Source organism: Gnatocerus cornutus, chromosome 2, assembly GCF_029298725.1.
Source record: "Gnatocerus cornutus isolate USDA-ARS CGAHR chromosome 2, icGnaCorn1.1, whole genome shotgun sequence".
Classification (NCBI taxonomy): domain Eukaryota; kingdom Metazoa; phylum Arthropoda; class Insecta; order Coleoptera; family Tenebrionidae; genus Gnatocerus; species Gnatocerus cornutus.
In genome coordinates, this window is record NC_142234.1 from 20,879,063 (window position 1) to 21,116,999 (window position 237,937).

The 237,937-nt window shown below is 37.1% G+C and overlaps 38 protein-coding genes and 2 long non-coding RNA genes across 55 annotated transcripts; 23 read left to right on the forward strand and 17 right to left on the reverse strand.

The window, feature by feature from the left end:
* Positions 1-6,495: 6,495 nt before the first annotated feature.
* On the reverse strand, positions 6,496-7,531 carry LOC148179991 (uncharacterized). Its single transcript, XM_088050450.1, has 3 exons — positions 6,893-7,531; positions 6,630-6,838; positions 6,496-6,579 (listed from the first exon to the last, which is right to left on the reverse strand). Exons 1-2 carry the CDS (start codon positions 7,001-7,003, stop codon positions 6,635-6,637), a joined length of 315 nt encoding a protein of 104 aa, XP_087906576.1. The 5' UTR covers positions 7,004-7,531; the 3' UTR covers positions 6,496-6,579; positions 6,630-6,634.
* Positions 7,532-7,708: 177 nt separating this feature from the next.
* LOC148179992 (uncharacterized) lies at positions 7,709-8,439 on the forward strand. Its single transcript, XM_088029607.1, has 3 exons — positions 7,709-7,787; positions 7,842-8,205; positions 8,267-8,439. Exons 1-3 carry the CDS (start codon positions 7,709-7,711, stop codon positions 8,310-8,312), a joined length of 489 nt encoding a protein of 162 aa, XP_087885733.1. The 3' UTR covers positions 8,313-8,439.
* A 98-nt stretch (positions 8,440-8,537) lies between these two features.
* Positions 8,538-9,536, forward strand: LOC148179993 (uncharacterized). Its single transcript, XR_015771770.1, has 2 exons — positions 8,538-9,076; positions 9,127-9,536. It is a non-coding gene; the product is annotated as an uncharacterized LOC148179993 (long non-coding RNA).
* A 1,669-nt stretch (positions 9,537-11,205) lies between these two features.
* Positions 11,206-25,906, reverse strand: LOC148179994 (uncharacterized). The gene is made up of 7 exons (XM_088050445.1): positions 25,814-25,906; positions 13,378-13,688; positions 13,160-13,328; positions 13,023-13,059; positions 11,742-12,972; positions 11,475-11,696; positions 11,206-11,429 (listed from the first exon to the last, which is right to left on the reverse strand). The coding sequence occupies exons 2-7, from the start codon at positions 13,669-13,671 to the stop codon at positions 11,295-11,297; spliced, it is 2,088 nt and encodes a 695-aa protein (XP_087906571.1). The 5' UTR covers positions 13,672-13,688; positions 25,814-25,906; the 3' UTR covers positions 11,206-11,294.
* A 295-nt stretch (positions 25,907-26,201) lies between these two features.
* Positions 26,202-40,603, reverse strand: Proc-R (Proctolin receptor). Of its 4 annotated transcripts, XM_088050449.1 has the most exons (9): positions 40,474-40,603; positions 40,123-40,220; positions 39,579-39,708; positions 34,951-35,126; positions 34,281-34,520; positions 33,736-34,037; positions 30,744-30,897; positions 30,462-30,697; positions 26,202-26,303 (listed from the first exon to the last, which is right to left on the reverse strand). In XM_088050449.1, exons 3-9 carry the CDS (start codon positions 39,701-39,703, stop codon positions 26,217-26,219), a joined length of 1,320 nt encoding a protein of 439 aa, XP_087906575.1. In that variant the 5' UTR covers positions 39,704-39,708; positions 40,123-40,220; positions 40,474-40,603; the 3' UTR covers positions 26,202-26,216. The 4 variants fall into 4 exon arrangements, with proteins under 4 accessions (XP_087906575.1, XP_087906572.1, XP_087906573.1 ...); XM_088050446.1 differs by having other exon boundaries at positions 33,736-34,520; XM_088050447.1 differs by lacking the exon at positions 40,474-40,603 and adding an exon at positions 40,269-40,394 and having other exon boundaries at positions 33,736-34,520.
* Positions 40,604-53,725: 13,122 nt separating this feature from the next.
* Positions 53,726-57,561, forward strand: LOC148179996 (uncharacterized). Its single transcript, XM_088030874.1, has 2 exons — positions 53,726-53,905; positions 53,955-57,561. Exons 1-2 carry the CDS (start codon positions 53,726-53,728, stop codon positions 57,378-57,380), a joined length of 3,606 nt encoding a protein of 1,201 aa, XP_087887000.1. The 3' UTR covers positions 57,381-57,561.
* A 445-nt stretch (positions 57,562-58,006) lies between these two features.
* On the reverse strand, positions 58,007-66,652 carry Dap160 (dynamin associated protein 160). 3 transcript variants are annotated; one of them, XM_088031195.1, is made up of 20 exons: positions 66,421-66,651; positions 66,158-66,338; positions 65,426-66,109; positions 64,312-64,467; positions 64,043-64,260; positions 63,723-63,984; positions 62,859-63,675; positions 62,646-62,809; positions 62,238-62,499; positions 62,041-62,187; positions 61,715-61,988; positions 61,494-61,667; positions 60,327-60,586; positions 60,038-60,275; positions 59,791-59,990; positions 59,613-59,744; positions 59,341-59,566; positions 59,062-59,157; positions 58,784-59,008; positions 58,007-58,737 (listed from the first exon to the last, which is right to left on the reverse strand). In XM_088031195.1, exons 2-20 carry the CDS (start codon positions 66,331-66,333, stop codon positions 58,589-58,591), a joined length of 4,860 nt encoding a protein of 1,619 aa, XP_087887321.1. In that variant the 5' UTR covers positions 66,334-66,338; positions 66,421-66,651; the 3' UTR covers positions 58,007-58,588. The 3 variants fall into 3 exon arrangements, with proteins under 3 accessions (XP_087887321.1, XP_087887320.1, XP_087887322.1); XM_088031194.1 differs by having other exon boundaries at positions 63,723-63,996; XM_088031196.1 differs by lacking the exon at positions 62,041-62,187 and having other exon boundaries at positions 63,723-63,996; positions 66,421-66,652.
* Positions 66,653-66,802: 150 nt separating this feature from the next.
* On the forward strand, positions 66,803-76,835 carry Orct (Organic cation transporter). 2 transcript variants are annotated; one of them, XM_088031197.1, is made up of 11 exons: positions 66,803-67,231; positions 67,561-67,708; positions 74,134-74,323; positions 74,374-74,477; positions 74,524-74,678; positions 74,725-74,893; positions 75,010-75,243; positions 75,292-75,506; positions 75,553-75,734; positions 75,783-75,919; positions 75,967-76,835. In XM_088031197.1, the coding sequence occupies exons 2-11, from the start codon at positions 67,566-67,568 to the stop codon at positions 76,058-76,060; spliced, it is 1,623 nt and encodes a 540-aa protein (XP_087887323.1). In that variant the 5' UTR covers positions 66,803-67,231; positions 67,561-67,565; the 3' UTR covers positions 76,061-76,835. The 2 variants fall into 2 exon arrangements, with proteins under 2 accessions (XP_087887323.1, XP_087887324.1); XM_088031198.1 differs by lacking the exon at positions 66,803-67,231 and adding an exon at positions 67,233-67,319.
* Positions 76,836-77,439: 604 nt separating this feature from the next.
* On the forward strand, positions 77,440-77,769 carry LOC148179999 (uncharacterized). The gene is made up of 2 exons (XR_015771783.1): positions 77,440-77,615; positions 77,667-77,769. It is a non-coding gene; the product is annotated as an uncharacterized LOC148179999 (long non-coding RNA).
* Positions 77,765-79,491, forward strand: LOC148180000 (putative pyruvate dehydrogenase E1 component subunit alpha, mitochondrial). Of its 2 annotated transcripts, XM_088050890.1 has the most exons (5): positions 77,769-77,852; positions 77,945-78,047; positions 78,100-78,162; positions 78,209-79,099; positions 79,150-79,491. In XM_088050890.1, the coding sequence occupies exons 2-5, from the start codon at positions 78,015-78,017 to the stop codon at positions 79,336-79,338; spliced, it is 1,176 nt and encodes a 391-aa protein (XP_087907016.1). In that variant the 5' UTR covers positions 77,769-77,852; positions 77,945-78,014; the 3' UTR covers positions 79,339-79,491. The 2 variants fall into 2 exon arrangements, with proteins under 2 accessions (XP_087907015.1, XP_087907016.1); XM_088050889.1 differs by lacking the exon at positions 77,945-78,047 and having other exon boundaries at positions 77,765-77,913.
* On the reverse strand, positions 79,481-83,218 carry LOC148180001 (uncharacterized). Its single transcript, XM_088050888.1, has 6 exons — positions 83,071-83,218; positions 82,782-82,956; positions 80,486-82,732; positions 80,060-80,433; positions 79,840-80,007; positions 79,481-79,790 (listed from the first exon to the last, which is right to left on the reverse strand). Exons 2-6 carry the CDS (start codon positions 82,832-82,834, stop codon positions 79,489-79,491), a joined length of 3,144 nt encoding a protein of 1,047 aa, XP_087907014.1. The 5' UTR covers positions 82,835-82,956; positions 83,071-83,218; the 3' UTR covers positions 79,481-79,488.
* A 338-nt stretch (positions 83,219-83,556) lies between these two features.
* LOC148180002 (uncharacterized) lies at positions 83,557-84,315 on the forward strand. The gene is made up of 3 exons (XM_088050891.1): positions 83,557-83,708; positions 83,755-83,877; positions 83,924-84,315. Exons 1-3 carry the CDS (start codon positions 83,557-83,559, stop codon positions 84,096-84,098), a joined length of 450 nt encoding a protein of 149 aa, XP_087907017.1. The 3' UTR covers positions 84,099-84,315.
* A 66-nt stretch (positions 84,316-84,381) lies between these two features.
* Positions 84,382-85,004, forward strand: LOC148180003 (uncharacterized). The gene is made up of 4 exons (XM_088029608.1): positions 84,382-84,545; positions 84,595-84,714; positions 84,754-84,800; positions 84,858-85,004. Exons 1-4 carry the CDS (start codon positions 84,382-84,384, stop codon positions 84,971-84,973), a joined length of 447 nt encoding a protein of 148 aa, XP_087885734.1. The 3' UTR covers positions 84,974-85,004.
* A 742-nt stretch (positions 85,005-85,746) lies between these two features.
* Positions 85,747-88,734, forward strand: EMC1 (ER membrane protein complex subunit 1). Its single transcript, XM_088030603.1, has one exon. The coding sequence runs from the start codon at positions 85,833-85,835 to the stop codon at positions 88,461-88,463; it is 2,631 nt and encodes an 876-aa protein (XP_087886729.1). The 5' UTR covers positions 85,747-85,832; the 3' UTR covers positions 88,464-88,734.
* A 574-nt stretch (positions 88,735-89,308) lies between these two features.
* Mical (Molecule interacting with CasL) lies at positions 89,309-129,304 on the forward strand. 3 transcript variants are annotated; one of them, XM_088031176.1, is made up of 21 exons: positions 89,309-89,491; positions 112,911-113,241; positions 113,286-113,358; positions 113,408-113,651; positions 113,698-114,314; positions 114,362-114,932; positions 114,982-115,109; positions 116,439-116,657; positions 117,133-117,372; positions 117,583-117,901; positions 117,949-118,103; positions 118,149-118,645; positions 118,694-118,875; positions 119,657-119,775; positions 122,708-125,653; positions 127,350-127,379; positions 127,594-127,720; positions 127,768-127,927; positions 128,021-128,304; positions 128,354-128,468; positions 128,797-129,304. In XM_088031176.1, the coding sequence occupies exons 2-21, from the start codon at positions 112,946-112,948 to the stop codon at positions 128,882-128,884; spliced, it is 7,410 nt and encodes a 2,469-aa protein (XP_087887302.1). In that variant the 5' UTR covers positions 89,309-89,491; positions 112,911-112,945; the 3' UTR covers positions 128,885-129,304. The 3 variants fall into 3 exon arrangements, with proteins under 3 accessions (XP_087887302.1, XP_087887303.1, XP_087887304.1); XM_088031177.1 differs by having other exon boundaries at positions 117,961-118,103; XM_088031178.1 differs by lacking the exon at positions 117,133-117,372.
* Positions 101,885-102,580, reverse strand: LOC148180006 (putative salivary secreted peptide). Its single transcript, XM_088031015.1, has 2 exons — positions 102,186-102,580; positions 101,885-102,133 (listed from the first exon to the last, which is right to left on the reverse strand). Exons 1-2 carry the CDS (start codon positions 102,471-102,473, stop codon positions 101,885-101,887), a joined length of 537 nt encoding a protein of 178 aa, XP_087887141.1. The 5' UTR covers positions 102,474-102,580.
* LOC148180007 (uncharacterized) lies at positions 105,246-105,981 on the reverse strand. Its single transcript, XM_088029610.1, has 3 exons — positions 105,911-105,981; positions 105,530-105,872; positions 105,246-105,485 (listed from the first exon to the last, which is right to left on the reverse strand). Exons 1-3 carry the CDS (start codon positions 105,979-105,981, stop codon positions 105,246-105,248), a joined length of 654 nt encoding a protein of 217 aa, XP_087885736.1.
* A 939-nt stretch (positions 129,305-130,243) lies between the features above and the next one.
* Positions 130,244-132,270, reverse strand: LOC148180008 (calcium-independent phospholipase A2-gamma-like). The gene has a single exon (XM_088030923.1). It carries the CDS (start codon positions 132,033-132,035, stop codon positions 130,449-130,451), a length of 1,587 nt encoding a protein of 528 aa, XP_087887049.1. The 5' UTR covers positions 132,036-132,270; the 3' UTR covers positions 130,244-130,448.
* Positions 132,271-132,549: 279 nt separating this feature from the next.
* LOC148180009 (uncharacterized) lies at positions 132,550-133,976 on the forward strand. Its single transcript, XM_088030926.1, has 3 exons — positions 132,550-132,669; positions 132,714-133,533; positions 133,578-133,976. Exons 1-3 carry the CDS (start codon positions 132,550-132,552, stop codon positions 133,925-133,927), a joined length of 1,290 nt encoding a protein of 429 aa, XP_087887052.1. The 3' UTR covers positions 133,928-133,976.
* On the reverse strand, positions 133,936-134,832 carry LOC148180010 (magnesium-dependent phosphatase 1-like). Its single transcript, XM_088030927.1, has 4 exons — positions 134,701-134,832; positions 134,599-134,656; positions 134,325-134,546; positions 133,936-134,145 (listed from the first exon to the last, which is right to left on the reverse strand). Exons 1-4 carry the CDS (start codon positions 134,747-134,749, stop codon positions 133,974-133,976), a joined length of 501 nt encoding a protein of 166 aa, XP_087887053.1. The 5' UTR covers positions 134,750-134,832; the 3' UTR covers positions 133,936-133,973.
* Positions 134,833-136,790: 1,958 nt separating this feature from the next.
* Positions 136,791-138,840, reverse strand: LOC148180011 (uncharacterized). The gene is made up of 3 exons (XM_088030925.1): positions 138,462-138,840; positions 138,252-138,412; positions 136,791-138,203 (listed from the first exon to the last, which is right to left on the reverse strand). Exons 1-3 carry the CDS (start codon positions 138,504-138,506, stop codon positions 136,865-136,867), a joined length of 1,545 nt encoding a protein of 514 aa, XP_087887051.1. The 5' UTR covers positions 138,507-138,840; the 3' UTR covers positions 136,791-136,864.
* A 16-nt stretch (positions 138,841-138,856) lies between these two features.
* On the forward strand, positions 138,857-143,711 carry LOC148180012 (large proline-rich protein bag6-A-like). Of its 2 annotated transcripts, none has more exons than XM_088030920.1 (17): positions 138,857-139,025; positions 139,171-139,237; positions 139,286-139,403; positions 139,453-139,687; positions 139,737-139,952; positions 140,003-140,182; positions 140,232-140,358; positions 140,408-140,599; positions 140,661-140,821; positions 140,872-141,131; positions 141,178-141,872; positions 141,921-142,054; positions 142,106-142,274; positions 142,325-142,549; positions 142,602-142,808; positions 142,859-143,153; positions 143,204-143,711. In XM_088030920.1, the coding sequence occupies exons 2-17, from the start codon at positions 139,175-139,177 to the stop codon at positions 143,407-143,409; spliced, it is 3,483 nt and encodes a 1,160-aa protein (XP_087887046.1). In that variant the 5' UTR covers positions 138,857-139,025; positions 139,171-139,174; the 3' UTR covers positions 143,410-143,711. The 2 variants fall into 2 exon arrangements, with proteins under 2 accessions (XP_087887046.1, XP_087887047.1); XM_088030921.1 differs by having other exon boundaries at positions 140,408-140,596.
* On the reverse strand, positions 143,539-144,337 carry LOC148180013 (transmembrane protein 234 homolog). Its single transcript, XM_088030929.1, has 4 exons — positions 144,242-144,337; positions 144,048-144,190; positions 143,842-144,001; positions 143,539-143,792 (listed from the first exon to the last, which is right to left on the reverse strand). Exons 1-4 carry the CDS (start codon positions 144,255-144,257, stop codon positions 143,713-143,715), a joined length of 399 nt encoding a protein of 132 aa, XP_087887055.1. The 5' UTR covers positions 144,258-144,337; the 3' UTR covers positions 143,539-143,712.
* A 190-nt stretch (positions 144,338-144,527) lies between these two features.
* Positions 144,528-147,051, forward strand: Incenp (Inner centromere protein). The gene is made up of 4 exons (XM_088030922.1): positions 144,528-144,747; positions 144,796-144,928; positions 145,020-145,855; positions 145,905-147,051. Exons 1-4 carry the CDS (start codon positions 144,655-144,657, stop codon positions 146,892-146,894), a joined length of 2,052 nt encoding a protein of 683 aa, XP_087887048.1. The 5' UTR covers positions 144,528-144,654; the 3' UTR covers positions 146,895-147,051.
* galla-2 (MIP18 family protein galla-2) lies at positions 147,001-147,629 on the reverse strand. The gene is made up of 2 exons (XM_088030928.1): positions 147,449-147,629; positions 147,001-147,397 (listed from the first exon to the last, which is right to left on the reverse strand). Exons 1-2 carry the CDS (start codon positions 147,570-147,572, stop codon positions 147,042-147,044), a joined length of 480 nt encoding a protein of 159 aa, XP_087887054.1. The 5' UTR covers positions 147,573-147,629; the 3' UTR covers positions 147,001-147,041.
* Positions 147,630-156,406: 8,777 nt separating this feature from the next.
* LOC148180016 (uncharacterized) lies at positions 156,407-156,747 on the forward strand. Its single transcript, XM_088030384.1, has one exon. The coding sequence runs from the start codon at positions 156,436-156,438 to the stop codon at positions 156,745-156,747; it is 312 nt and encodes a 103-aa protein (XP_087886510.1). The 5' UTR covers positions 156,407-156,435.
* A 25-nt stretch (positions 156,748-156,772) lies between these two features.
* On the forward strand, positions 156,773-163,721 carry LOC148180017 (uncharacterized). The gene is made up of 6 exons (XM_088030382.1): positions 156,773-157,083; positions 161,384-161,945; positions 161,992-162,222; positions 162,277-162,498; positions 162,546-162,759; positions 162,803-163,721. Exons 1-6 carry the CDS (start codon positions 156,773-156,775, stop codon positions 163,303-163,305), a joined length of 2,043 nt encoding a protein of 680 aa, XP_087886508.1. The 3' UTR covers positions 163,306-163,721.
* Positions 163,722-164,801: 1,080 nt separating this feature from the next.
* Positions 164,802-172,479, forward strand: LOC148180018 (uncharacterized). Its single transcript, XM_088029611.1, has 23 exons — positions 164,802-164,864; positions 164,902-165,068; positions 165,112-165,242; positions 165,288-165,430; positions 165,478-165,872; positions 165,917-166,350; positions 166,399-166,775; positions 166,820-167,022; positions 167,068-167,236; positions 167,286-167,516; positions 167,567-167,893; positions 167,940-168,191; positions 168,235-168,450; positions 168,500-168,640; positions 168,685-168,830; positions 168,876-169,364; positions 169,408-169,588; positions 169,637-169,783; positions 170,136-170,344; positions 170,390-170,733; positions 170,778-171,004; positions 171,049-172,336; positions 172,421-172,479. Exons 1-23 carry the CDS (start codon positions 164,802-164,804, stop codon positions 172,477-172,479), a joined length of 6,339 nt encoding a protein of 2,112 aa, XP_087885737.1.
* Positions 172,480-172,776: 297 nt separating this feature from the next.
* On the forward strand, positions 172,777-174,479 carry LOC148180019 (uncharacterized). The gene is made up of 4 exons (XM_088029612.1): positions 172,777-172,844; positions 172,906-173,109; positions 173,164-173,502; positions 173,556-174,479. Exons 1-4 carry the CDS (start codon positions 172,777-172,779, stop codon positions 174,427-174,429), a joined length of 1,485 nt encoding a protein of 494 aa, XP_087885738.1. The 3' UTR covers positions 174,430-174,479.
* A 683-nt stretch (positions 174,480-175,162) lies between these two features.
* Positions 175,163-185,022, forward strand: LOC148180020 (1-phosphatidylinositol 4,5-bisphosphate phosphodiesterase gamma-1-like). 3 transcript variants are annotated; one of them, XM_088031314.1, is made up of 12 exons: positions 175,163-175,388; positions 175,777-176,171; positions 176,426-176,727; positions 176,777-176,932; positions 176,978-177,138; positions 177,186-177,465; positions 177,606-178,450; positions 180,010-180,187; positions 182,750-183,031; positions 183,084-183,879; positions 183,926-184,068; positions 184,118-185,022. In XM_088031314.1, the coding sequence occupies exons 2-12, from the start codon at positions 175,802-175,804 to the stop codon at positions 184,238-184,240; spliced, it is 3,636 nt and encodes a 1,211-aa protein (XP_087887440.1). In that variant the 5' UTR covers positions 175,163-175,388; positions 175,777-175,801; the 3' UTR covers positions 184,241-185,022. The 3 variants fall into 3 exon arrangements, with proteins under 3 accessions (XP_087887440.1, XP_087887441.1, XP_087887439.1); XM_088031315.1 differs by having other exon boundaries at positions 175,792-176,171; XM_088031313.1 differs by lacking the exon at positions 175,163-175,388 and having other exon boundaries at positions 175,512-176,171.
* Positions 180,190-181,614, reverse strand: LOC148180021 (uncharacterized). Its single transcript, XM_088031320.1, has 2 exons — positions 181,399-181,614; positions 180,190-181,244 (listed from the first exon to the last, which is right to left on the reverse strand). The coding sequence occupies exons 1-2, from the start codon at positions 181,426-181,428 to the stop codon at positions 180,375-180,377; spliced, it is 900 nt and encodes a 299-aa protein (XP_087887446.1). The 5' UTR covers positions 181,429-181,614; the 3' UTR covers positions 180,190-180,374.
* On the reverse strand, positions 184,919-186,135 carry LOC148180022 (uncharacterized). The gene has a single exon (XM_088031321.1). The coding sequence runs from the start codon at positions 185,730-185,732 to the stop codon at positions 185,022-185,024; it is 711 nt and encodes a 236-aa protein (XP_087887447.1). The 5' UTR covers positions 185,733-186,135; the 3' UTR covers positions 184,919-185,021.
* Positions 186,136-186,343: 208 nt separating this feature from the next.
* LOC148180023 (aurora kinase C-like) lies at positions 186,344-187,644 on the forward strand. The gene is made up of 2 exons (XM_088031319.1): positions 186,344-186,971; positions 187,016-187,644. The coding sequence occupies exons 1-2, from the start codon at positions 186,452-186,454 to the stop codon at positions 187,555-187,557; spliced, it is 1,062 nt and encodes a 353-aa protein (XP_087887445.1). The 5' UTR covers positions 186,344-186,451; the 3' UTR covers positions 187,558-187,644.
* Positions 187,645-187,651: 7 nt separating this feature from the next.
* OXA1L (OXA1L mitochondrial inner membrane protein) lies at positions 187,652-190,102 on the reverse strand. Of its 2 annotated transcripts, none has more exons than XM_088031318.1 (7): positions 189,941-190,102; positions 189,736-189,834; positions 189,606-189,683; positions 189,035-189,559; positions 188,824-188,988; positions 188,505-188,772; positions 187,652-187,850 (listed from the first exon to the last, which is right to left on the reverse strand). In XM_088031318.1, the coding sequence occupies exons 1-7, from the start codon at positions 190,004-190,006 to the stop codon at positions 187,693-187,695; spliced, it is 1,359 nt and encodes a 452-aa protein (XP_087887444.1). In that variant the 5' UTR covers positions 190,007-190,102; the 3' UTR covers positions 187,652-187,692. The 2 variants fall into 2 exon arrangements, with proteins under 2 accessions (XP_087887444.1, XP_087887443.1); XM_088031317.1 differs by having other exon boundaries at positions 189,736-189,837.
* A 422-nt stretch (positions 190,103-190,524) lies between these two features.
* Positions 190,525-192,267, forward strand: LOC148180025 (uncharacterized). 2 transcript variants are annotated; one of them, XM_088030368.1, is made up of 5 exons: positions 190,525-190,642; positions 191,037-191,249; positions 191,304-191,676; positions 191,725-191,920; positions 191,970-192,267. In XM_088030368.1, the coding sequence occupies exons 2-5, from the start codon at positions 191,067-191,069 to the stop codon at positions 192,169-192,171; spliced, it is 954 nt and encodes a 317-aa protein (XP_087886494.1). In that variant the 5' UTR covers positions 190,525-190,642; positions 191,037-191,066; the 3' UTR covers positions 192,172-192,267. The 2 variants fall into 2 exon arrangements, with proteins under 2 accessions (XP_087886494.1, XP_087886493.1); XM_088030367.1 differs by having other exon boundaries at positions 191,037-191,676.
* Positions 192,268-194,297: 2,030 nt separating this feature from the next.
* Positions 194,298-195,971, reverse strand: LOC148180026 (crystallomitin S-Lap1-like). The gene has a single exon (XM_088029614.1). It carries the CDS (start codon positions 195,969-195,971, stop codon positions 194,373-194,375), a length of 1,599 nt encoding a protein of 532 aa, XP_087885740.1. The 3' UTR covers positions 194,298-194,372.
* Positions 195,972-196,465: 494 nt separating this feature from the next.
* Positions 196,466-203,886, forward strand: LOC148180027 (uncharacterized). Of its 2 annotated transcripts, none has more exons than XM_088050434.1 (8): positions 196,466-196,557; positions 196,653-198,793; positions 199,640-200,089; positions 200,238-200,362; positions 200,406-200,816; positions 201,462-202,921; positions 202,967-203,058; positions 203,104-203,886. In XM_088050434.1, the coding sequence occupies exons 2-8, from the start codon at positions 196,724-196,726 to the stop codon at positions 203,791-203,793; spliced, it is 5,298 nt and encodes a 1,765-aa protein (XP_087906560.1). In that variant the 5' UTR covers positions 196,466-196,557; positions 196,653-196,723; the 3' UTR covers positions 203,794-203,886. The 2 variants fall into 2 exon arrangements, with proteins under 2 accessions (XP_087906560.1, XP_087906561.1); XM_088050435.1 differs by having other exon boundaries at positions 203,113-203,886.
* On the reverse strand, positions 203,817-205,720 carry LOC148180028 (kelch domain-containing protein 4-like). The gene is made up of 4 exons (XM_088050436.1): positions 205,428-205,720; positions 205,215-205,385; positions 204,617-205,169; positions 203,817-204,568 (listed from the first exon to the last, which is right to left on the reverse strand). Exons 1-4 carry the CDS (start codon positions 205,539-205,541, stop codon positions 203,886-203,888), a joined length of 1,521 nt encoding a protein of 506 aa, XP_087906562.1. The 5' UTR covers positions 205,542-205,720; the 3' UTR covers positions 203,817-203,885.
* Positions 205,721-205,777: 57 nt separating this feature from the next.
* On the forward strand, positions 205,778-207,483 carry TSG101 (tumor susceptibility gene 101). Its single transcript, XM_088050437.1, has 6 exons — positions 205,778-205,989; positions 206,036-206,120; positions 206,169-206,507; positions 206,558-206,946; positions 206,999-207,132; positions 207,180-207,483. The coding sequence occupies exons 1-6, from the start codon at positions 205,945-205,947 to the stop codon at positions 207,364-207,366; spliced, it is 1,179 nt and encodes a 392-aa protein (XP_087906563.1). The 5' UTR covers positions 205,778-205,944; the 3' UTR covers positions 207,367-207,483.
* Positions 207,484-209,480: 1,997 nt separating this feature from the next.
* On the forward strand, positions 209,481-211,630 carry LOC148180030 (uncharacterized). The gene is made up of 4 exons (XM_088030000.1): positions 209,481-209,597; positions 209,642-210,466; positions 210,534-210,670; positions 211,405-211,630. The coding sequence occupies exons 1-4, from the start codon at positions 209,550-209,552 to the stop codon at positions 211,436-211,438; spliced, it is 1,044 nt and encodes a 347-aa protein (XP_087886126.1). The 5' UTR covers positions 209,481-209,549; the 3' UTR covers positions 211,439-211,630.
* The last annotated feature ends 26,307 nt before the right edge of the window (positions 211,631-237,937 follow it).

The following is a 237,937-nucleotide window of genomic DNA, read 5'->3' on the forward strand; positions in this document are numbered from 1 at the left end:
AGTAGCTGTAAACGATTTAAAAAGTCAAAGCCATAACAGCACTAAATCGTTGCGTAAACTGTACCTACGTGTCGACGCAGCTCCGAGCCTTGACAAAATCACGTACGTCTGATAAGTAAACAATTAATGATAACAATCACATACATAAATTCCTTGCTGGTGACGTGTCAACGAAGAGGATGGTCAAAACAAAACAACCAACTTAGCGAATTTTTTATTGTTATTAGTCTAATTAGATAATTAGGTGGGTACTCAAAACATATAACATCCAGAGTGTCTCAGAACTGGCGAAGATGAGTTAACAACAGATCCTGGCTAAATTTGCTAAAAACAAATTAATTAATGCAATATAAAATTAAACAATCAAATACGTTTCTTTTTATGACAAAAACGATGTTGCTAAGTATCTAACAATGTAAGGTACATTTGAATACTGATTAATAAAATATTTGTGATTGGTTAGCGTTACATTGCTCTAATGTAAAATCTAAGGAGCTATTTCAATTTCATTTGCTTAATGCAATAATTAGGCAGAACCTAAAGTTATCGAGTCGTTCAGAAATTCTGAGACACCTGCATATTATATGCATTGATTTTCTCAAAATTACTTGTATTTATTTACCTTAAAATAAAATAAAATAAAATAAAAATATAACAACTAAACTCTGTTAAGTTTAAATGTCTTTATTTACAAGGAATATAATTATTACAGTAAATTGCCTTTGGGGTCAGGACCGCTAGCCGGTGCTCTGTCTCCGCAGGAGTCTTTCTCGCTTGTTCTTTTGGGATTGGGACCGCTGCCGGTGCACCGCTCTCAAAGAAAAGTCTTATTGAAAGATCAAGAAACAAGTGCTCGTTGTTGGTGGCGGTGCATCTTATAGAGGGTTGCGGGTGACCGTTACAATACAGCGCTGAGCTGGACCAATGAATCGTGAGGGTGGTGGAGTGGGGTCTTTGGCCGTTATGTCCGAGAAGGCGACGGTGGTGCCTAGGCAGAGGGTGGGGCGGAGCGCATTGACACTATTTTCGTTACAATAGTAAATTCAGTTAAGATAAAAATCCAAAGTCCATGCAAAATTGAAATTTCAAATGTGTTACGGAAACCTGTTGCAGCTATTTTTTAAAGAGACAGCGGAAGAGGACATAACAGATAGCTATTTCCTTTAAATAACAAAAAAGTCAAGCATACCTGCTTGGTAATCTATAATCTATAAAACCTCTATTTTTGTATCTAAAGTTTAAAGAAACTCTAAGGAAAATTTAATGAAAACCTCGAGACATTTTGCGTAAGATTAAACGGCAAAAACGGGCAGTTTTAATTTTCAGATAAAATTTCGATTTTAACGTATTCTCGTAAAAAATCCCATGTTCAGTAATTACTTCAAAAAAATTCTGGTGCATAGTCAAAAACACAATGGCCGTAAATTTAGTAAAAAAAAAATTAGAATGCAACTTACAATTTTACAAGGTGCATTCTGGGTTGCCAGACAAAAAAGTATTATTTTGTTTAAACAATTACACCTTTACCCTCTAACAGTTGGAGGGTGTAAACCGGATATAAGAAATTTTAATAACAATGTCATCGGACTAAAATAAAAATAATAACTATAATAAAAGTTTTTTGAAAAAAGTTGAAAGTTGTGGAAAGGGGTTGAGATTGCCACCCTCTGACGGGTGGTGGGCGTATATGCGATATGGGAGATTACTAAGTGATTTATTTGTAATTTTTCCATGTCAAATTCATAGGGCTACATTGCGGATTTTTCAAAATAGTGGGAGGTGGTGTTTGAGGGGTTGAGATTGCCACCCTCTGACGGGTGGTGGGCATATATGCGATATGGGAGATTACTAAGTGATTTATTTGTGATTTTTCGAGTTCAAATTCATAGGGCTACATTGCGGATTTTTCAAAATAGTGGGAGGTGGTGTTTGAGGGGTTGAGATTGCCTCCCTCTGACGGGTGGTGGGCGTATATGCGATATGGGGGATTACTAAGTGATTTATTTGTAATTTTTCCATGTCAAATTCATAGGGCTACATTGCGGATTTTTCAAAATAATCGGAGGTCGTGTTTGAGGGGTTGAGATTGCCACCCTCTGACGGGTGGTGGGCGTATATGCGATATGGGAGATTACTAAGTGATTTATTTGTAATTTTTCCATGTCAAATTCATAGGGCTACATTGCGGATTTTTCAAAATAGTGGGAGGTGGTGTTTGAGGGGTTGAGATTGCCACCCTCTGACGGGTGGTGGGCGTATATGCGATATGGGAGATTACTAAGTAAATTATTTGTAATTTTTCCATGTCTAATTCATAAGGCTACATTGCGGATTTTTCAAAATAATCGGAGGTCGTGTTTGAGGGGTTGAGATTGCCACCCTCTGACGGGTGGTGGGCGTATATACGATATGGGGGATTAGTAAGTGATTTATTTGTAATTTTTCCATGTCAAATTCATAAGGCTACATTGCGGATTTTTCAAAATAATCGGAGGTGGTGTTTGAAGGGTTGAGATTGCCACCCTCTGACGGGTGGTGGGCGTATATGCGATATGGGGGATTACTAAGTGATTTATTTGTAATTTTTCCATGTCAAATTCAAAAGGCTACATTGCGGATTTTTCAAGATAATCGGAGGTGGTGTTTGAGGGGTTGAGATTGCCACCCTCTGACGGGTGGTGGGCGTATATGCGATATGGGGGATTACTAAGTGATTTATTTGTAATTTTTCGATGTCGTATTGATGAAGCTACATTACTATTGGAGGTTGAAATGAATAATAATTTTCTAGTTAGGTTAAGGGTTGAGTTTTACCACTTTGTTCTCATGTCGAAGGAGAATTTTGATTGAAGATGGGGCAGAAGGTCATTACGGTGTCATTTGGTCAAAAATTGTGTGAAAAAAAGACGACGATCGGTGGAAATTCGCATGTGAAAAGTGCGACCGGCGTGCATGCGTCATTTGAGGCGAAGTACTGGGGCGTTTAATTTAAGAAACTGAATCCGATAAAATGACGCTAACTTCAACGACGTTTCATAGCTGCTTTTACAACTACAAATGCTAGACTAAGATTGTACGAAATGTTAGACATATTAGGAGAAAGCGTGGTATATGATGATACAGATAGCATTGTATACAGGTGTCCCAGAACTCGCGCCCCATAGAGCAAGGGAGGGTGCCGACAGCAATATAGATGGTAAATTTCAAAACAAAAATTGACTAAGATCAATAGTATTCAAGAACTGATAAAAAGTTAATAACCAATCCCGAAAGCTTATTCGAGAAGTGGAGTAAAAGGCCGTCCCAATTTCCTAGGCAACGAGAGTCTAATATTCATCTGACCAATGGATGATAGTATGTGTCCATAGTTACCAATTTTCAAATTCTATTCAGCTTCAGGATTGGCTACAGTTTTTTTGTCTTATCTCGATTATTTTTTTATTAAAAAAATTATAGTTTCGAAATTTTGGTTCAGAATTGTTGTCTCCATAAGCCCTTTTTCTCTGGGGCGCGAGTTCTGGGACACCTGTATATAGACAATGGTAAAAACACTGTTAAAACAGGTTGTCTATTGGGAGATTGGACCGATGTATTAGGTAAGGGCGTATGGATTGTTGACTGGGTGTCAAAACAGGTCCAAAAAGTTATTGTTATAAGCCTAATATACAGGGCTACTCACATAACCGTACGACCTGTAATTTCAAAAAATGCAACCCATTATACATTTTCAAAGCAATCTTCGCTTTTAGTAAATTGAAATATATAAAATCGATCAATGCCTACATGGTTGATGTTTGACGTTTGACGTTTAAAAAAATCATCACACTGACATTTATTGTTCAACGATTTATTAAGATAACAAAACTGGAAGCCAAATTTATGTAACAGTAACAAATTTAACAAAAATTGGAAACAAATCATCGTAACAAGTGTTGAAAATGCTGCCTATAATTTGCTTCGCAACAAGCTATTCTGATCATAAAAGATCGCCGCACGCGTTCCAAAATTTCTGGTGTTACCGATCTACAGGCCGCCGTAATCCTTGCTTTTAAATCTTTCAGGTTTCCTACAGTTCTTAAACCTACATGATATGGTATAGATGAAATTTGTTAGCGGAAATAATTCTTGAAACTGAAGACAAACTGATTCCAACTTGACGTGCCACAAAATTTTGACTGACGTGCGGATTTTCTAACATCTTGAAAAACCGCAACTTCATTCTCTGTACCTGTGGCTGTTCTAATTCTAACTCATTTCTGTTGGGGTTAGTTTGTCTTAAATCTTTTTCCAGTTTTCGGAAAATTTCGTCTGTTGGTTGTGCAGCACGGTTAGGACATCTTTGTGCAGCCACTACAGCATCATCGTGTCAGTTTTCTCGTCGTTAGAATACATTTTCGCGAAAACAATGATAACTAGGAGTATTAAGTTTAGTTTGCAAAAATTGACAAATCTTTATGACACCACTGGTTGATGTAAAGCATCTCTGATTGTATTTTTGAAATTTTTATTTAGAAAACCCAAGTCAACACTGAAAATGTATTGTTGGTTGCATTTTTTTTAAATTTCAGGTCGTACAGTTATGTGAATAGCCCTGTAGGTAAAGTTGTTTGTAAAATAAAAGGATTTACATTAAACTATGAAACATCCAAAAAGATTAATTCCTATAGCATGAATAATATTTTGGAAAAGTCCAGCAAAGCTAGTCCAGAGTCAAAGACGAACAAAGACAGTAAAATTAGTACACAATACAGGGCTAGTCACGAGAAGATTACTTCTGAAAATTATATTTCCGCAACCCAAACAACTAATATCGTGTACTACTCGATACTGCCAGAATTAGAAATAAAATGCTGAATCCACGATTGCTTTGGGGTGGTCAATGTCACTTTGACATTATTTATTTAAATTTCGTCTTTATTCTTAATTCCGCTCCATTAGAGCCCCTTTAGTTCGAAGTACCTCTATTAATCTGTCCTATACTGAAGCTGTAAGTGCTCGACCAATAATTTTTCTCCTTAACAAGCATGATATGTTAGGTTGAGTTAAGATGATGAGAAAACTGAAATGATTCTCATCTACGGAGAATGCCAAAAATGCTGTGGCGGCTGCAGACCTTTATCGTAAAGATATCCACATCGAAACTGAACTGGGTTGTCTATGGACACTCACGTAACCTCCTTTTCCGTAATTGTCAAAGTGACACTGTCAAAGCCGAAGCAATCGTGGATTCAGCATTTCATTTCTGATTCAAGTTGTATCAAGTGACTTAAGAAATAAGTATTTTGGGTTGCGAAAAAATCATTTTCAGAAGTAATCTTCTCGTGACTAGCCCTGTATAATCGAATTACCAGAGATACTAAAACTAAAGAACTTTTAAATGAAATAGAAACAAAAGAATTTGGTTTTGTTTATGAGAAGAGAGTTATTCTCGAGCACTTTGATACAATACCGACAATTAGACAAAAAAGAAATTAAAGTAGAATACAGAGTGATGCAACTTAATGTCTCTCTTATTCAAAAACATGATTAAAAATACTTCGGTTATATCACGACCTGCTGTATATCTACGACCTGTGCATTCGTGTAGTTCCACTGTTTCTCCGCATATGCTTTGGAAAGCGCTGCTGCTCGGGCACTTTTGGGAACATTTTACCATATTGGGTCTATTACCGACATTGTTTTTGACATTTCAAATTTTAAGTTTGAATATTGAAATTATTACACGTTGTTTGTTGCTTTTTCAAGTTTTCGTTGTGTGCTTTGTTTACGATCGTTACTTTGTTCTACGTTTGTGTTTTTTGTAGCTTTCAAAAGTCAAAAATCTTACTAACCCCAAAATTTAATTTGTCAACAATGTCAAAAGCGCCCGAGCAGCAGCGCCCTCCTCGGCAAAAAAATGCGTTTTCTCGGAAACAATCTTGATACGGGGAAATGAGATTTTGCACAGGTCGTAGACATACAGCAGGTCGTGGGTTATATATAGATGAAGAAGTTGAATTATTGCGAAAAATTGCTGTTATTTTAATCACAAAGCTATCTCCAGAAGAAGTGAAAGAAGGTGTGCATAAATTTTTTTTCTAATACTAATATGTTATACTGTTTCTATGGTGCATAAGAACTCACCCTTTATATTGCTCTTAAAATACGCTTTTTTTTATAAAGTACGTCGTCAATGGCAACGTATCTTATAGAGTTATAAAATACGATTCAAAAATTCACTTTATTCATTTTGCTTACATTTTTCATAAAAGTTAAATGTACAGTAATTGAAATTTTGACCTACGTTGTTAGAACTAGCACATTTCTCCCGTAACATCGTTAATGTGTTTTCAGCTTCTTCTGCAAATATTTCATTCACAGTTGCTCTTGTAATAGCCGTTTCATTCTTAAACTCTCTTTCAGCATATTCTTCTACTTCGACTGCTTCATTCCCAATGGCGCTCGTAGTATTAGATGTTCCATTGCCAAAAACTTCTCTAGCTATCTTTAATCTTTCTCCCAGCGACTCTTCAATATAAGATTCTGCTACTTTTGCAGATTCCCATCCTCCATGTCTCTTCAAGGACCTAATATCTCCCCCTACATTGTAAATTTTATTATATGTTCTGAATAATAAACTGACTACTAACCAGCATTAACAAAAAGAGTTGCCGAAGTGCGGCGAAATCAATGCCCAGTGTAACTCGATGGATTTTCTAGTGAATCGTCGTTCCTTATGGGTTTTAGAATCCGGAATAATGACATTTATTGTGTCACTACAATCATGTACGTCACTGAATTCCATAGCGGCCAATTCGGCTTTTCTACAGGCTCCAGCAACTCCGAAGATCAGTGCAACCTGAAAAATTTCATAAAATTTATGTCATGTTCTAATTTCCTCTTGTGTCAAGACCTTGGACTTTTTACTGCGATAACCAACATTTAAATTTTTTAAGAAAGGAATAACAGCACCAAACTTGTCAATTTGTATGTTGTCTTTGGCTTTTAGTGTAGCCTTGAGCATGGAATATTCTGGCCACAATGAGACTAGTGACAACTTTTGCGACTAAAAAGTAAATGTGTTAGTTTTTCAAAAATGTTCCATTTCTATTTACGCACTTACCCTCATATCCAGGAATGTCAAAATGACATCTTCCGTTACTTCCGTGATGCCATTCTTATCTTTCCAGTCATGAAATGAATGTTACACTTTCTCGTAGGCGGGTTTTGATTTTGCAGGTAACAAATTGCCCCGTAATTCCTTACCTTTTTCCTTCATTTTTTGAGGAACACTCGCACATTTTAACCGATGCAAATTGTTTTTTTCACAATTTGTTTACTGTTACTATAGGAAACCTACCACCGCACCCTTTACCCACCACACTTTGACACATTTTGCTACAACTAAGAATTTTTTAATCAAAGAAGATTTTTCATAAAACAAGCATTAGTGTTAGAAAAAATCTTGAAGACAACTCGTGTTTTATAGTTAAAAAATCTCGTTCTATAAAATCCTCGCTCGCTCCGCTCGCTCGGATTTTAACTACGAACTCGATTTTTAAACTCTCTATAAAACACTAGTTGTATAAAATCTGTTAAAATTGTTGTTTTTGTTCTCTTCGATAAAGAAATGGGATATTGTTGTACTTTTTTAAAAACAAAGCGATTTATTAGGAATGTTATTAATCAACATAAAAGCCGCTCGATTTGATTTTACGGTATGCAACATATGCAACTATTTATACATACAACTGCGCGCGCTTGTAGTCACCTTGTAGTCTTGTCGCATGGTCTTGGTGACGTTTACCGTACGTATCTTAAAATAATTATAAAAACCAGTAAAGAGGTAGTTTTTATTTTAGATAAAATGAACATGAAAGAAACGAGAGCGATTTTTCGTCAGTTAGCAATTGAACGCCGAAAAGGAAAGTTTTTAAAGTCCAAAATGGCGAACTTTGTGGTTAGTTATCAAGAGGGAGAAAATCAGCAGTTAGAAGGTGTAACAGTATGCGTACAAGGGGGGCAAGGGGCTGTCATATTGTTTTATTCATCAAATGGTTTACCTTTGTTCTTTCTCAATGATGGGAACATCGAAACGTTTGATGATACCTTAGAAAGAGAAGTGATCCTAATTAGTCCAAGGAGAGAAAACATACATTTAACATTTATAACAGAAGCCCGAAAAGACGAGTTTATTACTGTACTAAGAGCATTCTTGGGACATAGGTGAGAAAGTACATATATATATATATATATATAAATATAATTATGTTTTTTTCATTTATAGCAACAATTCAAGTCCCATCAGTGATGATTCCGGGAGATCCACCTGATCCTAATTTAATGTATTATATTACTATCGCGGAAACAAAATTTCGAACATCAAATTGATTGACGTTTAAAAATTGTAAACTGTCCTTTGTCTTTATAACCTTAAAATTTATAAAAGACTCAGCAAGTGTCAGAAATTTACTTTGTATGTCAGTCACAATGACAATAAAGCTTGATTTACATTGCCATGTCAAAAAGTGATGTTCGAAATTTTGATTCCGCGATAGTAATTAATGTATTTAAGGTTATATAATGTATTATAAGGTTTTTTGATTAAAACATTACTCCTTCTAATATAAATTATTCATTACGTATTTGACAGCAGATAAGTAATAGTCTATTTAGACTACACGTGTATTCTAAATTAATGGCGACCGAAGAAAAACCGAAAATTTAAATCGTTACAACATTTAAAACGGCTACACACCCTGAAATGACGGCCCAAGCCAACATGGTTATTAGTAATTTGCTGCCGCCAAAGTCGAAGGAAAAGTATGAATATAATTATGAAAAATTCATGAATTGGAGAAGAAAGAAAAACATAACCTCATTTTCTGAAAACGTTCTTCTTGCCGATTTTGAAACTTTAGGTAAAACATTGAAACCTTCGTCATTATGGGCGACATATTCTATGTTGAGAAGTACCTGAAATTACCTGAAACGAACCTCAGATGGATATAAAGCAAAAAAATCGTCAACGTTTACTTGTGAACAAATTAAACGTTTTATTGAAGAAGCTCCACACGAAAAGTATTTGTTTTTAAAGGTAATTCATCCATCTAAACGCGACATTTTATTATAGTTATCTATTTTTAGGTTGCACTGATTATTGCTGTTTCCGGTGCATGTCGCAAAAAGGAATTAAAAGATATGCAAGTATAAAAAAAAAAATCATGTGAAAGATATGGGAAACGAACTTTACATCAAAAAATCCCTGACAGTAAAAATAAAACACACAGATGTTTTATATTTCTATGATATTTGTAAGAGGTATATGAGCCTCCAACCCACTGACAGTCCTCAGTACTTTTTAAACTATCATAATGGGAAATGCACTCGTCAAGTGGTTGGCATTAACAAGTTAGGCGATCAACCAAAAATCATTGCCAAATTTTTAAATTTGGAGCATCCAGAGCAATAAACAGGCCATTGCTTTAGGCGTTCTTCGCCGACAATTTTGGTTGATGGAGGAGGCGATTTAATGGCATTGAAACACCATGGCGGATGGAAAAGCCAAGCCGTGGTTGAAGGTTATGTGGATAACTCGATGGCAGCTGAAAGAAATACGTCAGATATTCTGAGTAACATCATTGAGAATAACAGTGACACACCAAATGTGGCTTATTCCCAATTTAGTCGAAACGTAGAAATTAGACCATCAACCTCGAAATGTGCGGCACCAGTTGCCCTCACTAATTGCAAAAATGTTAAATAAACATCAATAATTATTATATTTATAACACAAATAATAAATAAGAGCATTTTTTTGAAGTTTAGTTGTAATTTTCCACCCCAATCGTAAAAAATCGCATTTCCACCACAATCGTAGAAAAAGTATAGTACGCAACTCGAACGTAAGGCGACTTACGTACACTCGCGAATTATCGCACTCGGCTAACGCCTCGTGCTTACAATTTTTCGCTCGTGTGTAATACGCTTCTTACCCTACACGTTACGTAATATACTAATTTTTCGGCCAAAATCATATTCATATGTGTGCTGAAGTGGCCTAACAAAAACGGTAAAAAGGCGAATTTTAGCTTTTAACAAAGGTACGATGTGTTCTGAAGGGGTTTACTAGTAAAAAAGTCTTTAACACAGCAAAATTTCTAATTTTGAGTGTTTTTGAAAGGGAAATTTGTTTGGAGAAAATCGTATTCAATTGTGCTGAAACGGCCCAACAGAAAAACAGGGGAAAAAGACGAATTTTAAGTGTTTTTAAATCGTAACTTTTCTTGACCGAAACCGTATACACGTTTGATAAAACAGGATATATTTCTTAAAATTTTGACTTTTTTAAAAAAGGGTGACTTCGAAAAACCGGGCAAATTCTTTAAAATTTTTAACTTTTTAAAAGTCACTTTGAAAACCAGAGTAAAAATATTAAAAACGTATTGTGTTTTGAGGGGGCCTTACTAGTACAGTAGAACCCGCTTAAGACGCTCCCGGATAATACGATTTCTCGCATAATACGCCTTTTTATGCCGGTCCCTTGCGTTTGGATATGTTTTACATGTATTTTTTCTCGCTTAAGACTACAAATTTCTCGTTTATAACGCTCCCTGAATGAAATTTCCGAGAAAAATTTAATGGTCTAGCCGAGCCGTCAGTTTTGTATTCGTTTCTAAGAAAATGTTTACATGTAGTGGGGCCAAGCGTCAGTTGATTTACTTTGTTATTTTGTTAGACTTTATGAAACGGTTGTCTTGGAAAATGGCGTAATGGCGCAGAATAATGTAAAGAGGAAAGCGTTAACTCCACTTGAAAAATTAAAAATTTTACAGCAATACGACCAAAATCGTCAGACAAAAAACCAAAAGCAGATAGCGACGACGTTTCATTTACCGGTTTCTACTCTTCGGACCATTTTAAAAAACTGTAAAAAATTGAAGAATTGTGCAAGTCAGGTGCAGGAACGAAAAGAAAAAAATATTTTTGTACAATGTGATTTATTAAATCTTTTAATTTTATAATTAAAAAATTTTTTTGGGTTTCCCGTATAAGACGTTTTCTCGCATAAGACATTCTTTTTTCTCGGTCCCTAGAAAATCGTGTTAAGCGGGTTCTACTGTAGTTAGTTTTTTTAATACACTGTTTTAATCTTGATGTCCTGAATTTAAAGCTGATTTTACCAGATTATATACAAGTAGTGTTACTTAATACATACAAAACAACAGCATAAATTATTAAACAATTCCTCTGACAAGTAAATGAGGTATTTGACAAACATTTCGGCACCATTTGTTAACTTGAGCGATTGTCTCCTAAAGAATGGTGCACGGCAAGCCGCAACATAAAGGAAGACACACGGGTACCACCGCCGCACCTGAACTGCTTTTCCCTTTGCTTTTACTTTCAGCTTCGTATTTGTATTTCCCGGATGCTTTCTGATATCCGCCCTAAAAACAAACTTAGTCGTACAATAACATTTAATTTAATCGTACTTCAGCTCTCCAGGCGGCCTCCTCCTCCTTCTTCGCAAACATTTCATGCCCAGGCGGGTAATAAACGGGAGGCCCAGACACATTTTTGCTCTTCTGCACAGGCTCCTTCCTCTGTGCATCATCCACTTGCTCCTGTTGGCGCTTCAGCGTCTCAATCTTCTTCTTTTGCTCCAATTCTTGCTCGTGGGCGTTGAAACTGGCGTTGTAGGGACTGTTCGGGGGCTACAAAAATCTAATTATCACCGCATCATCCTCGATAAGTTTTACCTCGTGGCCGATGTCGGCCAACAGCTCATCAAGGCGTTTAGGTGGCCCTCCGGATTTATCAGTGGGGAAAGGTTTTGGTAGTAAAGTCTGACTGTCATCACCTTGGGGGTACCCGGCCTTGTAATTATTAGTGGTGGTGCTTTCCGATTTGTATCTGTATTGGATGTTCACCGGTTCGTTCGGTTTATGGGGAGGATGTTTGGGGTCGAACGTCTCGACATCCCTGGGTCTGTTTCCAGGACCGTAGTTATTAGTAGTGTGGGTCTCGTGTCTGTAAACTATGGTCTTGTCGCTCGGCGGGTACCCATTGGGGTACGGATGATGGATGTTCCTCGTCGTGGAAGAGTCATGCACTTCTTTGATATACTGTTGGGTTGACGGAGGATAATCTCTGTCATGGATCTCTTTAATGTACGTTTCTTGGCGTGGCGGGTTTCCTCGAGGGTAATCCCTCTCATCATACGGACGGTTAACACGATTTGTAACAGTGTTACGATGCTCTTCAAGAACGTACGACTGTTGAGGAGGGTTTTGATTACGGGGTAAACTCCCCCTTGTGTGATCATCCAACTGGCGAGTCGTGGTAGTCTCGTTGTAAACATAAGTTTGATTCCTCGGGGGAGGAATATCAGGGGTGTACCCTGGCTGGTAAGTCCGCGTAGTCACAGTCTCGGTAAACCCAGGAGACGCCGGTTTTTGGTACGGAACGTAACTCGCCGTATTTTCAGAAGACTTGCTTTCTTTTTTATACACAAAGCTTTTACTGGGGGTCGTTTGCGACTGATTCGGAGAGAAAACGTACTTCTCTGTGTCCACAGAGGTGTTTAGATTCGTTGGGTAGTCGCCATTACCGGGGATCTCGTAAGTGTACGTCTTTATGGTTGTGGTAACTTTAGTGTTGCCAGGAGGGTGAAGACTTGGATCAAGATGCGCCAGAATTTCAGGATTGATATCAGGAGAGGTCGTTTCAACAACCTCCAAAGGATAACTATGAACGTTGGTGACTTTTTTTTGTTTGCTCAAAGTGGAGGTCCTTGATGATGGTGATGAGGATCTATTCCGAATTTGTCGCAAGTCACCATAAGTCCCTTCGTTGTACTGAATATCTCGAGTAAGAGAGCTTTCGCGTTCTGTTCTTTCCAAAGTACGACTTCTTGAGCTCGACCTCGGGGTGTCTCCGTAATGCAACTCGCGCTGGACTGACCTCTTCGAAGAAGTCGAGGCGTTTCTCCTGTGAAAGTTGCAGAGTACCGAATGAAACAGAATCAACAATCTACTTACTGAAATTCTGGATCCGAGCCAGTGTTATTATAAGATTCTGGAAAACAAACGCTTATAAATATCGCATGAGTCAGTTCGAATTGAAAACTAAATCTCTCGGAACAATAATTGTGGGTGCAAAAATGAATATCACTCGCCTTTTTCTTGGAATGACGCGTTCTTGACTTGTTGTAAATCGTCCAACAATGAGTCCAACTGGTTGATGCTATTCTGCATACGTACATTTGAAGGTGGGGCTCCTCCGCTTGTCTTGTAGGAGTACGACTCTTTTTTATACCCAGTGACGTGTTTGCGGCCATCAGGGGACTGCAACATTGTTTATCAAGAAAATCACGTTTAGGGCCAGTGTACTAACCGTGTAGCTATAAGCGTCGTCGGAAGAATACTCAGACATGGGATTGGCGGCTTTGACGTTAGTCACGCGATTTAGAGAGTTACTTCTTGCGGATTCGAGGGGTTTGGAGATTTCGCGATGCGTTCCTAGAGAGCTTCCTGGACGAGAAACTGAGTTTTGGAGGTCTTCGAGTAGATAGTCGAGGTTGTGGTCGAATTCCGCTAGGTTTTGGGACGAGCTGCGGAAGTTGCGGACTGGAGAGACTGTCCGCATTATTTTCGTTTCTTGGTATTCTTTTCGCTCGACGGTTGACATATTGCTGGCGGTTTAGTCTAAAAGGAAAAGATTGTTTAGTTTTTAATAAATATCTCATTAATATTCGGTTCTTTTATTTGGTAAAAAGACGGGATAATCTTGAACAAACATTTAATGATAAATATTTGAGGATTTTACGCTGTGTGAAAACGATTTTTGAAGCCGGAGCGAGTAAATTGCACAAGTGGAATTCTGGAAATTTTGTATGAAACGTATCTAAATGGTGATCAATAATTGTTTCTGGTTATTTTTTTATTTCAAATTTGGTGTGCACACTATTTCTAACTTAACTATCAACTTCAAATTTCAAATTATTCAGCAAATAAGACAAATTTTAGAATTTTTCATTTTAAGATTGAACCAAAATTTGTCAGTAGTTCAATTTGAAGGCTGTAGTTCAAGTAATTTTAGTGGTTCAACAACCAAATTTAGGGAGAAGACTATACGTAACTTAAGTACCAACTGTGCCAAATTACCAAATTATCCAGCAAACGAGACAAATTTTAAAATTTTTATTTTTAGAGTCAACCAAAAATTTTCACTAGTTTAATTGAAAGTCTATAGTACGAGTAATTTTAGTGGTACATCAACCAAATTTGGGGTGAACACTATTCTTAATTAAATTATCAAATGTGCCAAATTACGAAATTATCCATCAAACAAGACACATTTTTGAATTTTTCATTATTAGAATGACGAACATTTTGTCAGTAGTTCAACTTGAACCCTGTAGTTCGAGTAGTTTTAGTCGTACAGCAACCAAATTTGGGGAAAACGCTATTCCTAACTTAGCTATCAACTGTTCCAAATTACCAAATTATCCAGCAGACGAGACAAATTTTAGAATTTTTCATTTTAAAAGTGAACCAAAATTTTTTAGTAGTTCAACTTCAAGTCTGTAGTTCGAATAGTTTTAGTGGTACATCAACCAAATTTGGAGTGAACACTATTCCTAACTTGCTTATCAATTGTGCCAAATTACCAAATTATCCAGCAGACGGGACAAATTTTAGAATTTTTAATTTTTAGAATGATGAAAATTTTGTCGAGAAGTCATATTGATGCCTGTAGTTCGAGTAGTTTTAGTCGTACATCAACCAAATTTGGTGTGAACACTACTTCTAACTTAATTATTAATTGCGCCAAATTACAAAATTATTCAGCAAACGAGACAAATTTTAGAATTTTTCATTTTAAGATTGAACCAAAAATTTTCAGTAGTTCAACTTGAAGCCTGCAGTTCGAGTAGTTTTAGTAGTACAGCAAACAAATTTGGTGTGAACACTATTCTTAACTAAATTATCAAATGTTCCAAATTAAGAAATTATTCAGCAAACGAGACAAATTTTAGAATTTTTCATTATTAGAAGAATGACTAACATTTTGTCAGTAGTTCAACTTGAACCCTGTAGTTCAAGTAGTTTTAGTCGTACAGCAACCAAATTTTGGGGAGAACGCTATTTCTAAATTAACTATTAACTTTGCCAAATTACCAAATTATGCAGCATACGAGACAAATTTTAGAATTTTTATTTTTAGAGTCAACCAAAAATTTTCATTAGTTTAACTTGAAAGTCTATAGTTCGAGTAATATTAGTAGTACATCAACCAAATTTGGGGTGAACACTATTTTTAATTAAATTATCAAATGTGCTAAATTACGAAATTATCCAGCAAACAAGACACATTTTTGAATTTTTCATTTTAAAAGTGAACCAAAATTTTTTAGTAGTTCAACTTCAAGTCTGTAGTTCGAATAGTTTTAGTGGTACATCAACCAAATTTGGAGTGAACACTATTCCTAACTTGCTTATCAATTGTGCCAAATTACCAAATTATCCAGCAGACGGGACAAATTTTAGAATTTTTAATTTTTAGAATGATGAAAATTTTGTCGAGAAGTCATATTGATGCCTGTAGTTCGAGTAGTTTTAGTCGTACATCAACCAAATTTGGTGTGAACACTACTTCTAACTTAACTATTAATTGCGCCAAATTACAAAATTATTCAGCAAACGAGACAAATTTTAGAAATTTCCATTTTTCGAATGACGAAAATTTTGTCAGAAGACTATATTAAAGGCTGTAGTTCGAGTAGTTTTTGTGGTACATCAACCAAATTTGGTGCAAACACTATTTCTAACTTGGTTATTAATTGTGCCAAATTACCAAATTATCCAGCAAACGAGACAAATTTTAAAATTTTTATTTTTAGAGTCAACCAAAAATTTTCACTAGTTTAACTTGAAAGTCTATAGTTCGAGTAATTTTAGTGGTACATCAACCAAATTTGGGGTGAACACTATTCTTAATTAAATTATCAAATGTGCCAAATTACGAAATTATCCATCAAACAAGACACATTTTTGAATTTTTCATTATTAGAATGACGAACATTTTGTCAGTAGTTCAACTTGAACCCTGTAGTTCGAGTAGTTTTAGTCGTACAGCAACCAAATTTGGGGAAAACGCTATTCCTAACTTAGCTATCAACTGTTCCAAATTACCAAATTATCCAGCAGACGAGACAAATTTTAGAATTTTTCATTTTGAAAGTGAGCCAAAATTTTTTAGTAGTTCAACTTCAAGTCTGTAGTTCGAATAGTTTTAGTGGTACATCAACCAAATTTGGAGTGAACACTATTCCTAACTTGCTTATCAATTGTGCCAAATTACCAAATTATCCAGCAGACGGGACAATTTTTGGAATTTTTAATTTTTAGAATGATGAAAATTTTGTCGAGAGGTCATATTGATGCATATAGTTCGAGTAGTTTTAGTCGTACATCAACCAAATTTGGTGTAAACACTACTTCTAACTTAACTATCAATTGCGCCAAATTACAAAATTAATAAGCAAACGAGACAAATTTTAGAATTTTTCATTTTATGATTGAACCAAAAATTTTCAGTAGTTCAACTTGAAGCCTGCAGTTTGAGTAGTTTTAGTAGTACAGCAACCAAATTTGGTGTGAACACTATTCTTAACTAAATTATCAAATGTTCCAAATTAAGAAATTATTCAGCAAACGAGACAAATTTTAGAATTTTTCATTATTAGAAGAATGACTAACATTTTGTCAGTAGTTCAACTTGAACCCTGTAGTTCAAGTAGTTTTAGTCGTACAGCAACCAAATTTTGGGGAGAACGCTATTTCTAAATTAACTATTAACTTTGCCAAATTATCAAATTATGCAGCAAACGAGACAAATTTTAGAATTTTTATTTTTAGAGTCAACCAAAAATTTTCACTAGTTTAACTTGAAAGTCTATAGTTCGAGTAATTTTAGTGGTACATCAACCAAATTTGGGGTGAACACTATTCTTAATATTATCAAATGTGCCAAATTACGAAATTATCCAGCAAACAAGACACATTTTTGAATTTTTCATTTTAAAAGTGAACCAAAATTTTTTAGTAGTTCAACTTCAAGTCTGTAGTTCGAATAGTTTTAGTGGTACATCAACCAAATTTGGAGTGAACACTATTCCTAACTTGATTATCAATTGTGCCAAATTACCAAATTATCCAGCAGACGGGACAAATTTTAGAATTTTTAATTTTTAGAATGATGAAAATTTTGTCGAGAGGTCATATTGATGCCTGTAGTTCGAGTAGTTTTAGTCGTACATCAACCAAATTTGGTGTGAACACTACTTCTAACTTAACTATTAATTGCGCCAAATTACAAAATTATTCAGCAAACGAGACAAATTTTAGAAATTTCCATTTTTCGAATGACGAAAATTTTGTCAGTAGACTATATTAAAGGCTGTAGTTCGAGTAGTTTTTGTGGTACATCAACCAAATTTGGTGCAAACACTATCCCTAACTTGGTTATTAATTGTGCCAAATTACTAAATTATCCAGAAGACAAGACAAATTTTAGAATTTTTATTTTTAGAGTCAACCAAAAATTTTCACTAGTTTACTTGAAAGTCTATAGTTCGAGTAATTTTAGTGGTACATCCACCAAATTTGGGGTGAACACTATTCTTAATTAAATTATCAAATGTGCCAAATTACGAAAATATCCATCAAACAAGACACATTTTTGAATTTTTCATTATTAGAATGACGAACATTTTGTCAGTAGTTCAACTTGAACCCTGTAGTTCGAGTAGTTTTAGTCGTACAGCAACCAAATTTGGGGAAAACGCTATTCCTAACTTAGCTATCAACTGTTCCAAATTACCAAATTATCCAGCAGACGAGACAAATTTTAGAATTTTTCATTTTAAAAGTGAGCCAAAATTTTTTAGTAGTTCAACTTCAAGTCTGCAGTTCGAATAGTTTTAGTGGTACATCAACCAAATTTGGAGTGAACACTATTCCTAACTTGCTTATCAATTGTGCCAAATTACCAAATTATCCAGCAGACGGGACAAATTTTAGAATTTTTAATTTTTAGAATGATGAAAATTTTGTCGAGAGGTCATATTGATGCCTGTAGTTCGAGTAGTTTTAGTCGTACATCAACCAAATTTGGTGTGAACACTACTTCTAACTTAACTATTAATTGCGCCGAATTACAAAATTATTCAGCAAACGAGACAAATTTTAGAATTTTTCATTTTAAGATTGAACCAAAAATTTTCAGTAGTTCAACTTGAAACCTGCAGTTCGAGTAGTTTTAGTAGTACAGCAACCAAATTTGGTGTGAACACTATTCTTAACTAAATTATCAAATGTTCCAAATTAAGACATTATTCAGCAAACGAGACAAATTTTAGAATTTTTCATTATTAGAAGAATGACTAACATTTTGTCAGTAGTTCAACTTGAACCCTGTAGTTCAAGTAGTTTTAGTCGTACAGCAACCAAATTTTAGGGAGAACGCTATTCCTAACTTAGCTATCAACTGTTCCAAATTACCAAATTATCCAGCAGACGAGACAAATTTTAGAATTTTTCATTTTAAAAGTGGACCAAAATTTTTTAGTAGTTCAACTTCAAGCCTGTAGTTCGAATAGTTTTAGTGGTACAGCAACCACATTTGGTGTGAACACTATTATTAATGAAATTATCAAATGTGCCAAATTACAAAATTATCGAGCAAACAAGACAAATTTTAGAATTTTTCATTATTAGAATGACGCACATTTTGTCAGTAGTCCAACTTGAACCCTGTGGTTCGAGTAGTTTTAGTCGTACAGCAACCAAACTTTGGGAGAACGCTATTTCTAACTTAACTATCAAGTGTGCCAAATTACCAAATTATTCAGCAGACGAGACAAATTTTAGAAATTTCCATTTTTCGAATAACGAAAATTTTGTCAGTAGACTATATTAAAGGCTGTAGTTCGAGTAGTTTTTGTGGTACATCAACCAAATTTGGTGCAAACACTATTCCTAACTTGGTTATTAATTGTGCCAAATTACTAAATTATCCAGAAGACAAGACAAATTTTAGAATTTTTCATTTTAATAGTGAACCAAAATTTTTTAGTAGTTCAACTTCAAGTCTGTAGTTCGAATAGTTTTAGTGGTACATCAACCAAATTTGGAGTGAACACTATTCCTAACTTGCTTATCAATTGTGCCAAATTACCAAATTATCCAGCAAACTAGTCAAATTTTAGAACTTTTAATTTTTCGAATGATGAAAATTTTGTCAATAGTCCGATTTGAAGCCTGTAGTTCGATTAGTTTTAGTGGTACATCAACCAAATTTGGGGAGAGCACTATTCGTAGCTTGACTAACTGTGTCAAATTACTAAATTATCTATTAAAGGAAAAAAAAATTGGAATTTCCACCGCTCCTGCACAAATTTTCTCGAAAATTTGTTAATAAGTGTTATTTTCATTCAGTATGCAATATATCAACTGTTAAAAACACTTTAATGACAGACCTGGTGCCCCGAAATCGTGTTTTTGCGCTATTTTTAGCCTTTATAATATCATCGGTTTCAATCCAAACTATTGAATAAATCTCTATAATTTGCATAAAAATTCTATTTAAGTGTGTGATGTCATAGTCTCGTTATGCAACAAGCTCATTTTTTCCTCCACATCTCGGAGACAACAAATTCCATTTAAATGTCCAGATTGCGTTATTAAAAGCACGTAACTGGTTTCAGCCTTATTAATTCTAGAACCACATCTGACAAAGAGTAGACTCCAGAAATTTATCGTGCACGTGTTAGACACAAAAAACCACAACCATATGGTACGTGTCTTCATTCCTATGACACAGGTGCCAAAGTTCATTAGTCATCCCGTTGACAACTTTTTTAATTAATACACAAATCAGGCCTGGTAATGCTCGAAGAGAGTGAACAGCCACGACCCATAAATGAGAACGTTTCTTGTATTTGCAGTGGTAATTAGCAGCTTCTTGTTTGACAACGCTTCTCTTGTTCTTGGCCAAACGAGCAGCGCAACTTCTTCGGCTGGTGCAAGTGATTTCTAATTTTGTCAATAAGGGGAGATTACGTCAGATGTGTTGGTTTGGTATGCGATATCTGGTAACAAAATACGTAAACATTGTCAGGTGAGACGTCGCTGTTTGTGTGGGAAGAGTGTAAAACCGTGCAAGCAACAACAGCTGGTTCATTCATAGCCAGAGCTAGAATCACAAAAAAGGAGATGTAAACAGATTAATAGGAGTGTTTATACAGCCACCGAGGAAAAATCTCGTTCTTGTTGGTACAGAACTAGAATTTATTGCTGTGGTTCTGCAACGGAGCGACAATTTCTCGCACCCTTTCGTTGCACAACCGGAAATTCCGTCAAGAAATGGGTTAACTAACATTTCAACCCACATGTTCCAATTAGACTTCCTGACTCAGTTCACGTCATAATCGTATTCACTCCTGAAAATGGGATTTGCGCTCGCCCACATCTCGAGCTATTTCTGAAAATGACCCAGAAATCAAAAGGCGCCAATGACGAAGTGATAATGAAACTCATTTCATTCGAAGATTTTTTTTTATTTTATTACTTTATTGCGAAAATGTTTATCACAATTGGCTATTATTAGACGGTCTCGCCTAGTTTTTTAAGTGGACGACACCTGCAATCCATTATTGGTGAAATCATGACGCGTCTATTGTCGTTTTAGATGACGTGGAGGTTGGTGAAGAGGTGAAATTGATGGACGTTACTGGGCTAAGGTCAAGCTTCGCGGTCGCTATAAAATCCCTTTTATGGACGAGAAAGGAACCTTGACCGCGTTGGTTCATTTGGATTTATTAGGACGAGCGCAGCGGATAAGTCAAATATTGACGCCGCGACAATAGAGGCAGTTGAAGACGTCTGTTAAAATATCTTGAGATTCTGTTGTGTATTTTTGGAACGAATTCTTAGCTAAATTTCGCGAGAAAAACGATGGAGAAAACCGTTTCTTAATATCTGCAGTAGTTTTGGAAATATTTAGCTCTAAAAATTTGAAAAATGAAAATCATCTATCTGAAACTTTAATGAGCTATATGGACTCATTTTACGCAGAATTTTGCGCTGAATCCAAAAATACTCTTATTTTTTTCATCCGTCAACAAATAACTGAGTTAGAGGCGTTTGAATTTTCGGGTGGTCGCCAGAGAGCCAAAATTTTGGAGGTTCGAAAACGATTTTTCTTGATATCTCCGGAATTAAGCCAAATATTAAGAAACCCTTTTCAAAATCGTTTTTCTTGCTTCTCGGTCTAATTTTACAATAAACTCAATGCATATTTTCGTAAAAGCCCTCTGGAATGCGTCGCCAACATCGCCAGATTCCATTTAAACACTAGCACTGTTGTAAAAGGACAGTTTTCTGCAACCAGTTTCATCTATGAGGCAGTTAAATAAAAACTGCATTATTATTTCAGTTAGACAAACTGTTTATGGATTTCCACGTAGCAGTTATATTTATGGGAACACCAGAATAAGTTAACGACCTGCACAACTTTGCATTGTAAACTCCAGAAACTTTCCCCTAAAAATAGGGTTTGCTAAAGTATTAAAATATGTCGACAATTATTTTAGTTACATTCTGGAAACAAAAATAAAGCGCGTGTTTATTTATGAAGTTAGCACATGCTTCTGTAACACGTAATATAACTGTTGTTACCATCATTGTCGCATTGAAATTCAATGTTTCGCCATTAATTACTGCAGAAAAAACTGCGCAACTTAATATATTGGATCACTGAAGCGTGACTATGAGATCTAAATCGTGTCCTTTCATTAAACCCACATTATTATGATACTTATTCAATTAAAATCAATTAATAATTGTAACCGCCTGCAATAACTAAAACAAGGTTGCTTTTTTCCGTACATAGAACGGATTTGCGACTCCAACACCAAAGATTGCTCTATTACTCCTTTGAAGTTAAGCAAGTTAGACTTAGTGGGCGGCCTTCACACCGTGTCTCTGACTACATCGTGGTTGCTATATTTGGTTAGGTCAATCTTTCGTTTGCAGCGTGTGGGTTTTTTGACCATATGTTTTGCACTGCATATTTCGTGCATTGATTTTTTGTTCGATTAGCGTTTTTGAGGCTGCAGCGACCTTCGCGAAGAAGGTTATTGCCTTTATCCTCCTCAGTTATTCTGGAAATCGTCAAAACGACTCGAGGTGGCCTGAAATAACTGATGTGGGTCCAACTTAACGACTCGTGCTGTCACTGATATCAGTCTAATTTAGACAATGTTTCGGTTGTAAACACGTGATGTGGGGCGAATTAATGGACATGACTCGAGGAATGGTGGATGCGAGAGTTTGAGGTTTCACGATGACGCGTAATTTTTCCGGAAAATTCAAATTGGGTATTCATTAACGAAACAAAAGACGATTTGAATTTGACCAATTTAGGAATGGCAAGCCCCGTTTACTCAGCACATCATAAATTTGACGGTTTTACAAGCACACTTTTAAAAATGTTGCAAAGTAAATCAGACTTTGAACTAAAACTTAAAAGGTATAATACAGTGGCGGCCAAAATAAAGTGGTACAATTCTTGGACCACATTTTTTCAAAATTTGTGCTGTGTAATCACTAGTCAGGCTTTCAAAGTAGGCATAATGATATTTTTTGTAGGCTCAACAATGAGATTAATAAAACAAAAGAAAAAAATGACATTGATGCATGATTATAGTACTCCTCATTTATTTTGAATACCGCATTTCAAGGTCATAATTTGTGACAGTTGTGGTGCTCTACGACAAATTTAAGAGGATTTATGTATTGAAAATAATCACGAACATGTCTTTGGGTGTTCCAGAACTCGTTTATGTTCAATTCAAGGGATAAATCTTCTCAAATTGGCCGTAGAGCTCCACAATTTTCACAAATTTTGACCTTGAAATGCGGTATTCAAAATAAATGAGGAGTAAATAGGATGATTTGAATTGTATGGCATGAAACATGGCAACTTGAAATACTCTAGAATTTTCCGTCTTTTTGGGGATATTAATCTCGATTTAAGTTGGTTATGCAACTACGCCTTCCCGCCTTTTTTAGAAATTTGTCAATGATTTGACATTCACTGACATTCGTCATTTTTGACCACTTTAAGATCCACTTTTTGCACTGTTCCTTGAGTTTTGTTGTTAAAATAGTGTCTAATTACTAGTTTTTCGGTTTTTCTGTTGTGCAAATTGTCTTTTGCAAGTTTCATGATGAGTAGATTCAAGATCTGTTGGTCAACTTGACCGAAGTTTCCTAATTAGAATGTTGATAATGAAAGATTTGTAACAACTGGACTGCTAATAAAGTTTTGTGTGCTTACCTGACACACAGCTTTCAAGTGTGTAAAAATTGAGGGTTTTTGAGGTTTTCTCTACGTTACCAAATTAATGACAAATCACCGAATTAGTTAGTTTGTTAATTCCTTTTCTATAATCAAGTAATAGGAGCCATTTTTATAGCAGTAAATTTAGTAAAAATGAATTTTAAAATTAGCATCATGACAACTATTTTAAATTTGGCGGTTGTTGGTACTAGTTTTTATCGCGCAGATTTGGTTAGAAAACTGTCATCTATTTATTCGTTGGACAGACTATAGAGTTGTAGACTACTCATGACGTAGTTTCCTTATTTTCTTTTACTTTTAAATGCATTTGCAATCTTCAAAACATCTTTACATTGTAGGCACAGATTACTCCTTGTAGGTCAATAATTATTCAGGTAATTATGATAATGTCCTAGTAGTAGTTCAACCGTTTAATTTTTGGCGTTTTATTTTAAAATGCGAATCAAAAATCGTTATTTTCGGTCGGTTAGGTTGCAAACGTCCATTTTGACAGCTACTTTTTTATTTAAAGTTGGAATCTTGGTGAATTCGATTTGGGAATTTGAGATGACAAGGTTGGCATCATTGTCTCCCAGCATTTGACAGTTGCCATTTTGACATGAAATTTGCTGTGTATCAAGACTGCGTAGTTAATTGGTGTGTGCCCTTAAAGTGAAGCGAAATTTCCCTCAGATGCGACTGCTGTTTACCAACGGTAAGAAACAAAACGATCGTCTTTTGTACCCTAAAACCCAATTCACATTGCAACATTTGCAGCAGGAACAAATTACTCGATTAAAATCTAAAAATTTGTGACCTTGGGTGGATATTTGCAACCTAAACCAACTGTAAACGTTGGATCTTGATAAAAACTCACTATTTGATGTATATTGATTTCCACGTTTCTAATACAGCCTCCAAAATCTAATTCTGATTAGCAAAATAAGTGTACATAAATCTAGCAAATTCTGATGATAATGCAATTTTTATTCAAGAAGTGGGTTTAAATTCTCCAAAAATCTTTGCTTTTTTGAGTTTGTCAATAATAAACTTTGCCTAATCGCCTAACTTGCCTTACAAAACGGTCCAAAGTAAAGAAAAAATCCCTCGAATCAAAGGACGAAAGTCTAAAGAATTAAGGGAGCAGAAGCTAAAGAAATTAGTCAATGAAAACTTTAACTCGTTGTAAAAGTTGTTACTCAACGTAAACTTACGAAACTGGAATAATTTCCAAACGCACTTAAACGCAGGAATATTTTCAGTCCACATAATAAAGGTAATAGTCGTTTCCCAGTTTGCACGTGGAGCCATAAAACCGCGCTGTTAAAATCCCCGATCATGCTTACATTTTTCCGGCCAAATTTAGTAACAATACTCAATTAATTAAACATTATAAAAGTCTCTTTACAATCAGAATCACCTTTGTGACTCCTCTACAACAAAACCAGCAAAATCATCCTCACGAAGACCAATAATGCATTTATTCAACAATAGGTTATCGTAGGTCGTCAAATTATACTCTTGGCGGTGCTATTAGATTATAATAACAATACGCGGGACCACTATTTTATCTAACCACAGCAATTAACAATAAACGCTCGATCTGAATTTAATTCGGGAATTGACAGTCAATTGTATTGTGTCCTTGCGATTTGTCCCATTTAAACAAACCTAATAATTAATTCATTACGATTTTTAGAACTGGCACGCCGCCGACGTATCTGTTTATTTGAATGGGTATTTTTGGACGCAGTTACTCTTCGGAATCATTAAAAATTCTATGAAGTGCAGACTTCACAGGTGACTAAGAGTAGTAAAGGTGTTTTTTTTCTTTGCCAAAAGTGTGCCAAGTCCTTGGAGATATTTTAAGCGTCTGATTGTTATAGAAAGCGATAGGAGCATCAGAGTAATTTAATTGGGGCAGTGCAGGAAAAAATCAGTTGCAAAACTTTCGATGTTTGATCTCTTGTTTTGTTGAGTCATAGACATGGGTAATTGGCAGTTTTTTCGTGTTTTAACAAGCTGCACCTGAGAATCGATGCATTTGCATTTCCACAACCTGAAATTCCCAAATTTGGACATTGAGAAATTCATTACCATAAATGTCCAGTAGCTGCGTCTGAATTTTTAACACCCAATAAAACGTAACAATTCCGAGAAATTGTGTAATAATTCAAGGTAAAATTAATAAATGTGCATGTCAAATAATGCCCACTTGTGGGCGCCGCGTTAATTTTCTAATTTTACAATTAGACGCTCTCAAAAATAGTTTGTTTGAAGCTGCAACAATAATGCAAATATTTATGCGATAACAACTAAGTATGAGCACGTTGTTAGTGATAATATCAACAGTTGTTAGTTTGCCTCCGATTTTGGGCATGAAGACGTCGAAGGCGGTGGCAACGGTTTTAGCAGAACTTACCGTTTCCTGCAAAAGTCGCCAGGTATCCTGTACCACACCACATACACACAACACTAGTTTCGTAAACCGAAGACTTGTTCATGTGCTATTCTCAGATCAACTCGGCTTGGTTGGACGATGTTCAAATGTCAGCGCGTAGGTAACAGTTGCCAGCACGCAAGCGTCGATTTGCCGATTTTGGTGTGGGCGGCAAAACGGCGCTACAGGTATTCACAAAAATGCAGGTGAACTTTCCTGCGGAATGTTCTCAAGGAAGCACATGGTGCCTTTTTTGTGCGGTGATGTCACGGGGAAAAAACGGTTTCTATCGATAAATAGTTTTATTAAACAAAATTAGTGTTTTATTTATAAATCAGTAAGCACATGTATTGTACATGAGAATGTAAAAATAAACTAATATAGTTTAAAGATTTATGTCGGTGGATTTTGCTTTTCCTGGGGGTCTGGTCATTAAGGATTTTGATCGGGGAATGCTGGTCAAGCTTTGGGTCTGAAACCAACAAATTCAATCTTGAGCAAAGTGCGGTTTTAACTGAATTTAAAATGTTAGAAGCGATAAGAGCTTAGAACTAGATTTAGTTTTTTGTTGCTCACATTAAATTATCCAAATATGTCAAAAGAGTGACTATTGGCGTCATTTATCATTTACCTCTCACGTGTGGGTGTCGATTGAAACTTAAGTGAGTGTGAAAGCGTTAATGTAACTTAGAAGTCGTAATGAAACTGATAACTGGCTAAGTGATACTGTTACAAATACTGATATTTTTATACAGATACCTTTTACACAGCGGTCGCTTTGTTCTGTTCATTTATCGAATTGTCAGTGAGAAGCATTTTTATCTTTATTATTGAAATGATAGAACTGTTGTTTTGTTGTAAAAAAAAGGAATTCATTCAATAAGCGTGAGAGTTGGAATAAAAAGAAAGCAAAATAAGAAGAAGTCGCAATTTTTTGTTTCTCCACTAAAGCAATTCAAATGTGTAAAACTTTTATTATCGTGTAATTCGATTGATTGCTATAAACATTACAAAAAGTCGATGAATTCAATGAAAAGCGTAAAAACATTGCATTGAAAGTTTTATGTCTCATTAACTAAAACGATTTGCATGAGGCCGTAAAATTGTCGTATTTTTGAGATATTAAATGTGCAAAATCCCGTTTCGTGTGATATTTCACTAAAATATTTTTTGCCTAAAATTATGTTATGTCCACGTTTTATTGCAGATTTCAATGGATTTTTTTTTTCAATTTATACTAACTACTACAATCGACTCCGCTTAATTGGGTCTCCGGATAATTCGGACATTTTATAAAAAACGGAATCAAATATAAGTAAAATTTCTTCTCTTTATTGGGGCAAAACATCAAATAATCGGGACTGAATGTCTTCAAAATTATTAATTATGAAAAACTCGACCAAGAACTTTTAACAGTTGCTGAGAAATCATTTAGAAACGCGAGATTTATCAAAAAATTACAATTCTGTCGGCATTCAAATCAAAATTTTTACAGAATCTTTGAAAGTCCTGACTTGATGAAACAAAACGGGCATCGGATTTAGAATTAGAAGGCAATTCTACTTTAAAAAAAAATGACTTTCCACTGCTCCAGAGTAAATATTGTCCAAATTTTTAAAATTTGGAAAATCTATCCCACTCTTTAAAAATTTTCGTTTTTGAGACCAAGCAATTACTTCATAATTTTGGTAATTTTAGTGTCACATCTATAAAATTTGGGGAAATTACCATTTTTAAATTGTTTATTAACTACACCAAATTACAAAATTGTAGAGTGAAAGACGCAGATTTAAAAAAAAAATATTTTTGAAACCAAGCTGAAAGTTCCCATATTCTGCACTAAAATTCGTATTTTTAGTAATTTTAGTGTTACAACTATGAAATTTGGGGAAATTACTATTTTTGAGTTTGTTTATTAACTCCACTAAACTACAAATTTATAGAGCAAAAAAGACCGATTTTAGAATTTTTTATTTTTGAGATCGAGCTAAAAGATTCCACATCCTGCACTAAAATTCGTAATTTTGGTAATTTTAGTGCTACAACTATAACTATAACTAGTTTTTTATTGACTCCACCAAATTGCAAAATTATAAAGCAAAAGACACAGATTTAAAAAAAAATATTTTTGAGATCAAGCTATAAGATTCCACATCCTGCAAAAAAATTCGTAATTTTGGTAATTTTAGTGCTACAACTATGAAATTTCGAGAAATTACTATTTTTGAGTCTATTATTAACACCGACAAATTACAAAATTATAGAGCGAAAGACACAGGTTTTAGAAACTTTTATTTTTGAAATCTAGCTAAAAGATTCCACACCCTTCTCTAAAATTCGTAGTCTTTATAACTTTAGTGCAACAGCTATGAAATTTGGAAAAATTACTATTTTAGAGTTTTTTATTGCCTCCACCAAATTACAAAATTATAAAGCAAATAACACAATTTGAAAAAAAAATATATCTTTGAGATCAAGCTTTAAGATTCCAGATCCTGCAAAAAAAATAGTAATTTTGATAATTTTAGCGCTACAACTATGAAATTTGGAGAAATGACTACTTTTAAGTTTTTTATTAACTTCACCAAATAACAAAATTGTGATGAAATTTGGAGAAATGACTACTTTTAAGTTTTTTATTAACTTCACCAAATAACAAAATTGTAGAGCAAAAGAGACCGATTTTAGAATATTTTTTTGAGACCAAGCTAAAAGTTCCCATATCCTTCATTAAAATTCTTAATTTTGGTAATTTTAGTGCTACAACTATGAAATTTGGAGAAATTACTATTTTAGAGTTTTTTATTGACTCCACCAAATTGCAAAATTATAAAGCGAAAGACACAAATTTAAGAAATTTTTATTTTTGGAACCGAGCTAAAAGTTCCCATATCTTGCAATAAAATTCGTAATTTTGGTAATTTTAGTGCTACAGCTACGAAACTTGGGGAAATTATTATTTTTGAGTCTTTATTAACTCCACCAAATTACTATCACAAAATGAAGAGGCGGACGTCAATGAAAAAATATTTCTTTTGTCTTCGCTAGAACTTTTTTTCCGGACAATCTGGTGGCAGTAACCAATGAAGATATCACCAAATTTACGAAAATTGTATCAGGAACGAAGAAATTATCTAGATTAATACGAAAACGTCTTCAAAATTTTTTTAATTATAAAAAAAAAATTATCAGTGATTTTCTATTCTGAGCAGTGAAATCATTTAGAAACGCGAAATTTATCAAACAAACTACAATTTTGTGGGCATTTAAATCAAAACCTTTGAAAGTTAACAAACATCTTTTTTTTTCTAAAAATCTCTTCAGATTCTTTGTCGTGTAGAAGTTACACAATGGCAAGAGATAAAAACTTGTTTAACACCGCGTTATAAAGCAGAGTTCTCAACCTTTATTATGACGTATTACAATAAAAAATTAAAGCCCCAATTTAGGAGTTTTCTGCAAGAAGTGTCAAAAAGTTTTAAATAACGGTTCGTTTTTCGAAAATTTCATCAATTTTTCTCAAATATCTTGGCAAAAACTAACTCTTCCGGCGACTTCTTCAGTTCGTTAGGAAGCTTATTTAATTATATTTCCAATAATAATAATATATTACTGAGTTTCATAATTTTGCAAGTTGCAAGTGAAAACTCAAAAACAAATTTTACAAATATCTCTGAATTCTGGCCTGATGGAGAAAAACGGGCTTCAGATTTAATAAAATAATAAAATTAAATGGACATAACCTGGATGTTATTCCATATTACTGAAAACCCCGGCGCCTCCACCATTTTCAACCCTCTAAAATCTTATCCATGCATCTATAAATATTTTCGGTTTAAAACAACTTAAACACTTTACATTTTATTGTAACTTTAGTGCAAGCAACTCTATTATGAATAACGATTTAAATACAACAAATTAAACTATTTCAACACTTATACTAAGTGTCTCCATGAATAGAAAATTGAAAGTGCACGTGTGTATTCTTGGTTGTATAAATTCGCGCTGTTGATTTTAAATAAAATTATTTACTACAAAAAGCACGTTCTGTAAACATTACTGTTGCTTGTATGTACAGTAATAACAAATAATGTAACACACAGTCGGTAATTACTGAAATCTAATAGTTAATTCCCATAGAAATAGTTTCTTTTCGACGATCCAACAATGTCAGCGACAGCGATTTGCATTTGCTAATTGGAATGAGCAAAAAATTAATTGAATGTAATAAAGAATTACGCAAGCAATTAATTGAAGAAAATTGAGTGTTCATATGCAATAGTGAAAATTTGAATTTTCGCTAATTTCGCTAATCGAAAATTATAACATAAATTAGACTATGAGCTTTACTGATTAGCACCAAACGATTTATTTGGCCATTTTATTGCTAAGCAGCCACGTTCTAAGTCCTTACCTTTCTAAACTGTAAAGATTAGCAGGGCGATTTAGTAATACACATCTAATTAATAGCTGTTAGTCACACTGGTTAAGAGTAATTTCAATGATAAAAATTTACCAATATGGAAGAAACGAAAAAGCCATAACATGTAAACTTCCGCTTCGTTCAAATCTTTATGCACGAGTTGTAGGTATTTACATATTTGCCTTTATTAAAGAAATAAATAGTTACCTCCAAGTTTCTTGGAGTGTGGTATTCAGAAACGTTCCTTCTCAAACCATTACCATTATCGACCGTACTGTATCTCGTTCTAGTTGTCGATAACATTAACGTATCTTGTCTATTTTTTCTGCGACCACAAAACAACGCTTTAAACGTCGTTCTGTATTTTTTTGACAGAATGCAATACATTACGAAATTGGTGGCTGCATTTACCGCTGAAAGAAAATTGAAAATGTTGCCGACAGCTGAAAGCAAAAGTCTGTTAAAACGTTTTGGAATTTTTCGGGTTACCTCGGTGAATATTTTCAGTTTCTCTCGTTTCTGATTGATGAAAGTTACTGTAGATCAGGAAGGAAGCTGTTGGGGTTTGGCAGATTAAAAATAGAAACACTACGCCAATTAACATCACCGTTATGCGGTTTTCATTGGACATTGAAACGGTTTCCTGTAATAAAAGACTAAATTAGATCGATATAGAGTCGATTTGTCAGAAATTGTTGTTCTTACTAAGTGAACACTTGAAATAATCCAAAGATCAAAGTTTTAAATAGCAAGAAATTCAGTCTATAAATCTCGTACAACCGAGTCATTAAATTCGTGGAGTTTTGATACAAAAACCTATAAAAATCGGATTGAAAGTCATTTCTTAAGTAGAATTTTTTCCTGATTTTAACCCCAAAGCCCGTTTTGCTCCATCAGGTCAGAACTTGGAGATATTTGTAAAATAAGGTTTTGCAAAATTTGTAAAATCATAAAACTCTTATTATATTATTGAAAAGGTAATTAATTAAGCTTTCCAACGAACTATACAAGTCGCTTGGAGAGTTAGTTTTTTGTAAGATAGTCGAGAAAAACTCACGAAGATTTCGAAAAGCAAACCGTTTTTATAAACTTTTTGTAGTTTTTCGAAAAATCTCGTGTTTATAAATGATTTCGTTGCTCAGAATGGAAGATCATAGGTAAAAAGTTTACAGCAAGTTCTTGGTCAAATTTTTATAATTAATTTAATTTAATTTAATAAAAATTACAATAATAAGCTTCCACTAAAATTCGTATTTTTTGTAGTTTTAGTGCTACAGCTACGAAATTTGGGGAATTTATTATTTTTGAATCGTGTATTAACTCTACCAAATTTCAAAACTTTAGAGCAAAAGGTACAAATTTTAGAAATTTTCATTTTGAAGAGGAAACAAAAATTTGCGACATCTTCTAGTAAAATTCGTAATTTTGGTAATTTTAGTGCTACAGCTACGAAATTTTGGGAAGTTACAATTTTTGAGTCGTGTATTAACTCCACCAAATTTCAAAACTTTAGAGCAAAAGACACAAATTTTAGAAATTTTTATTTTAAAAAGGAAGCAAAAATTTGCGACATTTTCCAGTAAAGTTTGTAATTTCCGTAATTTTAGTGCTACAGCTACGAAATTTGAAATATTTACTGTCTTTGAATCGTGTATTAACTTTACCAAATTTCAAAAATTTAGATCTAAAGGCACAGATTTTAAAAATTTTCATTTTGAAGAGAAGTAAAAAATTTTAACATCCGTTACGAAAATTTGTAATTTTGGTAATTTTAGTGCTACAGCTACGAAATTTGAGGAAAATACTATTTTTTAGTCATCCATAAACTCCACTAAAAATTTCAAAACTTTAGTGAAGAAGGCACAAACTTTAGAAATTTTCATTTGTAGAGGAAACAAAAATATGCGACATCCTCCACTAAAATTCGTACTTTTGGTAATTTTACTGCTACAGCTACGAAATTTGGGGAAAATACTATTTTTTAGTCATCCATAAACTCCACTAAAAATTTCAAAATTTTAGTGAAGAAGGCACAAACTTTAGAAATTTTCATTTGTAGAGGAAACAAAAATATGCGACATCCTCCACTAAAATTCGTACTTTTGCTAATTTTACTGCTACAGCTACGAAATTTGGAGAAAATACTATTTTTTAGTCATCTATAAACTCCGCTAAATTTCAAAATTTTAGTGAAGAAGGCACAAACTTTAGAAATTTTCATTTGTAGAGGAAACAAAAATATGCGACATCCTCCACTAAAATTTGTAATTTTGCTAATTTTACTGCTACAGCTACGAAATTTGGAGAAAATACTATTTTTTAGTCATCTATAAACTCCGCTAAATTTCAAAATTTTAGTGAAGAAGGCACAAACTTTAGAAATTTTCATTTGTAGAGGAAACAAAAATATGCGACATCCTCCACTAAAATTCGTACTTTTGCTAATTTTACTGTTACAGCTACGAAATTTGGGGAAAATGCTATTTTTTAGTCATCTATAAACTCTACTAAATTTCAAGATTTTAGTGAAGAAGGCACAAATTTTAGAAATTTTCTTTTGTATAGGAAACAAAAATATGCGACATCCTCCACTAAAATTTGTAATTTTGGTAATTTTAATGCTACAGCTACAAAATTTGGGGAAATTATTATTTTTTAGTCGTGTTTAAACTGCACTAAATTTCAAAATTTTAGAGCAAAAGGCACAAATTTTAGAAATTTTCATTTTGAAGAGGACGCAAATATTTTTGAGATCAAGCTATAAGATTCCACATCCTGCAAAGAAATCGTAATTTTGGTAATATTAGTGCTACACCTATGAAATATTGGGAAGTTACTATTTTTGAGTCGTGTATTAACTCTACTAAACTTCAAAATTTTAGGGCAAAAGGCACACATTTTAGAAATTTTCATTTTGAAGAGGAATCAAAAACTTCGATGTCCTCTACTAAAAGTCGCAATTTTGTTAATTTTGGTGCTACAGTTACGAAATTTGGGGAAGTTACTATTTTTGAGGAGTCGTGTATTGACTCTACTAAATTTCAAAATTTTAAAGCAAAAGGCACAAATTTTAGAAATTTTCACTTTAAAGAGGACACAAAAATCTCCACTTAAATTCGTAATTTTGGTAATTTTAGTGCTAGAGCTACGAAATTTGGGGAGGTTACTATTTTTGAGTCGTGTATTAACTCTATCAAATTTTAGAGCAAAAGGCACCAATTAAAAAAAAACAATTTTTTTTGAGAAAAAGAGTTTTCGAGAAAAAGTGAAGAAAAACAATTTTTTTAAGAATATCTCTGAATCCGGACCAAATGGAGCAAAACGGACTTTAGATTCAAAATAGAAGGCCATTCCACTTAAAAAATTACCTTCCAAAATGTGTTGATTAGTGTAATTACGAGTTTTATGCGAGTTGAATTGCTGACATCTTATAGGAAAAGTTTTCAAAATTGCTTGACAACCCCCAAAAATGTTTATTTACCTGTGTATTGGTCAGTTTCCTCCTTCTGCTAAGAGACTTATATACAGCATGAACTAGGAAACAATTAAAAGTGGCGATGAGTATCAATGGTATCAATGCGAAACACAATGCGGAGAACCAAGCCATAAACGTTTGATAAGCGTCATTCCTTCCCAAACTCGTGTGGTCTGTAGTAACAGTAAATTGCTTCAAGCAACACGTATCATTGTCGAAAGTGTCATCTGTAGCAACTAATTTACCAGCAGGGGGCCAGTCTTCACTGTCTTTACTCTTGGAAACTTCCTTTTTAGTATCAAGTCCCTCTATAACATTATTATTTATTCTTTTGGAACTGCTTTTGTTAAACATCGAAGGAATAACAGGAACATAGATGATATGCGGATGATTTGTGCAATTGACAGGAAGAAGTTTTTTGATGGTCGGTTCTAAGTTAGTGTAGACTTCTTTAACAAATTTTTCTGTTTCGTCTTGGTCATTCTGAAGATTGGTCACTACTATGCTATGATTTGGTAGATGATGGAAGGTAACATTGTGAAGACATTTACCGATTGGTTGTTGCTTGGCTTTGAGTTCTTCCGAAGTGCAATTGCGAAGACATGTTTCCTTGATTGCCAACTCGTATTCGAAAGTTGTCGAGAGCGTGGTGAGTATGCAGAAAATTGCAATTCCCGTTATCATCATTTTTGCTCTGTTCTCGGTGCACAGTACTTTACCTTTAATGGGATGGCAGACTGCAATGTATCTTTCTAAAGTAAAAGATACCGTCAGCCACACTGATGTGCTACCTAAAAATGAACCCATAAATCATCGATGTTTTTATCAAAGATTTCTTTCAAGTGTTAGTCATATCTACGTCAATGTTAAAAATGCGGCACGCTTCATTAGTATTGTGAAAATGCACGTTTGGCACTCATCCAGTTGATCCGCTGAAATTAAACCTGCGACTGACAGCTAATGGAAAGTGGTTTTAATTTTCGCGAACCAACTGGTCGAAACCAAAGTTAGTTCAGGCAAAATAAACATGAACCTCGGAATAATTTGCAGTCATTTTATTGTTCTAAACAAATTGTCAAAAGTCCCCAATCGATAGGTGTGCTGCTAAAGAAGTTACGCGGTGGTAAATGTCGAAGACAACAATTCTTTGCAAATAACCGAGCTTTTGAAATTTTTGGGTCTGTTTTGCCTGGACTAAGTTCCTTTCGTCGGATTGCTTACTTGCAGAGTCGCACAACCAGTGGGTTAAGCCGAAAAACCTCCAATACAACTCGTATTTTCGATCATGAATGTTCTTGTACACCGCGAAAGACAGAAAGAAGACAAACAACAGGTAAATAATATCAGCCACGGCCAGAGCGGTCAGATAAATATTCGTCGAACATCTCATTCGCTTCCTGGAATAAATTTCACATTATTTTTGTAATTACTTCAGGTAATTGAAGTTGTTTATTTTTTACATTATCACAACTGTAACCTCGAGCTCCTGCTGACGCTTTTAGTGAACATAACTCTTCTGTCATTCACCTAAATTGAAAACAATTTACTGAACACATTTTCCGAAGAATAATGACATGTTTGTTGATTTGATAGATTGCTGTTGATATACACCAGAATCGTAAAATCTCAACTGAGTTTCCAGATATTAATATCATATACAGACACGACTTCAAACATTTTTAATTTTGTCGGAAAGAAAAATGTGGGAGACCATTTAGTTGGTGAATTTTTATGGCGGAAATGTTTAGAGAGTTTTGAGCGGGTACTCTATAAATCTGTTGGCAATATTTCTAATAAACGTCTATCTGCGTAAACGACAAATATATTCTAATGATCTGAGAGTTAACAACGTTATGAGAAAAAATAAACTGGCAATGGTGGCATTTTTTCACTATCTATTTAAAGACTTTCGATTGCTACGAGTAGTTTGAATAATATTTTTCCCGGAAAATTTCATGTAAGAGATCTAACGATACATGTATATTTTCTTTCCATAAATCGGTTCCTTTTTAACTGTTTGATCTAGAAATATTCCCCCAATTGCTTTCGAAATGTACAACTCCAAACGCACATTTCAACGTTATTTTAAAAGCAGCGAAGTTCACGCTTCAATTCCTTGTTCAAATTGGATGTAGAATTATTATGGTCGGCGCAAATCCATGCCAAATCGTTCTTTGTAATTTTGTTCTGTGGTTAATATTTTTAACGTTTTGTTAACTTTCGAGATCTAGTTGAGATCTATTTTTTTCATTTTATGCTGGTTATTAACCGTGAAAACGGAGCAGTTGTCTTTTATGTAAACATAGACATGTACAAACAATTTTATGATCGCGCACAACTTTGTTAAAATTAGTTTCTAGGGTCAGTTACTTTCGGTTTGATGCAACTTTATTTGTGCGTAACTGCGAGAGATGTTGAACTTTTTATTCCTCAATTTGGAGCGTAAAGAAAATAATGTAAGAATTGAACTTTAGATTAATTTAGAGCATTTAATAATAACACGAGTAAGCAAATTTTGTATAGGAGAAGTGGAATGTTCTCCTGATTCAGAATCTGAAGTTTTGCTCCATCAGGTCCGGATTCAGCGATATTCTTTAAAAAATTATTTTCTTCACTTTTTCTTGAAAACTTGCAAAGTTATGGAATTGATCGACAGTGTTTTGGAAAACTAATTCAATAAGCTTTCCAACGACATATAAAACTCGTCGCTGAAATAAGTTCTTTCTTGATATTTTTAAAAACTGATTTCATGTCCTGAGAAAAACGCTGTTTTTAGTGATTTTCATGTGCAATCTTGCTTATAACTCAAAAATTATTAGATCGATTTTTTATTGTAATGGATCATTAAAAAGACTGAGATCTTGCCTTTTTGACACTCCGATAAGTGCATTGCTATCTCTTATTGTTTATAAGTTAGAAGACAAAAAACATTGAGAAGTTTTTCAAAAAATTTATTTTTTTTTATTTTTTGGCGATTTCATAAAAATCAATGCCACTGCTTAAAAAATTCTAATTTCAAGACACTTATTGAATTTTAAAATGACTTTAATGCAAACGCAGCACAAATAATACAATTTAGAAAATTTCTTGATGATGAAGAGTTCTCAGTTTGCTTATGGACTAAAAATTAGATTTAATTAATTAAATAGGTGGAAATCTTTGAAAGAAATTGTTCAGATTTCTTTGTAAAACAAAATGAGTAACTATTAAACACAAATACTCGCCAATCACTGCTTAAAAAATTCTAATTTTAAGACACTTATTGAATTTTAAAATGATTTTAATGCAAACGCAGCACGAATAAAACAATTTAGAAAATTTCTTGATGATGACGAGTTCTCAGTTTGCTTATAGACTAAAAATTAGACTTAATTAATTATTAAATAGGTGGAAATCTTTGAAAGGAATTGTTCAGATTTCTCTGTAAAACACAATAAGTAACTATTAAACACAAATACTCGCCAATCTGTTGGAAAGTTAATAAAAATATCATTAATATTTACAAAAATTTTATGTGGGACGAAGAAATTATCTAGATTTATACAAAAACGTCTTCAAAATTATTTAAATTATGAAAAACTTGACCAAGAATTTCTTAACAGTTGCTGTAAAATCATTTAAAAACGCGAGATATATTTAAAAAAAAATTCAATTCTGTGGGCATTCAAATCAAAATTTTTACAGAATCTTTGAAAGTCCTGAACTAAAGAAGCAAAACGGGCTTCGGATTTAGAATCAGGAGACAATTCTACTTTAGAAAAAATGACTTTCCACTGCTCCAGTGTAAATTTCATCGAAATTTTTAAAATTATGAAAATTTATTCCACACTTTAAAAATTTTGGGTTTTGAGACCAAGCAATTACCTCGTAATTTTGGTAATTTTAGCTTCACTTTTATGAAATTTAAGGAAGTTACTATTTTTAAGTTGTGTATTAATTTCACCAAATTATAAAATTGTAGAGCAAAACACAGAGATTTTAGAAATTTTTATTTTTGAGATCAAGCTAAAAGATTCCACATCCTGCAAAAAAAAATCGTAATTTTGGTAATTTTAGTGCTACAACTATGAAATTTCGAGAAAATACTATTTTTGAGTATTTTATTAACTCCGACAAATAACAAAATTACAGAGCGAAAGACACAGATTCTAGAAATTTTTATTTTTGAGACCGAGCTAAATATTACCACATCCTTCACTAAAATTCGTAATTTTGGTAATTTTACTGCTACAGCTTCGAAATTTGGGGAAATTACTATTTTTAAATTTTTTATTAACTCCACGAAACTACAAATTTATAGAGCAAAAAAGACCGATTTTAGATTTTTTTATTGTTGAAATCAAGCTAAAAGATTCTACATCCAGCACTAAAATTCGTAATTTTGGTAATTTTAGTGCTACAGTTATGAAATTCTTGGAAGTTACTAATTTTAAGTTGTGTATTAATTTAACCAAATTACAAAGTTGTACAGCAAAAGACACAGATTTTAGAAATTTTTATATTTGAGATCAAGCTAAAAGATTACACATCCTCCACTAAAATTCGTAATTTTGGTAATTTTAGTGCTACAGCTTTGAAATTTTGGGAAGTTACTATTTTTAAGTCGTGTATTGATTCGACCAAATTTCAAAATTTTGGAGCAAAAGACTCAGATTTTAGAAATTTTTATTTTTGAGACCGAGCTGAAAGTTACCACATCCTTCACAAAAATTAGTAATTTTGGTAATTTTAGTGCTCCAGCTATGAAATTTAGGGAAGTTACTACTTTTGAATCGTGTATCACCTCTACAAAATTTTAAAATTTTAAAGCAAAAGGCACATATTTCAGAAATTTTTATTTTAAGAGGAAGCAAAAATTTCCGACATCCTCCACAATACAAATAGAAAATTCTCGAGAAAATTCTAGTTTTCACGGGTTATCTGCAAAGATTCACGCTAGTGGACATGTTATCTAATAATATCGAAGTGCCAATAAAAACACAGAGAAGCCAAACCTTGAAAAAGTGAATTTAAATTTTCATACCGCATTTTAATTGTAATCAAACACAACTTATTGTAGGCAGATTTTTCACAATAAAAGAGCACCTCAAATATTTGTATTAATATTATTATGATAAACATTTACGTCACTTTACAAAAAACGTGACAAATTATGGAAATGTTCCAACAAAATTTATTTTTAATTTATTACTTTCCAATTCTTGACCTAAATCTTTCCATCCCTTGGAATTACAAAATTAAGTATTTTATTTTATGCGGCATTTCTTTTAGTATCCGATCGTTCCGACATGCATATTCAATATCTTTTGTGACTTTTACGATTGTAACGTCCTTAAGTTATTACAGGATATAACATATAAAAATAATTTCTCGCAGTTAAACTCGTTGTCATTTGATTCGGCTCGTCTTCAGATTTAAATAGGTAAGTTATATATGTTCAAACAGTTGGAAGAATTGGATGAGTTCCCGAAATTTGAAGTGTCCTATCTGCTGGATTATCAATTACGCCGTCATCTGTGATGTCGAAACTATTATCATTACAGCAGAAAATGCAGTTGTTCTATAAATAAAGAGCCATTTCTACGTAATTGAATCCAGTTATTTACCAAGATTATTGGCTAATATTAGAACAAACAAAATTTGGATGCAACAGTTCTTTTTCGTTTATTAAAAACTTTCAATCGATTTTATGACCGCTTATGACGAACATTAAAAGACCTTTAAACTACGCAATGAATTTAAGTTTCTAATTCCATTGTTATATTCCCAATTTAATGGTTTCAGAGAAGACTATGCAATCTACCACTCACAACATCGCAAGTGCTCGTGATTACAATTTTGTTACCAACCTCGTAAGAACTATCACTGTCACAGTATTTCCTCCAACTCCAATGCAGACCATGATGGGCACAAGAACCCTCTGTATCCAGAATCTGGTAGAGTCCAGAAACTGTTGCGATGGATCGTCATCCATTCTTACTACAAGAAGAAACAGTCACACTTTCTTCATGCTAAACACTGCACAATTTGCCGAAATTTTCAAACCGATTGACAATTGGCCAAGAAAGGTGTTTAGCCGAGCGATGTAGTCACTAAAATTAAAACTACTCAACTCGCTGTGTTTACAGTCGTCAAAAGCGATTTTGAGGATTCTTCGAGTCGCGATTTTCAAAAAATGGTTGTAAAAGGGAAAACCTTCGATTTTATGGGCGACTGATATGGAATGAGCGGGAGCAAAAATGAATGTAAATCGATTTATTTAGTCTATAATAGAAGGAACCGGACACATTTTTGAACAATTTATTCCACGTGCGACATTATTTTATTGCGACGAAAAAATTAATTCTCTATTAAGAATTGGACAACCTTCGCGGGTGTTAATGTGGTACTTACATTATAATTCAATCATTTTTCGAGGGGCACAACACACAAAATTTTTAATTGGACGCCAAACATCACTGTTCCAAATATCACCATGGCACTGTTCAAATCTGCAACAAACGAGATTTTAACTGATCACAATTTCTTTTTAAAATTACACATAATGAACTAGTTTTCGACAAATCAGCAACTTTTTCCCTCGCATTTTTATAGAAATGGTCAGGTAAGCACTCCCTTGTTAATCTGTATTACTGATAGAACCTACGCTTTAATAACTCGAGAGTGAGTAGGTGGACTGTAATATTTCGCTTCATCATTACGAGAGTCGAGTTCAATGTTAATTGTTGTGATTTCGAAAGTTACCTTGTTTGTTTTCACTGAGCACGAATTGTCATCGTTTTACAATCGCAGCTTTAGGAGTTTAAGCTCGCAGGCTCCGACACACAACTGAAGGAGTTTACAGCTTGCATGCTGTAGCTTGGACAGTCAGAGACAATTTAAATTTAGACCAATGCTAAATTATTATTGGACTACCTCGATGATTTCCTATTCTAAACTCATTAGTACTCAATTGAAAAGTTTATTGTAGTGTCTTTACAATTTCGCATAAATATTTAGGATTTTCCTTGGCACTAACTACAAATACGAAAAATGTTATAAACAAATAAAAATACCTTTATAACGTCCTTAAATTTATTTTATTGGATTCGGTTGTGATTTTCCGGAGCGCTGACAACAATACAAGTTTATTTTAAGATACGAGTTTCCCGAAAACCAAAACAAACGAGTTATATAGTCGGTGGTTAGAAGGTAAAACTAATTTTGGATTTTTTATCATAAAATATACCTAAAAACTTCAAAAATAACTGCACCTACTTAATAGTTAAAAAATTGCTTCTTTGGAGGTCGGAGCGCACTTTCAGCGGTGTATTGAGGTTTGCATAGGATGTGATAACAAATACAGAAAAATGTTGCTAATTAATTTAGACACTTGTTTATTGCACACGACCGTACGGATGAAATAAATGAAATAACCAAGTTTTTACCTCAAACTTTCAATAGCAAATTTCGCAAATTTTAGAAATTTTCAGTTTGGAAAAAAAATCCGACATCCTCAACTAAAATTTGTAATTTTGGTAATTTTAGTGCTACGGTTACACAATTTGGGGGAGTTACTATTTTTGAGTCGTGTATTAACTCTACCAAATTGCAAAATTGTAGAGCAAAAGACACTGATTTTAGAAATTTTCATGTGGAAGAAGAAACAAAAATATGCGACATCCCCCGCTAAAATTCGTAATTTTGGTAATTTTAGCGCTAAAGCTACAAAATTTGGGGACAATGTTATTTTTGAGTTGTGTATTAACTCCAGCAAATTTCAAAATTTTAGAGCAAAAGGCACAAATTTTAGAAATTTTTATTTAGAAGAGGAAGCAAAAATTTCCAACATTCTCCACTAAAATTTGTAGCTTTGGTAGGTTTAGTGCTACAGCTACAAAATTTGGGGAAATTACTACTTTTGAGTTGTGTATTAACTCTACTAAATTTCAAAGTTTTAGAGCAAAAGGCACAAATTTTAGAAATTTTCGTTTTGAGGAGGAAGCAAAAAGTTCCTATATCCTGCACTAAAATTCGTAATTTTGGTAATTTTAGTGCCACAACTATAAAATTTGGGGAAATTACTACTTTTGAGTTGTGTATTAACTCTACTAAATTTCAAAGTTTTAGAGCAAAAGGCACAAATTTTAGAAATTTTCGTTTTGAGGAGGAAGCATAAAGTTCCTATATCCTGCACTAAAATTCGTAATTTTGGTAATTTTAGTGCCACAACTATAAAATTTGGGGAAATTACTACTTTTGAGTTGTGTATTAACTCTACTAAATTTCAAAGTTTTAGAGCAAAAGGCACAAATTTTAGAAATTTTCGTTTTGAGGAGGAAGCAAAAAGTTCCTATATCCTGCACTAAAATTCGTAATTTTGGTAATTTTAGTGCCACAACTATAAAATTTGGGTAAGTTACTATTTTTGAGTCGTGTATTAACTCTACCAAATTTCAAAATTTTAGTGCAAAAGGCACAAATTTTAGGAATTTTTATTTTAAAGAGGGCACAAAAATCTGCAACAGCCTCCACTAAAATTCGTAGTTTTGGTAATTTATGTGCTACAGCTACGAAATTTGGGGAAGTTACTATTTTTAAGTCGTGTATTATCTCCACCAAATTTTAAAATTTTAGGGCAAAAGGCACAAATTTTAGAAATTTTCATTTTGATGAAGAAGCAAAAATTTCCGACAGCCTCCACTAAAATTCGTAGTTTTGGTAATTTATGTGCTACAGCTACGAAATTTGGGGAAGTTACTATTTTTAAGTCGTCCAAATTGTAAAATTTTAGAGCAAAAGGCACAAATTTTAGAAATTTTCATTTTAAAGAGGAAGCAAACATTTACGACATTCTCCACTAAAATTCGTAACTTAGGTAATTTTAGTGCTACAGCTACGAAATTTAGGCAATTTACTATTTTTAAGTCGTGTATTAACTCCAATAAATTTGAAAATTTTAGAGCAAAAGGCACAAATTTTTGAAATTTTCATTTTGAAGAGGAAGCAAAAATTTCCGACATTCTCCATTAAAATTCGTAATTTTGGTAATTTTAGTGCCACAACTATAAAATTTGGGTAAGTTACTATTTTTGAGTCGTGTATTAACTCTACCAAATTTCAAAATTTTAGTGCAAAAGGCACAAATTTTAGAAATTTTCATTGTGAAGTGGAAGCAAAAATTTCCGACATCCTCCACAAAAATTCGTAATTTTGGTAATTTTAGTGCTACATCTACGAAATTTTGAGAAATTACTATTTTTGAGTCGTGTATTAACTCCACCAAATTTTAAAATTTTAGGGCAAAAGAAGCATATTTTAGAAATTTTTATTTTGAAGATTAAGCAAAAATTTTCGACATCTTCCGCTAAAATTCGTAATTTTTGTAATTTTAGTGCTACAGCTATGAAATTTAGGGAAGTTGTTATTTTTGAGTCGTGTATTAATTCCATCAAGTTTCATAATTTTAGAACGAAAGGCACGAAATTTGGGGAAATTGCTACTTTTGAGTCGTGTAATAACTCCACCAAATTTCAAAATTTTACATCAAAAGGCACACATTTTAGAAATTTTTATTTTGAGGACGAAGCAAAACTTTTAGACATCCTCCGCTAAAATTTGTAATTTTAGTAATTTTAGTGATACAGCTATGAAATTTGGGGAAGTTACTATTTTTGAGTCGTGTAATAACTCCACCAAATTTCAAAATTTTACATCAAAAGGCACAAATTTTAGAAATTTTTATTTTGAGGACGAAGCAAAAATTTTCTACATCCTTCGCTAAAATTCGTAATTTTAGTGCTATAGATATTAAATTAGGGAAAGTTACTATTTTTGAGTCGTGTATTAACTCCAATAAGTTTCAAAATTTTAGATCAAAAGGCACAAATTTTAGAAATTTTCATTTTGAAGAGAAGCAAAAATTTTCGACATCTTCCGCTAAAATACGTAATTTTGGTAATTTTAGTGCTACAGCTACGAAATTTGGGGACATTACTATTTTTGAATCGTGCATTAACTCTACCAAATTGCAGAAGTTTAAAGCAAAAGGCACAAATTTTAGAAATTTTTATTTTGAAGACGAAGCAAAAAATTTCATCATCCTGAAATTCCTAATGTTGTCAGTACTCGGTGATTGGAAGCTAAAACTAATTATGGATTTTTTTATCATAAAATCTGCCTAAAAACTTCATAAACAACAACAAAAAATGCTTCTATGCAGGTAAGAGCGCATTTTCAGCGCTGTATTAAGATTTGCCTAAGACGTGATAACGATAACACGTTCAGAAAAATATTGCAAATTAAAATTATAAAACTTCTTAATTAATTTTAATGTTTGCTCGTTACGACTAATAAAGCACACTTGAAAGCCTCAATGCAATTTGAATAGCTCATTCATAAATAATATAAATAGATTTAATGTAGTCTGGAGTTCTGCAATATTTATTATCATAACATGGTAAAAATATTAACAACTATTTTTAATGCATGGTCATTAGGTTTCCTGACGTACGAAAACGTTTCAGATGAATGATCTAACTCAAAATTGAGGTGGAGAGAACGAAAAAATAGTCTAATAACAATAACTTACCAATTTGTTATGAAGAAACTCAAGCAGGATAAAGACTGAAAAAACGATATCTAATACACAAAGCTATAAAATTTCGAAGAATGAAAACAATCCGATAAAAATTTATTGGAAAATTGCAAACTACCTATCCATAACTTCAAAAATAGCCTCATAGCGATAACGTTTGGAAGGAGGGAATTACTTAGAATTGAAAATTTTGAAAAATTGTTGTACACGGAAGAATTCAATGAAGAATTTAAAGTTTTTGTACGACACATCGCCATGATAAAAAGTTAAATGTGTTAACTTACGCGACAAGTAGGTTAATTACTCTTTACGTTTATTGCTGATCAGGAATGTTAATCAGCTTATCAAAACGTATTCTAAGGTGTTTAAATTCTCATGTAATCCATAATAAAAAATATTATGTTGTTGAGTCCACAGGGCTCTGAGGAGAGTTTGTTATTAGATAAACTAAAATAAGGTCGTTAACACGTGTTGCGTCATAAATAAAATGGAAAAGTTAGTCAAATATATTTGCGGGGAATTTTTTGATCAATTATCATCGTACCATCTTCAATATACCGTTGGCGTTCCAAATTTTAAATTTGTTGTTGTTTATTCAATTTTTTAAGCTCAGTGTTTTCATACCTGCTACCTAATGTTGATAACACTACAAAATTATAATCACCACAAAAAAGCTTCTGAATTGGAAACAAAGATACGAGAAAAACTATGGCGAAAACGCAGTTTTGGAGAAAATTCCGGAGTTTGCCGTTTGGCGACAAGCCGAAATTTTAATTGGCCATTACTCAGTTATTTGTTGACGTACATGAAAATTTAGCACAGTTTTGGATTCTGTGTGAAATTCTGCGTTAAATGAATACGAATTACTTAAGTTTGCTTCACAAATAAACGAGCTATTGACAGAATTAGGTTTTCAGGAGGTCTTTTTTGGGGTGATTTTTACAGTACTTTTTTAGGGCAAAAATGACGATTAATGCTTTTGAATTATACATCAATCGAAAGAGGAGCTCGAGGTCTATCAACTGGCCAAATCTCAGATCGGTAGATCAAACAGTTTACAAGTGGCGCTCAAAAAACAAAAAATTCAAAATTTGAGTTCGAATTTTTTCCACAAAATCGAATTATCTGAAACCGGCAAAAATTATTAAAAAATTCCACATGATTGTCGAGATATTTTATTGCAATTCCCATAAGCGAAGCACGGCTGGAATCTCCTTAGAGAAAATCCATAGAAAATAGCAAATACATAACAGTATCTCAGATATTTTACGGTTTTATATAACCCATAGCGGATTATCTTATTAAAGTTGTTAACATCATAATCACCGCACTTGCTTGGCTCAAATTGCTTAACAACAATAAACTTGATCTGCAAAATGACTCCAGTGGTCAGAGATTACTGGAAATGATGCCCCCATTTCAGTTTCCTACAAAATTTGAATTACTTGCAGTATTTAAACACACTGACCTACATAGCCAGTGAGCAATGAATCACTTTAATTCTTGTAGTATCAAAGAAGTATATCATTTCCTTAACATCTATGAACTTAATTAATTCAAAAAACACGAGACTTTTGTACATTTATTTTGAGAAAGTTCAGTAATGACTGCCGTGATAAATAAAAATGATTCTTAGATAGCAATCTTAACGTTATGAAACCAAAAATTGACCTACAAAACGACGAGGAAGAGCAATTTTATGAAGACCGTCGTAAGTGCTAATATAGATCGTAATTAATAAAATGTATAATAACTCGAGTCAATAATTATAAGGCAGGCGAGCCTCCGGCTAAATAACAGTACCTGATACCCACTGCAAGTACCGTAGAACCAATACAGAGGCGTAGAACTGGGGCAATCGTAACGATTCACCTATAAACTCCTTACTCCTTTAAGCTTTTACAAAAAAAATAAAATCACCGCCATTCCGAGACAATTATCCCCAATTCTTAGACTACTCCATCCGGGACTGTTTTCCAAGAACGAAGAATTAGTCCACCCGGATAAAAATGAATCACGAGGAGTCAGGGTGTGTGTTCCGGTACCACTTTCTTCATTTCTTCTTCTACGTCACTGTATTTACCGGCTAACAGAGTAAAGAACTCGTTGCAGTAAAAAGCTTGCTCATTCGGATAGTTTTCGTTCTCGGTGAAGTTCTTGATCGATTAGTGAACGTTAGTTGGAACTCCTCGTCACAAGACTATTTCGCTGTTGCCGTTATTAGTAGAGAGTTTGACACGGGGAAATTAGTAGGTCTGACGATATGTAAAGTTACTTTGTAAATTTACTTACGCAGATCTTGATTTTGTATTTGTTTGCTCTGAAATGTACTCATTGAGTGATGCAGTGAACTGAACACTTATGGGCTTGTGAAAATAATGACTTTATTTTCGCTTTCCGCATTGTGATCTCGGGCTAGGACAAGTAAATAGGTAAGTTTTTCTTTTTTTATTTTTATTGGAGGTACGAAAGTGTCGCTGGAGACGTGTTATTATTTATTACCAAATTTTTGTTTGTTGAGATAAAAATAAGTGGAAAGCAAACTCACAGTTTCGCTCTTCTTAACCCAAATTTTATGAACTTGTGCTGATTTTAAATTGATAAGGATAAATTCGCCAAGGATTCACAAAATGGATTTTTTCTCAGTGGTTCTCAACAGAGAAGAATCAGAAATACTTTGAATTAGTAAATTTCGGTAAATTTTTTACCGCAGTTTTTGTTTGTTTTGATCTCAAAATTTTTGTTTAGATAGAATGGAATCAATTAAAACACAAAATTAACAGAGAAGACAAGAAAGTGAAAGAAAGTTGAGTTGATTACAGTTTTTTCTCATAATTAAATTTTTATAAAAAAAAAATAAGTTTCCACTCACTGGAATGGAACGACTTCTGCTTCTGGAAAAAAATTATTCAAATTTATGTCTAATTTAACAATTTAATATAAAAAACTGCAGAATGTGCAATAGATGTTCTTCAAATCGATCATGTCCATCATTCTTGAGATTTTTGGATTCTCTCTCATTTTTCTTCTTTAGAATCTTCACAACTTTACATTTTTTCGGTTTTCCTGTTTCTTTTCACGAAATTCTTTAAATCCGTCAGATTCTTCCAGATGCTTCAATATCTTCAGAACTTTTTGAAGATTTTTGAATTATTTCAGAAATTCTGCATGAAATTCTTTTCGTCTATTATTATTTATAAATATCTTCATCATTCTTAAGACTTATCAAATTTTTCACGTTTTTCAAATCGATCTATCTTGAGATTTTTGGATTCTCTCTTATCTTTCTTCTTTAAAATCTTCAAAACTTTACGTCTTTTCGGATTTCCTGGTATTTTTCATGAGATTCTTCAAATCCGTAGATTCTTTTAAATGCTTTTATATTTTCAGAATAATTTTTCTGAACTTCTTGGAGACTTTTGGATTCTCTCAGAATTTCGGCTTAAAATTCTTTAAGTATTCATTTTTATGGTATCATTATTATTTTTCATCATCAAATCATCAAATCAATCAAATCGATCAGGTCCAACATTCTTGAGAGTTTTGGATTTTCTCTCATCTTTGTTCTTTAGAATCTTCATAACTTTGCATCTCTTCGGTTTTCCAGATTATTTTTAGATTTTTCAAACACTTCAGATTCTTCATGTTCTACACATCCATCACTATCTTCAGAATTTTGTTCCGTACTTAATAGAGATTGTCAGATTTCAGTAGATTTTTTTTTTCTTAAAATTTTTGCTTGAAATGCTTTTTGATTATTGTTTCTAACTACTATGCAGGCCCCGTCAGAACACAACACATTTTTAATGATTTCAGCCTGTTTTTCAAAATAACTTTAGAAAAGTTAAAATTTTTAAAGAATTTGCTCGGTTTTTCAAAATCACCCTTTTCAAAAAAGTCAACATTTCAAGGAAAATACACCGTTTTTTCAAACAAGAATACAGTTTGGTCCAAACAAATTTCTCTTTCAAAAACACTTAAAATTCGTCTTTTTACCCTGTTTTTCTGTTGGGCTACTTCAGAACACAACACATTTTTAATGATTTTTGAAAAGTTAAAATTTTTAAAGAATTTGGTGGGTTTTTTCCAAACGTACCCTTTTTTAAAAAAGTCAAAATTTTAAGAAATATATCCTGTTTTATCAAACGTGAATACGGTTTCGTACAAACAAATTCCCCTTTTAAAAAACACTTAAAATTAGGAATTTTACCTTGTTTTCAAAGATTTTGTACTAGTAGGCCCCCTCAGAACACAATACGTTTTTAATGCTTTTAGTCTGGTTTTCAAGTTTTTAAAAAGTTAAAACTTTAAGGGAGCTGCCTTGTTTTTCTATTGGGCCGCTTCAGCACAAAAATGAATACGAATTTCAGGGAAACAAATTCACCGTTAAAAACACTTAAAATTCGCCTTTTTTGCCTTGTTTTTGTTTTTTCTGGTGATTCCTGAATAATAATAATAAAATTCCAACAAACTTTGTTTAAATATTTATGTGACATTAACAATATAAATATTTGTTATTCTGAACTTAAAGATTGTGAAGATGTTGTTGATAAGGTGCTCTTCGGGGGAGATGGTGTCCCCGAAGATGCTGGAAATGGGCATGGCGCTTGAATCCCCATTGTGTAGCTGAAAAAAAATTCAGTTTGTATTGTATTGTGTGGAATATACAAACGCAAGATATTATTTTTAATACTATAATGCTACTTTAAATTCACATCTATTTTATTTAATAAATATTTTTTCCTTGTGGTTTGTTAAACAGCTGTTATAAAAATTAAATAGTACAGACATTTTTCTTACCCAACAACCGCCTTGTAAAAAACATCCCTTGAGGTTTGAGAGCCAAACCTCAAAATGGGGATTTTGTTGAGTATAAGTTTGTGACATATTGGGTACTAAATTTGACACTTGAGAACTAACTCTCAAAATTGCCGCTAGGTCACTGTCAAATATCAAGTTAATGCAAAGATGTTTTAGTATATATACTAAAACATCTTTGAGTTAATGTCATATGTCAAAGAGAAAAGAAAGAGATGAAATAATCTGGTGCACAGCGAATAGACAAAGATAACAAATTTGGAAATTGTAAGTGTTTTTGAAAGAGAAATTTGTTTGGACCAAACTGTATTCTTGTTTGAAAAAACGGTGTATTTTCCTTGAAATGTTGACTTTTTTGAAAAGGGTGATTTTGAAAAACCGAGCAAATTCTTTAAAAATTTTAACTTTTCAAAAGTTATCTTGAAAACCAGGCTGAAATCATTAAAAATGTGTTCTGTTCTGACGGGGCCTGCATAGTAGTTTTCTAAGTATTCATTTTTTATTCTTTAGATTTTTGAAATTTTTCACGTTCTTCAAATCGCTCAGTCTATCATTCTTGAGATTTTTGGATTCTCTCTCATATTTCTTCTTTAGGATCTTCACAATATTCCATCTTTTGGGTTTTCCAAATTTTTTTCATGAGATTCTTTAAATTCTTCAGATTCTTCATGTTTTACAGATCCTTCAATATCTTCAGAATCATTTTCAGACCTTTTTGGAGACGCTACGATTTTAGTAAATTTTTGAATTTTTCCAGATTTTTTTTTAATCTTCAGATGATCCAGTCTTTCTAATATTTCACTAATCTGTCTTTTTTTTAGGTACTTTAAACAGGTACTTTTTGAAAACCCCAAATTCTTAAAGACTTTCCACTGCTTGCAATTTTGCTCCTTTTATTTATTGTTATTTGACTTTGATTTCTATTTGTCGTTGCACCCAAGTTTACAAACCTTGTAAAACGTACAAATTCTCTTGAAGAATTGAGAACTACTGATTCACTACTTAAAAACAACCTTTGCAAATCCATCCGCAAACAAACGAGCTAATTCAACAATTCGCTCCTGTAATTTTGAGGTAACGCAATGTAAAAACAGTGCTTCAGTGTTACACAGGTAAAAAACCTCCTAACAGCTTTCTGAATAGTTTGTCTCGAAAAAATCTCACTCATTTCGCTAATGACGCATTCGGATATTAGATTCAACTTATCGTGTCCCAAAGAACCAGTAAACTACATATTCACGAAGACACCGTGGTAAAATAGCGGTACTCTCGTGACCAAATCGACGATATATGTCGCGAGGATTGTCACTATTCACAACTTTACATTTGCATAGGCTATTCTACAGTCCCGTTAAGCATCTCGTGGTGAATTAAAAAATTACATTCTTGCACTCATTTTTTCTAACAGCGTTTTAGTGAAACCTTCGGCACTTAATTACTGTTAAAAAAAGAAGTGCGAAGGTTTAAAAGAGCGGTGTTATAATTGATTACATAGATAAGAAAACTTTTCCTTTTTGTTACTGTAACTCATAATCTGTTTCTTCGGTGGACTACAAAGCGTCTTCACACTTTCATCGAAATGCTGCGATCGCGGAATCTAACGGTGATGTGTATTAATAAACAATTCATTTGCATCTTTTGCTATTTTCTAATCAAAGAGCAGTGTCAGTGGAGTAGGTTAATCCATGCTACATTAAGCAATAATAACAATATCTCGGGAATTTATGTAGATCTCAACTCAATGAATAATTTAAGGAACAATAATAATCACCCAAAACTCTACTTTCTCCGGATCACGCAGCGAAAAAATTCGGCTTCCATGAGTTGCAAAAGCACGAAACAATGCTCCGGTTACTTTTACAATTACAGTTACTGTGGCTTTACTTTTATATTACTGTCGGAGTAAGCGTATCAGCATACAAAACATTCTTAAAATATTTGTATCACAACTAACTGTAAATATTAGCAGTTAAGTAATTATATGTAATTTTTAGTCATAACTGCGACGTTAATTATACTAAAAGTCGGTATTTTGTAAAAAATCGAGAAGATTCTGTCATTTCTTCGTCTTCAATTAAGAGCCCACATTCCGTTTGTTTCCCCGTGAAGAAGTAACTGGGTCAACAGACTCGAGCAAGGTAACCACGTAACCTTGACCATAACTTCCTAAACGTGTTTGGAAGCATATATTTAACAGCGCCGTTACTAACACCTACAATTTTAAATTCTTGGTCACTATGCCAAAAATTCTGGAACAAGCGAATTTGGGAACGGGGCAAGGAGTTTTTGAACGCTTCCACTTCCGCACTCCAAAAGTTCTGGCTTTTTGCACCTTAAAAACTTCACCTTGCAACTCATGTAATTACGCATTAATTGTAAAACTTGATGTCTTGTCTTTGTAACGTGCCATCAAGCACATTGCATTTTACTGTTTACGAGTTACGGTACAGAATTATTGAGGAATTATTCAGGAATAAACGATTTTTGCCGGTTTCAAAGAGTCAATACGAATGTTTACAAAATTAAAGTGTTCGGTTTCAAAGAGGTTTTTCTGGGTTTTCTGCCCAGAATAAAGCAGTTTGGTACAAAGAGCGGAAAATGTACAATTTCCAGTTGGTTTAGGTTGCAAAGTTACAAATTTCCATCGTGTAATTCGTTCTTGTTGCAATAGCTGCAATTGTGGGGCTGTGTGAGTTGGGTTTTGGGGTACAAAAGACGATCGTCCCAGTTCTGTCAATGTAATGTGTCGGAATTCAATTGTTTGTTAGCGTTTTTACAGCAGTCGCATTTTACAGTGATGCCAATCTTGTCAGCTCAAAATTTCCAAAGCTCAGTTAAATCAAGATTCCAACTTCAAAAAAAATATATCTGTCAAAGTGGACGTTTGAAACCTAAACGGACAAATTTAAACGCTGCAATTCCTGCGAAACGTCAAACCAAGAACTCTCTTATTTGTCAAATTGTCACCAAATGGTGGAAGCATCAGTAAAAAAAATATTTTTGTTATTTTCAGTGCACATTAACAGGTATTTGATTATAACTTCAAGTTTTTCCTCATATTTTGCATTTACTACCCAAAAAAACTAGACAATTGCTTGTGGAGCCATCTATTAATTAAAATTGACATATATTAATTACATGTATATTTTTTATCCTTTTTAATTCTGCTAATTTCTAAAACTGCTCCTTTGTAAATCGGTAAATTCTCACCAGGAAAACTAAAATTCCTAGATTCGTTCAAAAATTGGAAAAAATCTTTAGATTTGGGGAAAATTCCTAGACCTAGAATTCCTAGACACTGATTGATAAAAGACAAATTCTGGGAGACAATGATGCCAACCTGGTCATCTTAAAATTTCCACAGTTAATTCCTCAAGATTTCCAACTTTAATTAACAAAATCGCTGTCAAAATGGACACTAGCAACCTAAGTCGACTGTAATTTGTTCCTGTTGCAAATGTTGCAAAGCGGTGTTATGTAAGTTGGGCTTTGGGGTACTAAAACAGCATTCGCATCTGAGGAGAATTTTACAGTGATGCCAACGCTGTCATCCCAAAATTTTCAAAACTAATTTATCAAGATTCCAACTTTAAATAAAAGAATAACTGTCAAAGTAGACGTTTGCAACCTAAACCGACTGCGTAGACGTCAAATTCTTGCGAAACCTCAAACAAGAACTGTCTTATTTGTCAGGTCAGGTCAGGAATTTGATTAAAACTTTATTTTGCATTTACTAAAAAAAACTTGTCAATTGCTTGTGAAGCCATCTATTAATCAAAATTGACAGGTATCCATTACAGGTATCTAACTTATCTCTATATTCTGCTGATTTTTAAAGATTACGAAAGGAAATCGAAATATACTTAGAAATATTTTTTTCGAAATCAATAAATATTGTAAAACACTTTTTTATAAATTAGCCCTTGAAATTAAAGTCATAGTTAAACACTAAAATCCCTAGATTCGTTCAAAAATCGAAAAAAAACTATTTTCCCTTCAATACTTATCCGTAGATTCGGGAAAAATCTCAAGACCTGGCAACACTGATGGACAATAATGCCAACTTTGTCATCCTAAAATTTCCAAAGTTAATTCCTCAAAATTCTAAACTGACATAGAGAACAGAACTATCAAAGTGTATATGCGTTTGCATTTGGACTTTTTGTCCCATAATCTTAACACAATGAGCGTTAAAAAAGACGAATAATAAAGATACGTGAAATTGATGGAATTTAAAAAAAGGCATTTGAACAATACGTTTCAAACGATTTCTGCATAAATTTCGTTCATTATCCTCGTTACTGTTCATTGAACTCACTTTGAAAGGTAATTCTCGACGGAGACACCAACAAATCGGTTGAAATTCAAAATTCTTAACTAAATAGAGCAGAAGAAATATTTATATAATAAATACGAAAGATTATAAAAACAAGAAGTGGCTTATCCTTTTCCACCTGTTTTTTATCGAGGTTTCTGGGCTTGAAAACGTAAAAGTAAACGTATCCACAACCAGAAAAAGAACAAAAGAACCTTCTAATTAATCCGAGTAATTATAATAATTTATTGCAAATTAATTAGATCTTTTTTTTCCTTCCAGTAACCATGGAGTTGCGGTATGTGCTTTTAACCATCGTGAAAATCTTGATCTCAGTACCAGCGATCGTGTTAGAACATTCCCTTCTAACTGATGGAGCTGTTCTAATGGGAGGTCATTTAGACAATAATAACAGTTCCTTCACCAACTCAACGAACCATAGCAGTCACCACATCGAAAATAACACGGTTGGTAAACTTCCAATTATCATAAAACCATCTAACGTCTTTATTTCAGCGAACCGAAACCACTAATTCCGAAGAAATTCCGGACCCCTCGCCTTTGGTACTCCCAGGCTACAACCTCCCGGAAAATATCTTCAACAAAGGAAAACCGTTCTACTTAGAAAAAGATCCTTTAACTGGTCAAATCGACTTTGACAGTAAAGCGGCGTCGGTGAAACTCGATGACGACTTATACGATTACGTTGATGAAGAGCCCAGTTCGAATATTTATGACAAGGCGAATATTGATCGAAAAGACGGCAGTTTGGGGAGTCATAGACCTAGTGATATTAATCAGCTAACGCCAAACTTTCACGACTTCCTGAACTTGCCGGTGAAGTACAATTCGGATAAGTATGTTTATCCGTTAATATCCAGCTCCTACGCCAACACTAAAATCCAAGGAAATGTCAATAAATATCACAATCATAAAGATTATAATGTGAAAACTTCCACTTTTAAACCCACCGGAAGCCCCACTTATTACAGTTCGTCGAAAACTCAAAGAACCGAGACGACGACCACCACGACGACGACTACCACGGCGAGACCAACAACCCAACAGTACTTTACTTCGACTGAGCAGAATTTGATGAACAGCGGCATCAACCATCCGAGTTTCAATGAAGACTTCGATGAGTACTACGACGAGACTGAGAAACCTAGCGTGTATTTAACTACGAAGAATGTTGAGGGTATTTATTTGACGACGAAGGCACCACCGAGTACGACCACGAAGCGGGTGTTGAGCGTCTTCGAGCAGCTCTTTGGAGAGTACGAAGACTACATTACCACGACTGAGAGAGCGAAAGCGTCACCGAAGCCCACGCTCTTCGAAAACTTACCAGGAAACAAGAACAAGGAGGTGACAACGGAAAAGTCTTCCAGTACCATGGTGGAGGTGCATCATCCTAACTCCCATGCAGGCCCCAATGTTATGACCGGATCCAACATGGGAGTAGCTTCGTACGAATACGAAGACGAATACGGGGATAATTTCGAGCACCAAGACAAGGTCGCTGTTGAAAATCAACCAATTCCAACGACTGTTAAGACGAGCATCGTGACCGCAGAACCTACATCCTCCACTTCTTTAAATGTTAGTAGTACTGCGAGTAGTACGACCACAACACCGAAACCAAGCTCAGCGTCACCTCCTCCTGATTACGATTACGACTACAAAGAAGTCCACACCGAAAAACCATCTAAAGTTACGCAGAGTACCATGAAAGTGACTTCTTTGCCGTTGGGAGAAAACCACATTAATTTGAACAACCACCAGTCGAGTTTGAACAACCACCAATCTATTATCGTGGCCACTCAAAACCTCCGCGAACAACTTAATGGGGAGAAAGTAGCACCAAAACCGTTTGGTTTCGAGAAACCTCCAAAGCAACCTCCAAGTACCAGTAACATTCATATCGCTCCAGACCAAGACATGGTGTCTTTCGTCGTGGGCAACCACCAAAACGTCGATGGTGGTCAATACGTCGGAACCTCTCTGAAAGAGAGTCCGTATGATAGCAACCCGTTTAGGCCTCTGTACGGCCAACAGAACCAATTCGCGAAAGATACAGTCAGTTACACCATACAGACGCCGGAAGTGTACCAACCCGTGCAGAATTTCCCTCCAGCTGCGAGTTCCGTGACGATCCATCCTCAACAGAACTCAGAGGCGTCGTTGGCTATCGGAGTACCAATAAACGCCCACAAGCAAGTACCTGGCCAGGTCGTGGATGAGAAACTCGAGCTCGACGAACCCCCTAAAACAACAGGGCCGAAGATAGTCTTCCCTGACGACAAAAAACCGGTGCTGGGAAACCGGCCGCCGCCACCAAACCGCGAAGTTCTTCAACTGAACTCCAAGCCTATGTACCATCAGCTTCCGAGCGATTTGACTCCGCCGAAAGAAAAAGAAGTTCCTCCAGCTCCGCCGAGGTTGGATCGGCCACGACCTCCATGGGATCCGCGTCCTGGGCATTTCTACAGCGGGAAGCCGGAGTATGTTAGACCGCCGAGACCTCCACCGGAAGTGGCGTATAAGAGAATAGACAACTTACCGAATATTTTACCCCAGTTTAGACCCAACATGAAACTGAACGCGCCGCCTCCGTATCTAAACAGACAACCACTTCTGGAGCGGCCGTCGAACAGACCTGTTGGGTTTTTCGAAAAGTTGCAACCACCACCACCCCCGAAGAATCTGCATAATTTGCGGAAGATCCCTCCACCGCCGGGGCAAAACCGCCCTATTGCCGAAGACAGGATTATAAACGAGCCCCCGAAATCAGTGGGGGATCACTACGGGTTTTACCAGAGTCCTCCTAAGGTGGCTAATAGAAGAATAGCGGATATTGAGAGCGACGTCGAAACTCTTCAGATGATCCAAGCAAAACACACTGAAAAGAAAGAGATTCTGCCGGAAACTCCGAACGAAAAAATCAACACCGGCACTGATAAACCCCTTTACGTGGTGTACCCAGTCAACACACCCCCCATTAAAATGGATGTGATTGACGGCAACACTAAAGAAAGCGTGGTGATTGGTACAAGGGCGGAATTGCCGCTACCCCCTTCGAAAATCAATCAAAAGTTCGACTACGAGCAGAACCCCATCCTGAACCCGAAAGACCGAAACGACGCGCCGGTGCTAAAACCCCATCCTAGGCCCACGTTCCCGATAAGATCCGACTTTCCGTACCCTCTGGAGCGCCCGGATCCCGCTCTGTTAAGTCCGGCCGTACCGGAAACTCCTTCGAGCAACGGAAACAACTTGGATGAACTCGACAACTTCGTTTCGGGTAACCAGTGGAACACCATCGGAGAAAATTTAGAATCTCGAGTGGTGAATGGTCTTAAATCTCCACCCCTAAACCAGATTTCAGTCACTTTGAAGACCTACACGGAGAAACCCATCGCTGTGGCGTACACCCCCACGGAGCCCCACAAATACGATGATAAATACTCCATGCCCAACTACGGGAGTCCTGTCATTCCAGAAATCCGGCCAGGGACTGTGGAAAAAGCGGAACTCCATGGGGGCTCCGATAATGAATTCACAGTGAGTGCAGTCATGCACACTCACCCACAATTAGATTTAAGTCCAAAGCAACATAAACACAAATACGAAGACGTTATCGAAACGCATAAAATTGACACTGAGGGGTCTCCGAGTGTTCTTCAGTCGGAGTTCCAAGCGCCGTTCCAAGCAAGTGTTAATTTAGACTCGATGTCGCAAGGATGGTCTGTGGTCAAGGAAAGAAACAAATCCACGACTGAAATCGGCGAAGAAGTCACCACTCTACCACTTGCCACGACTAGCGAATTTGATATCGAAAACTTCAAGCCGGAGCTAATCGGTGGGTTTAAACCCATCTACAATTTTCCTGAAGAAGCCGAAACTACGAAAGATACGAAAGTGAGTGAAAGGGAGGAGTGAGGAATGACTATACTGAAGGGTGGTTGGAGGGGAAACGTGAATAATTCGGAAAATTGGACAAAGTGCGAATTTTCACAGTTAGGTATATTTTGTATCAGTAGGGATTACCCTTGTAAACTCACTAGATATAAGAGACTGCAAGACTTTTGAAGGGCTTTTGAAGCTTTGTTAGGTAGTCTAAAATAAGCACTTATTTATTTATTTATTGTTAATTTATTTAAAATAATATATTTTGTACTAAAGTGCAATCGTTTTATTCGTCCCGTAATAAATAAAACACAAAGGTCAACGAAACTTATTATTTGAAATAAAGTCAATTAAATTTAACAAAATGTCGGTGATTCGCTAGTAGTACCTAAACACTGGTGCATCTACGACTATTTTCTCTTATTTATTATACAAGTAAATGTGTTTTTTTTTAAATAAATTACTAAATTAGGATTTATATGATGGAGTTACATGTTAATTGTATGTATCTATTCTAGAGCTCATTACTATCCGTCCACTCGTTAAAAAGTTAAGTTGGCAGCAGTTCCTAGCAATTTTAATCGATAGCAGTTGGTAGCAAAAGCGTTTGTCCTTGACGCAATCTAAAAAACGCCCCTAAATTTTCTCCCTAAAAAATTGATTTACAGTCAAGAATTTTCGAGCGTAGACTTACAGCATTGAGCTCTTACTTTATTTTGAACATTCTTAAAGCCTGTTACGTAGAATACGTCGCACATTAATATTAATATTTGAAAAATTGTATAACAAGGTACTCTTAAAATCGATTATGAGCAAGAGACGAACATTCAGCGATAGGCTCGCTTTTGAAGTAAATATAATACTTTATGTGTATAGAGTTACAAAAAGTTCAATTCGTAATGTATAACTACTTCTTCTATCAGAACACAATGGACGTAAAATCCACACTTATGCAGCGCGTCCCACTAAAAACTGTTAAAATTTTCTTTATTATTGTCGTTGTGAAACAAAAACTGTGTTATTTAATCGTACTCAAACCAAAAAAGTACCTTTAGTGGAACGCCTGCGACGACGGAAGAAGCACTCAGAGAGTCTAAACAATCTAAACAAACATTGCATAACTACTTGTCATAATAGAAAAATACAAAACGTTGTATATTTATAACGTAACCACGTAAAGTGTATATAGATAAACAACAATATCAACTAACATTTTGATTGGGTGGAATAGTCCAACAATCTTAGAAATCGAACATTTGCAGGTCTAACTTGACAACAATTTCACCTGACTCCACTTGATGGAGGATCAATTTTTTGGTAATAGGACCGTTGGTGTGTTGCCTCTCCACCAGGACATCCATGACTTTCAATTCCGCGCGCCCCAAAAACTCTACAACAGACTGTTAAACCCTGGGGGTGCAAACAGAAGGATTTACCATCCGGGCAGTACAAATTCAGACCGAAAACTGTGAAAGTAACAACCTCAGTTTCGAGATTTCTCAACTGAAATTGCATGGTGTCGTTCCACACTATCGTTGGCACTGGGGGCGCCCCATTCTGGGGGACATTACCATTGGTGATTTGGTCCTTCGATAAGTTGGTTTGTTGTTTCTGTTCGCCGAGGGCGACTTTGCAGAAGACGTTGTCGATGTGAGGTTTACCTAGTCAGAAAGAAATTTAGATCGGCGTTTTGATTCGAGGGGGTTCCAGCTACCTTTTCGCTTTAAACTGTTAGTTTTTTTTCTACTTCTATAATTTAGTTCGCTTGCACCGACAACGGTTAGTGTAACCCAAACTCCGTCAAAATTAACTGAAACGGGAGACTATAAAAACGGGCTTACCGGATGAAACAAAGCGTTTCCCTTTTTGGACAAGGACAAGCAGGCGGCCGCAAGATTTCCCCAAATGCGGCTCTGCACATAACAACAAAGCTTAAATGTTCAACTCGGACACTTCGACAATCACAAAGCGGTATAAAACTTACGATACTTACTGGTTTTAGGCCGCGTCTGCGAAAGACTGTCGACTTTCTCGTACACTTCTTTGCAGCTGTCAATCCTCTTCATCCACAAATTACACTCATTGACCGTCGGAGCTAACAAACTCACGATATATTTGTTTTTATTGTCAGAAACTTTGATTACTCGGTTCGAGTCAGTTCCTTGCTCAACGTGATCAGTGCTCTCTCTACTAATATTTAGATCTTGGATTAAAATTGGCTGGAAACCACAGATTGGCGGGGGGTTAAAATGAGCGAAATACTACCTGTTTGTACATCTTATAACTAACATTATTGTTTCTTTGGAATGTGAATTGGCTCCCCAAGCTCTTACTGGGTTGAATCAACAAGAAGAAGTCGTTGAAGAGGAATCCGATCAACTCTTTTCCGCTTTTCACCTAAATAAAAGACGATTTTTCGTGTCTGTTATTACTAAACTCTTACTTTGCTGAGAACACTAAAATGGATTAGTTTCCTCGGTCCGACTTTATTAGTTTCGCTATTAAAAACTATGTTCAAATCGTTCTGAACACACCTCTGCAGCCAGTCAAACCGCTCTTGGTTCTCTTTCAGTCTCACATTTTCATTCATGTCGTTGAGAAACTTCTCAGCATTCCGCAACGCTTCCTGGAGGGTTTCATAATCTAAAATAACTCCTTCAGATCAAATCCCACAAATCCCAAAGTGTTACCCGCATGATCCTGGGGAGTATTTTCTATAATTTTGCTTATGAGTAATGGATACCGCGTAATACGTTGCATTGGTTTAATCAGAAACGAGGACAGAGGCATGCCTTTGGTGGCGACGTTATTTTGGCACTTTCTAGTCAAATCCCTGAAGGCGGTGGACGTTTCTGTGAGTTTTTGTAAAAGAGCAGCACTGTCTAGTTGCTTCACGCAAAACTCTTCATAGACTTGCACGTTTCGTAGCTGGAAAGTGAAGTTATCTTGTCCCATTTTTACCATCGATGGTGTACTTACATGATTGCTGATAACGGGGCCCAATATGTCGCTCCCGGAGCTCGTCCAGTCGTACAAATCCCCCAAAAAATTGCGATTGCACTGCAGAATCTCCTGCCAGTTCATGAATATTTTTTCCGTCTCTTGTTTGGTAATGACTCCGCTGGTTTTGAGGGGTTTTTCGAAGACGTCGTGGACAATCGCCATGTCCTCCACGTAGACTTTTTCAGTTTGGATAAACTCTCTTATGGATTCTTGGCGTTTTTTGTTAACAGTGTTCGCTGAAGAAATCGTTACGTAAAGACGACACCACCGCAAAAAACAACACCTTTGGACGTGGCATATATTTAATTTTGCAATACATTTACATAATTGAAAAGTACTGAGTATTTAAAAAGATCTTTTCAACTACATAACAGTGAGAAACAAGTTTTGCGATAAATATCTTTAGGTATCAGAGAGCGCGGAATGTGACGACTGAGTCACTTGGAAGTGAACGATTTGAAGCCGCGCCGTAATCATTGGTAGCAGTTGTAATGAAGGAGTAACTGTTCCCGTGCTACAAGAAGCGTTCTATATTCCGTTTAAACAATAATGGCAAACTCCGACTTTATATTTCGACTTGGGTGTAGTTTAGTGGGGTGGTTGTCGATAGACAGAAAAAAAGTTCTTATTGCTAAATAAATATTTAAAAGATCTTACCACGAAAACAACACCCACCCTACCAAACTCACTGAAAAGTTAAAATAAATTACAAAACCATTTCATAAAAATAAATGAGCAAAATTATAAATCACAATAGTAAAGACAGTAACAATGAAAATCACATCGTTAACATTCAACGTGGCCACATTTTAACAAGATAACAACAGAGTATCGTCACTCAAACAACAAGTGCCGTGATTTTCGCGGGTCTTGTTGTGGGGAAACTTAACAATAATCAACAGAATAATTTACGTTTTCAACTTATCTTGTTAAAACAGGGAGCGCATATTATATATCTAGCTTTTAATACACATACATTCTGAGTATAACTTATACCACTATAATTCTAGTTTTCCCTATTAATTCCGACTATTTCAGCTTCTTATGGTAGGATGGGTGCTGTTATGTTCCTACAAAAACAACAGAACGTGAATACTATCGGTGATAACACGACCATGCAAAGCAATGAAGATCTTTACTTACATTGCTGTTGGAGAGGAGCTACGTAATTACTAGGGAACAGCCCGGAAACTCCGTTAACTTCACCGCGCCACCACGCTTCCTCCTCGCGCGCTGTTACACTAATGATATCATCTTTGGCGAAACTGAGCTCGTCGGGATTGCCAGCAGTGTACGGAAATAAGGCGACAACTTTATCTGTAAACAAAACCATAAGCCGTTGAAAGAAAGACACGTTACACCACCTATAACGACTTCCTGCTGCATTCTGGTGGAGGAAACGGGCGTTGTTCTACCACTCGCTCTTCCACTGCTGTTTAGAACCTTGACGTAGCTGGCGGGGAACCACCCGACTTGCCGCTTCCGGCCTTTGGCCTGGAGTTCGCCTTCCCACCAACCAGAGTCTGTTTTTTTCCGGATCATGATGAGCTGACCGCGGGCCAAGGAGAGTTGCTCGGGGCTCGTCGCTTGATATGGAGCGATAACGGAGGCTATTTCGGGTTTTTTACCTTTTACAGCCTGGTAACAAGAATTAGCAATGAAGAAACTGTTAGCAACGTTAGCAACGCACCTGAGCGCTCGCCGTAATAGAAGCATCTAATGGTTTCTCGACAGCCTTATTTTCGTTGATTTGAGAAACCTCGTTATCTACTTGGGTATTAGCAATGTCTATCGCCGCTGGAGTGGTATTTGCAGCGGTTGAGTTAGTGCCAGAATTCTTAACAGAACACGTTGTCAAACAAACCTTACAAACCACACGCGACTTACCACGTCCACCTTTTGCACGTAGTTGCTGGGGAAAATACCGACACTGTTACCGATTTTGCCCGTCCACCAATCGCCGTCTTTCTTCGTGACGGTGATCATATCGCCAGCGTTGAAAGTAAGGTCACCTTGTTCTTGAGATTGATATGGATAATTGGCTATGTAGTATTCCACTTGGTCTGGTTCTTCCTCCTGAGGAATGACTGGTTCTGGCTGTGTTACAGTATTCGTTGTTTCGGTAACTTCAGGAACCTCCGCGATTCCTCTGCAAAGAAGAGGTCACAAATAACAAGGCAAAGGGCTGACATGGAAAAATCAAAATCGTGTGATAATTTTTTTATGCAATGCAATGTGTCTAATAAACTTCAAAGCAGATTGCAATTGTAAGAATCAAAGAACGGAATTAATTACTCTAGTCGCTTCGTCTCCGTTTCTTCAGGGAAAGCCTCCACTGCTGGAGCGTCTCTAACGCTGACTCCATCTACTGGTTCTACGTACGACTCCGGGAACCATCCGGTGTGTCCTCGGATCTCTCCAGCGAGCCAACCCGGCTCTCCTGTTTGCTTGGTGGGAACCTGCAAACTACCAATAACACACCAAGACGACCAAGAAGTTAAAACGCACGTTTATGATATCTCCAGGTTGGAAGGAGATCTCGTCGGTATTCCTCGCGACGAATTCATACAGCGCGCGGTATCTGACCGCACCATCAGCTGCCGGCGCCGGTTCTGCGGTTGCAGAGCTCCAGTTGTCCACTGGCCACTCCGACGCCGCTTGGGTTCCATCGTTGCCCCACGCATCGTTCGTCTTCCATCCGGCGTTGAATTCTCCGCCTTTATTCGAGTTCTTCATTTCCAAGACTTTATTTCTTTTTTCCTCGTAAACACCGTACAAACCCTCACATTCACTCACAAGAGTGTGGAGTTGAGTTCGCAACTCCGTCAACTGGGAGTTGTTGTTTTCGATGTCTGATAATTTCCCCTCAATCTGCTGCTGCATGTCTTCGATTTTCTCTCTGAGATTTTTGATCGTGATTTCTTTATTTTCGAACGCGATTTTCGCTTGTTCGGCGTCTTGTCCTCCCATTTGTGCGTTCAGTTTGTTCTTGGCGTCCAACTTCGCTTTTTCCTGCGACAATGCGAGGAGTTTCGTGTTCTGTTCTTTGAGTTTATTCTTGAGTTGCGACATTTCCTGCATCTGGGAGTCTCTAGTAGATCTCATTCCATCGATTGTCGTTTTCACGTTGGACACTCCTAAGCGAGTGTCGCAGATTTTTTGTGACAACTCCTTGACTTGGTCGTTGAGAGAGGATAATTCTATTGTCAAGCTCTGGTTCTTTGCCTTCAGTTTTAACACGTTTTCTTGTTCTCTTTGCCTCGTTTGTTGCAGTTCTTGTAACCTTTGCTTCTCCCATTCGAGTTGTCGCTGCCGTTCCATTTCTCTGCAAAAGAGTGTTGAAAAAACAACGAAAGAAGGAGTTGAACGAACCTCCGGGCAGCTTCTCTTTGTTCCGCTTGTCGCTTCCTTTCTTCTTCTTTTAAGCGTTCTTGTTCCTGCTGCTCCCTCATCTGTCGTTCGAGTTCTTCCATTCTCTTCCGCTCGGCTTCTTGCCTCGCCTTTTCTCGCCGCTCCAACTCGTCTCGTTCCTTCCGTTCCCGTTCTTCAGCCTCTTTGCGTTGTTGATCCAATAGGGCTTTCCGGCGGCGCTCCAATTCTGCCTGTCCCTTCTCGAAGTTTTCTTTACGTTTGTCTTCAAAAGACGCTACGAATTATTAATAATGCGTAACACAACAATTGAAAAAAGTTACTTTGCAGCAATGTTGATGCAGGGTCCAAATCCAAAGGCGCGCTTCCTTGGCTTGAAATCGAAGCGGTTCTTGTCGCTCTTCTGAAGGATGGTGGTATCAGATCTGGAGGGAGTTTGGATGGAGGAAGATTACCCAACGATGCTTGCTCACAGAGGTGCATTGCCAGGACGAACTCTTCGCATCCAAGGCGACCATCAGCGTCCATGTCCGATAATCCCCTGAGGGCCAAATTGTAATTAAGAAGTGAAGTCGAGCGTCGAAATTATTACCAAACTTGCGCTAGGATGTTCTGGGGTAGCTTGGTCTGCACCATAACATTTCTTGCTTGGGCTCCAGAGAGGTAACCAGAGCGCGTTCGGTCAGTTGTGTTGAAAATTTGGGTGTATTTTAGCTTGGTTTGGTGCGGAACTGCCCAATCCACTTGTCTGAAAAGATATCCATGTAAAAAAAGGGCTTTTCTTAAGATCGTAGTCGCTCGAAAGGGCTTTTTTACTTCAAGTGCTCATTAGGATTGTAAAAAACGAACTTTGATTGCTCAATCGTGGCAAATTTAGCAGCGTTACAATAAAAACTTCCGTCCCGTGGGACTCCAATTCGCGTAACAGTTGGAATAATAAACTGTCGGCTCTTGATTGATGCGACAATAAACTAGCTGAGTCACTGTCATTCAACACAAATGTGGAAATGCTTTAGAACTCTGATTTACTATTCTGGGTGAGTACAGTAGACTCTCGATAATTTGAAGTTTTTTCTAAGTCCCCCGACTTCTCTCGACAAATTGAAAAATTTCAATGTATTTTGACCCCCTCGTTAATTTGAAGTAAAATCGAGAACTTTTTTCCTCTATAATTTGAATTTTTCCCTCCCGAACTCTCGTTAATTTGAAGTCCCTCGCATGGGGGGACAAGAAAAACAGAAAACTTCTGAAGAAGCCATTCTTTAAAATTCTATTGCAGCTTTAAAATCAGATTTTTTTGAATGTTTTAATAAAGGGTTTTTAGAAGATTTGTCGTATCATAAATCTGTTTCACCAGAAGAATTCAAAGCTTACAAAACATAAGTTTTTCGATATTTCTTCAAAGCGTATTTTAGGCTTTCTTCTATGATTGGTTTGTTTATTCTGACTATTATCTGTTTGCCTTTAAACTCTCGTTTATTTGAATTTTTCCACTCTTTCTTTCGATTATTTGAATTTCAAATTATCGAGAGCCTACTATATATGAATGGCAGCAAAATCAGCTTAAAAGATGACGTCAAACAATTCAATTTCTTTAGAAGCAAACTGTGAAGATTCAACTTCAAGATTTTACCAACTTCTAGACTTTTCTTTCATTTTAACAGAAAAATTGAGTAAAAACTTATAAAGCGCAGCTTGTGACTTACGGCGACTCTATAGAGACCGCTTTGTCCAAACTAGCGATGCTAGCAATGCTCGATCTGGGGGTACTAGTAGCTCCAGGCCCCATCGCCACATTGGGAATGGCCGTTGCAGTTCCCACCGGCGACATATGCGGCGCTGGAACAATAGGCACGGCTGCAGCAGTGGGTAAGTTTGTAGCTCCGGGTACCATGGGAACTGCATTCACCATAGGTGCCACGCTAATCCCCAAAGGCGCAGTACTATAGCCACTAGTAGGCAAGACTTGGTTGACCAAAGGCTGCGCCCCCATTCCAATCAGCGGCTGAACTTGCGGGATACTCTGCATGGGGGGTACAATCCCTGTGGGTATTTGTGGAGGTACCCCTGTCATCATCGGGGGAATCCCCGGAATAGGCGGCTGATTCAAGACAGCTCCACTGAGATTAGGCAATAATGGCTGAGCTGGGGGCACTTGAGCTTGTATTATAGCGGGTTTAGGGGGCTCGGGGCGTGGGGGTGCGTTGATCAAGGCTGGATTAGGAAGAGGAGGTATAGCAGGTGGAGTATTGGTCTTCAGAGATGCTAGTAATGAAGGTGGAAGAGCTTTGGGGATTTCAAAACCGCGGAGCTTCAAGTTGATGAGTTTGCAAGCTATTGAGAATTCGTTTATGTCCATTTTGCCGTCGGCGTCGGTGTCGGCTAGAGCCCTAGAAACACGCAATGAGGGACTACTATGACCACAATTTAAAACCTACCATATTTGCCCCAAAACCAAAGGGGGTAACTGAGACTGAAGCAAAAACCCTTTCGCCTGATCTCCTGTTACAACCCCATTGATGGGTTTCAGCGACTTGAACTGCTCTTCATAGCGAGCCCTTTCCCGGGCCAGAACCACCCAAGGGTCTGTGGAAGGCGTCCCAGCAGCCGACATCGTCCCTAAGAACGTAAATCTAAACTTTATGGGCGTTTATTTGATAAAACATAACAAACATCGACTGATAAATCAATAGCAATTTACCTGTTAGAAGCGGTTTCTGAGATATCCGCGATTCACATAAATGTTAAACGTGTGGTCATGATGGAACTTTATTCAAATTTTACGTTTAAATCCGAATCAACCTCAGAACACCCTCAGCAATTCGTCACCATTGCAGTTGACACAATCAATATAATTTCCGATATTTTTGGCGTGATTTCCGAATTTCTACCGAAAGGACATGTTACATAAGAACAAAAATCGAATGACAGCTGTCAGAGCGATGAGATGACAGGTTTAAGAAAGAGACGACAGATACAGACTTTCGAGAGAGAGACAAAGAAAACAATCGATAACCATCGGTAATGAAGAGCCCTGTAATACAACCCAGCAGTCCCCAAACTTTTTCGCAGTGCCGGCAACTTCCACGTTGTATTATTAGTCCTCTATTTAGTGAAAAGTAGTGTTTGTTGCACACCCGACGTCATCAACGCCGCCCCGGCTCAGAAATCGCAAGAAAAAAGAAGCGTGGTAACGTATCCCCAGACAAACGGAGGATTTTAATCCGACGACGAAACCGACAGTTTTCCCTTCTTATTAGTGTGGAAATTCTAAGAAATAAGATTTTGGTTAATTAACTCTGAACTTTTTGAATGTTTGCTCCGCGCATGATCGAGATGGCGTGACCAACCCAGCGTCTCAGTCCAACACTCGGCATCTTCCATACAAGACAGCTCGACGATTGGTTTGGGCGACTATATAACCCCGATTTAGCCAGAAACGTGTGTAGATGCTGGATTTTAAAGTAGCGAGTGTTACACATGAGCTCTGTTAGTGTCTGACTGCAAAAAAGGTACGTTTTCATTTTGAAACCTGTGGGTAACACGCGAGTTTACCTTCCGGAGTTATCGATCTAGTCTGTGCTGTGCGAACAGTTGAAGGTTCGTGTTGCTAGGTAACGCGCGACGCGGTAAATTCGGTTTCGACGCGGATTTTGGTTTTTGAGTTTTTTCGCGTTTTCGCGGCGAAGTTTGAATTTGTTGAATTTATGTTTTTAACGCGTTGAGAAATTTAGTTGATTATCGAACGAAATTGTTTACTCATTTATAGTACTATGAAGTCGTTTTTTTATTTAATTTCGTGAGAGATTACGTGTCTGATTAATATTTTTATCATTTGCAGATAAAATGGGATACGACGATGTTCTTCCGTTAATAGGCGATTTCGGAAGATATCAGAAGCGCATCTATTTTTTACTTTGCCTTCCAGCCATTCTTTGTGCCTTTCACAAACTAGGAAACGTGTTCCTTGTCGCTGAACCTGAGTACAGGTAACAGAAAAAAACACTTAACCATTGTGTCAATTATAACAATAACAGAATTAAAATTCTGGGATTCACATGACCGTAATAGCGTCTTTATGTAATTGTTCAGGCAGCACTTTAAGAACAGTGCGCTTAAGTGTTAAGTTAATGACTCTTTAGTTGATTAATGGAATGCTGCTACTCGTTAAATAAATATATGGCTCCTAAATGTGGCGTGATTATGTGTTAACGGTTTACCAATAATGATGCTCTATATACACATTGAGGAATATTTATGAGTGACTATTAACGATCTTAAGTACAGAATTATGATTGATTTATTTAATAATTTCAATGCGCGATGACTGATGAACCGAAAAAATGCAATGAAATTGTTGGCATTGTGACGGAGTCTATCTTAACAACAAATTTGGATCTGGAAAGTCAAAATTATTGATTTATTGCCCCATTTAATGATAAAACTTGGAAATCTATAAATATAACTGCCATTGTTGGAATGAAATTACAACTATTAAGACTGCTTTATCGTAAATATTTTAGAGTGCGCCATAAACTTTTATAATTTAATTACACCCACCAAAATCGAACGATATTTCGTCTTATACATTTTTATAAATATATGAAAACTTTGCGAAATCAGACTCTTTTCTGGTGATAAAGAAAACACGATTTGTTGCAATTTTCTGTCTATTTAACATAAACACAACTTTGTTATCTAAATAATAAACATCGCATCTTAATTAACCCGAGTTTCGAAACACTAGATCCGTCTTCAGGGTATTTATTTATTATTGCGTTTCTGGAAAAATTATTATCAAACGTATTAATAAAACCTGCTCCTATTCCACCACTTTGCGTTTGATAAATTGAGCTGAAATTGAACCGATTGGGAATAATTTTCCCATAATAGTCCATAATTTCCACGAATGAATTGTGATTACATAAAAAATCCAACAATAGAACGTTTTGTCGTTCAATCAGATGCACGATTAGTGATAATATATTCCTGCAATTTTTTGTCATCTGAAGTGCTATTACTAGTGTGCTCCAATTTTTTAAACTCTAGGATTTATTTATACAACCGAATACGCGAACTTGAAAAAAACGCTTTGTTAATTGGGCAATTTAATTTAATATCGAGTGCGATAACGTAAATAGATTGGCGTTCATTCAACAAGTTAAATTTAGAATTTCCTTAATAAAGTGTGTTCGATATTTAATAATAAATAATTCCACTGCTTGGTTTTGATAAGTTTAGTAAGTCGCTGGGACTGTTATCGCGCGTTAAGAGAAGTTTCCATAAATGCAAACAAATAGTGGAAAAATGCGATCGGAATGTGTTTACGGAACGGAAACAAAAGTTAAAACGAGGTAGCTGTTCGTCTATTAAGCTAATTCCACGCAAATAAGGTTACTAATTGGAGTTTATCGTTTATTGACCCTATCTAAAATTCCTAATATAAGAGAAAAGATGAACAGTATAAAGATGATTAAAAACAACTCTCACTGACATGAGTAATTCTGTTTGTGTTCATATAAATCTTTGTTAAATTTATGGACGTTGTATTGTTATCAAGCGATTAAAACTTAAGTAATAGTTGAACTCGGACCCAAAATTTATTTTATTGTTGTCACCATTTGTCACATCGAGTGGAATATTGAATATTCATGTTCACAATAATCATGTTATTGTGAATTTAATAAAAGTTCGTGTTCATGCAATTTAATTAAGGGAAATAAAAATGCTTTAAAATGAGTGATGTTGGTGAGTCATGGTTAATGGAGGCATAATATCGAAAGATATTAATAATTTAGTTAGATATTAATAATTTACGTTGGTAAAGGGGGCTACAAGTTGGGCGAAAAGTTAGTTATTTATTGATAAGCCTTGATAATGATTGATCTTACGCTTCTTATTAAACTGGAATTTCGAGCTGATTTGAAAAACGAACAATTCTAAAATTCGTAATTCTTGTTCTAAAATTCTACAATTTGGCACACGTAATTAAGGGCTTTAAGGCAAAAAGTGCACCAAATTTCATTTATTTATCGGTAAAATTCTTAAAGTTGTGGACTTTAAAAGAAAAACTGGAACTTTGAGTTGGTTAGAAAAAACGAAAAATTCTAAAATTCGTAATTTTTGTTCTAAAATTTCACAATTTGGCACACTTAATTAACGTCTTTAAGGCAACAAATGCACCAAATTTAATTATATTATCGGCAAAATTGTCAAAGTTGTGGACCTTTAAAGGAAAACTGGGATTTTTGAGTTAGTTAGAAAAACGAAAAATTCCAAAATTCGTAATTCTTGTTCTTAAATTCTACAATTTGGCACACTTAATTAAGGGCTTTAAGGCAACAAATGCACCAAATTTTATTATTTTGTCGGCAAAATTGTCAAAGTTGTGGACCTTTAAAGTAAAACTAAAATTCTAAAATTCAAACTCTTGTTCTAAAATTCTACAATTTGGCACACTTATTTAACGTCTTTAAGGCAACAAATCCACCAAATTTCATAGTTTTATCTGCAAAATTGTCAAAGTTTACCTTTAAAGAAAAACTGGAATTTTGGATGGTTAGAAAAACGAAAAAATCTAAAATTCGTAATTTTTGTTCTAAAATTCTACAATTTGGCACACTTAATTAACGTCTTAAAGGCCACAATTGTACCAAACTTCATAGTTTTATAAGCAAAATTGTCAAAGTTGTGGACCTTTAAAGAAAAACTGGGATTTTTGAGTTAGTTAGAAAAACGAAAAATTCCAAAATTCGTAATTCTTGTTCTAAAATTTTACAATTTGGCACACTTAATTAAGGGCTTTAAGGCAAAAAGTGCACCAAATTTCATTTATTTATCGGTAAAATTCTTAAAGTTGTGGACTTTAAAAGAAAAACTGGAACTTTGAGTTGGTTAGAAAAAACGAAAAATTCTAAAATTCGTAATTTTTGTTCTAAAATTTCACAATTTGGCACACTTAATTAACGTCTTCAAGGCAACAAATGCACCAAATTTAATTATATTATCGGCAAAATTGTCAAAGTTGTGGACCTTTAAAGGAAAACTGGGATTTTTGAGTTAGTTAGAAAAACGAAAAATTCCAAAATTCGTAATTCTTGTTCTAAAATTCTACAATTTGGCACACTTAATTAAGGGCTTTAAGGCAACAAATGCACCAAATTTTATTATTTTGTCGGCAAAATTGTCAAAGTTGTGGACCTTTAAAGTAAAACTAAAATTCTAAAATTCAAACTCTTGTTCTAAAATTCTACAATTTGGCACACTTATTTAACGTCTTTAAGGCAACAAATCCACCAAATTTCATAGTTTTATCTGCAAAATTGTCAAAGTTTACCTTTAAAGAAAAACTGGAATTTTGGATGGTTAGAAAAACGAAAAAATCTAAAATTCGTAATTTTTGTTCTAAAATTCTACAATTTGGCACACTTAATTAACGTCTTAAAGGCCACAATTGTACCAAACTTCATAGTTTTATAAGCAAAATTGTCAAAGTTGTGGACCTTTAAAGAAAAACTGGGATTTTTGAGTTAGTTAGAAAAACGAAAAATTCCAAAATTCGTAATTCTTGTTCTAAAATTTTACAATTTGGCACACTTAATTAAGGGCTTTAAGGCAAGAAATGCACCAAATTTTATTATTTTGTCGCCAACATTGTCAAAGTTGTGGACCTTTAAAGAAAAACTGGGATTTTTGAGTTAGTTAGAAAAACGAAAAATTCCAAAATTCGTAATTCTTGTTCTAAAATTTTACAATTTGGCACACTTAATTAAGGGCTTTAAGGCAACAAATGCACCAAATTTTATTATTTTGTCGCCAACATTGTCAAAGTTGTGGACCTTTAAAGAAAAACTGGGATTTTTGAGTTAGTTAGAAAAACGAAAAATTCCAAAATTCGTAATTCTTGTTCTAAAATTTTACAATTTGGCACACTTAATTAAGGGCTTTAAGGCAACAAATGCACCAAATTTTATTATTTTGTCGCCAACATTGTCAAAGTTGTGGACCTTTAAAGGAAAACTGGGATTTTTGAGTAAAGTTAGAAAAACGAAAAATTCTAAAATTCGTAATTCTTGTTCTAAAATTCTACAATTTGACACACTTAATTAAGAGCTTTAAGGCAACAAATGCACCAAATTTTATTATTTTGTCGCCAACATTGTCAAAGTTGTTGACCTTTAAAGAAAAACTAAAATTCTAAAATTCAAACTCTTGATCTAAAATTCTACAATTTGGCACACTTATTTAACGTCTTTAAGGCAACAAATCCACCAAATTTCATAGTTTTATCTGCAAAATTGTCAAAGTTTATCTTTAAAGAAAAACTGGAATTTTGGATGGTTAGAAAAACGAAAAAATCTAAAATTCGTAATTTTTGTCCTAAAATTCTACAATTTGGCACACTTAATTAACGTCTTAAAGGCCACAATTGTACCAAACTTCATAGTTTTATAAGCAAAATTGTCAAAGTTGTGGACCTTTAAAGAAAAACTGGGATTTTTGAGTTAGTTAGAAAAACGAAAAATTCCAAAATTCGTAATTCTTGTTCTAAAATTTTACAATTTGGCACACTTAATTAAGGGCTTTAAGGCAACAAATGCACCAAATTTCATTAATTTATCGGCAAAATTGTCTAAGTTGTGGACCTTTAAAGGAAAACTGGGATTTTTGAGTTTGTTAGAAAAACGAAAAATTCCAAAATTCGTAATTCTTGTTCTAAAATTCTACAATTTGGGACACTTAACACTTAATTAACGTCTTAAAGGCCACAATTGTACCAAACTTCATAGTTTTATAAGCAAAATTGTCAAAGTTGTGGACCTTTAAAGAAAAACTGAGATTTTTCAGTTTGTTAGAAAAACGAAAAATTCCAAAATTCGTAATTCTTGTTCTAAAATTTTACAATTTGACACACTTAATTAAGGGCTTTAAGGCAACAAATGCACCAAATTTTATTATTTTGTCGGCAAAATTGTCAAAGTTGTGGACCTTTAAAGAAAAACTAAAATTCTAAAATTCAAACTCTTGTTCTAAAATTCTACAATTTGGCACACTTATTTAACGTCTTTAAGGCAACAAATCCACCAAATTTCATAGTTTTATCTGCAAAATTGTCAAAGTTGTGGACCTTTAAAGGAAAACTGGGATTTTTGAGTTGGTTATAAAAATGAAAAAATCTAAAATTCGTAATTTTTGTTCTAAAATTCTACAATTTGGCACACTTAATTAACGTCTTTAAGGCCACAATTGTACCAAACTTCATAGTTTTATAAGCAAAATTGTCAAAGTTATGGACCTTTAAAGAAAAACTGGAATTTTGGACTGTTAGAAAAATGAAAAAATCTAAAATTCGTAATTTTTGTTCTAAAATTCTACAATTTGGCACACTTTATTTTAACACTTTAAAGCAACAAATACACCAAATTTCATTATTTTATCGGCAAAATTGTCAAAGTTGTGGACCTTTAAAGAAAAACTGGGATTTTTGAGTTAGTTAGAAAAACGAAAAATTACAAAATTCGTAATTCTTGTTCTAAAATTCTACAATTTGGTACACTTAATTAACGTCTTTAAGGCAACAAATGCACCAAATTTTATTATTTTATCGGCAAAATTGTCAAAGTTATGAACCTTTAAAGAAAAACTGGAATTTTAGATTGTTAGAAAAATGAAAAAATCTAAAATTCGTAATTATTGTTCTAAAATTCTACAATTTGGTACACTTAATTAACGTCTTTAAGCCAACAAGTGTACCAAATTTCATAGTTTTATCCGTAAAATTGTCAAAGTTATGGACCTTTAAAGAAAAACTAGAATTTTGGAGTGCTTCGAAAAACGAAAATTTCAAAAATTCGTAATTCTTGTTCTAAAATTCTATATTTTGGCACACTTAATTAAAGTTTTCGTTGTAATAAATGCACCGAATTTCATTGCTCTAACTGCAAAATTATCAAAGTAGTGGAAGCCAAAAAAACTGGAATTTTGAGTTGTTAATTTTTTTTTCGACCTTTAATAGAACCAAACAAATCCTCAAATTTTACTTTAATTTGATCCATACTTGCCGCACGTGTGCACCTAGACGCTCTAATTTACTTATAATCATACCTTAGAGCAAATTTCATGTTGTTACGAAACAATATAAACAATAAGAAAAAATTGTCTAACCGCAATGGCTGTTATTTTCGGTAAAATGATACTTGTTAGCCTTCAGTGTAATCAACAGGTTAAAACCATAATTAATTCGAAGTACTGTTGTTATGGGTAAATATCCAGGATAAGTTTTAATGCACAGGTACTTCTGTTTTCAGATAAAACGTTATCGTGCTTCTAATTATGAGCACGTCAGTTATTGGATTTCTGTTTGCGACTTTTTTATTGTACATTAATTTCATGTTCTTATCTCTGATTTTTTTAGATGCAGACTCCCAAACGAGCTGCCCAACGCAAGTTATCACCTGTCTGCAGAAGCGCTAAATAAATCATTCTCCTGGGATTCCCTCAAAAAAAAGTATTCCTCTTGTACCAGACTTGTTAATAATACTGACGTTCCTTGTGAAGACTACATTTATGACACAGACGTGTATGGATACACTGCAGTAATAGAAGTAAGAGTGAATTTCGCATTGTAAAAAAAAATAAACTTCCGCGATTACAGTGGGAATTGACATGCGAAAAAGCGCACACGATAGCCACCAGCAACTCGCTTTTCATGGTTGGAGTAATGCTGGGATCTATAATTTTCGGCCAATTATCCGACAAGTACGTTCATAGAAAAACCAACAATACTCTTCAACAATTATTTCAGATACGGCCGGAAACTCATTTTTATCATATCTTTGGTGATTCAAGTAATTTTCGGGCTCATGGCGGCTTTCGCTCCGGAATTATGGTCATTTTCCATAGCCCGAGCCCTCGTGGGGGCCACAACTTCCGGCGTATTTTTAGTAGCCTACGTCATCGGTAACCCCCAAAGTCACCCCTTCAAATTAACAAAAATCCGTTGCAGCCCTTGAAATGGTGGGTCCGCAAAAGCGACTTTTAGCAGGAACCGTGTGCCAAATGTTCTTCTCCACAGGCTACATGCTCACTGCTGTCTTCGCGATTTATATTAATGACTGGAGGAATCTTCAATTGGCGCTGACAGCACCAGGTCTTGTATTTTTCTGTTACTGGTGGTAAGTAACTGGGGAAGAGCAGCAGCACACTTCTTAGTTGTTTAGACCGAAACTAAAATTGTAGAATTCAGAGGTGTGCGCTGCTCTTTTAGTGGCTAAAATGTGATCATGATCAGGCTCATCCCGGAATCCACGAGATGGTTACTCAACCAGAACAGAATCAGTGAAGCTAAAGCTCTTATTAAAACCGCTGCGGAGGCGAATAAAGTGAGAATTACAGACAGTCAACTCGACGCTTTGTTGGTCACCGAGACCAAGCCTGGTGAAGCGCCGCAGAACCAAGCTAACATATTAGACATTTTCAGACATTCCAATTTAAGAAAGCGATCTCTGATAATTTTATTCGATTGGTAGAGACACAGTAATTGAAACAGCCTTGAAGTAACTGACTGTTTCAGGTTTGCTAACAACATTACGTACTATGGCTTGTCTTGGAACACAAACAATTTAGGAGGAAATCCGTACATAAACTTCGTGATCTCGGGGGCTGTTGAGATCCCCGCCTACATCTTTCTGTTGCTTACTTTGAATCGATGGGGGCGCAAATTCGTAATGTGTGGCTGCATGATCACCGCAGGGCTCGCCTTGTTGCTCACCATGGCAGTACCCAACGGTAAATACCATTAAAGTGACTATAATTTGTTTATTCGTTTTTCAAGACCAACAATGGCTTGTTATTGCCTTGGCCATGATCGGGAAACTTGCCATAACCGCTAGTTATGGCGCAGTTTACATTTTTTCGACCGAGCAGTTCCCCACGGTTATCCGAAATGCAGGACTGGGCGCAGGCTCAACTTGCGCCCGCATCGGCTCTGTAACATCCCCATATATAAACCTCCTGGTAACTACAAGAAAATCCGAGAGAATGGACTAACTAATTGAGTTTTAGAGCAAGTTTTGGGACCCTTTTCCCTTGATTATCTTCGGGTGTTTGACACTTGTGGGGGGCGTCATGTCGCTCATTCTCCCCGAAACTCTAAATAAGAAGCTCCCGGAAACGATAGAAGAAGGAGAAGCGTTCGGAAAGTGAGTATTTCCCAGTCAATCGAACGACACTCACGCCTTGATTTCAGGAAGCTGAAGACGCCTGTCGACGAGGAAATGCCACTCAACGCGAACGGTAACGCCAAAGGCCCCGTTGCGACAAACGGGGACTTACATTCTTAAAAAATGTACCCAAGTTTTACAGTATTACTACTTTTTAGTACGATTTTTTACTTCGAGGTGGGAATTACATCTCATTAAAATTGTTACAGTGATTTTAGAGTCTCTATAAAATAGCGCTAGTCATTTTTTGTTATGAATTTTTACATAACAAAGCGACTCTTTTCTTGTATTAAACTGAATTTCAATGCGGAGAACTGTTTTAAAACGTAGCACGTTTGCATAAGAAATGGCATTGAAAACTCTCCATTATGAAAATTTTATTATCTAGTGTAACAGGTATTTACGATTAAAGACGCTAGAAATGTTTTGCGGTGGGAAAAAATTGTGTCTATACATCATGATTATGAATAGCGGTATATCCGCTCTTTTAAATTATAAAATAACAAGAATTGAATAATTGCTATTTTATGTGGTATCTGCCCAATTGAAGTATAATGCAAATAGCACTAGTACTATTCCTACACGATCTACTTATCTTTAATCGTAAACGCCTGAAGATTAAACCGGTTATTCGTTTTTCGTGTTTTATTTTATTATAAATGGGAGTTTTTGATCTGATGTTAATTAAACGTGGAAATCATGTTCTTAAGATTTGACGCTTGCAAGGTGTTTTAAAACTGTTTTAATGTTGTACATTTCGTTTGTCCGATCTCTGGAAGATCAATGCTGTGCATACTCTCTAAATTTTGTAACTGTGCGTTTACCTATCCTCTAGGACATGCATTTATGAATTTTATAAGCGAATTTTCAAAAATATAGTGACTATAAATACAAATGCGTTTTACTGTTGCGCCTGGACTTTAACGAGCTGATAATACCTGATATTTTTACCACGAAACTCGTCACCTTTGATAAAAATAGAAAAGTAAATAGAAAAAAATCGGCGTTTTTATTATTTGCAACCAGTTTCTGCGCTGTAACCTTGATTGCGATTTTATCTCCATAGAGAAGTAGACTAGTAATTACGCAATGAAATTTACATTTGCAAAATTTAGAAAATTGCCGATTTGGCTCCGAAATGAGGAAAGTGTGCAAAATTGCATCCTGCAGTCTTGCGATTACTGGTTTTGGAAAAAACTGCAGATTGCGTCAGTTAATTGACACCCACTCATTATTCAAAACGAACAATTTCAAGAAATTGAATCTGGTTTGAACACCGCAAGATTGTTGTTCAAATGGCTGCATTTTATGCAAATTTGTATTACTGTGTTTTAATTGTATGCAAATCCGGAGAAGTGATAAACATAATTTAATCGAATGAAAGGGAATTCTAGGAATAGAAAAATGGATTTGGAGCGGCGACGGGTTTATCAATTGCTGGCACAGCAGTGAATTTTTGTTGAACGATAAAGGGAAGCGTGTACTATAAAACACTGATAAATAAAGTAATGATGTCGATAAGGTAAGGTCAGAACAACAAAGTCACGCTTGTTTATTAAAATCGCTGGACTTCTCCATGAATGAAACTTTTGTTTACAATCAAATCGGACAAATCTTTTTACGCAACTTCACAGGTGATGAAAAAAGTCCAATCGATTTTCTTCTTGGCAGAAAGGTAAAAATCTTAAAACGAAGAATATTTCAAATTTCGCGGTTCAACTTACAGATTTCTGCCTTATCGAATTTCGAATTTCTCTCTATCTCTATCTGTATGAGCGAGACAGAGATGGGATATCACACATTTGTCATGCACCTGACAGCTGATTAAGTAATGACAGTAATGACCTTTCCCTAACCTAAAATTAAAGGACATCCATACGATTCCAATTATTTTAAATCAAGCGAAACTCTCGTAAGTCACGATGTTACCAACCTGTGCAAGATCTTTCAGCAAAAAAGCGTTAACACAAAAAGTAAGTTTATTTCAAAAAAAATGTTTTTCAGAAAATTTTGGAAATTGGACAAGGTTAAATTAAGGTCTACAATCTCCAGACCCATCGGCTGATTTTCCGCAATGAAGAAAACGGCTTGTAATCGTTTCATAAACGTACTAACCAAAACAGGGCCCTATACTAGAAATAACGCGATTTTCTTTGCAGAAAGCTTTGGGGCTGATCGCCAAGAAGAACAATTATGCTACTGAAGCGACTTTCGAGACGAAAGTGAGTGTGGTTTGTCCTAAATCACTCGCTAAAACGATTGTTTTAGCCCTTCCGCCTGCACCAGTTGGAACAGGGCCCCGCGACTAACGTCTCCCTGACTCGTGACGATGCCCTTAAGTTCTACACTCAGATGCACACAATCCGCCGTATGGAAACGAGCGCGGGGAATTTATACAAAGAAAAAATCATCCGCGGGTTCTGCCACTTGTACTCTGGCCAAGAAGCAGTGGCTGTGGGAATGAAAGCGGCTTTGCGCCCCCATGACGACGTCATTACCGCCTACAGAGCCCACGGCTGGGCCCACATAATGGGGGTGAATCCTTTAGGCGTGTTATCCGAACTAACCGGTCGCCAAACTGGCTGCGCTAGGGGAAAAGGGGGCTCCATGCACATGTACACCAATCATTTCTACGGAGGCAACGGAATCGTAGGCGCTCAGGTTCCTCTAGGTGTTGGAATAGCGCTCGCGTCTCAATACAAAGGCACAGATGGGGTCTGCGTGGCGCTTTATGGAGACGGCGCGGCCAACCAAGGCCAAGTCTTCGAGGTGTTCAACATGGCCAAATTATGGAACATTCCATGTATTTTCGTATGTGAAAACAATGGTTATGGCATGGGCACCAGCGCGGAAAGGGCTGCAGCCAACACTGCGTATTACACAAGAGGAGACGTCATTCCAGGAATTTGGATCGACGGAATGGACATTCTTGCAGTGAGAGAGGCGTCGCGATTTGCTGTGGAACACTGCGCGTCTGGCAAAGGGCCAATGGTGCTGGAAGCCGCAACTTACAGGTACTCAGGGCACTCAATGTCGGATCCTGGGACAAGCTACCGCACCCGCGATGAGATCCAAGAAGTGCGCCAAACCAGAGACCCCATCACGTCGTTTAAAGAAAAAATTATCACCGCGAACCTCGTCACTGCTGAGGAACTAAAGGTTGTCTTTTATTTTATTTAGTACCAATAGTTACTTAGAGTTTTGTTTAGGCTATTGACACGGAAATCAGAACCTCGGTGGACGAAGCAACGAAGAAGGCGAAGGCTGAAAAAGAGATTGCGATGGAGGAATTAACCGCTGATATTTATGCCGCGGAGTTAGAGAAACAGGTCAGAAATATTGGGCCGTTTAACCCACTCCAGCACAAGAGAATTGGGGAGGCTGTCAATTTGAAGTAATTTTAAGTTATACTCCAGATTTTAATTTATTCCTAAAGCCTTAGTCGTTTTAAGTGTAAATATTCGATTGATTTTTATTCCGTTAGCTGCAATGTGTTCAAATGAACGTTTCTGGTGTTATTCGGCGTTTATTAAAAAAATAATTACAAGCTACTTTTTCTTCAATCTTTTTAAAGCGACATAGACGCATCTCCTTACGACTTCCGGCGTTTTTCCTGTTACTAAGCCCAACAACCATTTTCTAATGGCTGGCAGATAACTAACTTCAGACTTCGAGCTAAATCGATTATATAAATTACCAATTAAAATAATTAAAGTTGCTTTAAAATTATCCTGAATATTCATGCTGACGAGGGGTTTTAAATGCTCTTCAACCGTTTCGTAAACCCACTTCTCAGGGCGGTTTTTGCAGTACAACAACAGCGCGAAGCCCGAAGAACTTGAGGGCTTCCCTGTCAAAAAACAGTTAAAGGGACTTCTTTTTGCGGCGTGGTAACTTACTTAAGTAAGCCTCCAGAAGCTCCTTGAAGAACTCGGTGTAGTCCCGACGCTCCGTTGGATACCCATAGAATTTCACCAACAAATCCCTCAGAGGCATCAAATTGTACCCCGGCTTGGTACATTCAGACGTGTAAACGATCTGAACTAAAACTCGCGCGATTGCGAAATCTGAAAAAAATCCGTCAATTAATGAAGATAAAACTTGAATTGCTACGAGTACCTTTAGCGTCCGCTGCATGTGGTAACACTTGAGTCCACGACGTTAAAACCGTGAAGAAAAACGGGATCGCCAAATCCCCGCAAAAATAGAAGACATCACAGCATAATTTTCGCATCCTGGTTAGGTTTTTCTCCAGTTTGCACACCGCCAAGTAGAGTCTAGTTATGGGGTTGAACTCCAAAAAGTCGTTGGATGTTAACAGTCTTCGTTCGGCGAGAGTTAAGAAACGGTCGAACACGCCAGTTACGTTGGATTTTTCCAGCTTTGACATGAAGCCCAGCATTGTTCTTTGAACGTCGGTCATGAGGGGCGCATTGCGGTGCTTCGCGTCGGCTTTGTCGTGGATGTCGAGGGCTACCCTCTCCAAAATTGCTCTGAAAAAGAAGTTTTTTATTGGTTTTGCAAAGTAAGGTTTCGTTGACTTACTCTGCGATGTACCCAGGTTCTTGCGACGAAAACTCCCGCACGACTTCCTTCAAAGCCTCTTCCTCCGCCGAATAAATCACGAGTTTATGGAAAAGCGACTGAATTTTCGTAGTCGGCATCTTTTTTGCACCTACCACTTTCTTAGCTTCTACTTCGGGATCTCGGATCTCTTCATTTCGTTTTTCTAACGGTATCAATACTGGGGCACTTTGTATCCGGGCTTGGCACTCCGGCGTTGGCGAACTGGGGCTTTCCAATGGGACAATTTCCCGGTTTTCTTCCTGGTCGCCATTACTTTGGAGTTGTTCCTTGAGGCGTGGGGACCGCCGAGTACTACAGACAGGTCTCTTGAACGATCGCTTAGGTGATTTCGGTTTGGTGTCAAGTTTTTTGAACACTTCTTCACCTTTTGTTAAGTTATTAGCTGCAACGGTGTCCTCGCAGCAGGTGAGGGTTTCTTCATCTTCACAAATATCCACAAATTTGCGCAACTGTAAGTTACTTCTAGCTTTCACGGTTCGTTTCTTTATCACAGACAGACGCGAATTCTTCTTTTTTTTGCGCGTTTGTAAAGATACACCACAATCGGATTTTGTATTGTAATTAACATCTTTGTTTTGACACTCTGATTCAACATTTTTTGCTCTGTTTTCTTCTTCAACCGGCTCATTACAACTGGGATTCGTTCGATTATCCGAGTTGCCGATTTCGCAGACTTTTCGCCTCTTCGCTGGTGAAATTGCAACAAGATCATGATCCACCTCTTTCTGTGGTTTACTGTTCTCGTCTTTAATATCTTTGAACCCCAATAAGTGAGAGTCGCCTTTCTCCCCCTCTTGTAACAGCATGTAACTCGTCTTACAGCAACAAGAACATTCCAATTCCTTCAATAATTTCATGGGTGGCTCCTTTTCAATCTGTTTGTACTTAACAATCTTAGGGAAATACGTTTGAGGAAACCGAGATGACCCTCTGGAGGAAGGCAACAAAGAGTTATCACTGATCAGAAAATGAATGTTGGCTTTCTTTAGCGCCAGCAGAGTTCCGTAGATATCGACGTGCTGCTTTTTCCTTCTTGCTAAAAGTTGCTTTTTTCTCCTCGTGAGATAACGTCTTCGATTTACGATAGACTTTAGATCTGGAGGATCCTCGCCGTCGCCTTCTGTACTCAGTGGTGATACTCTCGACGGCACGTAAAGGCTCTGCATGATTGACGAAATTTCTTCATCTGTGGGTGTTTCACTAAACTTCTTCTGGCGTTTCGGCGCCGCTTCTTCCACCAGGAGATCTCTAGTTGGCTTTTCCACAATACAAGGGTTGTTTTTTTGTACGACATCCTTCAATTTCAAGAGTTCATCCCGGTAAGAAGAGTTTTCATTTCTTAATCGATCATTTTCTACGTTTAAGCTCTCAATTTTGCCTGAGAGTTTCGTTATTTCTTCATTCATCTTTTCAATAGTCGCAGCAAGGTTCTTCTTCACAGTAATCAACTCCTGTTTGATAACAGAATCTTGTTCCGCCTCTTTGGCCGAATTTGCTTGTTGGGAGAGAACGATTTCTATTCTTAGCGCTTCATTAGCTTCTTGTAAAGCAATTTTTGCTCTTTCCACAGTCTTAATTTCCTTTGAAAGCTTCTCTATTTCTTTACTCTTGCTTTTAAGAGTCTCCTTGAGTGCCGTTACCTCATTCTTATCCTTTTCAAAATCATCGTGGTAACACTTTAGAGTCTCCACTTGTTTTTTCAGCTCATAGACTTCCAGTTGAAGATCACACTTCTCAGTGACAAGTTTCTCTTTCTCTGCTTGAAGATGTTCAAGTTTCTTTGTCAAAAATTCACCGGAACTCTTCCTGCCTCTCGTTACCGGAGGTTGTTTCTTTTTTGATGATTTTCTTACTGTTGTCTCATCTTCACTCGCTTCACCTTCATTTGGCTGTAAAAGCGATAATTTCTTTTGACATTCCGACAGCTTTTGGCTTGCAGTTTGGTAATTCACTTGTAGCCTGTTAATAGTCTGATGTGAATCAACTTCTAATCTATTAAACTGTTCTTTTAAGTTGTCATGGTCTTCTCTGAGCACTGAATAATTCTTTTCAATTGTAGTAAAGTTGAAAGTCAACGTCTCATTTTTAAATTTCAATTTATTGACCTCACTTTTGCTCAATTCTAATCTGCTTTTCAAATGTTGGTTCCATTTCTGCGATTTTTCCAATGATTTGTTACGTTCCAGAAGAAGGTTGAGAAGTTCACTAAAAACAAGAGTTATCGACCGCAACGAGGGGAAGATGCAAAACTTACTTCGTTTTGATGATTTTCTCCTTAAACACCGCAAATTTTACTGTTTTCTCCATGAATAGCGTGTTCGAGGGACCTAACCTCTAAAATACAACGTTGGGGAACGTTTTTTTATGCGGAAGGCGAATCAAACATTGCTTTTATCCCTTGATGAGGGCCAAACTGGAATTATTACGTTCTGCAATAGAAAATAGGGATAAATTGGGAATATTCTCGTTTTTAGAGAAAAACCGCTACATTGACATAACCTCAAAAACGGAAGCGAAGAGAATAAAATAACTTAAATTCTTACCATATCTAAGAGCACTCTAAACTGTTATCATTAGAAAAACTTAAACTTTCTTTTTAAGTTGATAAAATTATGTTTTTTGTTGTATGGATAGAAAAGCGGCTTGTTTGATAATGAAAAAGTGAGGTTGGAGTGAAAAAACGTCAAATCTAAAATGTTTGGAGTGAAGTTAGATGCCAATTAAATGAGAATTTTAAATCAGCAAAATAGTTGTGAAATTCATGTTTTTTGTCATAAGTATTACTCCTCGGATCGTTTGAAACCTATTAAACACGCCTTTGCTACCTTATCACCTGAAATTCGATGGATAAATTTCGAATCTAGGAACATTTGTCTTGATACTATTGATACTTGGTTTCTGTCCTCAAATGACATTTCTCATGCGACTAATTTCATGCATCTGTTTTGATTGAGTACGCCGGTGGTATTTTTAGTCCTCCAAAAGTAATAATTCCGTAATAGTGTTACATTATCGCAAAAGAAGTCAAAATGTCTGACCCCAACGTGAAGCCCATCACTTGCAAGTTAGGCCTGAAGCCCTTAACCTGTCAGAACGTTTTCTTCTACTACGCACCAATTCAGGGGGTTGTAAGTTACACATCTTTGTCCATAAACGTGATGAATCCTTCGCTAGTCCTAAGGTAGTGTGAGTATTGTTCTAAATGCAACACTAATCGAGAGTTTTAGATTGTTTCCACGTAGAGACATCACGAATATTTTGTTGGTTAACACTCTAGTTGGTTCTGGTTTGTATTTGTACAACAGACCACACCTTAGCACGTTACAGAAAAAGGAGCGAATTGTCTACAGGTAATGATTGAGTACGTCTTAGTCTGAGTGTAATTGCTGGTTTTAGTGCCTTTGGAGCTGTTACTTTCTCCCTTGGATCTGTCTTAATTTGGGCTATTCTTAGAAGTGTCGTCCCTGAAAACATCGCCTTATGTTCCATTTGCGGCGTAGGTTCAGGCCTTGCACTCATCAAATTGGGGCGCTCCTACGTAGAACACGTGGATAGTTTGGTTAAGAAGTAAAGCTTACAATAAACTTAAAGTAGTTATTAGGTTTATAGTTGTTTTCATTTCTGAGATGTGTCCTCCACTGAAGTGTAAATATGGTTATGTGTTACCAATTGATTTTCCATTAACACTTCTTTTGTAAACTGTAAGATGATAATGAAAGTTTACTTCTTTGTTATCATTTTTGTACAAGTTAAAATGACGCAAGAATGAATAAAATTCTCAAGTGACATTGACGTGTTTTATTCTAAATTCCAAGTTCCTCTGCAATGAAGAAATTGGCCAAAAACACAGAAAAATGACGCAGTCTGCGGAGCCCCGAACCGATTACGTGACCAGCCAAATGGAAAGCAAAAAACTGTCCAAGTTTTTCGACGTTTTTTGCATCACCGCCGCTTTCCAAGGGAGATTAGCGTACTTATTAATGTCCGTTCACGCCGTTAATCCTTCAATCCTCAAATTGTATTATTAATGAGCTTAATTGCGTAAAACGCGACTAAAATCGATATAGATTTACAGACTATAATCCCAAAAGACTTCTGTTTACGAATATGGTTTATGGAATTGCGGTAATGATCTTCCACAGACCGTCAATGCGAGTTATGAGCGGATTCCATCGACTCACATTCAGGTAATGAAATATTAAGTTTATATAACATTTTTTTCTCAGTATTTTAGGGTCTTTAATGTTCAATCACGCGAGTTTGCTGTTGTATGATTGGTTGAAAGAGAAAATTGTGGATAGGCCGGTTTTACTTACCATCGCCGGTTTACTTGGAGGAAGAATTATGATTTTGCACTTACTCGCCTATTTGTATCATGTGGATTCAAGATATCGCGGTCATCATCTTAGGCCTTACGCAGGGTACGAATCGATGTACCGTTTTTAAAAAAATGCCGCTCTGTTCTTGTAATTTTATCTTCAATTTGTTAAAAAAAAATAAATATGCGATATTGGTGGAGGCGCCGGGTCATTTTTTACTTAAAAATTAGCGTTTCTTCAGATTTTAAGGTATTAGTGAAGAATTTTGGTGGAAAAAGTGGGTTTTAAGATATTTTAAGGTGAGTCGAATCATTAGAATCGTTTGGTGATTTCAGAGGTAAAAATGCGAAACTCTGCTGAAAGTATAATTTGCCACCACAGAATCTAATTATTTTAACCGTTCCTAGCTAATTGTACGATTTTTCGAGAAAATCCAAAATCAAAATTTTCAATGAAATGCCAATTACCGTCAAGCTAAGACATACGGCGGAGATTTACTGTATTGTTGGTTGCATAACTTTAAAAACATTTTACAATTAAATTTAAAATAATCAAGTTTGAATTTTATTCAGGTTTAAGATTCTTTCTACTAAAATCTAAATTTATAAAAAAAGGGCTGTGCGTTTTAATTGGTACCGTTGCCACATAAGTTATGCATTTTTGATGACGAGGGCGTAATTTATTTTTCTCTATTCCAGCGCATCCACCATTTTTAACAACTCGAGATTTGAACACGAATTAGCACATTTTAAAACTTATTAATTAAATTAGGTATTTTAAATAGATGGTCTTAAAACACAAAATAGAACTGTTTTTATATCCTTTGTAAAAAATTGAAATTTAAAATATAGTCTTTATGCTAAAGTGTTTGCTTATGCAGCCAGTAATACACCCTTTTGTAACTAACGTCATGACTCTCCACATCCGTCAAAGTATTGAGGTTAAGTCCGAACCTTTCTGTAGAGGTTAGGTTTCATGTAGCAAAAATGGCTCATTTCCGATCAATAATAGCCTCAATATCACTAATTATCCTTTCTATAACTTTTTCGAATGCCTTATACGAAGACCAAGCTGGAATCTTCGACTGGAAACTCTCCTTCGTCGGTAAAGTGAAACATGCTCGGTTCGACGATAAACGACTGGTTGTGACTTCTCATGAAAACGTCGTCGCCTGTTTAAGCCTTAAAAGCAGCCAAATCCTATGGCGCCAAGTGATGGAAAACCCCCTTGAACAACAGCCCCAACTTTTACATTTGGACAAAAACATCATCACTTTGTCGGGATCCAAGAACGTTTATTATGTGCGGGGTTGGGAGCCTTCTTCAGGAACGTTGTTGTTCGAGTGGAGTGTTTTTAACGAAGTTCCCACAGACTCATTCTGGATTGTTATAGATGATACTCTCATTCAAGTATCTCTTGTTCCAAAGTCCCATTTAGAAGTGATTCATTACAACCTTTCAACAGGAGAAGTTCGTTGGAAGACGCAGAAATCTGACGATCCGTGGACCGGAAATGCGATTGAGTGTGTAGTGGCGACTCCTTACTTTGCGTGTGTTGCCAACCAGCAAATGTTTTGGTACTTAAATGTCGTGAGTACCAACGGTAAAACCAACAGAGAACCAATTCAGTCTCTGTTTGGAGAAAGTAGCAGTGGTGCTTTCCATCTCCTGGAGTTTGAAGCCCCCAAACCCTCAGTTCTATTAACCAGAAACAACGTCGCCAAGATTGTTCAACTGGGCGAAGAGAGCGCCAAACCGTCACCTCACACCGTCGCCCCCAACGCCATCGCCGTGGAAAACTCAATCTACCAACTCGAAGCTAACTTAAACAACCCCGAAAAACTCATCAAAGTGAACTCTGTAAACGCACAGACTGGAGCAACGGAGTTGTCTGTCGAGGTTGATTACCCCATGGGTCTAGGGGGGCCTTATATAGTCGCCACTCAGTGCAGAAACGGCATCTGCGACTTGTTACTCTCCGCCACTGACAACGCCTTGACTTTAGTGCGTTTACCGGAGGGTAAAGTCATGTGGACACGCGAAGAGGCTCTCAGCAACATCGCCTCTGTTGAGTTCTTCGAGCTCCCGGCCTCCGAGCTGGACGTCAGTATAGAAAAAGAGTTCGCATCGGCATCTAATGATGTTGTTGGCATGTTTTCGCATCGCATTTCCAGTCAGGCCAAACAACTCTACAACGTGTTTTTAAGCAGTCAATTGTATGGAGACACCGGTTTGGTTCGGGACGACTTTGGTTTACACCGCATCGTAGTCGTGGCTACAAGTGTCGGGAAATTGTTTGGAATTGACACCGCGGATGGCTCCATCCGGTGGACGTACCGCCTCCCCAATATCAAACCTTTCAAGAACGTCTCTATGATGCTATTGGTGCAGAGAACGACGCGTTACGCCCCTTTACCCGCCCAGTGCTTGCTATTGGCCGAAGATGCCGTCACGGAAATGGGAGTGGTGTTCACCTTTAATCCCATTGATGGAAAGTCGGAACGTGGCGTCGAGCGATTGGACTATAAGATAAAACAGGCGTTCCTTCTACCTCACGAGGATGATAGTCACGTTAAACCAATCGTGGTGGTTGGGGAGGAAAACTCCGTGCATGTATACCCGGAAACGGATACAACTATAGTACAAAAACATGCAGATACCACCTTCTTGTATATTATTGATAAGACTGTGATGAGAGGTTACCAATTGAAGTCGGATTTCTCGTTAAGACAGATGTGGGATATTAATTTGGGACCATCGGAATTAGTGGCTGTTAGCACTCGACCAATAGCGGAACGTGTCCACTCCCAAGGGCGTGTCCTTCCTGACAGATCAGTTTATTATAAGTACGTGAATCCCAATCTTATAGCTTTGGCGACGCAGAGCGACGATCCGGTCCATAAGCACGTTCTGAGTGTCTTCTTAATAGACGGAGTGACTGGACTGGTGCTATATTCAACTTCTCATAAACGCGCCAAAGGTCCTGTCCATCTCGTCCACTCCGAAAACTGGTTGGTCTACACCCTCTTCAACGAAAGATTCAGAAGAAACGAGATCGTCGCCGCCGAGCTCTACGAAGGCCACATCCAAAGCAACAACACCGCTTTTAGTTCTTTCGGAGTCAGTCAATTGCCGGATGTTAAAACTCAGTCGTACATTTTACCTGCTTCTCCGGTGTCTATGACGGTGACTCTAACGGAAAGAGGGATCACTAATAAGTTCCTGTTGGTCGGGATGAGTTCCGGAAGCGTCGTTGAAATCCCATGGATGCTCCTCCAACCGCGATTCACCGATATGCACTGTGGGCCTGAAGAAAGCTGCATTCCCTACATGCCCGAAGTTCCTTTGCATTCAGAAGCTACCATCAACTACAACCAGACTTTAAGACGAATCCGCAACATCGAAGTGGCGCCGGCGAAACTAGAAAGTACTAGTCACGTTCTAGTGTACGGGTTGGACATTTTTTATACGCGAGTCGCGCCGTCGAAGACTTTTGATTTGTTGAAAGAGGACTTTGATCACCATTTGATTACGTTCGTTCTGGTTGGACTTATTGTTTTGTCTTACGTTGCCAGGTACTACGCGTCCAAAAAGGCGCTGAAACAAGCATGGAAATAATAACTAGGTTCAATTTGTTAGGCAATAAAATTGTGTTTTGTCTATTTATAATTAGTCAGTGGTTTGTCTCTGTTTTATATGCACTTTTGTTGTTCTGTTGTACATCAATACGTTGTTTTGTTATTTGATACTGTATTTATACATGCATTTTGTAACTTGAGGGCATTTGGGAGAATACAGTGGTTTTTGTAAATTTAGAGTTGTTGGATCGTGTATAAAGTGTAAAGAAAAGACCAATAAAAAATCAAAACAAATAGTGTTGCCTGTTCAATTGGACTTTTTATTTCTTTACAAAAAAATTCGGAAGAATCTTGATCTCTCATTTCTCTCAGTTTTAATCAGCAATTAATTTCCCAAAAATGGTGGATGCGCCGGGCATTTTTTGTGGGCGCCAAATTTAAAATGCGGCTCTGTGGTTGGTCGGTTACTAAAAAACTTGTCAGCATAGAAAATATTCATTACGTATTCATATTCAAGTACGAATTGTACCAAAGAAAGTTCTGGTGTAAAAGGAACAGATTTTAGAATTATTTAAATAGACTACAATTTTAAAACTTTCAAAATAAAAAATTGTATTTCTTGAGATTTTTATGCTATGTCAATGAAATTTGGGGAATTTATTGGTCTGAGCACATGTATAAACTCCACCAAATTGGAAAGTTGTGATGCAAAAGGGACAGTTTAAAATAATATATTTAAAAAGTGAACTATAAACTATTGGGACTACTGGTTTTTCCCGTGTGTCTACCAATTTCCGTGTTGAGCAGTGTAGATCAAATTCAAAGCTCCACCCACTTGCCCGCCCCTCCACCAGAGGCCGCTCCGTGCGCTAAAACGTCAAAAATGTCAGTCTCGATTTGACGTTTGTGGGATGCTATCGTTCGCGTCAAAAACTAATAAATAACGCACCAGAATGTGAAAAATCGAGGAAACAAGCCGTCACGAAAATTGTTGTTTTCTCGGACTTTCTCGAACGTTTTTAGTTGTTCAGTGCAGACTGCGGCCGCTCTCATCGATCAGTTTTAAAGGTTAGTTTTGCTCCCCAGTAGTGCATGGGGCGTCTTCTCTAAGAAAACCGAAAACAACCCTCTGTAGGTTTGATCACCTAAAATATCCCTTCATTGTCACGCACGGAATTTAAATGCGTGTTTGTGCGTGAGCGTAATCCTTGAAAAATGTCGATTTCTATGCTGTTGATCCCTTGTCTTTGTTCTGTTATTCGAAGATTTCGTGAAACATGAAGAGTTTGGTTAGAAAAGGTTGAGTACAACCGCAGGTATTTTTGTTTAGTTGAGTTGCGGATTTGGAAGAGTGGACACGGTGCGTGAGTGCGTGGATTTAATTAGCTTTTTGCTCGGTGTTGTGATAAGAGGACTCCTGAAGCTGCATCTTGAAGGAAGTGAGTGTCTTTGTAAATCCTTGCATTCGTCCTTCAAACGCGGATTGTTTCTGGGCGTAATTACTGCGGTATTATTTATAAGAAATTTCCCACGTTTCCTCATAATAATGTCATTAACTGCAATAAAATGTGAGTCAGACAACAAATTTTGAAGAGCCACAATTCGAAAATTTTCCGCCTCACATTACGATAATGAAGATTCATCTCCACTTCAACAGTTATTTTAATCACAATCTATCATTTCGCGAATGTTTCAAGTAATTTATATCCATTTAAGCTTCAATTCGGTTATTAATGGACTAAGGTGAGGTAACGTCTAAAAACGTGTTAAGTGTGCGCCTTTAAATTTACTCGTCGGTTTATAAATAAACTTTATTTGGCGAAACCATTCTTGAGACGATGATAGATTTTCGCAAAGCTCCAAACTTCAAATCAGACCATCTGGCGTTGTTTCCCCAATTATATGACTGCCAGTTAAAAAACCTTAAAGATCTTGAACGACTGAGACTAATTCACGAAAAAACGTATAAAAGTTTAATTGCCGTATTTAATAAAATTAACGTTGAGTACGCCATGGACCGGAAAACACATGTCGTAGCTTTACATGCACTTATTTTTTTGTAACTTGAATTGGTGCACTAACCTTCGCAACGTTAATTGCCTTGATTAACGCTAATGATTCATTGCTTTGTTTACAGTATTTAATAATAATCGAACTATTGTCTGAGCAAGGAAAAGAGAACTATTAACATACCGTACGTTCGTTTTTTTTAACAAGTTTGATTTATTTCTCGAGGAAACTACGTTGGAAATCGAGGAATGTCAAGTTCACAAAAACGACCATATACTTCCTTCAGACTTTCTATCCGTTCAATGGATTAGAAACGAAGAAATTTCAGCTAAATTTGGCGTTAAATGAGGTCTTATAAGGATGGCAGTCGGGGGTTATTGTTATTATACTTCTCGAAAATGGCAGCTTACTTCCCCTGGTTTCCTCGCTGATTGTCTTGTTATTTCGTTCAAATTTCCCTGATTTTCTTGTGATTTTGTTTAACTTCCCCTGTTTTCCTTGTGATTTTGTCCAACGTCCCCTGATTTCCTTGTGATTTTGTCCAACTTCCTCTGATTTTCTTGTGATTTCGTCCAGCTTACTCTACTTTCCTTGTGAATTTGTTTAACTTCCTCTGATTTTCTTGTGATTTTGTCCAATTTTCCCTGATTTCGTCTAACTTCTACTGATTGCCTTCTGATTTCATGCAAGTTTCCTTGTGATTTCGTCCAACTTCCCCTAATTTTCTTGTGATTTCGTCTAGCTTCCCCTGATTTTCTTGTGATTTCGTCTTACTTTTTCTGATTTATTTTCTTGTGATTTTACAATAAAAACAGGACAAAATCACAAGAAAATCAACGAAAGTTAGACAAAATCACAAGGAAATCTGGGGAAGTTAGACGAAATCACAATAAAAACAGGGGAAGCTAGACGAAATCACAAGGAAATCGGCGGAAATTAGTTAAAATCACAAGAAAATCAGGGGAAGTTAACCGAAATCACAAGGAAATTAGAGGAAGCTAGACGAAATCACAAGAAAGTCAGAGGAAGTTGGACACAGTCACATGGAAATCAGGGGAAGTTGTACGAAATTACAATGAAATTAGGGGAAACTAGACGAAATCGCAAGGAAATCAGAGGAAGTTGGACAAAATCACAAGTTCCCCTGATTTCCTTGGATTTCGTCCAACTTCCCCTGATTCTCTTGTGATTTCGTCTAGCTTCTCCTGATTTCATTGTGATTTCGTACAACATCTCCTAATTTGCATTGCATTAGCGTTTGTTACCGCTGATCCGTCAATTTGCAAAAAGCCCGAGCTGCAAGTTTGGACAATCTATCAAATGGCTGAAGGCTACTGGGGGTAATTTTTTAATACCAACAATCGAAATTACCAATTTCTTTTTCTTCCATTATCTGAATTCTTTGTTCCACTTGCTCATTTAAATGGTCTGCTACAACATTACCACATTAGCATGGTGGCTAATTAGACTTATCAAACCCAATTAAATTTTTTGTTGCATGAAACAAATACATTTTATGCGTTGGAATTTGTTTATATTACGAACGAGTGCTTCTGGCAATTAAGATGCTTTATAAATATTTAAAATGGAATTCCGTCACAGATGAATTATTCAGGCAATTTCACTTTTATAAGACTTTATGCTTTATTTTGACCACATTGAATTATTAGTTGGATATCTATTTATGTAACTAGTGCGATTATTGTTACTTTGTGTTCTTTGATTTATTCATAAGTGAACATTTGCGATAGCTGGCGGCAATAAACGTCACATTCGTCACTCAATTTACAGTATATTTGGCTGACCCGGTCTAGAATTATGCTGCTGAAATGCGTTTTAATGCGTTTCTTTATTAACAAATTCATTTGTTCCGCATTTACGCATTTTTAGACTCTCAAATGAAGAAAGTTGAAATTTTACTGAATGACTAATTTGCTGTTTTTCCGGCGCTATCTTCGCGTTTTTATTAACTTATAAATCAATACTCTTAAAAACGGGGTCACCTATCAAATCCGCTATTTTTATCATATCTCAATTATTTAAACACGATACTAAAGTTAATTGACACGTAAAATTAGATTTATAGTTCTCATCCTACGATAACCAAATAATGAAATCGCCAATTAAAATTCAGGTTAGAACAGAAATTTTTCCGACTGCAATTAAAATAGGAATTCGCCATGCTGTCTATAAACACCCACGTTGTAGCTCCAAATATAAACAGAGCCGACCACAACTTCAAATATTTTCTGATTAAATTTTCGAGATAATTTCACGCGTGGGATTTTCACTTTCTCACTCTTTTGATCTCGCGAAGAACAAAGAATTGATTCATTTTTTAGTCTCGTGGCTGCATTAATTCTGTGAAAGTCCGGGTTGATCAGGGGTGGCTGTGTTTGTGGCCGCACGATGAGTCATCGGCCCACACTGCGGATGCCGACACGATCGAAACGTCGCGTCCCGCCATAGAACAATAAACTCACAGCTCACTTGATGCGACTACCACCGCGGATGCCTCTATATTTAGCTGCGGACAACGTGCCAATGTTGGCTGGAAAAATTGGGAAAGTGGCGGGTGGAAAGGCCAGTTGACTAGTGGGAAATTTGCCATGATCATGAGTGAGCAAAAACACTCAAAATAGCAATACAAAGGGGCTTTATCGAAGTTTTAAACAAAGATAAGAATAAATTGCGTAATATGATAATATGAGTTTTGATCTGAGCTGGAAATGTGCAATAATTGTGGAAATTGCTTAATGTGTACCTGATATAAGTGTTTATTTTGAAATTAATCAGACAAATTTATTTAATAGGCAACCTTGCGATTCTTAATTGAAAGACAATCAAATAGAGCGAAATTCAATAAATACAATAAAACGAAAATTTCTAAAATCTGTGTCTTTCGCTCTATAATTTTGCAATTTGGTAGAGTTAATATACGACTCAAGAATAGTAACTTCCCCAAATTTCGTAGCTGTAACACTAAAATTACCAAAATTACGAATTTTAGTGGCGGATGTGTCAACTTTTTTCTTGGTCTGAAAAACCAGAATTTCTAAAATTGTGTCTTTGCTCTAGAATTTTGCAATTTGGTAGAGTTAATACATGACTTAAAAATAGTAAGTTCCTCAAATTTCGTAGCTATAGCACTAAAATTACCAAAATTACGAATTTTAGTGAAGGATGTGGGAACTTTTTTCTTGGTCTCAAAAATAAAAATTTCTAAAATCTGCATCTGTCGCTCTATAATTTTGCAATTTGGTAGAATTAATATACGACTCACGAATAGTAACTTCCTTAAATTTCGTAGCTGTAGCACTAAAATTACCAAAATTACGAATTTTAGTGGAGGACGTGGGAACTTTTTCCTTGGTCTCAAAAATAAAAATTTTTAAAATCTGTGTCTGTCGCTCTATAATTTTGCATTTTGGTAGAGTTAATACATGACTTAAAAATAGTAAGTTCCTCAAATTTCGTAGCTGTAGCACTAAAATTACCAAAATTACGAATCTTAGTGGAGGATGTGGGAACTTTTTCCTTGCTCTCAAAAATAAAAATTTCTAATATCTGCGTCTGTCGCTCTATAATTTAGCAATTTGGTAGAGTTAATATACGACTCAAGAATAGTAACTTCCTTAAATTTCGTAGCTGTAGCACTAAAACTATCAAAATTACGAATTTTAGTGGAGGATGTGGGAACTTTTTCCTTGCTCTCAAAAATAAAAATTTCTAAAATCTGGGTCTGTAGCTCTATAATTTTGCAATTTGGTAGAGTTAATATACGACTCAATAATAGTAACTCCCCCAAATTTCGTAGCTGTAGCACTAAAATTACCAAAATTACGAATTTTAGTGACGGATGTGGGAACTTTTTCCTTGGTCTCAAAAATAAAAATTTCTAAAATCTGCGTCTGTCGCTCTTTAATTTTGCAATTTGGTAGAGTTAATACATGACTTAAAAATAGTAAGTTCCTTAAATTTCGTAGCTGTAGCACTAAAATTACCAAAATTTCGAATTTTAGTAGAGAATGTAGGAACTTTTTCCTTGGTCTCAAAAATTAATATTTCTAAAATCTGTGTCTTTCGCTCTAGAATTTTGCAATTTGGTAGGGTTAATTTACGACTCAAGAATAGTAACTTCCCCAAATTTCGTAGCTGTAGCACTAAAATTACCAAAATTACGAATTTTAGTGGAGGATTTGGGAACTTTTTGCTTGCTCTTAAAAATAAAAACTCCTAAAATCTGCGTCTGTCGCTCTATAATTTTGCATTTTGGTAGAGTTAATACATGACTCAAGAAAAGTAACTTCCTCAAATTTCGTAGCTGTAGCACTAAAATTACCAAAATTACGAATTTTAGTGGAGGATGTGGGAACTTTTACCTTGGTCTCAAAAATAAAAATTTCTAAAATCTGGTTCTTTTGCTCTATAATTTTGCAATTTGGTAAAGTTAAAATACGACTCAAGAATAGTAACTTTCCGAAATTTCATAGCTGTGGCACTGAAATTACCAAAATTACGAATTTTAGTGGAGGATGTGTGAACTTTTTGCTTGTTCTCAAAAATAAAAGTTTCAAAAATTTGTATCTGTTGCTTTACAACTTTGCAATTTGGTAGAGTTAATACACAATTCAAAAATAGTAACTTTTAAATCTCAAGACAATCAAATAATAAAGCGAAATTCAATAAAGAACGGGACATTAAAATACAATAAAACGAATGATTATTGAATTACGAAATTGGATTATAAATTAACGAATTGTTAAAATGATATCGCCGTGGGACTTTGGCGATACTTTAAACAGAATCGCGAAAATTTGCACTTAGTCATAGCTTTCAGCCGATAATGACGTTACCGCCTTTAACATCATTCCTCTCTCGTATCAGTTTGAAAGCAGCCCTAATTAAACCAGTTAAAAACCCCAACGTCAAGCCCCATTTTCCATCATTTTAGAGGTCAAAAATCCCCGCTTTGAAACCTCGGAACTCGGCGCAATAATCCATTAATTAACCCGACAATTATGCGGAAAGCATTCACATTCCATATCAGGCATTTAACTAATCGTCCCTCGTCGTATAAAAAACAGCTTTTTACTTCAATTCGACCGTACGGTCGACAACTGGCAGATATCCTATCAGAGTAGCTAGATAAGTCGAATATCACAGTTTTCTCTTTCTGTGCAATTTTTCATCGACGCGCGAAACCACCAAAGCGGAAAATAAAAAAACACACGGAGAAACCTGCGTTCTGTTCTGCTTCGTTGATCGTAATTCCAACGATCTGTTTGAAGTTATGGTGCAAAACAACTGGGGAAAATCGGCCGGTAATAAGAAACGTACAGGAAAATTCTGGGGTCTGGCGCTTCAGAAAAAAAAACAATGTGGTCACCAACCTCACCAAATGAGCATTTGCCAACTCTAAAAATAAAAACTGTAAAAATCAAGGAAATGACGACGGCAATAAAAACGCTAAACTGCCAAACTTATCACAGAGTAATCTCATTATTGATTTTTATTTTGTTTTTGTGTTTAGTACCATCATAAATCGCAGTTCTTACCATGGCTTATCACCAGGGCCACTGCCCAAAAAAGTCTTATCAGAACCAATAATTTTCCGTTCATTTCCTTTTCATTGTGGCGTGCACTTTTAAAGCACCCACGCGGTTTCAATGGAACCAATCTCTGGAAACGTTGAGTCACAAAATCAATTCGCGAATTTATCTTATCAAACAAACCAGTAGCGGTGGTACTAACAGGTGTTAGGCCAGGCAAAATAGACACAAAAATTTCAAAAGCTCTGATTAATAATTTTTAGTAAAATTCTTATCTTTGTTGGTTTTTTAGTTATAACAATGAAATTTGGGGAATTTACTATCTTTGAACTGTTTATTAACTGTGCCAAAGGGCAAATTTTTGAAACAAAAAATACAAATTTTAGAAACGAATTAAAATTTTCAACTTTTTGTTTAGTAAAATTCGCAACTTTGTTAGTTTTTTAGTTATGACAATAAAATATGAGGAGGTTACTATTTCTAAAGTGTTCATTAACTGTGCCTAAAGTTAAAAATTTAGAACAAAAAATACAGATTTTAGACAATTTTATTTTAGAACGAATAAAAAACTTCAACTTTTTTTAGTAAAATTAGTATCTTTGTTAGTTTTTAAGTTATAACAATGAAATTTGGGGAATTTACTATCTCTGAACTGGTTATCAACTGTGCCAAAGGGCAAAGTTTTGAAACAAAAAATTCAAATTTTAGAAAATTTTGTTTTAAGACGAATTAAAAATTTTCAACTTTTTTATAGTAAAATTCGTATCTTTGTTAGTTTTTTAGTTATGACAATATGAATATGAGAAGGTTACTATTCTAAAGTGTTCACTAACTGTGTCTAAAGCCAAAAATTTTGAACAAAAAATACAGATTTTAGAAAATTTTATTTTTGAACGAATAAAATATTTTCTACTTTTTTAATAAAATTCGTACTTTGTTAGTTTTTAAGTTATAACAATGAAATTTGGAGAATTTACTTTCTCTGAACTGGTTATCAACTGTGCCAAAGGGCAAAGTTTTGAAACAAAACATACAAATTTTTGAAAATTTTATTTTAAGACGATTAAAAATTTTAACTTTTTTATAATAAAATTCGTATCTTTGTTAGTTTTTAAGGTAGAACAATCAAATATGAGGAGGTTACTACTTCTAAAGTGTTCATTAACTGTGCCAAAAGCCAAAAATTTAGAACAAAACATACAGATTTTAGAAATTTTTATTTTAAAACGAATTAAAAATTTTCAATTTTTTTTTAGTAAAATTCGTATCTTTGTTAGTTTTTTAGTTATGACAATGATTATGAGGAGGTTACTATTTCTAAAGTGTTCATTAACTGTGGTCTAAAGCCAAAAATTTTGAACAAAAAATACAGATTTTAGAAAATTTTATTTTTGAACGAATAAAAAATTTTCTACTTTTTTTTAATAAAATTCGTATTTTTGTTAGTTTTTAAGTTATAACAATGAAATTTGGAGAATTTACTATCTCTGAACTGGTTATCAACTGTGCCAAAGGGCAAAGTTTTAAAACAAAACATACACATTTTTGAAAATTTTATTTTAAAACGAATTAAAAATTTTCAACTTTTTTTTAGTAAAATTCGTATCTTTGTTAGTTTTTTAGCTATGACAAAGAAATTTGAGGAGCTTACTATTTTAAAACTGTCCATCAACTGTGCCAAAGGCCTATAATTTAGAACAAAACTTACAGATTTTAGAAAATTTTATTTTAAAACAAATAATTTTTTTTTCTATTTCGCGTTCATAATGAAGATATTTCGATACGCGTTTGAGCGTATTTCGGTATCGTAATGGACCAATCCCGTGCCAATATTTACAGGAACATATATTTTTCTAAGGTTGTCAACCTGCCGGCAACATTGACAATTTAGAATTTGGTTTTGATAAATCATGATAAATCGATCAATACACTATTATTTCTTGTTGTACTTGGCTTAATAATTCATCGGAGAAAAACTCTTTGGATGCAAGAGAACCATCATGATAATGATCAACATCTTCGCTCTCTTGGCTCTCTTGCGCTCCGGTAACCTCAAAACGTCACACCTGTCAAACTGACGGAAATTGGATTTGGCTACTTCGAATTTTTCCCTGAACATTTTGCAATTGCCAACTACCTTAAAATTCCCTAGATTTCGAAATCAAGTTTTTTCGTTTAAAATAAGGCGAAATAGAAAAAATAGCGTATGATACTTGTTCATAATGCATTTTGCCGCACTTACTACTTTATGTTTAAAAACGTGCGTGCGGCAAAATGTTCATTATGAAACGCGTTTTTAGTAAAATTCGAATCTTTGTTAGTTATGAGTGTTATGACAATAAAATTTTGACAGATTAACACTTCTAAAGTGTTCATCAACTGTACCAGAAGACAGTTTTAAACAAGAAATTGAATTTCTAGAAAATTTTATTTTTGGACGAACCAAATAAATTATAAAAAACTCAACCAGCAACTGACTAACTACATATGATCGTCCATTCTGACTAGTGATATTATTTAAAAAACACGAAACTTATCAAAAAAACTACAATTTTACGAGTATTCAAATCAAAATTTTTAATTTTTTTTGAAAGTTAATAAAACATATTTTTTCTTTTTTTTTTCTTTTGCTGCTACAATGTTACAGTATTTTGCCTGGACTATGTTTGAAATTTAGAAACGGAATCTGCAATTATTACCGCACTTTTGAAAGCCGTGTGGTTTGCAATTTTTATCGTGACCGCAAGAAGTCGGTTTTACCGGAAAAATCCGGAAAGGACATAATTTCGTTTCCGACTCTATTTGAGAACTGCCAAAGTGTGTATAATGTTGGTTTACACGTTGAATTAACACTGTTGATTGTGTATCAGTTCCCAATAATTGTTTATTTAAGTGAGCATAATCTCTTCAGTAAACTGTTCGTTCGTCGAGTCCGTTTTTCATTGTGGGCGGCTAATTACCGCGAGCACTGTTTTATACCGTGGGGGATTTATGTCTAAATCAATAAAGCGACTGTTTATGGAAATCGAAAGAAGATGTGGTGATTTCCCGGGTTTGCTCACGTCAAGCTTTACGTAAGAGAACGGATTGAGATAATGAGTTTGACGGTTTGTAGTCATCACGTCCATATCCGTGGACAGCAGTTAGTTCATAAACAGATCAATAACTTGGGAGTTTCACCTCCTGGAAATTTATTTTTGAACGAAAAGTGAAAATTCGCTATTAGAAAGTAATCAGCCATGCAATAATCAAATTAATGGAAATCGTTCCTTAGATCTAATTGTAAGATACAGAAATTTAGTGGTATTGAATGAATGTTTATTTATTAGTCGAGCGGGTATCAATAAATTCAGTTTTGAATTTCACAGAAATGCGGCTGCTCTTGTACAAAGTGATAATGTTGTTTATACTGTATCAACTGCGCTCTGGTTAGAAGCAGTATGCTACTGTCATAAGAATTAAATTGTCTGATTACTTGCTTTGATGGTAGCCATAATGGTGTCATATAACTTGATATGGTACTTTCTGTTATTAATTAAACTTTCCAAGAGTTTGCGAAACGTTGAGATTATAGTTGATGGCGTGTGCTGGTATTCATTTATTTCCAGTGTCATCTTGGGTTTTTTCTCCAAGTGCGGTAATTCGCGAGCGCACCTAAGTCGTCTTACCGTCGAGTTGCGTACTACACTTTTTCTACGATTAAAATGAGAATTTGCCACAGTTGGTGTATCACTGTTATTCTTAGCACCAATCAATTCAACTTACAAATAGACAACGACAATAGTTTGGCGCGTTTATATTGATACAACAAATATTTTTCCTCAGGAGTTTTTTGAATAAAACGTTTTATTTGTAAGTAAAGCTTGGCGATTTTTTTGGTAAAATCAACATTTTCCTTGATATTGAGAGACATATTTCTCAACATAAAAAATAGATATAAACAAATTAGAAGCGTTTGAAGTTTCAGGTTGCCAGATTGCAAAAATTTTGAAATAGTGTTTGATTTTTAATCGCTGAAACTAGGTCAAATTTTTGAGGTCGATATCTCGCTAATTTTTGGAGTAAAATTAAGTTATTATGACTCATTTTACGCAGAATTTCACGTAGAATCCAAAAATGTAAGACTCGTTAAGATCGGTCCAAAAATAACTGAGTTATGAGCGATCAAAGTTTTGGATATTGAATTTTGAGTTGCAAAATTTTCAAAGCTCGATATCTCCGAAACTACGAAAGATTTTTTGAAACGGTTTTCACCATTGTTTTTCTCGGGTCATTCTACTGTAGAATCCGCCTTCAAAAGTCGAAAATTCGACGGTTAATTTTTTGGACAAAAAACTTTGCGACTCAATCGATGAAAATTTTTCAATTTTTCGTTTTTTGATCGACCCTTGTAAATTACTTGCCCTATCGATTTGAGATTTGGCGAGTTGATAGATTTCGAGCTCCTCTTTCTAACGATATATAATTCAATGGTACTAAACCTAGCTTTCGCCCCGAAACAGCTTCTTGAAAATGCCCCTAAAAACACCCTCTGAAAATCTATTTTGGTTGATATCGCATTTATGTGTTGAGGAAATTTAAGCTATATGGGCTCATTTTACGCAGAATTTCCCGCTGAATTCAAAACTACCTCCATTTTTCTCGTCCGTCAACAAATAACTGAATTAGAGGCGTTTGAAATTTCGGGTTGTCTCCAGGGGCCAAAATTTTTGAGGTTCGAAAATGATTTTTCTCGATATCTCCGGAATTAACGCGAATACAAAAAAAAACCTTTTCTCGCGATTTTTTAGGTTAGAAATCGATTTTCGTTAGTTCGAACTTTATTTTTTTCAGTACGGAAATCAACAATCTCGATTGCTATTTATTTTTTATTACCACCGAAATTACAGGTCTCCAAATTGAATTTTAACAGTTATCAGTAAATCGAACTACGCGGTAGATCTTATTTCTTTACATTACATTTCAGCTACTGTTAAAACCCCCGCAGGTCCATTTATCGAATCAACGGTGCGTTTACGAATAATTGGTAGTTTTGCGATGGCGTTTAAGAGACAAATTATCGGTTACATATGGTAAATTACAAAGAAATCGGCTCCATTTCTAATTCACCATAACAAGCAAACTTTCGAGTGGTTCACCGCTTAATTGATTGAGTTTGAGCCAAGTCAAACTTTATCAACAATCTCTTTCGCGCGAGAGGGAGAAAAAATCAGCGTAGCGTCAACGAATGACACACTTTTGCCGTTTTTTTCTTTAATGATCTCGATAATTAGGATTTTAATACAGGTGCATTAGACCATTAATTAATTAATTAATTAATATCACTCGGCGATGGATCCGTTAGTTTGCAGTTTAAATTCACGAATAATTCGACTTCAGGGAAATCGCATTGTAATAAATTCCGATTGTGCAAGTCATCGCGAACGTGCCAGATTTAATTAATTTCTTTCGGCGATTAGTTACGGTGCCCATCAATCGTTGGGTTTCCTACAAAACGCAGTTATTTGCGACTGAAATAAAACATGATATCTTCAAAAATAATCGGAACAAACCGGGAAACGAGCAAAACGAGGGCATCTGCATCTTGCACCGCCGCCTCCGTTGGACGGCTGCCAGGGCTTTCGGCGTCCAAAAACATAAAAGCAAATAAGAAACGGCAATGTCCCATTAACACCTGTGGCAAAATGTAACTTGTCCAAAACATGGCGTTTTAATAGTTTTTCTAGGCTAGTGATACCGTGACTGGGGGAATAATGGGCTTCCGGAAAAGGAGCCGCAGTTCCGGAGCGCGTGAAGCCCGAAAATTAAGCCGTGCGTTGGGGAAAAATAAGAATAATCGAAGAATCATTATATTAAATGTTTGTTAGAACTGAAATTACAAAGATTGGGGGGTTAAATCTCAATGCCCATAAATCAGGACTCTGTATCTGAACCCCTTCCCCCAAGGCGAAGACAGTTTGATTTTGACAAATCTTTTCCCAACTCCACCCCCTAGAATCTCAGGTTTCGAGCCATAACCATCGTAAAACTCGTTGAAGACTCGGATCGCGGAAATAGTCTCGTGTCTTCCATAACTTCCGGGAAGATCATGCGGATATTCCACGATTTGCTCCCGTGTGGACAACCACCGCCTCGGTTTCCAGTACATCTAAAATTAGTGATCGTCATCGTCATTTCATTTCGAGTATTAGAGTACTGACCTGTCTAAACAAGCGGCGATCCATTGGGTAAATTTTCCCCACGATTAAATCACCGTTTCCATTAGTTTGGTTGAAATTTTCGCCCCCGGTCTTGTTCAACAACGCGTTGTCCCATCCTGTATGGTTCGTCTCCGGTTTGTTGGTGATGGTGGCGTTGTGGGCACTTTGGACTGTCGAAATGTTAAGCGCTGGTATGAGGATGGTTGCGGGGACATAGTGCACTTGTCCTTGTGCAAAAACAAGGAAAAGGAAGATCGATACCGCTGACACTAGCACTTTCATTGTCATTACTTGGTTGTTAATTGGAAAGGTGGGCGGCAGTCACGCGGATTTTATGGTGGAGTGATTGGGTCAGAGATAACAAGAGCAAATTTGTTTATGGCGTTAGGGGATGTTGTAAAAGTGGGATGGCGGAAATTTTTGCGACGTCTTTAAATTAAAATTTCTACAATTTGTGTCTTTCGTGCTGTAATTTTGCAATTTGGTGGAGTTAATACACGACTAAAAATAGTAACTTCCCTAAATTTCGTTGCTGTGGCACTAAAATTACCAAAATTACGAATTTTATTGAAGGATCTGGGGACTTTTCGCTTGATTTCAAAAATAAAAATTTCTAAAATCTGCGTCTTTTGCTCTACAATTTTGCAATTTGGTAGAGTTAATATACGACTCAAGGATAGTAACTTCCCCAAATTTCGTAGCTGTAGCACTAAAATTATCAAATTACGAATTTTAGTGGAGGATGTGGGAACTTTTTGTTTGGTATCAAAAATATTTTTTTTCAAAATCTGTGTCTTTCGCTCTTTAATTTTGCAATTTAAGAGGAGTTAATACACGCCTCAAGAATAGTAATTTCCCCAAATTTCGTGGCTGTAGCACTAAAATTACCAAAATTACGAATTTTAGTGGAGGATGTGGGAACTTTTTGGTTAGTCTCAAAAATAAAAATTTCTAAAATTTGTGCCTTTCGCTCTACAATTTTGCAATTTAGCAGAATTAATATACAACTCAAAAATTGTAACTTTCCTAAATTTCGTACCTGTAGCACTAAAATTACCAAAATTACGACTTTTAATGGAGGATGTGGGAACTTTTCGCTTGATCTCAAAACTAAAAATTTCTAAAATCTGCATTTTTCGCTCTACAGTTTTGCAATTTGGTGGAGTTAATACACGACTCAAAAATAGTACCTTTACACTGAAATTGGTAGAGTTAATATACGACTCAAGAATAGTAACTTCCTTAAACTTCGGAGCTGTAGCACTAAAATTACCAAAATTACGAATTTTAGTGGGGGATGTGGGAACTTTTTTCTTGGTCTCAAAAATAAAAATTTCTAAAATCTGTGTCTTTTGCTCTACAATTTTGCAGTTTGCTAGAGTTAATACACGACTTCAAGATAGTAACTTACCTAAATTTCGTAGCTGTAGCACTAAAATTACCAAAATTATGAATTTTATTGAAGGATGTGGGAACTTTTTGCTTGATTTAAAAAATAAAAAATTTTCAAATTTGTGCCTTTTGCTCTAAAATTTTGAAATTTTGTAGAGTTTATACATGATTCAAAAATAGTAACTTCCCTAAATTTCGTAGCTGTAGCACTAAAATTACCAAAATTACGAATTTTATTGAAGGATGTGGGAATTTTTTGCTTGGTTTCGAAAACAAAAATTTCTAAAATTTACGTTTTTCGCTCTACAATTTTGCAGTTTGCTAGAGTTAATACACGACTTCAAGATAGTAACTTACCTAAATTTCGTAGCTGTAGCACTAAAATTACCAAATTTACGAATTTTTTCTGAAGGTCGCTAGAATTTTTCGCTTGGTCTCAAAAACAAAAATTTTTCAAATTTGTGCCTTTTGCTCTAAAATTTTTAAATTTTGTAGAGTTTATACATGATTCAAAAATAGTAACTTCTTCAAATTTCGTAGCTGCAGCATTAAAATTACCACAATTACAAATTTTATTGAAGGAGGTGGAAGTTTTTGCTTGGTCTTAAAAATAAAAATTTCTAAAATCAATGTCTTTTGCTCTACACTTTTGCAATTTGGTGGAGTTAATACACCGCTCAAGATTAGTAACTTCCCCAAATTTCGTAGCTGTAGCACTAAAATTACCAAAATTACGAATTTTAGTGGAGGATGTCTGAAATTTTTGCCTTTTCTTCAAAATAAAAATTTCTAAACATTGCACTTTTCGCCCTATAAAAGAGATGAAAGTTTGAGGTGGAAACTCACTCATTTCATTTATTTTATCCGTATAGTCGTGTGCAATAAATAAGTGTCTTGCAAGTTGAAATACACATTGCGCTTTGGGATAAACATCATGACAGCCGATTTATCGCAGAGTGGAAATGTGGAAACGTGCATTATTAATGTCTTTTATTGTAAACGCGGAAACTCTGGAGTTTCTTATTTGAAAGAACCCGTGGAGGCTGAGTCATGCTGCGGTGAAGAGGTAGTACTGATAGCAACTGTTTCGTAAGCCGCTCTTATCACTGAGCGCATTTAACGGGCTTTGTATTTTCTTAATTGTTGGAATGACCTTATATGATTCATTATTCTGAAAACCACGAAGTTTCAGTTTTGTGTGTTACCTAAAATTTAGCACTCATTTCTAGCAGAACGTTTTCAGATAAAAGTTATGTATTTATTATTGATTTTGGAATTGAATGGGCAATAAACTCATAATAATCGATTGTGTAAATTGATTTTTTGTTGCACCAACAAACCGAAGGACCAGTTTTTAGACCAATTTTTGTTGTTTTGAATCCACAAAACTAAAGAAATTACATAAAATCGAAGCTCTTAAATTGCGTGGGAATATTCTGAAAAAAAAGAAATCTCCGCGCATTTACTTAATCGCACAGATCGGTAAATAAACCTCTGGAAAAATACGAGGCTATCTCTAAAAATACTTTTTCTAGAAAAACATGTTTGTCCATTGAAAATAAAAAATCCTTTCTTCTCCGTTTTGGTGTTTATTTATCAGAATGATTCTCCAAACATTTTTCCTAAGTGCAGTTGTGCCAACTCAAAATTTATTTATCCATAAAGTTCCTAGTGACCAAACAGTTGCACTAGATACTCAAACCCTCTATTCCAAGGCGAGGAAAGTTTTATTTTCACATATCTGTAGCCGACACCACCGGATAAAACTCGCGCTCTGGACTCCAAACCATCAAGGAACTTATTGTAGATTCTAATAGCAGTGATGGTATCTCTTCTGTAACCTTTCCCAGTGGGATATTCAATGATTTTTTCTCGATCAGACCACCATCGACCTTGTTTTCGATAAGTCTAGAAACTACGTAAAAACACCCAAATTACATTTCTCCCATTACCTGGTTAAAAAGTAGCCGATCCATGTACCCAATTTGCCCAATTATAACGTCCCCATTATGGGTGGTTTGGTTCCAAGTGGTGTTTGCCGGTACCACCCATCCTGGAGTGATGGGCGCTTGGAGTCTAGCAAACGAATGATTTTGCCAGTGAGATCTGTTGAAGCTGTTTGGTCTTTGCGGCAACCATAAAGTCGTGTTCCATTGGGTTCCATTTGATGGGTTGGTTTGGTTCCGGTGGAGAAATGCGGCTTGCCACTGTTGGTTTTGGCCTTCAATCTTCAAGAAAACTGCCACGAGCGCGAGGATGAAAACCACAACTTTCATTTTCGGTCCGTTCGATACACTTTCGTGTTATGATAATTTCTCGCTACCATTTTATACAGTGAATTTCCCATGGAAAGATAAGAAGAACAAATTTGTTCTAGCATCAGAATACCCCATAAATAATTCATGCTGCTCAAAACAATGTATTTTTCTTGTATTTAGCGAATTAGTCATTTCCATTTTTGTTCGTCTAATCCCATTTCATCCTGAATATCAAACGCAAAATCTGACGTGGAATTCGAAAGAAAACTTCAAAGAAAGTAAATATTTTCGATGAGGAATTTCATTCGCACGGTTATGGCGTTGATGCCGACAGTTCTTCGCAAACAAGGTGCGAAACTCGAGGTAAAAGTGCAATTACCATTAGATTCGACCTATCATTAAAACAATAAAGTCCAGGCACGTATTATCAAGATGAATGAAGTGACCGAGTTTGATTGTAATTGCGATACCGAAGACAGCAGCCCGTTTACCTACTTATTCCGACTCTCGAGAGAAATCTTTCGATGTTTTTTCTCTCACAGGCGGGAAAAATTTCAATGAGATTTTAGTCGGGTTGACCTATAAATGATAATAACACGTTGGTAACAAGTAGAGAGATTTCGTTTGGGTTTGTATTAAAAATGAGCGTTTATTCTTGTTACAAGTTGCGTACAATTTGGATTACTAAGTCATTCGGCGGACGTAAAATTATGTGTCATAAACAGAAGTCGTCATGAATTATGGAACTTTGCCAAGTTAAATTGGACTTACGGTGTTAGACAACTAGGAATAGACACAAAGAGCTGCAACAAGTTATTAAATGCATCATAAAAGTTACCGGTGTTTGTTCAACACCTGTCAACAAATTTTGATTTGAAGAATTGTCTTCTGATTCTAATCCGAAATCGGTGTCTTTCGTTGTACAATTTTGCAATTTGGTTAAGTTAATACACGATTCAAAAATAGGAGCTTGTTCAAATTTCGAAGTTGTAGCACCAAAATTACGAATTTTAGTGGAGGACATGGGAACTTTTTGCTTGGTCTCGAAAATAAAAATTCCTATAATCTGTGTCTTTCGCTCTACAATTTTGCAGGTTGGCGGATTTAATACACGACTCCAAAATAGTAATTTCTCCAAATTTCATAGCTGTAGCACCAAAATTACCAAAATTGCGAATTTTAGTGGAGGACGTGGGAACTTTTTGCTTGGTTTCAAAAATAAAAATTTCTAAAATCTGTGTCTTCTGCTCTATAATTTTGCAAATTTGTGGAGTTAATATACGACTCAAAAATAGTAAATTCTCCAAATTTCATAGCTGTAGCACCAAAATTACGAATTTTAATTTAGGATGTGGGAACTTTCTGCTTGGTTTCAAAAATAAAAATTTCTAAAATCTGTTTTTTTGGCTCTACATTCTTGCAATTTGGTGGAGTTAATACACGATTCCAAAATAGTAATTTCCCCAAATTTCATAACTGTAGCACCAAAATTACCAAAATTACGAATTTTAATGGAGGATGTGGGAACTTTCTGCTTGGTTTCAAAAATAAAAATTTCTGAAATCTGTTTTTTTGGCTCTACATTCTTGCAATTTGGTGGAGTTAATACACGATTCCAAAATAGTAATTTCCCCAAATTTCATAACTGTAGCACCAAAATTACCAAAATTGCGAATTTTAGTGGAGGACGTGGGAACTTTTTGCTTGGTTTCAAAAATAAAAATTTCTAAAATCTGTGTCTTCTGCTCTATAATTTTGCAAATTTGTGGAGTTAATATACGACTCAAAAATAGTAAATTCTCCAAATTTCATAGCTGTAGCACCAAAATTACGAATTTTAATTTAGGATGTGGGAACTTTCTGCTTGGTTTCAAAAATAAAAATTTCTAAAATCTGTTTTTTTTGGCTCTACATTCTTGCAATTTGGTGGAGTTAATACACGATTCCAAAATAGTAATTTCCCCAAATTTCATAACTGTAGCACCAAAATTACCAAAATTACGAATTTTAATGGAGGATGTGGGAACTTTCTGCTTGGTTTCAAAAATAAAAATTTCTAAAATCTGTTTTTTTGGCTCTACATTCTTGCAATTTGGTGGAGTTAATACACGATTCCAAAATAGTAATTTCCCCAAATTTCATAACTGTAGCACCAAAATTACCAAAATTGCGAATTTTAGTGGAGGACGTGGGAACTTTTTGCTTGGTTTCAAAAATAAAAATTTCTAAAATCTGTCTTCTGCTCTATAATTTTGCAAATTTGTGGAGTTAATATTCGACTCAAAAATAGTAAATTCTCCAAATTTCATAGCTGTAGCACCAAAATTACCAAAATTGTGAATTTTAATGGAGGATGTGGGAACTTTCTGCTTGGTTTCAAAAATAAAAATTTCTAAAATCTGTTTTTTTGGCTCTACATTCTTGCAATTTGGTGGAGTTAATACACGATTCCAAAATAGTAATTTCCCGAAATTTCATAACTGTAGCACCAAAATTACCAAAATTGCGAATTTTAGTGGAGGACATGGGAACTTTTTGCTTGATCTCAAAAATAAAAATTTCTAAAATCATTGTCTTTCGCTCTACAATTTTTGCAATTTAGCAGAATTAATATAGGACTCAAAAATAGTAACTTCCCCAAATTTCGTAGATGTAGCACTAAAATTACCAAAATTACGAATTTTAATGGAGGATGTGGGCACTTTCTGCTTGGTTTCAAAAATAAAAAATTCTAAAATCTGTGTCTTTCGCTCTATAATTTTGCAAATTTGTGGAGTTAATTCACGACTCCAAAACAGTTATTTCTCCAAATTTCATAGCTGTAACACTAAAATTACAAATTTTCTAAAATTTTCTCATCTTATTTTTGAGTTTCTGGATTCTTCGCAAGTTTTCAAGAAAAATTAAAGAAATACATATTTGTACAGTAGAACCTAAAAAATCTCTGAATCCGGATCTGATAAAGGAAAACTGACTTCAGATTCAGAATTAGGAGACAATTCTACTGTAGAAACGACTTTCCACTTTTACATGGAATATTGCTTTTCATTGCTCTGACTTTCTATGTCGTAAGTTTTTTAAGTGCAGATTTTTCTCAAGCAAAGATTGGACATTTTCATTTTTCCAATAAAGTCTCCTTTTTATGCAAGCAATAAAGAAATTTTTATATTCTGCAAACACTAGATTTGTTGACTATGTGTAGGAGCACTGAAGCCTCATAAAAAGTGACATTGAAAAAGACAAAAGGTGTTTTTCTCAATAACATTTGGGTAGTTGAATGAACATCAAAGTGGAAATTGCGTTGCCAGATTCTAAAGTTTTTTCTGTATTTAGTTATTTTCATAACAGAGAAACAAGAAAGGAGCTAAAAATAGAATAGATTTGTGCTTACAATAAAAAAAGCAGCGATTTTTATCTTACTAATGGAAAAACTAAATACCACTCATGATAAAACACCTTTCTTGAGTGTATTTTGTTTATTCATATTACTTTAAGTCTGTTTTTAATTTTTTTCATTTCTCAGGGCGATGCACTAATCATCATTAATAAACCAACAGTAGTGCATCGTTATCTAAAAAGAAAACTCTTGATTGATTGATTAACTTCACTTATTACTGCAACTCAAATTAGTTCCTTATCTGAATAGTACATGCTCGAAATGTAGTAATGATTGATTAGAAAACCGATAACAACCAAACTACCGTGCCCTAAAAAGCACCAAAAACCAAACAAAGTGCTACTTAAAGTTTGTCAGCGCACTCATCTTTTTCCATTACTAAACGTATCTTTCATGTCCGCTTTTTACCACTTTAATTATGGCATCCTGACGCATTAACCAATCGAAACTCGAACAAAACCACCACAAGTTCGCCTCCGCGAAAACAAGATCGATCTCGCCAAACCTTGGTACTTTGCCAAAACAGTGTGGGACATAGGCGCCGCTTGCAACCGGATTTTTTTCCACATGACTAATCCGGTAATGTCAATGCACCGGAATTGATCGGAACTCCGGGCGTGCCCGGAAGAGCTTGTGCATCGGTGAAGGTCAGTAGAGCAACGAAGGAAGACGCCGGTGTCAACGGCCCTCCCACTACGTGTCTGACCCAGTGGCGTGCGGATAGATGGCCGAAATGTTAATGGCTCGTTTTCGTGTGTCGTGGGTTTTAATTGAAGAGGGATGGGTCGGATTTCGAGGAAAGTGGGCGGAGGATTTGTTGCGCATTTTAAACGAGAAGTTTGAGGGAAAACAGTTAGCTCTAGATTTACGTGGTTTGGGAAAATGACATGTGGTGGTGACGGGTGTATTGTCTTGCTAATGGAAGTCGTTGGAGGGGACGAAAAACGTAATTTTGGAGGATCTGACTCTACAACAAAACAATAATTAATTAGTGTGTGCTGCTGAGCTCCCACACCACCTCTATTGTCAGTTTATTGTCCATTTCCCAATTGATTATTATGATGATAGATCACGATTAACCTGCTTGATTACGATTTCCTATTATGGGAATGCGCAAAGTACGAGAGCTATCAAATCTGAGAACATTGTCTGCTAATTTTTTCGTTCGACCTGGCACAGTGAATCTTTTGTTAAACAATTTTCTCCTCGAGTCTGCATTACCATTTCCTAATTGCCTAACCAAAAGCGCAAACAAAGCCCCCTTCATTCGTCACAATCGCTTTTAAAACAGATCTTTATCATTGCATCGATTGCAACATCAAAATAACATTAACCCATTTTTATTATTAATTTCAATATCAGCTTCTTGGAATTCCTTTATTCTAGGACTTCCTCCGTTTTATCGTCCCCAAATTGGCAAAGACAAAGCCATTTAAGAATCTTAGTCATCGATAAGATCCGATAAGGATAAATTCAATGTGACGCGTGAACATGAATTAGTTTAATTGTGTGCAGTGGTTTATTAGCACAGGTTCTCCTGACGGTTTGGTGAGTTATTTATACCAATGTCGTAATCGATACTATTGAAAAAAGACGTCGCTGTGGTCTCCATGTAGCCGATACGAATCAATTTAAAGCATTGTGTAAGGTTTCCGCAATCACGTTCTAATTCTGCTCTTGTTTTGTCGCTTCTAAAATATAACGTCAAAGAATAGTCTTCTTGCCGATGGCTAGGTCAGTTTCATCGATCGGAGGTGACGTAGAGAAGTGTGCTCGATTTTTTTAATTTGTCGTGACGTGATCGAAGTGTGAAAAGAGAGTTAGAAGTTTGTTTGTTTTTATTAAAGTTGCAAAAATATTATGCAATTGTTTGTTATCTTTTTATTTGTGGGTGCAGCGAAGTTTTAACTGTTTATTTTACGTGAAATGACATTTTTTCGCAATGTTAATTGCCAACACGTATCACAAAAAAAAACTTTATTTGCAACAATTATGTAAATTGCATACTAACTAGTTTGAAGCGGTGGAGATGATGACATTGTAAGGGTTGTAACGCGAATTGGAAATTTAAAAGTGAACGTGTGTCTTTATATCAGTGATTTCCGAACCTTTGTGCATTATTTGATTTTTTTAAGTCAAGTTTTGATACACGGCGGCAAAAATAAAGTGGGACAAGTCTTGAACCACATTTTTACAAAAATTGAGCTGTGTAAGTCAGGATTTCAAAGTAGGCATAATGACAATAATTATGGTAGGTTCAACATTGACATTAATAATAAAACAAAAGAAAAAATTTACATTTATGCATGCTTACAGTTGCAAACTACTTAATGCAGTGGTTTGCTTATTTTCTTTTCCTTTTTAATATTTAATTGCGTTCGTAATCGACACCTTTGAATTGAAGGCACAGCTTACCTCCTGTAGATTAAGTGTATAGTTTTAGTAGTTATGATAACATCCTGTTAGTAGTTTAACAGTTTAATTTTTAGCTTGGATTACAATGTCGTTCAAGAGCTGTACCACTTTATTTTGGCCGTCACTATACAAATGAGCAGGATTTGAATGCGATAAGTTAGATGTCTGTAATGGATACATGTAAATTTTGGTTACTAGATGGCTCTACAACTAAATGTCAAATTTATTAATAATCGCAAAATATAATGATGAAAAACATAAAATTATAATAAAATACTTACAAATTTGCACTGAAAATAACAAAAACACAGATGACAAATGTGACAGTTCTTATTTGACATTCCGCTTTCGCGCTGATGAACCAATCACAGAGCCCCATTTTAAATTTGGCGCCTACAAAAATCTGTGCTTTAGATAAACTGCCCACGCTGATTAATTAATATATCGAATTAAATTAACTGCAACATAAAAATTGTTGTTAGAACACAATAGATTTCAACGGAAAAGAGCGGGAAATAAATTAAACTGAATTAGCGCTGTATTTTGGGTTGCATAATATCAATATTTTTATAACAATTTGAATGGAATTAATCCTTTGATCGTCAAGGGTCTCCTTGAAATTCCTTTTTACCAAAGAAAAACGAAAGAGGACAATGATTACAAGCATCTTTCTTCTGTTTTTTTTGCTGAGTTTTCCGGAGATGTCAAAAAACCCGAGAAAATATCGCCGGCTCCATTCCCCGCCGTTTTAGGACCAAGTAAAAATAAACAGCCCCGCCGCCAGTCGTAACATTTGGCTTTAATGTTTTCTTTGCTTCTGCTGTAATAAAATTTAGTCTGACTCATGCACGTTTAATAAGTCTCCTAATTAATCGCCGTCTATTCCTTCTTAATAAGAATCATTAATATGAAATACTGCAGACTTGCCATTTCGTGTCGCTCTAAGAATTCATACTATTTATACCACAATACACTTAAGCTATTGACTCAACCAGTTGCATTCTTATTATTCATTTTATTAGGCTCGCACTGGACATGGAGGGTCACATGACTAAGCGTTTTCATGTCCGAAACGTGCATGCAAGTTCTCCATTAAAATTCCCTCTCACGCTTAAACCGACATTGTCCTGTAAATCATTACAACAGTGATTGACGCCACAGCTTGAATCTTAATGGCGTTTTTTGACATGAATCTACTTTTTGCCAACGACTGACGTTTGTCACGCGACAACACTTTACAGAATTTCGTTTGTTTTTTTACAGATGTTTTGTGAACAATTGAAAACTTAACCATCTTCATGGACCATCACAGTCAGCCGCCTCCTCGTGGGGGTCGGCAGGTCACTGCCAAAGACGTCGCTCAAGCTAATGACTATTTCGAACACTTCCTCAACGCTACTAGTCTGAAACAAATCTTGGGCTACTACCGCAGCATCTGCGAGCACCTAAATCTCAAGCCGAACGTTTATCCGTTGTTTTATCCGAAATTAAGGGGGTATTTGACGTCGTGGAGGGCCAAAGCCTTGTGGAAGAAATTCGATTTGAGAGCGTCGCATAAGTGCTATGGAAAAGGGAAATTGTGCAACAACACCAGGTGAAGAATTCGTAGTTTACTCCAAGTTCTAATGAGAGTTTTAGGGTCCTAATCATCGGAGGAGGCCCCTGTGGTTTGCGCAGTGCAATCGAAGCACAACTCTTGGGGGCGAAAGTGGTAAGTTAACTTAACTGAGTTCCTTCGCCACTTCATCGGAGTCTTCCAGGTGGTCATAGAAAAACGCGACCGGTTCTCCCGTCACAACGTCCTCCACCTGTGGCCTTTCGTAATCGAGGATTTGAGAGCTCTAGGTGCTAAAAAGTTCTTCGGGAAGTTCTGCGCGGGGGCAATTGATCACATCAGTATCAGACAACTTCAGTGTATTCTCCTAAAAGTGGTACTTCTCCTAGGAGTTGAGGTCCACACTGAGGTTAGCTTCGAGAGATTGATCGAGCCGGACCCCGTTGAAAGTGAGTCGTTTTTTCACAATTTCTCGAATTAATTGCGTTTTGTCAGAGACTGGATGGAGGGCCGAAATCAAACCGCTCAATCACCCCGTCTGCCAGTACGAATTCGATGTGATAATCGGCGCGGACGGCAAACGAAATACCCTCCAAGGCTTCAAGCGGAAAGAGTTCCGCGGAAAATTAGCCATAGCTATCACTGCTAACTTCATTAATAAGAAAACGGAAGCCGAAGCGCGCGTCGAGGAAATCAGCGGTGTCGCCTTTATCTTCAACCAGAAGTTCTTCAAGGATTTGTACGAAGACACAGGAATTGATCTCGAAAATATAGTTTATTACAAAGACGAAACGCACTATTTTGTCATGACGGCGAAGAAAGCGAGTCTGTTGGAAAAAGGCGTTATCAAACAAGATTTAGCCGACACTGAACGCCTCTTGGCGTTAGAGAACGTGAACAGGGAGGCGTTGATGGATTACGCGATCGAAGCCGCAAACTTCAGCACTAACTACCAGATGCCGGACCTGGAGTTCGCTGTTAATCATTACGGAACCCCAGACGTGGCCATGTTTGATTTCACGTCGATGTACGCGGCGGAAAACGCCTCCAGAGTGATGGAACGAAACGGTTACCGACTCCTGATGATTTTGGTCGGAGACAGTCTTCTGGAGGTAAAACCCCCGGTGTGGTCACCACCAAACTAACGTTTCTTTTGCAGCCGTTTTGGCCCACCGGCTCTGGTTGCGCTCGCGGGTTTCTCTCATCTTTGGACGCGGCGTGGGCCATCAGGAGCTGGAACTCCGGAACGTTAACACCTTTGGATGTGGTCGCCGAACGCGAGTCTATCTATCGGCTCCTGGCACAGACCACTCCTGACAATCTTAATAAAGATTGGAAGTCGTACACGTTGGATCCGGTCACTAGGTACCCTAATTTGAACAAGAACGTGGTGTTGCCGTTGCAAACTGTCGGGTTGTTTGACAGTGACGATCCGAAGAGTGTGGAGAAGTTGAGGAGGAACTCGCTGGACGTGGTGCCGGTCGAAGTGCCCAAGAAGAGGAGGAGAGGGAATGTGGACAACGAGGTGTTGCTTTGTTGGATTGGCGAACAAGTTCGCGAACACGGGGATATCGCGGTTACTGATATCGCTTCAGTGTTCAAGGACGGGAAGGTTCTGTGCGCTGTCTTGAACCATTACAGACCGGATTTGGTAGATTATGGCGCCATCAAAGAGGAAGCACCCGCGAAGATGAACCAATTAGCCATTGACATTTTAGAAAAAGAAATTGGTGAGTTTTTCAAGTGGTTTTCTCACATCATTTCAACGTTTTCTTGAAGGAATTCCTCCGATTATGACGGGCGAAGAAATAACCACCACGAGTGATTACTTAGCTATGGCTACGTACTTGACCCAAGTGTATGACAGTTTCCGGTGCGAAATTCCTCACATTAAGCATCCAAAGTTGGTAAGTTTTCCGTTGTCTTCTGCGGTTCGTGAAAACTGACTGTTCAGCCCCTTAATGAAACCTGCACCCTACAAAGACTTCCTCACGTTAAGTGTTATTCTCCTAGAAGCAAGAGAATTGTTTCCTTTAACCCCATTCCTGAAGAACTAGTCGAGTCTTCGGAGATAAGCAGCTCGAGAATTTCGGAAATTGACCACGAAAACAGTGAATTTGCTGCCGAAAACGATGTGGATATTGAATGTGTGGACATTTTGGCAGAAGGCAGTGCAAAAAGGTACTATTAGCCCTTTAACTGTTATAAACGTATACAGGTGTCTTAGAGAAAGAAGGCTTCTAGAAGCAAAAATTCTGAACGAAAATTTCAAAACAAAAATTTTTTACCTCAAAAAATAATCGAGTTAAGACGGGAAAACGGTAGCCAATCCCGAAGCTGAACATAATTTGAAAATCGGTAATTATGGTGTTCTATTTAAAATAAGCAAGTTGACTGCCACTTCCGGCATAACCGGAAGTATCACGTAAATGTAAATCTATTTATTCGATTCGTCTTATCCACTTACTTTTGTCCCCAAAATTTCAAATTCTTATCATTTGCATTTTCTGATAAAAAATGCAAAACGTACACGTTTACAACGGTTAAAGGGCTAAACAATACGTCGTTTCCTCCACGGAGGCAATTTTGATCATTTTCCCGGCGAAGAATCAAATTCGAGCCGTCATCGAACGTCCTCCACATAATATCAGAAGGCCGTGAAACAGTTTGTCAAAAAGTCAGAAAACATGTCTTGAAATTTCCGTGTGGTAAAATGAGCGAGTCCGAAGCGAACAGCAATATCGACGAGAGAGCCTTTAATCGAGTATCAAACTGGATCAGTTCCCACGACTTCCGCCCGCACGATGACCAGGGAGTCGAGACCAACCTTGTGGACGGCATCACCGACATCACCTCCGTCACAAAGAACATCGAGCGAGGACGAAAACGGGCCCAACCGGACCACGGATTGGTGGTGGAGGAGCGAACTGACATAGTAAAATGCGGCGATGTCGGCGACGAAAAGGACGAGAATTTTATCAAGACACTGACGAAGTTCTCGCAGTATTCTCCGTTTGAGAAGCGGAGGAATCGGACGTCGTCGCCGAGCCACTTCTCCGTGATCGTGGAAGGAGAGGAATTAGTAGGTTCCCATGTTGAGGCTTTTCTTTGCTGGATCCTTATTCTGTACTGCTTCCTTTCCTTGTATTATTACGATTTCACGATTGGTTACTTGTTCTGTCCGTACTGAATAAAAGGATGCGATGGGGGGTACTCAACTCGTTTGTTTTTTGAAGGAGTTACCAGAAGCGAAGAAGAGTGACGGGTCTTTCAAATCGTTGAAATTCATCACGGAGCCACAGAAACCGCAACCGTTGGCGGCGATGCAACCTTCAGTTCCTAGACCTTCAAGCAGGCATAAGAGACACGCGGAGCCTTTGTCGATTAACAAGCAGATGAGTCTGGAGAGGAAGACAAGAAAGAGGAGGACGCTCGAGAAAATCGGCGCCAGTGTCGTGAGTACAATTTTGTTCACTTATTTATGGACCAACTGTGACCTAAACTCAACATTGTACATCATCAGCGCGGTCTTTTCTTTTTGCGTGTTAATTTTATCCTTTAACTTATTTTAGCATGTACAAATTTAATCCAATACATTTTTTGTTTCTAACACACTTTTATTCCACTCCTGGCATGACTAATGACACTAATTTTCCAGATTTTCCGTAATTTCCTGAACGCCTTCCTGGAAAGTACCCTTGTCGGTTTGGTCCTTGTTATTTTAGACCTCCTCCTGAATTCCAGTTACATTCCTTCGGATCCTTCATACAATTATTTTTAAGCAAACTGTGTTGTTGTCTCGTTTGTGTAAAATGTATCAATACAATGTAAACCATTTCATCACCTTATATGAAGACCATGAAATTTTGCCCCACGAGCAAAATTTGATGCGTCGCTCTTGTATCACGTTTTGACCACTCGGTTTCAAAGGAGGAGCGCCAGAAAATCCTCGAAGAAATCGCCGCGAACCGCAACGACAGACACAACAAAAGGAGGCAGCAAAGGAGGCTGCAAACCGAACAGTTTTTAAAGAGCATGCAAATGTTGCAAGCTAATGCGAAACCGGACTCGCAGCCCTTTGAAGATTACTCTCTGTTTGTCTACAGGCAAAATGCCCCCAATTTCGAAGATCGAGTCAAAGATTTAGAGAAAAAGTTCACTTACGTACCTGTAAGAAATGTGTGTGCTTGGCGTTTTATCAGTTAAATTAACCCTTAAATTACGTCCAGAGTAAGTATTTCATTCCGAAAGAAGTTGCTAACTTTACATTAGACCAGATTTGAGGAACTCAAGAGCTCGCATGTCCTAACATTGTTGTTTTTCGTGCCCTAATCATTTGGTGCAGTTTCCGTTCCGTTGTAATTTGATAAATTTTCTTAGGACCATGAGAACAAATTACCGAATCAGACTCGTGGAAACGCGGACGAAGACTTTGCGGCAAGAATCAAGAATCTTGAGGACAAATGGAAGGACCCTCAGCCTGCCGAAAAGAAACCAAAAGATCTCTTACGTGCAATCGGCAAAATCGAGACTTCGGACTGGAACATCAAAGAAATCGAAAAGAAAATCCGCGAGAACAAACAAGGAAAATCCGGGAATAAGGATAAAGAAAAAGTGCCGAAATGGAGCAAGGAGCAGTTCAAAGCGCGACAGACGAAAATGGAGAAGCAACACCTTGATAGACAAGACAGCGCCGAAGGTTTGTTTCCTCTTTCATCGTCCTTTGCATCATCGTTTTTTTTACAGCGAAATTCGCAGATATCGACAAGAATATCAAACACTTGGAACAGAAACTGAAGGAAGGAACGGCGAGGGATTTGGGCCAAAACAAAGTCGCGACCATCACCGAAAAACTCGCGAGTAAAGCCCCGGAAACGGAACCAAAACCCATTCAAAAAAGCGTAAGAATTTCCTATAAACCAAACAAAATTTAACACTTCTTGTAGAACTCCCGCCCTGTGATCCTCCCCAGTCAGAACGCGTCAGAATTCTGCCACTTTTGTGGTAAACGCGTGTACCTCATGGAGCGCCTGTCTGCAGAAGGCCGGTTCTTCCACCACGGCTGCTTCAAATGCCAGTATTGCCACACACAGCTCCGCCTCGGCTCGTACGCCTTCGACAGAGATGGTATTTACGACCACAAATTCTTCTGTCTGCATCACTACGGCATGCAGGGTGAAATCCGCGCGACTAAAGTCGTCAGAAAACCGTCGCAGCGACAAACCAAGAGTCCAGAGAAGAAGCCTTTTAGTGGTATCGCCGGTGTTGATCTCTTGGATAGAGTGCGGACACCGGAAAGAATAGAATTTGCGAATTTGAGCGGCCTCGCTTCGGATCATGAAGAGTCGTTGAGTCAGATGGATGAGGATGAGTGGACTGATAAGAATTTCGGCGCTTCGGCGGCGGAATTAGGAAGTAGCGATGACGAGGATTCTAGTCTCAGGTTCGTACTATTTAAGAATCTTGTGAAATTTAACAGTTGTTGGTGTAGTGACACTGATAGTGACGACGAGGACGCGTTCGAAGAGGCCCTGGAGCAACCGGCGACCAAAGAAGGCACGCTGAAGTTGGCCGAACTTTACAAGCGGCGGTACTCGAGGAAGCGCAACGAATCGGACTCTGATGGCTACAGCAGCTCGGATCGATCGAGTTATTACGAAAATAGTAGTGATGGTAAGTCTGCGCTGTTGCCAGGAAAATTCAGTTTGACAATGTGACAGATTTGTAATGGACCATCATCGAGGTAGTCCTTATCACAGGAGCCATTTCAGAGCCGTTATCACCGGCGTTCTTCTGCTGGTCATATTTCCTGGCGTCACTGGGTTGGTGATGGTCGGGCGGCGAATGTTCTTTTTTGGGTGCTTTGTCGGAGGAATTGTCTTAATGTGGTTGTTAACTAAAGCGGGAGTTGTCAGGGATTCGCATTCTACCACTTCAATAGAATGAACCACCGCGGATACCACTCAAGATTAATGAAGACATTCTATTGTCATTGCCCAGTGACATTATATTGATTAAACTGATTTGGTTTTTGCAAAAATCATTTGAGTAGAATTGGTGGATGCGCCGGGCAAAACTGAATTTTTGTAGGCGCCAAATTTAAAATGCGGCTCTGTGATTGGCCGCTCAGACACAATGCTGATTTTTTGAACGCCAAATGCCAAACTGTCACATTGTCGTCAAATTGTGGCAGCATCAGCAATAAACTTGTTATTTCCAGTGCAGATTAGCCAGTATTTCATTATAACGTTAGGTTTTTCATCATTAACTCCACAATTACTAAAAAAAGTTGTCAGTGCTTGTGGCGCCATCTATGAATCAAAATTGACATGTATCAATTACAGGTATCTACCTTATCCCTTTGATTCAAATCCTGCCAATTTCTCACATTGTCCTTGTGTAAATCGGTGAATCTTTGTTCCCCCGACTAAACCAGCCTTTTCTTCGTTTCCAGATGACGACTCGGACACCGCCACCGAAGGCGAAGAAGAGATCCGCGCCCGCGAGCTCCGCAAGCAAGAAGTCCGCGTGGAGCCCCCAGTCGTACAAACTGACACAGGCACAGATACAGAGGTGAAGTCATCTAATTTATCCGCAATACCGGACATTCTTTCAGACAATCATTTGCGCGTAATCGAACCGAAAGTTGCGTGTTCGGACGACGATTCAGCAGATTTCAGCAGCGCGGTCTCCGGTTGTGAGCCCGATGTAGACTCTGAAAATGACGTAAAGTCCCCAAATTTAGAATTAGAAACTCCGTTACCGTGCGCGAAAATCATCAAGAACTTTGTTCTTCCGCCTAAGGAGAAACGCAAGAGTTTTGGTGCGGAGTTCGTACCAAAATTTCCAGTTTCAGAGCCTGAGCCGTTGCTCATCATTAAGAGGACGCCGAGTAAGCTGACTATTCCTAAAGAGATAGGGAAACCGAAGGTTGCGGTCAAGGGAAATATAGAGAACGCGAAGAAGTACTTTGGGACGCCGGCGAATAAGAAACCGGCGTTGAAAAGATCGGAAACTGTAGCTAGTGTTCCCAAAGGCCGGTTAATCAAACAGAGTAGTTTACCGGAAGCTCCGCCGAAAAAAGAAGAGAAAAAACCGGAAGTTAGTTTTAACTTTGACCCTTTGGAGGACACGACGGAAATCGATGATTACATAGAAAACCTCATAGCTAACGAGGAGGAACTAATGAAGCCCATTGACCCTTCAAAGTACTCAACAGAGCCAGAGCCAGAACCTGAAGACAACGAGGAAGAACAACAAAAAGATGACGCGATTTCTAGTAGCATTGAAGACTTATTCAAAGCACTAAAAACAGAGACTAAACCGGAAGGAGACCCCGGAATTGACGGTAAAATAGACGAAAAAATCGAAGACCTCTTAAGCTGGATGGACGATCTAGAACACCAATCCCGCGACCGCAAAACTTACCGATCTTTCAGTGACGCCAAATACAAAAACTTAGAACGCTCTCTTAAAATACCTCGCAGAGCTGATTCTGTTATTAGCAGGCTACCCAAAGACAATGTGACGTACTTTGAACGCCTTCTTGCAGGTAAAAGTGTTGATGAAGAGGAACCACAAAAAAGTTTTGCTTTGGCGAGGTCAAAAACAGACATTTATTGCAGCAGACCTCGAGGATCTGCGGACTTGGATGTTGTAAGTAACGTCGATATCAAAAAAGTCCTCATGAAGTTTGAACAAGCGGGACAAGACGCCGACCAAGAAAAAGAGAAAGTTGTTCCGAAGAGAAATTTCGGCAAACGCTTCTCTTTGGCGGATTTGAAAAAGAGAGACGAGCGGCGACAGTCGGAGAATTTGGAAACAGCACTCAGACAGTTTGAGGATGTTGTCGGTAATATGGAAGAGAAAGAAAAGAGGGAAAGTAAAGATTGGTGCGTTAATATAACAGTTTCTACGATACCCAATCCTGAGTTTTTGGGGCTTGTTAACAAGGATTTAACACCAAACCAAACAGAAACTGATGGTCAAAAGAGTGAAGATAACAATCTTGACCAGGCTAAAGTACGTGAGCCAACTTCATCTTCAGAGACATCAGACTCTGATGAAACTTCAGAGAGCGATTCTGATGAAGGCTCGGAAATTGAAGAAACCATTAAAGGCATAGCCGATGAAATAGAGTCATTGAGGGAGCAAATGGGCTCCAGACAAAACGAGCCCGATGAAGAAGTAGCCGCTCCAAAGTCCGATCCTGAACTCTGTATTAAAGAAACAATAGAAACGTCATCTTTATCTTTGATTGATGACAAAAAAACTGATTTGGAAGCAGCAGCAAGAACAGATTTTAATCCAGACTCTGAGGATTCGACTCTAATAGCACAAACAGATTTTAATCCAAACTCTAAAGATTCGAGTCCAGATTATGCAACCATCGAGGAGCTGCAGAAGTTGTCGAACCGTGCAGAAACTAATGTGGTTAAAAAACCAGTGAATATCGAAGATCTCTACGCCAAAGTGAACAAGCCTCCCAAAGATAAGCCGGTGGTTCCTCAACTGACGACGTCTTCTCCTCCGGTTCCCCGACGTAACCGGAAAAAGTCCGCGGAGGAGCAGCCCCGTCCTCAAAGACCCCAAAGACAAAAGTCGCATGAGCAAGCTAGAGGTCCTCCTGAGACTAATAACAACGAAGATTTTCTCCCAGTGGCTCCCCAGCGTAAGAGAGCTAATACATCGTCTCCTTTGCCTAAACGTAAGACTGTATTAGCACCTCCGCCGCCTGTAGATGATACTAAAAGCCACTCTACTACGAACTTAGAGGTTAGAAAGGAAATAGTCCGCTTGAAAGACTTGCCTCGTCTTCATAAAGCCCAGACTCTTGATTCGAAAAGCAAAAAAATGAAGGATAAAGAGAAAGACTGCAGTTTACAATAAGCATTTTTACTAATTTTTTCTAATTTTATAGTTTTTTTACTAGACGCGCGCGATTAATCGATTCCGCGGATCAAGTCGGATTTTATACGCTTCTTTTTGTTATTGTTGAGTTTGTCGAAAGTTTATTCAGTGTTGAGTTGTTAAAGTTTATAAGTGTTGACGCTTTTAAATGTTTAGTATAATGCATTCGCAAAAATTTGTCCGGACGACAATACCTCTCGACAATGGCCAACAATCACGTTAAAGCAATGGTACCAAGGTAACTATATCTATGGCGTGGCATTTTTGTTGTTTTCTTGTTCTTTTCCACAATTGTGTGCAATTTAATCCATTGCTGACGTGAGTGTTGTTCTAACCCAAAAGCTAACAGTGTTGCCCTTTCTGCCGCCAAGCGACTCAAAATTCCGGTGCCGTTAAGCAGCCATAACTTCCCCGATAGATAGTCTTGCTCAGCAGCCAATTGATTTCTCTTATTCAGGAAAATTACGAAGTTTACGAAGACAGGCAAAGTCGCTACGTTTCTGTTTCCGTGAACGTCGCTTTTCACTGTTAATTTTCCTGAATTTAGCCCCAACTCCACGCTTGCGCGCCTCCTTACTAACGAACCTAATTTCAGATCGTCTCCGATGAAACCTCCTCGGACTCCTCGAGCGAAATCCGCAACTCCGCCACCGAAATCTCCACCGACTCTGAGTTCGCTCACGACGACCCCACGCCGACCCGCGAGGCCCCCGCCATGTCCTTCGACTACCACGTGACGAAAAGTCGAGGCTCCGGGATGCGGGGCTCTGCCCCCCTCCGTAAAATCCAGGTGACGAGTGGTTATTTGCAACGCCCCACCAACAAGGGCAAAGCACCAAAAGTTTCTTCACCTAAGAAAGACGAACTGAACCTCACACCTCTTGTGCCTTCAGCACCGTCTATTGTGAGAAAACCTGCACCGAGTTTGCTGCCGAGGACTGAGGGGTACGCGTTGAATCGCACGCAAAGCACGGGTGGGATTGCCGCTAAGGTTTCTCTAGAATTAAAAAAGAAGTATCTGTTAGGGGAAAGTTGCGGTCCTGGGTCGATACAAAAGTCGGGAAGTGCATCAACTTTAGATACCAAGTTGAAGTCGTTCCATAGTAACATTTCAGACTGTCAAAAGTTGTTGAAACCCGCACCGGAAGTCAGCGCCGCTATGCAGACCTTCTGCAACAAGTTAAATGAGAGGGTGTCGCCGACGGTGACGCCCCAATCGCCTAAGAGTTTCGACGCAGCACCGGAACCCCAACAGCCTGAAGTGTTTGTTAACGAACCTGAGGGACGCCCCAGGAGCCCCGTCCACGAGACCTCCATTATAGTTCCTAATATAGACTGGTCGAAGAATAAAATCCAAAGCGATGATAGTCTCTCCACTGATTCAGTGAGCGAGGGCGAACACGCCAAAACCCCTGAATTCAACTTTAGTTCGATACCGACAGTACGAATTGACGAAATTCCGCCCGACTCTCTTTCGATAGAACCTGAGAACCACCAGTCCGAAGAAAACCGTTCCATTGTCTCCACAGAAGCCCCCAAGTCCATCACCAGCGAGAAGAAGTCGCTCAACCAACCGAAGACGTTGCCCCAGCTGGAAACCAACGACGTTTTACCAGAGGTCCACGATGCTTTACACGTCAAACGCAAACTGTCGAACGACGAGAAATCCGGGGAATCCGAGGCGGATTCCATGGCGGAACCGGCCACAGCGGCTTTGACCGAGACTGAGTTGTCTGATTGGGCTCGAGACGGCGCTGTCTCCGATGATTTAGGGGATGATTTCGACTTCAACATGGACGTGCGAGAGCGCCACAAGCCCAAAAGCATAGATTTCGGTGAGAGGATCTGCAACAGAGCGAACATCGCCGAGATGGAGGAGCTCGACCACGTCTGCGGGAAAGACGAGGTGAAGAACAAAACCATCATCACCGAAGCTCTTAACAGTGTGTTGAGTAAAAATCTCGATATTGAGTTCATGGACACCGGAACTGAAACCAGCAGTGATGACGGCGTGGTCAACAGCCAGAACGGCTACGTCCTCTTCAACGACGAAGACGAGCTCGCTGAAGACAGCCTCAATGAAATAGTCGAAGCAAAGAACGAGATCTTGAAGAACACGGGTTATTGCATCATCGACAGCCAACCAAACAACTTCGGTGCTTCAGTGACCGACTTGAAGCCCGCCGACTTGGAGGTGTTGAAAGCCAAACAGAGCACAACGGAACACGATGAAGACAGTTTATTAATAGTCGAAGGTACCACGACTGAAGAGAACACCTGCAGCGACTCCACGGTCAAAAACATCACCGAAATCTCAAGCGACAAACACCGGGAGGATCCGATCGAAAACAACAACTTCCAGAAGAAACGACTGGAGGAGAAACTCGCGAAGCTCAAGGCCGAACAAGCCGCCAAACAATCTAGTCAAAATAACGTGGAGTTCGATGAACACGTGCAGAGGTTACGGAGTAAGTTTGCGTTTAGTGGGGCGAAGGATTCGATCGACATTCGGAAGTCGCGGCGGAGGAGCAAAGACTCGCCGCAGAAGCCAGATCTGATTCAGGAGGAGGCGCAGGTGTCGCCGCCGAGTCCGGTTCTTGCGCAGTCTCCCACTGTGCGGACTCCTGATGTTATCTACCGGAAAGACGTGATTGAAAAAGAGAGAGATGTCAACCAGAAGCTGGTGCAAGAAATGGTGATGAACAAGATGAAGGCGGAGAACAAGAGTCTGGAGCGGAAGCGGCGGCGAAGCCGCCCGTTTGAACTAATGAGGTCGGCGACGACGGATATCGCCTCTGAAATCAACCACAATTTGGACGATTCTAATCAAAACACGACTTATTCAAGCGGTTCCAGCGTGTATGCAACTCCTGATGTTCTTCTTTCGACGCTCAAACAAACTCCGGAGTCTGAGAAATTCGCCACGCCGCTGACCCGGCCTGTTAGCGTCCACGTCACTCAAATGGAGCGTTTTTCCAACGAGCCCATCAAAGAAAATCCTAGTCTCCCGGACGTCAGAAAGGCTCTCTTTGACGAAGAGTTCAAAACACCGATAGCTCCACCTCGGCTTAAACACGAAGAAGCCAAACGAACCGCAGAGAAACTGAAACAAGATGCGAGGATAAGAGCGCGGCTGTTATCCAACGAAGAACTTGGTTTGAGTCCGGAGGATAAGTTGCAGAAACTGAAGGAGAAATTGGGGAGAAGGGAGGAAACCCCACTGAGGAATGACTCGTTTCTGCATTCGAACGAAGCACTTAATAAGAAGAATGAAAGTTCGTTTCCGCGGTCAAAGAGTGGTGAAGATACGGCGGTGTCGATCGGAGATCTAAGTAGTATTAGGAGCACCGAGAAGTTTTGCAAGTCGGATCCCAATCTCTTGGACACCGATGTCAAAAAGCCGAAGAAGAAGAGCAAGGATAAGGAAAGGAGGAAAAGTTTGACGAAGATGTTGACGACGTTTTTTACGAAGAAAAGTCCTCCAGGGAACGGAAAAGGGTTTTTGTCGAGGATCTCACCGAAAGCCAAAGATGTTTCCAAGGTAATTATCATGCCAAAGCGTAAATGGGGTATTCCACACCAAATCGACCATTTTTGACTCCGACCCTTTTCGATTTTGCTGAAAGTTTTTCATCTTTTTCGTCCCGATGAAAAACGGTTCTCTGAATTTTTTCAAATTTTTGTTCCCAGCCCAAAAAAAGCAACGAATTTTTCCAAAAAGTGGCATTTTTAAAAATTAACTTATTGGGATTTTTTTTCAAACTTTTTGTTTTGAAATGTACTTTTCAGAAAAAAAATTTAAAATGAAACTGTTAATTGCGCATATAATCCTGTAAAATCGTTTAATTGCATTCATTTTATTGCATAAACAAAGCATTTAGAAAAATAAAACAATTTTTTTTGGTTAATAATACAAGGTGTTTATAAATGTTTCTAGCATCAAGCGTGGCTTTGGAATTCCTGTCGTACACTATTTTGCCGCTTTGTTTTCATGGTGAATATAACTATCTTGAAAATTATTTATAATGTTACTTACTTCAATGACGTTTTAGTTATAGTTTTGTGCCCAAGTTTTCGTTTTTCAGGTTTTAAACCACAATTCGAACAGTTTATTTCTCAAAACTTACTTTGCTTCATGTTTGAGGTTAAATGCAAATGTCAGTTGACAAATCGAAACCCACATTTGTAATGAGCGGCACATTTCTTTGACATTTCATAGCCACCCTTGATGCTAGAAACATTTATAAACACGTCGTAGTTATTTGTGTACCAAGGACAAAAAGGGTTTCTTTTTTGGCCGAGCCTTTTTTTAATGGCCAGTCTTGTGTGTAGATTTTTTAGGCGACATCATTAAATTAACAAGTTCATTTATTTTTATTTATGATTTATTGATTTAATCGTTTATAACAACTGAATAATTGTAAATATTTATGAATCCTTCAGAAAAGTTCATATTTTCTTTATTTACATTTGCCGTTTCGGCATGTGTAGCTTCACAATTTCTATGAATTAATGAAATTGAAAAATGAAAATGAATGAAAAATGTTTGCGGCCAGAAAAGACTTACTTTTAGGCCGCTTTTGAGGCCTAAAAATTCCATTTTCAGTTTTTTTTTTCAATTAAATAAAAACAATAGAAAAAAAATCGGTCCATTCTCGGATATGCGGGAATAAACGCAGAATTAATTGAAGTTTTTTTTTTGAGAAACTAAAATAAAAAATGGCAAACTTCGAAAAAAATAACGGTTTTTCTCAAAAATGGCAAACATTTCATTGAATTTATCATTTAAATTTTTTCTGTATATTTTTCTGAAAAGGTCATTGCAAAACAAAAATTTTGAAAAAAAAACGTCTCAATAAGTTATTTTTGAAAAAGTTATAGCTATTTGAAAATAAAAAAAGGCATTTTTTGGAAAAATTCATAACTTTTTTGAATTAGGTAAAAAATTTGAAAAATCAGAGAACTGTTTTTCATTCTGGTGTGGAATACCCCAAATACACCCAGGAGTGTGATCCTCGAGGTGTTAAAAATCTCTTCGGTGTGAACTCGAGGATCGCACCCCTCCGACTGCTGAATCTACAAATCTAAACGTCTAATTTTATGGATATATTTACTGTTCATCAGTCATCGCACCTCCATCATCTCTTTAGTTAACTATTTTATTTTTTTGCGTTCAATGTCGATGACTAATAAGTTTGTTCGGTCTGCAACTTTTTTAACCAAAATCTGTTTTACAGTCGTGTGCAAATCTGGACCTGCGAGATCCTGTAAGAAATAATTTATTATATCTCCTGTATTTTTGTGTGGTTTTCTTGCACGCCTGTATGTCCCCGTTTCTTGCATTGGGTTCGTTCTTTGTTACTGCATGGACTCACCTGAATCATCAATCATCCGTAGATTTGTAATTTTTCCTTGTTTTGTATTCTGTGGCTAATTATGTCGCATTTGTCGTTGAAAGAAAGTGAAAATCGTTGTTAACAGGACGTGCTGATCGAGGAACCAGTCCGAAGAAACAGTTTCTCAGAAATGAGCCATCGGCCTATCAACGACAATAACTCGCCGCCTCCAGTGCCGCCGCTACCCCTAAACTATTCGATTAAAGGCACCGGTAAGTTTCCACAAACTCCGATTGTTAGTAAAGTTTTCTTCTTTTAGACGACAGCTCGGATGGAGAGCACGACTGGAAGCGGCAAGACCGGAGTTCCTGCGACACTCTGGACCAATCCGGAGCTCTAGACACGTCCGTTGCAAGCCTGTCGAACAACCGGATGAGCAAAAGTGCCCGGAAAGTCGCGCGCCAGACGCAACTAAAACGGTAAAGATCCCGTTTTTTACATTTCCGATAACTTAACAGAACTAAGGTTTTTGAAGTGTTGACTAACAGTATTTTAACCCACTAACTTGACAGACATCGCATGGCGCAAGAAATACAACGAAAATTGGAAGAAACCGAAGTAAAAACGCGCGAATTGGAAGAGAGAGGAGTGTTGGTGGAAAAGGCGCTGAGAGGAGAAGCCGATAGTCGTTATCCGAAAGACGAATCCGAGCTGTTGCAAGAATGGTTTGATTTGATGAGAGATCGGACTGAGTTAAGGCGATACGAGAGGGAGTTGATGGTGAGAGCGCAAGAACTGGAGCTGGAGGACCGTCACGCGCGGTTGCAGCAGGAATTGAGGGAACGGCTTGAAAACAGTAAGTCTGAACTTGGGTGAAGTTACCATTGTTCAATTAATTGTTACAGATGAGGAAAAAACTCAAGAAGACGTGGAGATTGAGGGCAGCATCATCAACGAAATGATGGAGATCGTCGCGAAGAGAGACTCTCTCATTGCGCTTCTTGAAGAAGACCGTTTAAGGTGTTTAAGTAGACGTAGAGGTTCTGCACCTCATCTGGCAATCGATCAACCAAGCGAACATTCAAGATCCACCATATTTGCATGCGTTCTGTTGTTCGTTGCTTATGTCTTGTGGGGCCTTGTTGTCCATTGGGGTCTTTCTTCGCTCAATCTTAGCGATTATTTCTTTTAATTTTTCTTTGTCCGCTTTCCATTAACATCTGCACGCGTTTTCCACTGTAGGCACCTATTCTTTTAGCGGCAAGCTTGTAGAATAGGTAAGGCATGTTTATTTGATTGTTGTTGGATTTGTGATAACTGTAGCTACAACTCTACTGTCCCTTTGCAGGTATTCAAACGAAGATCGGGATTTTGAAGAGCAGACACTCGCTAAGGGTTTGAGGTTAACGCCGATTAGGAAAACACCCGAAAAGTAACTGCTTCTTAACAAAATGTTCTCTAGAAAATTATGTTTTCCATATTAACATCACTTTTGATTCATTTAGGGCAATTTCATTAACTATAGATGGATAGGCAGGGTAAACAAACGAGTTTGGTTTGACACGTGCAATGTTTATTTCGTTTATTCTGGCTATACTTCTACACCAGTACACTAATTATTATGTTTTCGAATTTTGTTTATTTCTATTAACGTCCATTTCTGCTAATTCACGTTAACTAGTCTTTGTTACAATTTAGTGATAGTTATATTAAGTTTACAATATTTAAAACAAGAATTGTGATTGTGAATTGTATTTTTTGATAAGGAATTGTAAAGTACTGTACAAAGGAATATTATTTTGTGAATGCATTATAAGTGTTGTCTTTGTGTGAATAAATGCTTTTATACATCATCACTTTTGAATTTTTCTTGCAACCTCTAAAAAGTCGATTTTTTATTTTTGGTTTCTTTAAAAAAAAGCACCTAAACCTTGAAGCGTACATAAACACACGTGGCAATGTCAACAACATTTATAAATAAGCGAATGTCTTCGCACGTCGTATTAAAATCCCTTGTAGTAAACAAATAGTAGCGACGTACTAAATGGTTTCCTAAATTAAATAGTTCCAGAAATTTAACTCATACACGTGTCTTCTCGAAAGTGAAACTCAAAACAAAGTGACGTGTCGCATAGTTGTAAAATCACCTGATGCTATTAACGGATAATAAAATTTTAGAGATAACAAACAATACGCGTTACTTTTATTTTGGTATGTTAAGCAATACCTAATTGGTTTTTCCTAAGGCAACAAAACCAAGCGTTTTATAATCGACCAATCGATATTATTTTATGTCCGATTGTGTATTAATTTTTGTTTGACGATATCGTTAAGCGTTCATAAAGTGGCTTTTTAAACACGGCAGCGTCGTCCGTATAGTGGCTTTTTATGGACGGTGTCCGTATGATAAAGTTAAACGGCCGCTTATCAGTGTCACATAATTAATAAATTATTGTCAAAATGCAATTTCACCTCTTGTATGCGTTAAAAGCCGTTTTAAGTCCACAAAAACTTAAATTATGTATTTATTACATAAATAGCTATAATGAACTCTATAGCTCATTGGGAAGTTATTTAATTATTTTACTAGTACTTTAAAAAACGCCTTATTAGAAGTCCACATTAAGGCACTCTTACGCAATTGAAAAACACTACTTTCTCGTATCCATTTTTTCATTTTCCCCTTTTTTCTTCGTTGTTATGCAAAGTTTTTTCTTTGCCGTGAAAAAGGACTTAGGGATAAACACGTAAAAACGCAACATTATTTGCAGATTCGTTTTATTCATTACCACAAATAAAATATCCGTTTTTCTCATTTTCGAGATATCACATTTTATAAAATCACAATTTTTCGCCTATCCTAAAACAACACAACACAATTAAATTATCTACTGAGTACTTAACAATAATAAAAATAAGAAAATCTGAAATTAATACTACCACGGCGGTACCTTAGTGCTATATTAAAATTAACTGATGTACAGGGGACCTAAATTTAACTCATGGCAACTTTTTGAAACCATAAATATCCTTCTGCAAACTCAACCAATCCAGAGCTTTCTGACTGGTGGTTTTTTCACAATTCAACACCTTTGCAGCCTCCTGGAATTTATCTTCATTTCTTCTTAAATACATAACAGCGTCCCTCTTCAATTGTTCGAGTTTCTTCCCGTCAATTTCCGCGATATCTAACATTTCCGTTAGATAAGGGTTGAATCTGTAGTAAATCTTATCGGGTAACAAATCCGACAACATCGTGTGCACCCCTTCAGTGTCCGTAGCGCTTTCGATGACCGCATAGAATTTACTCTTCCAAGAAGACGCGGTGACGCTCTTCACAGTATCCGGATCAACAGGTAGAGGAATGGTTCTTCCAGTACCAAACGATAGGATACATTGAATTGGAGTTTCCGGCCATAATAAGCGAGCTTCATGAAGAGCCACCGCTGTTGGATTGTTGAATAAAATTCCGCCATCCTGGTGTAATCGTCCTCCGAGTTTAAACTCCTGAAAGTACGTTGGTGCGGCGGCGGACGCCCGCACCGCCTCCCAAATAAGATGTTTGTGTTGCCCCTCGTATTTAGAATGGACGTGACTCGATAAAGTATAATTCCGGAACACATACGCTGATAACGACGACTGGTTGATGACCGCAGACAAAATACACATCTTCGGACAAAGCGGATTTCGCGACGTTTTGATAAGAGTCTGCTCGCCGATTTGGTCCTGGAGCAGCTTCTCCCACAGCGCCGTGTCGTAGTACGAATGACTCCAAACCAGACTGCTGGTCCCTTTGAATGCAGACTGAGTGAAAATTTGAATACTTAGATTTTTATAAATCTCCGAGATTTCGTCCAACGTGTGCTGCTTCACGCTGATAAGACTCGCGATGATCGCCCCCGTGCTCACGCCACAAATCAAATCGAACATCTCGTGGATTGGCTTGCCTGTTAGTTCTTCTAGTTTTTTCAACATTTCTAGGACGAGGATTCCGCGGACGCCGCCGCCGTCTATTGATAAGACTCGGATCCCGCGACCTTTGACCGGGTTGGCGTACCCAAGCAGGGCGAGGGTTTCGCTGATGGCACTGTGGATTTCTTCATTTGTGGTCTTCTGGCGGACTTTCAACAACAAGTGGACACTGTTGGCTTTTTCCGCGATGGGTTTCGCGTCTGCATATTTGAGCAAATGCGAGTTCAATTCTTCTACCCTCTTCAGAATTGATTGACTTGTACTCGCGTTCTTGAGGAGGGTTAAAATGTGGTGAGTTTGAGCCGCGACTGATTCTTTGGTAATCTCTTTGAGTTCCTTCCACTTTGGCACCACTTTCTGGATTTCTTTAGGCTTTGGAGTGCTCACTGATGTCACCTTTTCTTTGTTCACCGCGTCGAGTTCCTTCAACGTGGATGCGTCAATGTTCCTCCAAAAATAAATATTACTAATTGCAGGCTGAATCTTTTGTAGAAATTGTGCAAATTCTTGGTTCAAGGCATTATCGACAGTCTTATCCGTTACGAGTTTTGATAAGTAGTTTCTTAGTTGACTCATTATTTTAACTTGGGGGACAATCACGTTTCTTCCTGGCATCTCATGTACCCCAAATGGTAACTTTCACGATCACAAGGTGGTTTTCACACTAGAAATTTAACGTCTTGCCACGAAAGTTCTTGTTCACTGTTTGCACTTCCTGATTTATAACATTTTTTAATACGCAACAGCGAGTGGCGTGAGATGAGAGGAGTAGGGGGTTTACGCAATGGGGTGATGGAATGGGTTTATTGACAAACAACTAATTTGACGTTTGACGTATGACGTCCGGGACAGGCCCAACATGGAACTATTTGTGGGACATTGGAACTACTCTGACAACGTTTATTTAATTTTGGATTTACGCGTAAGACCACATTACGTGGAGAATTGATAACGGGAAGGATTAAAAAAAACACAGATAATGCGATAATTGGAAGTGCAAAAATCGCCTTAGGATTATTTTCGGAAAGTGACACATTTCGGCGAATTAGATAACACGTCATCTGTCAACGTCAAATTAGGGAATCTGAGGTTATGTTGATAAATATTTTGAATTCTAGAAATAAATAGAATGGGGCACTCGGAAAAGGTGTGCAGAATCTGTTTGATCAAGCCCCCGGTGTATTTCTCTCTGCTCGAAAACCACGTAGCCTCCATGCTAGAATTGGTAGAAGCCCTAGCTTTTACCCAGGTAAACTCTCAGACTCCAAAGAAAAGTATTTAACCACTCTTCAGGTGTCGCCTCATGACGAAATCTCAACAATTATATGTTTGAAATGCTTCTTAAATCTAAAACTAACGTATAACTTCCTCAAAAAATGGAAAGATTCTGAGAGGAAACTATATGAGAATGTGATAGTCAAACAGGAAGCCCCCCAGGAAAGTGGGGATCTGGTGGAGATCTGTTATAAAAACTGCCCCATTTGTGGGCACCGCGATACCTCACTGAATGACCACATCCGCGATCATTTCACCAACGCGCAAAACTGCACCATTTGTGGTGAATCTTTTAAAGACATCCCCTCTTATAAAGAACACTTAAGGAGGCACCCCAGAATACGCATCCATAAATGTAAAAACTGCCGCGGAACATTCCAATACAAGACATTTTATGATCTGCATGTAAGAACAGTGTGTTCTTCAGGTGTAAGTTCAAAAAAAACCAAGTTACCTGTCTTCCAAGATGAGCGCGTGATGAAACTGGGAGTGACTTCAACCAAAGCCATCGAAGTCTTGCTAGGATCTGAAGACCATGAGTGTGAAGTCTGCCTAAAAAAAATCGCGGCAAAGTCGTTTCATAATCACTCGCATGCAACTGAAACTTGCAGGATCTGTAAAAAAGAAGTCACCAAGTCTAATTATAAGAAACACGTGAAGGATCACATCGTGGGAGTCCAAGTGTGTCATTTATGTGGGGCTAAGCTACAGAATAAGAACAGTCTGCGTTCGCACATTTTTTATTTGCACAACGGGCATCGGTATAAATGTGAAGAGTGTGGAAAAGTCTTCCAGAGGAAAGGAGCGATGAATTTACACAAACTCACGGAACATTTAGGTAAAAATAAAACTGCAAACTTTGATTGTTTTACGCGTTTTTAGGGAGCCCCACGCACTGCTGTGAGACCTGTGGGAAAGGTTTTTTCACCAACCGATTTCTGGAGAAACATATCAAAATGAAGCATTTGAAATTGAGACCGTTTATTTGCCAGTACTGCAATAAATCTTATTCAAGTCAATATTCACTCAAAACTCATATTAGAATGCACACAAATGAAACTCCTTACAAATGTGAAGTTTGCGGCGAAGGTTTCCGTCTGAATGTCTCTTTAAGAGCTCACCTGAAATCCAAGCACAGCATTGTGGAGGAAACGAATTTTTTTTGTGAAGTTTGTGGGAGAGGATTTGCGTCAAAGGCTGCTTTACATGTACACAGGAGACGACACGAATGAGAAGACAATTAATAAAATAGTTTTTTTAATAAATTACATTGATAACTTATGATCCTCGTGTTGAAAATTGTTCCAATGCGTCGTCCACCACTTTTTTTGTCACACCTTTTTTGACTATAATAGAGAGGACCCCTAATTCAGTAACGTCCCGAATATTCCTCCACTCATCATCAAAAAATATAATATCTTTGAACTCCACCCCAAAATGATTTTTTATACTTAAAACAACAAACCTGTAGCTACAGACTGATGAGTCGATTTCAAGTGTGACTTGCGTTACTGCAAATCTCATTTGCAACATAGCAACGCCAATCACATTGCTCATACCTTGGCAACGGTTGCAAATTTGCGTTAACGCAGTGACTTGAAATCGACCCGTGAGTAAATTATTACCTACTTGGTTAAATGCCTGGTTTTCATCCCTGGATATATCTGTAGATGCGAAAAATACTTCTTCCATCCAAATAAATCCATGAGTTGTTTTGCCCCCTCAACCTCACCGGTACGGGACGCCACTGCCAAAACATAACCTTTTTCGTGCAAATCTTTTAAGACTTGAGGAACTTCGAAATAGTGAGTGACATTGGTTCCGGAAGAGTCAAGGACTGTTCCTTTGGAGCTGCGAATCAATAATTTAGATGATTTTGGTTGATAAATTGAGAATTGCGTGCCTTTTGCGAAATGGGGGATTTACATGCGTGTCAACCCAGAATGGCCACAACGTGTAATCTAAAAAGGCAAAATTATGTTCAGAATGCAAAAAGAGGATTTACCAAGATCAAAAACTAGAACTTTCGGCTTTTCGGTCATTTCGTGAGTCATTCGGCGCGAGTGGTGCGATTAGGTGATTGGACAAGATAGGACTTGTGTGAACTTAGCGTTACTGGCGTACTTCAGTCCGGTGCCTAAATCCCCACTACAAACTCCGTTGCACACAGGCGAATCTAAAGGTTTTGATTGCAAATACGAATACTACAAATTGTTTAATCAGTAGCTAATTAAAATGATGTTAAAAAAAAGAATTGAACAAGCTATTATAAAAAGAAATCAAATTTCTAGCTGAAATGTAGAAAAAAACTATCCCCGGCGCATCCACCATTTTGTCAAACTTCTGAGGTCGATATCTCGCTTATTTTTAGAGTAAACTTAAGTTATTATACATCAGCGTACGCAGAATTTTCCGCAGAATTCAAATCTAGAATTGAAATTTATATCTGACCACAAATAACTGAGTTATGGCCGATCAAAGTTTCGGATAGTTGATTTTCATTTTTCTAATTTTTAAAGCTAAATATCTCAGGAACTATTGCAGATATTGAGATGCAGTTTGTGCCATCGTTTTTCTCGCCTTATTTTACGTTAGAAAAAGACCTCAAAAGCCCAAAATTCGATAGTCGATTTTTCGCGAAAAAAAATTCCGACTCAAACGATGAAAATTTTTAATTTTTTTGATTTTTGCCCATAACTCGTAAAGTATTTGTCCGATCGATTTCCAATATGGCCAGTAGATAGTTCTCGAGCTCCTCTTTCGATTGATGTATAACGCAAAAGTATTAAACGTCGTTTTTACCTTGAAAACAGTGATTGAAAATCACCCCAAAAAGACCTCTTCAAAAGAGTTTTTTGCCAATGCCTCGTTTATTTCTTAAGCAAACTCAACGTAATTGCACAGAATTTTACGCAGAATTTCACGCTGAATCCATAGCCACAAGAATTTTTAATTTTCGTCAAAAAATAACCGAGTTATGGCCGTTTGAAATTTTGGGTTGTCGCCAGAGGGTCAAATTTTCGAAGGTTCGAAACAATTCATGCTCGATATCTCGGAAACTATTACAGATATTGGAATGCGGTTTGCGGCATCGTTTTTCTCGCGATTTTTTACATAAGAAATCGTTTTTAGATTTTCCAATAGTCGAAATTTGCAAATTTTCGCGAAAATTCGTGATTAAAACTATAACAAATTTCTCATATCGATATCTCGCTTATTTTTTAGAGTAAACTTGAGTTATTATACATCAGTGTACGCAGAATTTTACGCAGATTCCAAATCTGGGATTTAAATTCAGATCCGACAACAAATAACTGAGTTATGGCCGATCAAAGTTTCGGATAGTTGATTTTCTTTTTTTCTCATTTTTCCCAATTTTCAAAGTTAAATATCTCGGAAACTATTAGAGATATTGAGATGCGGTTTGCGCCATCGTTTTTCTCGGCTCATTTTACGTTAGAAAAAGTGCTTAAAAGCCCAAAATTCGATAGTCGATTTTTCGCGAAAAAAAATTGCGACTCAAACGATGAAAATTTTTCATTTTTTTGATTTTTGGCCATAGCTTGTAAACTATTTGTCCGATCGACCTCAAATTTGGCCAGTAGATAGATTTTGAGCTCCTCTTTCGATTGATGTATAATTCAAGGCTATTAAATGTCGTTTTCATTTTGAGAAAATTGGTTGAAAATCACCCTAAAATGACGTTTCCAAAACAGTTTTTCGTAAATGCCGCCTTTATTTATTAAGTAAAGTCAACAAATTTGAGCTCATTTTACGCAGAATATCACGCTGAATCCAAAACTGGGAGAATTTTGAACGTACGTCAACAAATAACGGAGTTATGGCTGTTTGAATTTTTGGGGTGTCGCCAGAGGGACAAATTTTTGAAAGTTCGAAACAATCCGTGCTCAGTATCTCGAAAACTATTAGAAATATTGGGAAACCATTTGCGCCATCGTTTTTCTCGCAATTTTTTAGACAAAAAATAGTTCTTAGATTTTCCAAAAGTCGAAAGTTGCAGTCAATCAACAATCTGCTCAACACCTGAAATAAAAGGAACTCCAAAATAAGAAAACGAATTGAAATAAACGGTAATTTCTTTCAAACATTATATAATTTATTAAAAAACGAATATCAAAGACTAACAATGAACAACAAAACAAAAACTGCTAAGACTCATATAACTGCGTTTCAAAAGAAATAATTTTTTTATGCAGTTCCGGGATGGGCAACTTCCGCAAAATCGTGTAAAATCTCGCACTGTTTCTTGCATCAAATGCTGTTATAATATACTGCCTCGCGGCATTTCTTGCAAGCTCAACTAAAGTAGGAACTTGAAATTCATCGACTGTCGATCTCATTTGAGCCAGCGTGAAAAACTCGGATATTTTATAAATAATAGGATCATCACAGACGTCTTCAGAATACACAGAGTTGGGATCCACAGACATATCATACGTGATGCGTGGCAAAACGTATCTGTTACTGAAGCACCTGCTGATATGTTGGATGTCCATGTGAAGTACAATTTTGTAGAGTTCGCAATAGCCGAACGTGAAATAAATTTCATTAACTGCGTCCGCAGTCAGAATAGCGCCATAACTTAAGAGGCCACACATGACTTGTGTTAACAGTTCTACGTCTCTGTATATGGTGAAGCTTTCTATTAAATGAACTAGAAGAGGGAGGCGACTTGAATTCACTTCGTCAATGAGAGTGTGGACAGCGCTGCTCTCCAACAGAGCCAAGAAATTCAGACTGTAATTCTCTATGTAGTTTGGTTGTTCGCAAAAGAACAATCCATCAAGACAACATCTGGTTAACATCTCTTCTATGACGTACTCAAACTTCTGAATGAATAACTTAAACTTCTTTGCTTTAAACGAGTAAATTTTTGTCGAAAATAATTTGAGGTCATCATAGGTGTAGTTGATATCACAGGTGGAGTCCAATATTCTATCAAAAAGCGGACCTTCAGATTCCCTTGCCTCCCTAAATGTCATAGCCTCCATAAATATCATAAGGCTCAAACGCTTATCAAAGCCGTACGATTCATCAAAAAACGCTTCTTGCATTTCTTTGTGTTCATTGGCCAAAATCACATCAAAAAACGTGTAAGTTGTGATACTCCATCCTGAGTAAGTTGTGTAGGCCAAGTTAGGATCAGCCCCGAAAAATAACAGCATCCAGGCGATGTCAGTACAACCCACTCTAGCTGCCACATGTAGAGCCGTTTCTTCTCTAGAATTCAGTCCATCCACATCTAGACCCTTCTCAACTAGAAGTTCAGCTACATGGAGCCACCTATTCGAAGTTGCCAAATGTAGAGCTGTGTTGCCATCAGGAAAAGTCGAGCGAAAATTGCAACGTGCTTTTATCAGCAAAATTGCGTAATCTTCTCCGTTTTTCCTGCACCCAAAGGCTTCCATCAGCGGCGTTCTTCCAAAGGAGTTTGCGACATTCTTCGGCATACCACCCAACGACAACAAGTATTCGAAAATTTCTAGCCTGAAACAAACACGTTGGAGGAGAGTTACGATTTTTACACCACCATACATTGACCCTTCAACTTGGTGCTGAAGTGCTAGGTGGAGGAGGGTGTTTCCATGCTCATCTGAAGCATTGAAGGCCTTGCCAGCTTTCCGCAAGGCCTTGAGCTGGACCAAATCATTCTCTTTAACTGCGGTAATTAGTCTTTCAGAGAGAGGTTTATGAAACTGGAAACGGAAATTTTTAAGAACTGACATAAAACGAAAATTGACTTACGATTCTTGCAAGTGAGGTTTTGCTCATTACGCTGTCTCGTTTCATGGCATGGAGCGTCAAATTTAAGTTTAATAAATCGTAATCTCACAAAACTGAACTTCAAACATAACCTTACTTGTCACTGAGCACTGTCAGAATGACACATAGATGAATGACAGCTGCAATAAAACGTAATCTTATCACATTTCTGCGAAGGAAAATATGCGAGGTCACTTTATCAATACTATCGATAACTGGGGTGTGGTAGCAATAAAAATTAGACTTTTTTTATCAAAGAATAATGAATAAATATTTAAAATAATCTAGTAACTTTAGTTTCCTCGGTTTTGTAGTTTGGTACGAAACCCACGGATCCCGTCCTCTGTTTAGTCCGTCAGTATCTTTCAGACGTCATTTTGCTTTGCTGCGGAATTCCTCCGTCATTTTGTTGTGAAAGGTGTGCTTTTTTCGCAAATTCTCGCTCAAACGACGAATCAGCGCCTAAATTAGTGTATTTGTTGGTTATCGGCTTGTGCCCGAACTCTTCTTGCTTAACCTAAAATGTTGTGAAAGCCAGAAACCCAGGTACAAATCTTGCACCAACGATAAATTATCTTGCGTGAGTCAAAACTGTCGTATTCCTCGATAATTAGTCGTTTTTGGTGCGTAATTGTACGTACATCGACACGGAGTGATTATCATAAACCCACTAACCTCCTTCACATTCCAGCAAAATGATTGTGCTCACGGTTAAAACTCTGGATTCGCAGAATCATACTTTTACGGTTGATGATGATGTGAGTATAAATATTATTTGAATTTCGATAATATTAAAGTATTATTAGATCACCGTGGAGGAATTTAAGACGAAGATCGCGGACACAGTGAACATCCCAGCTGAAACACAAAGGATCATCTATTGTGGTCGTGTCCTCCAAGACAGCGCAAAACTGAGCGATTATGGTAAGGAAACTTGACGTTTTTGCGATTTTTGTTTAATTTTCGTACGTAGATGTCAATGGCAAAGTTGTGCATCTGGTGCAAAGAGCTCCACCAAGTCAAAATCCCCCAACTACGCGATCCGCGTCACCGCAGCCACCGAGGCGAGGGTTTCGGGGATTCGAAACGGAAAACACCATGTATTTGGGGTCCATGGCGTTTCCTTCGAATTTGATGGAGTCGCAGGGAATCGTGCCCCCGCCACCAACGCATAGCTTGGCGGGGAGCCGCCTCAACGTCGCAAGGAGGTAATTTCGCACAAATTATGACCATGATAATTAAAAATTTCCAATATAGGATGCTGCGCCGTGCAGACGCTGTCATAAGTCTCCTGGAAAACCCCTCAGCCAGACCCAGTGAACAAGCCAACACTGAAGAGCAACCAGAAGAAGAAGTCACCCCAATTATAGAAGCACGCGTCATTGTACCACCGGGAAACAACGAGAGTATAGACGAGGCGATGGTTCTGTCAGCTGTCCAAAACACGTTGTTTGATGCCGCTTCCGGCTCCATGTAATTATTTTTTTTATGTCAAATATGTTAGTACCAACTGATTGTTTTAGACCGATGGCAGCTGATGTAACCATAGAAGGGAACGCTGGTGCTCAAAGTAATTCCGAGACTCCACCAGCTGAAAGATCGGCGTCGTCAACTCCTGAAGAGAACACGACGATCAATGATGGTGGCGAGGGCTCGAGTGGAGAGCAAAGAACTGGAGGAGTTAGCGCCAGATCGTTGGCCGAGTAAGATGTTGTTTTGCTTAACAAACCAATTTTATCATTTTTTGTTTAGGAATGCGTGCCGAACGTCGGAAATGGCGGAACTCTTGACCACGCTGAATCAATTGCAGACGAGATTTCAACCCTTTTTGGAAAGGTACCGTCATTTTATGGTCGAGGATCCCATCATCCCGCAGGAGGTAGTTTCGCCTTCATCCCTCATTTCCCCCATTTAACAATTTTTTGTAGAATGTCCGACAAACCCAGGCGATGCTCACGCGAGTTTCCGAAGTCCTCCACTTCTTAGGTCATGCCTACCACTCTTTAAGCGACATTATAATTCGAGTGCGGACTCCACCACCTCGACCTCTTCTCTGTCGGCCGATTCTAATCCAACATTCTGCAGTGGTGCAAGCTGGAATTCCGATCCAAGTCGAGGTAGTAAGTAACAGGAAATATTTTTAAGACGGGATGTTGTGATTTTGATTTTCCTCACGTAAAGGCGCAATTTAACTTATCGGCGGAGCGCCCCAATGCTGCGACGACTACCAGTACTCCGACGACCGGCACGGAGACGCCGACGACGTTGGCGCCGAGTTCTGGAGACGCAACGAGGCCTACGCCAGCAGGAGCCAGTGGAGCTCCACCAACAGTAAATTTCAGGTACTTGGGTTTCATAGGAAGGATTGACTGAACATGAGGTGATTTTCCAGAGGTTTTCCTTTTATTCCGGGCGCTTCAATGCGCGTACAATCATTCCCTATTGAGGTCCGCACAACCGCGCGACCTGTCAATGTCGTCCACGGGACTCGTGGAATGCAAAATAACAACAATAATACGGTTGGGGCTACGGAAAATAGACCAACGCCTCCAACAACGTCGGCGCCACCAAGTTCAACTTCTTCGGCTACGTTCAATGTACCTAACTTCAACAACTCCAGTGTTGAGTTTTTCATGGAAGTGACACCAGAAGGTGACTAATAAAATTTGGTAACAACACCTCACTGACGTGTCTTTAGTTTTACAAGGAACTCTTAATGGTCCTCCGCCCGAATTTCTCCAATCTCTGGTTCAAATGGCCGGTCAAATAATGAACAGAATTACGACCACGTCGACCACTACAGATACCAACACGACTACAACCACCTCAGCTGCCACTTCTACAGACTCCGCCCAAGCGAGCTCCACCCACGCCCCTCAACCAACCACAACCACTCAAAGCACGCAAGCACGCGGAAACACGCAAACTAATCCCACAACAGCTACACATACACGTTCTACGCCCCGCCCTCATGTCCATCTAGCCCAACAAGCGATGCAAGGCGGGTTTGATCCATTCCTCCCGTGCAACTCGCACCACGTAACTCACAGAAGGCGGGGACAAGCTAGTGGTGCGTCGAGGCAACAAGCACCGCCCCAAGGACAAGAGGAGGAGGATGGAGAGCAGAGAGATAGACCACGCGCACAGAATTTAGATAGTTTGTTTGACGAGATTTATTCTTCGTTGCGAACGGCTTATCGACGCAGGAGAGACGTGAATGCGACTCAAGCGACGCCGCAAAGTGCTAATCAAGCACCACAAAGTGGATCTACGGAGGAGGCGGTGCCTAGTGGGCAGACAAACGCGAGTGCACGACCGGAAGGTGGAGTTGGAGGCGGAGCGGCGACGGGGCCGTCCCTTAACAACTTGCTGCCGAACTTGCAGATTATTTTGGTAAGAGTTTAGGGTGATCTTCAGTTTTGATAAAGCGGATTTTAATAGGACAACCTTCCATTGCAAGGGCCGACAATTGCAGACATTCTCCAGCAGTTGCCGTTGGACGAATCGCAAGAAAATCCGGGGGAAAGCATCATCACGGATCTTATTATGTTGCTATCGAGGAATTTAACGATAGTGTAAGTAGGATTTGAGGGGTTTGTGTTGAAAATTAATTAATGATCCAACAGTGACATGATTACTTTGAACACTGGCAATTTTGAACCCTTAAACCGAGTGACTAATGAAATACGGAACTTCTTTAATTCGCGAGTTCTGGAGGGTGCGAACACGCCAGAAGCTGTTAATGGTGGAGTGGATAGATTAATCAATGAAATGCAGCCGTTCTTTCAGAATTTCGTAAGTAATTTCGACTACAGTTTGTCCAGTTTTTTACCACTTTTGTCCAGAGCCGGCTCCGAGTTCGCGACGACATAGACATAGTTAGATCCGTGGAAACCCTCTTCAGAAGAAGACTCCCTGACATCATCACAACAGCCACCACTCTCGGTTCTAATAATATGCGCGCATTGGTGGACCAGTGTTTGACTCTAGCTAAAATGATGTGCGCTCTGGCTCTTCATGCGAGCGCCAATGGACAGCCGGGGGTGGAGGAAACGTTCCAACAAATCATTGTAAGATTGTTTTGGTTTTTTTTTACATTTTTTAACACTTTGTGGTTGTTAGACATCCTACATGCAAGGAATCCCGACTGAGTTGCAGAACTGGACTATGATAACAAGTGGTGCTAATTTGCGACATTTTATGTCTAATTTAGGTATTAGTGAGACTGAAGTTGAACCATATATAGTTCGAAACGCTGACGTACCAATGGCGACGCCTAACGAACCCACCGTGCAGCGTGAAGTTAGGAACGTTCCACAAGAAACTGAGGTAAGCAGAGTGTTAACGCCAACACACTTGTGATAGTTTTTGTGTGTTAGCCTATGGATCTGGATGAACCTTTGGCCCCTGCAGCCACCATAGAGCCGGATTTGCCCCCGTTATCACTAGGAGACGATTCGGAGCCTTTACCTAATCCAATGTTGGGATCAGAGCCTTGGCACGGTCAAGTTCCTGAGGATTGGGTACCAATTATCACCAGAGATGTGCACAGGCAAAGACGGCAGAACCCTCAGCCTCCTTTTAGTGACGCGTATTTATCAGGGATGCCAACCAAGCGCCGGAAGATCGTCAACAGTACGAAACCTCAAGGGAGTCTTCCACAGGTCATTGCAGGTAATAAATAGTCTTTATCTTTGAAGTTGTATTATCGAGGATGTTTGCAGAGAGTGTGCGAAGAGCGGTGACCGCAACAGGACTTGCATCCGTGGCCCCTCTGGAGGCTGTGTCTCAAGGAGCCGGCGACTCCGCCGACGTCCAAGCGGCTTATAGGAGTTTGTTGAGAACTACAGTGCAAACGGCTTTGCGTGACAACACGGAATTCACACCTGAAAGATATCCAAACGCCTCGACTTACTTTAAAACGCAGTAATGCTGTAATATTGGACAAATATAGTCTCACTTAATCATTGTATTTATCCTATTATTACAACTGTCATCACTGTGAAAGTACTGGTTGTTTAGTTATTGGGTTTGAGTTTTGTCACACTAAACTAAGATCTTTATTTGTTCGATTTTGTAATATTTATTGTTTACGAGGTTAGATATAAATTCCAACTTGTATTTTTTAAATAATGTGTTTATGTGATAGTGATGAATTGTGCTTATGATATTGTTTTTGTCCCTTGAGGAGTCTGTAAAGTTAGACAGTTGAATAAAGAAATTACCAAAATATTCACGAATTGACTCTTAAATAATTGTCGTAACAACATAAAGTTGTACCCAGTACAACCAAAAACACCCCAAGAATGGTTTCTAAAAAAATAAATTATTCATTCAACTAAAGATGTGTGTTTTACAATACTTTTATCGGGTAATTGTTCCCCCAAAATCCACCCCGAAATTGCAGTGAAAACGAAAGTGAGAGAATTTGCGAGTGGTACAGACAGAGACAAGTCTGCTTTCTGTAAAGTCAAAAAATAAACCACTGAACCGGCCTGATTCAAAGCCATTGGAATCAAATACTAAAACACTGTTCTAAGTAACAGACTCATAAATAGATCCACAAACCTTTGTATTCGTCAATAAATACTTTAATTCTAGGAAAAACTTCCCAACTTTTGAATCAGATGTGATTTTTGTTATGTCTTTCGAATTTTTCTTGAGGAAAGGATTTGTACCTCCCCATAACACAGCCACGCCGATTAAGCACACTAAAACAAAAAGGGGTTTTATTTAATGTTGTAATGTTACAAGAAACGTACCAGTCTCGTAAATCATCCTGTAAGAGGTTTTTCATTCGGTTACATAACCTCAACTTTCGTGTGTTGTTTTCCGTATTACAAAACATTAAATTTGTACTTTTCGAACCTACTGAAAATATTGTTGGTGTTTCGAGAAATAGACTATTAGATATTTGCTTCCACAAACTTATAACTTTATTTTAAAGTTTTCAATTTGAACGCACCGCCACGTCATCTGTCAAATCGGTGAACGTTGCTATTGGTGGAAATACATGAACCAATCAAAAAGCGAGTTTTTGAAGTAACAGTCGCCGTTGAAATCAGCGTTTGAGTTTTTTTGTTGTTTTAAGAAGTTCTGTTTGTTTCTAGAAGTAAAACTAGAAAAACTAAGAGTTATTCAGTAAGCGTTTTAGAATTGGTTTGTGTGCGTGAAAATGAATGCAATAGACGGGATATTGAAGAGACTGAACACTTCAAATTTCAGTGTTCTTGCAGAGACACTACAACCCGTTGATCGCAAAAAAACGGTGAGATCAAAGCCCCAAATATATATACCCTAATTTTTTTGGTCTTAGCGTATAACAAACTATCTGTCGAAATGCAATGAGGTTTTGGACGAACTGAAGAGATCGAAAGTTTTGCCCGTTTCTGCCAAGGTCTTGGAGAATGTTGCAGCGTTTTCTGACCAAGGGCCTTCTTTGGGTACCCGTAAGTTTATTATGATATATTATTAATACATTATGATCGCACTACTAGCAAAATCTAAGGCAGCATTCCGTTTTATTTGCCACTTTTGCAGCTTCAGGCAAAAGCCCAGCAAAAGAAAATGTCGAAACTCAAGAATCCACATCAAAAACTCGCCGTGGCAAAAAGCAGTCGAAGGCAGCTGCGGCTAGTTCGGCCGACAAGAGTGCGTATGTGAAATTAGAGAAGTTATCGCTTTGCCCTGAAGAAACTGAAATAGAAAAATCGCCGTTAATTAGCGTGGAAAACATACAAGTAAAAGTTGAGGAGATGCCGGCACCTACTCGACCAGCTCCCAGAAAGAAGAAAGGAAAACGAACAACTCAAAAACAAATTAAGCAAGAAAACGAAGAGCGACAATCTCTCATATTAATAGAAAAAAAGGTTCCCGTTATTAATTTGGATTCGTCGGACGAGGCGGAAGAGACCATGAAAAGTGGGCCAGAACCGCGAACAACTCGAACGAAAACAATTAAGAAGAAACCGAAAAGATCGAGATCTTCATCGGGAGAGCACGAAAAACAACGTGATAAGAAGTCGAGGTCTGATCAAGAAAGCGTTCAGAATACCACAAAGGACAGCGAGTATGAAGACGCGATTTCTACTACAGTCACAAATAATGGCACTTTCGTTTCCTCGACCAACAATCAGTCAGATATCGTCAACGCTACTGTCCTTGTGGAAAATCCAATATGCGTGACGAAGTTGGTGCCCCAAACTGTTAATGATTTAATGACGGATGACGAGTCGGAAGAAGAAACGAAGAAGACTCCACCCAAACCGAAGACCGTTTCCAAGTCGCAAGTCCCCATTAGTAAGACGAAGGGGAGCGTTTCCAAAGGCGTGAAACCCATTTTCAGTCCTTTTGAACAGAGCCCTGTAAAGAAAAAGGTAAACTTCGTATTAATTCCATTCCATTTTTTGTAAAACTTGGTTGTAGGTGCAAGCGTTTGAAAAACTAAACGAGCAAGTAGAAGCGACTACGACCAGAGTCACCAGAACGAAGACGCGTGCTCTGGCGAAAGAACAAGACCAAGAACTCGAACCTGAAGCCCAAAGTAATGTTAAGGAAAAAGCGAAGATGTTTACACCGTTGCCGAGCAAATTCCTGCCAAAAGGGACCAGTACTACTACCAAACAAAAACCGCATTCTTCTTCCAACGAGTCTTCAATATCTGTTAAGACTGCTAGCGCGTTGAAGGCTTCGCAGGCTGAGTACAGAGAGCGGGAGAGACTTCGTCGCGAAAAGGAGGAAGAAGCTATTCGAAAACGAGAAGCTTTAATCCAAGCGCAAATTGAAGAGAAGCGAAGAAAGCGCGAAGAAAAACAGTTAAAGGCACAGCAACAGAGAGAGGCGCTAGAGAAAGAAAAGATGAAAGCCTTGGAAGCTCAGAAATTAAAGGAAGAACGTCACAAGCTAGCATTGGCGGAACAAGAAGAAAGGAAACTGAAACAAAAGGAAGAACTGGAGAAAAAGCGCCAGTTGGCAAAACTGAAAGCCCATGAAGAGAAGAAGAGAGAGGAAGAAAAAAGACTGTATGAACAGAAACGCGAACGGCAAATGCAAGGAAATCCGATAAACAAACAATTGCCGATTTACATGCGATCCAGGCCTCCTCCGTTGCCCACTGAAGACTGTTACGACTCTGATGATGAACTGTACAGAGCCCATCAAAGTCATCCACCGCACTGGGGTTTGGAACATAACATACGGTTTGATCAACAAGTTGCTGCAAGTGCAGGAGAAGCTCTAAAGAACACGTTCTTTTCAATTCAAGCACAATCGGTGGATTTACAAGAGATCTTTGTCAATATTGAGCCGAAGAAATTGAAAAGGTCATCGAGTGCTTGTTGGCATAAGCGACCAAGGTTTACGATGATTCCGGGGTTGGAGAATCACGATGAAACTGAAGAGTTTGATGTAGAATAGGTGTATTCGTAATTATCTTGATTTTTTTAAATGTATTCATGTTATCTATTGTATTTTTATAATGTTGTAAGTAAAAAAAATGGGTAAAGTTGACTCAAACAACACATTTATCACAACTTGTAATTTTTAACTAAATAAATAACAACTTCAAGCCCTGCGTCTGGCGGATATGCATTGATTAATAACCTGAATCAAATGAGAATTTTCTAAGGCTGCAGCAACCCTTTCTTTATCTGCCAACTGTTTATTAACAGAATTCTCAGCATTGTGAGTACCTTTAGTAACCTCCACTTTAACCTTAAACCTCCCTGGCAGACACCGAAGCAATTGAACTCTTATGGAAAGACCTATTAGTGTTGCCATACTACAATGTGGAATTGTTGGAGTGAAATTGACAAAAACTGAGTTCCTGGCATTGTCCACTTCAATTAGATTTTCTTGAACGACGTGTAGCTCTTCTAGAGTTAAAGGATGCTCGGGATCATTTATATTCCGTATTAGATCTAAAACGAGAAAAATAAATTTTGAAAATTTTTGAGGTTATGTTACCTCACCGAACACTTCTCTTGCATCAAATTCATCCACCACGTCGTCATTTTCTTCTTCGGCGGTTACAGCACGAGCATCAGTTTTTCTGTAAACGTTTGCATTTTGATTTTCGAGTTGATCGAATTTCATGGCTAAAAGTTTTGACACTTGTCAAATTTTGATCGAAACAGAAGTACCACCTATGCTAAGGTTACCAAATAAAGTTACTAGTTAAGTTAAAAGTTTTAATTTTAATGTATGTTTGGTTGCCTATATACAAGGATTATAATGCAATTTATAAATAATATTAAAAAAAACATTTGTTTTTAAAAATTTAGAAATACGTATCGGCCTTATCGACTAATATCATTTTTTTAATAGATTTTAGATACATACATCAATAAATTATTATTATTATTATTTAAACCGTCTGTATTAAGTATTTCGGCTTCGCCTTGAAAATAAAAATTTCTAAAATTTATGTTTTTCGATTTACAACTTTGCAATTTGGCAGAGTTAATATACGATTAAAAAATAGTAATTTCCTAAAATTTCATAGCTGTGGCTCTAAAATTACCAAAATTACAACTTTTGCCTATGGATTTCTCATAATTCGAAATGAAAAAAAATGGAAATGGTGGTAAAATTCCACACGTTAAAAATGTATTAATTTTCTGCGCTATAAATATTTTTGAGTAGTGTGCAAAAGATGCCAAAAGGAATCTAAATTTTGGGTTGTTTATTTTTGTTAGGAAAATCCCAGAAAATGCCCGAATATTTATCTGAACTATAAATGAATTGAATTATAATTTTGGTAGCAACATTTTATGTAGTTACCGGTCTTTTACTGCCGTGCGCTAATCCCGTCCACGCTCAATAAATAAAATCCAACGTGTCAACCAACATTCCTCCACACTAAATAGTCTTTTTTATGTTGTTTATAAGTGGCAAGACGGTGCAATTAATTTATCAATATGTAAATAAAAATAAAAGTGTGTAGAAATATTCAGGCGCCGGCGTCAGACACGAAGATTGTGTCATAAGAATGCTGCTAAACCTAAATCAGAGAGCCTGACGTCTCCACTTTGCCGTTATCTCGATTATAAAATGATCACTCAGCATCGACACATAGAAATTGTCTTTTTTGGTCATTTGGTTGACGGACGCCACTGTGGCGCCGCGTAATCGAGCTGAAACCCCCAACTTGTGTTTGGGCGATACCCTCTGACCCCTGACGAAAAATATCATAAATTAAATTTTAAGGGTTTTTTGGTGCCAGCTATGATTTTATGGGTCTGATGGCATACAACATGTTGATGTTTTTTGATGGATAAAAGGAGATAATTGAATATTTCAAACTAGTAATAAAACAGTCGTAAAATTATTCAGATCAAGCCGGTTTATTGAGCAATTTGTTAATTAATTTCTGACGTCTGCGATTATCTCAAGAAAATACATTTTCGCACGAAATTCACTTTTCTCAATTGGCCTTTACCCACGCTATTGCATACTTTACATGCCAAACTCCAGAGTTACACCGAAGGGGACACACAAATTGCGTGGGTCTCAACAGCCTAAAAATAAACAAACGGCTTATAAATTTGGTAACATGTTATTATATTTATCTGGTCGGTTGTTGATTTGGAATTTTTGGAATTTCGAACACGTTCCATATTAAAACATTATTTATGAGCTGTGATGCGCGACACTTTTTTATGCATATTTGGGACCGGTTAGGCAGAATTATGCTGCGCTGCAAACGGCCTCGAGTGCCACTGACCTAGGTCACTGGTCCTGCATACACCAAACAAGAAGCATTGCAAAGCGGACATTACTTTGCACCGCTGACAGATTACCTTCCAAAAATAACTCGAAAAAAGAAGAAAAAATCCTCAGGCTTGTCCACAAGAGAAATCTCTGCGGGATTCTGATGATATCGTGAGGTCACAGCTCAGGAAAGGAAAATAACAACGAGGCAGAGGCCTGAGATGTGCAAATATGTTGGCAGCAATGGAGACTTTGATGAAATGACGTAATTACAGTTGGTTTAGGTGGGAAAAGATTAATTTGGGCTCGCACTAACTTTTAACACAACAATTTTTATTTCAAAATTAACAAATGTCAAATTCCGGAGAGACAATGAAGCCAACCTTGCTATCTCAACATTTCCAAAGTTTATTCATCAAAACTCCAATTTTAAATAATAACACGAATTTCACTACCTAAAAAATTCACAAAAATGCAATTAACTCCGGAAAATTCCATAAATTCCATTTTTGTCGTCAATTCAAATCAATTTCAATTAAATTTCAAACGATTTCGACACAAGTTGAAAAGGAACAAAATAAAATTGTAATTGTTTGGTGTGAACCTGGCTATAAATTTTTGGTGACATTTTGCAGTGAGTTCAATTTAGATTTGAATTTTGAACACTCCACGACAATAGATATTTACATAACAAGTACGGAAAGTGACCAATTTCGCACGAGTGTAAAAGTAGATGCACGAGGCGCCAGCCGAGTGCACATATTACACGAGTGCAAGAAAGACACTTTCCGACGAGTTATGTACACTATTTTTCCTACGACCTTTCATCATTAGAAAGAAATCATAAGTTTCGACAATAGTTCATTTCTTATCTATTCTAAATGTCATTTTTCCACAACCTCATAAAAAGTGACGTATGCCACATATTTAGAAGGTTCATGTTTTGGTACATCCATTTCCGAAAGTAAAAGTCACTAGTGTGATATGAATATATCCGCACAGACCTGTCAAAAACGACCTTGTTGTTTTACAGTGAATCGTCTAGATATTTGAGACAAAAATTCAGGAGTTACATTTGTATTTGAAAATAACTGTCAATTTTGACAAGTCTAAACTTACTAAACTTGACTAAACTTTTTATCAAGTGGACACAAAGTCAGTTTTGGTTACAAGTGTTCACTTTGACAGTTATTTCTTTAATTAATGTTGGAATCTTGGTGAATTAACTGTGGAAATTTCAACATGACAAGATTGGATTATTGTTTCCCCAAAATTTGACATTTGGCAATTTAACTAATTAGAGACCTAATTTTTCTCATCGCTATTTAACAACGGTAAGAAAAAAATTAATTCCAAAATTTGCGGCCTTGGGGTGCCAACTGTAAAACGTAAATGACAGATATCAAGATCTGTCAAAATTTGGGTAAAATGTCAAACTAATCCCATCAAATTCTATTAAATCACAAAATAAATTCAACAGATTTGTCAAAAATTCTAATAGATTTCATAAAATTTCACTCATTTGAACAAATTCCCTAAAAAATCCACAAAAATCCCTACTGGTCGTACAAAATATTCCAAGTGTACAGCCCTCTTAAAATAACTGTCAAAGTACACACTTATTGCAACCTACTGTATTCTGAAATATCAAAATCAAAAGTCTCTACAGTGGGTTAAGGTTGCAAATTTCAAATTTTTATCGTGCAATTCGTTCCTGTTGAATGTTGCAATGGCGGTATTATGTGATTAAGGTTTTGGGGTACAAAAGCCGATCGTGTCAGTTCTGTCAATGTAATGTGTGGGAAATTTTCATGTCAAAATTGTCAAATGTCAAATTCTGGGGAAATAATAATGCCAAAGTTAATTCATCAAGCTGCCAACCTTCAATAACGAAATAACTGTCACAGTGGACACTTGCAACTTGAACCAACTGCAGAGCTACCAACATAAATAAAAATTTCAAGGCCCCATGTAATTAGTTACGACGTAAAACTTGAAAAGGTGGTGCTAAAATGGTGGATGCGCCCTCCCATCCGTCTTTAAAAAGCGATAACTCTTTGTAGTTTTAGCAGCATTCGCATGCCAAGAAAAAACGTCAAAAAGAGCTCGAGGTTTCCTTAATATTCCTCTTGTTCTTTCAGAATCAAGTATAATTATGTCAAATATTTGTGTCCGAGTAAGCATCCCACCTATTAATAGATAAAGTTGAATAAAATCGCGTCAAGCCATAAAATTTATTTCGTGAATAAGTAGAATTCCAGTGCGATTATCATTGCTTTTCGTGCATGTTTACGATCGTCGACGTCAAAAATTCCTAATATTTTAAGGCCGCTATGAGAATGTAAGAAATTTGACGTGGCGTGTGCTCGCGTTGTAAATTTAACTCGAAATGTGAAGCGCCACCGATAATAAGTCTGTTTAATGAGTAGTACGATGTCGTGATGTGACATTATGTTTACGATTCTTGTAATGTAGCCAGAGCAATGTATTTACGCAAATTTACTGGACTCTGAAGAATTGTTTACGAATGATAAAGTTGATCGTTTGGGGTGATTTGTATAAAAACACGACACCGATAAGAGCGTTTAGCGTCTGTTTAGCAGTGATTAGAAGTCGTGTAATGATACTAGAAAATGATTAGAGATTATCATTGGCAGAAAATTAAACAAAGCGAGCTTACAATGTTGGGACGAAGTGCAGAGATAAACGCGAAATTTAAAAGCGATTAAGTTGAGGAAGATCTTAATTTATCGCTCTTTTTGGAAAAAGAGAGTCATTAGATAATGCTCGTTTTGCTCCAAAAAGAAGACTTAAGGTTGAACTCTCCATATTTGAAGATAAGGCGTTTTAATGTAAAAGTTTGATCAAAATATGTAGTACGAAAACGAAAAGAGGTATTTTGAAATGCGTTTTTTTTTTGTTTGAAACAGCACAAAAAATTGTAGTGACGCTACCTTAAGAGATTTATATCTTGGTAATTTGACTTAGTAACAACGCTACACATTTTCAAAACAAACCAACTGGCGCAAAAAAGTCAATTTAGACAGTAATTTTGTTTAAACTTTTGAAATTTTAGCGATTTCGGAATGGTCTGTCTTTTTTTTAGCCTCAAGCAAAAACAACCCTTAGTGAAAAAACCTCCTGAAATTTCTTGGCTGTTGCACTAATATTACCAAAATTACGAATTTTGCCGAGGGTTTTCTCATATTTCGGCTTCGCTTTGAAAATAAAAATTTCTAAAATTTATGTTTTTTGATTTACAATGTTGCAATTTGGCAGACTTAATATACGATAAAAAACTAATAATTTCCTGAAATTTCATAGCTGTTCCACTAGAATTACCAAAATTACGAATTTTAGGGAAAGATTTCTCATATTTCGGTTTCGCCTTGAAAATAAATTTTTTTAAAAGTTATGTTTTTTGATTTACAATGTTGCAATTTAGCAGACTTAATATACGATAAAAAACTAATAATTTTCTGAAATTTCATAGCTGTTGCACTAAAATTACCAAAATTACGAATTTTGCCGAGGGTTTTCTCATATTTCGGCTTCGCTTTGAAAATAAAAATTTCTAAAATTTATGTTTTTTGATTTACAATGTTGCAATTTGGCAGACTTAATATACGATAAAAAACTAACAATTTCCTAAAATTTCATAGCTGTTCCACTAGAATTACCAAAATTACGAATTTTAGGGAAAGATTTCTCATATTTCGGTTTCGCCTTGAAAATAAAAATTTTTAAAAGTTATGTTTTTTGATTTACAATGTTGCAATTTAGCAGACTTAATATACGATAAAAACCTAATAATTTCCTGAAATTTCATAACCGTTGGACTAAAATTACCAAAATTACGAATTTTGCCGAGGGTTTTCTCATATATCGGCTTCGCCTTGAAAATAAAAATTTCTAAAATTTATGTTTTTTAATTTACAATTTTGCAATTTAGCAGACTTAATATACGATAAAAAACTAATAATTTCCTGAAATTTCATAGCTGTTGCACTAAAACTACCAAAATTACGAATTTTGCCGAGGGTTTTCTCATATTTCGGCTTCGCTTTGAAAATAAAAATTTCTAAAATTTATGTTTTTTGATTTACAATGTTGCAATTTGGCAGACTTAATATACGATAAAAAACTAACAATTTCCTAAAATTTCATAGCTGTTCCACTAGAATTACCAAAATTACGAATTTTAGGGAAAGATTTCTCATATTTCGGTTTCGCCTTGAAAATAAAAATTTCTAAAAGTTATGTTTTTAGATTTACAATGTTGCAATTTAGCAGACTTAATATACGATAAAAAACTAATAATTTCCTGAAATTTCATAGCTGTTGCACTAAAATTACCAAAATTACGAATTTTGCCGAGGGTTTTCTCATATTTCGGCTTCGCTTGGAAAATAAAAATTTCTAAAAGTTTATGTTTTTAGATTTACAATGTTGCAATTTAGCAGACTTAATATACGATAAAAAACTAATAATTTCCTGAAATTTCATAGCTGTCGCACTAAAACTACCAAAATTACGAATTTTGCCGAGGGTTTTCTCATATTTCGGCTTCACTTTGAAAATAAAAATTTCTAAAATTTATGTTTTTTGATTTACAATGTTGCAATTTGGAAGACTTAATATACGATAAAAAACTAACAATTTCCTAAAATTTCATAGCTGTTCCACTAGAATTACCAAAATTACGAATTTTAGGGAAAGATTTCTCATATTTCGGTTTCGCCTTGAAAATAAAAATTTCTAAAAGTTATGTTTTTTGATTTACAATGTTGCAATTTAGCAGACTTAATATACGATAAAAAACTAATAATTTCCTGAAATTTCATAGCTGTTGCACTAAAACTACCAAAATTACGAATTTTGCCGAGGGTTTTCTCATATTTCGGCTTCACTTTGAAAATAAAAATTTCTAAAATTTATGTTTTTTGATTTACAATGTTGCAATTTGGAAGACTTAATATACGATAAAAAACTAACAATTTCCTAAAATTTCATAGCTGTTCCACTAGAATTACCAAAATTACGAATTTTAGGGAAAGATTTCTCATATTTCGGTTTCGCCTTGAAAATAAAAATTTCTAAAAGTTATGTTTTTTGATTTACAATGTTGCAATTTAGCAGACTTAATATACGATAAAAACCTAATAATTTCCTGAAATTTCATAGCTGTTGCACTAAAATTACCAAAATTACGAATTTTGCCGAGGGTTTTCTCATATTTCGGCTTCGCTTTGAAAATAAAAATTTCTAAAATTTATGTTTTTTGATTTACAATGTAGCAATTTGGCAGACTTAATATACGATAAAAAACTAACAATTTCCTAAAATTTCATAGCTGTTCCACTAGAATTACCAAAATTACGAATTTTAGGGAAAGATTTTTCATATTTCGGTTTCGCCTTGAAAATAAAAATTTCTAAAAGTTATGTTTTTAGATTTACAATGTTGCAATTTAGCAGACTTAATATACGATAAAAAACTAATAATTTCCTGAAATTTCATAGCTGTTGCACTAAAATTACCAAAATTACGAATTTTGCCGAGGGTTTTCTCATATTTCGGCTTCGCTTGGAAAATAAAAATTTCTAAAAGTTATGTTTTTTGATTTACAATGTTGCAATTTAGCAGACTTAATATACGATAAAAACCTAATAATTTCCTGAAATTTCATAACCGTTGGACTAAAATTACCAAAATTACGAATTTTGCCGAGGGTTTTCTCATATATCGGCTTCGCCTTGAAAATAAAAATTTCTAAAATTTATGTTTTTTAATTTACAATTTTGCAATTTAGCAGACTTAATATACGATAAAAAACTAATAATTTCCTGAAATTTCATAGCTGTTGCACTAAAACTACCAAAATTACGAATTTTGCCGAGGGTTATCTCATATTTAGGCTTCGCCTTGAAAATAAAAATTCATAAAATTTATGTTTTTTGATTAACAATTTTGCAATTTGGCAGAATTAATATACGATTAAAAACAAGTAATTTCCTGAAATTTCAGAGCTGTTGCTATAAAATTACCAAATTTACGAAATGGTAAAGAAATGGCTTTAGTGGGATTTTTTGTTTTTGTTTTAGCAAACTTTTTATGTTTTTTTTTGTACGTATTTTTTTTTGTGTTGTATGTCTTTATTTTTTCTTGCATTCTTTTTTCATTAAACACTGCCCTCCAAAATTAATGCAAAATTAACTGATGCAGCAGCATTCTGCAATTCTTTTAGAACTAACAGTTTTCTTTTACTGATTTAACACAAATGTGGAAAAAATCGCTTATAAAGAAATTAGAAATTTAATTGGCTGTTAGCCACGAAGAATACTGATTGTCGTCAATATTCGAGGAAATAAAACACTGTGTCTAAGGCCAACTGTCAAAACTGGAGGTAAAACAGCCATCCTGACTTTTGTTTTATGCAATTTTTTGAGTGAATTTTTTGGAACAGTTTTGATTTTAAATTGTGAAAATTGCTTTAATAAACAATCAAGTATTAGAGACCAAATCGGAAAAAAAAAATTGTTAATGGAAAATTAAATTTTAAAATTTTGTGTTAATTTTCTGCCACAGTGTGTTATTTGTTTTTTATCAGTTTTATTACTATTTCAAATTCCTCTTGATCACACACCTGAAACTCATTTTCCTTATTATGTAGGTAAATTTTTATTTAAAAAAGACATCATTTGAGTTCAAAAATATGATCCTCTCTTTGTTTGTGGAATATTTGTGCAAAGAACTTTCAATAAACTTTGGATTATTTACTATTTTATGTTCTGACCCTCGATCAGCCCAAACCCCAAACTTTACCCACCCAGAAGTGAGACCAGTGAGACTCATGCATAGTTGCTTCGAAAATGAAATTTACCGTTATGATTTTAGCAGATCAATCTTAAAAATAGCCGTATTGAAAAATAGTAAAAATTTGGGGACGCCACACAACGACCGAAAATAGCCCGTCCATTATTTACGTCTAGCTTTCCAGATAAGAAAATTCGGTACAAACCTGATCTAAAGTCAACAATTAGCACCGGACTTTCACCACTAGAGTACCACCACATCCCTAAGAAATTTCGTACATTCTTCCACTCGGCGCCGCTCTAAATGAGGAAGTGGTCTGTCGGCGCCGTAAATCTCCCCGCAGCACGAAGAATGCCAGCAACTGGTGGACCGCTCGCGTCCAATTATCTGGTGGAGTTTGTTGTTGCACACACGTACCCCGGGGACACCGATGAGATATATGATTGCCGCCAGAGGCGGCGCGTCGAAATCAACCAAAACCGCTCTTCAGCGCCCGCATCCTCACCTCTTCCCTGAAACCTGCGAGTCTCAAGAGCGAGTTTCCCACGAATTGCGCGTCTCGTGCCGAGAAACCCAAGAAAAACCATCCGGCGATCCCCTCAATTGCTCCATAATCGGCGCCTATGGCCAGCAGTGGCACCACACGCCGCAAACCACTCAAGAAAATTTAGGCGCCACTGTCACTCAGTCACACATTGACCGCCACCAAGCAAACACCGACAGCCCTACAACTTCCGCGTAAGGGCATCCGCGTCCGGTGATCTCTGATGCTAGTTTCAAAAATGTCGGCCCTTCTTCTCTCCATTCTGGGGCTGTCCATGGGGATCCCGCATTGTCCCATGTGGAAGGAGATCGCCCCATGCACCTGTAGGATGGACAGCACCAAACTCACCACGATACGGTGCGATAAAATGACGTCGTACGACCAAGTGGTGAAGCTGCTCAAAGGGCACTTCGCTCCGGAGGATAGAGTGTCGTTAAATCTCTCCTTCAGCAAGCTGGACGATCTCTCCTTCAGGAGTTTCAAAGAACTCAACATGACCATCGAGAACTTGAAGCTCAATCATGATAATTTGGGGTGAGATTTTTTGTATTTTACGTGGTGAAAGATCCCAAACCTTCGGACAATTTCTTCGTTTATCGGATGACAGACTTCTAAACACAAACATGATAAGCGCGAAGACGAGGAGTTTTTGATTAGATACGTTTTCTTGCTGGAATTATTTCAACTCGAGAAAACCTTCGTCATTCCTCCAAGTGATAACTTTCTTTCGCTACGATTTAATTAAATGTTTCGCAAACCACCGACCGCCACTTTCAAAACTTAAATTGATAACTTTTATTAATTTTTATCTAAACTAGTTAATCGTAAAAAATGGCGTGGAATTTTTAATTTGGCTTATAGGACATTTAAAAATAACTTGACTTGAATTTCAACAGCGTCCTTAACATCTCTTCAAGTCACGAATTTTAAATTTGAAGAAAACTTTTTCGAAAATCTATTTTAATATTCGTTATAGAATTAATTGGTTGTTAATTCCTTATCTCCAGCTTATCGCCTTTAAATACGGATTACCTTTCCAGACCCTTTAAATTTTCCTGCACGCACCCATTAAAAGATACAGAGTGGTCAGAAAAACCCTTCAAAAGGTGTCTCCTGACATTCTAATGACAAATAGACGTAGTGACAAATGACAGTCAAAGTATGTAGATAACCTTCGACCCTCACATTTATCAATTACACGTTATAACAGCGTCGCCTACTTGATTTATTCGTTCGATAATTATCACTGTTAAATTAATTTCCCGGAATTGCTGTTTAATAACATCCATGCACTGGCTAGCTCCCCCTTTGTCGCATTGAATGAATGAAAACTCCTTCGAGCAAAGTTGAAGGTTGTCAAATTCCCAAAAATATTAGCAAATTTGCTTCTGTGAATTAATTTAGCGTCGCAAGCGATCACGTTCTGTCCGAATTGAGTCCAATTAGCGTTTTCCGTTTTGGTGTAGTACGAGAAAACGGCGTCAGTGGTTTGAATGTGATCATTTCCGGCTCGTTTTACTCATTTTTTCTATTCATCAATCACGCTGGTTTATTATTTACGAGCAATTGACGTATTCATTCCGTTCCGATTCATAAATCTGTCATCGCATTAATGCAAATAAGAGGTTAACTGGGTTAATAGGCAAATGTCGAATCAATTTGACGCTGCAACCACCTGTTTGGGCTTGATGACAATAACAAATCGAAAGTTTTGTTAATAAAACCGAAAATGGAGGCAATTTTACTATTGCGAGTGTTTAAACTTGGCAATTTGGTCCAGAAATCGTTACATGTAGAATGATGGTCGGTACGTTTCCAGTGATCTTGGCGCCGTTAGCTATTAGACCATTTGATCAGATAAATTTTTAAAAGAACGTGCTCGCAATGGCGATGCCATGAATTGCGGGGAAAAATTAATAGCGTGATGGGAGATTGCGGCCAATGAATTATCTGAGATTAATTGCATGGTGCTACGAAAGCTTCTTATTTTCTTAGCAACATTGTTGCTGCGGATGTTTTTTAAGTGATTTTCACGAGTTGAGATGTTGTTTTTCTTTAGTGCAATGAAAGTTTTCTTTTTTATTAAGCATCGTGGTAAATCAGGTCAATCTTGCTCGAAATGCGAAATAATTACAGTCGGTTTAGGTTGCAAATGTTCACTTTGAGAGTTATCAAATTTCTGTGGTCGATATTTTGCTTATTTTTAAAGTAAAATTGAGCTCATTTTACGCAGAATTTCACGTAAAATCCAAAAAGGTAAGACTCGTTAAGATCGGTCTAGAAATAACTGAGTTATGAACGGTCAAAGTTTCGGATATTGGATTTTGGAAAATTTTCAAAGCTCGATATCTCCGAAACTAGAAAAGATTTAGAGAAACGGTTTTCACCATCGTATTTCTAGGCTAATTTTACTTTAGAATCCGCCCTCAAAAGTCGAAAAATTGCTGGTCGATTTTTTGGGCAAAAAAATTTTGCGACTCAATCGATGAAAAATTTTCAATTTTTTGTTTTTTTGATCGCCCCTCGTAAACTACTTGCCCTGTCGATCTGAGATTTGGCCAGTTGATAGATCACGAGCTCCTTTTTCGTTTGATATATCATTCAATAATACTTAACAAAGTTTTCATCCCGAAACAGCGTCTTGAAAATGACCCTAAAATTACGCTCTGAAAATGTAATTCGATCGATGTCTCGGTTATTTGGTTAGGAAATTTGAGCTACATGGCCTTATTTTATGCAGAATTTCGCGCTGAATTCAAAACCACCTTTGTATTTCTCGTCAGTCAACAAATAACTGAGTTAGAGGCGTTTGAAATTTCGGGTGGTCGCCAGAGACCCAAAATTTTGGAGGTTCGAAAACGATTTTGCTCGGTATCTCCGGAATTAAAGCGAATATAAAACAACCGTTTTCGAAATTGTTTTTCTCGCAATTTTTTACCTTACAAATTGCTTTTAGATAGTTCGAATTCAAAATTTTCATTTTTTTAATGTAGAAGTTGCTGTCGTTCAGTCTCTATTTCTGACTCGATCGCTATCTCGCTTATTAATAAGGCAATCTTAAAGTATTAGTGCTCATTTTACGCAGAATTTCACGCAGAATCCAAAAAGGTGAGATTCGTTAAGATCGGTGTTAAAATAACTGAGTTATGAGCGATCAAAGTTTCGGATATTGGTTTTTGATTTGGAAAATTTTCAAAGTTCGATATCTCCAAAACTAAAAAAGATTTTGAGAAACGGTTTTTACCATCGTTTTTCTAGGCTAATTTTACTTTAGAATCCGCCCTCAAAAGTCGAAAAATTGCTGGTCGATTTTTTGGGCAAAAAAATTTTGCGACTCAATCGATGAAAACTTTTCAATTTTTTGTTTTTTTGATCGCCCCTCGTAAACTACTTGCCCTGTCGATCTGAGATTTGGCCAGTTGATAGATCACGAGCTCCTTTTTCGATTGATATATCATTCAATAATATTTAACGAAGTTTTCATCCCGAAACAGCGTCTTGAAATTGACCTTCTGAAAATGTAATTCGGTCGATATCTCGGTTATTTTTTTTAGAAAATTTGAGCTGTATGGGCTCATTTTCCGCAGAATTTCGCGCTGAATCCAAAACTACTTTTGTTTTTCTCGTCAGTCAACAAATAACTGAGTTAGAGGCGTTTGAAATTTCGAGTTGTCGCCAGAGGACCAAAATGTTGGAGGTTCGAAAACGATTTTGCTCGGTATCTCTGGAATTAAAGCAAAATTGAAACAACCGTTTTCGAAATCGTTTTTTTACTATTTTAACCTTAGAAATCGATCTTAGATAGTTCCAATTCAAAATTTTTATTTTTTCAATGCAGAAGTTAGCTGTCTTTCAGACTCTAATTCAGGCTAGATCGCTATCTCGCTTATTAATGAAGCAATCTTAACGTGCTCATTTTACGCAGAATTTTACATAGATTCTAAATCTGGACTCAACATTTACATCCGACAACAATTAACTGAGTTATGGACGTTCAAAGTTTCGGATAGCTAATTTTCATTTTCAAATTTTTAAGGCTAAATATTGGAGTATATTAATAATAATCTTTGACCACCCAGAAGTTTAAGACTGTTAAATTTACCAATCAACACGCCACTTTTTTTAATCTTTTTATTTTTTCCTAGTTTGTGCTATTATTGGCATATCGAATTCAAACCTTCGAGACCATTTTGTTTTATCTCTTTTGCCAAGGTCTGCCCTTCCTTCTTGTCCCGCTTGGTTGTCATTGTGACATCGCTAGTTTATTATTATTGTCGGTTCCGCCCTCTGCCTCAGCCATTTTACTTTTAGTTTTTCTCCACTGATATTTTCGTTTAGTTTATTAACATTTTTATCGACTTCCATTTTATGTTTATTTTTTAATCATTGTTTATTAGCAAGAATTAAAAAATATTTCCACGACTGAAAAATCATTCCTCTTCCTCTTCATCTCGTCGTTTCGGGTTCGTTGGTTACGTAACCGCGACCTGCCGCCTCGACACCTCGATGCCCTCGATCCATCATCATCGATCAAGCGAACCAGCGGCGCCAAACTCTGATTAACCATCACGACCAAGCTCGTTGGTAAACAAGACGTCGTCGCGTGCCCAGACAGAAAGCTCTCTGTCTGCGGAGATTTCAACGCTCGATAATTTTTCCAGACCGCTTTTTCACACATTCCTATGTGCCGGAAGTCGCGCTATATCACATTCGGCGGGAAAGGGACACCTAGGCGCCGCTCGCGTCTTCGTAGGCGCCATCGCCTGTACCGTTGACCTCGTCAGAAAAACGAAATCGAATCACCGATACATCAGATTAACGATGTCCGTTGCAGGGAACTGGCGGGGGACACGTTCGAGGGGCTCCATAAGGTGGTATTCTTGAGTCTCGCGGACAACTTTCTGGGGAAAGTTCCAGAGCACCTTTGGAAGAGGATGCCGGGGGTCCGGACCATCGATCTAGGAAGAACCAAAATCCGGGAGTTGAAAGAGTCGAATTTTAAGGGGCTTCCGGTGCAGTGTTTGGTCCTCCCGGGGAACTCGATCGAAGAAATGGAAGAGGATTCGTTCCCGAGGAAAGTCCAGAGATTGCATCTCGGGCGCAACAACCTGAAGACGCTCAACAAGACTCTCACCAATCTCTCTGATTTAATTTGGTTGTTTGCCAACTCCAACGAACTCACAGACATCGAGGGGGAGCTGCCTTTAGACGCGAAGAAGCTCAAGATGATCCACTTCTCCAACAACAAACTGGAGAAGTTGCCCCAGCAGCTCAAATCTCTCCCTTACTTAGATTCTTTGTTTTTTCAATACAACCACATTAAAAGCCTTGATGGAACTTTAGGAAAAGGCAGGAAGTTAGTCCGGGTGGTCTTGGAGCACAACCACATCAACATAGTAAGTCGCACTGGTAAAAGAATCAACACTAAACTTAACTTTACAGTTAACCAAAGAAGACTTTGCTGAAAGTGAGATCCTCGAGTCTCTTCTGCTAGGACACAACCACATCGCGTCTTTGAACAACTCTCTGTTGAATCTGAAGAAGCTCAACTTCTTGAACGTGAGCATGAACCGACTCACTGAATTTTCCTTCCAGGAGATCGTCGGTCTGCAAGAACTGAAGAGTATCGATCTGTCGTTCAACCAAATCAAAACTGTGATTGGACCAGCCACCGTAAGTGTCCTCTGAAGTTGTTTCTTCATTATTAATCGAATTCTCTTCTTTCAGAACATGGTGGAGTGGAACATCAGACTAACTGAACTGAAGTTAGACCACAACGAACTTGAGAGTCTCAACGGCGCTCTCTCAGGCTTGCCCGACTTGTTGCGCCTGAATCTCAGCTTCAACAAGTTGAAGAAGATATCACCGGACGATTTGATCGGTTTGGATCAGTTGAGGCTTCTGGATGTGTCGCACAACTATCTCACAACTTTGGAGGAAACCAGCAAAGTAAGTGTTGTTCTTTCATTGCGACTTTTCTGACAAACTGTTGGTAGACCTTCCTTCCACGCCTCGAAGAGTTGCGAGCTAGCCACAATTATCTGACGATTTTAGAACGGGACTTCCATGGTCTTCCGGTTTTGTGCCACGCTGATCTTTCTAACAACCAAATCGTCGCGTTAGGGAGAGATTTGGTGAGCAGAACTCGCTGCAAAATCGGTCATGGGGTGCAGGAGGGTACCTGGGACACCCTCAAGATCTATCTTCAAGGTAAATTAACTTTGGAGAGACGAAGGTTCATTATTTCTTCCAGATAATCCGATTTTGTGCGACGCTGCTCTCCCTGAAATTATGTCGGCAATGGAGATCAACCACACTCGCATCTACGGCGTAGCGCATTGCCCCCCTTTGAGCGAACAACCTGTCACTAAAAAACCCAATGGGTTCTTAGGGTACGTCCCTGAAACCACTCCTTCTCTCCCAGCGGCGATTTCGGCCAGCCACGACATTCAAGAGCCCAGTAATCAGGTTAAACCGATTTTTGATGCGCTGACTAGAGATGATTCTACGACGAAACCTCAGCATCAACCGGTGGATTTGCATCAGAATGACCAGTATAGGGTGGAAGTGGCGACTAAGGGGGATCCCGCGAAGCAAGAGACTCAACTATCGAAATTAGCTTCAGAAGTTGAGGAGTTGAGGAGTCGAGTCGAAGAACTGGCGAATCAAAATCAAATTTTACTCAATCAACAATTGGGGAACAGGTCGACGGAGAAACCACCGAATGAAGAAGTGAGGGATGACAGGAAGCCCTGAATAGGATACAAAGAGTGTTGTAGTGCCTTTTAATATCCTTTTAACATTAGGTGTAGTTTGTGACACAAGTAACTTATTCCTAGTCATTTGTAGAAAAAAAAACAGAAATTTATTAAAACGACGAAGGGGGGAAAGTTGCACAAGGAAAGATGGTGAAGTATTGATGTTTATTGATGAGTACAATTTATTATTTAGATCAGTATATGACAATAATGTGTGCCATGGATTTATCGAAATATTTTAGTAGCTTTTAATTCGTTTTTATTTTTAGTTTTAATGATAATTTCATCCTGTAGTCACTAGTGATGTAAATATTTTATTACTAACTTTTCTACCTTTCAGATCGAGCACAAAACGTTAATAAACTCATAGGAAATTGTGTGTATTTATAACTGAAAATATATTTTATTATCTTCTGCTATTGTTTTCCTCTGAACTTGACCCCGGATGCACTATTGGTAGAAATCTCAATATTTCGCTTATTTAGGGAGTAATCTTAACGTATTAGTGCTCATTTTACGCAGAATTTTACGCAGAATCCAAAAAGGTGAGATTCGCTACGATCGGTCTAGAAATAAGTGAGTTATAAGCGATCAAAATTTCGGATATTGAATTTGAGTTGGAAAATTTTCAAAGTTCAATATCTCCGAAACTAAAAAAGATTTTCAGAAACGGTTTTCACCATCGTTTTTCTCGGCTCATTTTACTTTAGAATCAACCCTCAAAAGTCAAAAATTCGATGGTCAATTTTTTGAGCAAAAAAATTTTACGACTCAATCGATGAAAAATTCTCAATTTTTCGTTTTTTGATCGCCCCTCGTAATCTACTTGACCTATCGATCTAAAATTTGGCTAGTTGATAAATGTCAATAATACTAAACGCAGTTTTCGCCTCGAAACAGCTTCTTGAAAATTACCCTAAAATCACTCTTTGAAAATGTAATAAGGCTGATATCTCCGTTATTTGTTGAAGAAATTTGAGCTGTATTTTACGTCATTTTACGCAGAATTTTGCGGTGAATCCGAAAATATCATCATTTTTCTCGTCCGTCAACAAATAACTGAATTAGAAGCGTTTAAAATTTTGGGTGGTCGCCAGAGGGCCAAAATTTTGCAGGTTTGAAAGCGATTTTGCTCGATATCTCTGGAAATAATGCGAATATAAAAAAAAAAATTTTTGAAATCGTTTTTCTCGCGAATTTTTAGCTTAGAAATCGATCTTTGATAGTTCGAATTCGAAATTTTATTTTTTTATTATTGAAGCTGCCTTTCGGTCTCTAATTCAGACTCGATATCTCCCTTATTCATAGAGTAATTTTAAAGTATTGGTGCTCATTTTACGCAGAATTTACCGCTGGATTCAAAATAGGACTAAATTTTTACGTACGTCAATCAATAATCGAATTAGGAGCGTTTAAAGAAAATAATAAAGGACTTCCGCCTCAGACTGTTTTTTTAATCTACTGTTACAATAAAATCAGCACACCACAGAGGTTATGTTTCCATGCCGACCAAAAGATTTTTCTGACATTTTAAATAAACAAAGTCAAAGAGACAAAGTACAGTTGCTATTTTAAGTAAAACGTTAATTTCAAGTCTCAAATCTTTATTTTAGTAATGATTCTGACAAAAGTCCTTTTGGTTTTGTGCCTAGTTCAACAACACAGTTGTGATCTCGTTTGGGCCCCAAGTCGCCAAGCCTTATCATCTCTTAATTTAAAAACGGGAGATCAAGACCCAGAAAGACCTCAACTTGCTAACTGGTAAAATCCCCATTTTTGAGTAGTGAATAACCCTTGATTTTAGCTTCTCAGGGAAAGAATTCAAAAAGAAAACCTTCACCAGTAGACAGGGATTTTTTCTCAGCACTATTATAACTCCAGCAGCGACCCAAAAACATGTTTATAAATTTGAGTTTTCCGCATTAAAATGGCCTGGTGAGGTTCCTTGCGGAAATATATCAGCTAATAATATTATTGCAGCAACGGGTAATATCGCCCATACGACCTCAGCAAAAGAATTCGATGTATCTGGATTCGTTAACCGCCGCCACATGTTGTATTTTGCTCCATACTCAATTCTACCAGGCATTTACCAAATTAAAATGAAATCTTCAGTAAAAATCGTAAGTTTATTCCGATTCCGATCGATTTTTCTACATTCTTATTGTAGAATACCAAGAAACTGCATGAATTTCCCCCGCTGGAGTGCTACTTTATGGTGCAACCACTGCCAGCACTCATCATGCTGCGTGGAGGAATTTACAGACAAGTCCCTTCCGACACCGAGATTCGCTTAGACGCTTCAGAAACCATCGAACGCAATGACAACATCCAACAAAACAAGACAAAAACGATGGTTTTCCATTGGAGCTGCACTCAACAAATCGTACAAAGTTTCTGCAGAAAGGAAGTCATGTCGAGGGACATCACACTGATAATCCCCAAACAACAAGTCCTGACTTACGGAAAATTTAACATAACTTTAGAAGTCTTGTCTTACGGCGTCTGGCAACAAGCGTCCCAAGAGATCGACGTGGTGAAAGGCGCCGTCGATCTCATAATAATGTAACAAACTTTTTCGTGACTTTCAGAACTGTTTTTATTTGTAGGTGCGTTGAAAACTGTCGTCCGCAAAAGCTGTTGTCTGATGCTAAACAAATTACGGCGTTTCGAGCCGTTTGTGACAATAACTGCTTTGATTTGAAAGAAGGAGAACTCGAATGGGAGGTGAAATCAGTTAGTAATTCCAGTTTTGAACTAAATTACGACACGCAAACTCGTTTCGGACCGAAAGGACCGAAACTGACAGTTTTAGAAGACGTCTTCACACCTGGAGAGGAATATTTTATCTCGGTGATTCGTGGAAAGTCTCTTCCGGGATCATCAGTCATTTCGTTGAAATTCGCTCTTTCTCCGGCGGTTAACAGTTGCGAAATTGCGCCCTCCACTGGTTTTAGTCAAGAGACGTTCTTTAAGTTGGCGTGCAATGTATCAAAACCCGATGAAGAATATCTGTTCGATGTACTAATCAACAGGAATTTGAGTAAGAACTCGAAAGGTTGAAATGGTTTTTACCCGCGGGTTATTGCAGGAGAAGTGGTCGTCAGCGGGTACTACCCAGACGTGTTCAACTACCCCTTTCTTTTGCCGTGGTCCCATGGGCAGAATTTTAGCGTCCGCGTGACCAAACGTGGAGAACTGCCTGTATACCTAGAAGTTACTGCTGATGTTAAAAGAGTCGCACCCCCTAAATCAAACGAGATCAAAGAAATTTACAAGAAATTCAACGAAAGTAAAGGAGCGCCCTCCATCGCGTCCCTTCTTGGAAGCGACAACCCTGACGACCGCGAAAAGGGAATAAAAATGTTTCTTGTCTTAGCTAACGAGGTTGTAGAGTACGAACCAACTGAAGAAACCTTCGAATTCGCTAAGAACATGACGTACACTGTCGTCCAAGACATGTTGAAAGTGAGTTTGGTGTTGTATCGACTTGTTGTACAGTTTTGTTGCAGTCACCACCTGATGACGTCTTGCTGTTGGTCACAGTGAGCAGCGCCATCACAAGAATTATCATCCATCACATGTTGACGAAATCTGATCCTTATCTCGCGAAGTTGTCTTCGGCGCTCTGTAAACTAATGATCGGGCGATACGGGGAAAAGTTGAAGGCAAGAATACTCGTGAATTCTGAAACTGAGTTCTCAACAGTTGCAAGGTAATCGTACTCGCCGCAAGAGTGTAACCAAGAGTTTTTTCTTAGAGTTGTCACCAAATGCATGGAATCGAACGTTTACGAAAACTTCGCTTTGCTGTACTTCGTTCCGTACAACGTCTCCGTAGACACATTTCCAGCAGGGGACAAAGAGACTATTAAAGGCTACCCGAACTACGACGACGTCTTCGACGAATACAAAGAACGTCTAGACAACGTACGTGTTTAAATTTTCTCCCCAAAAGCTTGAATTTCGTGTGGTTTAGTTCAACGAAGTGACGAACAACATCCTGGCCGCTCACGCCAAGCAAGCAAAAGCTTTATCCCGGACTTTGAATCTCGGGAGTCACGTGGCGAAATCCACCGGCCAGTTTTCCGGGATTTTGGTAATCAGAGACACCGGTGAGCGACTGGCGAACACCACAATCGGCTTCATGGAAAATCTCTTGATTCCTTCGTCGGACTTCGAGAACAGCACTTACAAGTTTCTTGTTCTGGTACTAATAAATCCACACGTTTTAACACTCCGGTTGATTAAATCCCCTAGATGACTCTTTGGTCGAAGGATATTATGTGGTGGAACTACAAACAGACTCGTGTAGTGACGAGTATCATCAACTTTGAGTTTTGGTACGACGAGTTCAAGAAACCGCTCCTACATTTCAAGAATCCGGCGATTCTGTTGTTGAAAATGAAGGAAAAGAGGAACTTTCAACGGACCAGCGTCACTAGTAATGTTACTGTGCCCACAAACTACACGGGAATGAGTGGGAAAGAGCTGAATCCGTACATTCGAGTGCACAGAATTGTTATTCCTCCAGGATCAGTTCTGAATATTCAATTTTATAACATTTCTCCGTACGACGCGTTTGATGTACTTTTTCCAAGGCGTGGGTGCTTAACTTGATGTTTGGTTCCAGGCGATTATTTCCAGGCACGAGTTCCCCACCATTGCTCATTTTGAGAACAATCAGTCGATTGATAGTCGGAAGACGAACTACATGCGGATTATCAACTATAAAAATTATATTGTCTGGGGTTTCTTGGGGGTTTTACCGAACAAAAGGAGTCTTATTATGGATCCAGGGTTGATGTATTACGACGTTCAGTTTAAAACTTCACACTGTATTAAATGGGATGTTGATCAACGGTCTTGGAAGCCAGCATGCAAGGTACCTTCTTGTTAAGCACCAATGAAACTACTCTCAGTTTTAGTCTGGACTAGCAACGACTTCTAAGACAGTTTCTTGTTTGTGCAAACATTTTTCTCTTGTTGCTGGATACCAACAAAACGCCAAATCGGTGGTCCAAGAAGTGATAACGGAGGAAGTTGAGCTCAAACTGAAGGCCTGTTTGGTTATTTTCATCACAGTAGCTGTAACGTATTTGTTGTTTTGTTTGCTGATGTTACCAAAAGCCTTCACGCGCCAAGTAAGTAGTCATTGTTTTTAGTACATACCAACTCCTTTAATTCCCACAGGACCCTGTCTACTTCCTGGCCGACAATAAAAAGGAGAACACGTATGCCTACCTGTTAGTCATCCGAACCGAAGATAAAAGTAACGCAGGAACTACTTCAAGCATCACAATAAGACTTGTGGGGTCCTCAGCCACCAGCGACGTAAAAACTCGTCGAATTTGACTCAACTTCATTCTTCTTTGCAGCCGCACGTCCTCAACTATCCAGACCCGAAAATGTATTTGCTCCAAAGACAATGCGAGGACGTGTTTGTGTTAACAACCCCGAAGCCCCTGGGAGTTATGCTCAAAGCCGAGCTGTGGAGCGACTGGAGCGGACCAAGTCCCTCCTGGTAATTACGTACGGTCATCCTTCTTTTTAGTGGTGTTATTTGCAGGGGCTGCAGAGACATGGTGATTTACGACTTGCAAACCAAAGAGCAATGGTACTTCAAAATTAAAACAGAATTCAACATCCACGCTGGTACGACTTACCTGGTGGTCAATCCCAAAGACTTGGTCGTGTCGAAAAAGATAACTTCGAAGTTTCGCATCTGCAATTATTTCCACACTTGGCAATTGTGGGCCGCGGAGAAAAACTTTTCGTTTCTTGCACGTCTGACGGTGGTTTTTTCGAACATTTTGATGATTTTCTCTTTGAATCTTATTATGCTCGGGTTTTTACCAGCGTTCGTCTTAAGGGATCTCTTTGATATTCACTGGGCGTTGTACCTTCCAGATAACAGCATCAAAATTTGCTTTTTGTGCGCTTTTTTGTCGTTTATTCCGCACATTATTCTCGCGTGGATGTTTCGGTTTTCCAACTTGGAATTTCTTGCGTTTCAGCGGAAGTTTAAGCAGAGATATAACTTGGCGTGGTTTAGCTGGTAAGTTGAAGGTGTTGTAAACTACTTGTTTATTAAATTTTAGGATTATTTTAACTGTTTTGATATTTGCGACAACGATCTTTTTGGTTTTTCTTGGGTTTTGGGTTCCGTACTATAAGAGTTTGATATGGTTGATCACTTCAGTCATTGCAATTTTGTTTGATGTGTTGATTTTGGAGAACGCGTTTATCATAATACAGACTTTTATTTGCAAGTTTAAACTGGTACGAGTCTAACATGTCCGCACTTTTAGTTTAATTGAAGTTTTCCAGACGATTTCTATACCGGAGAAGAAGAAGGAAATGTTTCTCAAAATGATTAAGACTCAGCGGGATTATTTGTACCAATCTTATGAGTCTTCGATATTTCGGCCGTATCTCTTACATTTGTACAAACCTTTAGAAAAGATGCAGATAATCGTGAGCTTAAGACCCGCATAGGGTAAAACTACCAATAATCGGCACCATTAGCAGATTTCTCAACTTCAAATACTAACACTATTAGTTTATAAATTTAATTAAAAAGTAGAATGGAAAGCTAGAACCTAGAATAACACGTTGTCAGAAAGGGCCCAAAAAATACGCATTGCAGGTCGAAAAAAAAGAAAATAGCAAGCAATTTCTTAGCAAACAATTAATTTCTTTTTTAGCTGTCGTCATACTTCTTAGGGGTGTCTTAAAGTACCCAAAAAGTAGGATTATCATTTAGAATGTGCCGTGCCGACTATTAGTAGTTTTACCCTATTTGGTTTTAATAACGCCTTTGAAACAGAGGAGAAGAATCATCGAGGATCTGCGCCAAGGTATTTACAACGACTTAGAAGACATTTTTATGTATGGTATCTACAATTTGCTCCTGTATCTGGTAATCTTAACAAACAGAAGTACTCTAACGACCACCAGTAGAGAACAAATAAAAACTTTGGTGGAAGGAAAATACACGAGAACTTTAGGATTCTCAGATGTTGGCTACATTCAGGGGTGAGTAACCTTCCTACTTATCTACCCCTCAACGTTTTTTTCTAGGATAACCACTTACATAAATCAAACCTTGATTCCTATTATTCACCCTACGGCATGGTACGAGGGCTACTCCCTCAACGTCCCCGGACTGATGGTGGACACCCACAACAATTTCATGGGGGTGGTTCGAATCCGCCAACAACGAGTTACCGAAGATTCTTGTGTTGTCCCCGAAATCATGAAATTCTTAAACGTGACGTGTAATCCGGAATTCTCAAGATCCGTGGCTGAGTACGGCGTTTTTGGCCCTCGATGGAGCGAGTTTGAAGAAACTTTTATGTATAACAAATTTAAATCGATCTGGCATTACTTGGAGGATGACGACACTGATACAACATTTGTGTCAGGTGCGTGGTTTTACCTAAAAGAGCAGTTTTTGAGTTGTTTGTAGGGAAATTTTATACGTACTCTGGGGGCGGTTACGTGGCTTATTTGGGGCGCTCTAAAGAAACCAGCATGAAGTCTCTGAAGGAACTGATGAGTTACCAATGGCTGGATCGTCAGACCAGAGCTCTGTTTCTCGAGTTTTTGATCTACAACGTGAATTACAACGTTTTTATTAGTGTTAACTTAGAGTATGAGCAGAGTGCCGCTGGATACAGCAGTCAATACGACAACGTTAGTATCACATGCAGAATCATTAGAAACTAAATTCGTTGCAGGTAAACGTGGTCCGAATGCTGATGGTCGAGAACGAAATGGAAATGATGACCATCGCCTTCTTCTGCATTTATATCTTCTGGGTTGTGATGCTCACTCTAAAACTCATGATAGACATAGTCAAGAACATCACAGATTTCTATAAGAGAACTTGGCTGTTGATTGACATGCTCATTATCAGCATGACTCTCGTCAACATCAGCATGTTTGCCTACAGAATGAACATGATCAACAAGTACTTGGTGGCTCTGGAGGCTACAAATAACGACGAATATGTTTCCTACTCTGATTTGTATACCGTCGAAGAACTGTTAACTTATTTTGGAGGAATTCTAGTTTGTGTGGCCACAGTACGCCTGTGGAAGTTTCTCAGATTTGGAGTGTTCTTTCGGATTTTGGAAAAAACGTTGACGATGGCCGCATTTCCGTTGTTTTCTGTAACGTTTGCGTTTGGGGTCATTCTAACAGCTTTTGGTTTGTCGGGGGTTTTGATCTACGGGAATGAACATCCGGAATTGTCGACATTTATGAAAATTGTTGCGACGCTAATCCAACTATCGCTAAAACCCGATCAGTTCGACTTAACAGACTATTTAAATGTGAAGTTATCATATTATTATTTCGCCAGTTATTTGATGCTCATGCAGGTCATCCTTCTGGTTTATATTACTGTTATTATTATGGCGTACACCAAAGCGAAACTCGAGTTGTCTGTCCAACCAGACAGCTACACAGTCTCTGATTACCTAACAGAACAATTATTTTACCTCCCAAAATTGCTACGGGCGAAAATACATCGACTAAGAGGAGGAGATCAAACATACTCTCCAATTACACCAAAAGCTGATGAATTTCGGTACGCAAACTGTTTGGGAATTCAACAAAGCAGAGTTGAATCAATGGGATTTATAGTTTCCTGCATCGTTCGTAATATAAACCAGTCATCGGAACAAAAATCACAGCTTACAGAGTACGAAATCGATTTAATGATAAGAGTGTGCCGATCCTTTGTCCTAAAAACTTTCGTGGACGACGATTTAGATTTATTTTTCAAAGGACACCTTGAGGGTGAAAGAGTCCAGTTAGTTGATGAAGATAGAATCGATCAAATCGCCGAATTTGTCGAAGAAATGTTTGGCAAAGAGGAAATTGAAAGCGATTTTGAATATGACTCAAAATCCGTATTCTGTAGTCAAGTGGCACTTCAGAAAATCGCAATTTTACACAACGCTGGTCTTCGATTGAAGTTAATGATGTTGCGTTTATCTTTAGTTGAGAATATATTGGATAGTTGGTAATACATGCTTTAGAATAAATTATTTTGAGTTTTGAATATTTAAATTTTTTTCCCGCTGAAAAACTAACTTGAAGTAGTTTATAAAAAACTACTGCCAACCATGGAATACAAAGTCCCTGTTGCCATCACGTGTTAAAAGCTATAATTCATGCTTCCACGGCATCTTATAATAATAATCGTCAAGAAACTTGATATCTTCGTCAACATTGATACTGAAGAGTTAACCACAGTGCCGAACTTGCGCTAATTTTTTATAAGCGACTTTTTTGTGTTAAGTTGGTGCCATTGGTGTCCCTAACTTCAAAGCATCAAAAAATCGTCAACGGTAAGTTCTCATTTTCTCTTGGAAATCTTGCAAAAATAAGCATATTTTAGCATTTAAAGGTTATTCAACAAGCTTAGAAACATATATTGCGGTTTCTGCCAGTGCTCCATGAGTATGAATAAGGAAAATCGTCCTGCTAAACGCGTGGCTCGTCGCGGCCAACCCAACAAAATGGGGTGAGATTTTTCGATAAATTTAGCATAAATCCTTTGATTGTGATGTAATTTCACCCTCCAGTGATGCTAATGAACCTGGAAAAGATAAAAAACCAATTGAAGAAGTCCAGGAAGCACTGGACCTAGGTGAAAATCCGGAAACTGAAACTCCTCAAGAGAAACCTGAAGAAATTGTTACGGATTCCGGGAAATCTTCCAAGAAAACTCGTGGAAACAAAAGCAAAATGCCAAAGATTGAAGAAGATGTTTCTTCCAAAACTGTAGAGTAAGTGAATGTTTGGAGCTGTGGTTAGTTAGATAATTTTTGATTTGTTGGTAGCAGTGCTTTAATATCACAAGAAGCACCTGCAGAAAGCGATGATGAACAAGCAAGCACCTCTTCAAAACCAGTCAAAATTCAGAGGAAGCGCAAAATGGCCACAAAACCGGTTAAAGAAGTTAAGAAAGCAGAGAAATTAGATCATCCTGTGGGAGAAATATCTGGTGACAAAACTAAAAACCTTGAAATTGAAGCGGCTGAAGAGAAACCTGAAGATTCTGTCAAACCTGCCAAGAAAACTCAAGCGAAAAAAAAGAAAATTGTGGAAGATGATGAATTGCCGAATGCTGATAAGGCGCCAAAATTAGAAGAGGAAGGCGAAGCTTCAAACACTATTAGGTAAGATAACTTTTGAATTTCCTATTAGTTATTTATTAATTTATTGGTACCAGTGCGTCACTAAAGGAGTCTGTGGAGGATGATGTTGAAGAAGCAGGCACGTCTTCAAAACCAGTGAAGGCTCAAAGGAAACGGAAGGTGGCAGCAACTGGACCATCACTCCCCACAAAAAAAGGTCCTGTGGGAATAAAATCAAAACGCACTGCAAAGTTGGCACCGCCAAAAACTTCTGGAGAAGTGGATACAAGCAAGGAATCCAAACTTGCTTCTTCAGCTAAATCTAAACCAACTCTTAAAACCGCCCCAAAGGAAGAAAACCTTCCCAAACCACCAAACAGATCAATTCTTCAACTGAAAATCGTCCTTCAAGAAATTACTCCTCCAGTTTGGCGTCGAATCCAAGTTTTAAACACCGACACGTTCCTTGATTTGAGTAACCATGTGAAAGAGGTCATGGGATGGTTATCATCCCATATGGACCAATTTATCCTGTTTGATTCAAAGAAGAACAAACCTATTTACATCTGTCGCGATGAAGGTTTCTTGGAAAAACGCAAAGGAACGTTGATTCAACAAAAAATTAAATTATCCAGATTTTTGAACAAAAAAGGCGATACTATCATGTTTGAATACGACTTTGGAGACAGTTGGATGCACGACATTGTTGTTGAGAGAGTTTTACCTCCTCCACCGCCCAAAGCAGAATATCCAAAGTGCAAAGGGGGGAAAAGAGCTTGTCCTCCTGAAGATTGTGGAGGAGTTCCAGGATACAACCATTTGGTTGAAGTTTATAAGAATCCCAAGCACGCAGAGTATGAGGAGCTAATTGTTGAATGGTTGGGGAACTTGGTTCCAGGGTGGGATCCAGAGAAGTTTGAAAAAAAGGCGATTTTCAGAAGGATGTGGACGTGGTTGCCGACTTCGTAAAAATCGCATTTTTCGTTGTTTTTGAAACGCCAATTGTTTACTCTTTTTGATTGAGTTACAATAATTGGAAGTAGAATTGCTAAATATGTTTTTACACATATCTCACTTCAGGATTTTAAAAATATTTTGTGGTGTTAGTCGTTTTGTTCTGTTAAATTGAAATGTGTGTGCAGTTATGTTAAAAAGGCACACAATTCTTGTTTTGTTATTTAAACTTAGTTTATAGTCATTTCTTCAGTAGCTTAGTTTTCTTGACTGAATGAAGATGACAACGTTTGAAGTGTTGAAGACTAGTATTTCCATGCTAACATTTTGATATTTCTTTAATAAAATATTTAACGAATGGTGTTTTAATATCAAAAATTCTATAAAGATATTACTGCTCGTTATTTATGTTGTATAATTCATAGAGAAACGAACCGAAAAAAGGCTGCAAAAGTAATAAAATGGGTTTTAATCTCTTTTAGGATTAAGTGTGCAGGCAACACATTATACATTGTAATTTAAAGTGCGCAAGTGACGTAACTCTTTGTATCTAACTTCATTTAGTGGTTGTTACTCCAATACATTGTAAAACAGAAATTAATATAATTAACTTTTTTCAAGTGCAATAATTGGAGAAAATGCGCGAACAAACTTTTAAATTTAAATTTAATACTTAAAACATCAGGAGTACCAATCGAATAGCATCACGCCATTGTTGGGAAATGGCCTTGATTAACTCCGCCCACTCTTCCATTCTTCTTCTTCCGCACTTGTCAAATACATGTCAGCTGTCAATTTAGAAGAGGGTTATCAATGCGGATTAAAGCAGTTAAACAAATTTATTCGCGTTATCAAACGATCCCAATTTGACAATGTTTCATATCCAAACACGTGAGAGTGCAATTTCCTGTTCCTGAAAGGGGCGAATTGCTGGACATGCTTTGTAACAAATAAGCCACACTTCCTGTGTAAAGGTACCCAAAATAGCATATTAATCTCATTGTAGGTTCACATCATGAATTAGAACGTCACATTTGTACACAATGTCATAATTACCGCCACTTTTCGTCTCTGCTAGAGACTTATTATCTTATCTGTTGATTTCAAATCAATGAGCCTTCACTGGTTGTTATTTATAACCTACAGCGAGCTTTATACAGTGGAATTCGCGGAATTGTGCTTTGTTTACAATGTTGGCGTGCGGCAGCAATGATACCGCACGTTTGTTATACACAGACCTTAATAGAACCTATCCGGGACAAATGTATTAGTCAATAAAAACGGCCACGATTTTCGGTGCGCTCTCTGTTTTACTCGCAAAATGGTCTTCAGAAATTCCCATTCTGATATCCACTTTCGCAGCTTGGATCAAGAAAGGATCAGCAAGATGTTTGGGATGTTCAATGGGGCCTTCTCGCCTTCGCCTGGCTCAGGATACATCCCAGAGATGGAGCAAATCATAAGCCAGTTAGAAAGGGGTACGTTGGTCATCAAGTACTCCCAAAGAAAAAAAGCAGAGCACAAGACGTTGGCGATTAGAAGGGAAACCAGACAAATCGTTTGGACAAGAGCTGCCACCAACACCAAACCTGTCCATGATGGGGCCATTGACTTGAGGAAGATCAAAGAGATTCGGCTCGGGAAAAACTCGAAGGACTTTGATAAATGGGTTGATGAGTCCAAGAAAGTCGAGAATTTGAAGTGTTTTGTTGTTTATTACGGATCTGAGTTCAAATTGAGGGTCCTCAGCATCGCTGGTGAGTATTTAATTTGCTTGACTATTTTCAGCATTGAACTTGAGGAATTTTTATGTAGGAACAGGAACTTGATATTTATTGGTTTATTTGGAGGCCAAATTAGAGACTCTATTATAAATATTTTCATAAATCCAAATTCTAGAATAACGCCATAATTATTTTGATAACAAGCTCAACTGTTTCTGTTTCCTCGCCAATTTTTCCTTCAAACGGATCAAAAATCGCCCAATTTTATCTCTTTATTTTCTCTTCAGCTTTATCAGAAAAGGAGTGCGAGCTGTGGGTGAAGGGCCTGCGGTACTTGGTCAAGGACACCATCGGCGCCCCATATCCTCTCCAAGTCCAAGCGTGGCTCCGGCGGGAATTCTACGGCATGGAAAACACCACAGAGACCATAAACATAAAAGACTTGAAAGCGTTCCTACCTCGAATAAATTATAAAATCCCTACGAATAAACTTAGAGAACTGTTCAACGAAGTCGATACTAGAAAACGCGCGGAAATCGGCTTCGACGACTTCGCCGTCCTCTACCAGAAGATAATCTTCGACGAATGCGTAAGAAATCCTCGAATCCTCTTCTTAATTCCCTCACTTTTCGTTTCAGAACTGCGTGGAGATTTTCGACAAAATCACTTTGTACTCGTCGAATTCGAAGCAAGTCAATCTGCAGGAAGTGAAGAGTTTTTTGTTAAAAGAGCAGAGCGATGAGTTGTGCAAGGACGACAGGGCCGTCTCCCGGTTTATCTGTGATTTTTTGAAGGTCTGCACCGATTTTAGAGGAGTTTGTTTTAATTTGAGTTTGCAGGACCCTCAGAGGGAGGTGCAGGAGCCCCACTTTACCATCGGCGAGTTTTTAGATTTTCTTTTTTCGAAACAAAACGACTTATGGGATCCGTCGAAAGACATTGTCTACCACGACATGTCAAGGCCGTTGGCGCATTACTGGATAGCGTCCTCGCATAACACGTAAGACAATCCAACAGCTGGAGTTGTTATAACTCGAGATTTTGCAGATATCTAACTGGTGATCAGCTGTCGAGCGAATCTTCGGTGGAAGCCTACGCGCGCTGCCTTCGCATGGGCTGTAGGTGCATTGAATTGGACTGCTGGGATGGTCCTGAAGGTATGCCCTTCATTTACCATGGGCATACTTTCACCACGAAGATCAAGTTTATGGATGTCATCAGGACCATCAAAGAACACGCTTTCGCGACGTCGGAGTATCCGGTCATATTGTCCATTGAAGATAATTGTTCGTTGCCGCAACAAAGAAAAATGGCGACTGCCATGCAGGTATTCAAGGATTATCATAGATTAAACGAATATCACGTATTTGCATTAGTGTTGATTGATACCACTTTTCCGGAATTGGGCTTAATCGAACGATATTGATTACAATAATTAGAGGAATGACAAACAAATTTCTTCTTTAGGAAGTCTTTGGAGAGTCCCTCTTGACCCACCCCGTGGAGAAGAACGAAAAGCAGCTCCCCTCGCCTTATCAACTCCGTCGCAGGATAATCCTGAAACACAAGAAGCTTCCGGAGGGCCAAGACGAATCTTCGTCTTTTCTAATTCGTAACGAAGGTAGCGAAATGGATTTACGGAGTTCTGTCCGCAACGGCATCATGTACCTGGAGGACCCCGTCGACAAAGAATGGAACCCTCACTTCTTCATTCTCACTCAAAACAAACTTTTCTACACCGACAGCTACAAACCCGACCAAGAATCCGAACGCTCCGAAGACGAGGACGATAGCGCCGCCTTCCAACGTTCAAAATCGGACGTACCGAACGAAGAACTCCACTTTAGCGAAAAGTGGTTTCATGGGAAATTGGCTAAAGGGAGAGAAGAAGCCGAGCAACTGTTGAAAAACTACTCTTATTTGGGTGATGGGACGTTTTTGGTGAGGGCTAGCGTGACCTTCGTGGGAGAGTATTGTTTGTCGTTCTGGAGGAACGGACAAGTTAATCATTGTCGGATCAGGTCGAAGCCGGACAAGCAACATACGAAATATTATCTAACGGACGCGAAATATTTCGATAGTTTGTATAGTTTGATAACGCATTATCGGAATTGTCCTCTAGTCACTGCGGAATTTTCGATTACGTTGCAAGAGCCGGTGCCGCAGCCGAAGAAGCACGAAACGGAAGAATGGTACCATCAACACACGGGGAAGATACAAGCCGATGAGATTTTGAAGAGGGTGAAGACTGAAGGGGCTTTCTTGGTTAGGCCCAGTGAGAATGACGCGAATTGTTATTCCATTAGTTTTAGGTGAGTTACAGGGGAAATGTTTTTTAGTACAAGGTGGGTGTGACACCATTTTACAGAAATTGAAAAAAATTGCATTTTTTGCAAGGAGAAAATTTATCGAGATATTTGTCTTGATCCCCAATAACGGGTCATTGTTGCAAAAGCGGCTAAAATGCTTTGTGATCGTTCTTCTCGTGATTTTTTATATAAGAAACAGTTCTTTGATTTTTCAAAAATCAAAATTTGCAAATTTTCGCGAAAATTCATGACTAAAACTATGCCAAACTTCTGATATCGATATCTCACTTATTTTTTCGAGTAAACTTGAGTTATTATACATCAGTGTACGCAGAATTTTCCGCAGATTCCAAATCTAGGATTTAAATTTAGATCCGAGAACAAATAACTGAGTTATGGCCGATCAAAGTTTCGAAAAGTTGATTTTCATTATTTCTCATTTTTCCTAATTTTTCAAGTTAAATATCTCGGAAACTAGTTGAGATATCGAGATGCGGTTTGCGCCATTCTTTTTCTCGGCTCATTTGACGTTAGAAAATGTCCTCAAAAGCCCAAAATTCGATAGTCGATTTTTCGCGAAAAAAAATTCCGACTCAATCGATGAAAATTTTTCTTTTTTTTTATTTTTGGCCATAAATCGTCCGATCGATCTCAAATTTGGCCAGTAGATAGATCTCGAGCTCCTCTTTCGACTGATGTAAATATAAAGGTATCAAACGTCGTGTTCACCTTGAAAACAGTGATTGAAAATCATCAAAAAATGACCTCTTGAAATCAGTTTTTGGCCAATGCCTCCTTTATTTATTAAGTAAATTAAACAAATTTTGACTCATTTTACGCAGAATGTTAGGCTGAATCCAAAGCTTCAAGAATTTTTAATTTTCGTCTACAAATAACTGAGTTATGGTCGTTTGAATTTTTGAGTTGTCGCCAGAGAGCCAAATTTTTGAACGTTCGAAACAATTCGTGCTCAATATCTAGGAAACTATTACAGATATTAAGATGCGGTTTTCGCCATCGTTTTTTTTGCGATTTTTTACATAAGAAATAGTTTTTAGATTTTTCAAAAATCAATATTTGCAAATTTTTGCGAAAATTCGTGACTAAAACTATGCCAAATTTCTGATATCCATGTCTGGCTTATTTTTTGGAGAAAGCTTGAGTTATTATAGATCAGTGCACGCAGAATTTTCCGCAGATTCTAAATGTGGGATTTAAATTCAGATCCGACAACAAATAACTGAGTTATGGCCGATCAAAGTTTGACTGATGACAGATTCATGACACCTAGGAGGCATTGGCGTATCATGTACCAATTTTCGCCATTAAACAAATTTGTTTTTATTGTGTAAAATGTGGCTTCAATTCATGTTACTCGTTTGTTTTAGTGTTTATTCATGACGCAAAAACAAATAGCACTCATTCGCTGTTTTTTGTTACCAACACACAAATAATGAAATGTTGCTCCCTGACGCCACTTGATTCTACGCTCATGTGTCACCCCTTGAATCAGTGTGTGAATTCGCTAAGACCTACGTACTAAAATGAATTTTTTCTTTCAGAGCCGATAAAAAGATAAAACACTGTCGAATTAAACTGGAGGGTCGTTTATACACAATTGGCAATGTGGAGTTTGAAAGTCTAGTTGAATTAATCAATTATTACGAAAACCACCCTTTGTACAAACGGGTCAAACTGAGCTATCCAATAAACGAAGAAGCGGTCAAGCGGATGACCATGGTAAGTCTGAAAAACTTTATTTGAACTTTGTAATTTATAGTACAATAATTGCACGACACCGACCCCACTTATCTATGAATTAAAAAAGACAAGTTATCTATGTCTAACAAGAAATTCGGAAGAAAGTTCCGTTAATCCTAATCCTAATCAGTCTCATTGTTCCTAAAACTAATTCGCAATACTTTAGTTAGTTGAATTCCGAGCGCCCCCCTTCGGGGTTGTCATATTGGCTCGGGAGCGCCACCGCCTTGATCACATGGAACGTCGGCACATAAGGCACTTGCATGTTGACATTTTCCGGTTGAAGCGGTTTGGGGTAGTACGCATACTGATCAATCTCCCACGGCTTCCTCACCCCCGGATCTTCCGGTGGGACGTACGGCACCGGAACCACAAACTTCAGCTGTTGCTGATAGAGCTGCATCTCCTCCGGTCTTTCCGCGGCTGTCGTTTTCTCTGTTGTAGTCGCACCAACCGATTCAGCGCCTCCAACCGAGTAAAATGACGGAAAAAAATTCCGAAAATTATAACTCGCCGTTGGCGCCGGCGTCGTTGTCGTCGTCGTCGTAGTCGTAGTACTCGCCACTGGAACCACCTGACTGGGAATACTTTTATGCCAGTAATAAATCGTACGACCGTCGCTCATTATGGTTTTCTGTAAAATCACCGGTTCCAATTTGATATATTTGACAGGTGTTGATTTGGGCGTGGTCACGGGCGGTTCTTCGCTCGTGATATAAAAACCTGTTGGAGTGATGTTACGTGGTGTGGGCGGGGTTGTGGAAACGAGGCGGGCCAAGTGTTGACATCGTATTTTCAACTCGTCGAGAGGCAGGGGGTCACTTTTCTTTTGTTTGTCGTCAGGGGGGTATTTTGTTATGACGGGGTAATCGATTTGGTGGTTGGACACGATTTTTTTTATTGTGTCGGTTTGCCGCTGGACCAAATCGGCGATGGTTTTGTTGAGGGGGGTTGCGGTTTCGTTACGGATGAACACCCTGTCAGGTAAGGGAGTTTGGCTGGTGAAGGGCACAAGTGCGCTTAGGAAGACAAGCACCTGCAACGATGGGGTTGATTTTTGTAAAAACAAAACAAAAAAAAAACAGAATTGTGTAGATTTTTTGTTACAATGGTCAACTTTTTCACTTGTTTATGGTGGTAAAATTGACGAAACTGACAAATAAAAAAACGAGATGTTAAAATTAACTCACCAGCGCCGTTGTGAGAAGAGGAGTATCCATGTTAAGACTTTCGGTGCTCCGCTTAAAGAACCCTTTTGTCCATGCTGACAGCAGCCCCGACCTGTTGCTTCTAGCACCTTGCAATGCACAATGAAACCGAAAAATCACTGTCTGTGACTCCCTTCATCGTTTTTTAACCCTCGCTGGTTTGGAATGCAGACGTTCCATCTCTCTTCCCCCATATCACTTCCGTCTCTTTCCCTATCAAAGGGTGAATACACAGAACAGGTCGTACTCGAACAGGTTCTTTTGATACGCGTTGTGTCGACGTGTTCCGGGGCCCTTTAATTATCGGATTATTCTAAAAGTAGTTATCTTCGTGTTTGAGTGCGTGAGTCAGTGGGTCGAAGAACTCGAAATGCCTCATTTTACCGATAAGTTTTTTCTTTCTTTTTGATTGAGTGCTAGTAAAGAATTCTTTAGTGGTGTCGGAAAGAGATATGGTGATGAGGTGCGTTAATGGTGATGAACGGGGTGTGTCGGGTCGGTTTTTTCGGCTATTTCTCACGGATTTGTTCCGGTTCGAGGTGGATTATACATAATTTATGGGGCGAGGGAATTAAAGGCTTCGCTGGAATATTTTAATGTAATTAGAAAAGGGGAAGTGGGTGTTTTCTTATGGTAATATTATTTATACACGTTCGTTTTTAACGTTTTTTATTTCGGAATTTGTGTTTTTCAAACGAAAACTAAAAAGTTAAGTTGGCAGCAGCCCCTAGCAATTTTTATCAATAACAGTTGGCAGCAAAATCGTTTGACTTTGACGCAATTGTAGCTGCACAAAATTATCAAAACTTGTTACAATTGGTTTAGGTTGCAAATGTCCTCTTTGATAGTAATTTTTTTATTCAAAGTTGTAATCTTGATACATTAGTTTTGGAGATTTTAAGATGACAAGGTTTAAGATGACATTTGCAACTTCAACCAACTACAAATCCTCATTGAATCTGTTTTGCAACAAATCTTCAATTAATTATTAACAAATTTAAAATATTGATGAACCCAACTTTGCCAACGTGGTAACTCCAAAAATCGCAACATTCAATTTTTCCCAAATTTTCTCCCTAAAGAATTGAAAGCCTAATTTACACCAAAGAATTGTAAACTGTAAATCTTCATTGAATTTGATTTGCAACAAATCTTTAATTAATTTGAAATATTCTTCCACCCAACTTTGCCAACGTGGTAACTCAAAAATCGCTACATTCAATTTTCCCCTAATTTTTTTCCGTAAAAAAAATACAAAGCCTGATTTACACCCAAGAATTTTTGAAAATTTCCGCAGAAACTCCTGCTTTCTCTAAGTTTGTACGCCTTCTAGGAGCAAGACGATGCTGTGGGCTACAACAGCACGCCCTCCTACATGGACCCCAGCGCCTTCACCCCCCCGAAAATCACCGTCAAAGCTCTGTACGACTACAGAGCCCAACAGCCGGACGAGCTCTCATTTTGCAAGCATGCCATCATCACCAACGTCACAAAACCCGACAACAGCGCGGGGTGGTGGCGCGGTGACTATGGGGGGATGAAACAGCACTTTTTCCCCGCGAACTACGTAATGGAATTGGACCGAATGGACTCACAGGAAGGGAGTGACGATGGGGTAGTAACCAACTCATTTTTCAATCATTTTTTTAACAATTTTTGTTCTTAAGTCGGGGGAGTCGGTGCTGCAGGGACAACTGGACATGAACGGCGCCGTTGTGGAGATTTCCCATCGTCCCGAACGGCCGGGTCTCGAATGGATGCTGAAAATCGCGACTTCCACAGCGTGCACTCCTCTGGAAGTCGCGATTCAGTCGCACGATCTGGCCGTTGAATGGTTGATCGCGATTAAAGAAGTGGCGAAACGAGCGAGCGCCCTGGAGAACCAACACCGCGAAATGGAGCGCACCTTCCGCATCGCCAAAGAAATGTCGAATCTCATTATTTACTGCCGCTCCATAACGTTCAACATGGAGAGAGCGCGCCAAGGCTTTAATTTCTACGAAATGTCGTCGTTCCCCGAAATGAAAGCGGAGAAATTCATGTGTCAACAAGAGAAGAAGTTCTTCGTGAAGTACCACCAGGTGCAGTTTTCCCGCGTGTATCCCAAGGGACAACGCGTTGACTCCTCCAATTATAATCCTATAAACATGTGGAATATCGGCTCGCAAATGGTCGCTCTAAACTACCAAACGGGGGACAAACCCATGCAGCTCAATCAAGCCAAATTCCGAGACAACGGCAACTGTGGGTATTTGTTAAAACCGGAGTTTATGATCCGGGATGAGTTTGATCCCGCCGACAAAAACACGCTGGTTGGGGTGGAACCGTGGATTATCACCCTGAGAATTATAGCGGCGCGGCATTTATGCAGACCTAAGAAAGGCACGTCGAATCCTTTCGTCGAGGTGGAGATTTTAGGCGCTCCGTTCGACTCGGGAATCAAACTGACCACGAAACCAATTGGTGAGAAAACACTTTGAATTTCTGACATAACAAGGGTGCGTTTTAGCCGACAACGGGTTTAATCCGAGGTGGGTGGATGAAGTTATCGAGTTTCCAGTATTCAACCCGAATTTTGCTCTCTTGAGGTTTTTGGTGCAGGATGAAGATGTGTTTGGGGATCCGAATTTTATTGGACAAGCTACTTATCCTGTGAGTATGTTACTTAAGTCATTAGTTTAGTTAAAAGTTCGGTTTTAAGATAACATGTCTGAGAAGTGGCTACAGAAGTGTGTGGTTGAAGAACGTTTACAGTGAAGATCTGGAGTTGGCTTCTCTTCTCGTTCATATTAGCATAAAACGATCTTCCGTCAGTTCTCCGTAATGACTTTGTGTAGCGTGTAGAACTTAGTACATGACAATATCGAGCAAACACTTGTTAAAAGACTTCCACGATTAATTCAATTTTGCAAGCATTTATACAAGGTGTTTATAAATGTTTCTGGCATCAAAGATGGCTCTGGAATTTCTGTCATACATTACTTTGCCGCTTTGTTTTCATAGTGAATTTAACTATCCTGAAAATGATTTATAATGTCACTTGCGCCAACGACGCTTCAGTTACGATTTTATGTCCAAGTTTATGATTTTTATGATTTCAGTTGAAAAATCTAAACCCACATTTGTAATAGGCGGCAAATTTCTTTGACGTTTTATAGCCACCTTGATGCTAGAAACATTTATAAACACCTTGTATTTACACATATCATTAAGTGACAGCTACACCTTCCATGTCATATCATTTTAGGAAACAAAGAGATCTATTTTATATGAGAGTGATTATATTTTCAGACTTCTGTTGTATCAACAGTATCTTAGCTTCACTTTTTGTAATTATTCATAGGTGTGGACGCTATTTTTTTACATTATCGTGTATTAAGCCAAATTTATTAAATCGTTATTTTCAGAGTTTATTGCTGTAAGATACTTTAAACTTAGAACATCCAATTCTTGTTGATAGGATAGCAATGTTAAAGACTAAACAGGTCTAGACTTAAGACTGTTGCGATCATTTTTACATTTATTGCAATAAATTATATACAGAAATTATATTAACAAACTTGTCTTCTTGTTAAAGTTTATTGAGAATAAAATGCTTTAAGTGTTCATTGTTCTTCTTCCAACTCCGGATCGCTTTGTTCTCCTAACATTATGTTTAAATCCGCAGGTCTCCGGAAGTAATGAGGCATTAAAATAATCGGTTTTTCGGCAGTCTCCGATTTTATCAAATATCTATGCTCCTTCCAGGGCAAAATCCCTTTTTCTTCAATCAGTGAAATTTCACCCCTCTGGAAACTATACCTCGTTTTCCCAAAAAAGTAATTTCCGTAGTTTATAGCTATGTATTTCGACGTACTCGGCACTTTATATATCCTAATGGGGGTCCTCGCGACCATCATTTGCACCGCTACTAAAACCACAACAAAACCAGCAATGTAGTAAATTTCTTCATGCTTAGTTGGTGGTGCGTTAGGGCTCCACGGCACTGTCTTTCGTCTATAATCAGGATACTCCGACTTGAACATCATTGCTAAAAGAACAGCACCGGCGCTCACGAGAGATATGATTTGGGCCCCCAGGATGTAGTTGCTCATTGTGTTTCTGTAGATCATTGTGAAGGAATCGGGGATATCATCGGATTTCTTTAGGGCGCTTTTGGTGGTGGCTCCAAACAGCTTGAAGAATGAGCGGGTTTGGGCATGGGGGCTACCTTCCCTGCGGGGTGATAATACATGAAACTCGAGTTTTTTTATTAGAGTCACTCTGAGGCAGCGCTCCAAGACACAGGAAGTCCTCAAACGAGCAAACATAGCCATTAAGTTAAACTTCGTTTGCAGTATTTTTAGGTTAGACGAAATCCGGGAAAGTTAGGTTAGATTCATTAGTACCAACCTAAGAGAACTGACTTGCGTGAAGTTGGCTCTCTGCACTACTAAGTCCGAATTAATTTAAATGGGTTTTATCTTTGGTTTTACTGAAATTTATTGATAAAATTGCATTCGCTTTCTTCTGCTTTTGGAAAGATCCACATCATTATTCTTCCTGCCAAGTGGGTTTCCAAAAAAAAGAACTACACGTTTAACTTTAAGGAAATTGTTAAAACTAACATCCAGAAAATCCACGAAACGCCCCCAAAATAATAAACTTGTCTAGGACCTACCTTTCAATTAAAATCCAAAACGACACAATTTCACTCCACATCAGCAAACACTTCTGCATTTGTCGAACCGCAGCACCAAACTGATTCAAACAATTCAATATGTGATTACCATAATGCTTTCGTAATCGAGCAAAAAATTGTCCGCGTTTATTTGCCAAACTCAAAAAATTATAACACGCTACCAGTAATACACGTTTTTAAAACAAGAGTTTCTTTCGGTTTTCAAATCGAGCAAACCAAAAATCCCAATCCGGACGGTTGGTAGCTATGCATAAAAACCGTTGACACAAAAAGTGACAATTTAAATGTGAGAATACGAGACAAGACCGAATAAAATTAGTATTTTGAAGACCACAGCCCCCACGAAGTGAAATAATGGCTGAGAAGACACTAGTTCCGGCTGGTTTCAAACAGGATAAAGAAAACCTCCCCGACAACATTCACAGCACTAAAAATAAGTGCCAAGGAACTAAATTCAAATATGTTCAAAGGGGTACAGTGAAATATCGACAGGAGGACAAGGCACCGTCTCCCCCTAAAGTAACACCAACGAATTCTACGACTAACACAAACACAGATGTGAAAAGTGCCCCCGGAAGTGTTAAAAACAAAGAACAAGCAGGACCCCGTTGGACTCTGGCCGATTTCGACATAGGAAGGCCGTTGGGAAAAGGGAAATTCGGCAACGTTTACTTAGCCCGAGAGAAAAAGTCCAAGTTCGTAGTTGCCTTGAAAGTGTTATTTAAGAATGCCATCCAGGAGTACAATAATGAGCACCAAGTTCGAAGAGAGATTGAAATTCAGTCGCACCTTCGACATAATAACATTCTGCGTTTGTACGGGTACTTCCATGACGAGCAGCGGGTGTACATGATCCTAGAATATGCCCCTAATGGTAAGTAAAAGTTTGATCATTCCAATCTTAATAAAGTTTTCCAGGAACTTGCTACAAAGCCCTCTTGTCAGCCCCCAACAAGCGCTTCCCTGAAGAAACCTGTGCTCGTTACATCGCCCAAATCGCCGACGCGCTAAGTTACTGCCACACTAAAAAAGTCATTCATAGAGACATCAAACCGGAGAATCTATTACTGTGTGCCAAAGGACAGATTAAAATTGCAGACTTTGGCTGGTCTGTTCATGCCCCATCATCAAGACGCACCACGTTGTGTGGAACGATTGATTACCTCCCGCCAGAAATGGTGCAGGGGAGGACTCACAACGAGAAAGTAGATTTATGGAGTTTGGGAGTTTTATGTTTCGAATTTTTGACGGGAAAACCACCTTTTGAAGCCACTAGCTATGAAGAAACGTACAGAAATATCTGCAAGTCGCTTTTTGTATTTCCACACTACGTGTCGGCGGGGGCAAGAGACTTGATAAAAAAGCTTCTAGTCGTGGAGCCCAATAACAGGCTTGGATTACACGAGGTGTTGAAACATCCGTGGATTCTCGCCCACGCTCCTTCCGAAAAGAGCCAATGATGTGATTATTTTATTATTTATTAGGGAAATTTGATGAGCTTGGGATTGAACGGACTTGTATGTTTGTGTTTTTACTTATTTACTTAAATATACGTTTTGATTTTATTTACTTTTATTTTATGCTAATAAAGAATTCTATCGTTTTTTCGCGCTCACCGCGGAGGCGCTTACTTGTTTAGTGGGATCGTATTTATAGGTTTTTACCACTGGGCCCCTTCCGGCCTTCTGGAATTGAAGTTCATCCAAACGACGCCTTTCCTCCAATTCTCTGGTTATTTTAATATTCGTCCAAGCTAAAAATGGATTAATAGCTATTTAACAAACAAGTTGGTTAATGAAAGCGATTAATAATTGAGCGATTTTAACCGGCACGAACGTAGTGAATAAATAAAATAAAAAAAAAAACGGCCCATTCTGGGATATGCGGTAATAATCACAGAATTAATTGAAGTTTTTTTGAAAAAATAAAATAAAAAATGGCAAAAATTTCATAATTGTCATTTTAATTTTTTTTTTCTATTTTTTCTGAAAAGTACATTTGAAATAAAAATTTAAAAAAAAACGTCTAAGGGGTCGATTTCAAGTGTGACTTGCGTTACTGCAAATCCCATTTGCAACATAGCAACGCCAATCACATTGCTCATACCTTGGCAACGGTTGCAAATTTGCGTTAACGCAGTGACTTGAAATCGACCCGTAAATAAGTTAATTTTTGAAAAAAATATAGCTATTTGAAAGTATAATAGCCATTTGATTTAGATTTATATAGTAAACAAACATGGGGCTAGATCATAATTGCATTGTGTGTATAATCGGTTGCCTATAATAAAATAATTCATTAATAGTCCACTTTAATGCATGATTTCAGCCGAAAAATCATGCATTAATAGAACCCAGAAACAAACAATGACCGGAAAAATACAATTTAATGTTAAAGAAACACTTACAGTCCTTAATCCCCTCTGTAAATCCTTTCGGTTTCGCTGGTAGATTCTGATGCGTAACCAAAGGCTCAATCTTAAAATAGTCTCTGACTGCTGGTATCCTTAATATTCCCACTTGTGCCAACGAAACGAAGTTACTTGAGACCCAGTAGCACAAAATGGCACCAGGGAAATTGATGGTAAATGGTAAAATAATAATAGGAAGAGCTCTCAGCACGTATTTCATGGTTTGTAGGTTTTGGGACGACAATCTTGCTGCGTCTGTTCCCAACTGCAATTAAAAAAAGTAGAAAAAAAAAGAACTTTTCGGGCGTATTTCTACTTCAATGGTGGCAAACAGTGTGGCGGTGGTAATCAGCGGCATCAAAAAATACTGATCTGGAACTGTGAGATCTGTGAACCACCACAATCCTCCAGTTCTTAAACTGTCCACTGGAACATTCGCCATTTGTCTAAGCGCCATGAAAAACGAAATAAAAACAGGTGCCTAAAACCTTAGCTGCAGTTATTGGTACTAATTAGAAGACCAATACCTGTGCCAATGGTACAACCATGTTCTTCAAAGGATTCAACTGCTTCTCCTTCATAAAAAGCATCAGTTCCTGAGAGTACCTAGCCACCTCCAACTGGTTCCCCGTCTGCCTAGCCTCAGTCATCTTCAACTGAATTGTTTGCAACTGCGGCATGTAATTATTCATTTTCGCCGCATTTCGCTGCGCTATGATGACCAAAGGAAACATAGTCAATCTTATGATTAGAGTACCAATGACTATAGCCTCCCACCATGGAATCCCCAAAGTGACATGCAAATATTCAAAACACGTCTGAACTAAACCCACAGGAGTGCTCCCTCCGAGTCCCAAAGACGCAAAAGTCGCCTCTCCTAACGCGTTGATCTGACTGACTACTTCAGCAGCCGCTTCTGGGACTTCTGGAGGAACCGGAGGTGGCTCAGGTATAGGTTCTATGATTAAATCAGAGGAGGCCGCAGCAACAGCACCGGTGGACAAAAAGAATTTGTTGTTGAGTAATAACGTGCTCTTTGGGGCTTCATTTTTCTAGAAAGCAAGGTTATGTTTGTGGCTACCAACAAAACAAACTTGCCTTAAAGTTAAACCTGTCTTGGATGGAGGTTAGTGTCTTCGAGACTGTTTTTACGAGCTCTGAGTTGCTAATCTGCTCCTAAAATCACGTTTATATAACTTTGTAGGTATTTTTTAGGTTAGTTTGTTACTTTGTATTTTCTGAAGTACGTGTTCTTAACTGGGGGCGACTCACTGGGGTTGCACAACCGCTCCGCTGCTTTTATTTGTTTGTTTTTCGAGAGGTTTCTCTGCTGAAATAAAAAGGAATTAGAAAAACGTGAGTTAACCTATAAAATTTGACATTTTGAAAAAACAACTTCTTTGCAAGTTGTTCAACTGTAAAACTAATCTTACCTGAATTGTCTGTAGAGATTTGGCATAGGTTTTGTATTTTAAGGCAAAATTACTTCCGTTAAACATTTTTGTGTTTAATAAATAAATAGAAATTTTATAATGTTTGCAGATGACAGATTTGACAGGCGGCTGGATAAAATTTGAAGTTTGAAGTCCTCCAATAAGCGGGCAGCAAGTTGGGCGCGCATTTCAAATCGGGAAAATTGGCGCTTTCTTAAATGCGGCGATTTTCTTTTAATAAGAATGTTGGTCACAAAATGTTACTTACTATAAAGTTAGAGTAATATTTATTATTCATTTATTTTAACAAGCAATCTAGCACTCGTTTCGTAATAAATGTTGCGATTTTTGAAGCGTACATTTCTTTAAATAGTTTTATTGGAAGACTAATTTAGTAGCCCCTAAAAAGCAGTTTTGAAATCACAACTCAAAATATAAACTGACTCTCCCAATACAATAATTGCTGCCTAAGCAATAAAATTCATTGCGACCTAATTTCAGCCACAAATAACGACCAACAGGCGGAAAACTTTCCCCAATTTCAAACGTCCGAATCTAACTCGCACCCAATTAATTTTACTCCATCAGAACGAATCACAGTTGATGTTTGCCTGTTTGCGCACTCCTCTCGTCAGATCACCAGTGCAGTCGTCGAGGGAACGACGCTAGCATCGCGACGCCGAGTTTCGAAGAAAATGTTTTGTAAGTTGCATGAGTTGGCAAAATTGCTTGGAAAATTTAGAGACAGTTAATCAATAATTAATTGGTGATTGACAGAGTGCTCATTTATTTCCGACTCTTTACCCAAAGGCTCAACATTTCGCTGTTTTAACTCGTTGGCTGGATTGATCGAGTGTTGGATTTATATTTAGTGCAGAATTCTAAATAGAATTATAGACGTTACTAGAAGGGTGGCGGAAGTATCGATTTCAGGAGATGAAAAACGTGCCGGCGCATCTCATCACCGCGTAAATTTGTTTAGAAATTAGACTAGAATCGGCGATTTTATTGATTGCGTGCTGTTATCACGTTCTCCGGGAAAATGCGCTTTGTCCCAATAAACAATTCTGGCTCTGCTAGTTCTCCCCCGTTCTAGGACAAGACCTGGAGCAAAATCTCCCCGAACATGGCCGTCGACATCCTCGACGAGGATCACTTCGCCATCAGTGCCATTGTGACAGTATGCATGCAAATCATCTTCTTCACCATCGCCGCCACGTTCCAAATGGACAAAGTCACCGATTTCTGCGGCGGCATTAACTTCATTATCTTAGCGCTCCTTACATTCTTCTGTGGGCAAGGGGGCAAGGTACAATTTCTCCATTTTTTAACCCACTCCACCCCAATTCTGTTAATTCCACAGAAAAGTTACGACAGCCGCCAGTTGATGGTCACCGTCTTCGTATGTCTCTGGGGTCTCCGTTTATCCGGGTACCTCCTGTACCGGATTATCAAAATCGGAAGAGACAAGCAGTTTGAAGATAAGAAGAGCAACACCATTCGGTTTGCGATTTTCTGGACCTTCCAGGCGGTCTGGGTGTACGTGGTGAGCTTACCGGTCATCATCATCAACTCGCCGAGGCATTCGATTCCTCCAGCGCCGAAGACGATGACTCCTTTGGACTCCACAGGAACTTGCTTCTTTGTGGTGGGATTGCTAGCGGAAACGTACGCAGATTTACAGAAGTTTTCGTTCCGGCAAGATCCGGAAAATCAAGGGAAATGGTGCAATGATGGTAAGACATCTCCATAGAGGCGGATCTGTCTTTATAATAAAATCGCAGGGCTATGGAGGCTGTCTCGCCACCCGAATTACTTCGGCGAGATTATCCTCTGGTGGGGGATCTTCGTGATCTCTTTGAACGTCCTGGAGGGATTTGAATGGATCGCCATCATGTCTCCTCTCTTCACAACTCTCATTATTTTGTTCCTATCAGGGATTCCACTGCTGGAAAGGTCTTCCGACGATAAATACAGAGAGTGAGTTTGATTAGGAAACCAACAAACTTTAACTAATCAGGACTTTCAGTATCTCCGAGTATCGTTACTACAAATCCTCGACTAGTCCCTTAATCCCGATTCCTCCAGGAATCTACGTCGAAGTCCCTCAGTTCCTTAAATTCCTCATCTGTTGCGAGTACCCAATGTATGATTGGCTGGATGAGAAGCACAAGACCACCAATATTGTCAAAGAATCCACCAGCGCTTCCCTGGCTCAGTCGCAAACATAACTATAGCTACACGCTGGTCACCAGATCAGCACCAGTTCAAATGATAACAAAGTACAGATTACGGCCTTGTAAATGGAAGGGTTGCTTTTGTGATTGTGGCCATAGACCAATCACAAGTGTTATTTTCTTAAAGAGACGGAAAAAATTAAGACGTGTTGCTGGAAACTGATCAATGTTTTATTGTCTGTTGCGATGTTGAGAGGGACGAGTGGCTAGATTTAAGAAGACATTGCATGTTGTCGGTAGTTATTTTTAATCTAGCGATTATAAGAGTTAAAATGGCCTAAAACGAGTTCTTAGAGGTGAGATCTAAAGTAATTATAAGAATTGGACTTTGGTAGAGTAGAAATGACTCTTGTAGCGTATCAATTAATCTAGTTAATAGTTGCACCCAGGAAAATGAGCGTGTTAAAGGCTATTTTTCCTGCAGAGAATTTTTTGTAGGCGCCAAATTTAAAATGCGGCTCTCTGATTGGTTCAGCAGAGCAAGTTACACAATGCTAATTTTTTGAACTTCTGCAAAATGCCAAACTATGCCAAACCTCTGATATCGATATCTCGCTTATTTTTTTGGAGTAAACTTAAGTTATTATACATCAGTGTACGCAGAATTTTCCGCAGATTCCAAATCTGGGATTGAAATTTAGATCCGACAACAAATAACTGAGTTCTGGCCGATCAAAGTTTCAAACAGTTGATTTTCATTTTTCCTAATTTTTCCTGATTTTTAAAGTTAAATATCTCGGAAACTATTAGAGATATTGAGATGCGGTTTGCGCCATTGTTTTTATCGGCTCATTTTACGTCAGAAAATGTTTTCAAAATTTGATAGTCGATTTTTCGCGAAAAAAAATTCTGACTCAAACGATGAACATTTTTAATTTTTTTTATTTTTGACTATAACTCGTAAACTGTTTGCCCGATCGATCTCAAATTTGGCCAGTAGATAGATTTCGAGCTCCTCTTTCGAATGATGTTTAACACAAAGGTATTAAACGTTGTTTTCACATTGAGAGCAGTGATTGAAAATCACCTCTTCAAAACAGTTTTTGGCCAATGCCTTGTTTATCTATTAAGCAAATTTAACAAATGTGGGCTCATTTTACGCAAAATGTCACGCTGAATCCAAAACCGGGAGAATTTTTAACGTACGTCAACAAATAACTGAGTAATGGCCGTTTGAATTTGTGGGTTGTCGCCAGAGCGCCAAATTTTTGAAGGTTCGAAACAATTTGTGCTCAATATCTCGGAAACCACGACAGATCGAAAGAAACGGTTTTTGCCATCGTTTTTCTCGCGATTTTTTAGCTACGAAATCGTTCCTAAATTTTTCAAAACTCGAAAGTTGGAATTTTTCGGAAAAAATACACGACTAAAATTATAGTTCTGAAATCGATATCTCGCTTATTCTTGGAGTAAAATTGAGTTATTATAGCTCATTTTACGCAGAATTTTACGCAGATTTCAAATCTGGACTCAAAAGTCACTTACGACAACAAATGACTGAGTTCCTGGAAACTAAAACAGATAAAAAGAAACTACAACCTTTGTAAATCGGTAATTCTCTGCCGGAAAAATTAACCGATAGACTTGTTGGCTACAAGAATAAAATGATACCTAACTGATAAGAAAAAAATCTTCGTAAAATCAAACATATCTTCAAGAGAATACGCACTTTTATCTTCAAGAATTTGGCCACTCTAACTTCTTGTGTTAAATGTAAATAAGATAAACTTACCTAGATATGTCGTGAGTGTTTTACTCGTTATGAAATAGGATCAAGTTCTTCACGTACTGCCAACAAAACTGGAATGCGCTCGATGGTGGTTACCAATTCTTGCACGCATTCAATTGAAATTTCGAGTTTTTGAAACTAGGAATTGACCATTCTAATCTTAATTAGACCTAGAAATAGCGAGTTGAAGATATTTCCTAGTGGAATTTCGAATTGGGGTAAAGTTCAGTATTATAGGTAGCAATACGAAACATATCTAAAGTTTGACTAAAAATTTAATATTTTACTATTAGCCTGTACAAATGTCTACGAAACACGTGCAGAAAAAGAGAATAATAAATTATATGCTGTTATTTATTAAATTTTATGCATGAATTATACAAGAGTCGAAATAAAATCTACAGAGCAATTTTTGTGTCTTTTTACCAAGATTTCGATGCGGTACAGCACAACAATGACACGTGGCTTATTCACGGTTGCAGACAAGTTGCGACAAGAATTCCACAAGAGTCCTCGTGGGCCTTCCAGACATCCCTTCACGCAGATACGGGTAATCGTGCCCGCCGCTGTACATCACACCTCGAGTATCCATGTGCAGCCAATCTCCACATGGCACAAACTCGTTCAAGAACGCTGCTATTCGACACGCCTCTCCATCTCTAGGTCTGAAGCCTCTTCCGTACGTTTTCACGTCCACTGAGGGATGATGGCGAGCGACCAAGTGCGCGAAGTGCTCCCAAAGAGGGAACCTCCACACTCTATCACCAGTGTGCATCGAAGCCGCTAACATGTACTCCCAAAGAGCTTCGGAGTTGCTGAAGACGCCACTGGCGGCCTTCCCGAGGGCTTTCTTGATGTCGTCGCTCATAGTTCCCACGTCGACTATAAGTCGCGGCCAGAAATTCTGCGCGTAGACAAGAGCGTCGGCTAAGCAGAGCCTTCCAGCAGCGTCTGTGGATTCAATTTTGATGCTTTTTCCGTTCATTGCTTTGACGATGTCGCCGGGGCGCATTGCAGCACATCCTGGCATGTTCTCGCAGAGAGGGATGAGAGCGCGGATGTTGATCGGGAGTTGGAGACCTGCCACTGCTCTGCAGGCGGCCACCACGCAAGCGGCGCCTCCCATGTCCCCCCTCATCTTCTCCTGCGTTATACAATCCTTCAAACAAAGACCTCCACTGTTGTACGTTATGCCTTTACCAATAAGCACCACAGGTCTTTCGTCTCTTGCAGCGCCGTAGTAACTCAACTCGAGAAAAATAGGAGGTTCGCAGGAGCCTTGGGCCGCGGCAAGAAACGCGAACATCTTCTGGGTCTCTGCCCAACCTCTGACTTTCACCTCGACGTTAACACCGCTTTTACAAAGAACTTCGACTGCGTTCTGGGCGAACGACGTCGGTGTCATGTAGTTTGCGGAAGTGTCCATCAACTGCCTGGCCAAGTTTTGAGCGGCGGCTTTCTGCAGACCGATTTGCCACCCAGTCCAGTCGCAATCGTCCCATAACTCTAATTGCGGGATGAGAAGTTGGTGCTCTTTCCTCTTTTTCTCTTGGAATAACCAGACTCCTAAAGCTGCGCCTTCAGCTGACGATTCTGCGTGTCCGAAACTCTCAACGAAGATCTTTGTAGCTCGCAGTTCTTGCAGAGCTCGACATCCAGCAGCCGCCGCCACTCGGATTGACTCTTTGCCTTCGTCCATCTCTTCGAAGACGTCGTAGCCTTGGCATTCTTTGCCTAAACCCACCACGGCTACTGAACTGATTTCGTTTTCTAGATTGTAGAAGATTCGCACCTCGCCTCGGCTTGGGGGAGGACCGGCGTACTTCATGAGGTCGACGAGGCGGTTGCAAACCATTCGGTTGTATCTGTCGCCTGTTGGGGTCAGTTTTCCAGGGTCCAAGGGGTCTTCTTTGTTGGTGTACAGACCCAGAACTAGCCCTTTATTTAAGTGACTTTTGCAGGGGTCTTCATCCTTTTCTGCTTTGCCACAAACTGTTGCATAGAATCTATGTAAACGCGGGGTGCGTAGTAAAGTTATTGCGCGTTCTGCGAAGCGGAGCGCCATGGTTCTCGAGACTTGCGAATATTTACTTGTACATTACTCACAATTTTATTTTAAAAAATTTGTGTCAAAATTTGGGAATGAATTTTTGTTTATTTGGTAGCGTTGACGATCTCAGGTTTAAGCGTGGAAATCGAAACAGCCTTCCTTGTTTTTCCGGCAGTAAAAATCAACCCCAACATTCAGAATCTTGAATTCTGGTTTGATTTTTTTGGCGGTATTTTTTTATACACTTTTAGGGGTAGTTTGAATCTTATTGGTCAGTAGTACGACATTCCTTTGTTCTATTGGTTGAAATTTTTAAATACGGATAACAGGAAGAAAATAAAAAATCATTACAATCTAAAGCGGTTGATTTAATTAATTCAAAATAAAATAATAAATAAAAATGTTAAATTTGCTCGTATTAGTGGCAATAAGAATAAAAAATTAACAAAACTCAAAAAAAATCTGGGGACTTCGGCTTCAACTTTTTTCGGTTGGCAAAAAGTAGTCCTGATGTCCTTGATCGGGGATTTAAAATTCCGAACAAAACTCGAACTGTGAGGTTATGTAGTGAACGGTTGACATTTTTAAAATGTGCAAAAAGGTGAGATTTTTAAATAAACTTCATTAAAACGATTAATAATCCCATTAATAAATCCCCGACTTTCATATTTTGATTACTTTTCTTTCAATTCGCAGGTGTGTAGCCCCGCGATTAATTCCGACTCATTTTTTGCCTGAAACATTCCAATTCAAAAACCCTTCTAACAATGAGTACAAATTCCGCCGCACGAAACGTAAGAGATGTCGAAGATGTGAGTTCCCGCGTAAGAAACACAAAGCGAGAAATCGAGCAGCTAAAAAACGAGCTTGAACAGCTCTTCAACGTGGGGGCTCAATTGAACCCCATCAACACAAATCGCGAGAAGAAACTGGCGGAGAAAATTTTGCCTTTGCCTGTTTTTTCCAAAGAACCTTCCACCGGTCGCCAGAAGTCGCCATCCGCAGTTACAAATAAAATTGAAACTAACAAAACTAGTCCTAGGAAGAGCAAGAACTACAACCCTGTTGAAGCCCGTGAATATATAAAAAAGCAGAAGGAGAAACGAGCGGAGCAGCTACGCGCGCAGATCAACGTCGCTGACACGAAAGTTTCCATCAAGAAGGATAAATTGAGAGAATTACATGAGAGGGCCCGCGAGTTGGTCAGTAAAAATGTTCAGTTGAAGAGAGAACGCTCAAAATCCAGGGAGCCACCTCCTGTTAGATTCGATAAAACGAGTCCGCGCCACAAATCAACGGAAAATCTCAAGAAAACGAATTTTTCTAGATCTCAAGAGCGGCAGAGACAGGTGTCGGCGACTAGAACGAAAAGCGCCTCGCGAGAGGGAATAAAAGCACCACAAGAACGTAATGGACCAACGAACGAAAGAACAAGTCGACCGCGAATTAGGAAGAAGCCCGCAGAAACCGTCACTGGTGGACAGAATGTCGGCATGGATCATCTGCGCCCTCCAGAAGTGGAACTCGGCCAGATGGACAAAACCGCGTTTCCACCAGCCGAAACTTTAAAGGGCTCAGAGGTTGATCATTTGCGCCCCCCGGAAGTTGATCGCAATTCGTTAGTTTTTCCACCAAAGGAAGAGGCAGATGAACAATCGAAAGAACGAAGTTCCTCTCGTAGAAACAAACCGGAGACTCTACCAGCTTCGAGGGAAAAACCCCCAGAAGTTAAGAAACCCAAACCGATGCCAGAACTTGCCGTGATGACCGACGCCTGCGTTAAAGACACGAAAGAAACGCAGACGTCCCGAACGAATAATTTCGACGTCCCGTGGATGCAGCCCCCGAAAGTTTTGCCATATCCTTATAATTTCATAAGCACCGTGAAAAAGAAGCTCCAGCATGCCATCAACTCGCCTGTAACTTCTGATGTAGTTGCTCAAACTCCCGAAGTCAAATCCAAGGAGGAGATTAAAGAGATGTTGATTCAGAGTGCGAAGAGCGAGTTGAAGTCGTTCGCTTCGCACAAAGGCCCCAATCTCGATCTCAAGGAAATTGACAATTTGGGGCTTGTTTCTAAGTTCCATAAGTCCGATAAAGACGGGGCTTCAAGGAAACTGTTGTATGATAGCGACTCTGATACTTCGAAAAATATTCCGGATATTTCCAGCGAGAGTTTGTCGGTCCATTCAAAGCCTAATTTAAGTTTGAGTAAGGTGAAAGACTTGAATTTGAAGTCTAAACCTCCATCGGAGTCCAATGGGTATTCAGAAGGTGATAAATACAGTTCCGATTTTCAGAAAGAAAGTATTAATAACGAAAAGTCAGACAGCAGTATTAAGACTGTTCTTAGTGAGAAGAAACCGCCAGAACCTGAGGGATCTGACGAAACTATAAAGACCACAAGAAGTACTAAATCGACGAAGTCGAAAATTAAAGACTTCTTCAGCAGCTCCTCGAAAAAGCAAAGCTTTGAGTCTCTAAATCTGAAAGAACCATCCGTTTCTCTTACGGTTAGAACCGATCAGAATAGTTCCGAAAAGAGCGGATTTTTAAAGAAGTCAACCTCTTTGATGTCTAGCATAAAGAAGAATACGAAAATCTTATTAAATCGCGAAAGTAGAGAGCATTCGGACGAAACCCTGAAGTCGCTGTTGCTAGAAAGTGACTCTTCTAAAAGTACAACGGACTCTGTACCCGAAAGCTTGAAGAATTCAAAGAGTTCTCATGGTAAAGTGGTAAACTTGAGGAAACCACCACTTGGCAGTACGGAACGGAACGAAATTGCCAAAAGCCAGATGAAGAACATCACCATAAGGCATGCAACCCCCACTAATGTAAGTCGTACTAAATTATTCATTGATAACGCAGTTTTTTGTTGTTTTATTGAAACTCTCTTTAGCGCTCTCTTTAGGGCCGATTTCACCAATTAGCGCTTTTGAAAATTGAAATTTTTTTAAGCATGTTTTGGAATGGTGACAATTTAATTTTATGTGGATCTTTTATAAACAAATTTGGTGGTCTAATAGAAATAAAAAAATTTCAAAAATGTTCGTGGAATTTTTTTTTTTGATGCAAATTGAATTAATTTTTTTTGAAAAATCGAGATATTTTAGAAATAATTTAAAATTAATGAAATTTAGCATCAAGACTATGCATGTAGTCCGTTAGGCCTCCTGGGACCACAAATTCACTATTTTTCTTACTAGAATCGCCAAAAATCACCTCTTTTTCTCTCAATTTTGATAAAAATACAAATGGCAAAATTGGCAATTCATTAATCTCAGTTTTAGATCGTTAACTGGTTGAAATTGCCCAGTTACTTGCTGAACGTAGATTAGTACTAAACTCAGTTTAAAAATGTTGGTGAAATCATATTTTTTATTGATCTACGTTTAAGAGAAACTAATCTTAGTTTAACTGGATGGTGAAATCGGCCCTTAGTATCACTTTTTGTATTAAAAAACAAAATTAAGTGACCAAGAATGAGTCTATCGCTTATCAAACTTGTTTATTTGCCCCTTTGAAAATGCACGGAATGCCTTGTTTACTTCTTCATTAAAAACGATTAAATTGACTTTATCTGCGTGAATTCTTTATGATTAATCACGACTGGCGCCTTGCCGCTCCTGATAACTCCATTCCTACCTGCACGTCCTCCACGTTAATATTTCTCTCCATAGAACGTCAACGAAATCCATCTAAAATTCGAGGCGGAAGTTCGTCTTCTGAACGACTTCAACGAGTCATTCAAACAGTTCACCGCCGCCAAACAAGCCTTCGAGAACTTCAAGAGCAAGCAAGAAACTAACTTGTCCATGACGAAGATTCTTCAGAACGTGGACACGCAGACTTCTGTTATTACAAGAACTTCGACTAACGTCACCAGGGATTCGAGTGTTAACTTCTCACGAGGATCGGAGATCGGTGATGATGTAAATTCTGGTTTTTTGAGTCATAGTTTGGTCACTGAGAAGACTTTGCCTAATATTTCGTTGTCGAACGACTGGAATTTGAGCAAGTTGGGTGAGAGTAGTAATATTTCCGTGGATGAAGGGAGAAATTCCGATGTTTCTGTGGCGAATATCGAGAATTTTGACGCGAAGAACTGCAATATCGTCTCACTGAATGTCGTAAGTTTTCATGACTTAATCACTCATACCTAAGTAAACATTAAACACGAGTAAGATAAGAATCTCCATTATTAGACTTATCACTTTCTACATGCAATAATAAACAATGAAATCAGTAGTTTGGATACAAGCGCCTTGTTTGTTTCAGTTCGACCAACTCATAAAAGACGAAGACTCAAGAATCCAGCAGCTGAAAGTGATTATTAAGATCCGCGAACAAGCTCTGCTTGACCGGACTAAAACAGAGCTCGTCTGGCTAGAAGTCCAAAGAAAGTAAGTTTCCGCACCTGTCGTTCTCGTCTAATTCAATTTCTAGACACCTCATAGAAACCGGTAAAATCCAAGAGGCCTCCCTCCTCAAGAAAAAGCAGCGCGGAATCCTCATCAAACATGAGCAAGAACGCAATGAGATCCGCAAACTAAGACAGATGCAGAAGGAGGCTTCCGAACATCGCAAAAACACGTTGAAGCAGCAAAGAAACCTAGTCAAAACCCAACTATCCACAAACATGTCAAAAATCACAGTGAAGAAACGAGAGGAAAGACGCAGCGTGGGGCCCTTGAGGGTTGTGCAGAGTTGCAGTGAGTCCATCCATTCCGAGACCTCCACTTCTTTGAAGAGCTCAATTGAAGACGTGCTGAATGTTACGCTCAAATCCGTGAAGATTTCCGAAAGCTCCGAGTTGGATGTCTCGATGGGAGACGTCGATGTTTCTAACGCGAAAAGGTGAGGAAAGTGCCGACGACGGCAGAACGAAGCGGAGTCAGCGGAATTCGCGGTGTCGAGTTAGTGGGTTGAATGGTACTGAAGTTAGGTCTGTTTAAGGGGCTCAGTTATTTCGGTTTAAGCGGCTTGAAATGATGCGATGACATCTGTGTTGATTGCTTAATTAGTTTAAATTACGCGGAATTAAAACCTTTGAAATAGTTTCGGCCAAAGTCCAAACCGTGGAAGAAGACGAAGCTGCCATTGGCACGTCGAAGCTTAAATCGTAAACCGTAAATCGACTGTTAAATGTCGTGTTTACGTCTGGTTTTCCAACCTTGTAGCTTCGTGGTCCCGCGAGCACAATGTTTACCAAAGGAGCGTGAGTTTTCGGGCTCAACAGAAATAGCCTCCATCAATTACGGCCGTTGAAGTCTATTATTACGAAAGAAATTAGAAATGATTAAAAACAGCGCGGCTTAAATTAGATATCCTGTTGGCGCCGGTCCAGCCGCGACTTTTCAGTAAGGAAGCTTCCTATACGGAGGAAATCCACGTTTCAAAATTAGTCAGCACTCCATTCAGCGCCGCCGCCACTCTTGCTCTGTTATTATTAAAACCCAGCCGCCGTTTCTCCTCGCGTAACTAAAATTGCGTCATTTTCAGGACCCTATTGATGCGAGAGGCCGCTCTGCAGAAGCGCCGCAAAGCCGCCGAGGAGTTGTTGCGATGGCATCGGAAGCTGCTCGACGAAGAGCGGAAGATCAACGAGTTGGAGGCCGCAGCGACGTCGGTGGTGAAACAGGCGTCGGAAGACAAAGAAAAGCACAGGTTCAAAGGGAAGCAACTCCAGCAGCTGTGGAGGAACATGACCGGTTCGGACGAGAAGAAGTTCGACGAAGATAAGGTCTACGTCATGTCGCAGGTCGCTCTGGAGCGGTTTTGTGAGAGTGCCAGACAGTATTCGAATAAGAACAAAAAGGCGAAAAGCAGTGAGGCGAACAGCGAGGGCGAAAAGTCCGGGAAAAGTGACGATGTGAATTACTCGTCGGGTTTCGAAGCGGAGTCCGTTCAGGAAATTATCAATTCGCAGGGAGAGAAGACGCAGATTTCCTCGATTTCGGAGCTGATTGATAATTTTAGTAAAATCGAGGACGAGATTTCCACGCTGAGCAAGAAATCAGAGGATTTTGGGTCGGTGAAGGAGGATTTGGACAGGTCTAGTCAATCAAACAAGAGTATGACACCCAATCAACCCGAAGAAGACATTTCTGAACGGACCCTCAGCGGCACTAGCGATTTTAAAGACACCACAGGCAGGGAGACAAGTGTTATCACCACTGAGAAAGAACAAGACCCAACAGACTCAATTCTAGAAGAAGCTTCTTCAGCAAAAGACGATGCCAACACTCCAGAAGATGAAGAGGTTTCGTCAAGTAAAGAGTCGATTTCTGAAGACGAAAACTTGAATCAGTCAGCATCCCCAGAGGTTTCAACACTACTAGAAAAAAATAAAACTGATGACAACGAGATTATCATTAATGAAGACCCCGTGGAAGAACCAGCGAATCTCACATTCATCAAAGAAAAACTAGAAGAAGTTTCTTTACCTGAAAACCAAGACGTAGAAGAATCGTCACCACAGTTAACATCCACTCGCGAAGAAACGGAATTAGTAACTGAACAGGAACAAACCCAAACTGCCGGCACAGTTGAGGATTCAGAAGATTCAAACCAGAAGATAACTGAAGATCGGTCTCTGAGCCCCCGTTCAGTTTCCACGGACGAAAGCGTATCTACAAAAGACACAAAGAAAGACTTGTTAGAATTAGAAGAAGCTTTAGAATCTGCATCGAAAATTGAGGAATCTCTCACCAAACTAAATAATCAGCTCACTAGTGAAAAAGCGCCTGAAGACATCTCCATCTTGAAGAAAGACAAAGAAACGAGCTCCACAGACTCGGAACCCAAAACCCCGAAGAAGGACCTCAACCAGATCGATGTTAAAAAACGAGTCTCTGAGATTTTGGCCGATGCTAGTCTTAGTCGAGGAGATAAGAGCCCCAGACTGCAAGATCTCTACGTTACCGCGTACGATGTTGGAGGAGCGGTTAACTCTCCTGATGGTAAGCCCTCATCACCGTCTCACCAATTTTTACGTTTCTTTGTAGAAACCAATGAGGAAGGTCGTCAGTTGCCCACAGACATCTTCGGGAGCGAGGCTGAAGAGCTGTGGAAGAAACAACTAGCAATTGAACAAGAGGTAAGACTTGAGTTTGTAAGTTAAAATTTTAATTTCTTCACATAGATCAAACAGATTGAACAGCAGCAGAAAGGAGAGCTTCCGTACGTGTTCATGCGGGAAATACCGAACAAGCCGCCTCCGCCCTACACGCCGCCCTCATCATCGTCGTCTCTTCCGCAAACTATTCTTCCGGCTGATGTTAAAGAAATAACCGAAGTCGCCAGTTACAGCTCCACGGTTCTCTACAAGGCGTACCAAAATAACAACCTCGAGAAAGTTAAGTTTTCCGAACACGGTTTCAAACTCTTTTCTAACGTAGAAGTGGCGAAAGGGTGTGCGGAGTTCATGTTCAACATCTGTAAAGATGTAGTCAGAGACCATTACAAGCAGTTTGAGACTGTTGAAGAACCTTCTTGGATGTCGCCTAAAAAGCCGCAGCTGGTTCGTCCGAAGCCGGCCGATGCTTCCGGTTTGGAGAAAATGTTGAACCAAACCTTGAAGGAGTTGTTTGGATTCAAGAAGATTCATATCGCCGAAAGTGCTATTATTAAATGGGGACGAAAGAAACGGGACCACGTCGATGAAGTTCTAGTCGCGGAACTGTTGGAGGAGAATTCTCAATGGACCAACTTCGATGAAGACGAACTTTGTGTTAAAAATCAACTTACTGAAGATATTATGAAGATGCTACTCGAAGAAACCGCGACTGTTTTCACCAAGATACTCTCCAAGAAGAAACCTGTTGTGGATTGAGGTTTGTGTGTGATAAGGCTGAATGAGTATTTCTAATTGTGTATAATTGTTGTTTCTTTTATAAGTCTGAATAAAGTATTTTTTATAAACATTTACGAATCGACATCCATTTCCGACTCGGAGTCGTCTTCACTTGTTTCTTCGTCATCTTCATCATTTGATTCATCGTCAGATCCCAGCCACTCCTGCTTGGAGGTATCATCACTGGTTATCGTCCTCCACTCCTCGAGTTTCTTCAGATCAATGGAATAAAAGTCGTTGAAAGTGATTTGTTTGTCACCATCCTCGAACATGCCGCCGTACAAGAAGAGAACCCCGTGCTTAATGGCCAGGCCGCAGTTAATCCGTGGCGAAGGCTGGAAAACTTTCGTCACAGTCTCAGCAGTGGAACTCTTCTCCGCGGTGTTCAATGCCGGGCCCACGGTCACTTTGAATATTCCGTCGTCTGAAACTGTCGTGGCTTCCACGGATTTGGCCACTTCGTCCATGTCCACGTCTTCAGAAGGTGCTTTTTTATCCTTGCTCTCTTTGGATTTCTTTGAACCGACCACCACACTTTTCCAAGAGAGTTTTTCGAGATCTAGGGAATAAAAATCGCTGTAGAAAACCCCGGCGAGGTTCTCCTCGTCGTCCTCGACGTCAAAAACGCCCCCATAGCAATAAGCTGTCGTGTTGTTGGGGGTGGAGGTCATGGGCATGCTGCAACGGGGCGAAAAGTGGCTTCCGCCGAGTTTGGTTTGGCTCCATTTCCACTTAGTGCCTGTGGTATCGTTCTCTGGGAAAAAAGGGGGCTATTATTATTCAACGCGTAGTTATAACTTACTGTCCGGGGTTAGAAGAAACGCGTCTGTGAAAGTGTGCCCCTTATCCACGTCTTTTCTAATTTTCTCTTTACTGTACCCCCCATAAATTAGTACCCTTCCGTCGTTCAAAGGCACCATGCAGCACGCCGATCTTGGCGCTGGTGGAGTTCCTGCAGGTTCTAGTTTCGCCCACTTGTAAGTTTCAGTGTTGAAACAATAAACATCATTGAAATACTTGTAGTCTCTTAAATTATCATGAAAACCGCCAAATACTATCAAATTCTTTTTCACATAAACCATTCTGTGGCCACTTCTAGCGGAGGGTCCATTTGGGGCTGTGATTTTCTCCCACTGCTTGGTTGCAATGTGATAAACCCACAGATCTCTATAATGGTAAAATTGGGATTGAGTGGGACTGGCAAATTCGCCCCCGAAAAGCCAGAGTTGGCCTTTGTTGGCCGAGGTGGCCACCATTTGGTGGCTGCAGCGCGGTGGGGGCCCTGCAGGGGCTTTGATCACACTCCATGTGTTGGTAGGAATGTTATAAAAGAACAAATCGTTGTACAAAAAGGTCTGAAAATTTATATATAGTGAGAGAGTTGGAGGAGTTGAGTCTACTTTTTGTCCGTTATAAAATTCGCCCCCATATAGGATCAACTGTTCTTTGTCAGGGTGTGGGATGAAGGTGAAATTGAGGCGGCGCGTGGGGGCTTCAATTACACTCTCTGTGACTTCAAGTCTTTTCTTCTCTTCCTTTTCAATCTCCGAGAGAATGTTCTCAATATCGTCCTAAAATAGTGTCAGAAAAAGTGTGATAAAGGGCAAAGTTACCTCTCCGATTTTCTGCAGTTCTTTTTTGATTTTGTTGGCCAACTTTTTATCGGTTTTGGCGGCGGTCTTCTCCGCTCCTTTACCCTTTTTCTTGTCTTTTCCCTTCTTGCCCATTTTTTGAAATTCTAGGTTAGGTAAGCACGTGGGTCCGTATGTCTTAGCTACAAATATTTTTTTTGCGTCTTATTTTTTTTAAAATTTTTTTGAAAAAATTGTCAGATAGCGGTAAACTAATTAAAGAAAAGAATTCAGAAAGAGCAAATATCCAAACTTCATTACTCTTTATTAATAAAATTTTTCTTGGAAGTAGACGTTAGGCAACCAATTATACACACGTTCATAACGGGACGTATGTCGCCCTCACCAGTCAATGACAGTCTGTCAAATTGAAATGTCAAACGTCAGATGTGCGTAATTATTTTTAATTCGAGTGTCATTGTGTTCCTAAATATTCAAGGATTTTCGTGATAAAGAACAAGAAGTAAATGTTTGTACGTAATTAGCAGTTCTGTAGACAATGGGTGGTGTAGACGAGAGCAGACTACGTCTTTGGCTTTCAAAGGTATTTTTTTCTCATAAAAATCATTACTGAACTTCTTTAATTGTAGTATCACAACCCTGAACTTACAGCAAGAGATGTGTTAAGTGTGGTGAATCATTACCAAGGTTTGGCGCCGGTCCAAGAAACATACAGTGAGTGCAGTGAAAAAATCTTCAATTTTAAGTAATAATTAATTGTAGCTTTCAATGATGGAACTCCCATGGATTTGGTAAATTTAAATGGTACAATTCCGGTCAGTTACAAGGGTAACACGTACAACATCCCAATTTGTATCTGGTTGATGGATACTCATCCTAAGAACGCCCCAATTTGTTACGTGCGCCCCACAGCAGATATGTCAATAAAACCGTCAATTTTTGTTGATCAAAATGGGAAAATCTACTTGCCGTATTTACATGACTGGGCCCAGGGCTCATCTGAATTGTTAGGGCTTATTCAAGTTATGATAGTGACGTTTGGGGATCAACCTCCTGTTTTTGCAAAGCCTAAAGAAGCAGACATCCCTTATCCTAGTAACTGTAAGATTGTAAATTCAACATTTTGGTTGTGTTGATGGTGTGGTTTCCAGCTTTTATGCCTCAACCTGGAGGAAACTACATGCCACCTTATCCTCCAACTTCTTACCCAGCTACCTCAGGATTTGGAGCTTACCCTCCTTATCCCCCTTCAAGCAACATGCCCTTTTCTGGTTACACGCCTTATCCAACCCCATATCCTCCATATAGTGGGAGCGGGTTTGGGGGGCCTGCTCCTGCAGTTGGAGGGACAGGGACAATCAAGGATGAGCATATAAGAGAATCTTTGTTGACTGCTATTGAGGAAAAACTAATGAGAAGAATGAAGGAGTTGTTTCAACAGAACCAAGCAGAACTTGAAACGTTGCAAAGGACTCAGGAGGAACTCAAACAGGGCAAAGTGAAGTTGAATACAATGCTAAACAGGCTAGAGAAGGAGCAGGTAAGTTGTCGCTTCTTTTTAATATTGTGAAACAATAAAGACACTTTTACAGACTGATCTGGATAAAAACATTACAATGTTAAAAGATAAAGAGCAAGAGCTTGAAAAAGCCATCGAGAGGCTTAGTAATGAAGAAGAAATTGATATTGACGATGCTGTGACGACCACAGCGCCGCTGTACAAACAGTGAGTGGATAAGATTGTACTGGCTTGGTTCTCATGTCTTATTACAGATTGTTGAACGCTTTTGCTGAGGAAGCCGCCTTGGAAGATGCAATATATTACATGGGAGAAGCCTTAAGATGTGGAGTTATCGATTTGGATGTTTTTCTTAGACAAGTTAGGACTCTTTCAAGGAAGCAGTTTATGCTGAGAGCGTTGATGCAAAAATGCCGTCAGAAAGCTGGGCTGGCTGTTTAGAAGTGACGCATTTATAAAACTTGTGCTTTAATTATACTCTGTATTTTTATTAATGATTGAAATATTATTGTAAGTTGTAATATTATAGTATAGTATATAAAATAATATAGATATTCATTAATTTTATTTTTTACTTTTTCCCTAGACACTGATTTTCTAAAGTCCGTTTTTTTATTAAAAAACCACCAACACCGCACTCTCCCACCACTTTACAACTGGCAACGTCGTCGATGGTGACTTTTTGGTGATAAAATCAAATAGGTTAGCTGCCTAATTGACAATTTGATTACACAAAACGGCCTTTCAGGCTGTGCCGAGTCTTTTCACTATTAAATCATTTGATTTGCAATCCAACAGGCTGTAAAAGAAACGTTTTTAACGGAAACACTGCCCAATTTTCAGAAATGTCAAAAATTTGACAACTATTTTCTCACCAAAAATCTCCCTAGGCAACGTTGCCAGTTGTAATGCAGGGAAAAATTGCAGTGTTGGTGGTTTTTAAAAAAAAAACGGACTTTACTAACTTCGTCAAAGCAGTATTTCGGAAATCTTTTTTAAATTTTTGTTTAGCTCGCTTTGCTGGCAAACTCATCTTTTGTGTGTTTAAGTCATCAATTTAATTGAAATATTGATTGGAAAGATAAGATTTTAATAATTTGTTTCGTGAGGCAACCAAATATACACTAAAGTTATTTGTTTGCCTATGCTTTTAAAGGTAAAAATTCGATGAATTAGCGATTTGATTGCTAATAATGCAGTTATGATGATATTAAATCTCCTGAAGTGAAGTTTAAAAATAATAAATTCAGTTTTTGTATTACAATTTAATGTTGTAAACGGTAAAAAAAATAATTGGGAAATCCATTTTAGCCTGGCGCATCCACCAATTTTGCGGAAAATAAAATATTTTCTATATGGTAGTTTTGATACTAAGTCAATAAAATTTGGAGAGGTTACTTGATTATTTGATTATAGTCTGTACCAAGTTTCAAATTTTTTGAGCAATAGGAACAAATTTTAGAAATTTTCATTTTCAAGACGAGCCAAAAATTCACAATATTTTACACTTCGACGTGTAATTTTGGTAGTTTTAATGCTAGGGTATTGAAACTTGGAGAGATTACTAATATAAGCTTGATTATAATCATTTCGAAATTTCAAATTTGAGCAACAGGAACGAATTTTACAAATTTTCATTTTCAAGACGAGCCGAAAATTTACAATATTTTTCACTTGGACATGTAATTTTGGTAGTTTTAATGCTAGCGCATTAAAACTTGAAGAGATTATTAACTTTAGCTTAATTATAATCTGTTCTAAATTTCAAATTTTTTGAGCAACAGGGATAGATTTTAGAAATTTTCAATTTAAGACAAGCCAAAAATTTACAATATTTTACACTTCGACGTGTAATTTAAGTAGTTTTAAGTGTAGCGCATTGAAACTTGAAAAGATTACAAATTCTGGCTTAATTATAGTCTGTTTCAAATTTCAAACTTTTTTATCAACAGGAACAGATTTTGAAAAGTTTCATTTTCAAGAAGAGCTAAAAATTCAAAATAGTTTGGACTTCGACGTGTAATTTTGGTAGTTTTGATGCTTTTGATTCTTGACTCGATTATCGCTTGTTCTAAATATTAATGTATTTGGGCAACAGGGACGGATGTTAGCAATTTTTGGAAATTTTCAATTTTAGCCTGGCGCATCCACCAATTTTGTGGCAAATAAAACGTTTTCTTTTTAAAGAGATTGGCTCTTGTAATGGTAAAGTGGATCTCAGTTTCAAAAGCTTCAAAAAAGCATTCTTTACAAAGTATGTCACCGGTTATGGGCCTCTGAAATCAAACAAACTAAAATTAAATGTTTTAAATGGTTTTTGGCAAATTTCTTACTTTTAAAATAGCGCTTTTTCCACAATTTGTCGAACAGGGGGGCATTTTAATTGACCTAACCACACTTTTTGAATGTTTAATTTTTACCAGTGACATGTTATAATATAATAATATATATATAATATATAATAATAATATAATTTAGTTAAAGTCAATAATTTTTACCCACAATTTGACACTTGACACTCAACACTCAATGTTGCCAACCTTTGTTTTGTAGACTTCCTAGGTCGAACACAATCACCCTAGTTCTTTGCCCTAAGCAATCGTGTTAAATTTTAAATTTTCAACATGGAAAAAGTACCTAAAAGAGTGATGGTTGATTTATTTGTCGTCAAGGTACGTTTATCTGTGTTTTATATCTATTAAAACCGCACTTCTAGGGGACTGTGACTGAGGTGGACCCCGTTTTGTTATGTTTCGAAATGGCCCCCGATGTGGAGGGCAAACATCAGTTGGTGGCTTCCACGGTGACAGTGCACACTGTATTCCTGTTTATGAACAATCCAGAACAAAAACTACCAGCTGTTGGTGCAAGAGTCGTCCTTAAGTCGCAATTTTTCAAATGTGAGGAATTTCACACTTTTGTTGTACTCAGAACCCCCGAGGAGTTTACAGAACTCGTTGAAAGCACCCCTTTTGTCAACGTTGCGAAACGTTTAAGATTCACCTCTTCAAAACTGTTGTTGGTGGCGTCCAATTACAAAAAGTTGAAAAAAGTTCCAAGACGCGCAGATGTAATTCTGGGGGCCTTACAAACTTTGGGAAACTGGAACTTTGAGCTTCAGTTGTTGTCTAAATTGACGTATGTTGGTAATGAAGCTGAAACCTACAAAGATTTTAGTTATTGGACCTTTGGTAATCATTGGAATTGGGGCAATGGCGAGAGACGAAAATATCTAGTTGGGCACTTTCTCATGGGAAAATGTAACATTCACTTTACTGACTCCGTGCGGCAAGTTCCGTGCGTTTTTACAAACAACAACAACGAAATTGTCGACTTTTTCAATTGTTACGTCTTAATTAAGGAGTTCACTGTTTGTACTGAAATTTATAATTCCAACAAATTTGCTACGATGGAATATTTAATAATTGATGCAAGTCAGGTCGTTAATCTCAACATCAAACAAAACTCGACACCTTTGTGGGTTGAGCGCCCATTTACTACACCTTTCAGGCTCACTTTTCAAGTGGTGTCAAAATCTCAGGTACTTTCCCTATCACCTAGCGGTGAGATCTCACAATTACTTGAACTTTTTTGAGAATTTATTTTAGGGAAGAAACTTGGCAGAGGCGTTCCTGGATCAGGTTTTCATGCAGCTAGAATCAAGGATTTGTGGAAAGAACCTCAAATGCAGAAAGATGGACGTAGAGGCAAGTGGACGTTCCGTCTACTTTCTGCTCGACGCCCGGTAAGCCTGCAGATCGACGCTCCCTAAGCTTGGAGTTCTGGCTTTTGCAATTTCTCACAGACCCCTTAATTTGGAAGAGTTGCGAGAACTTGAGCAAGATCAAAAATGCTTGTATACGCTGGAGAGAGAACTTCCGCGAGTTCAAGAGAGTCAGCTCGCAGCACTCGGAACAGCACTCTGGCCATTATATTCCCTTCTTTAAGATAGGAATTAGTTTTATTAATAAAATTTGATATGATTTTGGTGAGCTAATTGCTCAGTTAAGTTTCAAATAAGGTCACTAGATCAAAGTGTCTGTTTAAAACAATAACACTTTGATTAAAATTAAAATTTAAACACTTTGATCTAGTGACCTTAGTTTCAAACCAAAAGTTTAGCCCTCTGGTGAGATTGACGTGAACTATCAACTTCGGCGTTATTCCGCTAGGTGGCTTTTATGCAAAAACTTCTCGCGATATTTACAAATCGAGATTTGGTTTCAAATCGATTTATTATTCTTGTTGGGGCTTTTGTGTCTTTCAGAAGTCTTTAACACCACAGTCTGGTGTTGTGTGTAGCTAGTGGAAGATTTTGATGTTTCCGAGGTGAACCGAGATGAACCTAACTATTTTGCCAAAAACTATTTTGTACAAAAGGTTCTTGTTGAACTTTGTTAAGAAAAACATTAAGAAACTGTTCCTTATAAACGTTGCGTTATGTTTTTTTTTATAATCTAACTAATCGTTTTCTTTCAGAGAGAAAAACAGGACTGACTGCAAAAAGTTGTAGAAATTAAAGGAGGCCAGCGTAACCTGCACAAAGTCGAGTCACTGTACCCAAGTGCCAAAGTCTGAAGGAAATGCGAGATGCCAATTCTTCCTATTTTAACAGGGTGAGTTTCAAGAATCATTTTAGGTTGTGTTGAATTTGGCCAGTAGATAGATTTTGAGCTCCTCTTTCGACTGATGTATAATTCAATGCTATTAAACGTCATTTTCATATTGAAAACATTGATTGAAAATCACCCTAAAATGATGTTTTCAAAACAGTTTTTGGCCAATACCTCATTTATTTATTAAGCAAACTCAACAAACTTGGGTCTCATTTTACGCAGAATTTCACGCTGAATCCAAAAATATGATAATTTTTTAAAATTTGTCAATAAATAACCGAGTTATGGCCGTTTGAAATTTTGGGTTGTCGCCAGATGGCCAAATTTTTGAAGGTTCCAAACAATTCATGCTCGAAATCTCGAAAACTATTTGAGATATTGGAATGCGATTTGCGGCATCGTTTTTCTCGCGATTTTTCACATAAGAAATAGTCTTTAGATTTTCCAAAAGTCGAAATTTGCAAATTTTCGAAAAATTCATGACTAAAACTATGGCCAAACTTCTCATATCGATATTTCGCTTGTTTTTTAGAGAAAACTTGAGTTATTATACATCAGTGAATGATACAAATATACAAATAACTGAGTTATGGCCGATCAAAGTTTCGGATAGTTGATTTTCATTTTTTCTCATTTTTCCCAATTTTCAAAGTTAAATATCTCGGAAACTATTAGAGATATTAAGATGCGGTTTGCGCCATCGTTTTTTTCGGCTCATTTTACGTCAGAAAAAGTGCTTAAAAGCCCAAAATTCGATAGTCGATTTTTCGCGAAAAAAAATTGCGACTCAAACGATAAAAATTTTTCATTTTTTTTAATTTTTGGCCATAACTCGCAAACTATTTGTCCTATAGATCTCAAATTTGACCAGTAGATAGATTTTGAGCTCCTCTTTCGACTGATTATAATTCATTGCTATTAAACGTCATTTTTATTTTGAAAACATTGATTGAAAATCACCCTAAAATGATGTTTTCAAAACAGTTTTTTTCCAATACCTCATTTATTTATTAAGCAAACTCAACAAATTTGGTCTCATTTTACGCAGAATTTCACGCTGAATCTAAAAATATGATAATTTTTTAAAATTTGTCAATAAATAACCGAGTTATGGCCGTTTGAAATTTTGGGTTGTCGCCAGAGGGTCAAATTTTCGAAGGTTCGAAACAATTCATGCTCGATATCTCGGAAACTATTACAGATATTGGAATGCGGTTTGCGGCATCGTTTTTCTCGCGATTTTTCACATAAGAAATCGTTTTTAGATTTTCCAATAGTCGAAATTTGCAAATTTTCGCGAAAATTCGTGATTAAAACTATAACAAATTTCTCATATCGATATCTCGCTTATTTTTTAGAGTAAACTTGAGTTATTATACATCAGTGAACGCAGAATTTTACGCAGATTCCAAATCTGGGATTTAAATTCAGATCCGGCAACAAATAACTGAGTTATGGCCGATCAAAGTTTCGGATAGTTGATTTTCATTTTTTCTCATTTTTCCCAATTTTCAAAGTTAAATATCTCGGAAACTATTAGAGATATTGAGATGCGGTTTGCGCCATCGTTTTTCTCGGCTCATTTTACGTTAGAAAAAGTGCTTAAAAGCCCAAAATTCGATAGTCGATTTTTCGCGAAAAAAAATTGCGACTCAAACGATAAAAATTTCTCATTTTTTTTTATTTTTGGCCATAACTCGCAAACTATTTGTCCTATAGATCTCAAATTTGACCAGTAGATAGATTTTGAGCTCCTCTTTCGACTGATGTATAATTCATTGCTATTAAACGTCATTTTTATTTTGAATACATTGATTGAAAATCACCCTAAAATGATGTTTTCAAAACAGTTTTTTTCCAATACCTCATTTATTTATTAAGCAAACTCAACAAATTTGGTCTCATTTTACGCAGAATTTCACGCTGAATCTAAAAATATGATAATTTTTTAAAATTTGTCAATAAATAACCGAGTTATGGCCGTTTGAAATTTTGGGTTGTCGCCAGAGGGTCAAATTTTCGAAGGTTCGAAACAATTCATGCTCGATATCTCGGAAACTATTACAGATATTGGAATGCGGTTTGCGGCATCGTTTTTCTCGCGATTTTTCACATAAGAAATCGTTTTTAGATTTTCCAATAGTCGAAATTTGCAAATTTTCGCGAAAATTCGTGATTAAAACTATAACAAATTTCTCATATCGATATCTCGCTTATTTTTTAGAGTAAACTTGAGTTATTATACATCAGTGAACGCAGAATTTTACGCAGATTCCAAATCTGGGATTTAAATTCAGATCCGGCAACAAATAACTGAGTTATAGCCGATCAAAGTTTCGGATAGTTGATTTTCATTTTTTCTCATTTTTCCCAATTTTCAAAGTTAAATATCTCGGAAACTATTAGAGATATTGAGATGCGGTTTGCGCCATCGTTTTTCTCGGCTCATTTTACGTTAGAAAAAGTGCTTAAAAGCCCAAAATTCGATAGTCGATTTTTCGCGAAAAAAAATTGCGACTCAAACGATAAAAATTTTTCATTTTTTTTTATTTTTGGCCATAACTCGCAAACTATTTGTCCTATAGATCTCAAATTTGACCAGTAGATAGATTTTGAGCTCCTCTTTCGACTGATGTATAATTCATTGCTATTAAACGTCATTTTTATTTTGAATACATTGATTGAAAATCACCCTAAAATGATGTTTTCAAAACAGTTTTTTTCCAATACCTCATTTATTTATTAAGCAAACTCAACAAATTTGGTCTCATTTTACGCAGAATTTCACGCTGAATCTAAAAATATGATAATTTTTTAAAATTTGTCAATAAATAACCGAGTTATGGCCGTTTGAAATTTTGGGTTGTCGCCAGAGGGTCAAATTTTCGAAGGTTCGAAACAATTCATGCTCGATATCTCGGAAACTATTACAGATATTGGAATGCGGTTTGCGGCATCGTTTTTCTCGCGATTTTTCACATAAGAAATCGTTTTTAGATTTTCCAATAGTCGAAATTTGCAAATTTTCGCGAAAATTCGTGATTAAAACTATAACAAATTTCTCATATCGATATCTCGCTTATTTTTTAGAGTAAACTTGAGTTATTATACATCAGTGAACGCAGAATTTTACGCAGATTCCAAATCTGGGATTTAAATTCAGATCCGGCAACAAATAACTGAGTTATGGCCGATCAAAGTTTCGGATAGTTGATTTTCATTTTTTCTCATTTTTCCCAATTTTCAAAGTTAAATATCTCGGAAACTATTAGAGATATTGAGATGCGGTTTGCGCCATCGTTTTTCTCGGCTCATTTTACGTTAGAAAAAGTGCTTAAAAGCCCAAAATTCGATAGTCGATTTTTCGCGAAAAAAAATTGCGACTCAAACGATAAAAATTTTTCATTTTTTTTTATTTTTGGCCATAACTCGCAAACTATTTGTCCTATAGATCTCAAATTTGACCAGTAGATAGATTTTGAGCTCCTCTTTCGACTGATGTATAATTCATTGCTATTAAACGTCATTTTTATTTTGAATACATTGATTGAAAATCACCCTAAAATGATGTTTTCAAAACAGTTTTTTTCCAATACCTCATTTATTTATTAAGCAAACTCAACAAATTTGGTCTCATTTTACGCAGAATTTCACGCTGAATCTAAAAATATGATAATTTTTTAAAATTTGTCAATAAATAACCGAGTTATGGCCGTTTGAAATTTTGGGTTGTCGCCAGAGGGTCAAATTTTCGAAGGTTCGAAACAATTCATGCTCGATATCTCGGAAACTATTACAGATATTGGAATGCGGTTTGCGGCATCGTTTTTCTCGCGATTTTTCACATAAGAAATCGTTTTTAGATTTTCCAATAGTCGAAATTTGCAAATTTTCGCGAAAATTCGTGATTAAAACTATAACAAATTTCTCATATCGATATCTCGCTTATTTTTTAGAGTAAACTTGAGTTATTATACATCAGTGAACGCAGAATTTTACGCAGATTCCAAATCTGGGATTTAAATTCAGATCCGGCAACAAATAACTGAGTTATGGCCGATCAAAGTTTCGGATAGTTGATTTTCATTTTTTCTCATTTTTCCCAATTTTCAAAGTTAAATATCTCGGAAACTATTAGAGATATTGAGATGCGGTTTGCGCCATCGTTTTTCTCGGCTCATTTTACGTTAGAAAAAGTGCTTAAAAGCCCAAAATTCGATAGTCGATTTTTCGCGAAAAAAAATTGCGACTCAAACGATAAAAATTTTTCATTTTTTTTTATTTTTGGCCATAACTCGCAAACTATTTGTCCTATAGATCTCAAATTTGACCAGTAGATAGATTTTGAGCTCCTCTTTCGACTGATGTATAATTCATTGCTATTAAACGTCATTTTTATTTTGAATACATTGATTGAAAATCACCCTAAAATGATGTTTTCAAAACAGTTTTTTTCCAATACCTCATTTATTTATTAAGCAAACTCAACAAATTTGGTCTCATTTTACGCAGAATTTCACGCTGAATCTAAAAATATGATAATTTTTTAAAATTTGTCAATAAATAACCGAGTTATGGCCGTTTGAAATTTTGGGTTGTCGCCAGAGGGTCAAATTTTCGAAGGTTCGAAACAATTCATGCTCGATATCTCGGAAACTATTACAGATATTGGAATGCGGTTTGCGGCATCGTTTTTCTCGCGATTTTTCACATAAGAAATCGTTTTTAGATTTTCCAATAGTCGAAATTTGCAAATTTTCGCGAAAATTCGTGATTAAAACTATAACAAATTTCTCATATCGATATCTCGCTTATTTTTTAGAGTAAACTTGAGTTATTATACATCAGTGAACGCAGAATTTTACGCAGATTCCAAATCTGGGATTTAAATTCAGATCCGGCAACAAATAACTGAGTTATGGCCGATCAAAGTTTCGGATAGTTGATTTTCATTTTTTCTCATTTTTCCCAATTTTCAAAGTTAAATATCTCGGAAACTATTAGAGATATTGAGATGCGGTTTGCGCCATCGTTTTTCTCGGCTCATTTTACGTTAGAAAAAGTGCTTAAAAGCCCAAAATTCGATAGTCGATTTTTCGCGAAAAAAAATTGCGACTCAAACGATAAAAATTTTTCATTTTTTTTTATTTTTGGCCATAACTCGCAAACTATTTGTCCTATAGATCTCAAATTTGACCAGTAGATAGATTTTGAGCTCCTCTTTCGACTGATGTATAATTCATTGCTATTAAACGTCATTTTTATTTTGAATACATTGATTGAAAATCACCCTAAAATGATGTTTTCAAAACAGTTTTTTTCCAATACCTCATTTATTTATTAAGCAAACTCAACAAATTTGGTCTCATTTTACGCAGAATTTCACGCTGAATCTAAAAATATGATAATTTTTTAAAATTTGTCAATAAATAACCGAGTTATGGCCGTTTGAAATTTTGGGTTGTCGCCAGAGGGTCAAATTTTCGAAGGTTCGAAACAATTCATGCTCGATATCTCGGAAACTATTACAGATATTGGAATGCGGTTTGCGGCATCGTTTTTCTCGCGATTTTTCACATAAGAAATCGTTTTTAGATTTTCCAATAGTCGAAATTTGCAAATTTTCGCGAAAATTCGTGATTAAAACTATAACAAATTTCTCATATCGATATCTCGCTTATTTTTTAGAGTAAACTTGAGTTATTATACATCAGTGAACGCAGAATTTTACGCAGATTCCAAATCTGGGATTTAAATTCAGATCCGGCAACAAATAACTGAGTTATGGCCGATCAAAGTTTCGGATAGTTGATTTTCATTTTTTCTCATTTTTCCCAATTTTCAAAGTTAAATATCTCGGAAACTATTAGAGATATTGAGATGCGGTTTGCGCCATCGTTTTTCTCGGCTCATTTTACGTTAGAAAAAGTGCTTAAAAGCCCAAAATTCGATAGTCGATTTTTCGCGAAAAAAAATTGCGACTCAAACGATAAAAATTTTTCATTTTTTTTTATTTTTGGCCATAACTCGCAAACTATTTGTCCTATAGATCTCAAATTTGACCAGTAGATAGATTTTGAGCTCCTCTTTCGACTGATGTATAATTCATTGCTATTAAACGTCATTTTTATTTTGAATACATTGATTGAAAATCACCCTAAAATGATGTTTTCAAAACAGTTTTTTTCCAATACCTCATTTATTTATTAAGCAAACTCAACAAATTTGGTCTCATTTTACGCAGAATTTCACGCTGAATCTAAAAATATGATAATTTTTTAAAATTTGTCAATAAATAACCGAGTTATGGCCGTTTGAAATTTTGGGTTGTCGCCAGAGGGTCAAATTTTCGAAGGTTCGAAACAATTCATGCTCGATATCTCGGAAACTATTACAGATATTGGAATGCGGTTTGCGGCATCGTTTTTCTCGCGATTTTTCACATAAGAAATCGTTTTTAGATTTTCCAATAGTCGAAATTTGCAAATTTTCGCGAAAATTCGTGATTAAAACTATAACAAATTTCTCATATCGATATCTCGCTTATTTTTTAGAGTAAACTTGAGTTATTATACATCAGTGAACGCAGAATTTTACGCAGATTCCAAATCTGGGATTTAAATTCAGATCCGGCAACAAATAACTGAGTTATGGCCGATCAAAGTTTCGGATAGTTGATTTTCATTTTTTCTCATTTTTCCCAATTTTCAAAGTTAAATATCTCGGAAACTATTAGAGATATTGAGATGCGGTTTGCGCCATCGTTTTTCTCGGCTCATTTTACGTTAGAAAAAGTGCTTAAAAGCCCAAAATTCGATAGTCGATTTTTCGCGAAAAAAAATTGCGACTCAAACGATAAAAATTTTTCATTTTTTTTTATTTTTGGCCATAACTCGCAAACTATTTGTCCTATAGATCTCAAATTTGACCAGTAGATAGATTTTGAGCTCCTCTTTCGACTGATGTATAATTCATTGCTATTAAACGTCATTTTTATTTTGAATACATTGATTGAAAATCACCCTAAAATGATGTTTTCAAAACAGTTTTTTTCCAATACCTCATTTATTTATTAAGCAAACTCAACAAATTTGGTCTCATTTTACGCAGAATTTCACGCTGAATCTAAAAATATGATAATTTTTTAAAATTTGTCAATAAATAACCGAGTTATGGCCGTTTGAAATTTTGGGTTGTCGCCAGAGGGTCAAATTTTCGAAGGTTCGAAACAATTCATGCTCGATATCTCGGAAACTATTACAGATATTGGAATGCGGTTTGCGGCATCGTTTTTCTCGCGATTTTTCACATAAGAAATCGTTTTTAGATTTTCCAATAGTCGAAATTTGCAAATTTTCGCGAAAATTCGTGATTAAAACTATAACAAATTTCTCATATCGATATCTCGCTTATTTTTTAGAGTAAACTTGAGTTATTATACATCAGTGAACGCAGAATTTTACGCAGATTCCAAATCTGGGATTTAAATTCAGATCCGGCAACAAATAACTGAGTTATGGCCGATCAAAGTTTCGGATAGTTGATTTTCATTTTTTCTCATTTTTCCCAATTTTCAAAGTTAAATATTTCGGAAACTATTAGAGATATTGAGATGCGGTTTGCGCCATCGTTTTTCTCGGCTCATTTTACGTTAGAAAAAGTGCTTAAAAGCCCAAAATTCGATAGTCGATTTTTCGCGAAAAAAAATTGCGACTCAAACGATAAAAATTTTTCATTTTTTTTTATTTTTGGCCATAACTCGCAAACTATTTGTCCTATAGATCTCAAATTTGACCAGTAGATAGATTTTGAGCTCCTCTTTCGACTGATGTATAATTCATTGCTATTAAACGTCATTTTTATTTTGAATACATTGATTGAAAATCACCCTAAAATGATGTTTTCAAAACAGTTTTTTTCCAATACCTCATTTATTTATTAAGCAAACTCAACAAATTTGGTCTCATTTTACGCAGAATTTCACGCTGAATCTAAAAATATGATAATTTTTTAAAATTTGTCAATAAATAACCGAGTTATGGCCGTTTGAAATTTTGGGTTGTCGCCAGAGGGTCAAATTTTCGAAGGTTCGAAACAATTCATGCTCGATATCTCGGAAACTATTACAGATATTGGAATGCGGTTTGCGGCATCGTTTTTCTCGCGATTTTTCACATAAGAAATCGTTTTTAGATTTTCCAATAGTCGAAATTTGCAAATTTTCGCGAAAATTCGTGATTAAAACTATAACAAATTTCTCATATCGATATCTCGCTTATTTTTTAGAGTAAACTTGAGTTATTATACATCAGTGAACGCAGAATTTTACGCAGATTCCAAATCTGGGATTTAAATTCAGATCCGGCAACAAATAACTGAGTTATGGCCGATCAAAGTTTCGGATAGTTGATTTTCATTTTTTCTCATTTTTCCCAATTTTCAAAGTTAAATATCTCGGAAACTATTAGAGATATTGAGATGCGGTTTGCGCCATCGTTTTTCTCGGCTCATTTTACGTTAGAAAAAGTGCTTAAAAGCCCAAAATTCGATAGTCGATTTTTCGCGAAAAAAAATTGCGACTCAAACGATAAAAATTTTTCATTTTTTTTTATTTTTGGCCATAACTCGCAAACTATTTGTCCTATAGATCTCAAATTTGACCAGTAGATAGATTTTGAGCTCCTCTTTCGACTGATGTATAATTCATTGCTATTAAACGTCATTTTTATTTTGAATACATTGATTGAAAATCACCCTAAAATGATGTTTTCAAAACAGTTTTTTTCCAATACCTCATTTATTTATTAAGCAAACTCAACAAATTTGGTCTCATTTTACGCAGAATTTCACGCTGAATCTAAAAATATGATAATTTTTTAAAATTTGTCAATAAATAACCGAGTTATGGCCGTTTGAAATTTTGGGTTGTCGCCAGAGGGTCAAATTTTCGAAGGTTCGAAACAATTCATGCTCGATATCTCGGAAACTATTACAGATATTGGAATGCGGTTTGCGGCATCGTTTTTCTCGCGATTTTTCACATAAGAAATCGTTTTTAGATTTTCCAATAGTCGAAATTTGCAAATTTTCGCGAAAATTCGTGATTAAAACTATAACAAATTTCTCATATCGATATCTCGCTTATTTTTTAGAGTAAACTTGAGTTATTATACATCAGTGAACGCAGAATTTTACGCAGATTCCAAATCTGGGATTTAAATTCAGATCCGGCAACAAATAACTGAGTTATGGCCGATCAAAGTTTCGGATAGTTGATTTTCATTTTTTCTCATTTTTCCCAATTTTCAAAGTTAAATATCTCGGAAACTATTAGAGATATTGAGATGCGGTTTGCGCCATCGTTTTTCTCGGCTCATTTTACGTTAGAAAAAGTGCTTAAAAGCCCAAAATTCGATAGTCGATTTTTCGCGAAAAAAAATTGCGACTCAAACGATAAAAATTTTTCATTTTTTTTTATTTTTGGCCATAACTCGCAAACTATTTGTCCTATAGATCTCAAATTTGACCAGTAGATAGATTTTGAGCTCCTCTTTCGACTGATGTATAATTCATTGCTATTAAACGTCATTTTTATTTTGAATACATTGATTGAAAATCACCCTAAAATGATGTTTTCAAAACAGTTTTTTTCCAATACCTCATTTATTTATTAAGCAAACTCAACAAATTTGGTCTCATTTTACGCAGAATTTCACGCTGAATCTAAAAATATGATAATTTTTTAAAATTTGTCAATAAATAACCGAGTTATGGCCGTTTGAAATTTTGGGTTGTCGCCAGAGGGTCAAATTTTCGAAGGTTCGAAACAATTCATGCTCGATATCTCGGAAACTATTACAGATATTGGAATGCGGTTTGCGGCATCGTTTTTCTCGCGATTTTTCACATAAGAAATCGTTTTTAGATTTTCCAATAGTCGAAATTTGCAAATTTTCGCGAAAATTCGTGATTAAAACTATAACAAATTTCTCATATCGATATCTCGCTTATTTTTTAGAGTAAACTTGAGTTATTATACATCAGTGAACGCAGAATTTTACGCAGATTCCAAATCTGGGATTTAAATTCAGATCCGGCAACAAATAACTGAGTTATGGCCGATCAAAGTTTCGGATAGTTGATTTTCATTTTTTCTCATTTTTCCCAATTTTCAAAGTTAAATATCTCGGAAACTATTAGAGATATTGAGATGCGGTTTGCGCCATCGTTTTTCTCGGCTCATTTTACGTTAGAAAAAGTGCTTAAAAGCCCAAAATTCGATAGTCGATTTTTCGCGAAAAAAAATTGCGACTCAAACGATAAAAATTTTTCATTTTTTTTTATTTTTGGCCATAACTCGCAAACTATTTGTCCTATAGATCTCAAATTTGACCAGTAGATAGATTTTGAGCTCCTCTTTCGACTGATGTATAATTCATTGCTATTAAACGTCATTTTTATTTTGAATACATTGATTGAAAATCACCCTAAAATGATGTTTTCAAAACAGTTTTTTTCCAATACCTCATTTATTTATTAAGCAAACTCAACAAATTTGGTCTCATTTTACGCAGAATTTCACGCTGAATCTAAAAATATGATAATTTTTTAAAATTTGTCAATAAATAACCGAGTTGTGGCCGTTTGAAATTTTGGGTTGTCGCCAGAGGGTCAAATTTTCGAAGGTTCGAAACAATTCATGCTCGATATCTCGGAAACTATTACAGATATTGGAATGCGGTTTGCGGCATCGTTTTTCTCGCGATTTTTCACATAAGAAATCGTTTTTAGATTTTCCAATAGTCGAAATTTGCAAATTTTCGCGAAAATTCGTGATTAAAACTATAACAAATTTCTCATATCGATATCTCGCTTATTTTTTAGAGTAAACTTGAGTTATTATACATCAGTGAACGCAGAATTTTACGCAGATTCCAAATCTGGGATTTAAATTCAGATCCGGCAACAAATAACTGAGTTATGGCCGATCAAAGTTTCGGATAGTTGATTTTCATTTTTTCTCATTTTTCCCAATTTTCAAAGTTAAATATTTCGGAAACTATTAGAGATATTGAGATGCGGTTTGCGCCATCGTTTTTCTCGGCTCATTTTACGTTAGAAAAAGTGCTTAAAAGCCCAAAATTCGATAGTCGATTTTTCGCGAAAAAAAATTGCGACTCAAACGATAAAAATTTTTCATTTTTTTTTATTTTTGGCCATAACTCGCAAACTATTTGTCCTATAGATCTCAAATTTGACCAGTAGATAGATTTTGAGCTCCTCTTTCGACTGATGTATAATTCATTGCTATTAAACGTCATTTTTATTTTGAATACATTGATTGAAAATCACCCTAAAATGATGTTTTCAAAACAGTTTTTTTCCAATACCTCATTTATTTATTAAGCAAACTCAACAAATTTGGTCTCATTTTACGCAGAATTTCACGCTGAATCTAAAAATATGATAATTTTTTAAAATTTGTCAATAAATAACCGAGTTATGGCCGTTTGAAATTTTGGGTTGTCGCCAGAGGGTCAAATTTTCGAAGGTTCGAAACAATTCATGCTCGATATCTCGGAAACTATTACAGATATTGGAATGCGGTTTGCGGCATCGTTTTTCTCGCGATTTTTCACATAAGAAATCGTTTTTAGATTTTCCAATAGTCGAAATTTGCAAATTTTCGCGAAAATTCGTGATTAAAACTATAACAAATTTCTCATATCGATATCTCGCTTATTTTTTAGAGTAAACTTGAGTTATTATACATCAGTGAACGCAGAATTTTACGCAGATTCCAAATCTGGGATTTAAATTCAGATCCGGCAACAAATAACTGAGTTATGGCCGATCAAAGTTTCGGATAGTTGATTTTCATTTTTTCTCATTTTTCCCAATTTTCAAAGTTAAATATCTCGGAAACTATTAGAGATATTGAGATGCGGTTTGCGCCATCGTTTTTCTCGGCTCATTTTACGTTAGAAAAAGTGCTTAAAAGCCCAAAATTCGATAGTCGATTTTTCGCGAAAAAAAATTGCGACTCAAACGATAAAAATTTTTCATTTTTTTTTATTTTTGGCCATAACTCGCAAACTATTTGTCCTATAGATCTCAAATTTGACCAGTAGATAGATTTTGAGCTCCTCTTTCGACTGATGTATAATTCATTGCTATTAAACGTCATTTTTATTTTGAATACATTGATTGAAAATCACCCTAAAATGATGTTTTCAAAACAGTTTTTTTCCAATACCTCATTTATTTATTAAGCAAACTCAACAAATTTGGTCTCATTTTACGCAGAATTTCACGCTGAATCTAAAAATATGATAATTTTTTAAAATTTGTCAATAAATAACCGAGTTATGGCCGTTTGAAATTTTGGGTTGTCGCCAGAGGGTCAAATTTTCGAAGGTTCGAAACAATTCATGCTCGATATCTCGGAAACTATTACAGATATTGGAATGCGGTTTGCGGCATCGTTTTTCTCGCGATTTTTCACATAAGAAATCGTTTTTAGATTTTCCAATAGTCGAAATTTGCAAATTTTCGCGAAAATTCGTGATTAAAACTATAACAAATTTCTCATATCGATATCTCGCTTATTTTTTAGAGTAAACTTGAGTTATTATACATCAGTGAACGCAGAATTTTACGCAGATTCCAAATCTGGGATTTAAATTCAGATCCGGCAACAAATAACTGAGTTATGGCCGATCAAAGTTTCGGATAGTTGATTTTCATTTTTTCTCATTTTTCCCAATTTTCAAAGTTAAATATTTCGGAAACTATTAGAGATATTGAGATGCGGTTTGCGCCATCGTTTTTCTCGGCTCATTTTACGTTAGAAAAAGTGCTTAAAAGCCCAAAATTCGATAGTCGATTTTTCGCGAAAAAAAATTGCGACTCAAACGATAAAAATTTTTCATTTTTTTTTATTTTTGGCCATAACTCGCAAACTATTTGTCCTATAGATCTCAAATTTGACCAGTAGATAGATTTTGAGCTCCTCTTTCGACTGATGTATAATTCATTGCTATTAAACGTCATTTTTATTTTGAATACATTGATTGAAAATCACCCTAAAATGATGTTTTCAAAACAGTTTTTTTCCAATACCTCATTTATTTATTAAGCAAACTCAACAAATTTGGTCTCATTTTACGCAGAATTTCACGCTGAATCTAAAAATATGATAATTTTTTAAAATTTGTCAATAAATAACCGAGTTATGGCCGTTTGAAATTTTGGGTTGTCGCCAGAGGGTCAAATTTTCGAAGGTTCGAAACAATTCATGCTCGATATCTCGGAAACTATTACAGATATTGGAATGCGGTTTGCGGCATCGTTTTTCTCGCGATTTTTCACATAAGAAATCGTTTTTAGATTTTCCAATAGTCGAAATTTGCAAATTTTCGCGAAAATTCGTGATTAAAACTATAACAAATTTCTCATATCGATATCTCGCTTATTTTTTAGAGTAAACTTGAGTTATTATACATCAGTGAACGCAGAATTTTACGCAGATTCCAAATCTGGGATTTAAATTCAGATCCGGCAACAAATAACTGAGTTATGGCCGATCAAAGTTTCGGATAGTTGATTTTCATTTTTTCTCATTTTTCCCAATTTTCAAAGTTAAATATCTCGGAAACTATTAGAGATATTGAGATGCGGTTTGCGCCATCGTTTTTCTCGGCTCATTTTACGTTAGAAAAAGTGCTTAAAAGCCCAAAATTCGATAGTCGATTTTTCGCGAAAAAAAATTGCGACTCAAACGATAAAAATTTTTCATTTTTTTTTATTTTTGGCCATAACTCGCAAACTATTTGTCCTATAGATCTCAAATTTGACCAGTAGATAGATTTTGAGCTCCTCTTTCGACTGATGTATAATTCATTGCTATTAAACGTCATTTTTATTTTGAATACATTGATTGAAAATCACCCTAAAATGATGTTTTCAAAACAGTTTTTTTCCAATACCTCATTTATTTATTAAGCAAACTCAACAAATTTGGTCTCATTTTACGCAGAATTTCACGCTGAATCTAAAAATATGATAATTTTTTAAAATTTGTCAATAAATAACCGAGTTATGGCCGTTTGAAATTTTGGGTTGTCGCCAGAGGGTCAAATTTTCGAAGGTTCGAAACAATTCATGCTCGATATCTCGGAAACTATTACAGATATTGGAATGCGGTTTGCGGCATCGTTTTTCTCGCGATTTTTCACATAAGAAATCGTTTTTAGATTTTCCAATAGTCGAAATTTGCAAATTTTCGCGAAAATTCGTGATTAAAACTATAACAAATTTCTCATATCGATATCTCGCTTATTTTTTAGAGTAAACTTGAGTTATTATACATCAGTGAACGCAGAATTTTACGCAGATTCCAAATCTGGGATTTAAATTCAGATCCGGCAACAAATAACTGAGTTATGGCCGATCAAAGTTTCGGATAGTTGATTTTCATTTTTTCTCATTTTTCCCAATTTTCAAAGTTAAATATCTCGGAAACTATTAGAGATATTGAGATGCGGTTTGCGCCATCGTTTTTCTCGGCTCATTTTACGTTAGAAAAAGTGCTTAAAAGCCCAAAATTCGATAGTCGATTTTTCGCGAAAAAAAATTGCGACTCAAACGATAAAAATTTTTCATTTTTTTTTATTTTTGGCCATAACTCGCAAACTATTTGTCCTATAGATCTCAAATTTGACCAGTAGATAGATTTTGAGCTCCTCTTTCGACTGATGTATAATTCATTGCTATTAAACGTCATTTTTATTTTGAATACATTGATTGAAAATCACCCTAAAATGATGTTTTCAAAACAGTTTTTTTCCAATACCTCATTTATTTATTAAGCAAACTCAACAAATTTGGTCTCATTTTACGCAGAATTTCACGCTGAATCTAAAAATATGATAATTTTTTAAAATTTGTCAATAAATAACCGAGTTATGGCCGTTTGAAATTTTGGGTTGTCGCCAGAGGGTCAAATTTTCGAAGGTTCGAAACAATTCATGCTCGATATCTCGGAAACTATTACAGATATTGGAATGCGGTTTGCGGCATCGTTTTTCTCGCGATTTTTCACATAAGAAATCGTTTTTAGATTTTCCAATAGTCGAAATTTGCAAATTTTCGCGAAAATTCGTGATTAAAACTATAACAAATTTCTCATATCGATATCTCGCTTATTTTTTAGAGTAAACTTGAGTTATTATACATCAGTGAACGCAGAATTTTACGCAGATTCCAAATCTGGGATTTAAATTCAGATCCGGCAACAAATAACTGAGTTATGGCCGATCAAAGTTTCGGATAGTTGATTTTCATTTTTTCTCATTTTTCCCAATTTTCAAAGTTAAATATCTCGGAAACTATTAGAGATATTGAGATGCGGTTTGCGCCATCGTTTTTCTCGGCTCATTTTACGTTAGAAAAAGTGCTTAAAAGCCCAAAATTCGATAGTCGATTTTTCGCGAAAAAAAATTGCGACTCAAACGATAAAAATTTTTCATTTTTTTTTATTTTTGGCCATAACTCGCAAACTATTTGTCCTATAGATCTCAAATTTGACCAGTAGATAGATTTTGAGCTCCTCTTTCGACTGATGTATAATTCATTGCTATTAAACGTCATTTTTATTTTGAATACATTGATTGAAAATCACCCTAAAATGATGTTTTCAAAACAGTTTTTTTCCAATACCTCATTTATTTATTAAGCAAACTCAACAAATTTGGTCTCATTTTACGCAGAATTTCACGCTGAATCTAAAAATATGATAATTTTTTAAAATTTGTCAATAAATAACCGAGTTATGGCCGTTTGAAATTTTGGGTTGTCGCCAGAGGGTCAAATTTTCGAAGGTTCGAAACAATTCATGCTCGATATCTCGGAAACTATTACAGATATTGGAATGCGGTTTGCGGCATCGTTTTTCTCGCGATTTTTCACATAAGAAATCGTTTTTAGATTTTCCAATAGTCGAAATTTGCAAATTTTCGCGAAAATTCGTGATTAAAACTATAACAAATTTCTCATATCGATATCTCGCTTATTTTTTAGAGTAAACTTGAGTTATTATACATCAGTGAACGCAGAATTTTACGCAGATTCCAAATCTGGGATTTAAATTCAGATCCGGCAACAAATAACTGAGTTATGGCCGATCAAAGTTTCGGATAGTTGATTTTCATTTTTTCTCATTTTTCCCAATTTTCAAAGTTAAATATCTCGGAAACTATTAGAGATATTGAGATGCGGTTTGCGCCATCGTTTTTCTCGGCTCATTTTACGTTAGAAAAAGTGCTTAAAAGCCCAAAATTCGATAGTCGATTTTTCGCGAAAAAAAATTGCGACTCAAACGATAAAAATTTTTCATTTTTTTTTATTTTTGGCCATAACTCGCAAACTATTTGTCCTATAGATCTCAAATTTGACCAGTAGATAGATTTTGAGCTCCTCTTTCGACTGATGTATAATTCATTGCTATTAAACGTCATTTTTATTTTGAATACATTGATTGAAAATCACCCTAAAATGATGTTTTCAAAACAGTTTTTTTCCAATACCTCATTTATTTATTAAGCAAACTCAACAAATTTGGTCTCATTTTACGCAGAATTTCACGCTGAATCTAAAAATATGATAATTTTTTAAAATTTGTCAATAAATAACCGAGTTATGGCCGTTTGAAATTTTGGGTTGTCGCCAGAGGGTCAAATTTTCGAAGGTTCGAAACAATTCATGCTCGATATCTCGGAAACTATTACAGATATTGGAATGCGGTTTGCGGCATCGTTTTTCTCGCGATTTTTCACATAAGAAATCGTTTTTAGATTTTCCAATAGTCGAAATTTGCAAATTTTCGCGAAAATTCGTGATTAAAACTATAACAAATTTCTCATATCGATATCTCGCTTATTTTTTAGAGTAAACTTGAGTTATTATACATCAGTGAACGCAGAATTTTACGCAGATTCCAAATCTGGGATTTAAATTCAGATCCGGCAACAAATAACTGAGTTATGGCCGATCAAAGTTTCGGATAGTTGATTTTCATTTTTTCTCATTTTTCCCAATTTTCAAAGTTAAATATCTCGGAAACTATTAGAGATATTGAGATGCGGTTTGCGCCATCGTTTTTCTCGGCTCATTTTACGTTAGAAAAAGTGCTTAAAAGCCCAAAATTCGATAGTCGATTTTTCGCGAAAAAAAATTGCGACTCAAACGATAAAAATTTTTCATTTTTTTTTATTTTTGGCCATAACTCGCAAACTATTTGTCCTATAGATCTCAAATTTGACCAGTAGATAGATTTTGAGCTCCTCTTTCGACTGATGTATAATTCATTGCTATTAAACGTCATTTTTATTTTGAATACATTGATTGAAAATCACCCTAAAATGATGTTTTCAAAACAGTTTTTTTCCAATACCTCATTTATTTATTAAGCAAACTCAACAAATTTGGTCTCATTTTACGCAGAATTTCACGCTGAATCTAAAAATATGATAATTTTTTAAAATTTGTCAATAAATAACCGAGTTGTGGCCGTTTGAAATTTTGGGTTGTCGCCAGAGGGTCAAATTTTCGAAGGTTCGAAACAATTCATGCTCGATATCTCGGAAACTATTACAGATATTGGAATGCGGTTTGCGGCATCGTTTTTCTCGCGATTTTTCACATAAGAAATCGTTTTTAGATTTTCCAATAGTCGAAATTTGCAAATTTTCGCGAAAATTCGTGATTAAAACTATAACAAATTTCTCATATCGATATCTCGCTTATTTTTTAGAGTAAACTTGAGTTATTATACATCAGTGAACGCAGAATTTTACGCAGATTCCAAATCTGGGATTTAAATTCAGATCCGGCAACAAATAACTGAGTTATGGCCGATCAAAGTTTCGGATAGTTGATTTTCATTTTTTCTCATTTTTCCCAATTTTCAAAGTTAAATATCTCGGAAACTATTAGAGATATTGAGATGCGGTTTGCGCCATCGTTTTTCTCGGCTCATTTTACGTTAGAAAAAGTGCTTAAAAGCCCAAAATTCGATAGTCGATTTTTCGCGAAAAAAAATTGCGACTCAAACGATAAAAATTTTTCATTTTTTTTTATTTTTGGCCATAACTCGCAAACTATTTGTCCTATAGATCTCAAATTTGACCAGTAGATAGATTTTGAGCTCCTCTTTCGACTGATGTATAATTCATTGCTATTAAACGTCATTTTTATTTTGAATACATTGATTGAAAATCACCCTAAAATGATGTTTTCAAAACAGTTTTTTTCCAATACCTCATTTATTTATTAAGCAAACTCAACAAATTTGGTCTCATTTTACGCAGAATTTCACGCTGAATCTAAAAATATGATAATTTTTTAAAATTTGTCAATAAATAACCGAGTTGTGGCCGTTTGAAATTTTGGGTTGTCGCCAGAGGGTCAAATTTTCGAAGGTTCGAAACAATTCATGCTCGATATCTCGGAAACTATTACAGATATTGGAATGCGGTTTGCGGCATCGTTTTTCTCGCGATTTTTCACATAAGAAATCGTTTTTAGATTTTCCAATAGTCGAAATTTGCAAATTTTCGCGAAAATTCGTGATTAAAACTATAACAAATTTCTCATATCGATATCTCGCTTATTTTTTAGAGTAAACTTGAGTTATTATACATCAGTGAACGCAGAATTTTACGCAGATTCCAAATCTGGGATTTAAATTCAGATCCGGCAACAAATAACTGAGTTATGGCCGATCAAAGTTTCGGATAGTTGATTTTCATTTTTTCTCATTTTTCCCAATTTTCAAAGTTAAATATCTCGGAAACTATTAGAGATATTGAGATGCGGTTTGCGCCATCGTTTTTCTCGGCTCATTTTACGTTAGAAAAAGTGCTTAAAAGCCCAAAATTCGATAGTCGATTTTTCGCGAAAAAAAATTGCGACTCAAACGATAAAAATTTTTCATTTTTTTTTATTTTTGGCCATAACTCGCAAACTATTTGTCCTATAGATCTCAAATTTGACCAGTAGATAGATTTTGAGCTCCTCTTTCGACTGATGTATAATTCATTGCTATTAAACGTCATTTTTATTTTGAATACATTGATTGAAAATCACCCTAAAATGATGTTTTCAAAACAGTTTTTTTCCAATACCTCATTTATTTATTAAGCAAACTCAACAAATTTGGTCTCATTTTACGCAGAATTTCACGCTGAATCTAAAAATATGATAATTTTTTAAAATTTGTCAATAAATAACCGAGTTATGGCCGTTTGAAATTTTGGGTTGTCGCCAGAGGGTCAAATTTTCGAAGGTTCGAAACAATTCATGCTCGATATCTCGGAAACTATTACAGATATTGGAATGCGGTTTGCGGCATCGTTTTTCTCGCGATTTTTCACATAAGAAATCGTTTTTAGATTTTCCAATAGTCGAAATTTGCAAATTTTCGCGAAAATTCGTGATTAAAACTATAACAAATTTCTCATATCGATATCTCGCTTATTTTTTAGAGTAAACTTGAGTTATTATACATCAGTGAACGCAGAATTTTACGCAGATTCCAAATCTGGGATTTAAATTCAGATCCGGCAACAAATAACTGAGTTATGGCCGATCAAAGTTTCGGATAGTTGATTTTCATTTTTTCTCATTTTTCCCAATTTTCAAAGTTAAATATCTCGGAAACTATTAGAGATATTGAGATGCGGTTTGCGCCATCGTTTTTCTCGGCTCATTTTACGTTAGAAAAAGTGCTTAAAAGCCCAAAATTCGATAGTCGATTTTTCGCGAAAAAAAATTGCGACTCAAACGATAAAAATTTTTCATTTTTTTTTATTTTTGGCCATAACTCGCAAACTATTTGTCCTATAGATCTCAAATTTGACCAGTAGATAGATTTTGAGCTCCTCTTTCGACTGATGTATAATTCATTGCTATTAAACGTCATTTTTATTTTGAATACATTGATTGAAAATCACCCTAAAATGATGTTTTCAAAACAGTTTTTTTCCAATACCTCATTTATTTATTAAGCAAACTCAACAAATTTGGTCTCATTTTACGCAGAATTTCACGCTGAATCTAAAAATATGATAATTTTTTAAAATTTGTCAATAAATAACCGAGTTATGGCCGTTTGAAATTTTGGGTTGTCGCCAGAGGGTCAAATTTTCGAAGGTTCGAAACAATTCATGCTCGATATCTCGGAAACTATTACAGATATTGGAATGCGGTTTGCGGCATCGTTTTTCTCGCGATTTTTCACATAAGAAATCGTTTTTAGATTTTCCAATAGTCGAAATTTGCAAATTTTCGCGAAAATTCGTGATTAAAACTATAACAAATTTCTCATATCGATATCTCGCTTATTTTTTAGAGTAAACTTGAGTTATTATACATCAGTGAACGCAGAATTTTACGCAGATTCCAAATCTGGGATTTAAATTCAGATCCGGCAACAAATAACTGAGTTATGGCCGATCAAAGTTTCGGATAGTTGATTTTCATTTTTTCTCATTTTTCCCAATTTTCAAAGTTAAATATCTCGGAAACTATTAGAGATATTGAGATGCGGTTTGCGCCATCGTTTTTCTCGGCTCATTTTACGTTAGAAAAAGTGCTTAAAAGCCCAAAATTCGATAGTCGATTTTTCGCGAAAAAAAATTGCGACTCAAACGATAAAAATTTTTCATTTTTTTTTATTTTTGGCCATAACTCGCAAACTATTTGTCCTATAGATCTCAAATTTGACCAGTAGATAGATTTTGAGCTCCTCTTTCGACTGATGTATAATTCATTGCTATTAAACGTCATTTTTATTTTGAATACATTGATTGAAAATCACCCTAAAATGATGTTTTCAAAACAGTTTTTTTCCAATACCTCATTTATTTATTAAGCAAACTCAACAAATTTGGTCTCATTTTACGCAGAATTTCACGCTGAATCTAAAAATATGATAATTTTTTAAAATTTGTCAATAAATAACCGAGTTATGGCCGTTTGAAATTTTGGGTTGTCGCCAGAGGGTCAAATTTTCGAAGGTTCGAAACAATTCATGCTCGATATCTCGGAAACTATTACAGATATTGGAATGCGGTTTGCGGCATCGTTTTTCTCGCGATTTTTCACATAAGAAATCGTTTTTAGATTTTCCAATAGTCGAAATTTGCAAATTTTCGCGAAAATTCGTGATTAAAACTATAACAAATTTCTCATATCGATATCTCGCTTATTTTTTAGAGTAAACTTGAGTTATTATACATCAGTGAACGCAGAATTTTACGCAGATTCCAAATCTGGGATTTAAATTCAGATCCGGCAACAAATAACTGAGTTATGGCCGATCAAAGTTTCGGATAGTTGATTTTCATTTTTTCTCATTTTTCCCAATTTTCAAAGTTAAATATCTCGGAAACTATTAGAGATATTGAGATGCGGTTTGCGCCATCGTTTTTCTCGGCTCATTTTACGTTAGAAAAAGTGCTTAAAAGCCCAAAATTCGATAGTCGATTTTTCGCGAAAAAAAATTGCGACTCAAACGATAAAAATTTTTCATTTTTTTTTATTTTTGGCCATAACTCGCAAACTATTTGTCCTATAGATCTCAAATTTGACCAGTAGATAGATTTTGAGCTCCTCTTTCGACTGATGTATAATTCATTGCTATTAAACGTCATTTTTATTTTGAATACATTGATTGAAAATCACCCTAAAATGATGTTTTCAAAACAGTTTTTTTCCAATACCTCATTTATTTATTAAGCAAACTCAACAAATTTGGTCTCATTTTACGCAGAATTTCACGCTGAATCTAAAAATATGATAATTTTTTAAAATTTGTCAATAAATAACCGAGTTATGGCCGTTTGAAATTTTGGGTTGTCGCCAGAGGGTCAAATTTTCGAAGGTTCGAAACAATTCATGCTCGATATCTCGGAAACTATTACAGATATTGGAATGCGGTTTGCGGCATCGTTTTTCTCGCGATTTTTCACATAAGAAATCGTTTTTAGATTTTCCAATAGTCGAAATTTGCAAATTTTCGCGAAAATTCGTGATTAAAACTATAACAAATTTCTCATATCGATATCTCGCTTATTTTTTAGAGTAAACTTGAGTTATTATACATCAGTGAACGCAGAATTTTACGCAGATTCCAAATCTGGGATTTAAATTCAGATCCGGCAACAAATAACTGAGTTATGGCCGATCAAAGTTTCGGATAGTTGATTTTCATTTTTTCTCATTTTTCCCAATTTTCAAAGTTAAATATCTCGGAAACTATTAGAGATATTGAGATGCGGTTTGCGCCATCGTTTTTCTCGGCTCATTTTACGTTAGAAAAAGTGCTTAAAAGCCCAAAATTCGATAGTCGATTTTTCGCGAAAAAAAATTGCGACTCAAACGATAAAAATTTTTCATTTTTTTTTATTTTTGGCCATAACTCGCAAACTATTTGTCCTATAGATCTCAAATTTGACCAGTAGATAGATTTTGAGCTCCTCTTTCGACTGATGTATAATTCATTGCTATTAAACGTCATTTTTATTTTGAATACATTGATTGAAAATCACCCTAAAATGATGTTTTCAAAACAGTTTTTTTCCAATACCTCATTTATTTATTAAGCAAACTCAACAAATTTGGTCTCATTTTACGCAGAATTTCACGCTGAATCTAAAAATATGATAATTTTTTAAAATTTGTCAATAAATAACCGAGTTATGGCCGTTTGAAATTTTGGGTTGTCGCCAGAGGGTCAAATTTTCGAAGGTTCGAAACAATTCATGCTCGATATCTCGGAAACTATTACAGATATTGGAATGCGGTTTGCGGCATCGTTTTTCTCGCGATTTTTCACATAAGAAATCGTTTTTAGATTTTCCAATAGTCGAAATTTGCAAATTTTCGCGAAAATTCGTGATTAAAACTATAACAAATTTCTCATATCGATATCTCGCTTATTTTTTAGAGTAAACTTGAGTTATTATACATCAGTGAACGCAGAATTTTACGCAGATTCCAAATCTGGGATTTAAATTCAGATCCGGCAACAAATAACTGAGTTATGGCCGATCAAAGTTTCGGATAGTTGATTTTCATTTTTTCTCATTTTTCCCAATTTTCAAAGTTAAATATCTCGGAAACTATTAGAGATATTGAGATGCGGTTTGCGCCATCGTTTTTCTCGGCTCATTTTACGTTAGAAAAAGTGCTTAAAAGCCCAAAATTCGATAGTCGATTTTTCGCGAAAAAAAATTGCGACTCAAACGATAAAAATTTTTCATTTTTTTTTATTTTTGGCCATAACTCGCAAACTATTTGTCCTATAGATCTCAAATTTGACCAGTAGATAGATTTTGAGCTCCTCTTTCGACTGATGTATAATTCATTGCTATTAAACGTCATTTTTATTTTGAATACATTGATTGAAAATCACCCTAAAATGATGTTTTCAAAACAGTTTTTTTCCAATACCTCATTTATTTATTAAGCAAACTCAACAAATTTGGTCTCATTTTACGCAGAATTTCACGCTGAATCTAAAAATATGATAATTTTTTAAAATTTGTCAATAAATAACCGAGTTATGGCCGTTTGAAATTTTGGGTTGTCGCCAGAGGGTCAAATTTTCGAAGGTTCGAAACAATTCATGCTCGATATCTCGGAAACTATTACAGATATTGGAATGCGGTTTGCGGCATCGTTTTTCTCGCGATTTTTCACATAAGAAATCGTTTTTAGATTTTCCAATAGTCGAAATTTGCAAATTTTCGCGAAAATTCGTGATTAAAACTATAACAAATTTCTCATATCGATATCTCGCTTATTTTTTAGAGTAAACTTGAGTTATTATACATCAGTGAACGCAGAATTTTACGCAGATTCCAAATCTGGGATTTAAATTCAGATCCGGCAACAAATAACTGAGTTATGGCCGATCAAAGTTTCGGATAGTTGATTTTCATTTTTTCTCATTTTTCCCAATTTTCAAAGTTAAATATCTCGGAAACTATTAGAGATATTGAGATGCGGTTTGCGCCATCGTTTTTCTCGGCTCATTTTACGTTAGAAAAAGTGCTTAAAAGCCCAAAATTCGATAGTCGATTTTTCGCGAAAAAAAATTGCGACTCAAACGATAAAAATTTTTCATTTTTTTTTATTTTTGGCCATAACTCGCAAACTATTTGTCCTATAGATCTCAAATTTGACCAGTAGATAGATTTTGAGCTCCTCTTTCGACTGATGTATAATTCATTGCTATTAAACGTCATTTTTATTTTGAATACATTGATTGAAAATCACCCTAAAATGATGTTTTCAAAACAGTTTTTTTCCAATACCTCATTTATTTATTAAGCAAACTCAACAAATTTGGTCTCATTTTACGCAGAATTTCACGCTGAATCTAAAAATATGATAATTTTTTAAAATTTGTCAATAAATAACCGAGTTATGGCCGTTTGAAATTTTGGGTTGTCGCCAGAGGGTCAAATTTTCGAAGGTTCGAAACAATTCATGCTCGATATCTCGGAAACTATTACAGATATTGGAATGCGGTTTGCGGCATCGTTTTTCTCGCGATTTTTCACATAAGAAATCGTTTTTAGATTTTCCAATAGTCGAAATTTGCAAATTTTCGCGAAAATTCGTGATTAAAACTATAACAAATTTCTCATATCGATATCTCGCTTATTTTTTAGAGTAAACTTGAGTTATTATACATCAGTGAACGCAGAATTTTACGCAGATTCCAAATCTGGGATTTAAATTCAGATCCGGCAACAAATAACTGAGTTATGGCCGATCAAAGTTTCGGATAGTTGATTTTCATTTTTTCTCATTTTTCCCAATTTTCAAAGTTAAATATCTCGGAAACTATTAGAGATATTGAGATGCGGTTTGCGCCATCGTTTTTCTCGGCTCATTTTACGTTAGAAAAAGTGCTTAAAAGCCCAAAATTCGATAGTCGATTTTTCGCGAAAAAAAATTGCGACTCAAACGATAAAAATTTTTCATTTTTTTTTATTTTTGGCCATAACTCGCAAACTATTTGTCCTATAGATCTCAAATTTGACCAGTAGATAGATTTTGAGCTCCTCTTTCGACTGATGTATAATTCATTGCTATTAAACGTCATTTTTATTTTGAATACATTGATTGAAAATCACCCTAAAATGATGTTTTCAAAACAGTTTTTTTCCAATACCTCATTTATTTATTAAGCAAACTCAACAAATTTGGTCTCATTTTACGCAGAATTTCACGCTGAATCTAAAAATATGATAATTTTTTAAAATTTGTCAATAAATAACCGAGTTATGGCCGTTTGAAATTTTGGGTTGTCGCCAGAGGGTCAAATTTTCGAAGGTTCGAAACAATTCATGCTCGATATCTCGGAAACTATTACAGATATTGGAATGCGGTTTGCGGCATCGTTTTTCTCGCGATTTTTCACATAAGAAATCGTTTTTAGATTTTCCAATAGTCGAAATTTGCAAATTTTCGCGAAAATTCGTGATTAAAACTATAACAAATTTCTCATATCGATATCTCGCTTATTTTTTAGAGTAAACTTGAGTTATTATACATCAGTGAACGCAGAATTTTACGCAGATTCCAAATCTGGGATTTAAATTCAGATCCGGCAACAAATAACTGAGTTATGGCCGATCAAAGTTTCGGATAGTTGATTTTCATTTTTTCTCATTTTTCCCAATTTTCAAAGTTAAATATCTCGGAAACTATTAGAGATATTGAGATGCGGTTTGCGCCATCGTTTTTCTCGGCTCATTTTACGTTAGAAAAAGTGCTTAAAAGCCCAAAATTCGATAGTCGATTTTTCGCGAAAAAAAATTGCGACTCAAACGATAAAAATTTTTCATTTTTTTTTATTTTTGGCCATAACTCGCAAACTATTTGTCCTATAGATCTCAAATTTGACCAGTAGATAGATTTTGAGCTCCTCTTTCGACTGATGTATAATTCATTGCTATTAAACGTCATTTTTATTTTGAATACATTGATTGAAAATCACCCTAAAATGATGTTTTCAAAACAGTTTTTTTCCAATACCTCATTTATTTATTAAGCAAACTCAACAAATTTGGTCTCATTTTACGCAGAATTTCACGCTGAATCTAAAAATATGATAATTTTTTAAAATTTGTCAATAAATAACCGAGTTATGGCCGTTTGAAATTTTGGGTTGTCGCCAGAGGGTCAAATTTTCGAAGGTTCGAAACAATTCATGCTCGATATCTCGGAAACTATTACAGATATTGGAATGCGGTTTGCGGCATCGTTTTTCTCGCGATTTTTCACATAAGAAATCGTTTTTAGATTTTCCAATAGTCGAA

Excerpts from the sequence above, each read along its gene's own strand:
- LOC148179996 (XM_088030874.1), top strand. The coding sequence starts at position 53,726 with ATGGAGTTGCGGTATGTGCTTTTAACCATCGTGAAAATCTTGATCTCA. Across the intron at positions 53,906-53,954 it reads ACCACATCGAAAATAACACG|CGAACCGAAACCACTAATTC; the intron begins GTTGGTAAACTT and ends TCTTTATTTCAG.
- LOC148180002 (XM_088050891.1), top strand. The coding sequence starts at position 83,557 with ATGTCTGACCCCAACGTGAAGCCCATCACTTGCAAGTTAGGCCTGAAG. Across the intron at positions 83,709-83,754 it reads AATCCTTCGCTAGTCCTAAG|ATTGTTTCCACGTAGAGACA; the intron begins GTAGTGTGAGTA and ends CGAGAGTTTTAG. Across the intron at positions 83,878-83,923 it reads AAGGAGCGAATTGTCTACAG|TGCCTTTGGAGCTGTTACTT; the intron begins GTAATGATTGAG and ends TGCTGGTTTTAG.
- LOC148180022 (XM_088031321.1), bottom strand. The coding sequence starts at position 185,732 with ATGGCTATGTTTGCTCGTTTGAGGACTTCCTGTGTCTTGGAGCGCTGC.
- Proc-R (XM_088050446.1), bottom strand. The coding sequence starts at position 39,703 with ATGGATGACGATCCATCGCAACAGTTTCTGGACTCTACCAGATTCTGG. Across the intron at positions 34,521-34,950 it reads CTGGTTGTGCGACTCTGCAA|GTAGCACATCAGTGTGGCTG; the intron begins GTAAGCAATCCG and ends GTTCATTTTTAG. Across the intron at positions 30,698-30,743 it reads AACTGAAAATATTCACCGAG|CTGTCGGCAACATTTTCAAT; the intron begins GTAACCCGAAAA and ends TTTTGCTTTCAG.
- LOC148180013 (XM_088030929.1), bottom strand. Across the intron at positions 144,002-144,047 it reads ATTTATTGACGAATACAAAG|TATTTGATTCCAATGGCTTT; the intron begins GTTTGTGGATCT and ends ACAGTGTTTTAG. Across the intron at positions 143,793-143,841 it reads GGAACAATTACCCGATAAAA|AAACCATTCTTGGGGTGTTT; the intron begins GTATTGTAAAAC and ends TTATTTTTTTAG.
- LOC148180023 (XM_088031319.1), top strand. The coding sequence starts at position 186,452 with ATGGCTGAGAAGACACTAGTTCCGGCTGGTTTCAAACAGGATAAAGAA. Across the intron at positions 186,972-187,015 it reads CCTAGAATATGCCCCTAATG|GAACTTGCTACAAAGCCCTC; the intron begins GTAAGTAAAAGT and ends AAAGTTTTCCAG.
- Mical (XM_088031176.1), top strand. The coding sequence starts at position 112,946 with ATGGACCATCACAGTCAGCCGCCTCCTCGTGGGGGTCGGCAGGTCACT. Across the intron at positions 117,902-117,948 it reads TAGACAAGACAGCGCCGAAG|CGAAATTCGCAGATATCGAC; the intron begins GTTTGTTTCCTC and ends TTTTTTTTACAG. Across the intron at positions 127,380-127,593 it reads ATCTGGACCTGCGAGATCCT|GACGTGCTGATCGAGGAACC; the intron begins GTAAGAAATAAT and ends CGTTGTTAACAG.
- LOC148180011 (XM_088030925.1), bottom strand. The coding sequence starts at position 138,506 with ATGAAACGAGACAGCGTAATGAGCAAAACCTCACTTGCAAGAATC. Across the intron at positions 138,413-138,461 it reads AAACCTCACTTGCAAGAATC|TTTCATAAACCTCTCTCTGA; the intron begins GTAAGTCAATTT and ends TTCCGTTTCCAG. Across the intron at positions 138,204-138,251 it reads CACCAAGTTGAAGGGTCAAT|GCTAGAAATTTTCGAATACT; the intron begins GTATGGTGGTGT and ends TGTTTGTTTCAG.
- Dap160 (XM_088031194.1), bottom strand. The coding sequence starts at position 66,333 with ATGTCGGCTGCTGGGACGCCTTCCACAGACCCTTGGGTGGTTCTGGCC. Across the intron at positions 64,261-64,311 it reads AACATCCTAGCGCAAGTTTG|GGGATTATCGGACATGGACG; the intron begins GTAATAATTTCG and ends TTTGGCCCTCAG. Across the intron at positions 59,567-59,612 it reads GTTATAAGATGTACAAACAG|CCAATTTTAATCCAAGATCT; the intron begins GTAGTATTTCGC and ends TGTGGTTTCCAG.
- LOC148180030 (XM_088030000.1), top strand. The coding sequence starts at position 209,550 with ATGGAAAAAGTACCTAAAAGAGTGATGGTTGATTTATTTGTCGTCAAG. Across the intron at positions 209,598-209,641 it reads TTGATTTATTTGTCGTCAAG|GGGACTGTGACTGAGGTGGA; the intron begins GTACGTTTATCT and ends CCGCACTTCTAG. Across the intron at positions 210,467-210,533 it reads AAGTGGTGTCAAAATCTCAG|GGAAGAAACTTGGCAGAGGC; the intron begins GTACTTTCCCTA and ends AATTTATTTTAG.
- galla-2 (XM_088030928.1), bottom strand. The coding sequence starts at position 147,572 with ATGAAATTCGATCAACTCGAAAATCAAAATGCAAACGTTTACAGAAAA. Across the intron at positions 147,398-147,448 it reads TGATGCAAGAGAAGTGTTCG|ATCTAATACGGAATATAAAT; the intron begins GTGAGGTAACAT and ends TTCTCGTTTTAG.
- LOC148179991 (XM_088050450.1), bottom strand. The coding sequence starts at position 7,003 with ATGCTCAAGGCTACACTAAAAGCCAAAGACAACATACAAATTGACAAG. Across the intron at positions 6,839-6,892 it reads ATCGCAGTAAAAAGTCCAAG|GTTGCACTGATCTTCGGAGT; the intron begins GTCTTGACACAA and ends GAAATTTTTCAG.
- LOC148179994 (XM_088050445.1), bottom strand. The coding sequence starts at position 13,671 with ATGTCAACCGTCGAGCGAAAAGAATACCAAGAAACGAAAATAATGCGG. Across the intron at positions 13,060-13,159 it reads CGCGTCATTCCAAGAAAAAG|AATCTTATAATAACACTGGC; the intron begins GCGAGTGATATT and ends TTTGTTTTCCAG. Across the intron at positions 11,697-11,741 it reads TGGCCGACATCGGCCACGAG|CCCCCGAACAGTCCCTACAA; the intron begins GTAAAACTTATC and ends AGATTTTTGTAG.
- LOC148180025 (XM_088030367.1), top strand. The coding sequence starts at position 191,067 with ATGGCCGTCGACATCCTCGACGAGGATCACTTCGCCATCAGTGCCATT. Across the intron at positions 191,677-191,724 it reads AGGGAAATGGTGCAATGATG|GGCTATGGAGGCTGTCTCGC; the intron begins GTAAGACATCTC and ends ATAAAATCGCAG. Across the intron at positions 191,921-191,969 it reads TCCGACGATAAATACAGAGA|TATCTCCGAGTATCGTTACT; the intron begins GTGAGTTTGATT and ends CAGGACTTTCAG.
- LOC148180010 (XM_088030927.1), bottom strand. The coding sequence starts at position 134,749 with ATGACTCACGAAATGACCGAAAAGCCGAAAGTTCTAGTTTTTGATCTT. Across the intron at positions 134,547-134,598 it reads AATCCCCCATTTCGCAAAAG|CTCCAAAGGAACAGTCCTTG; the intron begins GCACGCAATTCT and ends ATTGATTCGCAG. Across the intron at positions 134,146-134,324 it reads AAAACCAGGCATTTAACCAA|TATAAAAAATCATTTTGGGG; the intron begins GTAGGTAATAAT and ends TGTTGTTTTAAG.
- LOC148180009 (XM_088030926.1), top strand. The coding sequence starts at position 132,550 with ATGGGGCACTCGGAAAAGGTGTGCAGAATCTGTTTGATCAAGCCCCCG. Across the intron at positions 132,670-132,713 it reads AAGCCCTAGCTTTTACCCAG|GTGTCGCCTCATGACGAAAT; the intron begins GTAAACTCTCAG and ends ACCACTCTTCAG. Across the intron at positions 133,534-133,577 it reads CAAACTCACGGAACATTTAG|GGAGCCCCACGCACTGCTGT; the intron begins GTAAAAATAAAA and ends ACGCGTTTTTAG.
- LOC148180012 (XM_088030920.1), top strand. The coding sequence starts at position 139,175 with ATGATTGTGCTCACGGTTAAAACTCTGGATTCGCAGAATCATACTTTT. Across the intron at positions 142,055-142,105 it reads TCGAGGAATTTAACGATAGT|TGACATGATTACTTTGAACA; the intron begins GTAAGTAGGATT and ends ATGATCCAACAG. Across the intron at positions 142,550-142,601 it reads AAACGTTCCAACAAATCATT|ACATCCTACATGCAAGGAAT; the intron begins GTAAGATTGTTT and ends TGTGGTTGTTAG.
- Orct (XM_088031197.1), top strand. The coding sequence starts at position 67,566 with ATGGGATACGACGATGTTCTTCCGTTAATAGGCGATTTCGGAAGATAT. Across the intron at positions 67,709-74,133 it reads GTCGCTGAACCTGAGTACAG|ATGCAGACTCCCAAACGAGC; the intron begins GTAACAGAAAAA and ends TGATTTTTTTAG. Across the intron at positions 74,679-74,724 it reads TTTAGTAGCCTACGTCATCG|CCCTTGAAATGGTGGGTCCG; the intron begins GTAACCCCCAAA and ends AATCCGTTGCAG.
- LOC148180003 (XM_088029608.1), top strand. The coding sequence starts at position 84,382 with ATGACGCAGTCTGCGGAGCCCCGAACCGATTACGTGACCAGCCAAATG. Across the intron at positions 84,715-84,753 it reads TTCCATCGACTCACATTCAG|TATTTTAGGGTCTTTAATGT; the intron begins GTAATGAAATAT and ends TTTTTTTCTCAG. Across the intron at positions 84,801-84,857 it reads CGCGAGTTTGCTGTTGTATG|TTGGAGGAAGAATTATGATT; the intron begins ATTGGTTGAAAG and ends TCGCCGGTTTAC.
- LOC148180028 (XM_088050436.1), bottom strand. The coding sequence starts at position 205,541 with ATGGGCAAGAAGGGAAAAGACAAGAAAAAGGGTAAAGGAGCGGAGAAG. Across the intron at positions 205,386-205,427 it reads AACTGCAGAAAATCGGAGAG|GACGATATTGAGAACATTCT; the intron begins GTAACTTTGCCC and ends ACACTATTTTAG. Across the intron at positions 205,170-205,214 it reads AATTTTATAACGGACAAAAA|ACCTTTTTGTACAACGATTT; the intron begins GTAGACTCAACT and ends ATAAATTTTCAG.
- EMC1 (XM_088030603.1), top strand. The coding sequence starts at position 85,833 with ATGGCTCATTTCCGATCAATAATAGCCTCAATATCACTAATTATCCTT.
- LOC148180020 (XM_088031313.1), top strand. The coding sequence starts at position 175,736 with ATGGTCTTCAGAAATTCCCATTCTGATATCCACTTTCGCAGCTTGGAT. Across the intron at positions 176,172-176,425 it reads GAGGGTCCTCAGCATCGCTG|CTTTATCAGAAAAGGAGTGC; the intron begins GTGAGTATTTAA and ends TTTTCTCTTCAG. Across the intron at positions 183,880-183,925 it reads ACTGACCACGAAACCAATTG|CCGACAACGGGTTTAATCCG; the intron begins GTGAGAAAACAC and ends GGTGCGTTTTAG.
- OXA1L (XM_088031317.1), bottom strand. The coding sequence starts at position 190,006 with ATGTTTAACGGAAGTAATTTTGCCTTAAAATACAAAACCTATGCCAAA. Across the intron at positions 189,684-189,735 it reads CGTACTTCAGAAAATACAAA|GAGCAGATTAGCAACTCAGA; the intron begins GTAACAAACTAA and ends ACGTGATTTTAG. Across the intron at positions 188,989-189,034 it reads TGGTTGTACCATTGGCACAG|GCACCTGTTTTTATTTCGTT; the intron begins GTATTGGTCTTC and ends CTAAGGTTTTAG.
- LOC148180001 (XM_088050888.1), bottom strand. The coding sequence starts at position 82,834 with ATGGAGAAAACAGTAAAATTTGCGGTGTTTAAGGAGAAAATCATCAAA. Across the intron at positions 82,733-82,781 it reads GAGAAAATCATCAAAACGAA|TGAACTTCTCAACCTTCTTC; the intron begins GTAAGTTTTGCA and ends TCTTGTTTTTAG. Across the intron at positions 80,434-80,485 it reads GAACCTGGGTACATCGCAGA|AGCAATTTTGGAGAGGGTAG; the intron begins GTAAGTCAACGA and ends CTTCTTTTTCAG.
- LOC148180026 (XM_088029614.1), bottom strand. The coding sequence starts at position 195,971 with ATGGCGCTCCGCTTCGCAGAACGCGCAATAACTTTACTACGCACCCCG.
- LOC148180017 (XM_088030382.1), top strand. The coding sequence starts at position 156,773 with ATGCTAGTTTCAAAAATGTCGGCCCTTCTTCTCTCCATTCTGGGGCTG. Across the intron at positions 157,084-161,383 it reads CTCAATCATGATAATTTGGG|GGAACTGGCGGGGGACACGT; the intron begins GTGAGATTTTTT and ends TGTCCGTTGCAG. Across the intron at positions 162,499-162,545 it reads CTTTGGAGGAAACCAGCAAA|ACCTTCCTTCCACGCCTCGA; the intron begins GTAAGTGTTGTT and ends AACTGTTGGTAG.
- TSG101 (XM_088050437.1), top strand. The coding sequence starts at position 205,945 with ATGGGTGGTGTAGACGAGAGCAGACTACGTCTTTGGCTTTCAAAG. Across the intron at positions 205,990-206,035 it reads TACGTCTTTGGCTTTCAAAG|TATCACAACCCTGAACTTAC; the intron begins GTATTTTTTTCT and ends CTTTAATTGTAG. Across the intron at positions 207,133-207,179 it reads ACAGCGCCGCTGTACAAACA|ATTGTTGAACGCTTTTGCTG; the intron begins GTGAGTGGATAA and ends GTCTTATTACAG.
- LOC148180019 (XM_088029612.1), top strand. The coding sequence starts at position 172,777 with ATGAGTATGAATAAGGAAAATCGTCCTGCTAAACGCGTGGCTCGTCGC. Across the intron at positions 173,110-173,163 it reads GTTTCTTCCAAAACTGTAGA|CAGTGCTTTAATATCACAAG; the intron begins GTAAGTGAATGT and ends ATTTGTTGGTAG. Across the intron at positions 173,503-173,555 it reads GAAGCTTCAAACACTATTAG|TGCGTCACTAAAGGAGTCTG; the intron begins GTAAGATAACTT and ends TATTGGTACCAG.
- LOC148180006 (XM_088031015.1), bottom strand. The coding sequence starts at position 102,473 with ATGACAATGAAAGTGCTAGTGTCAGCGGTATCGATCTTCCTTTTCCTT. Across the intron at positions 102,134-102,185 it reads ATCGCCGCTTGTTTAGACAG|ATGTACTGGAAACCGAGGCG; the intron begins GTCAGTACTCTA and ends CACTAATTTTAG.
- Incenp (XM_088030922.1), top strand. The coding sequence starts at position 144,655 with ATGAATGCAATAGACGGGATATTGAAGAGACTGAACACTTCAAATTTC. Across the intron at positions 144,929-145,019 it reads AGGGCCTTCTTTGGGTACCC|CTTCAGGCAAAAGCCCAGCA; the intron begins GTAAGTTTATTA and ends CCACTTTTGCAG. Across the intron at positions 145,856-145,904 it reads AGAGCCCTGTAAAGAAAAAG|GTGCAAGCGTTTGAAAAACT; the intron begins GTAAACTTCGTA and ends ACTTGGTTGTAG.
- LOC148180007 (XM_088029610.1), bottom strand. The coding sequence starts at position 105,981 with ATGAATTATTTATGGGGTATTCTGATGCTAGAACAAATTTGTTCTTCT. Across the intron at positions 105,873-105,910 it reads CTTTCCATGGGAAATTCACT|TGTATCGAACGGACCGAAAA; the intron begins GTATAAAATGGT and ends ATAACACGAAAG. Across the intron at positions 105,486-105,529 it reads ATCGGCTACTTTTTAACCAG|ACTTATCGAAAACAAGGTCG; the intron begins GTAATGGGAGAA and ends CGTAGTTTCTAG.
- LOC148179992 (XM_088029607.1), top strand. The coding sequence starts at position 7,709 with ATGCAACTATTTATACATACAACTGCGCGCGCTTGTAGTCACCTTGTA. Across the intron at positions 7,788-7,841 it reads TGGTCTTGGTGACGTTTACC|ATAAAATGAACATGAAAGAA; the intron begins GTACGTATCTTA and ends TTTTTATTTTAG. Across the intron at positions 8,206-8,266 it reads AGAGCATTCTTGGGACATAG|CAACAATTCAAGTCCCATCA; the intron begins GTGAGAAAGTAC and ends TTTCATTTATAG.
- LOC148180027 (XM_088050434.1), top strand. The coding sequence starts at position 196,724 with ATGAGTACAAATTCCGCCGCACGAAACGTAAGAGATGTCGAAGATGTG. Across the intron at positions 200,090-200,237 it reads ATATCGTCTCACTGAATGTC|TTCGACCAACTCATAAAAGA; the intron begins GTAAGTTTTCAT and ends TGTTTGTTTCAG. Across the intron at positions 200,363-200,405 it reads TGGCTAGAAGTCCAAAGAAA|ACACCTCATAGAAACCGGTA; the intron begins GTAAGTTTCCGC and ends TTCAATTTCTAG.
- LOC148180021 (XM_088031320.1), bottom strand. The coding sequence starts at position 181,428 with ATGGATACTCCTCTTCTCACAACGGCGCTG. Across the intron at positions 181,245-181,398 it reads CTCTTCTCACAACGGCGCTG|GTGCTTGTCTTCCTAAGCGC; the intron begins GTGAGTTAATTT and ends CCATCGTTGCAG.
- LOC148180016 (XM_088030384.1), top strand. The coding sequence starts at position 156,436 with ATGAGATATATGATTGCCGCCAGAGGCGGCGCGTCGAAATCAACCAAA.
- LOC148180018 (XM_088029611.1), top strand. The coding sequence starts at position 164,802 with ATGTTTCCATGCCGACCAAAAGATTTTTCTGACATTTTAAATAAACAA. Across the intron at positions 165,431-165,477 it reads TGAAATCTTCAGTAAAAATC|AATACCAAGAAACTGCATGA; the intron begins GTAAGTTTATTC and ends TTCTTATTGTAG. Across the intron at positions 167,023-167,067 it reads GAGTTCTCAACAGTTGCAAG|AGTTGTCACCAAATGCATGG; the intron begins GTAATCGTACTC and ends GTTTTTTCTTAG.
- LOC148180008 (XM_088030923.1), bottom strand. The coding sequence starts at position 132,035 with ATGCCAGGAAGAAACGTGATTGTCCCCCAAGTTAAAATAATGAGTCAA.
- LOC148180000 (XM_088050889.1), top strand. The coding sequence starts at position 77,863 with ATGTTACCAACCTGTGCAAGATCTTTCAGCAAAAAAGCGTTAACACAA. Across the intron at positions 77,914-78,099 it reads AAAAAGCGTTAACACAAAAA|AAAGCTTTGGGGCTGATCGC; the intron begins GTAAGTTTATTT and ends TTTTCTTTGCAG. Across the intron at positions 79,100-79,149 it reads TCACTGCTGAGGAACTAAAG|GCTATTGACACGGAAATCAG; the intron begins GTTGTCTTTTAT and ends AGTTTTGTTTAG.